At 41.0% G+C, this 282791-nt stretch overlaps 4 protein-coding genes and 2 non-coding genes across 6 annotated transcripts; 2 read left to right on the forward strand and 4 right to left on the reverse strand.

The window, feature by feature from the left end:
• Nucleotides 1-34168: 34168 nt before the first annotated feature.
• GTF2F2 (general transcription factor IIF subunit 2) lies at nt 34169-186465 on the forward strand. Its single transcript, XM_059143962.1, has 8 exons — nt 34169-34378; nt 47288-47361; nt 59730-59748; nt 61716-61860; nt 119693-119774; nt 155387-155486; nt 169528-169671; nt 185773-186465. The coding sequence occupies exons 1-8, from the start codon at nt 34313-34315 to the stop codon at nt 185890-185892; spliced, it is 750 nt and encodes a 249-aa protein (XP_058999945.1). The 5' UTR covers nt 34169-34312; the 3' UTR covers nt 185893-186465.
• KCTD4 (potassium channel tetramerization domain containing 4) lies at nt 104031-114640 on the reverse strand. The gene is made up of 2 exons (XM_059143961.1): nt 114567-114640; nt 104031-105634 (listed from the first exon to the last, which is right to left on the reverse strand). The coding sequence occupies exon 2, from the start codon at nt 105447-105449 to the stop codon at nt 104670-104672; it is 780 nt and encodes a 259-aa protein (XP_058999944.1). The 5' UTR covers nt 105450-105634; nt 114567-114640; the 3' UTR covers nt 104031-104669.
• Nucleotides 186466-196859: 10394 nt separating the features above from the next.
• On the forward strand, nt 196860-210519 carry LOC131813615 (histone H1.11R-like). Its single transcript, XM_059143985.1, has 5 exons — nt 196860-196914; nt 199459-199511; nt 205539-205685; nt 209518-210204; nt 210387-210519. The coding sequence occupies exons 1-5, from the start codon at nt 196860-196862 to the stop codon at nt 210486-210488; spliced, it is 1044 nt and encodes a 347-aa protein (XP_058999968.1). The 3' UTR covers nt 210489-210519.
• Nucleotides 210520-227031: 16512 nt separating this feature from the next.
• Nucleotides 227032-227162, reverse strand: LOC131814222 (small nucleolar RNA SNORA31). The gene has a single exon (XR_009347213.1). It is a non-coding gene; the product is annotated as a small nucleolar RNA SNORA31 (small nucleolar RNA).
• An 805-nt stretch (nt 227163-227967) lies between these two features.
• Nucleotides 227968-231807, reverse strand: TPT1 (tumor protein, translationally-controlled 1). Its single transcript, XM_059144169.1, has 6 exons — nt 231641-231807; nt 231301-231374; nt 230548-230738; nt 230020-230125; nt 229141-229257; nt 227968-228181 (listed from the first exon to the last, which is right to left on the reverse strand). The coding sequence occupies exons 1-6, from the start codon at nt 231666-231668 to the stop codon at nt 228179-228181; spliced, it is 519 nt and encodes a 172-aa protein (XP_059000152.1). The 5' UTR covers nt 231669-231807; the 3' UTR covers nt 227968-228178.
• On the reverse strand, nt 228251-228381 carry LOC131814221 (small nucleolar RNA SNORA31). The gene has a single exon (XR_009347212.1). It is a non-coding gene; the product is annotated as a small nucleolar RNA SNORA31 (small nucleolar RNA).
• Nucleotides 231808-282791: the final 50984 nt, after the last annotated feature.

The following is a 282791-nucleotide window of genomic DNA, read 5'->3' on the forward strand; positions in this document are numbered from 1 at the left end:
AAACCTGACTCTGGGGAAGACAAAGAGGAGCAGGGTTATAAAGGCAAAAGTACAGGAGCTCTCACTGAAGTCTTCTCAGCAAAATACCTAATGAAACTAGCGGAAAGGGGATTGATTAACACATAAATGAGGGACTGAAACTTGTCAGTTCTGGTTGGCTCCTTTTGAAGTGACAAATGTTAAGGATTCAGGTATTCTGATGAGGAGGGAGTTAAATTCAGGCTTACAGCTTGCAATTGGCACAAAGCTTATGGTTCCTCCAATGAGGAGGGGCATAAATTCCTCCTGGTTTGTGGCCTCTAACCCTATTTTATTTTATTGTTTTTAAAGATTTTCTTTATTTATTTGAGAGAGAGGAAGAGAGTATGAGAAGGGGGTACAGTGTGGAAGGGGGGAAGGAGAAGCAGGCTCACTGCTGAGCAGGGAGCCCAGATGCCCGGCTGGATCACAGGACTCCAGGAACACACGCTTGATCGACTGAGCCACCCAGGTGCCCTTCCTAACCCTATTTTTTTTTTTTTTTTTCATTTTAAAAAAAAATTTTTCAGTGTTCCAAGATTCATTGTTTATGCACCACACCCAGTGCTCCGTGCAATACCTGCCCACCTTAATACCCACCACCAGGCTCACCCAACCCTTCACCCTATTTTAAAGATTTTTTAAAAAATGTATTTATTTGACAGATAGAGATCACAAGTAGGCAGGGGGGCAGGCAGAGAGAGAGAGGAGGAGGAAGCAGGCTCCGTGCTGAGCAGAGCACCCAATGTGGGGCTTGATCCCAGGACCTGGGATCATGACCTGAGCGGAAGGCAGAGGCTTTAACCCACTGAGCCACCCCCCCACCCTATTTTAAAAGAAACTCTCTTAGCAAGCTTGCTTCGTCCATTTTAACATCTCCTGTTACACCTGAGACCTATGCATCGGGGTGGCAGCTCCCAAAAGAGGGGAATCCTTGTGAGTTAGGCAGGTGGCTACTTGCAGATGACCAATGACATTCACGTTCAGGTCAAAGGGCAGGGAGGTTGGCTCTGATTTCCAAAATCTGGGTTTCCAAGTGCAGTCATTTTGTCTATAGTCCCAACCAATTCATTATTTGAAATGATCCAGAAAACTTTTCCAGGCAGAGTGGTAGGGCAGTCTCGACAGAGAAAACCACATCTTTAGAAACAAGGAGACATCAAAATGGGCATTCTAAATGAGGGCTGGCTGGACCCCTGTTGTGACTGTTGCATAGATTCATATCAAGATCCCAAATGGGGGAAGATAAGCAGGCAGAGCACATGGTGTTAGATTGTGAAAAGCTTTGTATGCCAGACATTTGACTTTCATCTTGAAAACAGAGGGAGCTGCTGAAGGTTCTAGAGCACAGGAGTGTCATGCGTCATCTACAGCTTAGAAAAATAAATGCAGAGGACAAAGCATTAGCATCACCAGCAAGGCTAAACTCTTAAAAACAGTCACGGTTGCTGATGGAAAATATTTCTTGCATTGATTCTGGTTTTCAGTTTAATGTCTATGTATTGGCAGATTATTTACAGGATAAATCAGAGACGTTGTTAAGCAATCATTGACCCAAGCCAGTAAATACACAGTTTATTCACAGAATCCTCCTCCTCACCACCTGCAGAACAGAAGGCAAAACACTGCACCTTCACCCTGAGCGTGGTTGGAGGACATTATAAATAAAGATTCTGTGGAGAAGTTCATTGTGTCTCCCAGGAAGTCAGCGTACTGTGAATTCCAGGCAGCCGGTTGATGGACCATGAGTAGCAGATGCTCTGAAGTAAGGGATATGAACGAGCCATACTTTATGTGAGGTGTCCTAACAGTGCTGGACTTCTCTCTGCATGCCAGCGTTTCCTCCTAACCCATTCACGAAGGCAGCCTGTCCTCTCTATGCTGCTCCTCTCCCCACACTTCTGGATGTAACTGACATCTGGTTTCAATATGGTTTCACGGCCCATTGACTTTGGACTGGCTGATCCCCCTCCCAGAGAGAGAATACCACCTACTAGGTATGAACTCTTTTGTCTAGTCCGTTTCTATTTCAACTAATATCATAACAATTCATGTGCAGACAGTGGCTGAAGCAGAACTTGATTTAATGGTGTGATTCTAAGTAGCTGATGCATAGTCAAGTTTCATCACAGGGAAAATAACCAAAGTGAAACCCACACGCCAGAGGTGGGTGCACAAATCTGGCAAATAAGACCCCTTTATGCAGAGAGGTAGGAATGCATCTCTTCATTTCTCTTTCCCTGCTCCCTTATTTCCACCTGTCATAGGCAGGAGGGCATCTTACGGCACCTTCCATAGTGAAGAGAGTCAAGACCTACAGATGTATTTTAAAAATAGAAATAATAACAGCCTCTCTTCCCTCCTCACTGAGTTATTGTGAAGACCCAATGAGAAGTAGTTGAAGTTCCTTTGTAAGCTATAAACGGCAACATAGCTGCCGCCACAATCTCTCCCTCAGGACCTCGGACTAAAGTCCAGAGTCTAGGCGTGGCTTGAGGATTCTTCCCAAACTGGCTCACCTCGGCAGCCACTCCTGTCTCTGAGTCACCTCCTGCTCTAGCCTCAGTCTGTTCTCACCCCTCATGGGCCGCTCCCAACCGGCCTTTGCTCAGACCAGCGTCCCCCCAGCTTGCCCTCATTCTTGCCGGCTCCTTCCTCGATCTCATGGTCCTGAGATCATGACCTGAGCCAAAACCAAGAGTTGTTCACTTAACTGTGTCACCCAGGCATCCCTTTGTTGGGGGCTGTCTTTAACAGCATGGACGGCCTTTCTCCACTAGATAAAGTAGTAGTGCCCCCCTCCAAGTCATGACAGCCGCAGATGTCTCTAGATGCTACCACAAAACTCTTGGGGAGTAAAACTGAACCCAAAAATCACTGGGTTCAGTTACACTCTAGATTCATTCAGAGGCCGTCAGATGCCCCAACAACAACAATAAAGCTTTCTTTATTTGCTAATGGTGGTCTGAACTCCCATTCAAGCCACCATCACACTTGTGAGAGATAAAACTCGATCTTGCTAATTAAAACCTGTTCCCCTCTGGTTTAAAGGCATCTTTTTGTGATCCTCCCCTTGTGTGAAATGTGAAACACTCTCTGAAATCTGATTCCGTGTTCACTTATGAATAGCGGTGGCTCACAAGTTGTTCACTTTTGAGTATGTTAGAAGGTTGCCTCTGAGCACATAAACATCCTAAAGTTTTGTTTTGTGCATCAGGAGAAGGTAGTGGGACCGACTGAGCTGGCTGTAGATAAGTTTGCAGACAGGAGGGCTGGGCCAGACTGGGGAGAAGACGGGTGGGGACACCAGCTCCGGTCCAGCCTCTGCCTAGATCTGCTCAGCTTTCTGCCCCAACTGGGTAGGTGTTAGATTCGGCATTCTTTTAAGGACACTTGAAAACTTCCCAGTATTTACCCAAAGAAGAGAGGAACAAGGTCCCCTTACTATAAAATCTCCCTAAAACTTTCCTGGTCATCTAAAGCCTCCCTCCTGGGGCGCCTGGGTGGTTCTGTTGGTTTAGCGTCTGACCCTTGGTTTTGGCTCAGGTCGTGATCTCAGGGTTGTGAGACTGGGCCCCACATAGGGCTCTGCAGACTGCGTGGACTTCAATTGAGATTCTCTCCCTCTCCCACTGCCCCTCCCACACAAACACCTGCATCCACACAGGTGCTCCCCTCTCTTTTTCTCTCTAAAATAAATACATCTTTAAAAAAGAAAAAATAAAGCCTCCTCCTCTCTCAACTTGGGGGAGGAAAAGGGTGAGGGAAGACAAGCCCATAAGCATTACCCCCTCTTTCTTCTTCCTCTGCCTCTCCTCTTAGAACCAGATGGGCTTTGTTTTCCCTTTCCTCCCTGCCTGGAAGGGATCTCCACCACCACCGGCCCCCATCATAACCTCCTCCTTCCTACATTCCGTTTCCTGTCCTAACAAGTATAATGACAGGAGACCTGCAGTTGAAGAATGATGTTCACTGATGAAGGAGTGGTGAAAGTGATGGGTCCCCAATGGCAGGTCCATGATCAAAGGAGCGGGACTGGTACAAAGCGAAGGTCAAGCAAAGCTTTATTTCGTGCCAAGCATCGAGAATCAAACCCACCAGTCGGGGCAACCTCCTACAGTGAGGTGACCCCTCCCAGCCTCACAGACTAACTTTTATAGAGCAAAGGCCATGTGGTTGAGCCTGGCCACACAGAGGTGGCCAATGAGATTGTAACACACAGAGAAAGCTGCACAGTCATGCTAGGTCACACACGGGTGGCCAATTGAATTACAATTCACCCCATAGTAGCTATTTGAACTAGCTTATCACCTTGGTCAGAATTGGCGCCCAAAAGGCGGGGCCCACACTCCTTGGTGGCTAGGGAGACAGTATGCGCACCCCACTGATTGGATGTCTCCACCTGGCCCAACTCATCCTTGCATCCAGGCTCTGTTATCTCTACCTGACCTGACCCGCCCTTGTATTTGGACTCTGTTATCTGGGGCTGGTCGGCCATATTGTACTACATAAACAACACAATGGCTGTTTAATCTGAGAGATGGAATCCCTCTGGCTAAGTAGGCCCTTACAAAAGGACTTAATTCAAAGTCCTTAATTCAGTGGGTGCTGGAGCAGCTTAGGTGGTCGAGCATCTGACTCTTGACTTCAGCTCAGTTTATGATCTCAGGGCTGTGAGATCAAGCCCTGCATGGGGCTCTGTACTGGTCTCCTCAGTGGGCATAGAACCTACTTAAGTTTCTCTCTCCATCTCCCTCTGCACACCTCCCCGTCATGTTCTCTCTCTTGAGACAAAAACAAAAAAACTCTCAAAGTACTTAATTCAAAAGTACTATTCCTTTATTCATTCATGAGATAATAGTCATCTATTTCTCTGTTTGTGTTCTTAGCAGGCCAGGGATGTGCTTGCCTTGTGAACCATGGCATTCCCAGTACGCAGCATGGTGTTGCATGACATACTACCTCTAAAGTAGTTGCTTAAAATAATGCACATCTATTATCTCACAGTTTCCATGGATCAGGAGTCTTGGTGAGGTATAGCTGGGTCTTCCGCTCAGGGTCTCACAAAGCTGTAATCCAGGAGTCAGCTCCGTGAGATGGGGCCTCATTTGAGGCTCCAGGTCCTTTTCTAACCTTACACAGTTGTTGCAAAATGCATTTCCTTGCAGCTAGAGAGCTCACAACGACCTGCCTCAAAGCCAGCAGGAGAATCTTTCCAACGCTTCCAAGGCTTTCTCCTCTGATTTGGATCCACCCAGCATAATTTTCCTTTTGACTAACTCAAAATCCACAGATCTGCAAAATCCCTTAAACTATGCCACAATACACAACTTCGTCACAGGAGTAACACTGGACATAGTCACAGTCCTGCCCACCTTCAAAGGGAGAGATTTTACAAGGTCACAGATCAATGGAGGTTATCTCAGGAATTTGCCTAAGGCAGCACCCAAAAATATAGGTTAAGTGAATGCCTGAAGGAAGGAATGAAGGCAGGAATCCCATTTGTCTTCACCATAACTCTGGGCGTAGGGAGCAACACCATTAATTGAAGGAGAAAGACATTCAGTTCAGAGACAGCGAATGATTTGCCTTTGTTCAAAGGCGTCAAGATTGCAGGATGAGGCTTTTATGCAGTAAAAGACTCCCTTATACCCCAGTTCTGCCCCCCAAACCCCATAAGCAGGTTTGACCTCTCTGCTTCTACTCACCTGGCAAGAGCAGGCCATGAGGTAGAGACAGAAGCCCACGGGGCCAAGACACTTCCCGTCCTTGCCATAGGCGGATTCCCCAGCCACTGGGCAGCCCAACAGACTCCAGAGGCCAGCACGGGCTATGCAGGGGCTTCTGGGTGCTGAGTGAGCAAAGATCTGTTTGCTCCTGCCCAGAGGTTTTGCCTCCTGTTCACACCCAGACCGCACTTTTAGGCTCTTTGGGTTCCAACGCTTTCCAAGGATGGAGAAAGAAGGGGAAGCTGGTGAGGGATGTTTTCTTCATGGCCTCCTTCCTCTCTGAGGCTTAGTAAGCTGTTCCCCTTGCTCTAGGGGGGATGGAGTGTGAACAGTGGTTTCTGGACCACAGAAGACAAGAATCCTGGGTATACCCCAGAGAAGCTATGGGATTAGTTGCACAGCAGTGATGGTGGGTTTTGTTTTGGTTTTAAAGATTTTATTCATTCACTTGAGAGAGAAAGAGAGAGCACAAGCACGGGGAGAGGCAGAGGGAGAGGGAGAAGCAGACTCCTCACTGAGCTGGGAGCCTGACAGACATGGGGCTGGATCCCAGGACCCAGAGATCACGACCTGAGCGGAAGGCAGACACCCAACCATCTGAGCCACCCAGGCGCTCCAGCAATGGTGATGTTTTATGCAAGTAAAGAATTTGTGGGGCGCCTGACTGGTTCACTTGGAAGAGCATGCAACTCTTGATCTGAGGGTCTTGAGTTCAAGCCCCATGCTGGGTATAGAGATTACTTAAATACATAAACTTAAAAAAAAAAAAAAAAAAAGAGGGGTTCCTGGTGGCTCAGTCAGTTGAGTGTCTGCTTTCTGCTGGAGTCAAGATCCCGGGGTCCTGGGACCGAGCTCCCTATCTGGCTCCCTGCTCAGTGGGGAGTTTATTTCTCCTTCTGCCCCTACCCTGCTCATGCTCTCTCTCTCTCGCTCTCTCTCTCTCTTTCAGGTAAATAGTAAAATCTTTAAAAAAAAAAAAAAAAAAAGAATTTTGTGGGAAAGCAGCAACAGATTAATCTTTTTTCTTTTTTTTTTTTTCAAGATTTTATTTGTCAGAGAGCATGCACAAGTAGGCAGAGGGGTAGGCAGAGAGAGAGGGAGAAGCAGACTCCCTGCTGAGCAGGGAGCCCCAAGCAGGGCTTGATCTCAGGACTCAGGGATCATGACCTGAGCCGAAGGCAGGTGCTTAACTAACTGAGCCACCCAGGCGTCTCTTGGCTCCTCTTTTCATCTGCTTCCCATTCAGCCCTTCACTATGTACCTTTGTGCAGCAAATATTCTACACCTACACTGTGTCTGGCCCACAATAGCTTATTTTCTTCCCTGCCTCTCATTTTTTTCTATTCTATTTGTGATCTTTAATAAGCAATACCCTTTCATCTGCCTTTGTGTTGACAGACTTACAATTTTGCCTCATGGAAACTCCATATTATATATTAAAATCCCTCCATTATAGTAAAAATGCATAATGCATAGGCAATCACATCCCACCACACATAACCTCAAGCATGCCAGGCATAAATCCAAGGTGGAAGATGTTTGTTTGTATGTTTTCATAATCCACTTTAGGCTTTAATTACAATGAGACAATAAAAGAGAGATATGAATGCATTGATCTTGGGGCTGGCACCGTTGTTATTCACTTCATGTTGACAACTTGCATTGAAATTCAAGCGTTTCTCCTCCTCATCCTGGTTCTTCAGTCTACCGAGACCATTCAAAGCAAATTATCTGCAGCCTTATGAATATCCAGCTCATTCTATCCTGCTCCCTTCTCCTGAGACACACAATAAAATAAAGCTTCAGGATATTTATGTGCTCAGAGGCAAATTTATAATTTACTCAAAGGTGAACAACTTTTGCAAGCAGCTGCTAGTCATGGGTAAACATGAAATCAAATCTCAGAGAGGACATTTTTACATTTCACACAAATACACCTTCCAACTGCTACTTACCTAAAGCCAGACGAAATGGGAAAGGGGCTTCCAGAACATAGCTGGATTGTCCAAAAGAAGCTTTTATTTATGAAATACACACATTTGGAACCAGAGAGCCTGTTTGTCTGATCCCCTCAACCTGTGTCCAACAACTACTCTATCCTATGATGTCCTTCCAGCATCCAACTTGATTAAAACTGAAAAGAGGGCAGTGCCTATACAAAAAGCTTGGACTCCTGGCAAACCTTTCATCTGTGGGAATGAAACCAATTAATGCCACCTTGAGGGCAGAAGAATAATGTGTCAAAGATGCTGGAGATGCCATCAAAGGGCCTCCATTAAGAAGTCTGTTCTCTCCCAGGCACCCTCTCAGTGGGCTGAGCGGTGACCCCCCAAAAAGATACATCCACATCCTAACCCCAGGAATCTGTGAATGTTATTTGAATTTTTAAAAATTTAACTTATTTGAGAGAGAGAGTGAGCAAGCGAGCGAGAGAGCACAAGCCAGGGAGGACAGGCAGAGGGAGAGGGAGAAGCAGACTCCCCACTGAGCAGGAGGCTGGATGGGGGGGGGGGGGAATCCCAGGATTCTGGGACAGTGACCTGAGACGAAGGCAGACACTTAACCCACTGAGCCACCCAGACAGCCCTGCTATCTGATTTATAAAGAGAGTCTTTGCCAATATAATTGACTTAAATACCTTGAGAGGAGATCATGCTGTGCTATCCGCATGGGGCCTACGTCTGCTGACAAGTGTCGTTAAAAGCAGCCAAAGAGAAGGCCACAGAAAATAGAAGCAGAGATTACAATGACACAGGCGGAGGTAGCCAGCAATAGTCCAAAGGTGGGAGAAGCAAGGAAGGGCATCTCCCCCCTACCCCCCCCACCCCCGCACCTCCAGAATGGGTGTGGCCCTGCCAACACTTTGATTTCAGTGTCCTGGCCTCCAGCACTGTGAGGGAATAAATTTCTGTTGTTGAAAGCCACCCAGTTGGTGGTCCCTTGCAACCTCAACCTAGGAAACAGACCCCCCCCCCCCTCCACATTCAGGTCTTTGTGGAGCTCTACCTTTCAGACTTAGCTCATGGGTTTTGCTTTCTGTGAAAGACACACCCACCCCATCCCCACCCCCTACCCCCAGGCCAGGCCAGGTTCTCCCTTTGCCTGCAGTGGCTGTCACAGTCCCCCTGTCATTTCTCCTATTGCTCTTGTTTCATTGTCTGGTGACACCCAGCCATCCTTGGTCTTCTCTTCAACACGACACCTAGACCCTTCGAGGCCTGTCACCCAGACCACTTTCCAGAAGTGTGAATAAACTCTTGGGATGCAACTTTACATGTTTTTGTGGTGTTTTTTTTTTTCTTAAGATTTTATTTATTTGTCAGAGAGAGAGCCCAAGTCGGCAGAGCAGAGGGGGAAACAGGTTCCCCGCCAAGCAGGGAGCCCGAAGCAGGCCTCGATGCCAGGACTCCAGGATCGCGACCCAAGCCCAAGGCAGACGCTTAACTGGAGGAGCCACCCATCTGTGCCTTCGCACGGGTGTTGAAGTGAAGGTAAAAGCGGACTTCGCTTTGTTACCTACAACATTCCCTAGAGGAAGGCTTTGGTGTGCTTTTTCTCCGTCAGGGCCATCTTCCCTCACCTTCTTCCGTTCTTGCCGTCAGAAACGGCCTTTCTGGCTTCTCCTCACTGTGTTGAAACAACTCATGACAGCTGCACAGCTGCCTGCCTGGGAGAAAGGCCAGAACTAATTGACTCACAACATCTCTAATAAGAGGTTAAATACATATTCTGAGGCGCAATTAACACAAAGAGAATGGAGTTTTATGAACTCTAGGAAATGGTACATTCCCTTCCAAAAGCCCTTTCTGCATGGACTGTGTCTAGAGTTTACCTCCCCGTCCTTCCCCCTCTCCAGGTTATTTTCACTGACTTCTGGAGCCTTCCTCTCCGCGTCCCCATCCCACTCGCCAACTTCAAATTCTCCCCCTCTGTAGTGCAGAAGGTTCAGTTCCAAGTCAGGGCTTCTTCTGAAATGTAAGTTCAGCAAAACCAGAAGGCCCTCCTCTCTGGGGACTTACTCACCTGAACATCCCAGATGAAAATCAGCTCCCATCCAAAGCAGCCATCTGTGTATGGGATTCAAACACCCGCAGTGCTACCTTCCTACGTCAAGTGAAAGACGTTTTCTCCGTCTCCTGAAACATATGTAACTCTTACAATCAGAAAAAAAAAAAAAAAAAAAGAAAGAAAGAAAGAAAAAATAAGATAACCTGTGTGAAACTATGAATATCTCACCTACGTAGAAATGATTGTGATTAAGCCATAGCCTCCTGTTGATAGAATTATGGTATCAGAACAATCTCTTAGGGAGCTTGCCAGAATCTATTAGTGTTTAAATATGCTTTCTCTTAGACCTGGAAATCCTCCTCCTGAGACTCAGTGCCACAGAAAAATCTCTCAGAAGTGTACTTGGATAAATGTCCAAGATGCTGGTGTAGTAGCAAGATACCAGAGAGAGATTCTGTACCAAATAAGTAAGAAAATAGGGATGCCTGGGTGGCTCAGTTGGTTAAGTGGTCTGCTTTCGGCTCAGGTCATGATCCTAGGGTCCTGGGATCAAGCCCCTGGACAGACTCCTTGCTCAGTGGGGAGCCTGCTTCTCCCTCTGCCTCTGGTCATGTTCTCTCCTGCTCGGTCACACTATCTCTCAAATAAATAAAATCTTAAATAAATAAATAAGAAAATAATTAAATATACAGCACAGCACTACTGTCCACGGTGCTGAATAGGCGCATCTCATCACCGCACTATCCACCTGAAACTCACGTAACATTGTATGTCAGCTATACTCCCATTAAAGAAAAGAAAATAGATGAATGACAGAACAAAGACAAGGGGTGCATCGTCTGTGACAAAGAATGCCTTTCATGTATGTGATCTAACCAGAAAGGATGGTGTAAGGCACACTGTTGGGCGTTTGTTTTCTCTTCACTTGTCAGGCTTATGAATTCCCTCTCTCTGTGCTCAGGTATATAAACAGAATGTTATTCCATTATACCCCATGATGGATCTCTTCTTACGAATTCTCAGTGTTTGGGATAACAAGGGTGAAAACATAATCCTAAAGCATGATTTAAACCCAATCCCATGACCTCCGTAACCATTTTAGTTCCTCTTTCTCTGCTTGGATAACTCAGGCAACTACTCAGGCCTACTTCTCTCCAAGAGAGAGAGGCCTGAGTCTGGGTCTATGAGGAAGGGTATGTTCGGGGAGGCCTCCTGGCACAGGGAGCAGGGGAAAGGGGCCTGGCTTCCTGCTGGCTCTTGTAGATTCTCATAGGGTGTCTGCTGAGGTGTGATGTGTTCATTCCTAATCCCCAGACCCTCTGTGGGCATCAAAGCCCTTCCCTCCAATCTGTACCTTCATTGCAGCCAGAGTGAGCTTTTCCAAAAATGTCGATCTAATGATGATATCCCTCTGTAGCGGAAAACTTGCCCCTCCTCCCCCACTGCCTTAGGAGAAAGACACAAACCTGAACACCATGCAGGAGCCTCTTACATGAGTCACCCCTCTCTTTCTCTCCTGCCTTAGCCTGTACAACCCACCCCCACCCCAAGGCACATGATCCTTCTTTCGGTTCCTTGGAAATGTAAGGCTGTTGTACCTGCATCTTCCCATGTCCCTTTCACTTTGTTAATTCCTATCATTCCTCCACATCCTTCCCCCAGATTCGTCTTCCTTGAGCAATCTGATGTCCTCAATTCTCTGGCTCCCACGCTACATCTGTCCACAGAGCCCCCTGATCATGGTTGTAACTGATCGTTGTGGCCCGTATGAAACCTGAAACATATCAGATGCTTATAAATATTAGTCTCTCCTTGGCCCACACACCAGATTGGTGCTCCCTGAGGGGATGCCTATTACTCTGTCATCTGTTTCCCATTGCAGGTCAGTCCACTGAAATCTGAGTTTATAAACAGTTGGTGCATTTTGGTTAGAATGAGTCAGTTTCCCAAAGCTCAGTTACACATGACACTACAATGTTGCCCTAGGATCCTGGGGCCATGTAGCAAATTACCACAAACTCAGATGCTTACAATAACGGAAATTTGTTCTGTCACAGTTCTGGAGGCCAGAAGACCAAAATCAACGCATCAGCAGGGCATGCTGTTTCTGGAGGAACCTTCCTTGGGCCCTCCCAGCTTCTGCTAGTTGCTTGACTGGAAGACAAAGACACAGGGATACAGTTTTGGCCTCCATCATCACATGGTGCTCTCCCGATGGGTCTGTGTCCAAGTTTCTCTTTTCTTTCTTCTTCTTCTTCTTTTTTTTTTTTTTTTTCAAATTTCTCTTTTCTTATAAGGACACCAGTCATTAGATTATCAAAATCTATAATCCCCATAATTCAGATGACCTCACTTTAATTTGAGTAATTAGGTCTTCCAAGACCTGATTTCCAAACTAGGTCATATTCTGAGGTTCTATGTGAATATGATTAAAGGGACACTATTCACCTCAGTACAAATGTCCATAAGTCATCGTTAAATGTGTTCCATGTTTAGGCTTTTTAACATGCTTACAACCAAAGGAATGATAAGGATTCCTTCCCCCAGGGGCCCAGCACATGTGAGGTAACAGGAAATAATAAAGTCGTGGAATAAGCCCCAAATTGAACTCTCCTTTGGAAGTAACAGCCAGAGCATTTTGTGGACATGAAAGAATGTTTATGAAACATTGCTCACTGTTTGTTTTCCTGGGTCAAGGCTGTAAATTCACTTGCCCTACACTCAGGTGTATAAACAGAGTGTCATTTCATTATGTCCCATTAATATATCTGGTCTAATGAACTCTCACTTGCTGCCACTGTGATATAAATAAAAAATGAAACATTGAAAGAAAAAAATGGAAAAATAAATCCAAAGAAACAAATATCTTCAAACTTCAGACTTTTTTCCTTTGAGTTGAATATTCATTATTTAATTCCTATGACTTGAGTTTTCCTGTTTGCTTTATTTTTTTTTAATTTTTGAAAGATTTTACTTATTTATTTATTTGAGACAGAGTGAGAGCGTGAGTGAGAGAGCACAAGCAGGGTTGAACAGCAGGGGAAGAGGGAGAAGCAGCCTCCCTTCTGAGCAAGGAGTCTGTTGGGGGCTCAATCGCTGGATCCTGGGATCATGACGAGAGCTGAAGGCAGGTGCCTGACTGACTGAGACACCCAGATGTCCCTCCTATTTGCTTTAGATGTAATTTTTTTAATGACAAGCATATTTGTATTTAACACTTTATATTTGATCAATAAAGTACTTTTTCTTACAAACCCTTGGGACTAGTGTTTTTTTATTTGCATCACAAAAGAAAAAATCAAAGCCTAGTGCCTTGGCTAGAGCCTGGCTAGAGTGATCTCCCTGAACAGTCAGGTTTGGAGTCATCTGTCCTGGTCTACAGAGGTGAGGGCTCTTATAGCTGACCGAAGAACGACCTCGGGGCCTTTGGAACTTGAGCCAATTATTTCTTCTTCTTCCAAGGACAATATTAAAGAGTGGTGTTTTCTTACCACACTGTTTCTTATCATCCAACACTATGGACTGCTCAAGATAAAGAAAGTTATGAGACATATAACAACTAGTAAAAAATGTCTAATTCTAGATTGAACCTTGGATATGGACAAATTAACTGTAAAGGGCATATCCGTAAAAATTAGGGGAAACTGAATGCAGACTAGGTGTTAAATAATGTTAAGAAATTATTTTAGGGGGTCCCTGGGTGGCTCAGTTGGTTAAGCCTCTGCCTTTGGCTCAGGTCATGATCCCAGGGTCCTGGGATCAAGCCCCACATTGGGCTCCCTGCTCAGTGGGAAGTCTGCTTTTCCCTCCCTATACTGGTCCCCCGGCCTATGCACTCACGCTCTCTTTGTCAAATGAATAAAGAAATTATTTTTAATTTTAAGGCGCTGATGTTATTTCAGTCACATAGGAAAATGTTCTTAAACTTTAAAGCAATGCATACCGAAATAAACAAAGAAACTATTTTTCTTCTTCTTCTTCTTTTTTCCTTTGAGTAAGCTCTGGGCCCAACATGGGGCTTGAACTCACAACCCCAAGATCAAGAGTCATGTACTATACTCACTGAGCCCGTCAGGCACCCCACAAGCAATTATTTTTAGGCAACATTTTGAAGTTCTAAAACTCAAATGTTAACAATTGTTATTTATGGTGAAGGGATTAGAGAAGAGGTAAATTTTACCTTTTACTTTATATACTTCTCAGTTTGAGTTCTTTGCAACATTCATGTAACGTATATATTTAAAGGTATTCCTTCAAGAAACATTTAAATAAATCCAGACTAACAGATTTATTAGCTCAGAGTCAGGTAAGTCTCTGACTCTTGGTTTTAGCTTGGGTCACGAGCTCACCCTGCATTGGGTTCCGCTTTCAGTGTGAAGTCTGCTTGAGATTCTCTCTCTCTCTCTCCCCTTCTCCTTCTGTCCCTCCCACTCATTCTCTCTCTCTCTCTCTCAAATAAAAAAATACAACCTTAAAAAAAATAATAATCCCAGATTGACATTTTAAAAATAACTGGCTTGTATACTAAAAAAAATATACAACCTTAAAAAAAATAATCCCAGATTGACATTTTAAAAATAACTGGCTTGTATACTTCAAAAATGTTAAGATTGTAGAAGACAAAGACAGACTGAAGAACTATTAAGGGAGACTAAATTGGTTTGACAACTAAATGCAACTTTTGAGTCTGAATTGCATCTGGACAAAAAAAGATTTTTCTTTTAGTTTTGCTATAAAAAACGTTATTGGAACAATAAGCAAAATAAAAAGTCTGTAGATGAGAGGATAGTATGGTATCAGTGTTAGATTTCCAACTTTGATCATCGTACTGCACTTGTGTAAGTAAATGTCATTGTTATTAGAAAATACACATTGAGGGGCATGGAAAGGGCACCATGTCTGCAGGTTACTTTAAAGTGGATCAGAAGAAAAGAGATTACAGTATGTGTGTGGAGAGACAGGGGAGGGGAAGAGAAAGAAAGACAGGGAACGATAAAAGATAAAGCAAATGTGGTAAGATGGGTGAAGCGTACTAAGAGTTCTTTGTACTATTCCTGCAACTTCCTATGATAAAAGTTACCCCAATTTTCCTTCTCTACCTTCTGAAAAGATCAGAAAAGTTGCTTCCTCATCTGATAGTAGATATAAATAATAGTACTTAAGCTCTTGGTCTTGTGGTGATTAAATTCGGTAATATGGGTACAAGGCCTACCACATCACAAGACAAAAATTGAACTGTCAACTTCTGAAATAGTTGAGAACAGAATTTTCTCTAGTTAGTTTAAGTACAAACAGATTTATTGAGGCATATAGAGAGCTCACAGAACTATTGAGAGAGGGGGAAAAAAACAAAATCAAACCCCAAAAACTCAAATCCTAGGCCCAGAAACCAAAACCACACTAACCAAAGAAGGTCTGCCAAGATGGCTGCTCTTCCTGTAGTGACGAGGAAGGAGTAGACTCAGAAGCCACAAGCACAGCTGCTGTCTGACTATACTGCCTTGACCATCCTTCAAACCAGCTAAAACATGACTCCTAGCCTGTCTTTCTCTCCATCGTCTTCATTCCAAGTCAGCATTAAGTTTGTGTTCATCTAATTCAGGAAGCCTAAAATATAGCTATATCCTACTTGTAAAGGATTTGGGGAATATGGTGTTTGGTTTCCAGGCTTGTGGTATAGACAGCCATAGCAGCAGGTGGTTGGGATGGGTGTGCAAAGTACAACTGTAGCTACTTAACCTCTGAAACGTCTCATACTTCAATTTCCCAACAACAAAATACCCGCATAACCTAAATCTCTCTCCTTCTCCCCCAAGTGGGAAACCCAAAACTCCATGACTCCCTGCCTCTGTCTCTAGAGGATTTTTCTTCCTCTTCTACTTTAATCACATCCCCTATTCATATCCTGGAACCTGAGGGCTAAATTAAAACTTAACCCAAACCAACACATTTATAAAGCAATAAGGAAAACTGGTGGCAGGAGAGGAAATAGGGCAGGACAGGGGAGGGAAAACCATATTAATACATAGGAAAACATATGCCTAACAGAGTGAGCAGATACACAAATTGGCTGAATGCTTAGTGGCCAAATGTTAAAATAAATACTTTGACAAAGGCAAAACCAAAGCTAAATATTACCAGCATAGGATGGACTTCTTAGACATAAGAATCAATCTGAAATATTCACAAAATGTTTAAATTATTGTTTTACATTTTAGTGGCCCACCTGAAAGTTACCAAAGCCCAGAACATTCTAAGGCTCTGGGTTGCTCTCATGGTCATGATACTGCACATGAGGAATATTAAATTGACTATGGTTAGATTGCTTTGAACTATGGTTGGAAAATAAGTAAGACTGTTTCTTTCTAGCTCTGCCAAACGTCTTTGATGGATGGAATATTACCACTATAGTGTAATGCTCTCCTTCTCTAATCACAATGGACTTATTTGTGATTCCTGGTCTTGAAGAGCAGTAGAACATGATAATGAATAGTCTTACAAACCGAAACTCTGTGCACTGTTTGGATAACCTGGCTGCATATTTTTAGAAGTAGAATTATGACTGTAGTAGGGATTCGTGCTCTTCTGTTCCTAATATTTTAGCATGCACTTTCAGCTTCAAACAATTACTTGAAAAAATTTTGCCCTTAAATATTGGAAGTAGAAATATTTTAAGGGAAAGTACAATTCATTGGACTCATGAGAACAAAATGTGTTTTCACCACCCACTTTCTTCTCTTCTTCATACTTTTTCTATTCTTTATTATTCATGTATCACAAATGACTGTCATGTTCCATGTGATGTTGGAGGGTTTTTTGCTTGTGAAATTTTGAGGTGGCAAAGTTGGTATTCTATTTTAAAATTAAAATGCGGCCTCATACAATGTGAAGAAATCTCTAACGGAGCTTCAAGCAAATAAACTAAAACCATGGCCTAAACTTAATTAAACACAAAAAATTATATAAATTCTTAAAGGAAACCCGTCTGCCTGCCATTATGCATCAGCCCATTATAAAAGGGTAACATGAGAAAGAGGGAGTGAAGACAGACAGAAGACAGTGAGACAGATGTGGGAGTGGTAGACAGTCAGACATCTACCTATAGGGATCTAAATGTTGGGAAGCAATGGGGGGCTCCACTTGCATTTGAGACTTAGTACTTCCTTAAATTTCGAGCCCTGAGCACCTTGCTTGCCTCCTTTTATGTTAGCTCTTCTGAAGTTCCATCAATATACATGCAGCAAGGACATAAGTTGTGATACAGTAGTCTTCTGTGGGACTTGTTGCAGTGGGTCAAGGTGACCCTACAGAAGAGTCTAGGAATATACTGTTGGGAAAGTGCATAGAACAAAGGACTTTGCAGAAATTCAGAGAATGAGAGTGAGCTTTCTCTCAGATTATTCCCTCTAGCAGCCCTTCATCCTCCTGCTCCAATATGAACTAGTCTCAAGCCACACGTAGAGTGGTCATTGTGTGACTTTCAACACCTTCTCTCCTGTATCGGGTCCCTTCTAAACTGATCTCTTGGGTTTCTTCTTATTCGTATACTACTAGGCTTTCTGAGAAAATGTGCATGGCAGCTCTCCCCCCCCTTTTTTAAGACCTTATTTATTTATTTATTTGCTTATTTATTTATTTATTTATTTAAAGAGCCTGTATGAGCTGGGGAGAGGCAGAAGGAGGGAGAGAGAGAATCCCAAGCAGACTTTGCATTGAGCATGGAGCCCCACTTGCGGTTTGATCTCACTAGCCTGAGGTCATGACCTGAGCCAAAATCAAGAGTCAGACATTCAACTGACTGCCACTGGCAGTCTCCTTTCTGAGACTTTATATGGCTGGAATGTTTTTTATTTCGTCATCAAATGTTATCGGTAATTTGGCTAGGAATAGAGCTCTGCATTGAAAATTATGTCTATACAGAATGTTGAAAGCAATGGTCTTCTGTTTCCAGTATGTGCTATTTCATATTTATTTTGCTGGATAATCTGAACAAGTAGGGGAAGCTGCAGGCAAAAGGAAAGGGAGAAGCAGGCTCTCTGCTGAATAAGTAGCCCAATGTGGGGCTGGATCCCAGGACCCTGGTATCATGACCTGAGCTGAAGGCAGTTAACAGACTAAGCCACCCCTAGAAACCTTTCTAAATTGTGGTATGCCTGGGTAGCTCAGACGGTGAAGCATCTGCCTTTGGCTCACATCATGATCCCTGGGTCCTGGGATTGAGTCCGACAGCAGGCTTCTTGCTCAGCAGAGAGCCTGCTTCTCCCTCTGCCGGCTGCTTCCCCTGCTTGTGTGCTCTGGAGCGTGTTCTCTCGCTCTCTGATAAATATATAAAATTAAAAAAAAGAGAAATCTTTCTAAATTGCAAATCTTATCATTCTCATCTGATTAAATCTATTTGTTTTTGTTATGTAAGAGTAATAGTGAGTTACCATAAGACCTAAAATAAGAGTTAAACTCCACATGGAATGGAGGCGATTAGCAATTTGTTTTAAGATCCTATTATGTTGCTGACAACCCTCCCGGGTCCCCTCCCTCTTCAGGAGCTATTATCCCTCAATAAACCTTGCTTTGTTGCCCACCAAAAAAAAAAAAAAAAAAAAAAAAAAAAAAAAGATCCTAATATGTTGCCTTGAAAGGAAGAATGAGCCCATCATCCCAGCATTCCCACCTGTGGAAAATCACAGGTGCAGAAAGCCACCATCACCAATAGATATGTGTTGTATCCCCGGATGTACTGCAGATGAAAACTGTGGAAAATCACAGGTGCAGAAAGCTACCATCACTAATAGACAGACATGTGTTGTATCCCTGGATGTACTGCAGATGAAAAGGTGATTAAGAACCACTGTTTACAGAGATTTGTGCAAAAGGGTGAGGAACGGTGCCAAGAAGAGGTGAACAAATGAAACATGTCAGTAATGAGCTTGTGTTTTCACCTGACATGGCATAGCTGGACAGAGTGAGGTTTCTCATTTAGGAAGAGTGAAGGGTCATAACAATGATTGTGATTTCACCAAGATGTGCTACCAGAGATAGCCCTCAGCTCATCAATTCTTCCAGAACTACCGGAGCTGCATAGAGAAATGGCATGTCCTTCTTGGGGAGCCCAGATCCAATAAATGACTGATGAAGGGGATCTTATCCTGGACCGTTATGACAAAGGCCATAGACTGAGAGGCTTATTTTCTCACACTTCTGGAAGTTGGAAGTCCAAAATCAGTGGGCCACCACGGTCAGGTTCTCAGGGAGAGCTCTGATCTTGAGTTGTGCACGACTGACTTCTCGTCGTATCCTTACAGGGGTAGGAAAGAGAGAGCTGTGGTCTTGTCTCCCTGTTACAAGGACACACTAATCCCATCGTGGGGTCCACCCTCATGATGACATCTAATCCTGGTTACCTGCCAAAGGCCTCAACTCCAAACCCCATAGGCTGGCAGTTTGGCTTCAACATACGAATTTGGGGAGGACACAATATTCAGCCCATAACAGAGGGGAAAGAAGGACTGACCATAGCAGCCCTATTTGGGACAATCCTGAGGGGCAATTCTAGCCTCAGAGCTCACCACAGAACTGTCTGAGGTTGTTGTTGCTCTACTCATCTTCCTCAAGATTCCTCAATAGACAAGATGGCAGGGAAACTCCTCAAGCTGGCGGGGGAGGTGGGGAGGGCCTTCCTGTGGAACATTAACTTAGAACTGCTTTGCAATTTACAAGTAGCTTTTTTTTTTTTAAGCTTTTAAAAATTTACTTGCCAGAGAGAGAGGTGGGGGGGGGGTGGGGGTGCATAATTAGGGGGAGCAGCAGGCAGAGGGAAAAGCAGGCTCCCCGCTGAGCAAGAAGCCTGACACAGGACTCCATCACCCGACTCTGGGATCAAGACCTGAGCTGAAGGCAGACACTTAACCAGCTGAGCCACCCAGGCACCCTACAAGCAGCTTTTGACCACATGTTCCCATTATCTCCTCTAGTCCTCATGAACAACATGGTGAGGTATCACTATTTTCCTGCTTTCAGGATAAGGAAACTGAGGGTCAGAGAGTATACTTGCCTGGGCTCTATGTTAGAAACAAGGCTGGAATATAAGTGTGGTTTCCTGACTCTGACCTTTAGCAGGGTGAGTAGCTCAGGAAAAGAAAGGAAGAAAGAGAAACTACAAAACAAGCCTTTGTCGCATACCAGATCAGAGAATTTGGTACCCACAGCCTAACTACTCATGCTATTTCCTTTTTCTTTCTTTCTTTCTTTTTTTTTTTTTAAGATTTTATTTATTTATTTGAGAGAAGGGGGCTCAGCAGGGGAGGAAGAGGGACCAGCAGACTCAATGCTGAGCACAGAGCCCTAGGCAGCCAGATCTCATGACCCCAAGATCATGACCTGAGCCAAAAGCAAGATAGGGACCTTATTGCATTGATCCACCCGGGTGCCCCACTTGTGCTATTTTCTGTAACAAAGCTGCCCTGTCATTTCTGAGCATATATTCATTTAGATGCCAACACGTTCACAGGTTACACTCCAAGGCCAAAGGCACTCAAAACATTAAAGAGACCAGCAGAATCTTAAAATGTTGGCTCCCGTAACGAGTTTTCAGGGTTTTTTCCCCCTCCGGGAAAGTAACAGGCGAAACTGCTGTAATTCTTTCCAAGCAATATGGCACCTAGGACATAGAGATGCCAATAGTCTCCTTAGCAACCATGAGTTGCTGGAAGATGAAATCCTGATCTCTATTCACTCTGCAGATCACATGGGGTCAGGTGCTGTTTATTTCTCTAACAGAAACCACGAGTCACTGGGATTTTAATTGCATCCTTAAGATCAGTAAGAAAAGTAAATGGGAGAAATGAGAGCCGTTACTAATGAGCATGTAGTGAACATAAAACATTCGGTTAGCTCCTTTGAAGCATGTACTTTTGTAAAGTACGCTCCAGAAGCCGTTGCTTATACACACACACACACACACACACACACACACACACACTCTTTAGGGCTTCAAACACTGCCTTCTCTTCATTAAAATTCTAAACTCACAAACCAAGCTCATTATGTGAATGTTTGGTTTGGGAGGATTTTTCCAGTGACATAGCCACTTGGCCATTATACGCTTGCCTCACCCGGCATTGCCGTTAACAGTCTTACTTCCCCCAAAGACCATCATATTGAGCAGCCCTACCGTCAAACTGAAGCTAAAGGATATAAATCAATGTTATCTCTTTTCATGAAAATAGCCTTGCTGAGGTAGCAGGTGGTGTCTGGTCCTATAACCAACTGCTGAGTCTTTGACAGATGGGGTCTCAATTACATTCTCTGTTGTCTTTCCGAACTCAATTTCATGTATTTATTTAATAAATATTTATCAATGTGTTCTTGATATTTCTATGTATCAGACCCTCATTAAGACTTAAAAGTACTATACACTGTGGCATAATTTGTCTGACACAATTTCTCCACCAACAAATCAGGGGAGCTACATTATTTAATCACATTTATGGAAATTTACAGGACGAAAGCTGTTACAGCAGCGTAGTACCCTGTTTCTAATATGCGTAATAGGAGGAATACTATTTGCGAGGGTCCAAAAAAGAGCGATTTTATAAAGTTGACAAGGTATCTTGTCTCACAAATCAATTTTTTCCTTCAACCTTTAAAAAGAGTTGCTTTGGAAATCTGACCTCTGAGGGAAATGAAATGACATTTAAAAATAATAGCTGTAGCTCTTTCTTTACTCGCTGCTAAAGGAAGGAGCTAGACCAAAGGCAGGCAGCCTGAGTCACCTGGGACCACTGAAAGGAACAGGAGGTTAGTCCCCATGGTATACAGTACTTCTCTCTTTCATCTTTCTTTTCCTTTGATATGTTATTTTATTTTCCTTTGTCCTGCCTAAGTTCCTATTAATGAAAACTTTTAAAAACATTTATTTATTAATTTATTTATTTGAGAGAGTGAGCAAGAGAGAGATCATGCATGGGGGGGAGGGGCAAAGAGGAAGGGAGAAGCAGACTCCCTACTGAGCAGGGAGAGCAGGAAGTCCCATGCAAGGTGGGGCTTGATCCCAGCATGCTGGGATCAGGACCTGAGCTGAAGGCAGACACTTAACCGACTGAGATAACCAGGCGCCCCCTTATTAATGCAATTGAAGAGATAAAAATCTTTCCAGCTCCATGGCTGGTGGCAAATATCATTTTAGATGAACCTCTGCCACTTTTTCTAGCACGCCCTGTGGGTTATTGTTAGAGATGCAACATTGGAAGACACAATAGTGGGTGTTTGACAGGCTGTCAGAATCTTGCTGTTTCCAAAATACTGTGCAATTTCCCAGGGTGTTGTGGAGCAATTTTGAAAGTCAAGTCAGAGAACCCTGGAATCTTTATGCAGGCAATTTGTACCGAGCTGTCAGTGGTGAGCAGTGTGAGTGGATATTTTAATGTATGTGCACATACTTCTCCCATTTTAGGTAAGTGAAGTTCTGATCTTAAGGCAATTCTGTGCCCCCCCTTCCTCTGGCACCTGCCTTCCAATCAAAAGTTGAATGAATCTGTAACTACTATCGTGTAATGGCAGCAAAAAGCCAGAGAACAATAATTCTACCTGTCAAGGAATTATGTATAAAAAATACAAAACTTGAGAGCTGGAAGGGAATTTAAAGTGTCTGATCTGCCTTGTTCCCTGCTCTGTTCCCAGTGCAATGAATATTCAAGAACTCTTTATTGAATAACTGAAGGTATGAATTAATCACCCCCATTCTCAAAGTTTCATGTGCATATGAATCACCTGGAGATGTTGTTCAAGTGCAAACTCTGATTCAGTAGGTCTAGGGTAGGGATCTAAATTCTACATTTTTTTTTTTTTAAGATCTTATATCTAAGTGATTCCGCAACATGGGGCTTGAAACTGCTCTACCAACTGAACGAGCCAGGCGTCCGTCCCCAAGTTCCGCATTTCTACAAAACTCTGAACTGATGTGATATTGCTCTTTGGAGAACACTTTGAATAGCAAGATTCTAAACCCTCAATTTCAAACTTCCCATTGGTATGTCCGTCTTAAAACATACACCACTGAATTTTCCTGCAGTAGCAGCTGTTTTGTTTTATTCCTTAGACTGGCAATGCAAAAACTGGATTGTGTTATAATTGACCCAGTTGGGGACGCCTGGGTGGCTCAGTTGGTTAAGCAGCTGCCTTCGGCTCAGGTCATAATCCCAGAGTCCTGGGATCAAGTCCCACATCGGGCTCCTTGCTCAGCAGGGAGCCTGCTTTTCCCTCTGCCTCTGCCTGCCATTCTGTCTGCCTGTGCTCACTCTCTCCCCCTCTCTCTCTCTGATAAATAAATAAAAATCTTTATAAAAAAAATAATTGACCCGGTTGCATTACAAATGAGTATTTGGGGGGACTGGATATTAAGTAAATGGACTTATCTAGTTGCTAAGGGCATGGTTAAAAGGAGAGCTTTTCATCTGCCTCCATTCATGAAGATGTCATTTTTTATGTATATGACAAAATTATGGCTGATTTTGTTTCTCAAGGTGCATAGGACTCAAGAAGGCAAGCTTCTTCTTCTTCTTCTTTTTTTTTTTTTTTTTAGTTTTATTTATTGATTTGACAGACAGAGAGACCACAAGGAGGCAGAGAGGTAAGCAGAGAGAGAGGGAGAAGCAGGCTCCCTGCCCAGTAGAGAGCCCAATGCAGGGCTCGATCCCAGGACCTGAGACCATGACCTGAGCCGAAGGCAGAGGCCCACCCCACTGAGCCACCCAGGTGCCCGAAGGAGGCAAGCTTCTTTTCCCAGATGCTATCCCATTTACCTTTTGAGGGTTGAGAAGAGATTTTGAAGGAGCATGGAGCTGAAGGGTGTTTTTGCAGACACTAATATGCCTGCACGTTGAGAAGAGGAGCCTGGATTAGTTATCTATGGCCTCCTGCCTCTGCTTTATGGTGTCTGGGACCTCAGCTGGAGGATTCAAAGACCAGAAGGCTGAAACCATCTCAGTGCTTGACTGAGGCAGGAGGCACTGTTTCCAATGGGGCTCCCTCAATAGCTGACTGCTTGGTACTGCTCACCTATGCCTCTTGATACACGAACATCTCTGCCCAAGGACATTGCCACCGGCCTGCTGCGGAATGGGCATGGTGCTTAGCTCTGCCCAGAATAAGTGAGCTGACAAGCACAAACATAGACCTTCCCCCTGTTTCCTGAGCTTGCTGACAAGGCAGACCCTCCAACACAACACAACCCATTCTCTGTCTCATGTTTGATTCCCTAAAATTAGAACGGCTTTGTCCCCCTGTTTACCAGCTCACCATAGAAAAACTTTTCCTCTTCAGATAACTGACTGAGACTTCTTCTGCTGGCAAGAAACCCAAACTCTAAATCTGTAACTCATTATCTCTCCCTATAAAAGTCTAGGATAAAAACCATCCTGCTGAGACACTCTGATCTCAGATTTAGGGTGCTTTCCCCATTGAATAGCCTGAACAAAATAATGTGTGTGTGTGTGTGTGTGTGTGTGTGTGTGAGAGAGAGAGAGAGAGAGAGAGGAGGAGGGAGAGGAAGAGGGAGGGAGAAACAGGTGGAAAGCTATTCTTGTTATGTACTAGCCATGGTAATCATATAACCACATTCTATTTGTTTGAAGTGAGTCAGTAAGTGTAGCCTGTGTCCTACGTGGAGGAGAGGGGTACTGGGCTTAGCATTTTGAAGATTTTGAAGGAAACAGTATCAAAGAATTGGAATATGAGAAAGAAAAAGAGATAAAGAAGGAAAGAAAGATTCTAAAACCACCCCAGAGTTACAGCCAATGGCACCAGTGGGAGATGTCTAAGAAGATAGGCAGTAACTCACACCCTTGTTCAGGTATTTTCTCAATGTATGTATTATAGTTTTAATTTTTCTTGCCTGGTGGAATTTAAATATCACATAGAAAGTTCATCAAGATTCAAATAGTACTATAGCAGGTGAAACATATTGGCTTCAGTCTGCCTCCTTGCACAAGAGATATTTGTTACATCTGTCTGGATATGGAGAGGAATTTTTATCCTAGCATTCCTCTTCCCACCACCTGCCAATCCCACCACCACAACTCATATAGAAAATCAGCACTGTTAAGCGCACTTTGTAAATCCTCCTTGACCTACACTTTATGCTGAAAAGAGAGAGAGGGGCTTTGTCATTGAGGGAAGAGATTCTTGGAATAAAGCCTCATAGAGTGAACCAACATAATGAAGACGCTGAGTCAAAAGATTTGCAGTAATTGCTTCATTTATAAGATGTCAGAAGAAGAGAAAAATCTATCAAAAACAAATTCACATTAGAATTAAATAAGAAATGCCCAATTATAACTCTTGTAATACTAACAGTCAATTCTTCCTCTGGGTTCTTAACAGCTATTGGATTCATGATTTACAAAGAGGCTGCTTGACCCCAGGGAAAGCAATTAACATCCCTTTCACCACAAGGCATTCGTTGCTCAAGGTTTCTGAAAGCTGGGAAGAATTGTAGAAGAATCAATAAAATAAAATCGATTTTAAAGTGTGATTTACATAATACTTTTTAGATTCAGGCAATATGAAAAATTCTGATTATCTTAGTAATGAGGGGGTACATAGGAATAAAAGCATATACAATGAAAAGTAACTGCTAAGGGTTTTCTCCCCAGCCACAGTTAAATCTGAGCCTTGAAGCCAGAAAAACAGGTAACAATGGAGCAGAAATATCACCAACCATTGTCTCCTCTCAGAAGTCATTCCATCTTCATCAGTTCTGTCCTCTGAAGTCTAGCTTATTTACTAGTCCCGAGGAATTATAGAGATGTGTCCACATGGGTCAGCTAGTTACAGAGCAAAGACCCAGTCTTATTTATCCCCACACAGAGCTGAAACTGTGTGCGCACTGAACAGGTTTACTTGGCACTTAATTCTCTTAGTTTAACAATCATGGAAGAAAGATGGCACCTTTCTCTCTGGATACTTGACAGGCAAACGCTGTAGAAATCCGTTATCTCTAGGAGTAAAAACAATTAGGCAATCTGTCAGTTGCAAATCTGGGGGCTCCAGTTTTAATGGGCCACGCAGGCTCTTCCTGATGGGTGATCAATGGATGTTGTAGGGAAAATAAAAAAGAACTATGGCTTTGGGCTTGAGGGACGAAGAAGAGATAGCCTGGGTATCAGAGAATTGCAGGTGGATTACAAGCTGCTCTCCCTGAGGTACTCAGAAATAGAGATTGAGCACAAGCAGGGAGGGACACAGGCAGAGGGAGAGGGAGAAGCACGCTCTCTGTTGAGCAGGGCTTCCTGATGAGCGGGGAGCCTGCTTCTCTCTCTGCCTGCTGCACCCCCTGTTTGAGCTTGTTCTCTCTCTCTTCCAAATTAATTAATTAATTAAGATTATTTATTTATTTGGCAGATAGAGAGAGACAGTGAGAGACGGAACACAAGCAGGGGGAGTGGGAGAGGGAGAAGCAGGCTTCCTGCTGAGCAGGGAACCCCATGTACGATTCCAAGACCCTGGGATCATGACCTGAACCAAAAGCTGATGTTTAACCAACTGAACCACCCAGGCTCCCAATAAATAAAATCTTAAAAAGCAAAAACAAAACAAAACAAACAAAAATACCCTGCAGTAAAGGGATGCCTGGATGGGTCAGTCGGTTAGGCATCTGTCTTTAGCTGAGGCCATGATCTCAGCCAGGGTCCTGGGATGGAGCCCCTCACTGGGCTTCTTGCTCAGCAGGGAGTCTGCTTCTCCCTTTCCTGCTCCCCCTGCTTGTGCTCTCCCTCTCTCTGTCTCTGACAAATAAATAAATAAAATCTTTAACCCACTGAGCCACCCAGGCACCCCAATAAAGAAAATCTTTTAAAAAATTGCAGTAGAATACCTATGACACAAAATTTACCATCTTAACCATTTTCTTTCTTTTTTTTTTTTTTTTTTAAAGATTTTATTTATTTATTTGACAGAGAGAGATTACAAGTAGGCAGAGAGGCAGGCAGAGAGAGAGAGGAGAAAGCAGGCTCCCCGCTGAGCAGAGAGCCCGATGCGGGACTCGATCCCAGGACCCTGGGATCATGACCCGAGCCGAAGGCAGCGGCTTAACCCACTGAGCCACCCAGGCGCCCCATCTTAACCATTTTCAAGCGCACAATTCAGTGACATTAAGTTCATTCACATTATTGTCAGCTATCATTATCCAGCTCCAGAATTCTTTCACCTTGCAAAATAGATACTCTGTACTCATTAAATAGTAACTCATCATTCCCTCCTCCTTTCACTCCTAGCAACCACCATTTTACCTTTTTTTTCTACCATGTTTTATGACATCAAATACTTCATATAAAGGAATTGCACATATTTGCCCTTTTGTGACTGGCTTATCTTCCTTGCCATAATGTCCTCAAGGTTCATCCATGTTGTAGTATATGACAGAATTTCCTTCCTTTTTTAAAGCTGTCTAAGATTCCATTGTGGGGTGTGTGTGTGTGTGTGTGTGTGTGTGTATTTGTGTATTTGTTTATCCTGTCTTCCTCCCATGGATTGGCTATTCTGAATAATGTAGCTATGAGAAAAAATATTTTTAAGCTCTGGTTGAAATGATATATAATCTTTTTCCCCCTTTCCCTTTTCCTGTTGGTTAGAACAGGCAGACATTGTGGTCCACCATGTGTAGAAAAGGTCAACACCCCAGAAATAGTGAAATAGTAAGATGGAAGAATCCTTGGCCCCCAGCTACTTCATGGAACAAAGTCAACTCAGCTTTTTACATGGGGGAGAACTAAAAATTACGCTGGCAAAGAAGCTAGAGCTCTCCTCACAGAAAGGAGCCTTAAGGGGCGCCTGGGTGGCTCAGTGGGTTAAGCCGCTGCCTTCGGCTCAGGTCATGATCTCAGAGTCCTGGGATCGAGTCCCGCATCGGGCTCTCTGCTCAGCGGAAAGCCTGCTTCCCTCTCTCTCTCTGCCTGCCTCTCCATCTACTTGTGATTTCTCTCTGTCAAATAAATAAATAAAATCTTTAAAAAAAAAAAAAAAAAAAGAAAGGAGCCTTAAGCTGAATTGTCTCCACTCCACCCATTGATGAGGGAGCCATGTACTTTCTTTAGATAAAATTGTCACCAAACCCTGCCTGTGAAAACCCTACCCATAATGTTTATGTGTTGAGGGTAGGAAGTCTGATGCATCAATATGGAAGCCCCTACGTTTTGCTCTTAGCAGAAATGTGGACATAATTCCTCATTAATATTCAGCACATGTGGCTTCTCTCGCTTTGAAATCTGAACACCACTGAGGGTCCATCTGTTTAATATGGTGTTTTAGGACTTACTCTTATTTGCGATTTTTGTCTGAGTACTCTGACCAAGTATTTCAGCGCTGTATCTTAACCACAATTTTATTTAATATATAAAGTATGATACCAAAGTCTTGGTAAACCTATATGAAGACAAATTGGATTTCATTGGAGCAATGACAAATTAAATTTTCTCATGCTTTATTTAGCACTTGAGTGCCAGAGTGATCCCTAACAGACAATTAAATTGACTTACTGAGAATGAGGGTTTCTTGTAGGCCACAGCCCCCATATGTTACATCATACATGAGGCACTTAACACAAGCAATTCAACTGAATTATGTCATCTGTCGGACAAAATACACCCAGAGTCTTGTCTGAACTCCCAGAAGGAACAATGTTCCGTGCGTGCTCACTTGTGTACTTTGTGTCCTGAGTTATCATTGGTCACATGGTCTATCCTGCTACACAGCAAGGAATCACAAAGGCCCATCAGTTCTACCTCTTGAATATATCAATATGTGTCCTATTCATCTACTTCTCTTCATCTCTGTCGTCACCTTCCTAATCCAAACAACTCTCCTCTTCACTTGGATTAGTGCAATGATGTCTGACTAGGCTCCTGGTTTCCATTCTGGCCCCTTCCAATCCACTTTTTTCCATAGCAGTTAGAGGAATCTTTGTAAACATGTAAATCTAAGGGGTCCTGACTGGCTTAGTCAGGAAAACGTGCAACTCTTGATCTCAAGGTTGTGAGTTTGAGCCCTGTGATGGCTATAGAGATTATTTTAAAAATACAAACCTTAAAAAATGTCAATCTGACTATTCTGTATTCAAGCTTTAAAATTTTCCTGCAAGTTTGGGATGCCTGGGTGGGTCAATTGGTTGAGCTCCCGACTCTTGGTTTTGGCTCAGGTCATGATCTCAGTGTGGTGAGATCTAGACCCGTGTTGGGCTCCACACTCAGCACGGAATGGGCTTGAGATTCTTTTTCCCTCCCCTTTTACTCCTCCCCAGCTCTCCCTCTCTCTATTAAATAAATAAAATCTAAACAAACAACTTTTCTGCAAGTTTATATTTAATTTAAACAAGGCTTCCAGGGTCTTGCATTGCCTATCCCCCCATTCCCCCTCCAACTGCCTCCCCACTCAACTGCTGAGCTCTGCCCATGGGCATCCTCTCAGTTCCACAGACACTAACACACAGGTCCTTCTCCCGCTAGGATTGCAGATGCCACTACCTTTTTCCAAAGCACTAAACGACTGAATACGTTAAACACCAAGCTAACAACCCCAAACTCATCACTTCTGAACAATTTTACTATTATCTGTGCCCTTGAGCTTATTTACATCTCATAGATCCATATGGTGAGTACTATACAGTGGCATGCTACTCTGCATTTCATCCAACTCTGCACTACAAATCAGGCAAACGCAACAAACCAGGGCTTTTTCTGGAGGTTAGGAGAAGTCAGCTGTGAAACATTTACTAGCATACCACCACTACAGTACATTCTTTTTGTGCTTTCTTTCAATTATTTGACCCAATATATTAGTGCAGTTACCAAATAGTCTCCACGTTATAGTGTTAAATCCTTTTGATTTGTCTTCTCATCTAGTCATATAAGAACTCTATGAGGTAGGTATAATCATCCCATTTTATAAGCCAGGAAATAGGTGTAGAGATGATAAAATAAACAGGCGACTGGGTAACAAAACAATGACTTGAAAATGTGTTTGACTTCAAAGCTCATGTTCAACAATATGGAAACTCTTTCAGGGGTATTTTTTTTTTTTAGATTATTTATTTATTTATTTGACAGATAGAGATCACAAGTAGGCAGAGAGGCAGGCAGAGACAGAGAGAGGGGGAAGCAGGCTCCCCACTGAGCAGAGAGCCTCATGCGGGCTCAATCCCAGGATGCTGTGATCATGACCTGAGCTGAAGGCAGAGTAACCCACTGCCACCCAGGTGCCCCCTGGGGTATTTCTTTTTTATTGTGCATAACTAGGGAAACAAGGAATCTCCCAGGCAAGATGGGTATTCTGTGAAAGAACTGAGGAGGTGAAGGGAAGCACAGGGAGAATTTAGAGATGGGGTTTAGGAGCACCGTGCTGGCTCAGTAGGTAGCCGGCAGTTTGTTCTTAAGCCCTCCCTCCTTGGTTTGCATTTGTACCTTAAAAGATTTAATAAGAACATGACTTAGTCAATCATCTGGGAGAGTAGAAAACTTTGAAGTTCTATTTTTGGGCACTGAACCCTGTGTGTCTGAATGATCAGTTTTATCTGTCAACTTGACTGAGTCTGTGGTTGCCTAGATACTTGGTCAAACATTATTCTGGGTGTGTCTGTCAGGTGTTAATGAATGGATTAACATTTGAATCAGTAGACTTTATAAAATAGACTGTCCTCTCCTATGGATGGAGCCTAATCCAATCCACTGAAAGCCTAATTAAAAAAAAAAAAAAAAACAGTTTAGGAGAAGAGAATCCCTTTTTCTGCTGGACTTCAAGCTGGAACTTTAGACTCACACTAGAACTTACATCGTTAGTTCTCTTGCCTCTCAGGTGTTGGGCCTCAGACTGAAGTGTGCCATAGGCTCTCCTGGCCTCCAGTTTACCAACTGCAGGTCTTAGAACTAACTTTCAGTCTCCATAATCACATGAGTCAAGTTCTTCTAGTAGGTCTCTATCCTTGTCTCTCTAATTTAAATTAAATCTCAAGCCCAAGAAGGAGTCACTTTGCCAGGCCAAGTTCTTAAACTGGAACTGAGTATGTAACCTAATTATAGTTTCAATCCCCCTCAGAAATGTAATTTTAACTGTTCAGTCAGGGATTATTTGGTTGGCACCTATGGAGTCATCTGTCACGTGAGCCCTCTCACAAAGATCAGGTGATCCACCTAATAAGGCCTCCTACCCTTCTCCTTAAGGGAAGCAGCTGGCCTGGAACAATTCTTTTTTTCTTTTGCTAATAACTGCCTTGCTCTACCCTTTTATTTATTTAGTTATTTGACAGAGAGAACGAGACCGGAACAGGAACACAAGCGAGGTGGGAGAGGGAGAAGCAGGCTCCACGTGAGCAGGGAGCCCAGTGAGGGACTTGATCCCTAGAGCCTGGGATCATGACCTGAGCCAAAGGCAGATGCTTAACTGACTGAGCCACCCAGGTGCTCCTGGAATTGCTCTCTAATTGGATTTAAAGATGCTAAAGACTCTATAGAGTAGTAAGAGAACACTGAGAGCCCATTGTGTGACTGGGCTCTAGAGATACACAGAATACCGACATCAACTATGCCTAATTGACCACTTATAAGAAGCAAGGACCTGGATGACTCTCTATGTGGTACGCTCAAACATTTTTGAGAAACTAACAAATCCAATGGAATTGGCTGGTTGCTCCTAATGTTGTGGAACAGAGCGGTGAAAGAAAAAGAGAAGCTCAGGGATTTGAACTCCCAGCTCAAGCTTGCATTCAGGACCAGAAAGCTAAACCCATAAAAGATAAAGAAAATAATGACCTTTATCTCCTGTAGCTGCGGGGCTGAGAAAGCTAGAAATCAAACACAGATATTCATTCTGGGACTGGCTGAATTAACCACACAGGTTGAACTCCCAGACGCAAAGGGTATATTTAAATGAGGGCATTGATTCAGAAAGGATGGGATCCTGTGTGTTTGGAATGGGGATATGTGGGAAGACCCAGATGAGGATGGAGCTGGGAACGTTGAAGCCCTAGATTCTGAGGAATCTTCTTTGCCAGTGGAAGTGACCTTCCCTCCCCCACATAGAAGCAGCTTCCCCACCTCCAGTGATGTTGTCCCCTATAACCCCTAACCTCCTCTGAGAAGATTAAGGAAGACATTGTGATAGCTTCCCATAAGGCAGTTGTCTTTCCCTGCAATGCTAATTCTCAGGATTCACCGTTCACCACCTCTCGTTGCTCCTAGACCTATAACTAGATTCAAGTTCCAGTAGATCCCAAGGATGAGGTGCAAAGTATGGACCCAGGAGAACTGCACTATACTTCAAAAGAACTACTTTTTTTTTTTTTTTTTTTTTGAAGATTTTACTTATTTGAGAGAGAGACTTGGAGAGCACAAGTAGAAGGAAGGGTAGTGGAAGAGGGAGAAGCTGACTTCCAGCTGAGCGGGGTCAGTCCCAAGACCTCAGTCAAAGGCAGATATTTAACTAACTGACTGAGTCACCCAGGTGCCTGAGTTTTATAATTTATACAAGTAAAACTTGCCCTTTTCTTTTTCTTCTCTAGCCATTTCTTCTTTACCCATTTGTTCTCTCTCATTCCATGTATACACACACCCACACTCATTTTAAGTGTTCCCATGACCAAAGATCAAAGGTCTTTTTTCTTTTTTAAAAATTTATTCGAGAGAGAGAGCGTGCAAGCGCAAGAGAAAGCACAAGCTGGGTTGGGGGAGAGGCAGAGGGAGAAGGAGACTCCCTGCAGAGCAGCAAACCCAGTGCAGGGCTGGATCCCAGAACCCTGGGATCATGATCTGAGCCAAAGGCAAACACTTAACCGACTGAGCCTCCCAGGCATCCTTAATCCTTTAAAGTTCATTACTAGGGTGCTTTATATGTTTTAAGGCCTTTTTGTAAGCTGTGACCCAAGAATGTAACCCTCCTTTTCAACCCATGCCTGGTCTCCCATCTTTCCTATTAGTTTTCTCAGCTGATCACAGAAACCTGACAACTTTTTCTGGCTCTATTCTGCACAGGCATGGATTTTCCTGGATTACTGGCATGGTAGTGATGTTTGATTCAATACCATTCTTACATTTTGCTCTTTGTTTCTCTTTCAGCAAATGTTCATTCAGCTAAAGCCCATTGAAATCTGACAATGTGTCAAGTACTGTGCTAGCTGTTGTGGATACAAAATGAATAAAACACTGTTTCCACCCAGGAGGAGTTCTAGAAAGCAAAGGCAGCATGTAAACATGTATACAGTAGTGCAGGGTGATAAGTATCATACTGTGATGTGAAGAAAAACCAACTTCCTCTGGGGAATTTAATAAAAGGTTTCCTAGGAAGTGACATTTCCTAAGTCTTGAAACGCAAGTAGGAATTTGCCAATCAGAGGACAGGGGTGAGAAGGAGAGTAAGGGGGAAATATGGCATCCATCTATGAGTAAAGGGCATCCAGTGTGCAGAGGCTCTGAAATAATTGAGGGCGAAGATCCCGATGTGTTTGAGGGCGGTCTGACAGTTCCGTATGGTTCCATGTGTAGATTGAGCGGCAGGGATCATATTGAGAGGGACTTCGAAGAGAAAATTGAGTTTAATGCTAGAGGCAAGAAGACAAAGAGGAAATTGTTTAAGCCGGGGGAATTTAACAATCAGGTTTGTCTTACAGCTCTACTGTCCTTGATCTAATTATATGGACTCCGCGTTTGTGTTTTGGAGTCTGAAAAGAGTGTGCTCTGCTTGTTTAATTGGAAGTGCTCAGGATAGCTTGTCACCTGAGACACTCCTCCCCCCCCACCCAGTCTACAAACAGCATGTTTTTAGTATTGCCAGGGCTACACTGTTTTTTTTTTTTTAAGATTTTATTTATTTATCGGGGGGGGGGGGGCGGAGAGCGAGCACAGGCAGACAGAATGGCAGGCAGAGGCAGAGGGAGAAGCAGGCTCCCTGCTGAGCAAGGGAGCCAGATGTGGGACTCGATCCCAGGACGCTGGGATCATGACCTGAGCCGAAGGCAGCCGCTTAACCAACTGAGCCACCCAGGCGTCCCAGCCAGGGCTACACTGTTTGATCCCGGCGCCCATGTGTGCTAAAATTCACTTACTCTTTTTATTATTCCCACCCTGTCCTCAAAAATGTTGCTTCTCTCTTGGCCAGGGTTGGACACATTCTGACAGCTTTTGTGTCTTTGAACCCCATTTTCCTGTTTTGACGCTGCCCGTCTTCACTTATGCTGACCTGGTCTTTAAATGTACTGTGGACATTTTGTTTTCATCCTACCCTATGTCTTGATCACTAGACACAACCACCTACAATAACCACGCCCACTCATGCCAGTGCTGAACAAGGAGGTTTGTCCTGCCCGGCGTGCCGTCCCAGCGGTGGCAGCGCGCAGGCGCAGTTCCCGCCTCCCAGCGGCGTGTTTCTCTTTCCGGGAATTCCCTGTAGCTTGGCGGGTGGACGCGGTTTCTTCCTATTCCGCCTCTGGCAGAGGCACACACTGTTCTCCGCTCCTTTGCACCGCAGGCGCCTAGCTCCCGGGCAGCTGCTCCGGTCCGCTCGCCTCCACCCGCAACAGATCCATGGCGGAACGTGGGGAACTCGATCTGACCGGCGCCAAACAGAACACCGGAGTGTGGCTGGTCAAGGTGTGTTCGCGCGGCTCCGGCTTGCGCTCCTTTTACTTAAAGTAGTGACTTGAGACTCCCACTCCGTAAGCCTTTTAAAGTTCTCTATGGCTGTCTCGTGAGAGCAACACATATCTTCAGAGGCAGGAGTCGTGCAGACTAATTTGCAGGTGAGGCAGTTAGTTGAGGGACGCAGTCTTTGAGACAATTAAGAGTCCGAACCTGCCTGGAACGGATTTCTTTGCCCACCATGTGTGGTTTTTCTGGGGTCCAGTGCTGATGTTCTCCGACTTGAGTGGTGTACTTTACCCCAGATTGAAGAATATTTCTGTGTCTCCTTTTGGTGAAAGTGATTTCAGTCGTGAGTCTATATAAGGAAGTTGAGTATCTGCTACCTGTACAGTCTTCTCGGCCAGAAAGTGAACGGGTCCCTGTGTACCCTTAACGTGTTCTTTTAGGTTGATGGCTCTTATTGGAGTTCTCAGGATAGCTGAGAGAGCTCTGAACTCGCGGAAGGAGAGGCCATTGAACTGGAGTGTTCTTTTTAGAGTGTTTTTTTGGAAAGGCAGCAATCTTGATTAGCCCTGAGTGAGCACAGTATTTTGTGCTCTACTTTTTCATATCAAGGAGTGTTGTCTCTTAGGGGAGTTTCATGAGACATATTTATGTTCAGAATGTGATTATGTCAGTCTTTGAACTAGGACCTTTGGTTTATTTATTTATTTATTTTTTACTTATCACATGGCTGAGTTCTCATTAGTTAAATCCGGGGGGCGCTTCCTGTCCACCTTTCTAAAAAAGGTCCCTTATGATCAGTTGCTGTCATCTCAAACTTGTATTATATTTTCAAAGCACTTGCTTCAGTCTAAAGTGATTGTATGTTCATGTGTTTAGTGTTGGTTACCTCCTTCTTTCTAGTGTGGGTGCACTCACATTCTGTGAGAATGGGATCCTTGCCTGTCCCAACCAGAATTGTGTTTGACACCTGATAATTGGTCACCAGATATGGAATGAATGAATGACCTCTTATTTATTATTCTTCAACCCCAGCTTTACTCTCTGGCACTCATTTGACTTCTCAAGGCTGTATCAGTATGACCTAACACGCTGGGGTAAATTTCTCCTAAGGCATTTCTTCTATTGCGTGCCAAGTGGAGGAGAATCATTAAGGAGAATTCCTTTGCAGATTGAAAGAGCTTGAAAAAGTGGTGGAACTTGAGATGATGCATTAATTCTTGAAGCACAATAAATGCTCAGTAAATATTGTATGCCGTACACAGTTGGGTGGGTGGACAGAGGCATTAGCATAGTATATTATGGAGAGTGGAAAAGAAATGGAAGACTGAAAATGCATATTAACATGGTGTATCCTGGAAAACAAAGGAGATTATTATGCTTAAAGCAGAGGGTTTGTGTAAAAAAAAGTTTGGGACCATATACTAATATTATCATATTATGAAATGGTGATGTCTTAACTTTAGTCTGCATCAGGTGAGGGTTTTGAGTAAGGCAAGGATGCAAATAATTCAAGGGGGTAAAAAAAAGCTAGAGAGGAAGATAACCAGAGTCAAAACTGGAAAACTATCACGGTATCATAGGATGTGGTAATGAAGTCTGGCGGGGAGGGGGTTAGGGAAACTTTTTCAGGGAAAGTTGTCAGGATTTGGTGACTATGTGAGAGTGTGAAAGAATATAACCTAAAATGAAATTAAAAAATAAAATGAAGTTAAAATTTTTAGTGTTCTCTCATGTGTGGGTATTTGAAGACATTTTATCTCTTTGAAAAGAACTCAAGCTGATGACTTGTTCTCGTTTTGTAAAGGTAGTTGTTAGACTATTTACTATTTACATTATCACTGTTTCTTCCTACCAGCCTTGGCATAGAGTATATCTTCTTTTTCTAATCTTAAGTATTATCAGAAAGAACAACAAAAAAAGCACATGCTCACAGATAGATCTTTCCAGGGTTTGAAAGGATGTTCTTGCCAGTTCTTGTTCTTTGACAAATTTATCTCTGAAAGATGACAAGAATTGCTAGCAAATACTTTCTGCCCTAAAGTCCATTCCTGTTCTTTACTTATTTGACAACTTCTGTTTCTGCTTCATTAGAGACCCAGTAGACTATTGGGTTTGATTTGCATAGCTGTCAGGTAACTTGAACTTGCTTCATTTGCAGTGGACTTAGTATCCAGTGTGATTTTCATGCCCATACAGGAGCATAATTGGATTTTCATCTCTGAATTATAGGAACAAATTATAGGACATCAAATTGTAATAGTCAATTTTTGGCTTTCTTTGCATGATATTAAGCTATAACATATTAGAAAGTATGTCTTTGTTCTTATACAGGCAGAATTTTTGAACAGAATTACGTACTGATTTCACGACTTTTCTCTATCTGTTTGTCTTTCTCAGTGTAGGAGCACCTGGGTGGCTCAGTCGGATAAGCATAAGCCTTTGGCTCAGGTCATGATCCAGATCCTGGAATCGAGCCCATGTCAGGCTCCTTGCTCAGTGGGGAGCCTGCATTGTCCCTCTGCCTGTGGCTCCCCTGGCTTTTGCTGTCTTGTCTCTCTGTCAAATAAATAGATAAATAAATCTTTAAATAAAAAAAATTTAAAAAGGAGACCGCCCCAGAACACCCCAAATTTCTCATTATAAATAATACTTTGAGTTCTGTTCTTTGAGGATCATTTGCTGTAAATATATGTAAATTTCTTCTTAAAGAATCTCAAAGTTTATGGGCCATCTTGTACATATTGTATTAATTCCATCACTAGAAAGTATAAAACAGAAATACAGTAAGGTATAATATACATGTAAGATCGCTGAGCATTTGAGCGGGAAACTAGTTGTTTTTCTGGCTGGAACAGGGAAGATTTCATAGAGAAGCTGACATTTAAGAAGATCTTATGGAGTTGATTAGTTAGGAAAAAACTTCCCAGAAGGGCTGGGGAGAACTAGAGGATTCAGAAAAAAGCAAATATAGAAGATTCTATCTTGGAATATCCTGTACTGTTCTGGCTTAATAAAATGCCATTTCTGAGATTTTGAGTATTTTAAATCTATAAGAGGTTGATGATCCAAATAAGCTTTAAAAAAAAATTATTTATTTATTTGACAGATCACAAGTAGGCAGAGGCAGAGGGAGAAGCAGGCGCCCCGCTGAGCAGAGATCCCGATTAGGGGCTTGATCCCAGGACCTTGAGATCATGACCTGAGGCGAAGGCAGAGGCTTAACTCACTGAGCCATCCAGGTGCCCTCAAATAAGTTTTGATAGGTAATAGACGTGGTTGGATTTAACTTTATGATGGGTACCATGTGCTAAAATGTAAAGTCACAGTTTTTAACCTTGTTACAGAGCTAGTACTTAACAGTTTGCATTACCTATTCTGTTGCTCAGTCTGTGCCACTTTACATTGCCAACTAGTCACACTATTACTACCCAGTTTATAACAAATCATGGTTTAAAAATTATAGAATATTTAAAAATATTTTAGCATAGTTCTGTTGTATGGCTCCCATTATTTAGACTTCTGGAAAAATCATCTTGTTACGGCTGGCTGGAGGGTAAGGTACATACACGATGGGGAAGAGGAGGAGATAAAGTTAGGAAGGTTATTAGGAGTGGTGGGATTTTTGTAAGTAATGAGTAGTATAGTGAGGCTTGAATTATAACAAATGCTACCTCCTTTTGAGGGAAAGAACAAGTGGAGGTTTTTTGTTTGTTTGTTTGTTTTTTAAGATTCTATTTATTTATTTAAGAGAGAGAGAAAGAGAGAACACGAGCAGGGGGAAGGGCAGAAGGAGAAGCAGGCTCCCGGCTGAGCAGGGAGCCTGATAGGGGACTCTATCCCAGGACTCTGGGATCATGACCTGAGCTGAAGGCATACACTTAACTGACTGAGTCACCCAGGCATCCCCAAGTGGAGGTATTAAGAAGGCCTGAATAGGTCTAAGCAGCAGCTTTCTAGCGCCCAGAAAGTTGTTTCTAACCCAGTCAGCTTTCCTCTTCTAGGTATTTTGACTAATGCTTGTTGGAGGAAAGGATCAAGAAAGACAAAAAAGGAACTTAGTTTTCATATGTACCAAGTATTTTATACAAAGCAAACCTATGAAGTAGATACTAAATATCTGCATTTTCCAGATGATGAAATTGAGGCTTGGGGAGGTTATCTTACCCAAGTAAGGAACAGTGTTTCAAATTTAGGTCTGTTTGGCTACATAGCTCATGCCAAGAGTAGGAAATGTCTTTTTACCAGTTTAGGTCTCTTTCATGAATTATCTCCCTGGGGAATAGAGGTGCGGGGAGGACTTCATTGCCGCCTTTGTTTCTTTGAGAGAGAGAGAAAGCACATGTGAGAGGGAGGGGTCGAGGGAGAGGGAGAAGTAGACTCTGATGAGCAGGGAGCCCAATGCGGGACTCAGCCTCAGGACCCTGAGATGACATAAGTGGAAGGCAGATGTTAATGGACTGAGCTACCCAGGTGCTCCTGGGGACTTCATTTTTGTGACCTTGGATCTCGTCAGTTCCATGTGATGATCTTCAAGAACACATGGGAATAAAAGCTCCGTGTCACAGACAAGGCTTCTCAGGAAGCGGATTCTGAGATGATTAGGTTTAGATTATTAGGGAGTGTTCCTGGGATCATTGCCTGTGGAAGGAAGAAGACTTAAACAGGATTGGTAAGTGGGTATGATGCAGTCTCACGGAAAGCTGAGGATGATTCCACAGGGAGTCTTCCAGGTGTCCTGATTTGGGGTGAGGTATACCCTATGTTGACCTGTCATTGTATGTGGTTTGCCCTAGAAAGAGTGTGATCTTGGCCAGAAGAAAAAAGAAAAGGGGCGCCTGGGTGGCTCAGTATGTTGAGCTCCTGCCTTTGGCTGAGATCACGATCTCAGGGCCCTGGGATCCAGCCCGGCATCAGGCTCTCTGCTCAGCAGGGAGCCTGCTTCCCCCTCTCTCTCCCTGCCTCTCTGCCTACTTGTGATCTCTCTCTCTCAAATAAATAAATAAAATCTTAAAAAAAAAAAAAAGAAAGAAAGAAAGAGGGAAGGAAGGAGCCAGTTCCCACATCACCTCTCTTCAGCTAAGTCAATGCCAAAGAGGGGCTAACAGCAAAGGGCTCTCTGTGGCCACACTCCCAGCAGCTGGGAGAAAAAGGCCTTCAGTCCTAAAGGGGGACATGGATGTCACATCACAGTGTCCATTACAGTGCCCTTAATTTGCTTGTATTCTGAGAGAAACAGGGTTTGGAGACTAGTAGTTACAGAACTAGATATTTGCTGAAGCAAAGTTAGCACAGAAGTTCAGGGGAGTAACATCTGTACATATATCATCTTAGCACCTTAGCTTCAGAGTCATGGTTGACCTTACTGCTCTGCCTGCTGTGTATGAATGGGTGTGTGGACTGATTCATCCCACAAGCTTTCAGTGATTGCCAGTCATTGTGCCAGGCTCTGAGTATGTTACGGTGAGTCGAAACAGATGTGGCCCCGTCTCTGTGAACTGGGATTTATAGTTTACTGCAGGAGATAGGCATCCATTAAATATTAGTTCTAATGAAAGCAGTTACAGACTTATCTCTCTGGACACTGAAGCCAGGAATAGTCTTCTGTCAGTGTGGATAATGAATTTGACCTAGTCTAGAGGGTCAAGGGAAGTTTCCCTGCGGAATTAATGCTTAAGTGAGTCATTTTCTGTTACTGTCTTTGGAAATCTGAGAAGACATGCCCTGTTGTACCTAATATCTTGTCTCCATCTGATCTTCTTTAATGAATATGAAGACAGTGGAAACAACACATATCTCACAAGTGACATGTTCACATGAGTGTTTTGGGAAATTTTACTTAGAGTAGAATTCAGGTGTTCTTATAAAAAGTAATTATGTGAGGAGATACACAGTTACTACAGTCAAGCTATTTCACTATGTATATCAGATCATCTTGTTGTATACCTTAAGTATATACAACTTGATTAAAAAATAAAAGAAAACATTTCAATTAAAAATATCAGCCATTCAAAATAGTATTTTGGAGGCTTGGGACCATAAATGCTATTAGTTTTTCTTCCTCATTTCCCTCCCTTTTTTTAGACTTAATGCTAATGGGCTGGAACTTCTGGGAAACTCACTTCCATAAGCTCTTGGTATAGAGAGTTATATGTATATGATTGACATACTGTCCTAAATGTATTCAGTTTTTCATTGAAAGAGTATAGCATTTTGCCAACCTTTTGAATTAAATAAGCTGGTAGGCTTCCCTGGGAATTTACAAGTTTATTATAATGATGATAATGCAGTATGAGTTCCAAACTTATTTATATCAATTAACTTCTAGAGCATAGTCTTTTTTTGGTAAGTTTTCAGTTGCTTGTGTTAGGTACAACTTACTGTAGTGAATTTGATTATTAAATTTGTTTTAGTGTACGATATAGTCTTCACTTTGAACTTCTGGTTGTTTGATGGCTTAAATTGTCATCTCTAGTAGTTTGATCAGAGACTCTTTTGACTTGCTTAATGTAGTGAAGAAGTGTGATCTTCTCAAGAGTTCAGTGGTCCAGAATATTCTTGTCTCTCCCTTATCTTAATAGCATCTCCAGGAACTAGCAGTAAGTGGATAGAGGCAGACTGGAAAATGATGCTCTCCACTCTTGGCATTTTCTTCCTTCCCCCTTGAGGTAGATCTCTGAAATAAGGTTTTTCTCTGAGAATGCAGTGAGGTTTATTAAAATTAAATTCTGTATCCTGGATGTATCCCAATAATGTCATCATTGTTATTACATTAACATTAGCTAATGTTTCCTCAGTATCCAGTCATTAAAATAGCTGCTCCTGCTACGTGCCAGGCTATTCTAGATGGGCTAGGGATATGGCAGTAAACAAAACAGACAAAAAAACCTGCCTTTTGCAGCTCACATTCTAATGGGGAAGGAGGATAGACAGTAAACTAACATATTTATAGCCCATGGTAAGTGCTCTAAAGAAACATGAATCAGGTCAAATGTGTAGTAAGTAGCTGGGGATGTTGTTTTATTTTTATTTTTTTAAAAAAGATTTTATTTATTTATTTGACAGAGCAAGAGATAACAAGCAAGCAGAGCAGCAGAGGGAGAGAGAGAAGCAGGCTCCCTACTGAGCAGGGAGCCTGAGGTAGAGCTCGATCCTAAGACCCTGGGATCATGACCTGAGCCAAACGCAGTCTCTTAACCAGCCGAGCCACCCAGGCGCCCTGGGGATGCTCTTTTAAGTAGGATGGGGGAAGGGCCTCACTGATAAGGTGGTGTGTGATCAGAGACCTAAAGGATATTATGGGGGCATGCGTTCCAGATATCTGGGGCAAAGAGTATTCCAGAGAGAAGTAACAGCAATTCAAAGGCCCTCAGATACGAGGTGCTGGGAATGTTCTCAGAGTCAAATGAATGAGAGAAAGTAGTAGGAGATGAGGCCATGGGCTAGCAGGGGGCTTGAAACACAGTAAGACATCATAGAATTTTTACTCAGAGTGACATGGAGAGGGAGTAGACCTAGAGCAGCAACATGGCATGGTGATTATGGAGCTGGACTGCCTAGGTTAGAATCCTGGCTTCATCACTAGTAATTGTGAGACCTTAGGCAAATAACTTTTTGGTCTCATTTTTTTTAATCTGCAAAAATGGGGTAATAGTAGGGAAGCCTGGGTGACTCGGTTGAGCATCTGTCTCTTGGTTTCGGCTCAATCATGATCTCCTGGTTGTGGGATCCAGCCCTGCATTGGGCTCTGTGCACAGTGCGAAGTCTGTTTTAGATTTTCTCTCCCTCTCTCAAATAAATAAAATCTTTAAAAAACTGAGATAATAATAGAGTTGTTAAGAGGATTAAGTGAAGTAACATCTGTAAAGTGATCAGAAAAGTACCTGGCTTGTAGTAAGCACTATGTAGATGTCTATGAAGTAAATCGAAAGGCTTTGAGCAGAATAGTATTAGTTGACTTCTGTTTTACGATAATGACTCTGGCTGCTCTCTTGAGAATAAACTGGACGTGGACAAGAGTGGAAGTTAGGAAATCTAGAGGCTATTACAATTATACAAAAGATGATGGTGGCTTGGGCTAGGATGGTAACCCTGGAATGGATGAGAAGGGACTGGAGTCCTGCTATAATTTGAAGTTGTTGCTCATAGAATATATCAGATGGTTGGATGTGGAATTGAGATAAAAGTAGCTATTTAGGGTAACTGCACAAAGTTTCAGACTGAGTACCTGGAAAAATGGAGTTGACTTTTACTGAGCTATGGAAAATTGTGGGAGGAACAGGTTATGAGGGAGAAATTAGAGTTTTGGTATGGATATTTTAAGTTTGAAATGTCCACTGAATATTCAGATGGAGAGCTTAAGTAGGCAATTAGTTATATAAGTTGGAACTTAAGGGGAGTTGCTCTAAATTTTAAGGGGACTTGCTCTAAATTTGGGAGTTGTTATTATACAGTATTTAAAGTCATGAGGCTGGATGAGAGTACATAAGATTGAATCCAGGTAGAGGAGAGAAGAGGTCTGAAGACTGAAACCAGAACCCTCTGCAGGTGAGAGGCTGGGAAGGTGAGAATCTAGATGCTCAGTGGGTTAAGCCTCTGCCTTCCGCTCATGTCATGATCTTAGGGTCCTGGGATGTGTGGGGACCATAAAGGAGAATCCAGAGAACTATGAGGAAAATCAAGAGAGATTGTGGTAACTTGAAGCCAAGTGAAGGAAGTGTTTGAAGGAGGAGCAAACAGTTCTCAAATATTGTTGATAGGTGTGGAAGATGAGACTGTACATTGGCTTGGCAGTGTGGAGATACTTGGTAACTAGGTCATCATTTTTAGTGGAGTGGTAGAGAGGAAGCCCTGTCTAGAGTAAAGCAGAATGGCAGAAGAGGAACTGCAGTCAGGCAGCAGGGACAGCTTTCAAAAAGCTTTGCTGAGGGGCACCTGGGTGGCTCAGTGGGTTAAGCCTCTGCCTTCCGCTCATGTCATGATCTTAGGGTCCTGGAATTGAGCCCCACATTAGGCTCTCCGCTCAGCAGAAAGCCTGCTTCCCCTCTCTCTGCCTCTCTGCCTACTTGTGATTTTTGTCAATAAGTAAATTTAAAAAAAAATCTAAAAAAAAAAGCTTTGCTGAAAAGAGAGGTGGAAAAATGGGACAGTGTGTGTAAAGAGTTATAGACTCTGCTCTTACTAGGTGTGTAACCTTGGGCAAATTTGCTAATTTTCATGTGCCTCAGTTTACTCATTTGCAAACTGGAGGAAATAACAAGATTGTGTGAAGATAAAGTGGTTAATACATTTAAAACATTGGAAGAGTGCTTGTCACTTAACGTATTAGTTATCTCTTCCTATATAACCACAGACGCAGAGGCTTAAAACAACATACATTTATTATTTCATGGTTTTGGTGGATCAGGAGCCCTGACATGGCTTAATGGGGTCTCCTGCTTCAGAGTCTCTCACAGGTTACAGTCAAGGTGTCAGCCAGGGCAGAATTCTCATATGAAGTCGTGACTAGGGAAAGAATGTTTCCAAGCGTGTGGGATTGGCCGATTGCAGTTCCTCGAGGTTATTGGACCCAGGGCCTAGGCTTCCTACCTGCCTACTTACTGGAGCCTGTCCTTAGTTTCTTGCCACCTGGGCCTCCCCAGCATGACAGCTCACTTCATCAAAGTGTGCAGACTGAAAAAACAAGAGAAACAAGGTACAAGTTTCTGTCTTATGTAACCTAATCACAGAAGTAACATCCCATGTGGAGAAAAGGAACCCTCTTGCACTGTTGTTGGGAAGGCAGAGTTGTGCAGCCACTATGGAAAGAAAACAGCATGGTGGTTCCTCAGAAAGTTGAAAGTAGAGCTACCCTTTGATCCAGGAATCACACTACTGGGTATTTACCCAAACAATGAAAAAACACTAATTCAGAGGGATATATGCACCCCATGTTTGTAGTAGCATTATTTATACTAGCCAAGATACGGAAACAGCCCAAATGTCTATCAGTTGATGAATGGATAAAGAAGATGTGGTGTGTGAACACACACACCACACCACACAGGAATATTATTTAGACATAAAAAAGAATGATATCTTGCCATTTACGGCAACATGGACAGAATTAGAGTGTTAGTGCTAAGTGAAATAAGTCAGAGAAAGACAAATACCTTATGATATCAGTCATATGTGGAATTAAAACAAAACAAAACAAGTGAACAAAGGTGGGGGAAGAGAAATAAACCCAGAAACAGACTTTTATCTATAGAGAACAAACTGATGGTTATCAGAGGGGAGGTGAATGGGGGGAATGGGTGAAATAAGTGATGGGGATTAAGGAGTTGCACATGTTGTGTGATGAGCACTGGGTAATGAAAATAAAAACTTAAAAAAAAAAAAAAAAAAGAAAAGATGGGGCGCCTGGGTGGCTCAGTATGTTAAGTGTCTGCCTTTGGGTCGGGTTATGATCCCAGGGTCCTGGGATGGAACCCCACCCACATCAGGCTCCCTGCTCAGCAGGCAGTCTGCTTCTCCCTCTCCCTCTCCATCTTTGTGTGCACACGCTCTCCTCTCTCTCTCTCTCTCTGTCTCAAATAAATAAAGAAATCTTAAAAAAAAAAAAAAGAAGAAGAAAATGGGGTACCTGGCTGTCTCAGTCAGTAGAGCATGTGACTCTTGATCTCACAGTTGTAAGTTCATGCCACATGTTGGGTGTGGAAGCCATTGGACAAATTTTGTAGCCAAAAAATAAAAATAAACAAATGAATCCTAGCCATAGGGGAAGGGGAGTAACATCCCATCACCTTTGCCATGTTGTATTGATGAGGAGCAAGTCACAGATCTCCTTCTCAAGAAGAGGTGATTACACAAGGCTGTGAATATCAGGAGGTGAGGATCATTGGGAGCCATTTTAAGAGTGTTCCTGCTGCATGTAGTGAACACGGTAGTGTTGGTGGTCATCATCATGGTCATCATTCTGATGGGGGAATGATTAAGTAGATAAGAGGAGAAAAATGATAGGATTGAAGAAAAGATGTCCTTGGTTAGACTACAGGGGAAGAAATTCAGTGCACAGTGAAGGGACTGACCATTGTTCATCTATTGTTTTTAGAGGTAGTCAGAGTAAAGGCCTCAGCTGTGGCTACATGGTAGCTGTAGAGGTTCTCTTAATCCTTGTTCCCTAGTTGGTAGAGAAGTTAGGTTATCAGCACAGAAAGAGAAGGGAGGGAGAGATGCTACTGTTGGCTTGAGAAGTGAAGAGAACTTGTGATTTAGCTGTAGTGGTAGAATGGATTGGCTAGGGAGATGGAGTTCAATTGCCAAGAATCTTGAAGGGCTTACTTGATGTTAGTAGCCATATATTTCAAGTGAGACTAGTTAGCATCACTGTGAATTTTTCTGCAGCTGCTCAGGTACAGTGTAGAGAAGTAACACAATCAAATCACACCAATTAATTAAGTACCAGTAGAGATTTGCTTTAATCGGGATTAAGGTTCTGCCGGGCCAGCATGATGGAGGTAGGGGCAAGGGAATGACTGATGTGAAGACGGGACATACAGAACTAGGGAAAAGTGCAGAGATGTTAGAGTCAGTGATTTGAAGGGATGGAAAAACTGTTGAAGTACTGAGGAGAGAGCCAGGAAGTTAGTGGTTAGTGTGATTGCTTAAAATACGAATTATGGAAGGGATACCACTACTGACAGGGAGAAAGTCTTGTGGTGTCTATATGTGTAGAGGACCCATTTGAACCAGTTACTTGGAATATGATGAAGAAAAGACACCATATTTCACCTAGGGGCTTTATTAGGGAATATGACTAATGTTCAGTAATTTTGGTGTAAAGTATGCATACATAATTGAAGAAACACCATTAGAATTTTCCTTTAAACCTTTTATTCGTGATTTTTTACTATATCTAAACAAAGCAGTGCCATTTGTTTGACTGATAATCAAGTGGTTCTTTTTGCAAATGAAATCTGGTAAATAGAATTTTTTTTTTCTTTCCAGCTTTGGAAGCTCTGATTTAGTTCTACACTGATGTTCGTGTTATCATTGCAAGATTGCTGGGGGAAATAGTAGTGACACATGACACTCATTGAGTACTTGCCATATGTGAGGTTTTATGCTTCCTGCTTTGTATGCAGTATCTCATTCCTCACAATAGGCTAACATTGAAGGTGTGTGCTGATTCCACAGTTCAAACTGCCTCTTAGAAGAAAGATTCAGCATGTAGTCTCTTAACCTTTTGGGAAATTAAAATCCTTCTGGTTATACATATCTAGTTACCCAGATTGCCTGGTTTCATAATTTACACATTATATAATCTTGGCTAATTTATATAATCCCCGGGTATCCCAGATTCATAATCTGTAAAATGAGGTAATAAACAGTACCTACCTCATAGAGATGTGAGGATTAAATGTGTAAATACATGGAAACTCGTAACAGTGTCAGGAAAGTAGTACTACGTAAATGTTAGCTATGATATTTAATCATTTATTTCAGCAGATCTTTTATCATTGGTCAGAGTTATTGTCTTACAGTAAAACTTGACTTTGAAATCTTCTTAAACTTTGTGGTATCTCTAAATAATATGTTAGAGTATTCTACTCCTCTGAGAAACCTCTTCTAGTAGCCTTTCTCATGTCTGAACTTTCAGTGGACTTGTTTGGGAACATAAGTTAATGCTTTGTTAAGGTATTTGACTAGTGTTAATATTGGGTCACCAGCTTGATTGACTTTAAGATCTTTGAAATTTAAAATGATTTATTAGTATCCCTTATAGTGCAAAATGTATAATGGAAGGCTGATACTCAATGATCAGTTTCTTACTATAGACAGGAAGTAAAGTAGAAGCAGTATATCATTTTATGTTTAAGAAGTTTGTTAGCATCTAAAGCATAGTCTTACTAGTGTTTTATTTATTTTTTTTAGGTTCCTAAATATTTGTCACAGCAATGGGCTAAAGCTCCTGGAAGAGGTGAAGTTGGGAAACTGCGGATTGCCAAGTAAGTTATTTCTATATTTTTGACATCTTAAAAAGCTGTTTTTTGAAATTTTTGTAGGTCCTTTAAAGTGTAATAACAGTTCTTTTTTGGATAGAGAATGTACCTAGAAAAGGAGAAGTAATGAGCATGCTAAGACATGTCAAGAGATGGTTAGGTGCACTCTAAGGAGTTATGTGTGCACATGCATGTTTGTGCATATGCATATAGATATGTGTGTGTGCATGCTCAGACACACACACACACACACACACCCTCTCTAGTGATCGGTGTAAATATAAAGTTAGGTTTATTGGCCGTGAAGCAGCACAGTATGTAGCTCCCTCATCCCTCCATCATCTCCACATCTTCTGAAGAGGTATGCTGGGGTTGGGTGTAACTGGATGCACCCCATTAAGTGCTTTAGTAGAAAGGTTTTTGTCATTGTCCCACCATGCCTACCTGTAGATGCATTGGAAAAGCATAGGAAACACGTGGTAAGCAGTGTAATGGTGTAATTTCCTGGTTGAAAAAATGGTCTTGTTAGGAAAGGAAGCCTCCAAAGCTCACTTGGTATCAGTCAGAGGCCTTACATTCCACTCTGTCCATTCGTTCTTAACCCAGCTGTAATCAAATTTTCACGCATGCTACTCCATTGAAATAGCTCTAATTTGTCATCACTGTCTTCCTCTTTATCAGTTAGCTTTTGTTTCATAACAGAGCAGCCCAAAATTTAGTGGCTTAGAACAAAAACCATTTTATTTGTTTATTTTTTTGTGGGGCAGTTCCATTTGGGGCTGACCTGACTGGTCTTCCTGGTTAGAATGGCCTCACTCATGTATCTAGTAGTTGGCTTGCTATCAGCTGGGGCAGGGGCCGTGTATGTTTCATTTCCAGCATGCTCATTCACATGATGGTGAAAGTGTGCTCATGGTTGCCAAGTCCTACTGAGGATGCAACTCATGCAGCCAAGCCCAGATTCAAGCAGGGTGCAATAGACCCCACTCTCGGTGGGAGTCACTGCAAAGGATTTCTAGTCCTTTTTTGCAGTCTGGCACATCCACATTCCTAAATATGAGTCATCTACCAGCTTTCCTAATTGTCCTTCAACAGACTTTGACATAGTAATCATTCCTTTCCTCAAACCCAATTTTTCATTTCACTTCTGGGACCCTATTCTCTTGGTTATCTTCGCTAGTAGGCTGTTCCTTCTCAGTCTTTTGCTGGCTCCTTCTCATCTTCTGAGTCTCTACATGTTATCTGACCCCAGGATTTTCTTTCTAATTCTTTTTTCTTTCTTACTTACCTTTGTTCTGACATATCTTTTAACTCTTCATTTTGTTTGAACAAAATATTGATTGGAAACAGTCATGCTTTTATATCCAAAGTTCTGAAGTTAGGTGGGGACAAGTAATATCTTATCCTCTCAGGAAATGACTACATGTTGAATAGCAGTACCAGGTTTGAATTCAGGACTTTGAGTGGTAAGAAAACTCCAGAAGGTGTCCATTCCAGCTCTGTCACTTACTATCAGTGAGCTTTTGTACAGGTCACTTCATCTTTTGAGTTTTAGGTTCCTTATCCCCAAAGTTGCCTATTTTGGAGGCCTTTTTTGTGAATCCAGTGAGATAATATGGAAATGGTTGCCATTTATTAGTATATTTAACTTTATAAAATAAACCAATTTCTGGTAAGTTGTAGATAAATCACATTTTCTTGTGAGTTGTCATACTTTTATTGAAAGAAAAAAGGAATGCACACTTTGCATACTTTTAAATCTGTGATCTTTTTTCTTTTTTAATGCAGATAATTAATACTTTTTCTCTTGTGGATTCAGAATTCCTTATAATTGGTTTTACTGAAAATGGGAGTCACTATCAAGATAAAATCTCAGCTATGTATGTCACTGAAAAAAGACAGACTACAGGAAAAACGCATTTAAGTGATGAACCATGTGGTTTTATGTAGTAACTAGACTAGAACTCCAGACCTGGGTTCTAGTCCTAAGTGGCTCTTGAAAGTTCTTTGGCCTTCGCTCTCTAAGCCTTAGCTTTCTTGTTTGTAAAATGTGGAAAATAATGCCTCACTAACCCATAGAATATTTATGAGACAAAGGAAATAGCTTAGGGTTGGTTTAAATGCATGGTAAACTCAGATGTTGTCCTTTTTCTGCCGTAAACATTGCATTCCTCAAAATCTCTGTATGAGGAAAATACCTAGTTGAGGACTGTGAAATCTTTTTTTTTTTTGGTGTGGGAAGACAGGGCTAGCATGGGGAATAGGGTAAAAGCTGAGGTTCAGGGAAACCTCTGCAAGCCTTTTGATCCCTAAAGTAGAACGAAGACAGCATGCTAAATAAGCAGCCGTGGGTATGCTACAGAATCTTTCTTCATCAGCCTTTGCTGGGTAGAAAATTTCAAGCTCTTTTTCTTCCTTATTTGAAGCAGATGGTTTACACAGTTGCATCTGATATTGGGTGGCCAGCCCCCTAGGTTTGCCTGGACAGGCCCCGTTTACATATTTCCCTGTGCAGTTATTACTCGTGTCCCCTCTTTCACGCTCTAGAGTATTCTGATTGTGACAGTAAGCTGTTTGCATTTAATGTTGTCAGGTGTGCATGTATTCTTTATGTTAAGGTAAAAGATCTAGCAGATTTTCTACCTAACATGATAAGGCTCTGTAGCACAATGGATAGTGCATTGGACTTCTAACATGATACATAACCAGTCTTGTCTTACGGATCTAGATCCTTTTAATGATGAAAACAGATTCATAATAACTAGTACCCTAAGATTGCAATGGAAATGCTTAAAAACAGCATATTCCATAGTAGGTCTCCTGGCTTGCTATCTTGTTTGTGCTATTAATTCTTTCAGTTTTCATTCCTTTTTTTTTTTTTTAAAGCTTACTTATTTTACTAATCTCTACACCCAACATGGGGGTCGAACTCACAACCCTGAGATCAAGAGTTACATGCTCTTCTGACTGAATCAGCAGGCGCCCCAGTTTTCATTCCTTTTACTGACTTACTAAATTCACTATTAAGCAAGTGTAGGATGATAAGGAATGGCTTTTCAGTCCGTGTGATGAGGTTATTAAGATTTTATTTGATTTCAAGCTAAATATGAGTCATCAGAGTTATGTGGCTATAAACAAAAGATTCCATTAATAGATGTTTGTTGCTTAGAATGAAGTGGGATGATAATCCCACTCTTTTCTTTCCCAGTTCCTGTATGGTGCAAACATTATGTTCAGTTCTTAGTGCTATACTTAAAGACAAATAAGTCTATGCTGTGCTATAGACAAATAAGTTCATAACTTATTTGATGTACTGATGGACTTATTTTGCTTAGCATCCTAGTCCCTTTAGTAGAGTGAGACTAGGATAAAGAGAAAACTAAAAAGCTCAGTGCCTTGTAAGGAGTATTTGAAGGTACTATGGCTGTTGAGAGAAGCCTTAAGGCATACCAGGTAAAACCATCTTCAAATTTTCTTTTTTTTTTTTTTAAGCAAGATTTAGCCCGCTCTTTTTTTTTTTTTTTTTTTTTTTTTTTAAGATTTTATTTATTTATTTGACAGAGAGAGAGATCACAAGTAGGCAAAGAGGCAGATGGGGGCAGGGGAAGCAAGCTCCCTGCATTGCAGAGAGCCCGATGCGGGCCTCAATCCCAGGACCCTGAGCTCATGACTTGAGCCAAAGGCAGAGGCTTAACCCACTGAGCCACCCAGGCGCCCCATCTTCAAATATTTTTAAGGCTAGGAAATACATAATCAACTATTGATTTTTAGAGCAGATTAACCAGTTTATGGATTATCTATATGGCAAAAGAATGTATATTTGGGTAAAACATGAAAACAGTTAAGGTTTTTAAAAGCCAGGGTAGCGTACTAGTTATGATTATGGACTCAGGAGTCATTCAGCTCTGGACTTGTCCAGACCTTGTCGCTTACTAGTTATGTGATTTTAGGTGAGTTGCTTCCCCTCTCTGTATCCTCATCTATTGAAAGGAATTGGTATTAATACTTCTTGGGTTCAATGCATGTAAAATGGTCAGTAGTGTTCACCTACTGTCGTGCCACAAACTGCACAGTATAGACCATTGGCCCTGCTTATGTCTGATGTGGATTGGGGATGGGCCTCCCTTCCCCAGCACATCTCCCAAAGATAGTAGCAGCTTGCTGAGCATTGGGCCAGAAGCTAGGAAGATCTACCTTGTGTGGTTGTTCATTCCAACAGAGACAGGCCTGTGGAATAGAGAAATTGGGAGAGGCAGAGGAGGGGGAGAAAACATGCAGCTGAGAGTGCAGCTTTCCCCAAATTTGGTGTTGTTTATACCTGGAAAAAGGACAGTTAGCCTTTTTTAGCAGCTGTTAACATTTGGGCCATTTTTCTTCCAGTTTATGTAATGTTTCTAAATCATTGTACTTGGATTACTTTTATCCCTTTGGATATCTGATGTGTACTGCATTTTAGTTAGCTTATAGTTTTGCTTTAGCTTGTTTCATTTCCCCCCATCCGCAATCCTCTAAGTTGTTTAGGTTTTAAAGCCAGCCTTCTGGGGCACCTGGGTGACCCAGTTGGTTAAGCATCTGCCTTCAGCTCAGGTCATGGTCTCAGGGGTCCTGGGTTGGAGTCCCGCATCGGGCTCCCTTCTTATCGAGCAGTCTGCTTCTCTCTCTTCCTCTGTCCCTTCCCCCTGATTGTGCCCTCTCTCTCTCTGTCTCTCTTCTTTCTCTCAAATAAAGTCTAACAAAAAAAATAAAAGAACAAAACCTCAAAACAAACAAAAAAACCCAACTAACTTTCTTTCTTTCTCTTTCTTTCTATTAACATATAATGTATTATTTGTTTCAAGAGTAGGGGTCAGTGATACATAAGTCTTGCACAGTTTACAGAGCTCAGCATAGCACATACCCTCCCCAGTGTCCATTACGCTGCCACTATATCCCTCCCACCTCACTTTCATTCCAGTTTGTTTCCTGAGATTAAGAGTCTCTTATGGTTTGTCTCCCGCTCTGATTTCATTTTTTCCTCTCTTCCCCCATGATCCTTTGCCTTGTTTCTCAAATTCCTCATATCAGAGAGATCCTATGATAATTGTCTTTCTCTGATAGACTTATTTTGCTCAGCATAATACCCTCTAGTTCCATCCATTTCATTGCAAATGGCAAGATCTCATTTTTTGATGGCTGCATAGTATTCCTGTGTGTGTGTGTGTGTGTGTGTGTGTGTGTACACACACACCACATCTTCTTTATCCATTCATCTGTTGATGGACATCTAGGCTCTTTCCATAGTTTGGCTGTTGTGGACATTGCTGCTGTAAACATCGGGGTGCACGTGCCCCTTCAGATCACTACATTTGTATCTTTAGGGTAAATACCCCGTAGTGTGATTGCTAGGTCATGGGGTAGCTCTATTTTTAACTTTTCAAGGAACCTCCATGCTGTTTTCCAGAGTGGCTGCACCAGCTTGCATTCCCACCAACAGTGTTGGAGGGTTCCCCTTTCTCCTCATCCTCACCAACATCTGTCTTTTCCTAACTTGTTAATTTTAGTCATTCTGTCTGGTGTGAGGTAAACAACCTTCTTTCTACATCACCATCCTGCCTCAGAAAACTTCGGTTTTTGAAATGCTTTCCGTATGCTCTATTTTATTGACAATCATGCAGTCTGTACTAGTAAAGCTTTTGTCAGAGACTTAATATCTAGCTTTATTTCTTAACACACATAACATTGAAGATCATTAAAAATATGCAGACAAAAAATGAGATATCATTTTTCTGTTATAAAATTGACTGAATTTAGTATAATCTTGTACTGATGAGTTTAAGTCAGTGTGAACTTTCTGAAGACCAGCCTGGCAGCATATATATGCATACATACATATATGTATACATAACACAGTCACATGTACTAACATACACATTACTGCTCAAAATAAAGAATAATAATCCCACTGTTTTCTAGTTAGCTCACAGTGCTGTTTGTTCAGTTCTTGCTGCTGCCTTTATAGAAAGACACAGATAAACTCATCCAGCAGAGTGGGACTGGGATAATGAGAAGGCTAGAAATAACTAATAACATATTCATGTTCTTGACCCGGCATTTTCACGGAACTTATCCTGTGGAAGTAACAAGTTAGTGATGCAAAAATTGAGGATATTCATTTTAGCATTGTTACAGAGAAAAATTAGTAATATTCTCAGATCCTTAGTAGGGTATTAATGAAGTAACCCGGGCCCATTTTGAAATTATTTAATACTTTTATTTTTACTTTAATTTTATTCTTTTTTAAAGGTTTTATTTATTTGTGTGAGAGTGAGTGAGCGAGCACACAAGCAGGGGGAGCAGCAGGCAGAGGGAGAAGCAGGCTCCTCATATCGAGCCTGATGCGGAACTTGATCCCAGGATCCTGGGATCCTGACCCGAGCCAAAGGCAGACACTTAATGAACTGAGCCACCCAGGCGTCCCTTAATATTTTTATTTTAAAACTACAGAAAAGTTAGAAGAACAGTACAGAGGGCTTTTTTTTCTTTTTTATGACAAAAAGGGTATTCTTGTACATATTATAGTCATAGCATATCCCTTCAAATCAGTTGATTAAAATCAAATAGTACTACCTAATCCTTAGACTTTATTCAAGATTTGCCAGTTGTCTTCATCCTGTTTTATAGCAAAAGAATCCAGTGCAAAATCTTGAATTGTATTCTGTTGTCAGGTCTCTTAGTTTTCTTAAATCTAGAACATTTGGAAGTCTTTCCTTGACTTGGGTACTCTGTATGAACACTCTCCATTATTTTATGAAATTTGAGTTTGATGTTTCTTCATGGGTAGATTGGCGTTACGTATCTTTGGCAAGAATATCAGTGAAGGTGAAGCTGGGTTCTTACTGTATTCTAGCAAGGTTTGCATGTTTTCATTTTGTCCCATTACTGGTAGTGGTAACTTTGATCACTTGATTAAGGAGAGTCTTATGCTTTTTCATTGTAAATTTATTCTTTTCGCCTCGTGGTACTTTGGGACTATGTAAATATTCCATTCCTCATTAGATTTTCCACTTTATTTTATCTTGGTTAGTATGAATTCTTGATTCCTGTTTTAGTTAATGGGTCACAATTTGTTAACAGTCATCATTTATGCTGATGTTGAAATTGTCCAAATGTAGCCATTGGAAGCTCCTCCTAAGCTGGTTCCCATGTCCATTTTTTTTCTTTATTGTGGTAAAAACAAATAAAAATTTACCATCTTAACCCTTTTTCAGTGTACATTTCAATAGTGTAAGTCCTGTGGCCTTTTGACTTGTCTTTGTCATTCTTTGAACACTTACTTTTTGTCATAGAAAAAAGGTATAGATTCATCTTACGTATTTCTGTCTGAGCCTGAAGTCCCATATTTTTCCATGGATCCTAGTTGTTTCTAGAGAATGATATTTAGAAGCTAAGATCTGGATACTACAAGTGCTCATTGTTGTTCCCAGACCCCTTCAGGGACAGAGTTAGGGAGTATATGTACCATACACATTTACATCTATATTAATTTGTATATTTTTATATTTTGAAAATAATAAATTTACACCAGTATCCAGTTCTAGTCCAACACCACTGAATGTTTTCAGTTTTCTCCCTTTTCCTGTTTGTACCTCTTTTCTGAAAGTGAAGAACCTGGTTCCTGTTGTATTTAATACATATTCACTTACTTGTTTGGGCCTCTGTTCTACTTGTTTAGAACCCCATCTTCCCCACCAATGTGAATGCCCTCCCCACCTGACTTGGGCTATGGCATCCCCTATTAGGCTGCTGCTTTTGCAGTTCTCCACAGGGATGTTCTTTTCAGCACATTCAAACTGTCATCCCCTCCTGTCCTCGTATACATGCCTGTTTACCCCTCTAGGACTCCCAGCAGCGGGCTTTAGGTTTTCTTCCCATGTGAATGAGCTGACCCTGCTTCGTTCTAACACACTTCTCATTGAGCCATCCTTTGTGGGGATGCCCTCCTTACCCTCTGGGGCTCTGACACCTTGCTCCAGGCTACCTCTTCTGCCCCAGGTACTTGTTTTTCATCTCATTTAGTCTATGCTTAACCCTGCTCAACCCAGTCTGCAGATACCTACCTTGCTTGGCTTCACCTGATGGTGAAATTTTGAGCTGAATTGTTCAAGAAGGGGATGTATGAATAGGAATTCAAAACAAAACCAAAAAATCCAGGGATGCCTGGGTGGCTCAGTTGGAAGAACGTGTGACTCTTGATCTCAGGGGTTGTGAGTTCAAGCTCCACATTGGGTGTAGAAATTACTTAAATAAATAAAACTTAAAAAAAAAAAAATGAGGGCACATGAAGTAATAAGCACCGGGTGTTATATGCGATTTATGAATCAGTGAATGCTACCTCTGAAACTAATAATACAGTATATGTTAATTAAATTAACATATTAACTGATTAAATTAATCCGTGAATGCTACCTCTGAAACTAATAATACAGTATATGTTAATTAAATTGAATTTAAATAAAAATTTTTTCAAAAATCTTGAACCAGTTAAAAGTTTTGGTATTATTTGGTTGATTCACTTACCTTGGAAAACGAGGTGTTTTATTGATTAGTGAAAAGTCTCCTCCTATTGGTGTCAAATCTAAGATGTATTTAAAAATAACAAAAAGGAAAGACAAATGATTAATTTTTTAAAAAGTCAAGAGGAATGGGGCTGAAGTATAAAGAAGTAGCTGTGGAGTATTGAGAAATGGACACAGAGTAATGAAGGAGAAACTAACTGCACAGTGTTAGGCATTCAGTGAAAGGATGGGCCACATGTTTGCTTCATTTATGTCTGAAGGTATTACTGTGTTAATGTTTTTAATTTTAACTGTAGTTCATCATGAAGAGGATGTATTTTATTGGTAATATTGAATAACAAAAGGTCATATATATACCAAGACAAAAGAATATGTAATCCTAAGTACTTCCCCAATGAAAAGAGAGTCAACATTGCATTTTAATATGTGAAAGACTGAGAAGTCCTGCAGGAAACAAACCTGTTTAAGATTCTGAACTTCTTAGTTTGGCCTAAGAGGCTCTTTACCACCTGACTCCTGCCTGCCATTCACTGATTTTAGAAAGAATGTACTAGGGACGCCTGGGTGGCTCAGTCTGCTAAGCAACTGTCTTCAGCTCAGGTCATGATGCCAGGGTCCTGGGATCAGGTCCATATCAGGTTCCTTGCTCAGCAGGGAACCTGCTTCTCCCTCCCTAAGATTTTAAGAAGAAAATCTTAAAAGGAAGACTATGCTGGATCTTCTCATGTCTGTGTTTAATTGGATTCTCTTAACCTGTAATGCCTCCATGTTATTGACCTCACCCCTCATTCTGTTCATCTCTTGCTGGCTTTCCCATCTGCATTTTCATGACAGTGTGTTATACCTCTGTCATCAAGTAACTATCCAGTTTATATTGTTCATGTATTGGATCTTTTTTCATTAAACTAAGACCTTTTTAAAAAGATTTTTAAAAAATATTTACTTATTTGATAAGAGACACAGCGAAAGAGGAAACACAAGCAGGAGGAGTGGGAGAAGGAGAAGCAGGCCTCTCCTGAGCAGGGAGCCCAGTACAGGGCTTGATCCTAGGACCCTGGGATTGTGACCTGAGCTGAAGGCAGATTCTTAATGACTGAACCACCCAGGCACCCCAAACTAGGACCTTCTTGATGATAAAGACCTATGTTCATACTATACCATGCACTTGGTAAAATGCCTAATGGTTGTAGAGTAGACACTTAATGACAGAATGAGTGGTTGAGCCACTGAATGAAGGCAGGTTGGAACTTGACCTGGTGTGATGGAAAAACATTAGTATTCTAACTGGTGTTCATATCCATTTTATATATATTCTGGTTCAAGTTTCTAGGAGCATGTTTTGTACTTTATTCTTTTGTTCAAGTGATACGGCTCTCGATTGCTTGAGGAAATAAAGTTCATGCTCTGTACTATAATACTCAAGATATCCCATGTTCTAGCTTCAGTTCTCCATCTTGGTTTATCTCCCACTATTCCTTTTTTTTCAAATTAATTAATTAATTAATTAAAAATTTTTTTTAAAAAAAATATTTATTTATTTATTTGACAGACAGAGATCACAAGTAGGCAGAGAGGCAGACAGAGAGAGAGGAGGAAGCAGGCTCCCTGCTGAGCAGAGAGCCCAGTGTGGGGCTCGACCCTGGGATCATGACCTGAGCCGAAAGCAGAGGCTTTAACCCACTGAGCCACCCAGGTGCCCCAATTAATTTATTTTTTTCAGCGTAACAGTATTCATTGTTTTTGCACCACACCCAGTGCTTCATGCAATCCGTGCCCTCTCTAATACCCACCACCTGGTTCACCCAACCTCCCACCCCCACGTCTTCAAAACCCTCAGATTGTTTTTCAGAGTCCATAGTCTCTCATGGTTCACCTCCCCTTCCAATTTCCCTCAACTCCCTTCTCCTCTCCATCTCCCCTTGTCCTTCATGCTATTTGCTATGCTTCACAAATAAGTGAAACCATATGATAATTGACTCTCTCTGCTTGACTTATTTCACTCAGCACAATCTCTTCCAGTCCCGTCCATGTTGCTACAAAAGTTGGGTATTCATCCTTTCTGATGGAGGCATAGTACTCCATAGTGTATATGGACCACATCTTCCTTATCCATTCGTCCATTGAAGGGCATCTTGGTTCTTTCCACAGTTTGGTGACCATGGCCATTGCTGCTATAAACATTGGGGTACAGATGGCCCTTCTTTTCACTACATCTATATCTTTGGGGTAAATACCCCGTAGTGCAATGGTGGGGTCATAGGGAAGCTCTCTCTTTAATTTCTTGAGGAATCTCCACACTGTTCTCCAAAGTGGCTGCACCAACTTGCATTCCCACCAACAGTGTAGGAGGGTTCCCCTTTTTGAACATCCTCTCCAACACATGTTGTTTCCTGTCTTGTTAATTTTGGCCATTCTAAATGGTGTAAGGTGGTATCTCAATGTGGTTTTAATTTGAATCTCCCTGATGGCTAGTGATGATGAACATTTTTTCATGTATCTGATAGCCATTTGTATGTCTTCATTGGAGAAGTGTCTGTTCATATCTTCTGCCCATTTTTTTAATATGATTGTCTGTTTTGTGTGTGTTGAGTTTGAGGAGTTCTTTATAGATCCTGGATATCAACCTTTGGTCTGTACTGTCATTTGCAAATATCTTCTCCCATTCCGTGGGTTGCCTCTTTGTTTTGTTGACTGTTTCCTTTGCTGTGCAGAAGCTTTTGATCTTGATGAAGTCCCAAAAGTTCATCTTCACTTTTGTTTCCTTTGCCTTTGGAGACATATCTTGAAAGAAGTTGCTGTGGCTGATATCGAAGAGGTTACTGCCCTGTTCTCCTCTAGGGTTCTGATGGATTCCTGTCTCACATTGAGGTTCTCCCACTATTCCTTAGTGTGTATTCTTCCAGCCAAATGTGACTACATTTCATGATCAGACTCTTTCTGGCTTTGCTCAGCTGATACTTCAGATATTCCTGTCTCAGCCTGTTGAAATCCCGGTACTCTTCAAGACTTAGCTCAGGTTTTTTTTCTCAACTCTTGAAAGGGAAGAAATGGTGTCCTATCTGATCCTGGCACATTGGGGCTCTCTTATTTAACTTTAGTTAAAATGTTACAGATGTAATTTTTATATCTTCTGGCTGATGACAGAGATCTTTTTTTAAAAAAAATTCTTTTTAAAGATTTTACTTATTTATTTGACAGATCACAAGTAGGCAGTGGAAGGCAGAGAGAGAGGAAGGGAAGCAGGCTCCCCGCTGAGCAGAGAGCCAGATGCAGGGCTGGATCCCAGGACCCTGAGATCATTACCTGAGCCAAAGGCAGAGGCCTAACCCACTGAGCCACCCAGGTGCCCCATGAGGACAGAGATCTTAGACTCCGTACTTTGCTTATAGTAGATATGTAATATATGGCTTTAAATTAGACTATTACATAGGGTGTAGAAATAAAGATAGAAATTGTAAAGAGATCAGTGCTTGGTTAAAATATTAGGCAGGTTGTCGGGGCACCTGGGTGGCTCAGTTAAAGCTTGTGATCTCTGTCTGTCAAATAAGTAAATAAATAAATAAAAATCTTTTTAAAAAATATTAGGCAGGTTGTAATAGTGTAAAGTGATACAAACTCAATAACTACACATAGGATTAATGTGATTTTGTTTTTACTGTATGATTATAAGTAGGTTAGTTGAGGAGAGCCAAGGGTAAGTATTAGTTGATCTATGTGTCTTAGTCTGTGTAAATATGATGTAGTGTTATTTTTTTAGTTTTTAGTGTACACTTGAAGAAAACATGAAATCTAAATAAAAGTTTTTCCTTTCTTTTGTAGGAGTCAAGGAAGGACTGAGGTGAGATTATTTCTATGAAAATTTTATTTAAAACACAAGATTATTTTACTATGTATTAGTAATAGTAAAAAGAAGGTGGTATTTGCATTCTGGAAAACTCCACATCAAACTAGTTGCTGATGGTGAGGAACACATAACAGTGTAAATGCCACTTTTGTGTAAATGAATGGACTCCTGGTTGTTCATTCTTAGCATTTTTCTGCTTTGACCTAAACTATCCCATCTCGGTACTGTGAGGCTTACTGTTGCTTCAGTAATGCTTCAACATTATTTCAGTGTGACAGAGGCATTTTTGTCTGGATTTTTCAGGGCTTTAGATTTTGACCCATTAAGTCTAGGACGTAATTGTGGCACCTATCACATAGTAGAGAAATATTTAACAAATGGTTCATAATCTTTCCTGTGTGGTTGGGAGATTTAGTATTTCATGTTTATAAATCTTCTGATGTAAAATGTGATGCTCCCAGGGGCGCCTGGGTGCCTCAGTGGGTTAAAGCTTCTGCCCTCTGCTCAGGTCATGGTCTCAGGGTCCTGGGATTGAGCCCCTCAGGCTCTCTGCTCAGCAGGGAGCCTGCTTCCTTCTCTCTCTGCCTGCCTCTCTGTCTACTTGTGATCTCTGCCTGTCAAATAAATAAATAAAATCTTAAAAAAAAAAAAAAAGTGATGTTCCTTTGGGGAGATCTGGTATATAGCAAAAATCATTTTGAAAGAACATCTAGTATGTGGTTTTTATTCTAAACCTCAATATTGCATTATCTTTGTAAATATTTAGTTGTATTTCTTAAAATATTAAAAAATGAAATAGTACCATGTACTCCTACACTAGTCATTAAAACCTAAAAATATATATATATATATATATATATATATCCTCTGCTTTTGGGAGTGTTTAAGCTTTCTTAGTAAATACCTCACTTTTCCCCCCCTTAAATACAATTGATTTCTTTTTTTTTTTTTTTTTTAAAGATTTTATTTATTTATTTGACAGAGAGAAATCACAAGTAGACAGGCAGGCAGAGAGAGAGAGAGAGAGGGAAGCAGGCTCCCTGCTGAGCAGAGAGCCTGATGCGGGACTCGATCCCAAGACCCTGAGATCATGACCTGAGCCGAAGGCAGCGGCTTAATCCACTGAGCCACCCAGGCGCCCCATGATTTCTTAATACTCTTACAATATTCACTCATTCAGCAAATACTGTTTCCCTTCTATGTGCCAGGCATTTTGCTATATATTTATTTATATTTATTATATATTTAAATATATATTTAAGTATATGTATTCATAAGGATATAAATGTAACAAGATACGATCCTTTGAATTCACAGACCTTAAGGGAAAAAAAATTATTTCTGTTTGGAAATAGAATTTCTTCAGCCGTAAACCACAGAAAACATTTGAAAGCTGTCACCTATCTTTATAATAGTAGATTAGTTTCATTATTCTGACAAATGGGAATATATTCTCTTTCTCTGCTTAAGATTTATTTATTTTATTTGGGGTGGAGAGGAGCAGAGAGAGTCTTCAGCAGATTCTGCAGTGAGCATTGAGTCTGATGTGGGCCTTGCTCTCACAACTCTGAGATCACAACCTAAGCCAAAACCAAGAGTTAGCTGCTTAACTTGACTGCACCACCAGACGCCCCTGAATTCTCTTTTTATGATGAAGTATTAAAGGTTTTTTGGATAAAGTTTTAGAGAAATGGGTTTTTATTTTTTACATTTTCCCAAAATTTTATTATGAAAAAGTCAAACAAACAATGTTGTAAGAATTTCATGGTTAAGAGTAATTAATATTTTATTACCCTTAATATATCACATATTTACTCATCAGTTTTAGAGAAATGTTTTAATGTCTAGAAACAAAGATACACGTTTTTTTAAAAGTATTTGTTTTATAATCAGAATTTCTGTGAATGATACTTTGAATACTTAAGCTTGTTGTAATAAGCTCTTGTTAATGTGTCTGTTAGGTGTCATTTACTTTGAATGAGGATCTTGCAAATATTCACGACATTGGTGGAAAACCAGCATCAGTCAGCACTCCTAGAGAACATCCATTTGTCTTACAAAGTGTTGGAGGACAGACATTAACAGTCTTTACTGAGAGCTCATCAGGTAAGTGGGAATAGAATTATTTAATATGATTCCTGTATGTGTTGTATAGATTTTCTGTCTCAACATAGACTTTGAGGTCATTACCAAGGCTTCTCTACCTGTTGTTCTATCTCTATTTATATCATGCTATTTATTTTATTTCTCTAAGTACTTTCCTGTGATTAATGAAATTTTGGCTATTACTCGAGGGTTTAGTTTCCATTTGGGGTATGAAGAAATAGAACAAAGCAGATGGCAGATTGTGGTGCATCAAGCTGTCTTCTAGGATGTTGAAGAAACAGTATTCTGAGTTTTGCCAAGATAAGGTCATACTTGCCTGTTTTGGTAAATCAATATTCAGCAACTATAAGTTGTGCCTTAAAAAAATCTCTTAATATTAGGGAATATTTTAGTCAGAGTTTTTGCTTTTGTGGGTTTCAATATGAAGAGGGACTTTTTAGTGCAGAGAGATGAACTGTTTGTAATTGGTTTTGACTTCCAAGAAGCTGTGTTAAGTATAGTTTATAAATTTTATGTGCTCTCAGATATTTTACCAGTTCAATAATCAGGAGCAGGTGTTTCAGTTTGTGAATTAAATATAGAAGGAGCTTTTTTGCAGTGTACATCTATGTTTATTTTCATTGTTATTTGATTCTTAACCTTACCTGAATTTAGACTATTACTATTAATGCAGCAGGGCAGCTCACTTTAGTGGAGCTAACTTCTCATATCTAATTTAAAAAATTTATTGGTTGTCTAAAGAAAATGATTTGTGGTTTTGTTGTATCTTCTTTAAATATTACAAAGAAAGCTGTAAGAAATTATAATTGTTAAGAATGTTGTTTTAAAAAAGAATATGTTCAGATAAATCTTTTGTGGTGTCTTAGATTACCAAGTAGCTGTTATAAACTGATCAAAAAGACAGTCTTTTTTTCCCACCGCCCTCCTTGGACATAGAGTGTAACAAAATGGTAAATTATAGGGGTGCCTGGGTGGCTCAGTTGTTGAGCATCAGACTCCCGATTTCGGCTGACGTTGTGATCTCGGAGTCCTGAGACTGGAGCCTCAGGTTGGTGGGGGTGGGGCTTCTCTCCCCCTGTCCCTCCCCTTGCTTGCTCTTGCTCTCTTTCTCTCTATAAAATAAATAAATCTTTTTAAAAATACCCAAATGATAAATTACAACTTTTATATCATGTGGTTTAAGATAAAAATTTTGTTTTATTGCATTATTCTGTTGCTACAAATTTGTAATGTAGTATTATGGGAGGAAGAAAATGTTAAACACATGCATTTTCTCTTGGAGAGGTTTCAGCTACTCAAGAAGTATTTATTGTATGCCGCGTTATGCAGGGCATAGCATAGGTGTATCCAAGGACTTCGAAATTTTTTTGTGATTGGCAAGATTTAGCAAGACCTATTGAACCTGTGAGGTTTTCTCTACTTTTGTGGTTGTCTATGGAGTAGAAGAGGCATATGGCACCAAAACAGGAAATAGGAGGCAGAACCTTGAACAAAAGTTGAACTACACTTGCAGAGAAAGGTACCTTATTTCAGCTTTTTTACATTTTACTAAGTTGCTCATTTTTCGAATGCATGATATATTATTATTATTATTATTATTTTTTAAGATTTTTATTTATCCATTGGACAGACAGTAGTAGTAGACACAAGTAGGCAGAGAGGCAGGCAGAGAGAGAGGAAGGGAAGCAGACTCCCGCTGAGCAGAGAGCCCGACGCAGGGCCCGATCCCAGGACCCCGGGATCATGACCTGAGCCGAAGGCAGAGGCTTTAACCCACTGAGCCACCCAGGCGCCCCTGCATGATATATTATGATACAAAAGATAGTGGTTTACAAAGGTGAGGTTTGTTACTCTCAAAATTCATCTTCCATTTTAATCTTATAAATCCTTTAGTTAGTATTGTGCTCTTTTTGAACATTTTGTGTTCATATTTCTGGTTACAGTGTACTCCAAAGTGAATATGGTATTACAAGGATTATCTTGGCAGGGATATGGAAGAGGATCAAGATTGTCATCCTTCTTCTGGAGTTTGGACAATATGTTCTTGCTTTGTCGAACTGTGGTGATACAAATGCAGATCTAAGTTACTGTTAGATGCTTCACACCCCAAGGAGCTTTTTCTTTCTTAATTTCTGTCATTTCTGTTTCATGTTATTGTTCCTTGGCTCTCCTTGTAACTTTCTGTGCTTTAATTTCCTTATTTGTGAAATGGAATAAAAATTATTTATATTTAGGTCTAAATAAGAATTTTTTAAAACACTTAGAATAGCACTCTACATAATAAATGCTCAGTAACGATTAGCTATTACTGTTATTAATTTTAGATCTTATTTTTTAAAGATCTATATATGTATATGTATACGTATATATGATTTAAAGTAAGCTCCAGGCCAAGTGTGGGGCTTGAACTCATGACCCCAAGATCAAGTATCACATGCTCTACTGACTAAGCTCACCAGGTACTCCTATATTAGATCTTACTTTTAAACACTTCAGGTTTCAAGTTTATTTTAAGGCATGTGCATGCATTTTAGCTTGTCTGTGTGTGTATCATCTGATTAACTTCAGCCAATAGAGATTTTTATGTTTGGTGTTTTTTGATTGCTTGGATGTCTGAGAAAAAGCTCTGTAGAGTTGCCGTTGTTAACAGTGTATTTCCTTGAGGGGCACTGTGTCAGTTGCCATTTCTAATCTTTAAGGTCTCAGTTCTACAGCTGGGTCCCTTGAATCTCTAGGGAGTCATGAATAGACAGCAGAGGCTTGTAATTGCATGACATATTTCAAATGTTAGATGTAGAGTTGCCTGGGTGGCTCAGTTGGTTGAGCATTCCACTGTTGATCTCAGCTCAGGTCTTGATCTCATGTTCGTGAGTTTGAGCCTCACACTGGGCTCCACACTGGGCATGGAGCCTACTTAAAATTCTAAAGATATATCTTTTGAATTTTGTATTTATACACACACACACACACACATTGGAGTATTCCTATCTGAGGAAACATGTTTTATTTTTAAGGACTGTTTTGGGTTGACCCCCTTTTTGGTCCACATTTCTCTATGAAATTCTAAAATATGCATATTTTTCTGGGGAACAGGACTGTAGCTTTCATTGGTGACCCAAAAAAGCTTTAGAGTCCACACTCTAGTATTAGCTTGGTTGATCATGAACTGGCCAAAGTGTGAATAACTGAACCATTTTACAGTGAGTAAAGCTGTTTATTTTACAATGAAATATGCATAAAGCTGGCATTATTTTAAATATTTTTATGTTTTCCCTCAAGCATAGAGCTGTACCAGCTTATAAAAAATTGCTTTTCTTGGCTCTTCACTTTTTTTTTTTTTAATATTTTATTTATTTATTTGACAGACAGAGATCACAAGTAGGCAGAGAGGTAGGCAGAGAGAGAGAGAGAGGAGGAAGCAGGCTCTCTGCTAAGCAGAGAGCCCGATGCAGGGCTTGATCCCAGGACCCTTGGGATCATGACCTGAGCGAAGAAGGCAGAGCCTTTAACCTACTGAGCCATCCAAGCTCCCCTCTTCACTTTTTTTTAATAGTCTGTGGGTCTATAAAATGTAGAATTTGATAAGAAGAGTTAAAACCTCACTTGTTCCATGTGTTAGGAGTTAAATTTTAATAACTTTATTCCTTCTATAATACACATTTTGCTGGTTTTTGAGAGGCCTCCTTGAACCAATTTTTTCTAATGATTCAGTTCTACATATTAGAGTATCTTTGTGGGAATGGAGTTTGAGGAGACTGATGATATCTTTTACATTATCTCCTTAATACAATCTGCATTCATTTCATGAGTGTTTTATGAACACAATTTATTTCTAGTTGAGTATTCCTATCTGAGGGAACATGTTTTATTTTTAAGGACTGTTTTGGGTTGGCCCCTTTTTTGGTCCACATTTCTCTATGAAATTCTAAATCTATTTCCCTGTTAAATATTTTTATTAGCTAATATCCTTATCTTTCTGCCTTTGTCTAAGGAGAAATTCTTCATGTGTTTGGTCTTTATTTTTCTCCCCTTGGGTCTTTGGTTTAGTATTTTTAGCTACTATTGGTAATTAAATAACTTCGATTTCTTTGTAATTTACACCCCATCTTTGTTCAAACTTGGGTTTTCTTTATAATTGCAAATTCTAGACTAGAATTGTTCATTCATCTGTGTAACAGATTTTTTTTAATGCTGGGCCCTGTGTTAGAATAAGGCTAGACTGGCATACCTGGGCAACTCCGTGAGTTGGGCATCTGCCTTCTACTCCGGTCATGGTCCCAGGTTCTGGGATGGAGCTTGTCAGGCTCCCTGCTGAGTGGGGAGTCTGCTTCTCCCTCTGCCTTTCCCTCTGCTTTTGTTGCCTCGCATTCTCTCAAGTAAATAAATAAAAATATTTAATTTAAAAAATCAGAGTTCTATTCAGCTGGGCAGCTGGTATCCTCACTACAGAAAGTGCTCTAATGGAGCTGTGTATAAAGAAGAAAAAAGAGTAAATGAAAGAACTGGGAATGACTTCAAATGTGGAGATAATATTTGAGCTGGACCTTGAAGTAAGCATGCCTTAATAGGAGGCAAGAAGGTAAGATAGAATGCATTTTTCTTGCCTCCAAATAGCCTGTTCTTCACTTTGCTTTCTCCTCCCTGTCATACTTCATCATAATCTATCTAAAAAGCTATTAAATAGTCCTGGTTACATCAAAGCAAAATAGCTCAGTTGTGGATTTGATAGTCTAGTTTAGAGATTAAAAAGTTTGACCTGGTGCAGTGGAAGTGGAAAAGAGAATACTGTTCTAAAGATAGGAGAGGTAATTTTGACAGCTTTTGGTGATGAATTAACTGGGAGAATTGGATGAGTGGGAAGCCCAGAATGGTTTCCAGGCTTTTTCAGCTTGAGCATCTGGGTAAGTGGGGAGACCATAACTGAGTTAGAAAATATTGGAAGAGATGGGCAGGACTAAAACTGATGGACCATGGTGGTGGTTTTGCTCTAAGTTTTCATTATCTTTGACCCCTCTGCAGCAGTTCATTAATTGAGCAACTGATATTTGTACCTACTGTCTGCAGGACCTCTTTTATTTAGACTTGGAATACTTCAGTGAGCAAAAACCCAGCCTTCCTAGTGCTTACATTTTAGTAAAAGGAAACAGCAACAAATAATAAATGTAATGAGTAAATCTTTTTGCAGTCTAGAAGGTGGTGAGTTATCTGGGGGAAAAAAGCAGAAAGTGCAATCAGGAGTCCTGAGTTGAAGTTGGGACTTTCAAGTTTAATATTTTAATTTATTTTTAAGTTGGCTCTGTACTTAACTTACTTGACAGTAAGGTTTGTATTAGTCATTTTACTCCTGAATTAAACCTTATGGGTAGGTTACTATGTCTTGTGCTTATCACCGTTGTGTTTGGGCTAGGATTGGCCAATAATGGGTGGGTGTATTAAAGCATAGGTGTTAAAATAGTTTATTTTCCCCAAAGAATTACTACTACTCTAAAGGTACATTCTACAATGGTTTTTAAGTGAGACGGTTTATTAGTAACTTCCTTCAAAGTTTCTTAAGACATTTGAGGTTCAAAATTGAATATTAAATTCCTTTCTCAGTTTTTTTCTTTCTCATTACATTTTTTGGCACAATTGATTCCTTTACTTTCTTTTTGCTAACTAGAGTAGTTCAGCAGTGTGTCCTGTAACACTTGGTTAACCACTGTACACATTATAATACCTCTTCCTGGGATAATAAAGCAGCTGAAATAATTGGAAGTATGTGTGAATATATTTGGTGGTGGCCTGCCTAATTTACTGTCAAGCCTGAATTTGGTAACATATACCAACACATATTTGTCTTAGAACACATTAGTTTAAATTGGAGGAAAACTGTTATAACTGTGGGAATGCTCTTTGCAGATTATCAATCATGTTGGAAATACTGTAGAATTTATAATCTGCCTTGTGTGGATTATTCTGCAGTAAAGGCAAATAAAGGATAAATATAGGTAGTATTTTTATTTAAAGTTGAATTTTTGACTGTTAGTGGGAAACATTAACTTGGTATGTTTCCCCCATTTGTTGAGAATGGGATTTTAGCTGTATGATTTGCAGAGGTGGATTAAGCTTTACATATATGTGTATGTGGTTGTTAGCATTCATACTACAGCTGATTCTTCTGTTGTTGAATTTTTTTTCTTATCACTGCCTTTAAACATGAGTTACATTCTGTTGTTTATTAGATCAGCACCATATGCTTTGTTACTATTTACCATGCAATGGGAGTCAGGTTTTATTTAGCCTTATATATCATAATTGTAGTTATTTTTTTAATAATTATTTTGTATCACTTCAATGCAGTGGTTCTTGAACTTTTTGGTTTCAGGGCACCTATACATTACATGTTAACATAAATAATATTTATATGAAAATAGCCCTGTTTCCAAAAAAGAAGTAGGTGGAAATGTATTTCACATTCATATCTGGTTTAAAAGACAGGTTGATTCTCCTCTCCACTTCTGCATTCAGTCTATAGCGGTATGTTAATTTTGGTTGAAGTATCTGTAGGAAATCTGATTTCTTACAAATACTAAGTTAGGAAAGGGAGGAGTAATTAATGAAATTTTCAGATACGTGTGCGTATTCTTTTGCTACTATACCAAAATTCTGTAAGGGTAGTTTCTTTTTTTTTTTTTTTAAAGATTTTATTTATTTATTTGACAGAGAGAGATCACAAGTAGACAGAGAGGCAGGCAGAGAGAGAGAGGAGGAAGCAGGCTCCCCGCTGAGCAGAGAGCCCGATGCGGGACTCGATCCCAGGACCCTGAGATCATGACCCGAGCTGAAGGCAGCGGCTTAACCCACTGAGCCACCCAGGCGCCCCTGTAAGGGTAGTTTCTTAAAGGTTTGTTGCCGTATAGAGTTTAAACCCAGATCAGTAAACTTTTAATACTCTGTTACACTGAAATCCATAGGTTGTGGGGTGCCTGGGTGGCTCAGTTAGTTAAGCATCTGCCTCCTGCTCAGGTCATGATCCCAGGGTTCTGGGATTGAGCTCCATGTCGGACTCCCTGCACAGAGGGGGTTTTGCTTCTGCCTCCTGTTCTCCGTGCTCCTGCTCTCTTTCTGTCTTCTCTCTCTGTCAAATAAATAAAATCCTTAAAAAAATAAAACAAAGAAATAAAGAAAATAAATCCATAGGTTTTAACTAGTACTTTGTGAATGGATTTTTACGTACGTGTGATTTTGTAACATCATATGTCCATCATTTGGAGAATGTTGGTTCACTGAGCTATGCACTTCTTCCACATGTTGACATGTTTCCTTATATCAAAATTTTGCATTTATTAACATCACTGATTTAATCAGAAAGTCTTTAGATAGCTGTCAAGCTTATGATGGGTGGGTATACATGTTTTGAAATTGGTACTTTTCGTTTTGAAAGTTTGAATTTTATTAACTGGCATCAAATGCTCTTGGTTGTTTCTTAGAAAGGTTGGCCTTATTCCATTCATTTTTGAGAAAGTAGATACCTGAGTCTGATAACTATAGTTTGTGTGTCTGCCCCCAGGCTTTCCACTCTGCCAGTGAATTATGTGCAAAGACTCTGTGGAAGGAGTAAGGAAGCTGGATTTTTTGCTTACTCTTGAGTAACGGCTATGCCACGGAACTGAACATTTGGAATCCTACCAGTTTCTGGCAATTTTATTCTTGTCAGGAAGAGCAAAAACTGAAGCAAAAATGTATGACTTTAGTGCTTTGTGTTTTTCCTGAACTGCCAGCAAGTTTTGTGGCTGGTTCAGCTTTGAAATTTCTGCCAACTGCCTGAACCAGGTCTGCTCTCTGAAGTTGAACCTAATAGCAGAAAATGTTCCTTTATTCAGTGGCTGGAAAGAGAGTAAAAGGCATGTTTGTATTCTTTTCATATTTAGGTATGCATGCATAAATGCACGGTTGGTACACACTGTAGATTTAATAATTTGGGGATGAAGGTGCGGAGAAAAAAATTGAAGGATGAAATTAAGGTTTGGAATCACAAGTTATTTAAGGCTGATTTTTAAAATGAAATATTTCAAGCCTATAATAAACTGTATAGAATAGTTCAGAACTGTTTATATTTGCCATATTTTTTTAAAGGATATAAAATGTTCCGGATACAGCGGACATTCCTTTTTTTCTCCTCGTCCCATCCCACCTCCCTATCCAGAGGTAACCATTGTTCTGGAGTTCAGTGCGTATGTTATTGTGACTCATTTGAGAGTCTGCCGTTGCTTACAACAAAAGACTTAACAATTTTACTCAAGAAAACAGAATTCTTGGGGCGGCGGGGTGGCTCAGTGGGTTAAAGCCTCTGCCTTTGGCTCAGGTCAGGATCCCAGGTTCCTGGGATCGAGTCCCGCATTGGGCTCTCTGCTGCGCAAGGAGCCTGCTTCCCCCTCTCTCTCTGCCTGCCTCTCTGCCTGCTTGTGATCTCTCTCTGTGAAATAAATAAATAAAATAAAATAAAACAATTCTTTTTTTTTTGATGCACAATAATGTATTTTGGAAATTATCACTTCAAAAGAAAGGAGAAAATAGAAAATAAGGATAATTTTTAAGATTGTGATATAATTGACATGTATTGTCATTGTATGTATAAGTGTACAGTATGTTGAAGTGAACATTTATACTGCAGCATGACTGCCACTGTAGCATTCGCTAAACCTCTATCACGTCACTTAATTAACATTTCCTCTAGTGCTGAGAACATTTGAAATCTAATCTCTTAGCAAGTTTAGTGTTTACAATAGAGTTTTATTGTCTGTGGTCCCTGTACAGTATTAGATCTCCAGGACTTAGATATTTATTAGAAGAAAACAAAATTCTTTAGAGACAGTTTAAGCAGTGTCATCTAAATTTGTAGTAACTAGGAAAGTTCAGTGCTTGTATTGAATGGAGATTTTTTATTTTTTAGTGTAGAGTATATCTTGACAAGCCTTTTTATTGTTGTTTTGTTGTTTCTTTACTACATGAATTTTTTAATTCCCTAGAATTTAGTATAAATTATGCAAACAAAAGTATTATTAATGAGAAACCTAAGAAATTCAGTCCTATGTGCAAAATACCTAATTCATCAGTGGAAAATATAAGGATAAAAGAAGACATTTAAATTTTGTGTTAGCCTTGCCACCCATACATTTTTTATTTTGGTAATGTAGTCTCTTCTATATCTGTATTGTAGTAATTACACTGTCAGTATTTTGAATACGAGTCAGATAATATTTATAGTATTATTCTTCAGAAGAATTGATCTATAGTTGATGCAAGGAATATTGACACATTTGGCTTTTCATCAGTTTTAGTCATTGCTATGAATTTGTTGAAGTAACCTAAGTTTCCAGTTTTGTTACTCATGAATTCTGCTTTAATTTTATTGCTTATCAAACTCAACACTCAAAGAACAAATAATCCAATCAAGAAATGGGCAGAGGACATGAACAGACATTTCTGCAAAGAAGACATTCAAATGGCCAGCAGACACATGAAAAATTGCTCAACATCACTCAGCATTAGGGAAATACAAATCAGAATCACAGTGAGATACCACCTCACACCAGTCAGAAGACTAAAATTAGCAAATCAGGAAGACAGATATTGGTGAGGATGTGGAGAAAGAGGAGCCCTCCCACACTGTTGGTGGAAATGCAAGCTGGTGCAGCCATTCTGGAAAAACAGTATGGAGGCTCCACAAAAAGTTGAAAATAGAGCTACCCTGTGGCCCAGCAAATGCACTACAGGGTATTTACCCTAAAGATACAAATTTAGTGATCCGAAGGGGCACGTGCACCCCAATGTTTATAGCAGCAGTGTCCACACTAGCCAAATTTTGGAAGGAACCTAGATGTCCATCAACAGATGAAGGGATAAAGAAGATGTGGTATGTTTACATAATGGAATACTGTGCAGCTATCAAAAACCATGAAATCGTGCCATTTGAAATGACATGAATGGAACTAGAGGGTATTATGCTAAGTTCATTAGAGGAAGAAAATTATAATATTATCTCTCTGATATGAGGAATTTGAGAGGTAGGACAGGGGGTTGTGGGGGCTAGAGAGGGAAAAAAATGAAACAAGATGGGATCGGAAGGGAGACAAACCATAAGAGATTCTTAATCCCATGAAACAAACTGAGGGTTGCTGGGGGTGGGGGTTGGGGTTAGGGTGCTGGTTGATGTACATTGGGGAGGGTATGTGCTATGGTGAGTGCTGTGAAATGTGTAAGCCTCATGATTCACAGACCTGAATCCCTGGGGCAAATAATACATTATATGTTAATAAAAAAATTTTGTTGCCTAAAATCTACTGGAAGTTGCGGTTGTGACCTCTGTTAAATAACTTTATTTTGGACCTGTCTTCCCTGTATCCTTGTTCGTGATTTTCATGGAGAATGTCAAAAAGCCTCAAGTTTTTATCTTTATCTTATGTCTTATTTGCTTGTTGTTCCTAAAATTCAGTTTTTATCTCAATACTGCTCATTTTCTGATTTGTAAAGCTGTTAAGAAGAACTTAGGAGGGGTGCCTGGGTGGCTCAGTCGTTAAGCATCTACCCTTGGCTCAGGTCATGATCCCAGGGTCCTGTGATTGAGCCCCGAGTTGGGCTCCCTGCTCCGCCAGAAGCCTGCTTTTCCCACTCCCACTCCCCCTGTTTGTGTTCCCTCTCTTGTTGTGTCTCTCTTTGTCAATTAAATAAATACAATTAAAAAAAAAAAAGAACAACAACTTAGGAGGTTTTTATTATACCTGGAGGGACTGATACGCTGTACGAATGTGTTTCTCTTTTTTCCTTTTTGATTTTCTATAGCCTCCGGGTTATGAAGTTGGTTCTTTGTTTTGATTCATGTATACTTAAGATCTTAGGAAGACTTTGGCTTCTTTACAAAACCTACAACATGGTAAAATCAATTTTACAGTGTTACAGTACTTGAGGTATTAAAACTAAGTCTTGAAATAATGTTAATTTAAAACCATTTTAGTTGTTTTAAACTATCTTAATATTTTGAAAGTCATTTTCTTCGGCTGTTTCAAATAACTTTATTGCCATTGTGTGTTTTTTTTTTTTTTAAACCCCGTGCAAGATTGTTGCACACAGACATGGTTTTTGTCTCTGGTTCTTTGAACATAAGTGTATTCTTTTATCAAAATTTAAAATTGAGAAAATGCAGTGTAGCTGATTTTTTTTTTTCTCTGCCATGTAGCCCCTTGTTATAGGAAGAGAAGACACATTGCTTGGTTGGCTTTATACTTTTATTGCTTGAAACTGTATTCTTTTGATCTGGTGATAGTTCTAATACAGTAATTCCCTATGGGAAAAAGAAGCTTAAGACTTCAAAATTTATTTATTACTTTAAAAAGGAATTAATATTCTTTGTTGTTGTTGTTTTAATTTTTATTTTTTTAAGTAAGCCCCTCACCCAATGTGAGGCTTGAGCTCACCACCCCAAGATCAAGAGTTGCAAGCTCTACTGACTGAGCCAGCCAGCCGCCCGTCTACATGTTTTGTTTTAATTTAATTTAATTAATTTATTTTTAAAAAATATTTCGTTTATTTATTTGACAGAGAGAGACACAGCGAGAGAGGGAATAAAAGCAGGGGGAGTGGGAGAAGAAGAAGCAAGCTTCCCACTGAGCAGGGAGCCCAATGAGGGGATCCCAGGACCCTGGGATCATGACCTGAGCTGAAGGCAGACGCTTAATGACTGAGCTACCCGGTTCCCCTATTTCATTTTACTTTATTTCTTTTTATTTTATTACGTTTTATTTTAAATGTTTTACTTATTTGTTTGACAGAGAGAGAGAGCACACACAAGCAGGGGGGGTAGCCAGCAGAGAGAGAGGGAGAAGCAGACTCCCCACTGAGCAGAGAGCCTGACATGGGGCTTGATCCCAGGACCCTGGGATCATGACCTGAGCCGAAAGCAGGTGCTTAACCTACTGAGCCACCCAGCATCCCCCATGCATGTTTTTTTTGAATTATTATTTTTTTTTTATTAACATATAATGTATTATTTGTTTCAGGGCTAAAAGTCTGTGATTCATCAGTCTTCTACAATTCACAGCCCTCACCATAGCATGTACTCTTTCCCAGAGCCATCCGCTAGCCACCCTATCTCTCCCACCCCATCGACTCCAGCAGCCTTTAGTTTGTTTCCTGAAATTAAGAGTCTCTTATGGGGGACTCCTGGGTGGCTTAGTCTGTTGAGCGTCTGCCTTTGGCTTAGATCATGATCCCAGGGTCCTGGGATCGAGTTTGGCAGGGCTCCTTGCTCAGCAGGGAGCCTGCTTTTCCCTCTGCCTGCTGCTGCCTCTGCTTGTGCGTGCGCTCGTGCTCTCTCACTCTCTCTGACAAATAAATAAATAAAACCTTTAAAAAAAAAAAAAGTCTCTTACGGTTTGTTTCCCTCTCTGGTTTCTTCTAGTTTCATTTTTTTCCCTCCTTCCGCTATGATCCTATCTTGTTTCTCAAATTCCTTAAATCAGCAAGATCATATGATAATTGTCTTTGATGGACTTACCTAATCATTGTCTGCAGATTATGAATATATTTTTAAACTTCTGCTTTCTAGGTGTGTATCTTTATATAATTAGTGCAGTAGTTCTGAACTGGGGGCAACTTTGACAGCTCTGGAGACATTTTTGATTGTCACAGCTGACTGTTAGTGGCATCTGATTAATGATCGAGAATGCCACTAGACATCCTACCATGCACAGGACAAGGACAGCCCCTCACAGCGAGGAACCACGTAGCCCAAAATGTCAGTAGTGTCAAGGATGAGAAACCATGGTCTCATATAAGAGAAGCTGTTATTTTTAGCAGCAAGCTGTTTGATATAACTACTAGTGATATTAAAGTCCTAAAATAAATGAGGTTTTTTGAAGGTGCCAACAGGAGTGACCGCAACTTGTTTACCTCCCTAGTAATTGTTTTTGTTTTTCTCTTCCTTCTTTCTCTCTTCCTGCTGCTTTTCTTCTCTAATTGTGTCAGAAGAAATTTGTTTGCTTTTAGGAGACTACCCTTGAGGTTTTATCTTTATATGGATTTTTAAAAAATATCTACTATTAAGCACCATGTTTTTTCACTAGCTATTGTTGGTCATATTACTTCTTTAAAACAGTTTTGGGTGTTTGCTACAATCACAAAAGCACATTTTTCTTACTTAGTATGACTGAAGAAAACTCTTAGAGCAAAAAAATATGGTAATTTACATATGGCTTTTTATTGCTCTTGAAAAACATTCTTACTCTTAGAAAGGTATGGCTTGTCTCCTACCTCATCCACTTTAATTCAGGCTTGATTTAATTCTTCAAGCTTAAAGATTCATATTTAGTAAAGAGAAAAAGCAATATAAAGTTGAAATATGGCTGATTTCTCACCTATATATTAGTAAATTAGTGGAACAGAATTATCTGTAGGGCTTTTCATGGTAAAAGCTTACCAGGACAGGGTCTCCTGGGTGGCTCAGTCAGTTAAGCATCTGACTCTTGATTTTAGCTCAGGTCATGATCTCAGGGGCGTGAGATGGAGCCCAGCATCAGCCTATGTGCTGGGTATGGAGCCTGCTTAAGATTCTCTCTCTCTCTCTCTCTCTCTCTCACTCCCCCTCTGCCCCCTTCCCCTCTCTTTTTCCTCTTCTCTAAAATGATGATGATGATGATGATGATGATGAAAGCTTACCAGGGAAGAAAAATAAACTTTCTTTTCCCTTCCCCCACCCCCATTTGTTCTTTAACTTTTCACTATGGAAAATTTTTAAGCATTCCAGTAGCAGAGAAGTAGTATAGTTAATCTTGTTTCAGCTATACCACAGCCATTGCCCTTTGTATCTCACAGGATGATTGATTGATTATTTTATAGATTTACAGAGAGGAGAGAAAGAAAGCAAGGGGGAGGGGGGAGGGAGAGGGAATCTTAAGCAGGCTCCTTGCTCAGCACAGAGCCTGATGCAGGGCTTGATCTCCCACCTGCGCCAGAACCACCAGTTGGATGCTTAACCGACTGAGCCACCCAGGAGCCCCATACATCATTTTAAAGAAAATCTCACACAGTATGTCATTCTGTCTTAAAATTCTTCAGCACGTGTTTCCATAAGGATTCCTTTTAAAAAAATAAATAACCAGAATGCTGTTAGGATACCTTGCAAAACAAAACTAATTCCAGTATCGTAGATCTAGTCAGTGGGAGCTGTCATGCTCAAATTCCAATGTTCCCTGATCCCCTCTCCTTCTGATATGTGGTTCAATTCTTTTTTTTTTTTTTTAAAGATTTTATTTATTTATTTGACAGAGATCACAAGCAGGCAGAGAGGCAGGCAGAGAGAGAGAGGAGGAAGCAGGCTGTCTGCTGAGCAGAGAGCCCGATGCGGGGCTCGATCCCAGGACCCTGGGATCATGACCCATACTTAGTAGATATTTATTTTTCTTTTTTCTTTTTTCTTTTTTATAAACATGTATTTTTATCCCCAGGAGTACAGGTCTGTGAATCAGCACTCACCAAAGCACATACCCTCCCCAATGTCCATAACCCCCCCCCACCCCCACCCCCGTTCTCCCAATCCCCCTTCCCCCAGCAACCCTCAGTTTGTTTTGTAAGATTAAGAGTCACTTATGGTTTGTCTCCCTCCCAATCCCATCTTGTTTCATTGATTCTATTTTTAAGTTCTGAAATAAAAACTCATTCATCCATGTTCTTACCAGGTGCTAGAAGTGGACAGCTGTGGCCTGGGCAGAGGTAAAACAATACTAGAGAGCCAGCATGCTCTGAAAGACTGCTCTGTTTGGAAAGAAATGCAGATTATTTTTTTAAGACGCTATGTACGTATCAGTCCACAGTTTCTTGCTTATACTGTATCATTAGCTATTCCAAAAGAAGAAGGGAACAGAAACCCCTACAGACACATTCTGTGTTCACATTTTTCTCCTACCCCCTGTAAAAGAGTCAGTCTTGAGAATGTTTTATGGTTAGAAGTTGTAGCCTTCTCCACTCATACAGAAAAACAGCACACCATGCAGGCTTGTTTACAGCTTCAGTTTCTTTCTTTTATTTCCTTTCTTGATTTATTTGAGAGAGCAAGAGAGTGGGCACACATGCACACACATGAACGGGTGGGGCAGAAGAGAGGCTCAAGCTGAGCGCAGAGCCCAATGTGGGGTTCTATCCCACCGCCTTGAGATCATGACCTGAGCCACAACTAACAGTTGGTCACTTAACCTACTGTGCTACATAGATGCCCAGTAGCCTTGGTTTCTTTTGTATAACTACAGAAACCTTAATGACTATGAGGATTTGGTAGGTTTTTTCCTTCTTTTTCTTTTCTTTTCTTTTTTTCTTTTTTTTTTTTTTGGTAGTTTTTTTCTTACTGTGTAACTTGTTTTGTACCATAAACACTCTCTTGAGGGGAATGCCTGTACTGTTCAGCAAAGGAAAATGCCTTTTCACAATCCTTTTTCTGCAGCCTTTAGGTGAAGGATTTTTCTTTTCTTCCCGAGTTAGGGAAAGATTCCCATAGATTAAGGATTGTGGCGTAAATACCATGGATGGTCTCAGTGCCTGCCCGTAGTCTTTCTGCCCTTGCCATTTCTGTGCATGCTGGCTAACTTCTAAATCTCAACATCTGTGTCTCTGTCTGAGTGCACTTTCTGCTGTCCCCCATTTTGCCCTCCTGGAGGACAGGTCAGAAATGCTAGGATATTAACACTCATGCTGAGAACCACTCTCAACCAGTATCTGACAGGACTCGGTGGGTAAATATCTAGCTCCCTAAACCCTCAAGTGGGGCGTTCTGGAAGGATCTAAAACCAGATGGAGATAATAAACTGTAGCTCTCCCTTTACTCAGAAGGTGAAAATGATGTCTTTATAGAGATAACCTTGACATATACACCAGCTTTTTAAAAAGTCGCGGACCAAATGTGGTTTTATAATTCTTTTTAAGTTACTTAATGCCATACTTCACAACTTACCACTAACACACGACTATTTTTGTGGGAGCATTGATGTGTTCTTTGATCCTCGGCCTTCTGAGTGTCTTGTGTATCCAAATGGTTTTAAACCCTACTGTGATTCCTAGGATCGCTGCCCATAAAGCATTCTTTAATAGACCCAAATATTCTAAGGCTGAGATTCAGGAAGATTTAAAAGAGGAAGCCAAGATGTAGTTTCAGAACACATTGGTGTTTTTATGGTTGTGTGATTGCCTACGTTGCTTTCTCTCCCCTGATCATTGCTTGTTTCTGCTGCCGTCTCAGTCAGCTGCCTGTTGCCATTCTGATTGACCATTGTCATCTTCCTACCTGTGTTAGCATCCAGTGTGACTGACTGTGCTGCTGCTGCCTTCCCTAGGCTTTCATTAGTCCCACTAATAATGGAACTCAGTCTCACTGGGTAAACATGCCTTCTCATCCCTGCCCTTGTGTTCATTTGGATGTCCCCAAATCCTCCATGAACTCTTAAGATCTCAGGAAGGTGTCTCAGATACCATTCCTGATTCTTTTTCTCACTTCAGCCCCCAGTCTTTCATATACGCAGATTCTTTATTTACAGCTTTTTGAAGTAACTGTTTCAAAGCAGTAGAACTTCTGCACTGAATATAATTTACTCTGGAAGACAGTTGCAAGGGGAAAATATTCTGTATACATAGTACCTCATTAGTTGAAAAAACTATCATTTGTGAGAAACCATTTCATTCCAACACTGTAAAATTCATGAAAAGTAATTCACATAAATTAACTGCATCACTGATTCAGCTGACGTTTGCCTCCCCCAAAGCCTGTACTTGCTTCTAAGTCTTGTCAGAAAAAAATATTAAAATATGTTAAGTGGGAGAAAGAAAAATTAATTGGAGCCTGTGTAATGGTAAGTTTACCAGACTGTCTCACAAAGATAACCATAGTCTGTATTAAGAAGAAAAATAAGTAAAAATTTTAAATGCTAGGACTGTGGACTCTGAGAAACAGACTGAGGGTTTTGGAGGGGAGTTGGGTGGGTGATCAGGTGAGCCTGGTGGTGGGTACTAAGGAGGGCAGGTATTGCATGGAGCACTGGGTGTGGTACAGAAACAATGAATCTTGGAACACTGAAAAAATAAAGTTAAAAAAATTAAAAAAAAAAAAAAACAAAATGCTAGGACCATGACTCTGTTTTGCTTGTTCTTAACATGTTAGACCTTAAGTTTAGTATTTCTCTCTCTTTTTTAAAGATTTTATTTATTTATTTGACAGAGATACAGCAAGAGAGGGAACACAAGCAGGGGGAGTAGGAGAGGGAGAAGCAGGCTTCCTGCTGAGCTGAGAGCCTGATGTGGGACTCAATCCCAGGACCCGGGGATCATGACCCGAGCCAAAGGCAGACACAACCATTGGAGCCACCCAGGTGCCCCAAGTTTAGTGTTCTAATATTGCAGTATTTCTAAATAATACTGGTTGTGTCCACTGTAAGACTTAGCTTGAAAGTTAAATAATTATTAGGAAGGAAATAAGGTTCCTCAGTATATGTAAGAGATTGTATAGAAAAGTCAAAGTCTTTAATGAGTACATGAATTCAGAAAGCACATCTCCCAATGTTCTGTATTTTGAGCTGAGTGATGGTTACAGGGATGTGTTTACTTTGTGAAAATTCATCAGAGCTTATGAACTTATGACTTGGATACTTAAATGTAAGTTGTATTTCAGTAACATTTTTATTAATCAAGCAAAGCACAAGAAGAAAACACATTTTTCTAAAAATCTGTTTACCAGATCTCTTAGTTGATTCAAAAAGTTAATTATAGGTATTAAATCAAGTTATATGCTTTTGCTGGGGGTTTCATAAAACAAGGACAGCCTGAGTGGCTTAAACAACAAATTTATTTTCTCATAGTTCTGGAAGCTAAAAGTCTAAAATCAAGGTCCCATCATGTTTGTTTTCTTCTGAGGCCTCACTCCTTAGTGTGCAGATGGCTGCCTCTTCCTGCTTGTTCACATGGTTGTTCCTCTGTGCACATATACCCCTCCTGTGTGACCAGGTTTCTTCTTTTAAGGACACCAGTCATTTGGATTAGGGTCTACTCTAACTGTAGACTACAGTAACTGTAGAGTTACATTTTATTATCCCTGATTTGGTTCCGATTTCCCTAGAAGCTCACTCTGTGTTATTTGATTAGAAACCTAAAAATGACTCTGCAGCATGAGATGCGTCTGTCCCATGGTTTTCGTGGTACATACACTGCTACTTTAGCAGTACTGGCCAAAGTTACAGAATTAGAAGACGTGCTGTTTAAGTAGTAATTTACCAACATTATTAGTGGAGGAGACGACTTGCATTTTGACCTGGATCATTTCTGAATAAGAGGATGTGTGTGTGTGTTGGGATATTGATTGGAAGATAACTCATTTTACTAATCTTACATTAAAGATAGTGACTTTGCTGCACAGATAAAAGGAGAGTATATTGGAAAAATAAAAAGTCATAGACTGTAGGTTGAGTTTTAAGTACTAGGCAAAGATGTTTTAGGACAAGATAGTCAAAGATAATGGGTCATTAGAGTGAAACAGGGTCTAGAAAACCCTGTTCTATTGAAACTGATCTCGCCTGGATGTAGTGTTCTTTAATTTGGAAAACATGGCTCTCATGGTTCTTTCCTTTGAGTTTAATTTTAAAGGTAGAAGAGAAAGTACTTAAGGATTGTCAAGTTTAGGGGTGAACTCAGGAGTATAAGTCATGAATCTGTGTGTGTTATGACAACTAAAATAATGCTGGGGTAAGAGAGTAAATCCATCCTACGGGTCTGTTTTATTTGGCTTGCTTTTGTTTCGTTTTTTAATACGTACTGGTGATTTTAGGCAAGGCATTCATTCTCCACAAATGGCCAGGCTAATAGTGTAGCCATTATGTCTTATTTATACTCACTTGTTTCGTATACTTTTCTTACCTACCCCATCCCTGACAACTTTTGGGCTTAAAACGGCCTGATAATCTGTTTGATTTGCTTTTCTGAGATAGCAGAGTTAATTTGAATGACTTTGAGAATGGAACTACAGACCAGTTTCCTTTCTCTGTGTTCATGTCTTTCCTGCCTTGGAAAGAATACCAAAGAAGTGAAGAGATGAGTAAAAAGCCAAGTTATACCTCTTTGGACACAGGACAGAATGATAATGTGTTCTGTGGTTCTTTCTTTAGAAGAGTAGACAAACCTATTAAGCAAATAATAAGGAACCATACTGGAATGCTATAGATTTTCCTTTCCATTTGAAGTTAGGGGAGGGAAAAAAAAATCCCAGATTGAGAATCTTAATATTCCTGTTACCATACCCACTTTAGGAATGGAGCCTCATAGCTTATTTGGTTAGGGAATTAAGAAATTTTAATGGTAGAGACCAGTGGAAGGATTTGTATTTCCCAGGTATAGTTTCAGGTGAAAAGCAGTGTGATTCACTGTCTAAAAGATAAGTTTAGCCTATAAAAACATCATTTGTGGAATTAAAATTAAAATAAATAAATGTATAATAAAACATCATTTGTACAATTTTTTAAAAAGATTTTATTTATTTATTTGACAGAGATCACAAGAAGGGAGAGAGGCAGGCAGAGAGAGAGAGGAGGAAGAAGGCTCTCCGCCGAGCAGAGAGCCTGATGTGGGGCTCGATCCCAGGACCCTGGGATCATGACCTGAGCTGAAGGCAGAGGCTTTAACCCACTGAGCCACCCAGAAGCCCCTCATTTGTACAATGTTTTACGAAGTACTTTTGTAATACTACCACATGAGCCTCAAGAACTCAGAGGGAAAAACTGGTAACATGATGTGGGTTGGGCAGATTTAATTTAACCACCAGCTATGGGATCATTATTACACTATGCCCTGAGAATCTAATGTTTTGCAAAGACACACAGTTCCTGTCCTCAAAAGTGACTGAAAGGGGGGTAGGGAGGGGTTGGGTTTCAGTGGAAGCAAGAGACGAAGCAACCAGATTATCCTGAATGAGACAGAAGCTTCCCTGAGAGCCTAGCATTTACGTTAAGACCTGAAGTATTCCGAAGCAAGCAAAGCACACCTGTTGATCACTGAGGCAGCATGTGCAGAGGTTTGAGAGCATCGTGCATTTGGGGAACCATCGCTGGGAGTGTAAAGGCTGAGGCACAGAGTGCGGTGACATGGGACTAGATGTAGGTACAGACTGGAGAGGGAGTCAGGCTCTAATGAGGACTGCTTTCCACTGCATTGATGAAGGAAAATGGTGACTCCTGAAAGTGTGTGAATCTTGGTGACACTGCTCTGGGAGTGTTGAAGGGGGGCAGCATGTTAAACAGTTCAGGAGGTAGGGGCTATGGTACGGGACATCTCAAAGACTGACAGTGCTACTAGAATAAAGATTTGGGGAAAGAGGAGAAAAATAATTATTTCATCCTTGGAATTTGTCAGGCACTCATCTTTTTTGGGCTTCCGTGTTCTCCTAAGAGACTCAGTTTCATTTTGAAGTTAATTGTCATGCAGCTATAAATATTTTATATACATTTATTTCATCTTTTATTGCTCATACTGAAGAATGAGGAATGTTTTGATCATTTCTGGATATAGTGTTTTTCAAAAGACAGCTATTAGCTTTATTCACTCTAGCCGGCAAGTGTCTCATTCACTACTAGTGACTGTTTTTTATTCTCTCCCATTACTTTTATTCACAGAGTACACAGTACTTCTCATACGTCAGCTCTTGAATATTTGTCATTCTAAATTGAATTTGCTTTAAATAACTTTTGTGAAGGATCTTGCATTTTGTGATCATTGTTCCATGCAGTTACTCTTCAGTGAAAAGAATTAGCTTTAATAATGTTTATAATTCTGTATAAGGTCTTTTCGGTTACATTAATTATTAGCTCTCACTTGCAGTCAGTTTTTTATTGTCTTGACTGATATATTGTCTAATTGACTATCCAGATTGTTACCTGGGTATAGTGATGCTTTATAAATAGTGAGAAACAATTTCTCAAAGTAAATTTTTGAAATTTACTTTGTTTTTAAAAAATTTTATTTAAATTAAATTAACATACACTGTATTATTGTTTCAAGAGTACAGATTTGTGCTTCATCAGTATTATATAAGACTTATATATAATATATAAAAGACTGATCATCAGTCTTATATAAGACATGTATATAATATATAAGACTTATGTATATAATATATAATATAAAAGACTGATGAAGCACAGACCTGTACCCCTGGAACAAATAATACATTATATGTTAATTAACTGAATTTAAATTTTAAAATGTGGGAAAACAGGGGTGCCTGGGTGGCTCAGTTGGTTAAGCCTCTGCCTTTGGCTCAGGTCATGATCTTGGGGTCCTGGGATTGAGCCCCACATCGGGCTCTCTGCTCAGTGGGGAGCCTGCTTCCCCCTCTCTCTCTGCCTGCTGCTCTGCCTGCTTGTGATCTCTCTCTGTCAAATAAATAAATAAAATCTTTTTTAAAAATGTGGAAAAATCATAAAGCTAGCTATACCTACAAAAGAAAAAAAAAACCCCAACCCAGTGCTCATTAAAGCATATACCCTCTCCCAATGTCCATCACCCAGCTAACTCATCCCTCCACCCCCCCCCCCCACTTCCCTCCAGCAACCCTCAGTTGTTTCTTATGATTAAGAGTCTCAGGTTTTATCTCCCTGTCTGGAGAAACAAATTTTATCTGCTTTAGATTTAATCAGGTGATACATATTTGATACAAATCATTAAGAAGTGCTATTATGAAGTGCCCTGCGTTATTTTGAAGGATATTCTACTGCTGTGTAAGCTCTTTAGAAAATCAGATTTATTTGAAAATTGATTGTTATACCATTTCTTTTTTTTTTTTTAAGAGAGAACTAGAGCAAGTGGGTGGGGGGGCAGAGGGAGTGGGAGAGAGAGGATCTTAAGCAGGCTCCATGCCCAGCACAGAACCTGATGCAGAGCTTGGTCTCACGGTCCTGAGATATGACCTGAGCCAAAATAAAGAGTCAGATGCCCAGTCGACTGAGCCACCCTGGCACCTGATCATTATACCACTTCTGTGGAATATAGATACCTTTGTAAAACTGATCTTATAATATTTTAGATCTTCAGAGTTATAATTCTTTGAAGTTTGGTGCTTAAGGTTATAGTTTAAATCTTATAAATGGAAATTTTCAAGCGTAGTAGAATAATATACAAAGCTCCATATACCTATCTATTATTATTCCTTTTCCTACCTCCTTTGTCCACTGCTGGATTCCTTTAAGTAAATTCCAGGTGTAACACTTCATCTGTGCATATGTTAGTATGGTTCTCAGATCCTACTCTCTCTCTTTATGGATTGCTCTTTTCTCTCCCCTTAAAAATATGTATAAAATTAGACAAACCATAAGTGACTCTTAATCTCACAAAACAAACTGAGGGTTGCTGGGGGGAGGGGGGTTGGGAAAAGGGGGGTGGGGTTATGGACATTGGGGAGGGTATGTGCTTTGGTGAGTGCTGTGAAGTGTGTAAACCTGGCGATTCACAGACCTGTACCCCTGGGGATAAAAATATATGTTTATAAAAAATAAAAAATTAAAAAAATATGTATAAAACCATAAATAGCTCCAAAATAAAAACTATTTTTGCTTAAGCTGCATAGTATTTCTGAATTTTTCATAATTCCCAGTATTTATTTATTTTTAATTTAAGTTCAATTAGCCAATATATAGTACATCATTAATTAGTTTTTGGTGTAGTGTTAGTGATTCATTAGTTGCACATAACACCTAGTGCTCATCATATCACACAGTTACCTCATCCCCTCACCCACCTCCTTTTCCACAACCCTCAGTTTGTTTCCCCAAGTCAAGAATCTCTCATGGCTTGGCTCTCCATTTATTTTATTTTTATTTTTAAAAAGATTTTATTCATTTGTTAAGGAGAGAGCATGAGAGGGGGAGAGAGTCAAGGGAGAAGGCAGACTCCCTGCTGAGCAGGGAGCCTTACGCGGGGCTCAATCTCAGGACCCTGGGATCATGACCTGAGCCAAAGGCAGATGGTTAACTAAGCTACCCAGGTGCCCCCTTTTTTTCATTTATTTTAAAAAATATATTTATTTGACAGCACAACCAACTAGGAGCAGCAGAGGGAGAGGGAGAAGCTCATAATTCCCTATTTTATCTATAAGTAAACTTGATATTTAGTGATTTCTTAGATTTTATTTATTATTTTTATTGGTTTTTTAAAAGATTTGATTTATTATTTATTTGTCAGCAAGAGAGAGACAAAGAACACAAGCAGGAAGAGATGCAGGCAGAGGGAGAATCAGGCTTCCTGCGAAGCAAGGAGTCTGATGTAGAACTCGATCCCAGGACCTTGAGCTCCTTGACCTGAGCTGAAGGCAGACACCTAACGGACTGAGCCACCCAGGTGTCCCAGGATTTTATTTATTTATTTGACAGAGAGATAGAGAGAGCACAAGTAGGCAGAGCAGCAGAGAGAGGGAGAAGCAGGCTCTTTGCTGAGCAGGGAGTCCGATGCCAGGCCCCATCCCAGGACCTTGGGATCATGGTCTGAGTGGAAGGCAACTGCTTAGCCCACTGAGCCACCGAGGTGCCCTTTATTTAGTGATCTTAAAAATAAAAAGGAGTATTTACATTCTACTCTTTTTATATAATACCTTTATTGAAGTGTAATTCATATACACCATACAATTTACCCATTTAGAGTGTACAAGTCAGTGGTTTTTAGTATATTCACAGAGACCTGCAGCTGGCACCACAGTCTTTTTTAAGAGTGTATTTATCAATCCAAAAAGAAATGCCATACATAGGCAGTCACCTCTTATTCTCACTGCAGTCTCCAAAACCAAGGCAACCACTAATCTCCTTTCTGTCTCTATGGTTGTATTTAACTATTCTAGGCAATTCACAAAGTGGAATCATACAATACATATTTGGTCTTTTGAGACTGGCATTTTCACTTAGCACGTTTCCAGGGTTCATCCATGATTTAGCATTGATCATGCTTAATTTCTTTTATTGCTGAATAATATTCCATCGTATGGATATGCCATGTTTTCTTTATCCATTCATGAGTTGGTGGGCATTTGGATTGTTTCCACTCTGGGACTATTAAGAACAATGTTGTTTAAGAGCGTTTGTTTACAAGTTTTTTTGTTTGTTTGTTTTTTGAACTTACATTTCCAAATCTCTTGAGTATATAGTAGAATATATATATAGAATACATATAGCATAGGAGTAAAATGCTAGGTCATATGGTAACTTCATGTTAAACCTTTTGAAAAACTGCCAGACTGTTTTCCACAGCAACTGCACAATTTTTCAGTCCCACTAGCAGTATTATGAGGGTTCCGATTTCCTCTGCCTCTCCACCAACTCTTGATACAGTCTGTCCTTTATATTATAGTCATCCACTGAGAGTGAAGTAGTCTCATAGTGGGTTTGATTTGCATTTCCCCGATAGCTAATGCTGTTGAACATCTTTTCTTAGGTTTATTGGTCATTTGTATATCTTTTTAATTTTTTTAAACTTTTTTTTTTAAGATTTTATTTGTGGGAGAGAGAGAGTGTGTGAGTGAGTGAGCACACACACAAGTGGGGGAGCAGCAGGCAGAGGGAGAAGCAGGCTCCATGCTGAGCAAGAAGCGCGATGTGGAACACTATCCTAGGACGGGCTTATGACCTGAGCTGAAGACAGACGCTTAACCATCTGAGCCACCCAGGCATCACATATATATCTTTTTTTTTTTTTTTAAGATGTTACTTGTTTATTGGATAGAGAGACTGAAAGAGCGGGAACACAAGCAGGGGAGTGGGAGAGAGAGACGCAGGCTTCCCGCTGAGCAAGGACCCTGGGATCATGACCTGAGCCGAAGGCAGCCGCTTAACGACTAAGCCACCCAGGCGCTATATATCTTTTTTAGTCGCTAGGGTGTTTGTTTTTTTATTATTGAATTATATGAGTTGTATGTATATACATACAAGTCCCTTGTCAGATAGATACATGGTATATAGATAGATACATGGTATAGGTATATAAGTCCCTTGTCAGATAGATACATGATTTGCAAACCTATTTTCTCATTCTCGAGGTTGACTTCTTACTTTCTTGATGGTATATACTCTTTAAAGCATACAACTGTTAATTTTGATGAAGTCCAACTTTTCTGTTTTTTTCTTTTGTTTTTGTTGTTATATTTAAGCGTGCTTTGTCTAATTGAAGGTGATAAAGATTTATCTTATATTTTCTTCTACGAGTTATGTAGTCTTAGCTCTTACTAAGTTATGTTCCATTATGAGTTAATTTTGTATACAGTATGAAGTAGAAGTCCAGCTTTATTCTTTTACATGTGGATATCCAGTTGTCCCAGCACTATTGGTTGAAAAGACTGTCTTTTCCCCCATTTAATTGTCTTGGCATTCTTGTTGAAAAATCAATTGATCAGGAATTGTTTATGAACTTTGAATTCCATTCCATCACTCCATATATCTATCCTTCATGCTGGTACCACATAGTCTTTGTTACTATAGCTTTTGTAGGAAGTTCTGAAATAGGAAAAGTTGAGAATCCTCTAGCTTTGTTCTTTTTCATGATTGTTTGGCTCTTCTGGGTCCTTTGAGTTGCCATGTGAATTTTAGGATCAGCTTGTTAATTTCTGCAAAAAGGACCAATTGGGATTTTGGTAAGGATTGTATTTTTTTTTTTTTTAAAGATTTTTTTTTATTTATTTGACAGAACACAAGTAGGCAGAGAGGCAGGCAGAGAGAGAGGAGGAAGCAGGCTCCCTGCTGAGCAGAGAGCCCGATGTGGGACTCGATCCCAGGACCCTGAGATCATGACCTGAGCCGAAGGCAGCGGCTTAACCCACTGAGCCACCCAGGCGCCCCTGGTAAGGATTGTATTGAATCTATAGATCAACTTGGAGGATATTCTCATCTTAATAGTGTTGTTTCCAAGCCATGAACATGGATGTTTGCATTCATTTAGGTTTAAAAAAAATTTTTTTGTCTTCTAATTTTAGAGTATAAGTTTTGTGTTATATTGCCTTTTTAAAAATTAAGTAATGACTTGTTATTTGTATAAAAAGAGAGATGTTGGGCGCCTGGGTGCTCAGTTGGTTGAGCTCCTGCCTTCGGCTCAGGTTGTGATCGTGGGGTCCTGGGATCAAGTCCCATGTCGGTCCCCTTGCTCCATGGGGATCCCACTTCTCCCTCTGCCTGCTGCTTCCCCTGCTTGTGCACGTGCTCTCTCTCTCTCTCTGACAAATAAATAAATAAAATCTTTTTAAAAAAGATGTTCATTAAAAAAAGTTATAACAGTACAGAAACATTCAAATTACCTTGAGTTCCTACTACCAAGAAGTAAATAATTATCATTTGGTTAATATTGCAGCTAGACATCATAGAGCTACATAGACCCAGAAATAAGGGTATAGGAGGAGAGAAATTATGTGTCCTATTTCTTCAGTTACTTTGGTTAAACTTCTATTTTGAGATAATTATAGATTCATATGAAGCTGTAAAAAGTAATGTAGAGATCCTTTGTTTTCTTTACCCAGTTTTCTTCAATGCTAACATACTGCCAAACTATAATACAATCCATTGTAGTACTGCACAGTCTGCTGCATCGGTGCTGACATCCATACGGTCCACTGACACTCAGATTTCCCCAGTTTTACTTTTACTTACTGATGTGTATGCATGCATGTGTTTAGTTCCATGCAATTTTACACATGTGGTTTCTTGCACCTGCCACCACTGTCAAGGTACAGACAGTTCTATTCCCACAAGGATTCCTTGTTTCAGCCTTTTGTAACCATGCCACCTTCCTCCTAGCCACATCTCCTGCTTTCCCCCACCCCATCCTTAACCCCTGGTAACCGTTGGTCTGTTTTCCATTTCTATTAATTTTATCATTAAAAAAATACTATATAAGTGTTATATAAGTGCTCCCCCCCCACTTAAATTCCCTGGACATTCATCTAAGGTTTTGCATGTATCAGTAGTTTCATTTCTTTCTCTCACTGAGTATTTCCATGGTATGGAGGAATCATAGTATAGTCATTCATTGAAGGACATCTGTGTTGTTTCCCATTTTTTGCTAGTACAAATAAAGCTGCTATGAACATTTGTGTATAGATTTTTGTGTAAACATAAGTTTTCATTTCTCTGGGATAAATGCCCAAGAGTGCATTTGCTGGGTCGTATGATAATTACATGTTAACTTTTAAAAGAAACTGCCAAAATTTTCCAGAGTGGCTATTTTTAAAAATAAGTATAAGTAATTTAAAAAACATTTAAAAAAGTGAGCCTAACATAAATACAGGAAAGACACATTAACACTAACAGTTGAAATGGAACATGTCCAGCCCCTCAGTAGCTGCTGGGTATCTTATCCGTCTTCCATCATAATGTACTCCTTCCTCCACAGAGGTAACTGTTACCATTGACATTTATGATAATCCCTTTATTTTTCTTTCATAATTAGCATTTAAATCTTCATTCCTTTGCAATATATATTTTTTTATTTCTTTTCAGTGTAACAGTATTCATTGTTTTTGCACCACACCCAGTGCTCCATGCAATATGTGCCCTCCCTAATACCCACCACCTTTTTCCTCCAATCTCTCCCCCCAACCCTTTCAAGACCCTCAGGTTGTTTTTCAGAGTCCATAGTCTCTCATGGTTCACCTCCCCTTCCAATTTCCCTCAACTCCCTTCTCCTCTCCATCTCCCCATGTCCTCCATGTTATTTGTTATGCTTCACAAATAAGTGAAACCATATGATATTGACTCTCCCTGCTTGACTTATTTCACTCAGCATAATCTCTTCCAGTCCCGTCCATGTTGCTACAAAAGTTGGGTATTCATCCTTTCTGATAGAGGCATAATACTCCATAGTATATATGGACCACATCTTCCTTATCCATTTGTCTGTTGAAGGGCATCTTGGTTCTTTCCACAGTTTGGCGACCGTGGCCATTGCCCTTTGCAATATTTTTTACTTCATTTTTGATTGTTAAAAAGAATTATACAAAATGCACTCTTTTTTGCATTGCTTTTTAACTGAACACTATTTTCTAGGACTGATTAATGTTGTATGTAGCAGTAGCTTATTAAATTTTTTTCTGTATTCCAAAGTGTGTATTTAACATAGTTTATCCATTTTTACTTTTGGTGGGTATTTGAGGTGTTTATAATTTGTGGCTCATTACCAGTGCTGCTATCACATTTTTGTACAATTTCCCCAGTTCATAGATTTTTAAAAGGCATATTCCTAACTGTGGGCTTTGGTCATAGGACGTATTTATTTTTTCTTCTAGTTGGTGATGCCAAACTGGTTTTGTGGTTTTTTAAAAGATTTTATTTATTTATTTGACGGAGATCACAGGCAGAGGCTTTAACCCACTAAGCCACCCAGGTGCCCCTGCCAAACTGTTTTTCAAAGGATACCAGTTTATATTTTCATCAGCACTGTGAGTTTTTTTGTTTCAGCTCTTCTCCAGTAGTATAGTCCAATTATTATTTTTAAGGTTAACTGTTAAAAATGGATGTGTAGTGATTTCTCACTGTGGTTTGATTTGACATTCCCCTGATTTCTAATGAAGTTGAGTCCTTTTCATTATTGTCCATTTGGATTTCCAGTTTTATGAAATGCTTGTTGAGATCTCTTACCTATTTTTTTATTGGGTTGACTTTTTCTTTTTGAGTTGTAGTTCTTTGTAAATTGTGGGTGTAGCCCTTAGTTATATGGTTACAAGTGTCTTTTATTCTGTGACTCACCTTCTCATTCTCTTAAAGGTGACTTTGATGAACAGAAGTTACTATCTTTGGTACATTCCATTTTATTAATCTTTTATGATTTGAGGTTTATGTGTCCCATTGCAGTGCCCAAGACCATAAAAGTATTCTCATAACATTTTCCAGAAGGTTTTTTTGTATTGTCTTTCACATTTTGATCTGCAGTCTACCTGGAATTGGTTTTTCTGTATGGTGTGAGATAGGAGTCAAATTTTATTTTTCCTCAATATTGATGATTATCATGTACATTTTAGACAACTATCTTTTTCTCACTGTTATGCATTGCCACCTTTGCCATAGGTATTTATTGAAGCAGAAGTCTGTTTTTAGATTCCCCTATCTGTTCTGTTAGTTCATTCACTTATCCTTGCGCTGTACCAAACAACTTTTTTCCTGTACCTTGTACTAAGTCTTGATATCTAGAACAGGAAGCCCCTTGCCATCCTGTTCTTTAGGAGTATCTTGGTTATTTTTGGCCTCCCAGCATTTCTGTGTAAATTTTAGAATCATCTTATCTTCCATAAGCACGTGACTGGTTTATTTTTTATTGGAATTGTATTGTTCTGTATAGCAACTTAGGAAAAATTAGCATCTTTTATTGATTTTTGCAGTATATGAACATTTGTGAGGTCTTTAAATTTTTTTAAGATTTATTTATTTATTTACTTTAGAGAGAGCATGCAGTGGGGAGGGACATGGGGGAGGAAAGAGAATCTCAAGCAGGCTCCCTAATAAGTACAGAGCCCAACACGGGGCTTAATCTCAGGACTCAGATCATGACCTGAGCTGAAACCAAAAGTCAGACACTCTGAGCCACCACGCAGGTGCCCTTGTGAGGTCTTTAATTTTTCTCAGTAAAGTTTATAGTTTTTTCTTTGGATATCTAATACACTTTTATCATTTCTAGATATTTGATTTTTTTTTTAAATTTTATTTATTTATTTGACAGGCAGAGATCACAAGTAGGCAGAGAGGCAGGGAGAGAGAGAGGAGAGAAAGCAGGCTCCCTGCTGAGCAGAGAGCCAGATGTGGGACTCGATCCCAGGACCCTGGGATCATGACCTGAGCCAAAGGCAGAGGCTTTAACCCACTGAACCACCCAGGTGCCCCTAGATATTTGATATTTTTGACACTAAAGTACCTCTTTTAAAAGATTGTCATCACTTTGTTTCTGGAATATAAATACAGTTGAATTTTAATATTTTAATATTGACCTTGTGCTCTTAATACAGACATAGGGTCTTTCTACAGGGCAAAGGTTTGTTAGGTTTGCTTGCAGCCTCCATATGAGATCGGTAGTTTTCTAAGCTTGGGGTTCTTCAGCTGTGACACACATCCTCTGTGTACATACTATCTACCTGTGCCTCTTTTAGATTGCTGCCATGGGCAGATAGCAGAGACAAAAGGAACTGGATACAAATGTAAAAGTCATGTTGTCTGCTTTGTGGTGAATAATGAAGTCCTTTTCCCCCGGCCTAGGAGTCTCCTATCTTCTGCAGGCATTTATGAAATTGTGGTAGGATAACTTGTTAGTTTTTGAGTAACTTGGGTAAAATGTCAGACCCTTCTCAGTTGTTCACAGGAAGTCGATTTATTTATAGGACTGTTTGAATTTCCTCTATCTTCTTGTGTCATTTTGGTGGATTTTGACTTTCTTCATTTTATCTAAATTGTCAAATTTACTAGAATGAATTTCCACTTGTTTTCTTTTAAAATGTCCATAAAATTCACAATAATGCCTTTGTTCTTCATTCCTGACACTGGTAATTTGTGTTTTTGCTGAGTGTAGAATTCTAGTCTGATAGATCCTTTCCTTCAACTCATTGAAGATAGTCGCAGCCTTCAGTTGGTTTTGTCATGGAGAATTCTGCTTAGTTTGTTGCTTCTTTTAAAGTAATCTTTTTATTTTCTGTGGCTACTTGAAATTTTTCTCTTTATATTTCATTTCTGCAGTGTTATTATGATATGTAAGTGGAGATTTCTTTTTACGTAAGCTGCCTGGGATTCATTGAGCCTCTTGTATCTGTTGATTGCTCTTTCGTGAAGTGGAAAAATTTCAGACGCCATCACTTTAAATGTTGCCTCTGTTCCTTTTTTTCCCCTCCTTCTGAGACTCTGATTAAACTAAATGTTTTAAATAGATGCTCAGCCTTTTCACTCTATCTTTTATATCTCTTTTCTGATTTTTCTAGCTTTCTTCTTTTTATGCTGTATTGTGCTATGCTATATTTCATCTCACTGAAGTTTTCTTCTGTTGTGTCTAATCTCAACCAGTGAGGTTTAAATGTTACTTACTGTATTTGTTATTTCTAGATGTCCTATTTGGTTCTTGTTGAATCTCTGAGAATTTTCCTGATGTACACAAGGAGGAGTTTTTGGCAGTCATCTTCAGAGACAGTCTATCACAGCCACATTTAAACCATATTCAAGGCTTGACATTTTTCTGGTAGGATAGCCAGAGGATTGAAACCAGTTTGATCGTTAGGGTGACCATGTAACGTGCCATCCAACTGGAACATTTTTGAGACATAAAAAGAAGTGTTATAATCTAGACTGTCCTGGGAAATCTAGGACCTGTGGTCATCCCAGTTACGATTTATTGTGGACTTTTCCATGTCTTGTTCACTCACCTTGGGAGTACAGTCCTTTGGGATGTTAATTTTTTATGGTAAGAGACTCCTCTTACGCTTTCCACCTTGTGCAGGATTTTGAGTTCTGTTTATTTCCCCCACTGCTTTCTTTGGGAGATTGTCTAAACAGGGTGTCTCATTTTCTCTGGATTGATGCATGACCTCACAGATTTCTGTTTTCCCTATATTTGGAGATTGGTGATTACTTATTGTCTTGTGGTCTTTTTGATACTTTTAAGATTTTATTCCGCTTTTATAGTTTTCTGTGGGAGCTTTGATCTAAATAACTTAGGCCACCATTATAGGGAATAAATACAAGTGTGGTTAATTTACTTCAATTAACAGAAGAAAGAAAATGGAAAGAATTGTTTAGTGTCAAATAAATGCTTCTTTTCCTGAAAAAAATATGAGTTCCCATGAGCTGCCTCTTAGTTGTGGAATGAGGTTGTGGGTGTGAGGGGGGGAGCAATTAAGGGTTTCAGGTCATTATGTTTGTTTTTTTAACTCCAGGTCCCACTTTTTGATAAACTTGTTAATTCCTTTTATGAAAAATTAGGACATTATTTCCCTCAAAATGTAATTTCTCAATTTTTATGAGTTACATTTTCACTTTATTGAGGCTTTAAAGGTTAACATTCAGTTCCACAGCTAAATCCCCTGCTGTTTAACCTTAGTGTTAGCTGTAAATAGATTTTGTGCTTTTTTTCTAGTTTTCTAACCATGCCATTTTATTCCTGAATTATTTATTTATATGTGTCTGTATATTGTCTAGATTTCCATATTAGATCCTAATTTATTTTTAAAAAGGTTTCGTGCATGACTTTTTAAAAATACAGTTTTTCTGGGGCGCCTGGGTGGCTCAGTGGGTTAAAGCCTCTGCCTTTGGCTCGGGTCATGATCCCAGGGTTCTGGGATCGAGCCCCGTGTCGGGCTCTCTGCTCCTCAGGGAGCCTGCTTCCTCCTCTTTCTCTGCCTGCCTCTCGTCTGCTTGTGATCTCTGTCTGTCAAATAAATAAAAATCTTTAAAAAAAAATACAGTTTTTCTTTTTCAGTTTCATTGTAGAATTTTTGTCTCCATTTTACACTCAAGATTTTATGTCTTTTTTAGATACATAGTTACAATTTTATATATAGAAGATAGATTATATATGTTTTATTCCTCAAGGAGTTCTAGGCAATTAATGAATGTTTACCTTTAAGCTAATTAAACACTTTGGTGGAAGAATTGATTTACTTATTGGACCACATTTTTCTCTCCTTGCTTCTTATCTTTATTTCCTCTGATGTTGAAATATAATTCTTAATAAGTACATTTTGTCTTAATTATAAGCTCTGATTTAATTTGGTCAGTATGGCTTGTATCATGTGAAAAATTATCATTTTGGGTTTTTTTAGTTCTGTGTATTTGTAGTGAAATGGATTGAATTGTTATTTCTGTGTATTTATATAGTTGAGGCCTCTTAATTTAATGTGCCGCTTTAATAAATTTTATACAATAAAATTATTCAATGATTTTCACATACATCTTAATATTTTCTTTAGAGGGATATAGTGATTTGGAAAGCATGACTTTTTCTTTAAAAATATTTTTTCGTTTTGGTAGATTGTGAGTCTCTTTAGTGGTCCTTGCCATATGTAGTCATCAAAAAACAAAAGAGATGTGACATCATTTCTTTGCATACCTCATTCCCTTCTTGCTAGCTGCCTCAAAAAGGAAAGGGTCACACATTTCAATTAATGACAGCTTGGAATTTATTTTCTTATTAATGGTTTTAAAGAGAGTTGTTATTATTCCATAAGAATAAGAAATGAGGATAAAAGCTTGGTCCAGAGAGGTTTTGGGGGAATCTTGGAATGAATCGCCAAGAGTGTTTTAAATATATCAATTATGTACATATATAAATATTTCTTTCTTCTGTTCTTTCTTAAAATATTTAATTTATTATATAGAGAGAGTACGCACGTGCACAAGTCGGGGTGGGGGACATAGGAAAAAGCTGAGCAGGAAGCCCAATGTGAGGCTTGATCCCAGGATCCTGGGATCATGACCAGAGTTGAAGGCAGATGCTTAACTTCCAGAACTACCTAGGTGCCCCTCTACGGTTCTTAAAAAATTTTCATGTGAGTTGAAAATCTTACCTCTGAGTCACATTTACGTTATAAGTTTGTTTGGTGAACACTCTTTTTCATAGACTCAGGAAAAAAAAAAATTTCCTACTTTTCAAAGCTAGGGGGAGAATTTAGACTGACAATGTTATGTTGTACTAATTGAGAGTAGCTTCTGGAAATGAGTGCTGAATTAAAACCCTCTTCAGTCTCTCATTAGGAAGGATGCCTGAGTGCCTCAGTCTGTTAAGTGTCTGCCTTCTGCTCAGGTCATGATCTCTGGGTCCTGGGATCGAGTCCCACATTGGGCTCCTGCTCAGTGGGGACCCCGCTTCTCCCTCTGCCTGCCCCTGCCGCTCCCCCTGCTTGTGCTTTCTCTCTCTCTCTTTCTCTCTCTCTGTCTGATAAATAAATAAAATTTTTAAATAAAAAATCTCTCAATAGGAGCTCTGAAGCCTTAGACATACTTGGTCAAACTTCAGTTTGTACAGCAGACACAGCAATAAGAATAATGCCTGGCACAAGCTAATGCTTAAAAAACATTAGTGTCATTTTATTCTTCTTTATTTTATTCCTTTATTTTTATATTTATTGTTAATATTTTTCATTTCTAATATGAGCTAGGAATTTAAATAGAGATGAACAGTAGACTTAAAGGTGAGAGTCTTTGGCTACAGAGACTGTTTTAAATAAATGTCCACTGTAAACATGTTTTTAAAATAAGGGTCTAAGAAGGTGAATTGCTATGGTAATTAAATTACAGTTTAACTTAAAATAAAATTTAAAAGGTATCTATCATTAATATGAAGCCAAGCAGAAGGTATTATTAATAACAGCTTTAGTTAGGGTATGTGTTCAATTCAGAAAGATTGACGAAGCAATGCCATTGGTCCTATTCCTCTCTTTAGTTTTATAAAAGATTGGTAGGAGCTATGTTAGCAGGCATTTTCCTTGAGTGCTTTAGAATAAAAACATTTCTCAATTTGTCCTCATCTTCTTTGGTTATATTTAGTACATATAAGTGACCAGAAGCTAAGAGATGCCCAGGTTCCAAGGTGGTAGTTGGGACTATTTAACTCTTACTAATCTTAGTTGATATCTTTTGCTTATTAGCCAGTTTTCAAAATACTTTTTCTTTCCAATGGACTCCTAACATATATATTCTCATGTTTAAAACTTCTAAGTATTTATTAGTAATTTGTCTCTCAGATAGCTGTGTAAAATGAGGTATTAAGCAACAATAACTTCATATTTTATCTTTTAAAGCTATATAGTACAAAACACTACATATTTAGAATTAAATATAAAATAAATTTACTAATATGTGGATGCATGAGTGTTGCTCTTAAAAGAGCAACAGATTTGTGTTGTATAACCTGAGGTAAAAAAAAGAACTCACCACTATTGACCTTTGGGTCACTTTTTATCTGATTTATTTTTTTTAGAAAAAGTATGTGAGCTTTAGCATCAATGCTTCAGTATTTTCAGTGTAAAAAAAAGGCAGCAGTTGCTCTTCTTGATCCTTCTGTTGACATGTTCTTGGGGAAAGTGTCCAATTGTTTGAGTAGTTTACCACAAGCTTATTAATTTGGAATATTGAAGATAAGAATACTAGGTACTTAGAAAACAAATGACTGCCCTGCTGGTTAAAGCCTCAGACCCTTCTCTGTGTGGAAATAGCTCCTTATGTAACTCTTCATTCATGCCTTGCTGTTCCTAAGAAATTGGGCATGTCCGTCTGCCAGCTTCCACCAGTTCAGTTTTTCAGTCTATGTTTCTCCTTCCCAAGTTGTTTTTTTTTTTTTTTTAAAGATTTTACTTATTTATTTGACAGAGAGAGACCACAAGTAGGCAGAGCAGCAGACAGAGGGCAGAGGGGTGGGCAGGCTCCCCACTGAGAAGAGAGCCTGATATGAGACTCGATCTCAGGACCCTGGTATCATGACCTGAGCCAAAGGCATAGGCTTAACCCACTGAGCCACCCAGGCGCCCCTTTCCTTTCCCAGTTTTCTTTCTTCACTTCCTCTCAGTACTCTAAAACAGAGCATGTGAGATGCTTTTTGATCCTAAGTATTTTATTTTTTTAAAGATTTTATTTGTCAGAGAGAGAGCACAAGCAGGGGGAATGGCAGGCAGAGGGAGAAACAGGCTCCCTGCTGAGCAAAGAGCCTGATGCTGGGCTAGATCCCAGTACCCTGGGATCATGACCTGAGCCTTAGGCAGCTGCTAAACTGACTGAGACACCCAGGTGTCCCAATCCTAAGTATTTTTTTTAATTGTTTGATACTACTGGGAAGGAGAAGAGAATTACGTTTTTCTCTGTCCATCCTCTTACTCCTCTACCCCCTAAGTAGAGATAGGGGGTATAGTACAAAAGTTGACTGTATCTCAGAAATTTGTGAAGTTGTTCTTTCGCTTACTTTATATAAATACACTCTCCACCCCACCAAACCCCTCTCTCCCAGTTGCCTAAAGATATTCTACTTTTTCTTAGATGTTCCCATGGAAGAATTTTTAGTTCTTTTTTAGCAATCAGTTTGGTGGTTATTCCCAGGGAGCTAGGTATTATTCTGGATTATTCAATAATTATTCTGTACCTGAATGAGGAAAATCTCCTTGACTCAAAGAGGTTTCTTTCCCGGTTAGACTTAATCCCTGACCTGTCAGTCACACCCTTTCCTTTCTGTGATTGTGGCTCAGCATGTCTCAGAAATGGATTCTATCTTGGATTTTTCTTGTATCAAACTCAGACTGGGGTGCCTGGGTGGCTCAGGAGGTTAAGCCTTTGCCTTCGGCTCAGATCATGATCTCAGGGTCCTGGGATCGAGCCCTGAATTGGGTTCTCTGCTCAGCGGGGAGCCTGCTTCCCCCCACCCCTCTGCTTGTCTGTCTTCCTACTTGTGATCTCTCTGTCTGTCAAATAAATAAATAAAATCTTTAAAAAAAAAAAAAAAAAAAAAAAAAAAAAACACCTCACCAGACTGGTACTGGCTGGATTCCCTTTTGGTTAACTTCGGCATCTTTTGGTATCTTATGCCAAGTCTTGGCCCAATCTAATAAGGGGAGTTGCTAACCATTCTTCAACATTATCTTGCCCATTTTCAAGGCTGCATTGTAACAAGTAAACATATATGTATCATAAATGCCTATGATTGTATATATTGGTCCTGTTGTTTTATAAATTAATCACCTGTGGGTTTTAGATTCTTTTGTTTGATATTTCTCTCCATTAATCACCCAACCCTTATTAATAAATTATTCCTGTACATAGCTATATATAGTCTTTCCTTTTTCTTTCTATAGGGGATTCTATAAAAACATACATGGATATGGGGCGCCTGGGTGGCTTAGTTGGTTAAGCGTCTGACTCTTGATTTCAGCCCAGGTCATGATCTCAGGGTCATGAGATTGAACCCTATGTGGGCCTCTATGCTCCGTGGGGAGTCTGCTTGAGATTCTCTCCCTCCCTCACGCGGGCTCTCTCTCTCTCAAATAAAAAAATCTTCTATATATACACACACACACATACATACATACATACATACGCACACATTCACACAGATAGAAAAAATACATAAAAATCAAAGTAGTTCTTTTAGGGGGCCCTGAGTGGCTCACTTGGTTAAGCATCCAACTCAATCTCAGCTTAGGTCTTATCTCAGGGTTGTGAGTTTTAGCCCCTTGTTGGGCTCTGCACTCACTGGGTGTGGAGCCTATTTAAAAGAAAAAAAGAATTGTTAGGATATAGGATCGTAGGTATCTGCATTCATATTATTTTTAATATTTAAAAAAAAAGTAGTGGGGCACTTGGCTGGCTCACTCAGAAGAGCATGTGACTCTTGATCTCGGGGTTGTAAGTTTGAGCTCCACATTGAATGTAAAGATTACTTAAAAATAAGAAATTTAAAAAAATTTTTTTAAAAGTTCATCAAATGATATGCCTAAAAGCTAAATGGTCTAGTTTTTTCTGCAGCTGCATAAAAGTAATTAAATTCAAAGAACTACTGAGGTTAAAGTTAGTATTATTCAATAATTCTTAAAAACTGGTTATAAACATCTTGTTATTTAAAAAAAAAATCTGTTGGGGCACCTGGGTGGCTCAGTGGGTTAAAGCCTCTGCCTTCGGCTCAGGTCATGATCTCAGGGTCCTGGGATCAAGCCCCGCATCAGGCTCTCTGCTCAGCAGGGAGCCTGCTCCACTACCCCCCCCCCCTGCCTCTCTGCCTACTTGTGATCTCTGTCTGTCAAATAAATAAATAAAATCTTAAAAAAAAAAATCTGTTGTAACAAGGCAAAATCAGCGGAGTGAAATTAGGAAGAAATCAGACTTATTCAATTTTACACTTTAATGATATAGAAAATATATCTAACATCTTAGAGGACAAGAATCAAAATTACTTTTTGAAAAGTTGGGCCTGTTTTCAAAAAGGAATTTTCCAAAGTTAACTAGATTAAAACAAACAAACAAACAAACAAACTACTAACTGTTTGCATTTAAATGTGCCTAAATATTCTGGAATCTTGGATTTGGAAAAACCTGTTGTGCTCTTAGGTTAACAGTTATATTTTATGATAGGGAACAGTTATTTTTTTTTTTAAGACCTATAATAAAGAAGTACATTATAATTGCCTCACTCTTTCATGTCCAATTCAGTATTTTTTCTGAAATAATCAGTGATCTAAATAAAGATAGAGGTTTTACATTTTATATACAGTATCCCTAACATTGTACTTTTTTTTGCATTTTTGGAAATTTTTAATTAAGCGAAGGTTATTTATAGCAGCTTATGAGATTTATATCAGTGATTTTTGTTTGATAGAAACTATTGAACCTGTTGTTTATTTTGGTCAAGAAGTAGGAACACAGTCAACTCTTCATAAATTATTTTAGGTAAATTTAAAATTTCATCTTAGTTGTTCCCCTCTGCCCAGCACACTTTCCTTTATCACCACTCCCTCAGTGCTTGTTAACAGAAGCAAATTAATTTTAATATTGACAAACAAAATATGATTAGGAAGACCAGTCTGCTGCGGAAGTAGCCATATATATTTCAGAGCTAAATACAAGTAATTTCTAAGTTGCATGCTGTTTTGGATAGTCCATATTACAACTCTGCTTTATTAGCAAAGATAATTATGAGTCTGATGCTCTAATTTTAACCTTGACTGACATCATTGCAGTTTAAGACATTTAACCAGAATTTATTAGGTGGGATATCTCTAAGATTGTGTTATCACATATATTACTGCTGACTGGTTTTATACTGCTGATGAAACAGCTGCAGCGATTATTTTGTTCTTGTAAATTTTATACATGAAGATAGAATATAAAAAGTCCCAGGAAACTCATCATATGCATTTTTAATACAAATGAAAACTGTGTTGGCCTATAGCAATTTAAAGTATATTTTTATATTTATAGTGTTCATCAAAGTATTAAGCATGCATTTGTTAAAAGTTCTGCATTCTGTAAATGTGAATTAATTAATGTAAATGTGAATTTTTGTGCATGGTATTCATGATTATGTCATGGATATATCTTTATACTGAATAAGATAATAATCATTGGTTATTGAAAGTCTGTAGTGTGTGAGGCACTTTACGTATAATTTAGAATTTCATTTAGGTCTAAATGAAATTTAGGACCATTTCATAAAAGGTCCGCCAGCTAATCATTATCTCCATTTTGTTATGGGGATGTTCAAGTTCAAAGAAGTTAAGAATTTTGCTTACATCATGTAAACAAGTTAGTGGAGGTTAATTGAATTTGAATCCAGGTCTGACTCCAGTACTCAGGTGTGCTCTACTTTTTCTTCATAATATCTCCATTCTGTGGACTGTACAAGTCCTAAAAAGTTAACCTCCTTTTCCTCAAACTTGATATATGAAAATCTGGATTTACTAGTAGACAAATTTGGAATATCCTATATTCTTGTGAGGTGATTCATTTCATGTTCTTTAAATGACCCCGCATGACATTAAAAATATTATTTGCTTTCCCCTAGTTTAGTTTGTCACTCAACATTTTACGAGTACCTGCATTGTGAGAATTCATCAAGTGAGGCAAACCTGGGTTTTGGTACTCTGTATTCAGCACATATTTTATGAACACCAGGTTCTAAGTGTTGAGAGATGTAAGTGGCTGGCAAAAGCAGACATAGTTCCTGCTGGCTCTGCTGCTAGTATGCCTGGGTTTCAAGTCTGGGTTACAATTTTACCTCTTAATAACTGTATGATCTTAGGTTCCTTAGCCCTCGTAAGTCTCTATTTCTTCACCTGAAAGAAGGAAAGAATGATAGTACCTTTCTTAGGGCCATTATGAGATTAATTGAGATAATGTATGTTCTTGTGTCGTATTAGGCAAGTAATGAAACAATAAGCATTACCCCCCTTTTTTTTGAAGCATTACCTTTTAATATTATCTTTAAAAGAGCAATTGAACTATAATGAAATTTCTTTAAAAAATAAATAAATAAATAACAAGCCTCGGAGCGCCTGGGTGGCTCCATGGGTTAAGCCTCTGTCTTCTGCTTGGGTCATGATCTCGGGGTCCTGGGATTGAGCCCCGCATCAGGCTCTCTGCTCAGCAGGGAGCCTGCTTCCCCCTCTCTCTCTGCCTGCCTCTCTGCCTACTTGTGATCTCTGTCTGTCCAATAAATAAATTTTTTAAAAAAGCCTCATTAGTATTATTAGCTTCAGTCTGGGATGGTAGTCATCTTTTACCTGCAGAGTCTCATTAAGTGTTTCATTTGCTCTGCATACAGCCATACACATTTTAGAAATATACTACACTATCAGCTGTGTTTTGGTTTTCATATTTTAAGGACACTGCTAGAAGCATTGCATGGGATAATTCCAAATGCAGGGGTATGTGTGTTTGGCTTGTGGCAAGTAAACTATTTTTTGTTACTTTTCTTTTGAAAAAGAAGATAAAGAGTCACTTTGTGATTTATTCTATGAAGCAATGAGAATTTCTGTAAGAATTTAAGGAAGAAATTCTTCATTGACTACAAACAGAAATACAACATCACTCTTACGATTGTCATTTTGTATGATTTCTTGAGTCATTTTTGGTGGAAAACATTTCTAAATATTTTAAGAAATAGGAAAACTGAAAATGAGATTTTCTGTATATTTAAACATAGTATTTATGCCCTTGGATATGTAAATTCAAATACAGCTAACTGAATTTAAAAAGGTATACTTATAAAAAGTCGTACAAGAGTAATTGATCTAGTCAAATGACCTCCAGTAACTAAATTGTTTTAGGATATTATGATCAAGAATGTAACGATGTGTTAAATGCATCCAGTTATGATTTCTTTTGGAAACATACATTAAAATGAATGACAGATTTCTTTAAGTAGTGGTTTCTATTGGTAATAATTTGTTATGACAGTTAAATTCTCTTTTTATGAATTCATGCAAAAACATGTACTACCTCTAAGGTGATTTGTTTAGTGAAATCTCCTGTAGAAAGATATGTCAGGGCTATTTTCATTATCTGTAATGAAATCTTGTTAGAGAAAATCTTACTTTGACATTAAATCATTCTCATTTTTTTCATTACCAAAGTCCAAATGCCAAGGAAAAGTCAACTCACAAGCTGGAGAAGTATGTAAACAATTCAATTACAGGGAAGTGTTTTAAAGTAGACTTTACTATATTTTGCTATTTTCATAGTTTCTTTAAATCCTGATTAAGCCATGTTAAAGTACATAAGAGATAATTTGATGTTTTATTAGAAACTTTTATACAAAAAGGAAGATTGTGTGGCTGATATGGATTTTTTTTTTAAGTGGATTTTTTAAGGGACTTTTTGGTATAATTTTAAAATATTTCCTTTAGTATGTGTGGCCAACTTTTCCATTACCTTTGATTTATTAAGTGGAAGTCAGAGTTCTGAGGACGAATATTAGCTTTGCTGCTAATTTACTCTAAGTTTTTAATGTGTATGCAAACTTTTGGCATATATGCTAATTTATATAACTCATAATTTTCAGCAATCTTTTGTGGAAATTTATTAAAATTAAGATTTAGTTACCTGTTTTAATGGTTAAATTTTAAAGGAGCAAATTTAAGATATAATTTATTCTTAGAAGCTAAAGAAAATAAGAGGCATAGAAATTATTTAGCTGCTCTTTTGGAGGGAAAATGCATTCACATTTAGAGCTAAGTTGCATTATTTCATTGAGAAGCCATATATAAATCTTAATTAAAAACATAACTTCCCATTTAGCATATGATTAAAGAAATTAACTCGGTGAATTTGAGAGTTAGCATCAAAATATGTATTGGAAAGAATAAAGTTCTTTCGTAAGAATAATGTTTAATGATGCTCATTTAATATTTTTGAGCTTTAAAAATGAATAGATTCAAAGGATGTTCTGAAAATGAACTCCTTTATTATTTTGATACCACATAAACTGTTAAGGCTAAGTTATCCATGTTCTGTTGGAGCTCAGCCTGCAAAGAAATGAATTTGCTGATTTTTGTCACTTGCAAGACCAGCCAGGGTTATTGCAGCCTGTCAGTTGACTACATCAATGCATAATACTGTGTGAAATCATCAAGTGGTACTCTCTGTTTTGAAAGAGACACATTTAGCTTTTTATTATAATTATTAATACAAGCAAAGAAGCTAATAGTGCTTTTATATTTTTATTGGCATCACACAGTTTTCTAGGAATGTTCAGCAATATGTCAATTCAGCTGTAATTATAGCATGAAATACAGGAACTACAAATAAGCTTTTGGTGCCTGCCGTTAAAATTATATCAGTAACTTTAATACCTTCTTACAGTTACATTTGGTTTCACTATAGCTCTTAGTACATCTGCACATCTCCTTTGCTCTTAGTAGTTAATTTTTACCAGTTCAGTTTCTTTGTAGTTTTGCAGAAAGGATTTTAAATCTTGCAGCCCCTTAACATATTTTTATTATCATTTACTTAAATGATAATGTACATGCTTGTTCATTGTGCAAGTACCCAAGACATTCTCATTGAAAGCTTCAGAAGTAAACAAATAGCAAAAGCATTCAGTCTTTATTTACAATATATAGAACATCACTGTTTTCATTTTAAGTATAAGAGTCTGATCAGCAGGAACACCCTTGAGAAGGGCATCTTTAGCGATAGAATTTACATACCGTTAGCTCACAGTAATTGATTAGCAGCAGGGCTCTGAGTACGGAGCTGGCCCGGCACACGTTATTTGGGATGCCTTTGATGCTGTGGTTTTCCGAAGCTTGCTGGCTGCATGCTTGTTGCCTTTGTTCATGACACAGGTAATTACTTGATAAAATGAAGTGCATCGCTGTGAACAATTGACCCTTTGGAACAATCCAGGCTGGTCAGCAGTCTAAAGCCACACTTTAAGGCCATCATTATAGCCTCAAACTTGAGAGTTTCCAGGGTACAGACAAAGGTGTTGTCTTCCTTTAGTACAAGTCGAGTGCCATTTTCAGACTTTATGAAGTATTTGAATTGAATAATATTTGATGATATTGAAAACTCCTCTGGAAATCCATCCAGCCTGCTTTTGGACACCAGAACAATGCGAGATTTGATTTTTGATATGAAATCAGGAGCATTACAGAAAATTCTCAGTCCTTGTGAGCGATCATGGTTATCTGTTATTTCCAAGAAAGTAGTCTCTCTGGGTGTTAGCTGTTCTTTTTCCCACCTGGATTTCACTTCCTCCGCCAGTCCCTTGAGCTGAAAGAATTCTGCTTCTTGTGCAAGAAGTTGATTTTCTCGAAACCCTTCGGGCAGTAGAAGTTCTCCATTTCGTAGGAAGTTTAGGACATGTCTGAAGAGGAGTCCATCCCTGTCTATGAAATAGTGACCATCAGCATCAAACGGGCAGAGTATTTTTCCATTTACTATACCTTCAAGGAAAGTGTCTGGGTACTTGGTCAGTGTTTGTTTTTGAGTAATGTATAAATATCCACCAACGTTGAGGGTCATCAGTGTGGACTTGGAGTTCTGTCCTTGGTCAGCATCTTCCAGGCTGTTGTGTTTGCCTTCATACTCCTTTTCTTTTTCTCTTCTGTTTATTTTACGCTCCATTTTTGAAAATTCTATTTCAGCCTGGTCTTCTTGGCTCTGAGATTTTTAAAAAAGAAACACTACCACACAAGCACGCCTTTATTCAGCCCCAGCCTGGTGATGGAATGGAAATGCTGGCAGCATCGCCTGCGCTGTCAGCTCGGTTTTGCAGTAGGTGGCGTATCAGCTATGTGTGCGGGAGCTTTCTGGAGTAAGACAGGGAAAAAAAAAGATAATTTGCATTTAACTGTGTCGGGGAAGGAATTTGTTGTTTAAGGATTTTCATGTGTATTCTTTGGAATAATAAAAGTTACTCTAGATAAATTGAATGTCCTCTTAGCAGTTAAGCAATTACAAAATGTTTAATTTTCCAGCTAAGTTTGAGTATGTTTCCATTTCTAAGTGTCTTTTAAGTTATGGCTCAGTCAGGCAAGCTTAATATTGAATAATATTGTTAACTTCTGGAGAATAATGTGTTACTGAATTAATATCATCTTTCAAAGTAAATCATAAATAGGAAACCTAAAGAGAAAGGGAGTAGATGTATAAAATCTTTTTTCCTAGAAAAAGTCACACATTTCACAGTGTGTAGTAATTTTAGAGACTCAAATGAGAATATTAAACCTGTTATTTGTGATACTGCACATGAATTTAATTGGATTTGCATGTGATTCTGATTTGGGGATTTTTACTAAGAAGAAATTTTCTTAAAGCCGTTTAACAAAAGGTTCTTTCTTTCTTCCTTTCTTTTTTCCCTTTTCTTTCTTTCAAGGAAAAACATCAAATATACAGGCTTTGCAGTAATCATTTACATTTCTTTTTGGTTAAGATTTCCTGTGGAAAATTCATAAGCTTCTTTTGCCGTAAAGCTTCTCCAGTGCTGAACAAAGACTTGGGCTGCTATAGAAAATACTCTGTGTATGTGAGTATGTGCACGTGCATGTGTGTGTGCACACATTCACACACACGTGTGTGTGTTTCAGAAGATAAAAGATTCAGAATACCTGCTATAAAATAGTGTCATGGTAAATTTCACTGAGGGGTTTGTTTTTTTTTTTTAATTGTTGCTGGTTTTTCTCCCCCCAGTGTTCACCAAAGGCAAGAGAAAGGGCTAGAGACAGCTTTTTTTTTTTTTTTTAAACTTGGGAATGGCACAGCTTTCAGTCTGATGTTTTTCCCTGTTTCTTTTTTTCCCTTCCCTTCTAACTTGCCTTCGAAAGCATTTTAGAGATCTGAGCTTTCATTTCTAGAGTTTAAAGGCCCAGTGGTAAGAAATGTGAACATTTTCCCCTGTACCCTATTATTTGACTGGTCTATCTGCTAAATTATTCTGAGGAACTGCATTATTCTCAGAATTAAAATAGATTTAATATTAAATTGACTTCTGTTACATTAAAGGTTTTTTAAATTATTCAACTGTATTTTGGTGGAAATCCTGGAGTAGAGTTTTCTAAAAATGCTTACCTTGTATTTTCTCTAAATAATGTTAGATTTTCTTCAGATATAAAAATTATATCCTTAATTATAGCAGGTAACATATTGATCTTTGAAATTGTCAAAAGTCTATTGAAATTAAACTAGAAATCTAATGCATAAACATTTTTAGAGCTGAGTTTTTACTTAGAAACCATAAAATTCAACCTCCTCATTTTACCAAAAATAAAATCTCATTCTAGAGAGCAAACACCAAATAAAAATTTAGTATTTTATCTAGCACATTACAGTTGGCTAATGGTAAGCCAGCACTTGAACTAAACCTTCCTCTCAGTCCTGCATCTTTTAAGAAGAGTCTACTCTTATATTGTTTCTTTTTTAAATATTTTATTTATTTGTCAGACAGAGAGAGAGAGCACAAGCAAGGGGAACAGGGCAGAGGGAGAAGCAAGTTCCCCACTGAGCAAGGAGCCGGATGTGGGACTTGATCCCAAGACTTCGGGATCATGACCTGAGTCAAAGGCAGACATTTAACTGACTGAGCCACGCAGGCATCCTGTATTCTAACCATTTCATATGTGTACTGACTGTTGTTTCGGAATCGAATCTTTTTCTATGGATTTGGTTTTTTAAGAAGTACTGAATATATTTTTTCAATAAAACTTGGAAATGTGTGGAGTTCATATGTTTATAGTCCCATGTTATAAGGCATAATCATTTCATTGATAGGTCTAGTCCTCTTTAAATGAATTTTATGAATATCAGAATCAATAGAACATAACTGTAGTGTAGTGATGGAACCCAGGTTTTGTGTGTTTAAATCAAATGATGTAGTAGAATACCATGTGATACAGGCCTCCTTCCTTACATCCTGTTTGGCCCATTTGTAGAAGTCGTCGTGGGAAAATAAAGCTAGTGCTGCCAGAAGATAGGCTTTCCCAGGATGGGATGGTGAGGCAGGGCTACTGCAGGCTGGACTGCTGCCTCTACAGTCAGTCACTCCAGGGCTGCCTTACACTTGCTAACTCACTTTTGGTTCCTGCTGCCTGATTTTGAAGACTCTTGATGTGTGTTCCGGGTTTCTGCTGACTTGCCTTGAAGACTCTGAACCACACCAGCGTGTGCCCCTGACCCTTGATCAGTTTTTTTTCTCCCACTCTAGACTTCACTCTGGTATTCTTGGCTTCTGCACACCTGACATGTATGAGTTGTTTGCCACCCCCATGGCCAGGCAACAAGAGTGTAATGGAGGCTTTGTCTTAGTGCCTGACTAGAAGTTAGTTGTTAAGAGTCCATAGCACTTTTTTGTGTGTGTCCTGTTGCCCCCAACTTACAGTCTTAAAGAAAGTGGCTCCCGGTAGTCCTCACTTTACCCCCATTACTCCACATTATCCCCTTTAAAGTAACATGATCGTATCTTACAGAAGTTACAGGGGCTTGTTGATCACTGACTGCTGCCTTTTGGGGTACACCTGCCCCTTATGGGAAAGCCAGGTTGTTTTCTTTTTCCTGTTCTGTTCTAAAATTGTATTTGCCTGCTTGGGTGGGTGGAAGGTGGGGAAAGCTCGTCCTGGATATTGTCAGTCAGGTCCCCATGGCCCTACGACTATAAAAATCGTGCTTCAGTACCTATGCCAAGGAAAACGTGGTGTGATTATGTGTCTCCATGTTGCTGTAGATAGAAACTGCAGTTAATCAGTTCAGCAGTTTCAGCAAAAGGCTTAACCCACACGTCAAAGATTAGCTCACTTAGATCCACTTGACCACTAGACTTGAGGATTTTGTCTCCTTTGCAGGCAGAAGATTGTGTGTGTGTGTGTGTGTGTGTGTGTGTGTGTGTGTGTTTTAAAGTTAGGGAGGCCCTGTTTTCTACTCAGTACCCTAGACCTTTGTTAGAGTTAAAGCACCTCTATCTTAAGCATCTGGAATCACACATATAAAAGAGCCCTTTAGCCAGCTCTGAGGATTTAAACAATACCATTATTACATTCTTGGTATATGTTTATCTGTTAATTAGGCCCAGTGCCTAATCAAATTCTAGCAAAGCCTTCCACTAATATGATGACGCTAATCTGCATTAGGCAGAACTTATTCCAGGCCAGTGGGAGGAGTTTCCATCTTATCTACCACCTCCTGATGGAAGAGGTCATTGTCATTGCCATGGTTGACACAGGATGTCATCATAATACATGCTTGCTCCATTTATATGCCATGGAAGGAAGTAGAACATCACCAAGAAGGTATCTCTCTTAGTTGGAAGATATAAGACCTGATCATTGCTTCCAAGCTCAACATATCACTCTTCTATGAAATTCAGACACTCCTTTTCAAGGAAAAGGGTTGGTCTTAGGAGCTGCCTTTAAAATAAGAACATTATGGTTAAACAGCTGCCTTCAGCTCAGGTCATGATCTCAGAGTCCTGGGATGGAGCCCCATGTTGGGCTCCCTGCTCAACCGGAAGTCTGCTTCTCTCTCTCCCACATCCCCTGTTTGTGCTCTCTCGCTCACGCTCTCTCAAATAAACGAATAAAATCTTTTAAAAAATAAAATAAGAACATTGTGCGCACCTGGGTGGCTCAGTCGGTTAAACATCTGCCTTTGGCTCAGGTCATAATCCCAGGGTGCTGGGATCGAGCCCCATGTCTGCTCCCTGCTCAGCAGGGAGTCTGCTTCTCCCTCTCCCTCTGCCTCCTGCCCCCCCCCCACTCATGTTCTCCACCCACCCTTCTCTCTCTCAGTCTTTCTAAATAAAATCTTTTAAAAAAATAAAATAAGGGGCACCTAGGTGGCTCAGTTGGGTTCCCTGCTCAGCGGGAAGCCTGCTTCTCCCTCTCCCCCTGCTTGTATTCCCTCTCTCACTGTCTCTCTCTGTCAAATAAAAAAATCTTCCAAAAAATTAAATAAATATAATAAGAACATTGTGCATTTGTCTCCATCTATACTAGATCTTTTTGGTTGATTTCACCTCCATGTGTTCTGCCTGCCTTTCAAAAAGATTAGTTCTTATTACCGTAGAAAGAAAGTAAAAGCAACTGCAGCTAGTGCGGATGCTGTCAATGTTTACTTAAATCTGGCACTCTGTTTCTTCCCTGGACTTTGTTTGCCACATTTTTTCAAGCTTATTGATCTGAGTCTTTCTTTCTAACTTGAATTCAATGCTCTCCTGCCTGACTCCATGATGATAGCTTTATCTGTTCATGTTCCCAAATTTGGCTAACCCTTGGCTATCTTACTTTTATGTCCTGTGATTCCTCTTTGCTTTGAACTGTGGCTTTCACAAGCTGAGTGTCTCTTTTTGAATGTGTGGCTCACCTCTTTTTTATAGCCTCTTGTTAATAGCATTTAATATGAGAAACATTCGTTTCAATACTCAGCTCTGGCTGTTTTACGTTAGCCTCTGTGTGAAAAAATAAAAATTCGTTGAAAATATAAATAACAATAAATTACAGTGTAATATATTAACATTTTAAGAATCAAAGATTTTTCCATGTTAATCTAATTCCATTTGAATGCCGAAAGTTTAGTTCAGTTTTGAAATACAAAATCATCTGCATTAGCTATTGCCTGGTACTGGGATTGTACTAACACTAGTGCTGCCTCACCTGCCTTATGAGCTGATTGGCCACAGGGTCTAACCAGCTGTGTGGAATGCATGAATCTTTCTAGGACTCATTGGATATAACTTCTGATAGGAACGTGATGTGGATGGGTGATTCTAGTCAGATCTTTGAGAATGTTTTGTGGTGTTGAGCTGAGTCTTCAGAGAAGCCCAGGAATCTTTGCAAACCTTTAAGCCTCATATGAGGAGTACAGAAAAGAATAAAGCACTATGGACTAAAAGGAGCACAAATTAAAAAGACAGATTAAATGAGAACTTCAAGCAAAATTCCATCCCACATTTCTTTGCCTTTCATTAATTACAGAGATGACTTTGAAAACAACTTACAAATCATATTAATTCCTATTTTAAATATAGTTGGGAAGATGAGTGTTTCAAGGAAAGCGGTGTTTTATAATTGTATAAGCAGAAGGCATTTAGGTTTTTTAAATGAATTTTCTCTTTTTTGAAGTGTAGCGTATGCGTTATTATTCACTGGAAAATTCTATTGTAACCAGATGAACAAAGCACTTTAATGGCCATCAAATGAACACTGAAATTATGTTTTTGTATAGAACTCATTTTTATAGTGCTCTTTAGCCAAGTGGAATTTTGCCTTCTCTTTGGGAAGAAAATACTTGTAAAATGTTCATAACCACTGTCTACAGTCTCAAAGTGAGCGACATGACTTTGAAAAGGTAATATTTTATGAAATTAATGACCAGGGGTAGCTGGGTGGGTCAGTGGGCTAAGCATTCAACTTGAGTTTGACTCATGTCATGATCTCAAAGAGTTGTGAGATAGAGCTCCATGTTGGGCTTCCTGTTCAGTGGGAAGTCTGCTGAAGATTCTGTCCCTCTCTCTTTCTACCCTTTCCTCTGACTTGTGTACACTTTCTCTCTCAAATAAATAAACAAATCTGTTTAAAAAAGAAGAAAAAGAGGAAGAAGAAGAAAAGAATGAAATCCATGACCTAAAAATTTAGCTTCTGTTCCTAAATGCTATCCCCTACCTAACTCAGCATTCCTTCTGTTAACCTCTTTTCTTTAGATCTTCTTGTGTTTCTATTGATGAGATGGCGTGGTGGGGCCTGAACAGCAGGACAGGATATGATAGTTCATTTGAGCAAATGCAGTTTCTTAGAGAGTACAGAGATTGGAAATTAGGGATGGAGAACTCTTCCATGTTCCACATCTAACACCACTTCTTCTTCTTCTTCTTCTTTTTTTAAAGATTCTATTTATTTGTTTGAGAGAGAGACAGTGAGAGGCAGCATGAGTGAGGAGAAGGTCAGAGGGAAACGCAGGGTCCCCAAGAAGCAGGGAGCCTGATGCAGGACTCGATCCCAGGACTCCAGGATCATGGCCTGAGCTGAAGGCAGTTGCTTAACCAGCTGAGCCACCCCAGGTGCCTGCAAATCTAACATTTCTAAAATCTTACATCTTAAAATCATGGCAGTGGTTTGTTTTAGTGCATATACAATAATGTATATTATAGTTGGTGCTTTCTTAGTGTTGATAAATCTTTGAGCAGTTCTGTGAGCTCTATTACTTTCATCCCACCAGAAAATAAAATTAATAGAGATACAGGGAGAGGAAGAAAGGGGGCCTGGAGGTGAGGAACAATATTAAGGCAGCAGTTTTAAACTCTGGCTACTGCATATTAGAATTATCTACAGGCATAAAAATACCACCAGCTCTTGCCCTCCTCACAAGTCAGTTAGAATAGAATCTCTGACTTCGGGCCCAGTAGTTTCTAAAAAGCTCCCCAGGTGATTCTGATGATCAAGCAGAGTTGAAGAACCACCATATTAAGGAAATCAATGAGTTCAGGAAAGGAAACTTATATCAGAGTTCTTAATGATGGGGACGTAATTTCTACCCTTTAGTTGTGAGGATACTTATCAATTAAAGTATCTTGAAATTCATAAAGAACTAAACTAGTGTATGGCATCACTGCATTACCAATTAAACATAGTGAATAGAACAGGAGTTACTGAAGCTGAAAGTAATGAAACTTGAATCCTGTTAGTTGACTTAAAAATATGTGCCATTGGATTGTCTATAAAGTATTTCATTCATATAATTCATCAACTATATATTGCAGTCTTTCTAAGTGTAAGGGTCTCTTTTTCTTTCTTGGTATCACTCATCTTTTTTTTTTTTTTTTTTAAGATTTTATTTATTTATTTGACAGAGAGAGATCACAAGTAGGCAGAGAGGCAGGCAGAGAGAGAGAGAGAGAGAGGAGGAAGCAGGCTCCCTGCTGAGCAGAGAGCCCGATGCGCGACTCAATCCCAGGACCCTGAGATCATGACCTGAGCCGAAGGCAGCGGCTTAACCCACTGAGCCACCCAGGCGCCCGGTATCACTCATCTTAACCAGCACAGTGTTTGGTACTATTTAATATTAATAGAGCATTATAGTGAAAGTCCGTTCTCTTGGAGACTTAATCTTTCCTGGAAGGATTTGTTTTTCTCATCCCTTCAATCACTTTTGCTGTTGTTTTAAAATTATCCCTAATTTCAAGTGCAGCAGCCAAAGCTGGACTGCACCCTTTGTTGACAGTCTAACTAAAATAAAATATTATGGTATTAGGATTTTCCTGACCTTTTTCATTATTACAGCACAGCATTACTTCATGTTTTTTATAAAGCTGTATTTTATTTCTGGGTTTTATCCAGCTTCTTATTCTTGAAAGCAACTTTGAGATTAGGGATTATGTCTGTTTATACATCAAAATGTCATGCCCACATCTGTATTCAAGAGGTTTTTATATTGGCTAATTAGATATGTGATGGTAACAATCATAAAGGAGACTGTGATCTGAGTTATAGGAGGAGCAATAAATAACTTGTGGACTTGCTTTGTGAACATTAAAATAAAAATGTTTGTTCTTAAGAAGCTCATTCACTGAGTTATTTCCTTGATCCAAAGTCTGTTATGGCTTCTGTAGACTGATAGAACAGTCCGGATTCTTTTGTCTTTAAGGCTTCCATCCTTTTTTCCAAGTTTTACGTATATATTATTTGAGAGAGAGAAGGAGAGCATGAGTGGGGGTGCAGGGAAGGGTCGGGGTGAGAGGGTATCTCAGGCAGACTTCCCCCTGAGCACAGAACCTGAGGCGACTCGATCTCATGACCCTGAGATCATAACCCGAGCCCAAGTCAAGAATGGGATAGGCTTGGGGCGCCTGGGTGGCTCAGTGGGTTGGGCCGCTGCCTTCAGCTCGGGTCATGATCTCAGGGTCCTGGGATCGAGTCCCGCATTGGGCTCTCTGCTCAGCAGGGAGCCTGCTTTCTCCTCTCTCTCTCTCTCTCTCTGACTGCCTCTCTGCCTACTTGTGATCTCTCTCTGTCAAATAAATAAATAAAATCTTAAAAAAAAAAAAAAAAAAAAAAGAATGGGCTAGGCTTAACAGACTGAGCCTCCCGGGTGCCCTTAAGGTGTCTTTCTTTGATTTTGTACTTAAACTAACCAGTTCTTTGGGTTTTATTTTTTTTTTCCTCCTACTCCTGGGCAAGTACTCTTATCATTCACAGATACTTTTGATCAGCATTACGATGTCCCTTGTATAAGAATGTACCTACAGCCTTCTTTAGTCCATAGAGGAACTGTTGAAGAGTAGTACTATGAGTGCGGAGGTTGAACTGTTTTCTAAAGCTTAGGTCTAGTCCTCAAAATATGGTTTCAGTATATGGTTAGAATTGGGAATTTCCAGTGTATTAGGCATATTTATAATTTGAATATTATATGAAAACATTACATAAATAACTTTGGGGAATATTTATACGATTGCTCATTTGTTACTTTTGGGGTAAATAATCAAGTCCTAACTCTGTAGGTTTACCGAAATCTGAACATGTACATTTATTCCTAAAATTTTTGAAGGTTAAACATAGATCAGAACACCAGTTCACAAATTTGAATAGAATAAGGATCACCTTAATTAAATAGGTTGCAGGTTTGCCTCACTGGCTTGTTATTATGCCAAGTAGTTTATATTGATAGGCCTTACTTACCCTGTGAACTACAGGCAAAAAACTTCCATGAAAAGATTTTAAGTGAAGAGATTGGAAACTAATAGGAATATTTAAAATGGTTTACCTTTTAAATTCACCTGCTCTGTGGAAATATTTTTTCTTCAGTCCTTTTCCAGATGATAGACACAGATGTGATCTAAATAGAACCAGGAGAGTAGCTTCAAAAGTTGTAAGAACAGTCCCAAGTCTCGTTCCTAGCCTACTTATCTGTGTTTTAACTGGAGTTGGACGTGTTCTTAAAGGCCTCCACATTGAACTGGATCCAGAGTGGCTTTGTGGAAATGAATGCCTATAACTTCCTGATGCCTAACATCTTCCTAACATATCTGCCTGTCATTAATTACATGCCAATGCTAATAAACATCTTTCAAGCTTGTTTATTACTGTAACTTGTTTCAGCCAGGCATGCCCTTAACTTGTAAAAAGAGCCTATCCATTATTTTTCTCTTTCTTCAACATAGTCTATCTCAGTTGAGATAAAGAGCAGGAAGATCTAGCTTAGAGCAGAAGTTCCTCAGCATTTTGTTGTTATTGCTATTCCCAGAAAGTTTCTAATTTCTCCTCAAAGAAAGTTTAATTACATCTAAGTCTTTTAGAAAATCTAAGTCCAACCAAAGTAAACACTAATGAAATGATAAAACATCTCCAGTTGGAAGAGAAGGCCAGTTTTTGTTTGTTTTGTTTTAGGTTTTGGTGGGTTTTTTGTTTTGTTTTTTGTTTTTTGTTTTGAGAAGTCCAGTTTTTTAAGTGAAAGAGATTTGGAACTAGATCTGAGATCCCACAGTAACTTCTTTACATAGATGCTGAAGCTGAGAGGTGGGAAGTAGCCTCACCAAAGGGACCTACCTCACTGTTTAGTGACAGAATCAGAACTAGAAACTCTTAAGTTCTTTTTTTATAGCATGTGTTTCGTATACTTAACCTTTAAAATTTTCTCTCAATTTTTTTCTGAAGGTAGGTGGTAGGGTAGGGTAGATCAATAAAATACTATTACCAACGGTATGTGTTCGTACTCGTTAAGATTCTTTTGGTTGCAAGTAACAGAAACCAGTAAGTAAATGGATCTAGCAAAAAAGGTGGGCATGGGGGGAGAGAAAATTTAGAAATGATTCTGGACTATTTCCCAGAATCCAGTTCTGCTGTGGGTCTCTTAGTTTGAAATTCAGAAGGAGGCACAAACATACAAAGAGAAAGAGGGAGGGGACAAAAGTCATTGTTCACTCTATTCCCACCACCTTCAGTGTCCTTCTGTTTCACCTGTGTGTCTATCGTATAACCCTTAAAAATTTCTTCTTTGTGCAGTGCAGTGGAGTCCCACAGCCCATAGGGAAGGACCAGTAGTCTGTCAGGTAAATTCAAAAGTAGAGAATCATAAAATGATATTAATATGAATTCTTACTGCCTTAAACATTTTACCTTAAGAGTTCAAATGTACATATAGCCACCAATGTACATGTAGGATAAGGCCTTTGATTTCAGTATAATACGCTGATTGAACATCTGTTTTCTCTTTCTTGGGAAAATTCAACCCATAATCTAGATTTACAATTTTGGCTTCTTAGAAAGGAGCAGAAATTTAGACACTGAAACATGAATGCAGAATCCTTCTAGACTTTTATGTTTCTCTTCTAATCTCCTGTTATCTCTCCAGTGTTTTGACAGTAGTTTTTTTTTTTTTTAAGCAACTTACTTTTTATATTAAGTCTTACCAAAGCACTAAACCTGGTTTTCATAGAAACATCTCCTTCCCCCATATTTATAATTAATGGGATTATATAATATATAACCAAATTGCATAATAACTAACAGTAAAACTAGCATAAACAAGTTCTAATATAGTTAGAGCAGAAGTGTGTGGGAGTACTAGAGATGAACCTAACTACCCACTATGGGCAAGCTATGGGCATCTGTCTCTGTATTTAAAAGAGGGGACTTGAGAACATTGATAATCTAGAAGTGGGGTAAGTGGAGGTCTATTAAAAGTGATTCTGGTGTATTAAAATGATTTATATACCTCCTACTAGACCAGCAGCTCTCAAAAATGTGATCTGGAAACTTTTGGGTAGAGGGATTCCTGAGACCTTTTCAAGGAGCCTATAAGTCAAAACTATTCATAATAATACCAAGGCTTCTGCCTTTTTCAGTTCCGATTTTCTCAACATTTCTTAGTTTTAGTTTCTAATATGATAAATAGCAAAAGGTACAACCCACATAAAAGCTCTTTGGGGGCCCTCAATACTTTTTAAGAATCTGTGTCACAGAAGTCATTTGAATGGCTGCACTAGACTCTACTCCTTGAGGACAGGAGCCATGCTTTCTTTATGTCTTTGTTATTCCTGATGTGTTTCAAGTATTCATGGTCTTTTAAACTAGCCTAACAAAGTGGTTTTAAGTGAGGGTCCCTGTATTAATGAACATGGTCTGTAATAAACTGCAGTGGTGTCCAAATGGGTGCTTTCAGATGCCTTTATTTTTTTATTTTTTTTTAAAGATTTTATTTATTTGACAGAGATCATAAGTAGGCAGAGAGCCAGGTGGGAGGGCGGGGTAGGTGGGGGGGAAGCAGGCTCAGGGCGCCTGATGCAGGGCTTAATCCCAGGACCCTGGGATCATGATCTGATCCGAAGGCAGAGGCTTTAACCCACTGAGCCGCCCAGGCGCCCCAGGATGCCTTTAAAATATAATGTATTTAATATCTTTCCCTCGAAATCTTAAGCAATGTTTTGAAGAGGAAAAGAAGCATGGTTAGTGGAAAGAATATGGAAACATTTTCCTATAAGGCTTTTAAAAATTGTGAAGGCTTTAAATCTTGCTTAGGAGGTTTTATCATAAGTAAATTGGCTTTTAAAATTTACTTAAAAGGGGGGGCACTTGGGTTGCTCAGTGGGTTAAAGCCTCTGCCTTTGGCTCAGGTCATGATCTCAGGGTCCTGGGATTGAGCCCTGCATCAGGCTCTCTGCTCAGCGGGGAGCCTGCTCCCACCACCCCTTCTCTGCGTGCCTCTCTGCCTACTTGCAGTCTCTGTCAAATACATAAATAAAATCTTTAAAAAAAAAAAAAAAAGGAGAAAGGGAACAAGCTAACAGAGATGTGGGGTTATTTAAGAGCAACCAGTCAGTGGGAAAATCCATTGCAGATGATTAAGACTTCTCTTTCACTTGAGAAGCATTGGAAAGCTATTTTAGATTTGAAAAGGGGATGTGATGGACAGGAAATTATGGTTTGGGGAAGTGAATTTTATTGCTTTGTGAGAGTGACCTTGATTGGAGAATAGTGATGAGAGTAGTTTCCAAGTTGAGATGGGCAGGTGCTTTGAAAACTTCTTACTCTCTCAGGTATTGTATGGAGAACATTGACAGCAGATCCTTTAACTAAAAATTGAATTCAGCCTATCTACCTGAAGTAGATATTACTTTAAATAAGTGGGGAAACATTCACAGATGGTATTAATAGATAGCTCTTTTAGTATTCAGTGAAACACCTACATATATAAGTAAATTGTTTTCAGGGATGGTATAGTATTCTAAGTTGTTTAGTTTTTTTAAAAGGATTGATTTTTGTTTTAATAGAGGACTTTCTCAGGCATTTAACATATCTTATACATAGAAATTCCCCAGATCTTGCTATTGTTATACCAGTAATTTTTCTAGGTAGAATTTTCAACTTCAGTGGAAATGCAAACTCAAATATAAGATTTGGGAAATTCAGATTTTAATCTCAATCTTACTAAACTGATTAACAAGGGGAAATTATTTTTAGACATTTAAATTTAATACAAAATAATTATGGTTTTGTTTCCTTCCTAACATTTTGATATAAGGTAGGCATGCTTCTCGTCATTGCTTTTTCCAGACATCTGATAGCGTGTACTTGAGATTAGTTGCATATGTTGCACTGAGGAATTCCTCAACTATTGGATTGCCTGTGCATTCACAGTTAGGCGCTACGGTAAGGAGTCTCCTGGAGTTTGGAGACAAAATCAAGAAAAGTCACCATAAGGAAGATTTTCTAATGTAAATCATGTTGGCGTGGTACAAGCTGCGCTCTACATTTTGGTCCATTTATCTGCCCTCCTCCCCCACCCCAGGAAACTCTGTGCTTCTTGGAAAGAGTACTATGTCTTACTCATCTTTGATTCCAAATGCTTAGATGGTGCCCTTTACATATTAGGCATTTAGTTAATGTTAAGGGAATGCACGAAGTCATTTGCCCTGAAGAGATGAATCATAAATGCATTGCTGATGAGCCAAAGGATTTCCTGAATCTCTTCTCAAAACCTGGATGAATTCTCATGAAATCAAGACTGAACCATAGCTTCCTAACCATAGTTGTACATTTCCGGACAGTAGGAGAGCTGGTGCCGTCATGGGATAATTTATGTGTACTATTAAGGTCTGTAAGGTGAATTTACCAGTGTTTAGTCCATAGTAGTCCCATAGTAAGTGCTAACTGTTGTTTACCTTTTTGGTTTCTCTTGAATTTTGTGGTAGCGTCACCTTAAGAATTCTTACTATTGGTAGGAAAAATTGCCCCTGTTTGGACAAATATCCATAGCAGTTAAAGCTCTAACTTGGACATACCCAAGTTAGTAAATCTGCTGGAAAATAGAAGAGCAACTGGCAGACAGAAGTGGTACACAGTATAGCCTAGACAGTGTTTAGCCTGGACAACTAGCCTTGCCCAGTTTATAGTATTTTCTAGGCTAGCTATTCTAGTCACAGTGTATTCTAGAATTTTATTTGCATGTGTGTGTGGTCACCCACACATACAGATACATATTACCTTTAATTTTAGTGGTTTAGACTAGCTGGGTTTTCAGAAGTTACTTCTCTGCTAAATTTGTTGTAGTCTCCACTCCCTTCAAATTTTTTAAAATTTGATTTTATGCCCTAGTAAGTCACCCTCTTTATAAAAAGTTAAATATATAAAAGTTGTATTGGCAAGGAGCTGCAGCAGCCCAGTAAACAAACCTGACAAGCTAAGTTTTTTACTCACCAAGAGTAAGGTCTTTCTCTATTCTGACCAATGATGTTACTATAAACTTACAAGTATTCCTTTAGTTCTTTGATTTGTATTATTACGTTTGATTCTAATCATCATTACTGTGGTTAGTATGTTAAGGTAAAATCTTAAAAATGGTCAGGGTTATCTCTGAATACATTTGTTAATTTATTTTTCTTTCCATTCAAGACAAACTTTCATTGGAAGGAATAGTGGTACAAAGAGCTGAATGCCGACCTGCGGCCAGTGAAAACTACATGAGATTAAAAAGGTTGGTGTTCTTTAACTTTAAGATAATACCCGCTATTTCCTTTTGGGGATTGAAATACGTATATTAGATTGCTTCTTAACTGCATGAAAACTGTGGCTATGTTGAAAGTGTTTTCTTCAAAGGCTGTTTTACTTTAAAACTTTAATTTTTACATTAAGAACAAACTTCTAGTTATAAAATAATTAAGTCCTGGGGGTACCTGGGTGGCTCAGTGGGTTAAAGCCTCTGCCTTCGGCTCAGGTCATGATCTCAGGGGCCTGGGATCAAGCTACACATCAGGCTCTCTGCTCAGCAGGGAGCCTGCTTCCTCCTCTCTCTGCCTGCCTCTCTGACTACTTGTGATCTCTGTCTGTCAAATAAACAAATAAAATCTTTAAAAAATAATAATAATAATTAAGTCCTGGGGTTATAATGTACAGCATGGTGACTATAGTTAATATTACTGTTTTGCATTTTGAAAGTTGTTAAGAGAATAGATCTTAAAAATTCTCATCACAAGAAGTAGATATGGTGACATCATGTTAACTAGACTTATTGTGATCATTTTGCAATATATATATTTCAAATCATTATGTTGAATACCTGAAACTAATGAAATGGTATATGTCAATTATACTTCAATTAAAAAAAAAAAAAAAAACAAGTAAGTTTTTTTGGCAAGGGAATTTTCAGAACCTGGCTGTGTATTTGGGTTGTTTTAAGCTACTCTTTTAATATAACCTGGAGTGAAACTTTTTATACTTCTTTTTATACTAGTCAACATTATAGATCTTGATTCTCTAAACACATGTAATGTATTTGTACTATCTTATTTTTAAAGGCTATACTTTTTGCATAATGAAGTTTCTGAAATACTATACAGTATAAAGCAAGTATAGTTGCTAGAATATCATCCTTTTCTCTTGATTTACAGAGAACTTTTTATAAACTTACTACTTTGTTAGAGATTTCACATTAGATCCTCCCTCCCCCAGTGTTGTATATGGTTAACATTTTGTAATTAATATTTGAAGAGAATGATTGCAAATTCTTGGTACTCTTATTTTTTGACTTTCAGAGAGGAATTTTCTAAAACCATGAAGGCTTTTTTTATTTTAAGTAACTCTACACCTCCTGTGGGGCTCGAACTCACAGCCCCAAGATTGAGAGTCATGTGCTGTATTAACTGAGCCAGCAAGGCATCCCTTGTTTTATACTTTATATTGAATGTATTTCAGCTTTGTGTACTTCAGAATTGTAAGTTTGTTCATTCAGCACTACCGTGTGAAAGAGTAGTGAACAAAACAGGCAAAACTCTCTGCCCTTGTGGAACTTAAATTTTAGCAGATTATAGCTATCCAGAGCTCATAATGGGGAGCACACTGTTTGGGTGCTAGCGGTAGCCTCTCTGGATAACAGGGTTCTCACAGCTGGAAGTAGCTGCTTGAGGGGCGCCTGGGTGGTGCAGTTAGTTAAGCATCCAGTGCTTAGTTTCAGCTTAGGTGGTGATCTCAGGGTCTTGGGATCACGCTCCATGTCAGGCTCCCCGCCCAACTTGGAGTCTGCTTAAAGATTCTCTCTCCCTTTCTCTCTGCCCTACTCCCCCACCACACGTGCGCATGTGCTCTCTCTCACTCTCTAAAACAAATATATAGATCTTAAAAAAAAAAAAGGCTGCTTGAGCTGGATCCTCTATAATGCCACATCATCTTTTTAATTTCCCTCTTTTCTCAATTAGATTAGAGTGTGTCTCTCAGGAACGAAACAAAGACTGTTTTCTTGTCCAATAATTCTTCATTTAAATGCCTCCCCAGGGCAAGGAAAAGGATGACAAAATGAAAATTTTTTATAACTGAAAATAACTTTGGAACACAGGCAGGAGGTGTTTCTGTCTTTGTGTTTAGCCTATGAAGTTGATCATACAGTGTGTGTTTTTGAACACTTACCATCTTCAAATAACCAGTGAAATTGCAAAGTACAAAATCTGGTTACTGAGCTGCTTGCCAAGATCTTTTTTTGTGGTCCTAATTTTCTTTAAAGGTTTGTAAAGATTTCTGATGGTGAGATTAGGCAGGTTGCCTGTTGTGTTAATGAAATGGCTGCTTTTTTTCTTACCAAAAATTGTTCAGCCTTTGAGTGGGCTAAGAGACCAGCCATTACATATTTCAGTTACTTAAGTGACTTAAGGAAACAGGGTGATTCAGGAGATGATAATCATGTGAGTTTCATAAAATAGACGAAACTTGACATGTCTTTAAAGATGCACTCATATAAAGACTTGGGGAAGACATTGGGGAACTCTGTGTGAGCCTGGAATGCTGGATTGTTTGAGGCAGAACAAACAGAATCTCCACCCTAAACCTCTGCTTTGACCTCCAAACTTGGATACTCAAGAACCTGGTTGAATGTCCACTAGACATTTTAAATACATGAAAAACTGTTCTCCGAGGCTTTCCCCCAAAACTTGCTCTACTGGTGGTCCTTCTCATCTGAGTTAGTACAAACTCTGTTCTCCCGTTTTCTTAGTCCAAAAATCTTGGTGACATTTTTGAATCCTCTTTCACACACACATATCCAGTGTGTCAGAAAAATCTTACTGACCGTACCTTTAGATTACTACACATCTACAAGTCTGTTTCTCACCACCCACGTGATCTGCCATGAAGTCTCACCTAGATCACTGCAGTAGCCTCCTAGCAGCATTCCTTCTGTCTCCGCCCACTCTGGTCTGCTGCCAGCGCAGGAGTCAGAGCAGTTCTTCCCGAATCTGTCAAGTCATGCCATTCCTCTGCTCACTGGTCAGTCACAATGCTTTCTTCATTACTCAGAGTAAAATTAAGTCCTTCCAGTTCTCTGCAGGGATCGACATGATCATGCTCTTCCCACTTCTTCCCACTTCCCACTTCTTCCCACTTCTCCCCATCCTTAGCTTCTCTCCCCTCATTCCCCCTTTACTTACTGTGAGCTCCTAGCAGTCCTGAGCACTCTAGGCACTTCCTTATCAGGGCCTTTACACCAGATTTTCTTTCCTACTGGGAACATCCTTTCTGCAGATAACTGCATGGCTCACTCCATGCCTCTTTCAAGTCTCTTCTAAGATTCTGCTTTTCCAATAAAAGTCTCTTCTAAGATTCTGCTTTTCCAACCTACTTCTTTCTATACTTGTATTTTCTTACAGATCATACCACTCGTAATATACTATGTAATTTACTTGTATTTATTGCCAGCTTTGCCCTAGTATAGTTTAAACTTCCATGGTTGGTTCTTTGGTGTGTATGTGTGTGCATGGACACATGTGCACACAGTCATCTATTTTGTTCATTTATACACACACACAACCCCAGATGTTTAGAATAGATCATGACGGGGCACCTGGGTGGCTCAGTCGGTTAAGCATCTGCCTTTGGCTCAGGTCATAATTTCAGGGTCCTGGGATGAACGCTGCATCTGGCTCTCTGGCAGGGAGTCTCCTTCTTCCTCTCACTCTGCCCTTCCCACGCACCCCCTTTCCCCCACTCATGCTCACACTCGCTCTCTTGTGCATGCTCTCTCCCCCTCTCAAATAAAATTTAAAAAAAAAAATAGTTCATGACATGTAGGTGGTCAGTAAGTATTTTTTTGAGTGAATAAGTGGCAGGAGATAAGGTTTAAAATATTGAAAATCTTTATATTCTTGCTAAATTATCTGTTGAGTCTTAATATGCTTTGGTGAGGAATTTGGACTCTGTGCTGTGGCTGTTAGGGAGGCACTGAAGAATTTGAAGCTATATGGAAAGCAAAGAGATTTCTGTTTTGGATAGGTCATCCTGGCCATAATGTAAGACCAAAAGCAGTGAGGTAATCTAGAGGCTGATGTAATAACCCAGGTACAAAATGTCTAAGTGACTAAACAAAGTGGTTCTAATCAGAAGGGAAAAGAAAGACAAAGTTTTGAGGCTATTTGGAGGTAGAGTTGATAGGACTTAGGAACCCATCTCATACTTAAGTGGTCATGGGACAGAGGATTTCTCTAGGCCCAGACTGATGGTGGTGGCTCTTGTGTTGTGGCTTGGATGCACTTATTTTACGAATCCTCAGACTGATGAAGGGAGAGGGACCGGAGAGACCATAGAGTTTCCATGTCCATGTTAATGTAAATCTTGGTTGACAGTTTACATTAAAACTTTAAAAAGCAGAAAGTACTTAACCTGCAAGAAGAATAATGATGGGTAGATTAATCAAAATAGGAAAGTAATATAAGCTGTAAGTTGTATCTCATGTACAGCTGACATTTGAACAACAAGGGGTTGGGGTCTCCACCCTTTGCACAGTTGAAACTCTGCATTTCACTTTCGGCTTCCCAAAACCATGACTAGTAGCTGCTGTTGACTGGAAGCCTTACCAATAACATAGTCAGTTAACACATATTTTGTATGTTATATGTATTATTACTGTATTCTTACAATAAAGTAAGCCAGAGGAGAAAAAAACGTTAAGAAAATCATAAGGAAGAAAAAATACATTTATGGTACTGCACTGTAAAAAAGAAAAATCCATATATAAGTGGACCTGTGCAGTTCAGACTTACACCATTCAAGGGTCAACCTGTATTTTGTTTATCATCACTTAACATTTTCACATGTGTCATGAGATCATTGAGGTAAGACTCAATTTTAAAAAATCACTAGTTAACTGTTCTTGCTCCAGAGAGTTTAGAGTTGTTTGTTTTTTAAGATTTTATTTATTCATTTGAGAGAGAGAGAGAGCATGAAAGGGGAGAGGTCAAAGGAAGAAGCAGACTCCCTGCTAAGCAGGGAGCCTGTGATGAGACTTGATGCCAGGACTCCAGCTGATGGCAGCTGAAGGCAGTCGCATAACCAACCAGGTTGGCACAGCCACCCAGGCACCCTATAATCTGTGTGTGTGTGTGTGTGTGTGTGTGTGTGTGTGTGTGTGTGTGTGTTTTCCTTCAGGTTCGGGAGTTTACAGTTTTTGAAACTGAAGGAAAACACACACACGCGCACACACACAACCAGATTATCCGAAACGTCTGTTTACTGACCGGATAGTTGCGGGAATAGAAATATAGTGGTTCTTTTGATCAGTGGACAGTCAGATATCCCGATGGAGGTGACATCAAAGTAGAAGTGTTTGAGAACAGAATTGTCAGGTCAGTATTTAAGATACCTGGCACCTGGATATTTCACACATATACTCCAAGGTTTTCAGGGCCTCCTTCTGACTGCCTGGTCCCGTATAATGGTATTTGAGTTTTTGGATAATCTGGCTCTTGTCTCACTTTTTGGCTGTATTTTTAGCTGTTCTCCTTTTGATACACATAATCTAGTTGTGTCACACTACACATTGTTATCCTGGATGTGCTGGGCACTTCTAAGTTTTATGCTGCATCTTCTTCCTAGAATACCTCATCTAACTTCTGCCAGGATCCTTCTGAGCTTTTCAAATCAACCCACGTGTTACTTACTCAGTGAAACTTTCTCGTATCTTCTGAAACTCTACACTCCAGTTAGGATCTGCCACTTCCTTTTCTACGTTCCCACATACTTACCTATTCAATTTAACGGTACATATAAATGTGTACATTTTCTATTGTTTAGGCGTGCATTGTTGCATCTTCTCCAAGACTATGAACTTCATAAGAACAGGGACTGTGGATTTTTCTTTATTTCTCCCTCTCTCTTATTTCCTTCCTGTTTGTATTCGGAACACTTAGCATAGTGCATTACAAATTATAAATACCCAGAAGTATTTGTGGGGTTGAAATAGAAAGGAATGGCAAAACTAGGTACAGAAATGTAGGAATCCGCAGCATTCAGCTTCTTAAATTTTTTTTTTTTTAACTCAGAGCTGCACTTGAAACCTGGACTGATTGATTTTTCAATTCATATATACATGCATATGTGCACACACACATGCGCATACATCCATACGTCCTTATCTTCCTTTGGGAGGGGGAAAGTGATTATAAAACAAATACAGAAGCATTTCATCAACAACAAAAAGTTTTTCAGAATATAAAGTTATAATTAAATATAACTTTAAATAATAACTTTAAAATAAATGTATTTTCCATTTACAGAGGACTAGAGGAGAGAGCCTTTTTATCAAAGAAGACCTTTCCCTAAATCAGTGTTTTTTTCTTTAACCATTGAGGTCTTACTATATAATATTTGCAGATAGTAGCTGAACTACACTGTTAGCAACATAATGTATATATTTACAAAGTATATTTTACACTTACATAAAATAATCTTTAAGAATGATTAGTGCTACTTTAGTGGGAATTTAATTTTAGTAATAAGTACTGTAGCTATCTGCTATTAAATTTTAGCTGATAAATTAGCCACAAGTTATGAACATAGACCGTATTAAACATAAGTAAGATTCTCTTAGTTTGTAAGATTCTGTTATTCATTTAAAGGTGGAAATAAGTACTGCAGTAAATGCAAGGAATATATGAACCCATCAGTCAATAAAATTCAGGACAAGAAAGAAATTAATCCTATGCTGTAATTGTCCTTTGTACAATCCCATCACATTATAAAATCCTGCAAGCATCCATTTAGCCACCAAGAAAAGCTAAAACACAAAAAGGAAAAAGTATTTCACAGCTTCTGTTACTTTTTCTTTACCTGATATACATTTGAATTGATCTAAATAATATTAGGAAATTTATTTTGAGTTGGTGAATGTAAATATATTTAATATCAACTCATATTTGACATACTAATTAAAATTTATGGGGTACCTGGATCCCTCAGTCAGTTAAGCATCTGACTCTTGATTTTGGCTCAGGTCTTGCTTTCAGGGGTTCTGGGGAACAAGCACTACATGTTGGGCTCTGTAGAGAGTCTCTTAGAGATTCTATTCTTCTCCCTTTCCCCTTCCTCCTCCTCCCTCTCTGAAAGTCATTTTAAATTATTTAATTAGTGTTTTATTAAGAGTAACTTTAGGGACGCCTGGGTGGCTCAGTTGGTTAAGCAGCTGCCTTCGGCTCAGGTCATGATCCCAGCGTCCTGGGATCGAGTCCCACATCGGGCTCCTTGCTCCGCAGGGAGCCTGCTTCACCCTCTGACTCTGCCTTCCACTCTGTCTGCCTGTGCTCGCTCTCACTCTCTCTTACAAATAAATAAATAAAATCTTAAAAAAAAGAGTAACTTTAAGCATCTTGAGGCTTTTTTTGTCCAACATGGGGCTTGAACTCACAACCCTAAGATCAAGAGTTCTACACTGCACCAACTTAGCCAGCCAAGTGCCCCCTTGAGGCTTTTTTAATAGTCAAATGACAAATTACACACTCACCAAGCTTTTAATTCATGTTGTACTCTTTAAAATATAAAGGGACATAAAGATAAGACAGTCACCCTAATGTGTGTTTTCTTATAGAAAAGTCATAGTAATGGGAAAATATGTTACTTTTTACTTCTACATGTTTATGTCACCAACTGATCTAAAAATACTTGTCTCGGAATTTTTATTTGTAATTTTTTCAGTGTTTGTGGGCTTTCATCAAAAACCTAAGAAAAACCTTTCTCTTTGGGAACAGAATATAGACTACAGAAGAAAAAAATGAGTCTTTTTTCTATGCAAAGACACCAGATAGTAGGAAGCAACTTGTGATTCACTTTCTTTCTTGGGGAGAGGTTACCAGGCTGTACCTGCCTGGATTCCTGATGTTTCATATTATGGTAAAAAATGTCTTAGTATGTGTTATTATAAGGGAAGAGGAAAAGGACCCCTTCACTCAGATCTTTATGTAATTTGTGGGTGATGTGATTCATGTGGGTGAACTAGACTCGGGCCCAAAGAAGTTTCTGCAAATAAAATTTTTTTCAATGCAATAACAACACTGAAGCATTTTCTTTTTTCCACATTTCAACAAGTATGTGGATATATTTAGTACTTGTAGTTTTGACTCTTTTCCATGTAAATTTTGTAAAGAATAATTATTTTGTAAATGATTTTTCTTACATAGTAGGATGAGTCTCTTATAGCTGTGTCCCTTTATATTTAAAAAATAAATGTAGGATGAATTACAAATAAGGTAATCGTATAACCTATCGTTTAAAACAGATACTTTTGGGAAAGAAAGCAGCCACTAACCAGAGAAGACGACACCCTAAGACAGCAGTGCAAATCATCCCACATAAAATGGGGATGTCAGGTCAATATGAATAGCCTGGATACACTGAAATGCTAACTTTTAAAATGGGAACTAAAAGATAAGAGTCAAATAATGAAAGTGCTGGTGCTTAGGAAATGTGTACAGTACCAGGAATTCTAGACTGGGTCGAACTGCTATGGCTGAGCATAAACTGTGTGCTTCCCAGTAGCCACACAATGTTGGGCATGCAGTGGTGCTGTGTTAATGTTTTCATATAAATTTTTATATAAATTTTATTAAAATCAGTAATAAGCTAAAAATAAGTTTTATTAAAAACCATTTTTCTTTTAATCCTCAATAAAATTTGAGGTCATAACAGCAACTCAGAATTCTATAAAGATAATTTCATGACCTGGGAAATATAATATTAGATTGTAGCTTTCTGGTAGTCTCATTTGAAACAGTTTTTGGTGAATGTTGAGGTTAATGATTAATATATTTTTATCAGTATCAGTTGAGGTACTTTCAGTTCCTATTAGAAAAGCCAGTGCGGAGGGGCTTGGGCGGCTCAGTCTCTAGGCATCCACCTTGGGCACGGGTCATGATCCCAGAGTCCTGGGATGGAGCCCCGCATGGGGCTCCCTGCTCAGCAGGAAGCCTGTTTTTTCCCTCTCCTATTCCCCCTGCTTGTGTTGCCTCTCTCGCTGCCTCTCTCTGTCAAATAAGTAAATAAAATCTTAAAAGAAAAGCCAGTGCAGACTTAAAAGAAATTCATTTCTTAATTAAATGAAAATTTCATTAAAAAATTAAAAATAAAAGGCTTAAAAATAGAAGAAACTCATTGACTCACATAAATAAAATCCAGTGGTATTGTGGGCTTTAGCCATGCTTTATCTAGACATTCTCAACATCATCAGTGCTGTAGCTCTTTTCCTAATGTTCTTTGGTCTTTCTCCAGCTTGACTGTCCTAAGGAACCCAGATGTATGATTTTTAAAATATGGAGCTATGTATCTTTTTTAATCAAAAAAATTTTTTAAACGCCAGGGAACAGGAAGTCCTTCTGAAGAGCTAACCCAAGAAGGCAGCTGGCCTTCTTTGCCCTAAGCATGCTGTTATTCTCACAGCCTTACCCCTGTACTGCTCCTTTTTAATTATCACCTTAAGTGAAGGATTATGTGAAAGGGGCTGATGTCATCATTAAAATACAGTTTTTAAGCACATTATAAATAGACAGCTGTAGTAAAAGTGCAGAAATACCATTGCAGTAAAACTACCCAAAAAAGGTAGGCAAAGTGTTTTACCTAGAATGTTTTTTTTTTTTTTTTAAAGACTTTATTTATTTATTTGACAGAGAGAGATCACAAGTAGGCAGAGAGGCAGGCAGAGAGAGAGAGGAGGAAGCAGGCTCCCCGCTGAGCAGAGAGCCCGATGCGGGACTCGATCCCAGGACCCTGAGATCGTGACCTAAGCCGAAGGCAGCGACTTAACCCACTGAGCCACCCAGGCGCCCTAGAATGTTTTTTTTTAACAGACTAAAACAGTTCCTCATAGGGAGTGTTATTTGGAGGAGGAAGACTTCTTAGTCCTTGATAAAGAAGAAGAAGAAGAAGATCTTTGGGAGATTACCCTGTAAGAATGCCTCCATTTCCTCTGAAGAGCCATTAACAGCTGTTGTCCCCAGCATTGAGCTATAGACTACACCTGAAGATTTAGTATTCTGATGAAAGGAGGATTTCCAAATGATTGTAAAAGCTATTGGGAATATATATAAAGAATCAAAACATTGGCATAATTTTTACTTTATTATTTTTTATAAAGATTTTTCTTATTTGAGGGAGAGAGAGAGCATGAGTAGTGGGGAGAAGGAGAAACAGCTCCCCACCCTTGAGCAGGGAGCCTGCTTCAGGGCTCAATCCCAGGACCCTGGGATCATGACCTGAGCCAAAGGCAGACATTCAGCCAACTTGAGACACCCAGGCACCTCCCCCCACAACTATTGGCATAATTAAACAACAAAGTTTTCATCTGATTTCCTTCTTTCGAATTCTCTGGTATTTTCACTGGAAGAAAGAGGAGAGGAACTTTCTGAGTAGGTATTGCCTCAGTGTAAGCATCTCTTGTCTTTGGAGTTCCATAGCACATCTGCCTGTTCTCTTGGGGTTCTGGCCCCTTCTTAGTCTGCTGCCATTCCACCTCAAATGGGCATTGTTTTAAAACTGGCCACTTTGACACTTGCCAGATGTATCCTGTGCATTCTTCCACTGTCTGCTGTGCTCTGTTCCTGGTTTTCTGCTTGCCAGACTCCTTATTGTCCTTTAAGATTCCGTTCAAATGTGAAATGTCACCAACCATTTTTTTCCACACAGAATAATCACCATCTCCACCAAGCTCCTGCTATATTTTTTCTAATAAACCACTAATCACATTTTGCTTTTTATTAATTTTATTTATCTCTACTAGATAGTGAGCTCCTTGAGATCAGGAAATATATCTAATCTTTGTTCTAACAGCTTTATGTTCAGTAAATTCTCATAAATGGCCAAAAATAAAAATTTTAAAGTTACGGATTTACTGTTATACCATGATTAGTGACTCTCTTAAGAATTAATACTTTTTTAAAAATGCATTTAGCTGTGTTTAAATTTAAATTCTAAGTCCTGAGAAGCAGTACTGGCATGTGGTGGTGTTTGTACAAAGCCTCAGAGCTTTGCAGGATAAAAATACCTTCGTACACAATTTGTCTTTGTTCACTCACAGTTGAAAATCAACAGGGCTCACCTTCGGTAAAACTGTGAAGTAGGGAAAGTTTATCTTTATTATCCAGGCATCTCCTTTTATCATTCCTTTCCCCCTTAGTAATGTCTATCTTTAGGTACCTACTTTTTATCATATTCTGATCTTTTCTAGTCTCTCAATTCTGAATACATTTTAAGAATGAATAGGCATCAAACTGGGTATTTGATTTTAAACCTTTTATTACCACATGTGAATAATAACCATTAGATTACCTGTTCAAAGTATTTGAGTAGGCACTTTTTTATTTTATGGGAAAGGAAGAAAAATCATTGAAATTACACCATGTATAGGTTGGCCCTAAACACAAAATCTGAGTAGTCCTTTTAGTTTGTGGTGGGACTTGTCACCAGGACAACCATCTCTGCTTCCTGGGCTGAGTGGGTAGATCTGGCCTGCTTGCATTTGTTGAAGATTTGTTGGGAGGATTTAAAATTTGCTGCTGAACGCGACCCACAGAAGTGGTCAAATTCCCTTAGGCAGGATTAGCACCATCACTAGTCCATATAGTGTCTTTGTACAAACTTGTAAAAGGCGATTCTTCCTTCTTTGTTTTTTATTTTTGTCTGTCAGGGAATCATGGCAATTTACATATTTCGTTGAACAAGACATTATTGCCATTTTCCAGAAAATTGTCACAAGAATTATACAAATCTTTATCCTCTCTTTGAATGTGCTCCATCAGTGTGACCCTGTGGTGCACTGCAAAATGGGCCAGCCTGGGAATGAACGGCACTCCCTTATTTGCTGCAAGCCCAGATGTCCATTTTTCTTACTAGTTGGCTTGTCTAAGCCAATCTAAGTTGCTTATCTGGTCCTTGTAGGCACTGAAATTTTCAACCCTTGGTCTGTGGTTTCATGAAGCACTTGAAGAATAAGGACATGTAGCACATGTTTCTTTGTTAGGGAATCAGGGTCCCACTTACCATTTAGTAATTGAATCAGCAGGAATGATGATAATCAAGTCTTTAACTCCTAGGAAGTACTAATTTAGACTTTGAGATGACTATGCTTTAAATATTCTTAACAATTTGCTAAAGTACAAGATCTTCCTTATAAACATCATATAGACTGTCCTTCTTGCTTGAGACTCTTAATGAAGCTTCCATGGGATATATTATAAAGAAAACTTAAATTTAAAAAAAGATTTTTTTAAAGATTTTATTTATTTGTTTGACAGAGATCACAAGCAGGCAGAGAGGCAGGCAGAGAGAGGAAGGGAAGCAGGTTCCCTGCTGAACAGAGAGCTTGATGCAGGGCTCGATCCCAGGACCCTGGGATCATGACCTGAGCCGAAGGCAGAGGCTTTAACCCACTGAGCCATGCAGGTGCCCAAGAAAACTTGAATTTTAAGAAAGAATTCTAGATATAAGTAGAGAAAGAGAAGACATTGTTTAAAAAAAATTTTTAAAGACTTCCTGGTTACGGGTGGTGGGGGCAGGGGGGTAAACACGCCTGTGTGGCTCAGTTGGTTAAGCACATCCAACTCTTGAGTTTGGGCTCAGGTCATGATCTCAGAGTCATGAGATCTAGCCCCACGTTGGGCTCTATGCTGGGCATGGAGCCTACTTGGGTTTCTCTCTCTCTCTCCCTCACTATCTAACTAAATAAATAAAGTTACTCAGTCAGTCCGCCGAGGGGAACTGATTTTCAGGTAGTACCGCTTAGCCTGCATGGTGGGCTGCCCACTCTTAAATGGCTTCATGTTCTATTAGATGTTCAATTTAAATCTTCTTTGCATTTTCACAAATAAAAAACTGAGTTAAGTTAACTGCCCGGGCTCACAGTTTGTGAATGGCAAAGCTGAAATTTGAGCCCAGATTCAGTTGATTCCAGTACATTAGATGATTGGGAACATCTTCTGGCCTTAGTATTTTCAAAAGCTTACGTGGCTTTTCAGTAGGAAAGGGAAGGGAGTTTGTTCTCTTTTCCTCTCTCTTGTAGAGGAAGATCCTTATCCTATTGCCCTGCAACTTAAACTACTATTGTTAGTACCATGGTTCTGTTATATTATAAAATAAATAGGATAACATTTTCAGGATTTGTAGAAGATATCTTATGGCTTCATTGTTTCATTTTAGAATTTTTGTCGAGTTTCAGCTCCTACAACTTAAAAATGAACTTTGATAGCATAATTTAATTTCAAAGCTCTGTATATCTGCAGGGGAGAGGAGAATCTTCAATGATTTTACATATCTGTGGAGTTCGTTATTTTACTTTTGGGAAGTTTATGTGAATTCTGTAATGCTTTGGGTAGTTCTGATGCACTAGTAGTTGTGCTGTTTTGAAGATGTACTTCTCTAGAATGGGTCCTAGTATGAGAGTTGCTACATACTGTGTACTGATTTTTTTTTTAGCCCTTTGAAGGCCTCAGAATGTCCAAAACCCTTTTCTCATAATGCGTTATATATTTGAGGAAAACGGAAAGGATGGCATTAATAATAATGATAATGTTCAGGCCAAAACTTGTCAGACTGAAAAACAGTAGGCTTGTAGGGAAAATAGAGGAAGGTGTGGGCATATATAAATAAGCTTATATAAAACAAAACATGCCAGCAAATGGTATTTCCACTAAACTGCAGCTCCCTGAGGACAAGACTTTTTGTCTGCTTTTTTGGCTGGTGTATCTCTAATGACTGGAAGAGTACCTGGCACCTAGTAGGCTCACAGTAAATACTAGTTGAATGAGGAAGGAATGAAAGGTATACGACTTAGGTTTTATGCCTTTTATCGGGCGGGCTGCCCAGGACTTTGATCACAATGAGTCATTTCTTTTTAAGCTGTTACATGCCAAGTTGATTTATCTACTTCTGTTACTTCCCCATATTTCATAGCTTCAAGGTGTTATTTATTACTCACTTGTTCAACAGATATATATTAATCATTAAGATACATATTAAGCATCTAATGCATCTATTATACTAAGCAGTGTAGCACTTAAAGGAAACCAGAGCTTATCTGTTTTGGGAAATGGATCATAGATGGGTATTGAATAATAATTTAGGGTAGCGTATTGTTGTATACAATATGAGAAGTTGACACAGGCAGTAAATACCAGGATTCAGAAAATACTGATTTGATGAAGTCAGTGAAGAGAGTCATAGGCTTTGAATAGATAAAGAGGAGGAGGGAGAAATTCTAGGAGGATCATGCACATCAAAATCTGGGATAAAGCAATTGGAGTGTTTTAGGGAATGTAGTGGGTCTGCCTGGTAGGCTTAGTACATGGAGAGCTGACTGTAGGGTGTTACAGTGTTGTCATGAACAGGTAGATGATCCACTGGAGTGCCTGTCACTCAGAGGGAGGTTCTTAGGTATCCTTCAGGGTTCTGTCTTCAGCATATTTTCCCTTGGTCAGTGTGACCCTCTTTGATTTTCATCTGGCCTTTGTAGTCTTTGTAGCTTTTACTTATCTCTTGAACTCTAGCCCTCCTATGTTGTCTTGCTAAGTGATTCCCCCCCCCCTTTTAAAAATATATACACAACAACTCTGGAATTTGTATTTCCAGCTTAGACCTCTCTTTGGACCTTCACACCCATGTATTTGCCACAGTTCACTGGAAAGCTCCCCTTGGATGTCTCACAGGCCACTTAGCTTCACATACCTGAAATTGAATTCCTGGTTTTTACCCACCTTCCCACCCCTAATGCAGGTCTTTCTCCAGTCTTCCCCATTTCTACTCAGTTACTCAGGTTAATAAACAACCTGGGAGTTATCCATGATTCCTCTTCTCGTGACAAGACACAGCCAGGCCATCTTCCAGTTCTGTCAGCGGTGCCAGCACTGCACATGCTGACCTTCACTGCACACGCTACTACACAAGTCTGAGCTGCCTTCTTCACTCACCTAAATTTAGGACCAACTACGTAATTTGTAGGGACTGTTGCAAAACAAAATTCTACAGTCCCTTATTAAGAATTTCAAAAGTGACAGCATTGCATCAGATCAAGTTAAGACCCTTCTACGTGTGGGCCCAGTGCACCATAGACTGCTCCTGCCCCTGCGACTGGCTCTGCTATCACAGAGCCTCCTAACTAGTGACTCCCTGCTTCCCCCGTGGGCCATTCTTCACACAGCCTCACTAGCATAGACGAGATCATACCGCTTCCCTACTTAGCATGTGCAAGATCCTGTATGTCTGCCTTCCAAACTCTGTGTCCTTGGATCCTGAAGCTTCTTCATCCTCTTCTCCCACCGTACCCTGTTCCCATTCACTAGACAGAAGCCAAAATGACCTCTTCTTGGTCCCTCAGAACAAGACGCATCTCCAGGCTCCTCTTTCAGTCTAAGCACAAGTCTTTCACTAGATCTTATCCTCCTTTCCATCAGGCAGTTCTCAGGTCATATGTCACCTCCTCTGACAGGCCTCTCCTGACCACTCCTAGGTGAAAGAGTATAGCTACCTTCCCATCCCACCACCACGGCCTAGTTACTTGCCATGCCATGACTTTATTGTATTTTTAGCACTTACTACTGTATGGCACTATCTTTATTATTCATTAATTATTACCATTGACTGTATTCCTGTCACCTAGCATGGTTCCTGCCACTTGGTGATGATGAATAAATAATTGTTTCATGAATGAATGTTTTTCATAATCCTTTTAGCCTCTTATATTTTGGAGATTTATCTGAAGAGCGACAAGTTTATTTTTCCTTTGTTAGATTCTAATCATCTTTTATTTGTTGAATTCTTATAAAATTGAATTACTTATGTTTAATTTGCAAATATTCCAAGCTTAATTTTAAAATGCCAAATTATTTTCTCTTTAAAATAGCATAATTCTGAAATGACACATACTTACCTGTATTGTAGCTTGGACAACCAATTAAAGATGCTATTGCCCAATGAAGCTGATGTTGATACCATAGAGAGAGCAGAGTTCCTCTCCCCACCCCCATCAGTATTTTACACCATAATATCGAAGGTTTCACAGCCCAAAGCTTCACAAATGTGTGTAAACCCATTCATTGGGTAGCCACTGAGCACCCATTATGTACCACACACTCAGGAACAAAAGATGAGTAAGCCATTTTTCCTGCCCTTGAATTGCTCACTGTAGATAATTCTTTCTTTGATATGCAGCATTCTGTGTAGTTTCAAAAAGAAAAAATTACTCAGTCTGCTTCATGAACTATACTTGATCTTCTAGCTTTTAAACGTGAACGCCCAACCCAAAATAATTCAGTTGTTAGAGGAGAAACACTGTCATACACATACAGTTTATGAGGCGAACATGAATATGAAATATTGTAAAATTAATTTACAAATCTGTTGTTTACCAGTACTGTCTGGTACACACAACAATTGTGGAGAGGGTGGGTGTGTTACAGCCAAATGCTATTGTTAACAGAATTTGCAGTACTTCCCACATAATTACATTGACTGCCATATGGCATTTTATTGCAGTTCATTTAAATTACAAGGAGTTTATACTTCTGTTTGTGTTCTCTTTAGCGCCTTTCAGTAGCACTGTTTTTTATACTACATACTTTAGATATCCCTTTGTCGTAAAAAAGTTATCTTTTAAGATGAACGTAATTTGTAAAATAGAGCACCATGACTTTTCTCGAAATAGTCCCCATGTGGATTCTAAATGGTAACTAAATGATTGCGTATATGCTGTACAGTTCCCTGAATCTTGCTAATCATACCAACAAAACAATAACGGAATTTTTTTTTTTTCAAGAACATATTGTTCTGAAAATTATCTCATGTTGGTTAAGTACATTAGCGTCTTTTTCCTTCCTGGAACTCTAGAGGAAGGAGTTGCTTCTAACGGTTATTTTCTAGATAGCTACTACTTGGTTCTTTTTAAAAGTTCGTAGCTTTAAATAATTTTTTTTTTAAAGATTTATTTATTTGGGGGGTAGTGTGTGTGTAGTGGGGAGGGGTAAAAGGGTGAGAGAGTCTCAAGCAGACTCTGTGCTGAGCATGGGGCCTGACGCAAGGCTCAATCTCACAACCCTGAGATCATGACCTGCGCCAAAGTCAGGAGTCAGATGCTTAACTGACAGTGCCACCCAGGCGCCCCACTTTAAACAATTTTTGATTAGCTTTAGAATGAAAATCGTTCTGAAATAATGTTACATATTATACCTACATCCATACCTCATATACAAAGTCTGTTGGGAATGTAATCTAGCCTTCTCTTTAACTTCATTTTTCTTTTGAACACCTGTTTTGAGTTCTATAGTAGATACCTTCAGATCCTGTCAAAAAGAGTAGCATCATTTACCCTTTCCCCAGATGACCACAAAGTACTATGCTTTTTTGTGAGTTTATTTGCTTGTTTTCATATATTTTTCACCCCCTTCTTAACAGTTCTCATTTTGTCATGTTCATGGTGTTACAATCTGCTGCTGCCCCTCTCTTCATTCTGATTTAGTGTTTTTAATTTCCTGTGAGCTAGGAAACCAGTTTTACAATTCTGTTAAAGTAAATAATGTGTGCAAAGAGTAGCCTGAATAGACTCTGAGTGAAGGTCTAATGGGCTTGTCTATGAGTCAAGTGCCCAGAGCTGTCATGCTTGGCCTCGTGACATCTGTTTTGGTTGCTGAGATGTTCTTTTTTGCTTCTTTCCTAGTTCTTGTTAGGGCAGATGTCACTACCTAATAAATAGAAAAATAAGTAGAATATCTCATTTTGGGACCTTTTCCTTGGGTCAGTTGGTCCTTGTTAACATGATACACTTGAAGCATCTATCTGAAACTCAGATATTTAATTAAGTTTTGCTAATTAAATTCCCTGACATCTTTCCAAGTGCTTTGCTATGATACTGAGTCATGCAACTAAATGAACTCTTGTTAAGCTATTGATTGCCAAAGCTTGTTTCTCTGCTCTTTATTCAAATTTCTGTCATGGATGAAGCTTACAGTTTAAAAATCAGTTGGTTGTTAACAACGTAGCAAGATACTCTGCAGTCAGTCCCAATGTCCATTCATTAAACCTTCAACATACATTCTGGGATACCTTCTTTTTCAGGCATTGTGCTAGGCACTACACTTACAGTTAACAAGAAAGACAGGGTTTCTGTGATTATGGCTTTCAGTAGTACCAAATCTTTCTTAAACTTCAACATATGTATGCAGATCACCTGAGAACTTCGTTTAAAAATGTTGGGCCAAGGCCCCAGAGTTTTTGACTCAATAGGTCTTAATTTGGTACTAGAAATAAGTACTGTTCATGGGCACCCTGATGATTCTAAGGTAATGGTTGTCCAAGCACATTTTGAGAAATTCAGATCTCACAGATGAGGAATCCTTAACGAGGTGTACAGTTTCCAAGTAATACATGGACCCAAGCAATGTAATGCTGTATTTTAACCTGATTGCTAGTTCATCTGTAAACAGTCTCAAACACTTTTTTTTTTTTAAAGATTTTATTTATTTGCTTGAGAGAGAGACAGTGAGAGAGAGCATGAGCTTGGAGAAGGTCAGAGGGAGAAGCAGACTCTCCATGGAGCTGGGAGCCTGATGTGGGACTCGATCCCGGGATTCCGGGATCATGACCTGAGCCGAAGGCAGTCGTCCAACCAACTGAGCCACCCAGGCATCCCTCAAACACGTTTTTTAAATCATTGGCTTATGTTTTTACCTGTTCCCTTTATGTTGAGTTGAAATGACTGGAAACTATGATTAAATCGAAGTGTGGTAATTTCTTATCTCTTAAATAACCCACCAACAAATTAATCTTTTCCGTAAGAATAACATTGCCCTATGGCAGGCTGCCTCCCAAAGACCACGGATTTTTGACAGCAACAGCAAAGATAAAACATTTCCTCCCAACAGCTTCTTTCAAAATGAAATGTCCTTGAATGCACAAGAAATCCTTGTCAGTGGTTGTCTCCAGGGAGGAAGATCTAGGGGAGATCTGGGGGTGACTTGTATTTAATCCCTATGCTTTTGCACGTTACACATTTTATACCATGTGACTGCATTAATTAATCCAAAATAAATTTGAGGAGGTAAGTCATGGCTATTACCACAGGTCTAGAAGTACACTGTTGGTCACTGTTTCACTGTAGTGGCCTCCTAAGTCTACCTTTCTTCTGGACACCTTCTCCATCAGCATATCCTAGAGGGTGGAGCCCTTCCTCTACTGAGCACTTTATTCCAATGACTCCTTTCTTCTTCAGAGGTTTATGGTACCACCTTACCATAAGCTTCATTCTTAGACATCCTAGAGTCTGTTTCTACTTCACTGGTCTAGTTTTATGTCCGAAAGGTGCTATTTTAATTATTGTGGCTTAATAGTGCATGTTAATGCCCAGCATATTATGAACTGCATTATTGTTCCTTTGAAAATTTTTCTTGGTTTGGGACGCCAGGGTGGCTCAGTGGATTAAAGCCTCTGCCTTTGGCTCAGGTCATGATCCCAGGGTCCTAGGATCGATCCCCGAATCAGGCTCTCTGCTCAGCAGGGAGCCTGCTTCCCTTCCTCTCCCTGCCTGCCTCTCTGCCTACTTAAATAAATGAAATTTTTTTTTAAAAAAAGGTACTTAATTAGCATATAAAATTTAGAGTATTATATAAATGTACATATCTGTAGTTGTTATTCTCTTAAAAATGTGAAATAAAACTTCTCTGTCCTTAAGTTCCTGAGCTTATTGATCAGAGATACACAATAACTTTAAAAAAAAATACTCAGGGGCGCCTGGGTGGCTCAGTCAATTAAGCATCTGCCTTTGGCTCAGGTCATGATCCCAGGGTCCTGGGATCGAGACCCGCATCGGGCTCCCTGCTTTGTGGGAAGCCTGCTTCTCCCTCTCCCACTCCTCCTGCTTGTGTTTCCTCTCTCATTCTGTCTCTCTCTGTCAAATAAATAAATAAAATCTTAAAAAAAAATACTCAGTTTGGGTTTATTAAAACTCTTCCATGGAAGAAACAAAGTTGAGTGTTGAGGAGCCTAGGTTGTAAGGCTGGGCAGTTTTTCTAAATACGCATATGCATATTTGAGAATGTATGCATATGTTGCATAGGCATATGCATATGTGAAAACTACCAAATTGTTGCACAGGCATATGCCTATGTGAAAACCACCAAATTGTACACGACAGAAATCAGCTCCCTTTATAACGGTTATACCTCAGTTAAAACTGTTTTAAAGTATCACAAAACTTTTGCTTGAGTTAGGTTTCCTCTCTGATAGTCTTGCTCTTTTTTTCACTTTCATTAAAGATTGCTATTATAGTTTTTGCTAGTGGGCTTTAAAGGAGTATGGATCCGTAGCTAACATAGTACCTGACAGGTAATAGATACTCTGAATGTCTTCAATGGACTGTAATTGAGTAACATACTGATTATTTTCCTTGTTGAACTTGACGCTTGCAGCACTGGCTTTGGGTGGCTGTGGGAGGACTGTAGTCCAGTAAGAGCCGCCAGAGAGAGAGGTGAGTGAAAGATGAGGGAAATAGAGCAAACACATAGGGAGTAAGGGGCTGCTTTGCTTGGAAGGTGAAGGCCCAGAGAGGAGTTTGCCATGCACACTGGGAGTGAAGGATAGGAAAGAAGGTGGCACATTCCAGGAATGGTGAAGAATCCTTAGAAGTTCAAGAGGCTCTTATGTTCCATTATTTGTATTGCCCTCTCCACCAGCTTGTAGCTCTTTCATGTTGGTTTCTTTCACGGTACCTCATTCTGGGCCTAGCTTGTATTAGGTCTCCAGAACCCTCTGGAATTCAGCATCATAGGCACGCTTACCGTATGTATGCACATACCATTCTGCCCTTCTCTCACTGGTACCTGGTATCATGTAGCTTCTCTTCATCCCTTGTTTATTGTTGTCCCTGAGACCAGTCTCTCCTTACCCTGGTTCATTCTCCTTTTTGTGGTCAGAGTTAATTTTCATTTTAAAGTGAGCCCTTTCCCATAGTTACCCAGTTTTGACAACTGACTCATAGCTTAGTTTGGCATTAGAGAGCTTCTGTAGCCTGACCTAACCATCTTTTTACCACGTATTTTTCACCTCTTCTCCCCTCCCGCTGCCCCTCCTGTATTACCCCTCTTCTTCCTTCCCTCCTTCTCCCTCCTCCCCACTTTCCTTCCTTCTCCACCCTCTCCGTTCTTGGAATTTGCCACCTTCTTTTCTGCCCCTCATACTGTCCCACTTTGTACAACAAACTCCTAGCTGGACCTTCACATCCCTGGAAAAAGCCTTTCCTTACTCCTCCAGGCAGTTGCCCTATGGGTCCCCATGTACTTGACTTTGGCTTTTACTATACACTGTTACTTACCTCTCTGTATGTTTGTCTTCTCCGTTAATCAAGAGCAGGCACTCATAGGATACTTGCCTCTGACAGTCAGTTGCGAGGTGGTGGAGATGTGATACCACTTTGAAATAGAGGCTTTTGTTGAAGTTGGAAGGTGGCTGGTGAGAAGATAGTGTAAACATACATATTTAGCAGAAGTTGGAGATACCGTTTATGGATACAGTGTGAGGAAGAAGGAAGGAGGGGTGAGAAAGAGATTTATGTGGTAACATCAGAATGTTGAAGGGGAGAAGGTATTGGAGAGCTGTTGGTGGAAAGGAACCTGGTCAGAAGGACAACCATGGTGATGTATGGAATGTTTGGAATTTTAGAAATACAACACCTAATTGGGTACTGTTCTGAACTGTACAGAGAAAGGTGTGTGGGATACAGGCCACCCACCCTCCAAACAAACAACTTTCAATTTGATGAGCAAGGTAAGACAGACACAGAAGAAATTGGGAGTAAAAAGTTTAATAATAGCAATGTGTATGTGATTGGGTCCTTGGGTATGGTAGGAGAGCTAATTCCAGTAAGAATTTGTGTGTCTTAAGCAATGCTGATGAGCAAGCCATTCAGACAGAAAGTCAGAGGAGAGTCTGTTGCAGTGTAGTGGGCCCAAGTAATGAGGATTACAAGATCTGAACAAATTTGGGAGGATGAATTGAGGTGCTTAGTAAGTATGGCTTTTAACACTCTGATGCTTATACTGATGAAAACAAGGACAAAAACAAGCATGACATTTAATATTTAATAGAAGTCAGCCAGTTTTGTGTACTGCTAGTCTTTTTTTCTTAAAATGGTAGTTTTGCCCCCCCCCAAAAAAAAAACACAAAAACAACTATGGGGAGCTAGTACTGCCAGTGGACTTGAGCATCTTGAACTGCCATAACTCCTCCATAACACTATGCTGTATGTAACTAGCTATGTGCCTTGTAATTTCACTACTTTACTTTGAACTAGGGCTTTACTGTTGTGTCATCAAAAAGTCATAATGTAACTAGCATCATTTATATAATAACTTAATTATGTGCCATAACAATAACATAACTGACATTTTTATAACTAATGATTTAACATAGTATTTATATAACAGCATTAAGTAGAAACTAAAATATAAGCATATCTTTGGTTAGTTCCTATATGGTTTGCATCAGCTACAAGTTCTTAGTGGCAGTGTAAATGTAGAGGAAAAGATAGCATTTTGGGTTTTTTTGTTTTGTTTTTTAGTTTCTAGCCTTTGTTTTTATGAGGTTGGAGCAAGAGTATATGGAGTGTTAGATAAATTTAACTTCTTTGAGAGAAGTCTAATTCTAGCATTGATCTTTTGTCACTGTACCACATAAGTTTATTTCCAGCTTTCATTATCATTCTTGAATGTAGTTTGAATTCTTCAGAGATGAAGCATGTGCAGAATTCTTCTTTCAACCCCTTTAGTCATCCTCTCTTGAAGAGAACGTGAGACCATATGGCCTGAAACCCCATTCACAGTGGAGAGTCTGAAGCAGTGAATCGATAGGGAGTCCTTCCTTCTCTCTTTGCTGTCCCTAAAGGACAGTCTGAATGACTTGCAATCTATAATATCAATATCAGTATCACAGCAGCTGGTCCAAAATGGAGCACTCTCCCTCGAGCCTTACCACTCCTTCTGTAGATTTTTCCTCCTGGCTTGATTTGGTTTTAATTAGCACCAGAATCTCTCTTCTTAATTTTTCGAAGGTTGCTAAAACAGCATAATGAAATTCACTTTATCTTTTAAAAAACTCTCTCTGACTCTCAGCACATGTTGGTGGCCACACACTGTCAGACATTTCCCATCCATTATTCCAGCATCTATACTTTCATGGAGTCACTAATGAAGTAGCCATTTGCTATATTTGCTTAGTCACCATAGCAACAGTGTCTTGGTTAGTGTACGCCTGGGTAGCTTCCTACAGTTTGACATGATACACTGCTAATAATTCTGATTTCTACTCAGAGGCAACTGGAATTTTGCAGAATGGAATTTTTAAATTTGCTGAGTGGAAGTTGTTTAATCCCACTGGTGTATTCTGTTGGCACCCATCACGTAGTCATAGGATCATAGAAATTTTAATTTGGAAGAATGATTCATACTTGCAGTATATATTGCAGTGGCTGGCTAGAGAAACATTGCTTCTGTCCCCATAAGCAGCTTATTTAATCCCTAGCCTAAATATTTTTAGGTTCAAAGAAATTGATCAGAAGGTTAGCAGTTGGGGCTGCTTGATAATATTGGGTGCTTAGCTTTAAACTATTTTAAAGAATTCTGGCTATATGCCTTAAAATTATAATTTAATAAATATGAAAATTGAAAAGTACTTCTTGTCATAGTGATTTTTTCAATCTTTTATTGGCTAATTTCTGTTAGGTTAGCCTCTTTGAACTACATTACCTCATTCATTTCCCCTTCTGCACACTCACTTTAAGTTCCTTTAGTCACTACTTAAAGTAACAGTTATATAAATTTATTTTCATTTGTGTCTCCTTCAGATTTCATATAATGTGAACATGTACCTTGCAGAAAATACACATTCTATAATATACTTTATTTGGAGAAGACAGTGTAGCCTGTTCATGGTGATAGAGTTCACAGTTTTAAGAATCATATCTAATCTTAAATGATATAAAGACTGTTGCTATGCCATCTGTTATAAAATGTGTAAAGGCTCATTTAAACCACCAAGTTCATTTTACATCTAAATTGCTTTTATCAAACATACTCCATATTTTAACCCTTACCTCATGTAGGAATTAAACCCACAGACGCCCACTTCCCTTTAGTCATCCATATTCTCATTTTGATCTGTATAAAAATACAGCAAGCTCAGATCCTATTAATTTCATTCTTGGCTCTAAATATTGAACTGGGAGAAACGTAACACGGGTGTGTTTTAGAATATGTTCATCCAAATATATATGTACATATACATACATACATACATATCTAGTTTTTCATTTGTTCCACAGTTGTTGAATTGATAATGCTAAGAGACCGAAGTCATAGTGTCGTTGCCTTGGACTGTTGCATGGACACAGCTAGCTTTCAGCTAGCAATACTAGAAGGAACTGAGGAAAAGAGCTTGATATAAAACCATTACCACAACTGGAAAAAAAAAAAAAAATTACACAGAAGTTTATGCTTTCTTACTGGTATTCCTCCTTATCCTCATCTTACTGGTGTTTGCCCTTATCAAAGATGTCTACCAAAGTGACATTTACAAAGATAAATGACCCAGATTGTCATATCAAGAGCTTAGCATAATGAAGTGAATTTTGTCCGTCATTTTTAAATATGCATCATGGTCAAGTAGCCTTTCTAATAATTTGTCCCATCCATGCATGTTCATGATGTGGAAAACATTTTGATACATTTGTTTTGGGCCTATAATAGTAGTCATTCTGTGACTAACCAGAACTCCATGAAGAATAGTCTGATATCCGTAACATTTTGTAGGAATTACAGGCTATAAAATGAATGACTAAAAGATGAAGCTACTTTCAAGTAGAGCTAACAGTGCAAATAAAATAACACAGAGAGACTAAGTCCCTAAAGCATCAGGACTATTTTCACCCCCCATGTTGTTTAGAAACCCTTTTTCCCTGTATGCCAAGTTTGTTGTCTTTGTACTGAGACCAGCTATTAAAAAATCCTAGGTTTGAATTGAACCGGATAGTTATATATTTAGAAAAATCCAGATTAAAACATTTATGTAATGCCTTCTTCCCTCTACTAATAGCAAGGAAAAGAATTTGTACTATATTCAAAATGATATATTCAGTTCTTAATCAATCTATCTATAGGCTTTATGTAAAAGAAAACTTGCATGATGGCCAGGTAACTTTATGCTAGTGTTGCATAATTCCCTACCAAATAATAGCAAATCAGAAACCTATTTACAGTCAATGGATAAACAGTTTTGGGAGCTTCCAAAAAAGTAGTTGGAGTTGAAGATCTATCGAGAGTACTGGCAACATGAACAGATAAAATTGTGAAAACAGAAAATCTTAGTGTAATAATTATTCTCGGCACTGTCTCAAAATGGTGAACATATAAGCATTAGTGTTTCTGTTGTGAAACTGAGTTAATGTTATTAATGGTAATTTCTAGCAATATTTTTAAGTTTTGGAAGAATTTTATCTGCAAAGGTAAAACCTGTGTCTTAAAATCAAATTGCAGCCTTAAATTAATTAATACATTTCAGTCTTAATGGAAAGAAAAAGCTTTCACGTCATATTGATTAAATATTTTTAAGTATTTTCAATCAAGATCTGTATGATGTGATTCAAGAATATTCAGGGGCGTGGCTGTCCCAGTACATTACACTGAACTGCCACAGTGACTGCTTGGCCTGCAGTTCTCTCATCCACTCATGCCTCTGAGTCATACGTCACTGTGGGAGTCCGTGGACTCTTGTACGTGGGGAATCTGCAAGGAAGCAGAAGGCTAGAGCCCATTACTTAGCTGGGTGGGAGAGTTTAAGTTGCACGAGCCTCTAGAATTAGTACTTAGGCAAAACTCACTTTCTATTTATGAAAATCATCTGGGAGAAGAGAAGAAATGGATGGTGAAACCTGAGTTGCTTGAGTAAAATGGTGGTGTCAAGAGGATTTCTAAGCACTAAATTAACCCACCACATACGCAAAAGTTCAGGAGGGTCAGTGTAGTTAAGTGCTGGGCAAAGAATCCTTTAGGATACAAAATCTAAACTAATCCTTAGAGATTCCATGATGGAAAGAGGCCTAAGGGTTATTGTTTCATGTACCCTGAGACATTAACCTATTTGGTCATTGAGGTAAGATAATGTATATGAAATAATCGAGAGCTAGATAGAAAATCGAGAGAAAATCAACTAAAAAGGTCAGAGAGGTTTAAAAAAAAAAAAAAAGGGACACTAGCCAAAGTAAAGTAGACACTGATAATAAAGGAAGGAGAGGAATAAAATCATTATTCCATTCAGTTGTACCCACCGTGTAGTTTTTCTGCAGGTGGCCCTGTCCTCTGGGAAGAAAATTAGAAAACCTCTTTGCATCATACTTAATATGAGTAAGGCAGGGAAAGATTAAAGTTTGAGACTGTTTAAAAATGGCTATGAGTTATGTATAACTTAAAGAGATGTTCTGCTCAAATGTAGTTTTCTACTTTTGTGAAACTTAGATACATGTTCTAGTCACTACTGGTTGAAAGTCATATATGAGACATTGATTTGAGTGCCCTGAAGATTAAATTGAAAAATATTTGACTACATCTAGGGGCGCCTGGGTGGCTCAGCCTCTGCCTTCGGCTCAGGTCATGATCTTAGGGTCCTGGGATCAAGCCTCACATCGGGCTCTCTGTTCAGCAGGGAGCTTTCTTCCTCCTCTCTCTCTGCCTGCCTCTCTGCCTACTTGTGATCTCTCTCTGTCAAATAAATAAATGAAATATATTTAAAAAAAAAGAAAAATATTTGACTACATCTAATAATTCAGTCCATTTTTAAGATCAGGTGTACAGTCATCCAAAACCATAAGCTGTAAACTGCCATATTTTTATATGTCTTCTGGTGCTGTGGTTGTTATAATTAGTTATAATTAGCACTTCTGTGAATTACATGTTTTACCTGCTGTTGAATGGCATTTAGGAAGAAATTTTCTTTCCTTGAAAACATCAGAGGAGATCAGAAAAAGTGCTTTTAATCTGATGTAGTCAAATATCCCCTGTTAGAATAAAGGATAAACACAGATTCCATAAGTCTTGATTTCAGAATCTATTAGGTAAACCAGATAATTATTAAGAGTTGTTTTCAAATGACTCCTATACATTTCTGTTCAGTGTGGCTACTTGGGTAATGACAATAATTATAATAGCTACAGTGTACTGAATACAAGCTAAGGGACAGTGTTTTATAAAGATCATCTCCCTATTTCAGTTGTTAAAATCTTCAGTTTTTCCCTTGAGAGTACCAGGCATTAAAGAGATTGACTAACTTGTCCGAAATCATACCTGGTGGTAGGCCAGGAGCTTAAAACCATCTTGTTTGAGACCCTATCATATCAGGCATGGTATGGTATATTCTTTCTAGACTAAGCATTTTTCAGAGTCTCGCAGTATGCCATAGGTTTGCTTTTAATCTCTGATTTTTTTAGTGCAAAATATTGGCATAAACCTGAATACAATAGATAGTTCTTTGTTGCTCTTTTGAATATTGAAGTTATAAATATTAGTGGTCCTATTGATAGATGAGTTTTCGCCCACACCCCTGGGAACTATACCAAGTTATTTAGGCTTTTTACTGTGATTGGAATTTGGAGAAGGAAAATAAAATGAAAGCTTCTTAAAGAATGAAATATAAATGTTTTTGTCACTCATCATCCATTGGAGTTTAGGATAATCTCATTTCTAGCATAGGAAGAATAGCTTGCTGGTCATGTATTGAGAAGTAATAAATGGTCCCTGATTAGGTAACCTTTTTTTCTTCTCATGTATTTCTATTCTTTGCCTGTACTAAAATAATGACTAGAGTATCTGATTAATAGGAAGAGCATAAGCAGCAAAGGATTTCTTCCAGTAAATGCCATCCTTCTTTCTGCCCCCTTTCCTTTCTGCCTGCCCCTCTCCTCCTTTCCCTTCCCCATCACACACACACACTTAAACTGGAATCCAAATTTTCCAAGGTGAAAAGAAATTTGCTGTCTTGAGATGGAATAAGAAAACATCCTTGACTTGGACTAACGAAAAAAAAAATTATAATGGCTACCTTGCAGGTGACCAAAATTGGTAATTATTTCAACAAAACCTTTAGGCACTGCATACCATGGACATCCTGTAGTTTTCCAGACAAAGGAGAGCTAGTTGTGTGTGCTGTCCTCCTGGCCCCCTTCGTCCAGTGTGGGTGGTGTCTTTTGTACTTTCGCACAGCCAGAGCCCTGGTGACCTAGAAGTAATGCCACTGCTTTGGGTAAAGATACCCACTGAACGCACTTGCCTTCAAGTTCAAGATAATAAATATATTACATAAGAAAAGAATATAAGATAAAATGATAAGATAATGACGAGCTTTTGGCAGGAGGCAAGATATTTATATTTTGGACTGTTGAGTGGGGATTTTGTGTTGGTTAGCTAGTGGAGATGGATACTCGATAAAATGCTGATGACAGAGCCTTCCTGGAGAAGTGAAAATTTGCTAATATGTTGACAGTCGTACAGTGTTTCAGTGAAAAATAGAATTTAGGCAGTAATTAAAAAAACAAGAACAAGACCCTTACAAAATGTCTTCATTACACTAAGTGTCATTTATTTTACCTTAATCAACACATTCCCAGAACTTCTCAGGGCTGTTGTTTCTATCAAGAATCTAGGAGAAAACAGAGCCCAAGTGTGAATCATTCCCTTGCTGAGTTGAGTGTAGGCCCCTTCTGGATACCTTGCTAGCTAATGTAATGGACATATTTTGGGACATAGTATATTTTCGCATATAACTCTAAATATTTTAAATTGGGATTTTATATATATATATACACACACACATATGTATATATATGCTTACCAACTTGAGACATCTGGATTATTTCATTATATTTAAGATGTAATTATGGTATAAGTGAAGAGCACTGGACAAGGAATCTTGAATCTCTCCCCCTCTCCCTGCTTCCGACAAACAGTATTGATCATGGGCAAGTCACCATTATGCTAGAGCTTAATTAGCGATTTGAGTTCTATTCTCCTGTAGAAGACTCAACTCAGTGTTAAGTCTTTTCGTTTAGTGGGAGCTGTTAGGTTGAATCATATGAAATTGCTAGTTTTCTAAAGAGCCAAAAACTAATTTCTATATTGCTTAGGAGATACCTTTTGATTTTTAGTCTGATTACTAGCTGGAATGCACTCCCATGAGAACAGTCTAGTTGCGCCTATCCAGGAGCTCAGGGATTCTCCTTAGAATAGGAACACGGGATTGAAGTTGGAGGGAATTACTGGTCTTTTAACAAAACTAGAGTCTTTTTTTTTTTTTTTTTTTTTTTTTAAGATTTTACTTATTTGTGTGTGTGAGAGAGAGAGAATGAGAGGGGAGAAGGTCAGAGGGAGAAGGAGACACCCTGCTAAGCAGGTAGCCAGGATCATGACCTGAACTGAAGGCAGTCGCTTAAGCAATGGAGCCGCCCAGGCGCCCAAAACTAGAGTCTTGATGCAAGTAGTTATTACACACTTGTGTCGTGACTTTCCTGCTTCTAGTACTAATTCTTAATTCTTTGCTGCTGCTTTGCTTAAAACTAAAAGCAAACAAAACCCCTGGGATCTAGAGATCAGAGGGCTGCAAACAAGTGACGTGGTACAGCTAGTATGTTTTTTGGTACTAAGAGGTTATTTTTGTTTTGCCGGGGGCTGGGGGTGGGTGCGGGGCAGGGGGAAGGTTTGCCCTTTATAAAAATTGAATTGGTTGGCAGTGTTTAAATAAATACTTTCACACAAAAATCTGACTCTGCATATTCTTGAGTAATTAGAAGATCTGGTAATACTGTGCTTGTATTCCTACAGACTAACCATCAAGTGCATGCTAACTAAGATCTTATTGCCCACTTGGGATGGAGCATGTGCTCTATTTCCAGTTCACCACAGCCCCCATCTCTGGCTGGGACTTCTACTTTACTTGACAAGCTCCTATAGATATTTGGGTGTGTCATTCTGCAATGACTTCCTGCAGTGATAGAAGTGCTCTTTATCTGTGTTGTCCTATATGTTGACATTAGCCATATGTGCCTGTTGGGCACTTAAAATGTGTTTGGTATGCCTAAGGAGCTAAGTTTTAGTTTAAATTAATTTAAATAATTACATATTGCTAGTGGCTACTATATTACGCAGTATAAGTAGGTATGTTGAGTGTTCCCTCCAGAGTGAAAATTAAATCTTAATATATTTTACAGTCTCTTTTCTCAAATGCCATATCTAAATGTTAGCATATATTGCCACAGATCTTATGATTTGACAGTCAGATTGCCATCTCTGATTGAATGCAGCCTAAAATTTTTCTTCTCATCTTTTATTTTTCGTTTATACAACACATTTATACTGCATGCCTATTCTAGGTGCTAGGGATATGAGCAAGTTCCTGTTTTCACGAGGCTTACAAATACTAATAAATATTTGTAAGAGACACGTAAATTACTTAATTTCAAATTTTCTGTCTTTAAACCTTCCAGAAGCCCTGCCAGATAAGGATATAATTCCTTTACTCATTAATTGCAAGCTGTGCAGTTTCTTCATTGCCACTCGGATGCATGTTCTAATAGATTAACATGTGCAGCTGTTACAGTTCCTCCAAGAAGCTCTCTTTGTCCTGTTCTCAGAATACTGAAACTTCCAATAAGTGGACTGTGTTAAAACGGGATGTCACCAGAGCCTTTCGTATTAGTCAGTTGGCTCCACGGGCATCGTGGCCGTTTTCCCAGCCTTCTCTCTGCCTGCTCCCACGCTGGACTTTCTTCTGAAACTCCTCTTTTGTTAACCTAACTCTGGGCCAAGTATACGTGCTCTTGCTCATAGGCAGTTCCATTGCTCCACTGCTGTTCCTGCTTCTCCTTGCCTCGAGACCTACCTTTGTCTCACCCTGCAGAACGTCAGCCTCCTTCTCCCCCTTGGACGCACTTTTTACCTCTTTCACTGCTTTACTTTTCCCTTTAAAAATGAAATCAAAATCTTGAGAATATACACGTTCTTTTGTGAAACCTATCATTTTAAGAAGAGTCTAAATTGCAATCACATGCAGCTATAACACAAATGACTCCTACATTGGCAGTTGCTGGTGGAAACATTTGTAGTTTAGTTGGGGTTTTTTTGTAGTTGTTTAATTCTATCACTGATAACCAGATTAGTCAAGGCAGTGTTACTTAGGGTATTTTGTTTAAGCAAATAGTCTGCAAGTATAAAATCAGGCATTAATGCAGGATTTCTTTTTTTTTTTTTTTTTAAAGATTTTATTTATTTATTTGACACAGATCACAAGTAGGCAGAGAGGCAGGCAGAGAGAGAGAGGGGAGAAAGCAGGCTCCCTGCTGAGCAGAGAGCCCGATGCGGGACTCGATCCCAGGACCCTGAGATCATGACCCGAGCCAAATGCAGCGGCTTAACCCACTGAGCCACCCAGGCGCCCTAATGCAGGATTTCTTAATAGGGGTTTTGTCCTTTTCCTTTGTGATCTAATTGTCCAATAGAGGTATCATTTGTTCATTTGCTTAACAAATTTATTGAATTTCTTTTATATGGGATGTACTACACTTACCAAGGAGGTGAATGGAGAATCTACTGACTAAAATTTGTAGACTTCCCTTCTGCAATCTAATATCTTTAAAGCAATAGAATTTGACTTTTTCCCATTTTTTTAGATTTTACCAGTGTTCATCCTTTAAAGTATTTTGGAGATGCTTATGCTACTATTTTTTTTACATGGATTTTGTATTTCTGAAATATTCTAAATAATTTAAAAATTGAATTCCCAGTATAGTATGTAAATCTTAATTAAGTATAATGAAGAAGATCTTTAAGAGATTTTGATAAGAGTGATTATGGACCATGATTGTAGCCTAATGACTCGTGACATTAACTTAATAGGAATCTTTTTTTAGGTGTTGAAAAAGAAAATGTGCCCTTCTGTATGTATGTGTATAATTGGGCTAGTTGTAGGCAAGTTGATGAGTGTTAAGGAGAATTATTTATTTTGAACTATACTTAATGAATTTTTAAAAACTTTTTATATGAATGAGATTTTAATTAGCGGTTTTATTCTGCCATGTGACCTTTTAGGAGACTATATAGAAGAGACCATATGTTGTTAGGGACTTAATAGGTTAACTGTTTGAAACTTGGGGTAAAAGAAAAAAAAATCCGAGTTCTAGTTCAGTTTTTGCTTACTGTAAGGAAAAAGTGAGATTGAGATAATATAAGTAAAGCTTTTAACACAGTTTCCAGCACATAGTAAGTGCTCTTTTAAATGTCTGTATAAATTTGTGACAGCTATTGTTTTGTTAGGATTTTAGCTGTTAGGTCATGTAGCCTTTGAGCTTTTTCTTTGCTGGAAGGAAGTAAGAGATAAAATTGGCTCTTGAGATAATAATTCCAGAAACACTAGTAATTGTTCTAGCTTTCTAAGATGGAAGTATATTCTGAATTGTCCTGAAGTGATAGTAGTAATTAGCGCTACGTATTTTTTTTTTAAGATTTTATTTATTTATTTATTTGTCAGAGAGAGAGAGAGAGAGAGAGAGCACAAGCAAAGGGAGAGGCAGGCAGAGGGAGAAGCAGGCTCCCCACTGAGCAGAGAGCCTGATGCAGGGCTCAGTCCCAGGACTCAGGGATCATGACCTGAGCTGAAGGCAGAAGCTTAATGGACTGAGCCACCTAGGCATCCCATAAGTATTTTTTTTTAATGGTTTATAAAACAAAGGTAAAACAAGGTCTGGCTGCACCTAAAAATCAGAGGATATGATTTTGGTGTTACAGTTTCTTGAAAATAACACAATATTTAAAAATTTTTCTGAAAAAGACCTTTTTTTTTTTTTTTTTTTTAAATAGTTAGGACAGTGAAACTTAGTTTCCTCTCAGTCCTGCCTACAACCTCTATATGTTCTTTGCTCTTCAGCTTTACAGACCAGGTATTTCCAAATTTTATTATTTTGTGCAAAGCCAGAAAAAACTCATTTTGACTTTGAAGGCATGTTGAGGTCAGTGATGTTTAATTAAGTACATGGTTCAGTGGTGAAGTAGAGTTGCAAATTGTTCTGACACTTTGTGAGATAATGTTAAATGAATTTATTTGTGTTAGGTAAAGATCCCTGCTAACCTATTTTAAACTATTCAAAGTTGGGGCACCTGGGTGGCTCAGTGGGTTAAGCCTCTGCCTTCGGCTCAGGTCATGATCTCAGGGTCCTGGGATTGAGCCCTTTTCTCAGCAGGGAGCCTGCTTCCCCCTCTCTTTCTGCCTGCCTCTCTGCCTACTTGTGATCTCTGTCAAATAAATAAAATTTTTTAAAAAAGCTATTCAAGGTTTATTAAAGTATTTTAAGATTTAGTTCTTTAAAGATGTCATGATTTTCAGCCCCTAGATTAACATTTTGAGTTTTGAATCATAAGATAACTTCTTTTAGTTAAAACCCTTGAAGTTGATATTTCAAATATGTAATACGAAGGTTAAGTTTTTATATGAGCTCTTTATTTTTAAAAAGTTAATTCAGTGTTTTCCTTTCTAAATTTAAAAGATGAGATACTTTGAGGCTAAAAATGGCATGACACTACGGATGACAGCATTGGCTTTTAGAGCTGTTGCACTAGAATTGAAAGGAAGTGAGTGTATGCCACCTGAACTTGAATCAGGATGCAGTGCCTGAGAATGAATTCAAGTGCAAGAGTATGACAAGAATAAGTTACCACTTATAAAGACACACTTACCTAAACAAACAAAAACCCCAAGGAATTTTCAAATTGTGAAGTAATGGGAACAATTGTTTAATGTGGGAGGAAGGAGCTAGTACATGCCTCCCTCCTTGAATGTCTCATAAGATCAAATTATGGAGTGCAATGATTGAAACAGGGAAGATAATTTAGTGGAAGCATAACAGATAGATTACCATTTAGAGAGGCCAGATCCCTGAGAACTGATTCCAGTAGGGGATAAGGCTAAGATTAGAACACAAAGAGGTGTTTAGAAACAGACTGCCACTTGATTATTTCCCCCCACACACACACACCCCTTTCAAGGAGTTAGACATACTTACTTCTAACCCTCTGTAAACATTCCTACACCTGTCTTCACTCACTTGTTTCTTTCTTAGTCACTTGGTGGTGTCTTCTCAGCTTGGAGGAGTCATTTCCACTTGACCTTTTCACCCCACCTCTTAAAAGCTTGGGCAGCCCTGCTCCAGCTACCCTGAAGTGCACACACCAGGGTTGTGTTTACTTCCTAGCAGCATGCAGTCAGTCAGTCGTTATCATACCAACCCCCTGCTCCTTTTGAGTTCTGCAGTTAATTAGTTATAGATAAGCATTTGTTTAATGTTTGTCTTCCACTCAAGTAAGTCTTTTCTTTATTGCTGCCTTCCCAGCCTCTGTTCCGGTGCCTGGCAGAGATAGGCACCCAGTAAACACTTGCTGAATAATTGCCAGCAGGAGGCTTCTGCTAAAATCTGGTCATGGCACAGCTGTGGTCTGAAGCAAATATGGGAGAATGTCACTAAAGCTAGAGACATAAGCAGGGACTAGATCTCAGAGTGACATAAAGTCATATGAAGGACCTTGTGCTTCATCCAAGAACAGTTAAGAGGCCACTGAAGGAGTATAAGTCCAAGTCTGTCTTTGGGTGGACATCTGCCTTCTAGATCTCTTGCTAGTACTTTCTTTGTGGTTCACAGAAAGTGTATTTGGCTCATGAAAAGCAAAGTAACATTATATGATTTATGGTTACCAATACAGTAAGTTTCCAAAGGCATTTCTAGAGTACTTTTCTTATGCTTTATAAAATAATCATTTTATGTATTGAAATGATAGATACAGATTTATAAATAGAAGAATTTAAATATTTAATATTTAATTTATTATTAATTTAATATTTAATATTTGAAATATTATTTCAAATTAGAAATGACTATACTGAACTTGGGGATCACAGCAAAACCAAAACTTATAGTATTTATAACTTTTACATTTAAAAAAGCAATTGCTATGTATCTAAATTCTTCTGAGTAATTCAGTGTTACATACCTAAAAATAGGCAGAAGGAAATAGATAATTAGCTTCAGGCAAGGAATAAAATAAGAATGTTATAAAAATAGGTACTTTCTGGGGGCACCTGGGTGGCTCAGTTGGTTAAATGTCTGCTGGGATCGAGCCCCACGTTAGGCTCCCTGGTCAGCGGGGAGTCTGCTTCTCCCTCGCGCGGTGACCCTCCCCACTGCTCCTGTCCTCACTCAAGTTTTCTCTTTCTCAAATGAATTTAAAAAAAAAAAAAAGTAGTTTTTATACTGCAAGTTGTGCTAGTTGTGCTTTTTAAAGGAATTTTAAATGAAAATTCTTTTTAGTTCCTGTTCTAGTAAAAGAATTTAAAGTAATATGTATATGGCTTTTCCCCAGAGGTGGTATTTTGAGTTATATTTCAGTTTAGATGGAGGTCTGCAATAGTTTTATACCAGTGCTGTCCGATAGAACTTTCTTCAATGCTTGAAATGTTCTGTATCTGTGCTGTCCAGTAAAGCAACCATTAGACCTGAGTGTCAGCGTATTATCTATTTATCTTTATCTCTTATCAAGTGATTGGAATTTTGTAATGACTTGATTAGTTTTATACCATATAATTTAAGAAAATTCATAAAGTATTAAAGTTGATACAGCTTTGGGGGTTACTTTTTATATATTAAATATTGAGTAAGAAGATTTATAGCAATAACATTTCAGGTTTCACTCTAATAAATGAGTAAGTTTGTTAATAATGCCTTCTGTTTTTCAGATTGCAAATAGAAGAATCTTCCAAACCTGTAAGGCTATCACAACAACTGGACAAAGTTGTGACAACCAATTATAAACCTGTTGCTAATCATCAGTATAATGTAAGTCTTCATGTCGTTATTCATTCTGTTACATTTTTATTCTTTTCTGTTTTGTAGACTCTAAGGTTTTAAAAGGACTTTAGTCACACACCTGCTATTAAGTGATTGAGTTATCTAGACTGGGTAAGGAATATGATGATTTACCACGCGTGGTAGAAGATGTTCACTCTGTATCCTAAGTTAAACAATGGGAAGAAGGCAACTGTTGTTTAAGCTACTCTTGATAAATTTTTCAAAGAAATCAAACACTTCATTTTTCAATGAAAACATTTTCAATTTAAAACATTTTTTTAATGTTTTAAATTCCGATGTCCTTAATAAATATTAGTTTTAATATGTTTTTCATTTTTCCATACCTATATAGCTGGGAATTTTTAATGTATTGACAAGAAATTTTATAAGTCTGGAACAGTAGTAATTTTTCCCACTGATTTTTTTTTTTTAAAGACTTTATTTATTTGACAGAGAGACAGTGAGAGAGGAAATACAAGCAGAGGGAGCGGGAGAGGGAGAAGCAGGCTCCCCGCAGAGCAGAGACCCCAATGTGGGCCTCAATCCCAGGACCCTGGGATCATGACCTGAGCTGAAGGCAAACGCTTAATGATTGAGCCACCCAGGCGCCCCTTTCCCATGGATTATTAAGATTGCTTTGCATAGTTTCAACTTCCACGGGCATTTTTATGGTCTCACATTATCATGCAAAGTGAGGATTGCCTGTATATATTTTTAAACCATTTTTAATTGAAGTATATCTTACATATACTATATATATTATAATATACAATACACACATATTATATACATGTTATGTGCTGTGCGCTGAGTGCTTCATATGATGCGTTTAGTCTTTACACTTACCCTATGAAGTAGCTACCATTACTATCCTCATTTTACAGATGAATTAACTAAGACCCTGAGAGATTAGCTTACTTGAGGTCGCACAGCCAGTGATTAACCAATTCAGGTGTTGAACCCAGGTAGTCTGGTTTAGGAGCCACGCTCTTAGTCAACACTGTGCTATGCTGCTGCAGGTCATTAGAAGTACTGAAAGGGCTAAGGATTTTGGGTCTTGAAATACCTATAATGTAAGGAAAAATGTGATGATTTTCTGAAAATACAGTGAAACCTGAGTTAAGTCAAGTAACAATTAACAGTTGATATCTTATGTCCTACTTTGTTGCTTAACATTCTACCCGATACAGTGTTTAGGAAGAAACAATCCCTTTTTAAGACTGGCCTTAAGTATCTCGATTTAGGTGTCACAGTTTAGTATTTGTCAGACCACTTTATGAAATTTGAGTTTCTTAAGGTTATTTTACATGAGAAATAGCAAATGCCTACAGAGCCAAGCAGTCCTCCTCAGTGAGCAGAGTGCTGAAATTTAAGAAGGTAAAATGGTAAGGACTATGGTGAACTGGAGTGTGCATGCCCCTTCTTAAAAACAATATTTTTTAAATTGCTGTGCTATGTGGAGTAAATTAAGCAAATTAAAGTTCATTTGCATCCAGCCAGACTTTCGGTTTATAGTCTCTGGTTATGCTTTCAGGGAAAACGTAAACTTAAGAAGAAGACAGGCTGAATAAGTGTCAGATAATCCAAGTCTATCTTTTTGGCTGCTGCTTTATCACAGTAAGGACAAGAAAGGCCATACTTCCCATAAACTATAAAGAGATACAGCCTTTCTGGAGAGGAGTTTGGTAATTTGTGTCCAAAGCACTATAAAGAATATATCTTTGACCCAGCAGTCTTGTATCTAAGAATGTATCATAGAAAGACAGGGCCCAAAGGTAGATAGATATACAGTAGTGTTTCTCTCTGTTATTTAAGACAAGCAAAGATTGGAAACAAATGTCCAAAATTAAGATTAAATACTTTAATGGTCATTATTTTTGGATGATAGAGGAGTTAGAATGATTTTATCCTAATTTTCTACCTTATAAAGTCTTTTTGAATTGTTGGAATCATCACAGTGAGTTGTATTGTCAAGTTGTTACAGTGGACAGTAAATAAAGCCTTTTTGATGGAATAAGAAAAGTAAGGAAGCTGGGAAAGAGTTAGTACCGGGCCATCATGAGCTCCTACCACCATTGATGAGGCAAAAAGAAAATCTATCTTGAATCAAGCAAAGCTGGTACTTTGCTAGTAAGTTCATATTCTTACTGTTATTGACACTATATCCAGTTGGCAGGTGTAGAAGATAGATTCCAAATTTCATATTTTTAGGATGTTTTTATATTTTCTTTTTACTGCTAACATAAGTTTGAATATGTTGTATTCTGAACTCCATATTAGGATGTAACGCTACATCATCCGCTTCAAAGACTTTTTAACATTAAGTGGCAGTTCATGGTATCAACCTTTATTAAAGTTGTCATTGCACTAGTGAGTCATTATACTAATGTAGTTATTAGCAATGAGCCATATAGTAATCTTTGGAAAGATTTTGCTTATATAAAAATAAAGATTGACTATAATCTATCATGTGGCACTATTTAAACATTTCATGAATTTTTTCCACTATGGTAGTGTATCAGAATGAATGGAGGCACCTACACAGCTTTCAAAACATATTCAGTATTATAGTATAGAAAGAGTATAAAGCTTTTGTTACTTTTATCAGAAGGAGGCTTTGATTTTTTAAAAGATTGAGAAACATCAACATAATTCAACAAGAATGACTTAGAGGTTACATAATCAAGATGTTCTATAAAATTGTAAATCCAATATGATGTTGAAATGTTTTCAGAGTTTTACCAGGTGAAATACATAAACATGAAGCCTGGTATTTCATCATAACTGTTGAGGTTCTTTGAATACAATTTTCAGGGTAAATGTAAGGAAAAAATTTTCTACAAAAATTGAAAGAAGGGCTAGAAAATGGCATATATATTTATAAAACTATATCCCTGCATTTGATCAGAAAAACCCACCTTGCATTTACTCCCTAAACCTTTCCCACCCACCTATGGCTCATAGATAAACTTACATACACAGTTGACCCTTGAACAATGTGGAGGTTAGGATCACTGATGCCCTCCCCACCCCCCACCCCCTTACACACACACACACACACACACATACACAGAGTTAAATCCATGTATAACTTTTGACTCCCCCAAAACTTAACTTATTGGAAGCCTTCCTGGTAATATAAACAGTCAATTAACATATTTTGAATGTTATATATATTATATACTATATTCTTACAATAAAGTAAGCTAGAAATAAAAGCATTATTACGAAAATAACCCTCTCCTACAAGGAAAGAGAAAACACATTTAAAGTATTGTGTTTACTGAAAAAAAATCCATGCTGGGACAGTAAACTTAGAAAATCCACATAGCGCAAACCTGTCTTGTTCAAGGGTCAACTGCATGTAGAATATATATGTAATCATCTCATAATATTTGAACCCCCACTTTGTACATGGAGCTCTTCTAAGCATTATATTCAGATTTATCTCTTTAGTTCACAGACTATCTGAGATGTAATACTACCATACCTTGCCATTCAGAAAGCATTTATTGGACCAAAAAGAACACATGATTAGTATTATATTTTAGAATGTTCCCTCCTTGAAAGCTTGGCCCTGAAAAACCTTGCCTTACCTATGGGATATGACTGCTTAGGTTTCATTAAGTGGTTTTCTTCTGCCTTGAATCTTCATTATATTTCAGAAACTACTGGTTCATGTAGGCCAGCATTTTCCAAAGTAAGTTTTGAAACACTAATCTTGGGGTGCCTGGGTGGCTTAGTCGGTTAAATGTCTGCCTTCAGCTCAGGTCATGGTCCTGGGGTCCTGGGATTGAGCCCTGGGTCAGTCTCCCTTCTCAGTGGAGAGTCTGCTTCTCTCTCTCTCTCCCTCAAATAAATAAATAAATAAATAAATAAATAAAATCTTTTTAGAAAGAAAGAAAGAAACACTAATTTAGTGAGAGTCTTCTTGAAAAGGAGTTGTGTAAAAAGATTAAGTGTTAAAAGAACTTATAGATTCTGATTGTGTCCTCTTCAAAATGGACACTTTAATATATAGAAATTGGGGACCTTGGAATTTGTTTAATCATATATTTTGCAAACATTTGAACATTAAATTCCCCTTCCCCCATCTTTTGTAGTGGTAAAAACAAACTTTGGGAAATAATAGGTTGTCAAAGTAGGATTTACAGGTGAGCTGTTGATTGAGGGGGGAAATATTGGAACTTGTATTTACCTTGTTTTTCATGTAATAAAAGAAGGAAATTGAGCTTTAGAAATACTGTGTGGATTGACCCTAGCATCCTTATGCAGCCCCTGTGCTACTCGGCCATTTTCAGCAGAAGAGTAGAAATTTTGCAACACTGGTGGATTGACATTGGTATTTCCAGTGCCTCACGTTTTCATTTGCCTTCAGCTTTTTAGGTTTCCTGCCAAATTCAGAGGTTTATAGAGTATAGTAACTATTATTAGCTAAATTCAATCTTCAAAAAGGAACAAATGGTTTTAAAGGTTCCTGCAAAGAAACTATAAAGATAATTAATATATTAATAAAGCAAATATATGTGAACAAGAAAGTAGAAAAACTGATACTTTTATTCTAAAATGGTCTCTTTATCAGTCATTGTGTGAGGTGGAAACAGTGATGATGTAATCTGATGTAACAAGTACTCTTGGCCCTTCCAAAGGAAATTAGCAATCTCAGTCATCCCCTGTCTTTAGGTGATAATTCAGTTAATGTCTATTGTGGAAACAAAAACAACTCCAGATTTTCAAGCAGAAAGGGATTTAACATAGGGAATTGGTTACAGATGCTTTGCAAATACAAAAATGGAAGGTCTGGAGAAGGGGGTTGGTTACCGGAGGTAAGGAAGCTACTGCCGCAGGAGGTATACAGAATGCACACAAAAAGAAAAAATCTCCCTTCCTCCTCCTTTCATTCTCCCTTTGCCAGAACTCCAGCTGGAAACCTGCTAGGAAGGGACTTCTGGAAATGTAGCCTTTAGGTCCCCTGTTGCCATCACCACCAGGCCTGGAGCTAAAGGCTTACTGAAGATAACTGATATAGTGACCCTTAACCTTTTTGTGTGTTGGACCTTAGGTCGCATTAGCTGTTGCTGGTACAAAGCTACTCCAGTTGGCAATCCACTTAAAAATAAAGCATCCAGGGGCGCCTGGGTGGCTCAGTGGGTTAAAGCCTCTTTCTTCAGCTCAGGTCATGATCCGAGGGTCCTGGATGGAACCCCACATCGGGCTCTCTGCTCAGCGGGGAGCCTGCTTCCTCCTCCTCTCTCTCTCTCTCTTTCTCTGCCTGCCTCTCTGCCTACTTGTGATCTCTGTCTGTCAAACAAATAAAATCTTTAGAAAAAAAGCAAAAACAAAAACCAAGCATCCAGAATGTAAAGCAAATTGCTGTATTTTGACAACAAAACCAAAATGTATTTTGTAACTGGACAAATTAAAACTTAATCTTAAAATAGTGTTTTATTTTTTATTCCATCTCTTTAAATTTTTGTTTGTGTGTGCTTTAAAATACCTGTGCATGTTAATATAGAAGTACCTTTTTACAGTTTACAAATTGATATACATAGAGTTAGCAGATGTGTAAGATTCCTTGCAGCTCCTTCCAACTCTGATTGCAAGTAAGGTGCTTGCTTCTCTCTGTGGTTTTGTTGGCTTTGTGGACATCATCCAGCATATGTAAATTTCACAGCATTCTCTTATGTAGTAGTTTATGCTCTTAGGACTTTACTCATCAGGAATTCTGTCTTCTGTTACCTAGATGTGTTTGCCAGTGCTAGCTATACACTAGAATCCCTTGAGAAGCTTTTTTCCCCCCCATATTACTTTTAATTATTAATCATATAACACAAATAAAAATTCTGGTTTAAAATATTTAAAAATTCTGGTTGAAGTTGCAAAAAATCATTCAAGCTATATATCCTTATCCTACGCTTGTCTTTAATAAGAATAAGCCTTCTAATCAGAAAGATTTAACTTGGAGCATAATAAATCTGAATATCAAATATCCTGGAAACTTTTTTTTTTCTTTTGGGTAATTTTATTTTATTCTTTTCTTTCAGTCTTCCAAGATTCATTGTTTATGCACCACACCCAGTGCTCCATGCAGTACATGCCTCCTTAATACCCACCACCAGGCTCACCCAACCCCCCACCCCACTCCCCTCCAAAACCCCCAGTTTGTTTCCCAGAGTCCGCAGTCTCTCATGGTTCATTTCCCCTTCCGATTTCCCCCAACTCACTTCTCTCCATCTCCCCATGTCCTCCATGTTATTCCTTATGCTCCACAAGTAAGTGAAACCATATGTTAATTGACACTCTCTGCTTGACTTATTTCACTCAACATAATCTCCTCTAGTCATGTTGATACAAAAGTTGGGTATTCATCCTTTCCAATGGAGGCATCTTACTCCGTTGTATATATGGACCATATCTTCTTTATCCATTCATCTGTTGAAGGGCATCTTGGCTCTTTACACAGTTCGGCGAGTGTGGCCATTGCTGCTATGAACCTTGGGGTACAGATGGCCCTTCTTTTCACTACATCTGTATCTTTGGGGTAAATACCCAGGAGTGCAATTTTAGGTCATAGGGAAGCTCTATTTTTAATTTCTTGAGGAATCTCCACACTGTTTTCCAAAGTGGCTGCACCAACGTGCATTCCCACCAACAGTGTAAGAGGGTTCCCCTTTCTCCACATCCTCTCCAACACACATTGTTTACTATCTTAATTGTGGCCATTCTAACTGGTGTAAGGTGGTATCTCAGTGTGGTTTCAATTTGAACCTCCCTGATGGCTAATGATAATGAACATTTTTCCATGTGTCTGTTGGCCATTTGCATATCTTCTTTGGAGAAAGGTCTCTTCACGTCTTCTGCCCATATTTTGATGTGATGATCTGTTTTGTGTGTGTTGAATTTGAGGAGTTCTTTATAGATCTTGGATATCAGCCCTTTGTAGTGTCATTTATGAATATATTCTCTGAGAAGTTTTTTTTAAAAAAAATAATAACCTTGAGAGTTTGATTTTAATTGATCTACTGTGAAGGCCAAGTATTTTTAAAATTTTTCAAGTTCCCTGGGTAATTGTAGCACGCAGCCACTGACTCAGAGATGGAAATGTCCTAGGTCTGTTTGCCATCTTATTGGGTAGTGGCAAAAATGATACCTGAGAGGAGACCAGAAAGTCTCTTTCCACCAAACGTAAGGTTTTTAAAAAGAATTAATATTTTCTTATCTTTATCATCCTCTCTGTTACCTAGCTTTAAAAAAAATTTATCTTTCCCTTCTTTTTCCTGGCAAGAACTCTTGGTCAGAACGTGATAGGGAATTAGAAGAGTTTAACTAGAAAATTATTGTTGGAGGGAGTTGAATGATAACATAAAATCTTGAGGTAAATCTCCAGGAACTAGAGAGAAATTTTTTTTTTATCCACACTCTCTTTTCTCCAGTGCGGCAGCCAACTTGGTTGGTCTTCAGAACGGAGGTTATTGGGTTTGTTTTTGTAGTGGTGTGGTTTTTGTTTTTGTTTTTTAGTTAGGTATAGATTTGGAATTTGACTCAAGGTTATCATAGATACCTACAGGACTGTATCATAAAGGCTTTTCAGTAGTATTTGCCTAGTATTAGTAGGAGTATGCTAGGTGCTTTGTCCATTTGAATTTGCACACCATGAACTCAGAGACTCATTAAGAATTAATTTCCTCCCCAAAGATGGCAACACACTAGGCAGTCATAGAAGCATTAAGGGTGAGAGGGATCTTTTGTAAGAATTTAAATGCAAACCATGATATTCAAGGCTGTCATGCTCCCTTCAAAAGTTAAAAGCTTCCACAAGAACTGCCTTGACAACACAAAGTATTTCTGTAAACAACAATCTAGAAATTTACAGACATCTATATTACAATATTTTAATTGGCGGTGGGCGGCTTTTATAATTTTAGTCAGTGATTAAGGTTTCCGTAATGATGGTTGACTCTCTCTATACCATGCCGCAATGGATTTCAGCATTTAGTTGCATTTTAGTCTTGAATAATTTGTTTTCTGTTATGAAAGAAAAATTATTGTGTGTGATAGATATATTTTTTTTTTTGGATTGTAAAATTTTTAATTGGAAACCAAATTTAAAGTCCTTTCTGAATTGACAATTATTTCTGCGCAGCTCATTATGCAGTTGATCTATGATCACTAGGGCAGATATAATAGCGGTAATTAAAATTCACGTAATAGCTATTTCTAGTCCAGTGACGATCCTACTAATATTTTGTGGTGGCTGCTAACAAGTTAGATGTGTGACTGTTTTGAGTAGCATCATTTCCCTACCATGCTGGTACAGCAGTACAAAACAAAATGCCAAGGGGAAAAGAGCTAAAAAGAGAAGCATTAACATTATCATAACACTGTAGTCTTCTCTTTCATGAACTAGTTCATCATTTGTACTTTATTTATAGAATGTATTTTATCAGCAGTACAAATTTTAAGTACAGTATTAAGATGACCATTTCTGTACTGTTTAGTTTTAAAAAGAAAAGCTACCTCGGGACCTTAGTTTTGTCCTGAGTATAGAGTTAGTCATTAATAATTTAATTACCATTTTTAAATGGTTATGCATATATTCATATATATGTGTGTATATATAATTTTAATTATACATATATCCACTGGAACTACTTGCTATTACAGAGCAGAATTTAGATTATGAGTCTGCCCTGGACATTATCAAAAAAGATTTAACTAATGCTGTACTATAAAAAATTTTGTTTTAGAACAATCTTTTGACTGATGATTCAAAGACCTGTACCCCAGAAGCAAATAATACATTATATGTTTAATTAATTAATTAATTTTTTTAAAAAGTCTTTTCTATAGTTTATCCCTGTAGTATGGGCTCTGAGAACATTTAATTTTGCCATTTGCCTTTTGTTTTTACGTAAATATAGGATTTAATTTCTAGTACTTTAGTTTCTCTTATAAGGAATAATATTGCCAATTTATTATTGCTGTTATTGTTTTATATGCCTGGTTTTTCAGATTATACTTTTTAAGTGTTTTTATTCCACTAATCAAAAGTAAAGTTAGGTTGCACTGCCCCCCAGGAATTGAGCCATCAACAGACACAGTTAACACAGAACATTTCTAGTCAGCTTTCCCCCGAAAAGTAAGGAAGCACCAATGTTGAATACAGTAATTTTGAGATTGAAGCAAAGTTCCTTTCCAGCTTATTCTAAATTCTTACCTTTGATTCAGGCCCTCTCGGATCTGGCATGTGGTTCTGGGGTTGGGACAACTTGGTAACAAACACTTAGAAGGCTTTTCTTTCCCCTGCCTAGTTAGAGGGTATGCCCCCTCTGAAGTGGGCCATCTGGCTTCATTAACAGATTTCTTTATAGATCTGCCTGTTTTTGGTGGGGTTTCAGTCAAAATTGAAAATATCATCGGTCAAAAATGCGTTTAATACACCTAACCTACCAAAACACCATAGCTTAAACCAGCCTATCTGAAATGTGGTTAAGAGCATTTACATTAGCCTGCATTTGGGCCATATCGTCTGACACCAAGCCCCATTCCGTAATGCAGTGTCCTGTAATTTATTGAGTACTGTTGTGAAAGTAAAGCAGAATGGGTTTCCGTGTCTGGGTTGTTGCTGGGTGATAGCACGGCTGACCGGGAGGCTACAGTTGGTGGCCACTGCGCAGCCCCGTGGGAGAGGGTTGTACAGCAGATTGCTAGCCCGGGAAGGGATCCAGATTCAAAAACCAAATTACGGTTCCTACTGCATGCATGTTGCTTTCGCACCATCATAAAGCTGAAAAATTCGAAATCGAACCATTGGAAGTTGGAGATGGTCTGTATTTGAAAACATTTTTCCTATTAATCTTCTTAGCTTCTCCAGGCATTTCGCACAAGGAAGAGTCTACCAAGGGTGGAAGCTGAGTATACCAGCGCTTCTCTCCAGGTTCCTGAATTTAACTCTTCCTCCTTCTCTCAGCATAAATTAAAACTGGGATGGGAGGACACACAATATCGTGCAACTGTGGCCTCATGCTGACTACAAAAGCCTAACCTTGGACCTCTGCGAGGTCCTCACTTCCTTTGTATTATTTTTCTCAAGGACTGGTGGCCTCTGTCCCATATCTCACTTAAGCCTCTGGGACTACTTATAGGCTTTCTTCACCCTTCCTTAATCTGATTCTGTCTCCCTTTATTTTTCTTACCACACACCTGACTAGAGGAAAAGATTATATCAACTTCATCTCGTAGTCCAAACTTTTCTATTTCTCTGTTTTTTAGCAGTCACCTTTTCTGGATTGTTCATCTTAATGCAAAACCGAAAACTCTTCAAATGAGGTGCAACAGTGGAAGGAAGTTTCAGGATGCAAACTAAGTATAATTGTAAACAGTAAAACTATATATTTTAGAGATTGGTCAGCAAAGCAGGGCTTAAAATATTAATGCCTTAAGGCATTCCATGATATTTCTGTATCTAATCCAAAGACCCTCCTGCTTGGATTTGTGGGTTTTGTCCTGGCCTGTCATGCTTACTTTCTCCCTTCCTGATGTAGCTATTCTCTTGCTTCTGTCCTTTACTTTCCCTCTCTCCCTTCCTTCCTCCGGCTCTCCCTCCCTCCATCCATTTCTTCCTTCCTTTCTCTCTCTCTCTCTCTCTCTCTACCTTTCTTTCTTTCTTTCTTTCTCTCTCTCTCTCTCTCTTTCTTTCTTTCTTTCTTTCTAGGTTCCACACCTGACATGGGGCTTGAACTCATGATCCTGAGATCAGGGGTCAGCACACTACCGACTGAGCCAGCCAGGCACTCCACTTCTAGTTTTCTGTTCTGTTTTTTTTTTTTTTAAGATTTTATTTATTTATTTGACAGAGATCAAAGTAGGCAGGGTAAGGGGGGAAGCAGGCTCCTGCTACGCAGAGAGTCTGATGTGGGGCTCAATCCCAGGACCCTGGGATCATGACCGGAGCCGAAGGCAGAGGCTTTAACCGACTGAGCCACCCAGGTACCCTGAGAGAGAAAATTCTTGAACAAATCTCAAGTCCATCCCTTTTAGTCTTCATCCTCCTTTCTCACTGAATCGGGACAGCCACTCTGCTCCTGCCTTTGTATTTTACTAAATGCATGTTTTTGTCTGTTTTCCCCTCTTCCCCACATTGGGAGGACTTGGATTTTCTCCTTGTTCCTGGGTTGCTCTGGTCTCTCTTTTCTCTGGTCTTACTTCTAACTCTCCTAGTCACTCTGCTCTTCTCTGACAAATTCCCTGTAGCTGTCCATAGTTGTTTCTTTCATGCGCTTGCCACCCAGAGAATCTTGAGTCCAGCCACATTCTCCCCAGCAACACAGCCCTTTATCAGCCCTTTGTCACAGCACCTTTCACAGCATCCAGAGGTGGCTCTGTGCTCTGCTATTACTATTTTTAAAATGTGCAAGGCCCTCTCTGTATATTTTAATATATGAGCCCTAAGAAAGGGATATCTTTTGAAAGAGACCATCTTATTTCACCTGTATCTTAGCACAGTCCAAGCACACAGTCCATGCTTAACCTGTTGAGATTAATGGATTTTGAGTTTTACTCCCAAGATGCACATATCAAAAAATCAAGACAAGTTGGTTCTTTTTTCCTATCTCCTAATTTTACTTCATTGAAGGATACTCACTGTTGTCTGTGACTTGTGCCATTAATTTGAAAGTGTCTGATTATGTGTAAGATACATTTTTCGTTTGAAACTAAATTTTATCTCTTTTATAACAAATCTCTGTTGTTAAAATATAGAGAGTAAGCCTGCTATATCAGGCTGGAATTTATTCAGTAATTTAGTTGTAGATTTTTAAATGAATTTCATTTTTTTTAATTTTTGAAACTAGTCCCTAGATTATAGTTAATTCCCTCTGATGCACAGGAGATTGTTCTCCGGCAGCTTTCATCCAGCCTTCGGATGCCTTATGTACGAAGTGGGCTGCTGCCGTTGATAAGTATTTCCTCTAATGTGCTTTATCAAAATGAAGTGTTTCTTTAAAAGTTAAAAACTAAACCAACTGAAGGGAGTGAATATAAGTTGCATGTGTGCAGTGAAGAGTAAGTTTTTTAAAAAAGTGTTCTATTTGAATACCGTTGACACACAATGTTACATCAGTTTTGGGTGCACAGCCTAGCGATTCACCTTCTCTGTACATTATGCTGTGCTCAGCTCACCACAAAGGCAGCTACCCTCTGTCATCATACAGTGCTACTGCAGTATCATTGCCTGTGGTCCCTGTGCTGTACCTTTTATTCCCATGACTTATTCCATAACTGAAAGCCTTCCACCATCCCTTGGCCCATCTTGCCCCTCTTCTCACCCCTCTTCCCTCTGGAAGTCATCATTTTGCTCTCCTGTATTTATAGGTCTGATTCTTTTTGTTTACTCATTTGTTTTTTAAATTCCACATGAGTGGAATCATATGGTATTTATCTTTCTCAGTCTGATTTTTTTCACTCAGCGTAATGCCTTCAAGGTCCATCTGTGTTGTTGCAAATGGCACAATCTCATCCTTTTAATGGCTGCATAATATTCCATTTGTGCTTGCGCATGCACACCACATTTTCTTAACCATTTGTCTACTGATGGTCTCTTAAGTTGCTTCCATATCTTGGCTATTATAAATAATTCTGCAATAAACATAGAGATGCATTTTTTTAATTTAGTGTTTTCAGTTTCTTTGGGTAAATAACCAGTAGTGGAATTACTGGATCATATGGTATTTCTATTTTTTAATTTTTGAGGAACCTCCATGCCTTTTTTCACAGTATTTGTAGTAATTGACACAGTAATTGACATTCCCACCACCAATGCCTGAGAGTTCCCTTTTCTCTGCATCCCTGCCAACACTTGTTATTTCTTGCGTCTTTGATTTTAACCATTCTGACAGGTATAAGGTGATACCTCATTGTGGTTTTTGTTTGTATTTCTCTGATGACCAGTGATGTTGAGCATCTTTTCTTGTGTTTGTTGGCCTTGTGTTTGTTCTTAGGATAATGTCTACTCAGGTCCCCTTCCCATTTTTTAATCAGATTTGGGTGGAGAGTTTTGGTGTTAAGTTGTAAAAGTTCTATATAGGTTTTGGGTATTAACTCCTTATTGAATATATAATTTGTAAATATCTTCTCCCATTCAGTAGGCCAACTAATAAAATGTAATATTTTTTTCAAGTGATCAAATCCCTGGATCAGAACTCTCTGTAGGAGAGAATTTATACTTTCTTTTAGTGCCATTGCTTTCAAACTGGGGTACATAGAGGTACACAAAACTACAGGACAAACATACCACTTGCTCCTAGAGTGTCATTTGTATTTGAATGAGAGGTTTTATTTTTGTATTACAAATAAAGGTATATTATGTAGGTGAATTTAGAGTTCACATGAATTTTTAAGGTAAAATGGAGATTTTTGGAAAAACAGTTTGCTTGTGCCTGAGTACTGAGTATAAATTCACCCTTTCCTGTTGGTAAGTTTACTTCATGTTATAGGAGAAGAAACAAGCTCAAGGTCACACAGAGCTGGGAAGAGAAAAGGCCTCACTGTCCACGTTCTTTTCCTTTTACCAGTGCTTCTCAAACTTTGCACTTCCTAGAGAACCTCTTCTGTAACCAGTCTGCCTTTTAATTCCCTGTCTGTCCTGAAAAACTTCAATTTTGAAAGATGTCACCTACCAAACTGCATCTGTCAGAGAAGCTATTTTACTGTATTTGAGATAATCAAAAACAAAAGAAACTGCAAGTTGGACTTTCTGACTCAGTAGCCACACTGAATTGTTCTAATTTGGCAAACAAAGGCTATTTGGAAGCAAATGAAGACATTAATAAAGCCTTAGAAAAGAATGAAGGGGGGTCCCTGGGTGGCTCAGTTGGTTAAGCAACTACCTTTGCCTCAGGTCATGATCCCGGAGTCTCCGGATCGAGTCCCACATCGGATCGAGTCCCACATCGTGCTCCCTGCTCAGCAGGGTATTTATTTCAGAGTGAGCATGTTGGATTGATGCCTTTATTTTTCTGTTTGCACCTAGATTGAATATGAAAGGAAAAAGAAAGAAGATGGAAAACGGGCTCGAGCTGATAAACAACACGTTTTGGACATGCTATTTTCGGCATTTGAGAAACATCAGTATTATAATCTTAAGGACTTGGTGGACATCACAAAACAGCCTGTGGTATGTGTTTGCTCACACTGATCCCTTCAGTATGTCTTGCTTTATTTAGATGATGTTATTGAAGAGAAGGGTATCATATATGATGCAGCTCACCTCACATGTACCTTTGCTAACGTCAGGGTTTATTTTCAACACTCAGAATAGATGTCTTAATAGTCCTCATTGGCATTGAACCTGAAGTCTTTGTTATATATCCTATCTCGTCTTTCTTTTGTTCCCCTAGGTCTCTCCAAAAAAAAAAAAAAGACTCAGCTTCTTCATTTGTTTGCAAATGTGCCCCCTAAAAGAACCATATTCTTTTAAGAGCCATACAGATCTGTCATGATGAAGGTGTTTATCCCTGTCATGTAATAAAATGGGCTCTTCTTTAATGGATTTTTCTCTTTTTAATCAGAATTTACCTAGCACTAGCATGAGGTCCCTTTAAACTTGAGCTGTACTGCCCCACAGTACTTGTTGAGGTTGTGGTTGGGTTGGCCTGTTCTACATTTTCAAGGAAAAATTGAATAAACTGATGTTTTAGATTTTATGTTTGTTCTATAAATAATCAATTTTTTCCCTGCTCCAGACTTTTGTGCTTATTTGCTAACAATTTGTTATTTCTAATCTATTTAAAATACTGGTAACAAGGGGTGCCTGCGTGGCTCAGGTTGTGATCCGGGGGTCCTGGGATCAGGCCCCACATGGGGTTCCCTGCTCGGCAGGAAGCCTGCTTCTCCCTCTCCGACTCCCTCTGCTTGTATTCCCTCTCTCGCTGTCTCTTGCTCTGTCAAATAAATAAATAAAATCTTTAAAAAAAAATAAAATAAAATACAAAAAAACTAGTAACAAATAAGAAATCCAAATCTCTTTTTTCCAATCTCCAAGTCACATTTCCTTCTATGTAACTTTCTTAACCTAACATTAGCAAAGCAGCAAATTGAATTATAACAGTATTTATTTACAAGGTTTTAAAAAAATTAAATGGAGGGGCGCCTGGTTGGCTCAGTGGGTTAAGCCGCTGCCTTCGGCGCAGGTCATGATCTCAGGGTCCTGAGATCCAGTCCTGCATCGGGCTCTCTGCTCGGCGGGGAGTCTGCTTCCTCCTCTCTCTCTCTCTGCCTGCCTCTCTGCCTACTTGTGATCTCTCTCTGTCAAATAAATAAAATCTTTTAAAAAAAAAAATTAAATGGAACCTCTTTTCTTTTCTTTCCTTTTACCTAGTTTTCTTTATCATTTTGTCCACTTTGCTAGTATACTCAGGAGTATGTCAGTCCATTTATTTCCTTAAGAATATGTAACAAGAGAGCCAGTTTTTAAAAACATTATAACATAACAAATAACAGTGTATTGAAGAGCTTGCTGTATGTTTATTCTGATTTATTCAAAGCTTTAAGAAATAATTTATGACACCTCAGTATTGATTGTACAGTTTCCCACTTCTGTAGGAATTTTGTTACTATTATACTTTTTTATTAAGAAATTAAATTCCAAAAGATCTAAATAGTTTTTTCAGTAGAGAGGAGCCAAGTGCTCATGCTGCAGTATTATCAGCTCCTCTTAATCACTTATTCTCTTCAGGATCAAAGCCTTAGAAACAGCATTTCAAACTAGGTAAAAAAAATTAATTAATTAAAAAAATTGAAATAGAGTAATTCATTAGATAAGCCTGTTTTTTTTTGCTTTTAATCAAGTTTATCCTTGTGAATGTAAACTTGATATGTGAGAAACTGAATTTATATACATATATATATTCAGAAACTGAATGCAAATAATATATTCTTATGTAATAATGTACACACAAAAATTAGATATGAGAACACAAGTCTTTGTAGAAGGGACATTCAGATGATATTGGAGAAAGCAGTTTCTTTACTTTCCAGTTTCTTAACATGGAGCAGCATGTAGTTTTTAAAGTTTATTCATTTTGCATCAAAGCAAAGGGATAATTAGTATTTCTCTCAACTTTGGTTTTTCAGAGAATTTTTGTGTAGAGGTACACAGTGAGGCTCTCAGAATAGAGCTTCTTAACTCATGGTCAGTAGGTGGGTTTTACGAGATCCAGTAATCTTCCTGAATAGGTGCAAAAATATGTAGGTTTTTCTGGGGAGCAGATCCATAGTTAATATCAGATTCTCATAGAGGGCCTGGGAACCTCAAGGGGCTTGTGAGCCACTAACCTAGAAACTAAATTATTTTATAATAGTCTTATTGTTTAGAGACTGAAGTGCCTCAGCAAGCATAAGGTTCTTGAAGAAAGAGTTGTATATTAGTCATATCCTTAACTTTTTATATGCCCTATAATATAAACATAGTAGAAATTCAGTAAATATTAGAGGAATTGGGCGCCTGGGTGGCTCAGTGGGTTAAGCCGTTGCCTTCAGCTCAGGTCATGATCTCAGGGTCCTGGGATCGAGTCCCACATCGGGCTCTCTGCTCAGCAGGGGGCCTGCTTCCCTTCTTCTCTCTCTGCCTGCTTCTTTGCCTACTTGTAATCTCTGTCAAATAAATTTAAAAAAAAATCTTAAAAAAAATATTAGAGGAATTGATTTGAAAAAAAGGCAGTGGCCCCATCCTCAGTATCCAAGGACTACCATGTTTTATTTGGATGAATTCCGTGGGCCTCCTGTCATTTATGGCAGGAGAGGGGGGACAGAGAGCCAGTCTCAAGGAAGAATGGAATGTGACAGGGTTACAGTTATCTCTCCCCAGAGGAGCAGCCAGGAAGTGGTCAGCATGGATTCAGTTCTGCCATTTACCTACCCCACTGGGATCTGAGAAAGTCCCTTCTATTCCCAAAATTGAGGAAATTGGACTGAATAATTGTGCTCCCTTCCAATCCTAAATGTGTGATTCTCTCCCTCTCCTATTTCATCTCCTCTCCACCTCCCTCTTGATTTTGAATTGAATTGGCAAATCTCACCTAGGAAGTGGCCCAAAGCCAGCTCTCCTCCATGTAGGTAACTATCCCCTTTAAAATGTTCACAGGACATAAATAAGTCTGTATTCATGATCATTGGTATACCCTTCCTAATTTGATTTTAATCTGAGCAACACCAGGAGAATGAAGGAGAAGAGAGCATGAAGATCCAGGGAAGGGGCTGCTTGGTATGATGGAAAGAGCAGTGGGTTTGGAGTAATGGGATCTTGGTTCATGTCCCAGCTCTGTCATTTAGACAAGTAGTCCTGGACAGGGTATTTAAATACATTTTAATGTTCAATACAAACAAATTTTTGAGCCCCCTTGTAAAAGAGAAAACAAAGAGATCTTGTTTGTATTCAACACTTCTTTAGTATATGCAGTTAATGACTTTCTCTCATTTTCTGTTGGTCCCCAGTGCCTCCTTTGATAATGGATTTCTTTTTTTTTTTAAGTGTTTTTTTTTGTTTTATTTTTTTGTTTTTAAGATTTTATTCATTTACTTGACAGAGAGAGATCACAAGTAGGCAGAGAGGCAGGCAGAGAGAGAGGAGGAAGCAGGCTCCCTGCAGAGCAGAGAGCTCGATGCAGGGCTCGATCCCCGGACCTTGGGATCATGACCTGAACCGAAGGCAGAGGCTTTAACCCACTGAGCCACCCAGGCAACCCTGATAATGGATTTCTAACCATGAAGTCTATCCCTTTAACACACCCTCTTTGTCATTGACATGACTACTATATTCCTAAGTTACCATCTGCTTTCTGACCTTTAGAATGTCATTTGTTTTTTTAAAGATTTTATTTATTACAGAGAGTGAGAGCAAGAGCAGGGGAAGGGACAGAGGGAGAAGCAGACTCCCCACTGAGCAAGGAGCCCTATGTGGGACTCTATCCCAGGACCCTGCACCCTTAGCCGAAGGCAGACGCTTAACTGACTAAGCCACCCAAGCACCTTTAGAATGTCATTTTTTACAACATCCTGAGTGAATCTGAGGTATTATTCATGTTTTTCCAGTTCCTTCTTTTCTATATTCTTCTTAAAAATCTTTATTTCTATAAGCAGAATTATTACTGATCAGAAAAACTGCCCTTGTGGACAGACTTTTTCTCTCAGTGGTCAGTATCTGACCTTCATAAACAATCAAGGAGTTAGTTACTCATTAAGGGTAAATAAGCTGATTTTAAAAGGCCAAGCTCTGATAACTGATATAAAGTCAGAAACATGATACCATTTAAAGAGGTATTTTATATGGTTTAAATTTGAGCTTTTAAGCCCTCCTTAATGTGAAATACCAGAAGAAGCCTATTATTTTTTCCCTGCAGTCTTTGATCTTTTCACCTTGAATTTGTTATGTCTAGTCTTTATATTTTATCTGTAAAATAGAAGCATACACAGCATTTCCTTCAAAATTTAAATTATTTGAAACTTTATCTAATTGCTCCCTTAGAAACACCAAACTGCCAAGACTGCTTTGAGCCCTGACACCCTGTTTTCTAGCATAGCATCCATTTCCAGTGTTCCTTGAACCACATCTTTCTGCTAAAAGTATTATTGAAAATTAGCCCTGGTTATAAGTGAACCCCTAATTTCCTTGTGCTGTGTCCACCCAACTTTCAGGCACAATCAAGGGAAGTGTATATTTAATTATTGATGATCCCTTCTAAATCAACAATCCCCAGTCATGTGGTCCCACAGACCATGGCATAATTCAAATATGTAATTGAGCAATTTGTGTGCTTTTTATTAAAGTAAGTTCAAATCAACAGGAGAAACCAGGCAAAGATTTGGGTGATTTCGACTTTGAAGCAATTAGTGCCCATACTTCAAGTTCCTCAGCACTAAATAGTGCTCAGTAGGCAGATTTATTTGCACAAAGTGGGCTTTAAGTAAACAAAGCCATTGCAGCAATAAGGCAGTGTTAACCTCATCCTCGGAATTTGTTTCCAGATAGACTTAAATATAAGGCATGAATAGAAGTAATCGAAGCAAAATTTGGCTTCAGTAAGATGAAAGAAGATAGGCTTTTTTAAAGGATAAAATAGCTAGACAGTTTGACCTACTGAATATTTCTCCTGTCAAGAAACAATTTTATTTATAAGTATATTCTGTTATAGGGGCGTATGGCTGGCTCATTTGGTGGAGCATGTGACTCTTGATCTTGGAGTCATGAATTCAAGCCCTATTGTGGGTGTAGAGCTTACTTTTAAAACACACAGACCCTCAAGTATGTGTTATTACAGATCTGTGAATTGGCTGAGACTCTTTGAGTTGCAGAGACTGGAAATTCAACTCAAACTAGTTAAAACTAAAATTTATTGTGGGGTGCCTGGGTAGTGTCCAACTCTTGATTTCTGCTCAGGTCATGATCTCGGGGTCGTAAGATTAAACCCCACATCAGGCTCTGTGCTGGACATGGAGCCCACTTGAGACTCTCCCCGGCCCCAGGCCTTCCTCCCTCCCCTCTCTGTCTCTGTCTCTCTCTTAAAAAAAGAATTTATTGGCTAGAAGGTTCAGGGTTCAGGAATGTATCTAGCTTTAGCTATAACTAGCCGCAGCTACTAATATTGTTTAGTTGGAACTGTCCCTTCCTGTCTTTCCACATCTCTCTGCACTATTCTTTCTTGTGTGTGGTCTTTACTCTTAGTGGGATCTTGCCATTTGGTAGCCAAAATGACCTCTTTGAACATCCTACAGCTAGTAACCCCTAAGCAAAAAGAGAATATTTGTCCTGATGATTTTAATAAAAGCCCCAGGGAAGATTTTAATTGACCTGAAAGGGGTTGGTATGCCCATTCCTGAACCAACAGGATGGGGCTAGAGGTACTCTGTCAGTGTACCTTCCCCCGCTCTGTGCCATGTTGCCTGGTATGGAGTTAGCATGTAGTCAGTGCTAGCTAGTCCGTTGTTATTTAAATAGAACTCTGGTTTCTATTCCCTTCCAAAGACTTCTGCCCGACTTCCCCATTTCAGTAAGTGACACCACCATTCCCCAAATGGATCAAGCCAGACAACTGTATTCCTGTTTCCTCTTCATGACATATATATTACAAATTATGATATATATATATATATATCATTTAAATTATATACATATATACATGTATCTCTGTGTGTGCGTGAGTATATCTGACTCAGGATCTTAAGGCAAAAGTGATCTTAGAGATTATCTAGGCTCTCTCACTTGTAAACTCAGAGAAGGCGTTGCATAGTAACTTGACCCCACTTGTGCTGACTTCAGTCGAGGGAGATAATCTTACCACATTGCCTCTTCTGTATTCAGACATGTGCATGTCTATGTAGACAAGCAAGGAAAATATTTTTCTAACAATAGAAACCCCTTTTTAATGGGAAAATAAAACAACAAAAACTAATATCTCTCTCAGCAGGCTTTCTCATTAAGAATCATCACTGGGGTGCCTGGGTGGCTCAGCCAGTTAAATATCTGATTCTTGATTTTGGCTCAGGTCGCAATCTCAGGATTGTGGTATTGAGCCCCAAGTTGGACTCCGTGCTCAGTGCAGAATCTGCTTGAGATTCTCCCTCTCCCTACCCACCTGCCCTTCCCCCTGCTCATGCTCACTTGCTCGCTCACTCTCTCTCTCAAATAAGTAAGTAAAATCTTTAAATTAAAAACAAACCAAAAAAAGAATCATGATCATTGATCTAATAAGCCAGGTACATAGAGAATGGTATCTAAGCTTTATCTTAGCTCATTCAGTTCCTAATCCAAAATAAAAATGGGTATTTTTAATGTTTGAAACTTATTCCCAAATTTACTACTTAAAATAAGTGTTTTATTTTTAAACAAAGATTTTATTTATTTATTTTGCAGACAGAGATCACAAGTAGGCAGAGAGGCAGGCAGATAGAAAGGGGGAAGCAGGCTTCCCACCGAGCAGGGAGCCTGATACAGGGCTTGACCCCAGGCTTTAACCCATTGAGCCACCCAGGTGCCCAGTAAGTAGTATTTTTAATATAATGTTTTATTCTGACATACACTTTCCTTTTCTTACTTCTTTTTTTCCTGAAATCTTTATAATTTCTTTTCTGTTCACATAACCCCTTTTAGTTCATTTTTCCTATAATGGAAGTTTTTATTTTTGAATGATACTAGTAAAAAAAGACCACCAATTTCTTAATAGGACATATTACTGACAGCCTTTTGTGAGACTTCTGTTTTAAAAAGTAATTATTTGCTAATTAGTGATGTAGAACCTGATTTATTGTTAAGCTTTAGAATATGAAATGTCATACTAAAATAAATTAACTATTTGAATTGTATTGAATATAAATGCATGAAATTTTAATACTTACAGATTTACTACCAAGTTTATTATAGGATAGTAACATTTTCTCCTTTAACTTATATGTTTTACCTTTTTTTTACCGTATTTCTGAATGTGGTAAAATTTGAGATGAATTTACTAATATAACCAATGGAGTCCAGATTTTACATGAAATATTATGTAGATAAAAGGAATATTTAACATAAGCACCCATTAAAGAAAATTGGGCATTTATTTATATACAAAGTTTACATAGGATCTCTTTTTAAGATTTTATTTATTTATTTGAAAAAGAGAGAACAGGAGCAGGGGGAGGGGCAGAGAGAGAGGGAAAAACAAACTCCCTGCAGAACATGGAGCCTTAAGTGGGCCAATCCCAGGACCCTGTGATCAGATACTTAACTGACTGAGCCACCCAGGAGCCCCAAAGTTTTTAATTAAGCAGTAAGCCACAAAATTTATATTTAATCTGGAAAATGTCATTACTTATAAAATCTTCCCTATCCTTCCCTCACCATTTGATTTCAACAAAGGTTAACGTTAAGTTTTGAGCTTATTAACTGCCTTCTGATTTCTTTCTTTAGTCCCTGAACCATTTAGAAGCACATGTTTTTAGGCTTGCCATCCTTATGGAAATTATCTCAGGAAAAAGATAATTTTCTTTGGTCTCAGCACTAGAGAAAGCATGACTATATGGATTAAAGTGTTTACAGCTTCCCAGTTTTTCTATCTCACAGGAGAATTGATACCAGAGGATAAGCCTGTTGACAGAAAACCTTGCAGTGGCCATTCTGTATTGCAGCGTTACAGAGGCATTCCTTCTAGAATGTCCCAAGACAGATATTTTAATTCCATCATATTTTCCAGTACATATGGACTGATACAAAGAGCTGGCCACTGTGGTTTTTGTGTTGTTTTGTTTTGTTGGGTTTTTTTGAGCTAGCCACTGTTTATTGGAAATGTTAGCATCGTAATTTGGTAATAAAAAATGGTGATTTTTTTTTTTAATGTCGTAGTCTATATGGACTTTATTATGGAATTTAGTTTCCAGTTCCCCAAAAATCTTTTCTTTTTATTATTAGCATATAATGTATTATTTGTTTCGGGGGTACAGGTGATTCACCAGTCTTACACAACACAGCACTGACCACATCACATACTCTCCCCAGTGTCCACCACCCAGCCAACCAATCCCCCCACTCCTTCTACTTCAGCAACCCTCAGTTTGTTTCTTGAGATTAGGAGTCTCTTATGGTTGGTCTCCCTCTCTAATTTGTCTTGTTTCATTTTTTCCTTTCTTCCCCTATGATCCTCTGCCTTGTTTCTCAAATTCCATGTATTAGTGAGGTCATATGATAATTGTCTTTCTCTGATGAACTTAAAAATGCTGTTATCTTAATTTGTTGTTATGAGCCAGGTAGATCTCCTCCCTATCTAGTGGAATTGCTGAGTCACTTCATAACTCTGTTTAACCTGAGGAACTAAGTGCCAGATTGTCATCAGTCCTTTTTTAATCCTTAGCAAAAACTTTTATCTACTGTTTTCATAAGGTAAAACTTTACTCTCTAGTCCAGATATTTTAAGGATGAATAATACTTCGGTATTCAGAGTGCTAGCTAATTTACAGAAAATTCTCTGTTGGTAAAATATATACCTATAGTCTCTTTGCTTGCCATTTAATTTCTAGCAATGTGTTCAAATAGACTAATAAGTATGCCAATTGAGATTTTCTTATTTTTTGTACATTTGAAACTATACTTCACACCAAATGCACTAATAGATAGTTGCCATGGTTCTAAATGCAATAATTCATATTTAAATTTTTATTTTTGCTTTTTCTATTTTATGTTTTAGTTAAATGCAGTTTAGGGGCACCTGGGTGGCTCAGTGGTTTAAGCCGCTGCCTTTGGCTCAGGTCATGATCTCAAGGTCCTGGCATCGAGTCCCGCATTGGCTCTCTGCTCGACAGGGAGCCTGCTTCCCTCTCACTCTCTCTGCCTACTTGTGATCTCTGTCAAATAAATAAATAAAATCTTTTTAATAAATAGATAAATAAATGCAGTTTAGTTAACATGTACTGTAGTATTAGTCTCAGAGGTAGAGGTTTAGTGATTCATAGGTTGCATATAACACTGGGGCTCATTACTTCAGTGGTGGGTACCCAGTGACTGGGTAATGCCCATCACCCAGTTACCCCATCCCCCCACCCACCTGCCCTCCAGCAACCCTGTTTGTTCCCTATAATTAAAAGTCTTATGGTTTGCCTCCCTCTCTGTTTTTGTCTTATTTTATTTTCCCTTCCCTTCCCCTGTGCTCATCTGTTTTATTTCTTAAATTCCACATATTTAAATTTCAAAAGGAGTTTTAATTTTTGCTACTTCATTACATTTTGGATATTTCTGATTGTATTTTCCTAATAACAGTTTCAACATGGTCTATATATGTATACACTTCTCCCAGTTGAAAGCCATATGTCAGCCTTGGAATATCTTGCAGTATTCCAAGGTTAAGTTATGTTTAGCATACAAATAAACAAATACAGGTTTGTTTGGGTTTTTTTAAGGATTTTATGTATTTATTTGAGAGACCATGAGAGAGAGAGATCCTGAGCAGGGGTAGGAGGGGTAGAGGGAGAAGCAGACTCTCTGCCCAGCAGGTGCCTGATGCAGGACTCTATCTGGGATCGTGATCTGAGCTGAAGGCAGATGCTTAACCAACTGAGCCACCCAGGTGCCCTAGAAAAGTACAGTTTAGAAAGCAAATAGTTAAAAGTTTTGGCCCATAGGAGGTAAACTTTGTTCATTTGATATATGCAAACATATGAATCATTTGCCAGTGCTAGGCAGATGAAGTGTTAATAAGAATAAGATGATATACCAGCACACAGATATTCATGCAATAATAAATTGCTTTTCCAGAATTTGGATTAAGCCATAAGATAGGGCTTGTGGCTTGACCACTTCATTGCACATCATCTCTGCTTTTTTTACAGAGGAGGAATGCAGCCTGTGTGAGCTGAGAGGAAGACAGGGGGTGGGGTCTAGTAGGAAAGTGGGGGTGAAACCAGAAGGAAAAGAGGATAAAAATACTGACATGGCCAATGTCCCAGAGAATCTCCAGTGTCCACTTCCCTATCCTGTTAGCAGTTTACTCTACCTAAAGGAGTGAAAACATATGTTGCCTTTGTTAACAGCTTATGCCTAATGTGTAGTTTGTTTTTTTAATGAAAGACTTGTGCCTTGGAGCCACTAGCATCTTTATCAGTAAGTATTCTGTTTTAATCACACAAATCATTTGAAATGGTACTTTGGATTTACACAGAACTGATAATGCCCCTCTTGCCTTGTTGGATCATTTTATAAAAAGCATATGATGACTTCCCTTTAGTGACTGGCATTAACCAGTGCCATCTTTGTTATAGATTGCATATTGTCTATTCAGTCCAGCCTTTCTGATGCAATTTTGTGACTAGACGTCTAATAGGGTCATACTATTTATTTATTTTTTAAAAAGAGTTTATTTATTTGACAGAGGGAGAACATAAGTAGGCAGAGAGGCAGGCAGGGTGGGGGGCGGGCGGTAAACAGGCTCCCCACTGAGCAGAGAGCCTGATGCGGAGCTCGATCCCAGGACCCCGAGATCATGACCTGAGCCAAAGGCAGAGGCTTAACACACTGAGCCACCCAGGTGCCCTGGGTTATATTATTTATTCACTTAAAGCATTAATAGTTGGTGATCAGCTCTTTGTTAAAGATACATGTTTTGGGGCGCCTGGGTGGCTCGGTGGGTTGGGCCGCTGCCTTCGGCTCAGGTCATGATCTCAGGGTTCTGGGATCGAGTCCCGCGTGGGGCTCTCTGCTCAGCGGGGAGCCTGCTTCCTCCTCTCTCTCTCTGCCTGCCTCTCTGCCTACTTGTGATCTCTCTCTGTCAAATAAATAAATTAAAAAAAAAAAAAAGATACATGTTTTGGGCCAATTTCTAGGAATTTAGATACAGTTACCTTGTTATTATATATGTAACACTTAACTGAAATTCCTGGTTTGGGGATTGGTTGGCAGAGCAGTCGAGGAAAAATGATACAAGAAATGGTGGGGGTGGAGGGAGGGAGGGAAATGAGAAAGACTGCAGATAGTAGGCTACTGTCCCTTGTGACCCTGCATAGGATTGTCATGATTTGGGGGGAAAAATAGGAATTTGTGGGTTTCTGGCTTTTGGGCCACCACAGTGTCATCTTGACCCACAAGTATGCAAATCACATCCTGATCACTTGACCTCTTTGGTCCAGTGTTTGCTTTGTCTTTTCCTTCCAAAGAAGCTTTAATGTTCTATCCCTTTTTTCTCTGCAATTCAGACTTGCTGTAAATACTCTCCCACACATACCTTTGACAAAGGGTTGCTGGACCTGAGCCAGTTTATTATTTCTGATATTGTTCTGCAGCACAGCACAGAGCAGTAATGAGAAATCTCTCTGGTCCTGTGTCACATAAAGGTGATCTACCAAGTTCTAGAATCCTTTGTTTAAAATGCAGGTGGTCAGGCAAAAGATGAAACTGGAAAATCGTTGTTTAGTATAAGAGAAGAAGAGCTAGCATCTCCTGATATCTGCACGGAATTGCCATTCAATTCAAAGGATCAAATATACATCCTCAAAACCAAAGATCATGGCTCCGGCTGCGTTAAGTGCCCCCCCCCCCCCGTCTCAGTGCTCCAGGATATCCTGCGTATGTGTCCTTATTTCTGCACTTTAGTTTGTGACTGCCTCCTTCTGTGCCTTTGCCTCCCCACTCACGCACCGTACTTTTAAACTGTAAATTCTTGATGTTGAAGACTGACTCTGTTACCACTCCAGCTGGCCCATAGTAGGTTCTAAAATAAATATTTGTGTTAATGTATGAATTTTTTATTAAAGGAAAGTTAGATTGTCAGTTGATCTTCAATCCTGTTAGAATCTTTAAAAGTGACTTTGTTCCCAGCAATATTTTACCACTATAATATAGATTTTTAGTCACAAATGTCATTCCGAATCAGGTAATACAATTTAATCAGTCAACTCGTATTTCTCATTGCCCTATAAGTTAATTAGAGCCTGAGTTCTAAAAATGAGCAGAACTAGATTTAGCATAGTTTCGTCCTGTGGACCTTCTAAATGATCTTACCTCAAACAACTCCCCCACTAAATCCTCTTAGTTCCCTTGTTTGCTCTTAAGCATACCTTGTTTGTTCAGTGTAAATGCACTGAGACTCTGTGATGTGCAGGCATCCACTGCCGTAGGAGCACATGGCTTGACGGGAGAGAGGCATGTGGGTCAAGGGGTACAGTGTAGTATGAGGGCTATCACTGAAGAACATCCAGTGTGAAATGTAAATCCAAGATGTGTGACTGTTAGGGAAAGTTGGTCTGAGAGAGGGACATTCATGCAGTCTTCAAGGATGAGTTCAGATCTGACGAAAGGGGATAAGCATGACAGGGAAGGGGAATGGCATATGGAGAAAATAGGAAGCATGTGGACACAGAAATGACAAGCATGTCTTCAGGGAATTCTTAGAAGAGGCCAAAGGGAAAAAGCAGGCCTGAATGGATGCCTGTGAAGGAGTATGAAAGTTAACCTCTAGACCAAAGGGGAAGTTATTAAAAAGTTTTCAACAGCTTAAGCATCTGCCTTTGGCTCAGGTCACGATCCCAGGGTCTTGGGAACCACGAACCCTCTGTCAGGCTCCCTGCTCAGCAGGGAGTCTCCTTCTCCCTCTGCCCTTACTGCCACTTGTGCATGTGCGCGCTCTCTCTCTCAAATAAATAAATTAAATCTATAAAAATTTCTCTCAACAGTGGAATGACATGATCTCACTGTTCCCTACCTGTGTCTTTCCTTCAAGGACTTTTGTGGTCTGTTTCCCTATCGTTACTGTTACTTTCTTCACTAATGGGTTGTGCCAAATTGATTCATTTGGTTAGAGTAAAATGACTTTAGGTTGCAGTTTGGAACATTCTAAAACCCCAGAAATGCCCTCTTCCCCCACCTTCCACCAGAAAAAGAATTCTGTACATGGGTAGATACTGTGACCCTAATCCCAACTCGGTTACCTGACAGACTATCTCATTCTGTTCTTACTGTTGAAAAGGAAATAGGGCGTGACTTTTCATTAAGAAAACAAAATACCCCGTAACTTTATACTAATTTAACAAAATGAGTGTGGACTACACATGAAAGCAACTGTATTTGTACACTTGAGACTTTACTATTTTGTGTTTAACCCTTTCGAGGCTTTTCACGTCTGTGTCTGGCTTCTGAATGTTCACACTACACTTGCAGTCCAGAGAGCTGCTGGCTTCCAGCCACAGTGCTCCCAGCGATTGCTCTTTTCAGTTTTGACCGAGAGCAGTGCGGCCAATTGTTTGATTGTTTGTGTCCAGGTTTGTAGCCTGCCTCCCAATAAATCGTCCTTTGGAATTTTACAAAGATGTCATTCTTGGCATCTAAACTGAAAATCCTTTGTGTCCAGCACATCATTTTCCCTTTATGAATACTGCTTAATGAGAAAGTAGCTTATGAACAGTGTCCCGTTTTAAAAATGTCATTTGAAGCAGTAGAGAGCAGCTGTGCATATCACCTGGATGGCTCGAGCCTTTATGCTTACTCATTGGCACCGATCCCTTAGTGAAGGCAACTGCAGAAAGTGTGGGAGACAAACAGGCTTCTTTCTGGGAAACCCAGGCCTCATTTGATTCATTGCTGCCACCTGCTGGGCCCTGGCTGCTGGAATGGGGAGGCCACACCTGTATTCCCACTAAGCCATCCAGGACCATGTGGTTCCAATGTTAATCAGCTCTTGTTTCCAGGTGACATCCGTCCCCTAAATGAAAGGATCCAAACAGTAGAGCATTACAGTGCCAGTCAGTGTAAGGTGGTATGTGATTGGGTTTGTTAATACAGAATCCCCAGCACTTAAACTTCGAGGACTCAAGATCCTAGAGTATTAGGTCTGGGTGAGCCATTAAAGCAGATGCCGTGGAACTTTAGTGTAGTTAAATCAGAGTCTCCTAGAGGCTTGTGAAAATGCAGATTCCCAGGCCTGGCCCCAGAGATTTTGATTCACTAGGCCTAAGATGAGACGTTTATTTAACAAGTCTCCCACGAGGATCTGGGACAAGTAGTCAGCCCCAGGAAGGGCACTGCCTTAAACATTATCTCTGTAAGAGCTTCTCAGCCATTTTTCTAGTCAGTACCTCATTTCAGTAAGTAAAAAATATTACCTCCTCTGTCAGTAGGGTGAGTCACTAGTACTGTAACTGGTTCTGTGAAGCATATACACAAAACATTACTAGACTGGTTCTTCATGGGGTAAAAACACTTTTTTTTTTTTTTAAAGATTTTATTTATTTGTTTGACAGAGATTGCAACTAGGCAGAGAGGCAGGCAGAGAGTGAGAAGGAAGCAGACTCCCCGCCAAGCAGGGCCTCGATCCCAGGACCCTGGGACCATGACCTGAGCCGAAGGCAGAGGCTTTAACCCACTGAGCCACCCAGGCCACTTTTCAAAGATTTTATTTATTCATTTGAAAAAGAGTGCCAGAGAGAGAGAGCGTGCATGCATGCATGCAAGCACAAGCAGAGGGGAGGGGCAAAGGTAGAGCGAGAACCGGACTCCCCACTGAGCAGGGAGCCCAACCACGAGGATGTGGGGCTTGATCCCAAGACCCCAAGATCATGACCTGAGCTGAAGACAGACACTTAACTGACTAAGCCACCCAGGAGCCCCAAAAAACACTTAAAAATAATTAACTTTTCTCTCTATTGCCAAGAAAGCATTACTATTATTTAATTGGTCAATTTGCAGTGGAATGCTTTTTGGCCTTGGACATTGCCAAGTAAAGGTAGGGTTTGCTACTATATTTATCACGGCCATCATTTCCCTGAATATAGTAATCATTTGGTTAATGTGTATTGATTTTGAGAACCTAAAATGACATAAAACAGAGTTCTATCCTGTGTCACAGCTTACCTCTTTCCTCTGGAGGAGCCAAGCATGAGAGAACCGCACGCCCCATGGCTTTTACCATGGCTTATTATCACTTCTTATTCCTTACCCTGTCTTGGCAAGCTTGGCTAAGATCAAAACAATACTAAAGATGAAGGATAATCTTCTTTATTACACAGGAAAAACAAGTGGCCTGATAGCAAATTTGAAAAGTCACCTTAGAATTGAGAATTCTGGGGCACCTGGGTGGCTCAGTGGGTTAAGCTGCTGCCTTCGGCTCAGGTCATGATCTCAGGGTCCTAGGATCGAGTCCCACATCGGGCTCTCTGCTCAGCAGGGAGCCTGCTTCCTCCTCTCTCTCTCTGCCTGCCTCTCTGCCTACTTGTGATCTCTGTCAAATAAATAAATAAAATATTTAAAAAAAAAAAAGAATTGAGAATTCTGAATGCCTGTCAAGTGCTTGCTTTCTAGAATATTATCATCCCCAAAATATTTGTTATTTTTGTATATGTGCTCCTTCTTCTGAAATGACTGGTTCTAGTCCAAGAATAACCCTGTCCAACTGTGAACTGAATGAAGCTACTGAACACAAGGGAAGATTACACGTGGTATATACTATGTCATCTTAGTAAACAGTGAGCACCAGTAACTTTCTAGTGTATTTTCATCGGAACGTTTTTGGGTTTTTTTTTTTTCAAGCTCTCAGGTCATTGGCATTCCACACTTCCAATCCCTTTAATACAAGTGAATGTATCTTTAACACAGTATGTACTACATGTGTAGAACCAAGAGACAGTTTGTTGAACATATTTATAGAGAAATCTTGTTGAGCTTTCAAGATCATAATTTGTGTTACTTGTGAGTGGGGTTTGGTGTATGGTTTTATTTTAAATTTTGTTTCACCTTCAAAGTCTCATCTTGGATTGTCTTTGTTTTTAGGGGTACCTAAAGGAAATCTTGAAAGAAATTGGCGTTCAGAATGTAAAAGGGACCCACAAAAACACATGGGAGCTGAAGCCAGAGTATAGACATTATCAAGGAGAAGAGAAGAGTGATTAAGAAGACTTGGCCAGCATGCCGGCAGAACAACTAAAGGGCGGTGCGCTGAGGAAGCACTGCCAAGACTCAGATACTTGAGTACCGTCTGTTGTAGGGGTGAAATGACTGGAACTTTAATTTCCCTAGGTAAATTTTTTAAACAGTAATTCTTGTAAAGTTACTCAAGGTGTTTTTGTTTTTTGTTTTTTGTTTTTTTTTTTTTGAGGAAAAAAATTTATTTATAGGCTTGTATTAAACCTAGATTATTCAGAAGGGGGTGAGGGGCTGGGGAGGTTAAGAAGGTTTTTCGTTTTAAATATTGACTTTTAAAATGTCAAACTAGGAAATGTTTTCTAGATGAGGACTCTGTCCTTGTTTTCTCTGAGGATCTGAGGTGATACAAAGCGGAAGTGAATGGCAAAACCAGAAAAAAGCGGTCAACTACAGAAAGACTTAAAGGGAATAAAAAACCAAAGTTCCTTATTCTGAAATTGTCAAAGAACAAAGTTCTCTTTATTTATTTATTTTTACAGGAGATCATGCTTCATATTCACACCCATTAATAAAGAAGAGGGCATTTATGTTTGTACCTAAGATAGCAGTTTTCATTATTAGCTTGCATATTTAACCTTCCTGTTAGTGACATGAGAAATGGGGAAAATCTTGGCCAATGAGTATATCTTTTATTTGCTTTTATTTATTTTTTAAAAGATTGATTTGTTTAAGTAATCTCTACATCCAGCAAGGGACTTGGACTCATTACCCCACAATCAAGAGTCACGTGGTCTACCAACTAAACCAACCTGGCGCCCCTCTTTTATTTTGTTTTTAAAAGAATCAGAAATTAAATATTTTCCCAGTAATTCAAGATCTGTCTCTCCCATCCAGATTATAAGCTTCTCAGAAACTGATTTTGTCGGGCGCCTGGGTGGCTCAGTGGGTTGGGCCGCTGCCTTTGGCTCAGGTCATGGTCTCAGGGTCCTGGGATCGAGTCCCGCATGGGGCTCTCTGCTCAGCAGGGAGCCTGCTTCCCTCTCTCTTTCTCTGCCTGCCTCTCCATCTACTTGTGATTTCTCTCTGTCAAATAAATAAATAAAATCTTTAAAAAAAAAAGAAACTGATTTTGTTCCAGAATTTTGCTTCATACTCAGCTGGCAGATATTGATTGTCGCCTGAAGAATGATGTTGACAAACTAAGGGAGGGTTGTAGGGGTGAGGCCGATATGTATTAGGCAGGCACAAAAACAAACCTACCCACAAACAAGACCATGTGAGCAAACAAAGGAAACTTTTAACAAGTTAATTGCTTCTTGGCCTTTTGGCTAAGATCAAGTGTAACAAATTAAACACAAGGAAAAGTTGCTTTTCATTTGTTCATTTTGTCAGCTGCTTCTGTATGTGCCCAACCAAGAAGGAACGAATGCCAGAAATTTAAGAAACTGTTACATAACTAAAGCCAGTCAAAGAGGAACCTATCCTTTGAGATAAATATTTTTCTGTATTACTTGATTTTCAGCAGGGAACACCATCATGCAGAGGCTGAGTACAACTGCTTTGAGAAAATGTCTACCTTTGCATTCCCACTGTAAACTGTAATTCTGATGAGGGAGAGTGGTATTCAATGTTGTTCTGGTGCAGGAACCAAATGTATCCCCCTTACTTTTGTTTCTGACAGAGACTCAGTGTCAGGGAGCAGATGGATAATGGTGTGACCGATCAGTATAGAACTGAGAATTCTGGAAACCTGTCATGTGCTTGGTTCATAGCATATATCTCCCCCCGCAGACCTTGTCTTTTTTTGACGTTTGGCCCTGCCCTGCAAGAGACCTCTGTGTCCTCTCCTTCTGTCTTTAGTTTTTATGGTGACCGTGCCTGCCAGATTGAACTGTGTAGCTGCTGGCAGAGCTTCCGGGCAGGGCTGTGTCTCCTCAGAAGCTCTGCTCTGCTATTTCTGCCAGGTCTGGTTTCTTTAGCTTATTTTAGGTATCTTTTACCTCATCACACCTGACAGTATCTGCTTGAGTCATTTAAACACTTGTTACTTGTTCAGTGGCATAGCTAATCTAGGCGGTAGACTGGTACCACTCCTGATTAGATTTTTTGAAATTGCTTTCTTATTTAATACTAAAATACGGCTACTGGTAATGAAGGAGACTCTCTCTGGCTTCTTTTATTTTTTTATTTCAGAACTCGCTTGCTCTATAAACACGCTTTCGACAGCCAACTATCAGGAAGTAGGAGTCCTCAGCCCTTATAACCACTGTGAGATTGAGAGAGGAAAGCTAGTAAGAGAGATGCACATCTGGTAAGATGTCACATCCTAAGCACACAGGAGGGCCATGTTTCATAGGTGATTTAGTTAAACTCTGCTAGTTATACTCACTTAAGGGATGTTTTAACCAACAAATGGTAATAAATATATTACGGTTGCTGGGCATTGGAAAGATTTGAAATTACATGTTGCCACAGTAACTTCTAAAATGATAGATCTTAAAAAAGAAAACCGTTTTTGCTCTGTTGTATCATAAGCAGCCCTTAAGGAGTTCAGTAGAGTTGGAGTTATTCCTAATGGTCTGTGAACAAATTTTCTTTGGAGCTTATTTTCATCCTTGTTGGTACTTATCCGTGAAATAAGAGTTAACACTTATCAGGCCCTTATGTGCCTGGCAGTGTGTTAAATGCTCTAAAGTATTGCATTTAATCTTCAAAAATAGCTGTGAGAGGTAGATAATGGCCATTTTATAGAACCATTTCCTGCCCAACACACTGTCATGAGACCTGATCGCCTTTGGGGAAAATTCTACCTGTGGGCCAAGTGAATACCAGAGTGTACTTTTCCAGAAACCTTCCCCTGACGCCCCATCTCCCCCCACCCCCGAAAAATCCTCCCTCCAGGAAAATGGTGCAGACCCCCGGAAGATGTGAGAACGAGGGAGTTTGCCTCTGGCATCTCTAATACAAACACCCAAACCTCCCCATTGACAGATGAAAACTCAGCTTCCTACTTTAAAGTCAAGATCCCCTTCCTACAGTTTTCATCTCTGCTCTTCTTCAGGTACCCAGGAAGGGTGCACAGCTTTAGAGTGGCCTTACTTCGACCTCCGTAAGAGTTAAGGAGCCTTTGGAATGTGGTAGGAGGCTGGAGCACTGGGCTAAAGGGGCGCTGCCTTATAGTCGGCCTTCACTTGCTGGGCTGGGCACCCACCTTTCGTCCCAATACATTGGCCATTTTCCCTAGTGTTTGTGTCAGAGTCCAGGAGGCGATAAGCTGGTTTTCTTTTCAGCTCAGTTTTCTTTCTGACATGAGTCCAGAGTAGGTTCCTGAGCCTAATATTTTTATTAGGAGGATCAGTCAGAGATTGCTTCTTAATCTTCCTTTCCTTCACCTACTTCTATCTTTTCTTCTTCCCACTTCTTGGTCTTTGAGCAAGTACCACCATCCATAGTACAATAGTACTGTGTAAATCTGACAGCAGTATAAGCCTTTAATGGATTCTTACAAGAAAATCAGCAGCTTTTATCTGACTTTGTTAGAAATCATCTGAATTAAAAAGGGGCATTTTAGATGCTTTAGCTTCCAGTTTAAACTATCTTCTGTCAGGTCAGTTAGTCTTAAATCTTAGGGTTATAAAGAATAATTTTCTTAAAGTGTACCATATTTTTAAATGTTGCAGTTTATATTTAAAAATCTTAAGATAGGAGGTTTCTGTTGTCTTGTGGAAATGGAAGTACACCGAAAGAACATGTTGCTGGACTGAACGCCATAATGTGGTGTGGTCATGGTGCCAGCGGCAGGTTATTGTCAGATATTTACTGACCACAGTTCTGTCCCAGGCACTGTGGGTACTAAAGTGCTAGACATAAGAGGCGTTCACAGTCTAGTGGGAAATAGACAATGTAGACGGATACAACACTGTGTGGGTAGTGAAGTGTGAACTGAGTGTTGCAATCAATCAGAATATACCAGTTAATTCATTGTTGCCGTTCATGCTTTGCGTGGATTTCCAATTTTTAAAGCATTTGAATGCAGTAATGTATACTTAATTTTAACTTCTTTGAATCTAATTTAACCACTGAAAAATTCCTAAAACACAAGAGGCTTTATACAATGCCTAAGGATCATTATTACGAACACGTACAGTGGATGTCTGTAACACATTGATCTCGTTAATAGAATGCTAAATTGAAGTGTTCACTGGCCTAGTCCTTGTGACTTGTTAGCCTTATTTCTGATTGCCATTCTGGTTTCTTTCCTTGAACAAAAGCCTGGGAAGCACTTGGGCCATTCATTCATTCATTTTGTGAAAACCCACCAAATGGCCTCTGGGTGCCAGGCACCAGGAGCAAAGTGTGATGGGTATTTGTAATAGTGTGCCTTACATGCCAGCAGTTCTCTGCCTGTGTTACTAAATATGCAGGAAGAAAAATAGCTTTTGTTCATTGGATCCTTGCTGTGTATCAGGCACTGTGCTAAAAGCATTTGACTCCTGTTACTCATCTAATCCTCACAGTACTAAAACATGGGTCTCTTTTTGCCTTTTATAGATGTGGAACATCAGGTACTAAAAGGCTGAAGAACCTAACCAAGGTCATAACCAGGGTGGTCGGGGGCAGAGCCAGATTCAAATCCCAGAAAAGCACTTGGCAGTGCCGGCTCTTGTTACTATTACGTGTATTGAGTGTATTTTTCTGGGTCCAGTGCTGCTGAATGCCCTTAGGTGTAATTCACCTGCCCAGAGTCTCCATTTGGTTTTTTTGTTGTTTGAATATTATTGTTATTAATATTGTTGAGGTGTGATTGACCTATAACTCTTTTGTGTTTGACTTCTCACTAATGTCTTTTCTTGATTCCAAAAAGAATTTATTCTGGGTTCTGCCTGAGGTTTTTTTTTGCCTTTAGAGATTAGTTTCCAATTTTTGTTGAGGTTCTGGAGTTTTTATGGAATGGTGTTCCTTTTTTTTTTCATGGCTCTAGATTCAGAGGAGATATTTCCCAGGAATGACTGCAGATGGCCAGTGTACTTGATTTACTTAGATTCTAGCCAGCCAGGCATATGAGAAAGTTGGTGATTTGGCTGGTCACAGCTGAGGGCCTCTGCTGTGGCCTCATAAGCGCAAAGGAAGTCCCATCGGTTTGGGACTGCTAAGTCGTGGAATACAGAGCTCAGTACGACCAGGCCCTTGCTTCCAGAAACTCCTAGGGTTGAAGAGGATTTAGAAACCAACAACCAGCCAACATAGTGTATCAGGTGCAGCAATAGAAACACAGAATGTTTTAAGAGCTACTTGGGTTCAAAGCAGCTCACTCAGAACAGGTTGTTTGCTTTGTGTGTCTCTTTGTTTCCTCTGTGAAGCAGATGCATTGAAAGTATCTACCTCACAGAACTGGTGAAAGCTGAGCGAGTCCGTCTATCAGCGCTGTCTTTAGATCCGTGGGTGGGACTCTTGGTGGTGCTGTGGTGTGGGAGAATTGCCAGCCCTCTCTGTTGCACAGCTAACTGCCATCCTGCTGCTGCTGTCAGGGTATAGGGAACATAAGTAGTTCCAAAAAAAAAAAAAAGTCAATATATGTAAAGCACTTAGAACACTGTGTGCCATGTAGAAAGTACTTTATCATATACTGAATGCATAAAATACGGAAGTGGCACAGAGAACGAAGTGATTAACTACATCTTCGGGGAGTCAGGAAAGCATTCCTCAAGCTGCCCCTGCAGTGGATTTCGAACGGGGGTCTAGGAGTTCATGATTCAGAGGGCAGGAAGTACAGGGAGAACAAGTGCATGGGTATCACTTAGCAAGGTGGTTGGAGTGAGATCCCACACACACCTGCAGTGTCCTCCCAGACACAGCTTGGTGTAGTACCAGAGTGTGGCTTGACAGGTCACATCTAGTTTGGTCTGATAGAAGAATGTGGAGGGCAGGTCATTGCTGCCTGGGACCAGGTGGAACAGATGAACAGCTAGGCAGGACCAGCCTCCTTCAGTCATACGCACAAGTTCAAAATGATGCGAATAACCTAGTTGCTCCCTTCTTTGCAGCATGCTTTTCTACTTTGATTCATCCCTGAACACATTTCTTTAATATAATCCAATTGAAGTGACAGTGGAAACCAACCTTAGTGAATTACATGTTAGAGGTTTGAAGTCCCAATCCTTTATCCTTCCACCACTGCAGACTCTTAACAAATAAATACGGAGCAGGAGCTAAATGAGGTCAGATGCACTTTACTAATAGAGGCCCAGTAACTCCTAGCTAGACTAGAAGACCTAGCTAGGAGCTGAGGCTGAAGAGAGCATTCAGTATCTTTCTCCTCAGTTGGTGATGACTAATTGGCCACTGGTCGGCAGTACCATTCACAGGTGAAAAATCTGGAACAGCTGGAACACCACCTCCAAATGGCCAGCAGGTACGTAAAAGATCATGAATCATCAGGGAAATGCAAATCAAATCGACAATGAGATACCACCTCACACCTGTTAGAATGGCTAAACTCAAGAAGACAAGAGATAACAGGCATTGGCAAGGCTGTGGAGAAAAGGGAACCCTCATACGTAATTGGTGGAACATAATTGTTTCAGTCACTATGGAAAACAATATGGAGGTTTCTCAAAAAATTAAAAAGTAGATCTACTTATTCCACTACTTATTCCACTTATGGGTACCCAAAGGAAATGAAAACAGAATATCAAAGAGGTATATGTGTGCCCATTTTCTTGCAGTATTATTTACAATAGCTAAGATAATGGGACGACCCAAGTACCCATCAACAGATAAACGGATGAAGAAGATGTGAGGGGGGGGTGTGTGTGTGAGAGAGAGAGAGAGAGAGAGGGAGAGAGAAAACTCTTAAGGAATATTATGCGACCATGAAAAAGAAGAAAATCTTGCCACGTATTGACCTTTAAGGTGTATGCTGAGATAAGTCAGAGAAAGATGAATAGTCTTTCTTTCTTTCTTTTTTTAAATATTTATTTATTTGACAGACAGAGATCACAAGTAGAGAGGCAGGCAGAGAGAGGAAGGGAAGCAGGCTCCCCACTGAGCAGAGAGCCTGACGCAGGGCTCAATCCCAGGACCCTGGGACCATGACCTGAGCTGAAGGCAGAGGCTCTAACCCACTGAGCCACCCAGGCACTCCAAAGACAAATAGTCTCAAACATGGCATTCACTTTTACGTGGAATCAAAAAAGTCAAATTCATAAAAGCAGAGAGTAAAATGGTGGTCCCTGGGTTGGGGTGGGGTAGAAGAAATGTTTAAGGGTACAAATTTGCAAGTAGTAATAAGTCCTAGAGTTAATGCATAATGTAGTGAATGCAGACAGTATTATAGTCATCACATTTGCTAAGAAACTAAATCTCCCCAGAAAATAATTCTGTGATGTGAAAGGAGCTAACTGTTGCTACAATGACAGTCATCTCACAATTTATTAACACATCAAATCAACATGTTGTATACCTAAGAGGATGTTAGATATCAAATATATTGCAGTTTAAATAACAAAATTATTTGTCAAAGTGTGGATCTCCAAAGAGATACCAGGGTACCATGAAACTATTGAAAGCACTTCAGAAATAATGATCTCTCATCAGTGATGTTGAAATGGAGCCTTTAAAAATCCTACAGAAGAGAAAATACAAGACACTAAGGTCTTGCATCTAGATGGTATAAAGATCTCTCAAAGTTCAATAATAGAACAATAAGCCAATTAAAAAATAGGCAGTAATTATACATGTACATCTCATCAAGAAGATATGCATGGCCAAATAAGCACATGAAAAGCTACTCAACATCACTGACTGAGAAAAATGCCAACAAAACCACAAGACAATGTTGTATACCTATCAGAATGGCCACGGTTTCTGGGACCTGACAGCGCCAAGTGCTGATGAGCACAAAGAACCACCAGAACGTTCTCACATTGCCCACGGGAATGCAGATCATACAGGGACCTTGAAAACCAGTTGGGCAGTTTTTTGAAAATTTAAACATAACCACCGTACAACCCAGCAATATCACTCATGGGCATTTCCCCCCAGAGAAATGGAAATCCTGTGTGCACACAAAAACCTGTACACAGATGTCTATAGTAGCTTTCATCCTAATAACCTAAAACTGAAACCACCACCGCTCGCCCCCACCCCCACCCTGCAATGTCCACTGGCTTGTGAACAGATAAACAGCGGTGCAGCTCAGCACAGAAACACTCCTCGGCCACGAACATGGAGGACCTGCCACCTCGGTCACTTGGATGAATCGCCTCTGCCCTGTGCCAAGTGACAGAAGCCAGACTCCTAGGGCTGCATCTGTGTGCTTCCATCCACGGGACATTACAGAAATGGCAGAACTAGAGGGATAAAAACACAGGTCAGTGTTTGCCTGGGGTTGAGAGTGTGGAGGGATTGACCACAGACACAAGGCAACGTTTTGGATGATGGCAGTCCTGACTCCTGGTGGTTACAGGAGTGTGTGTGTGTGTGTGTGTGTGTGTGTGTGTGTGTGTGTGTGTGTGTTTGAAACTTGCACATTTTAAAAGGTGACTTTGGGGCACCTCGGTGACTCAGATGGTTAAGCAGCCAACTTGATTTTAGGTCATGATCTCACAGTCATAAGATCAAGCCCCGAGTCGGGCTTCATACTCAGCAGGGAGTCTGCTTGAAGATTTTCTCCCTCTTTCCAGTTGGTGCTCACTTGCTCTCTATCTCAAATAAATAAAATCTTTAAAAAAAAAAAAAAGGGTAACTTCATATAAAATATACATCGATAAGCCTAGCTTAAAAAATAAATAGAACACTGGAAACAAATGTCCAACAGGGAAAAAATAAATAAAGTATGACTTGTCTGTATTATACAATGTCTGCAACAGTTAAAAATTAGATGAATATGTTGACTGGAAAGGTTTCATTAAGTATAAAAAGCAACTTCCAAAAGTGTTAATAGTAAGGTCCTATTTATATTAATAAAAATAAGATTCATTTTTTGGAAAGGCTCCATACCCAATATGGGGCTTGACTCACAACCTTGCAATCAGGAGTCCTTGCTGGGCGCCCTGCAAAATATATATTTCCACATGAGCACATACAAGGATAAACACAGGAAAACATCAAGAAACACACCAGTCTTTTAAAAGCACTGCCTCCGGGGAGGAGCCTAGGGACAGGCGCGGGACAAGGGGGGATTTCTCTTTAAGTGTATATTTTTATAAGGACAGTGTGTTAATGATTCGAATGTTTATAATATATATGTGAAATATAGATCATATATAATAGGTATGTGTGAAAATCAGGCCCAGAGGGAGAGCATGCCTTTTAGAAGTTAACTCAAGGCCACTCCAAGGATACAAAATGCTCCAGTTCGACCCCCTGGGTACTAGTGTTAGAAAACACCTTCAATCCTGCCAGCAGGGAAGAACATTTGCTAAATGTTTGAGAAAGCAAGCTTGAACGGTAATTTCCTACCGTAAATAGGGAAGTAAGAGATGTATATTTCAAAGCCGATAAAACCAAGGTGAGTTCTTCACTGTGTCAGAGTGGACCTGTGGCTAGAACTCAAGTCCACTTTTGCTAATGTTCTTGGCCCCACAACATTGCTTGTGTCAAGTCTCCTGCCCTTGGATGAAGAGTCTTGGAGAGGAGAGTAAGTGTGCCCTTCCCCTGCTGTGTGCTGTGCTGGGTGCAGGCCAGCCTTGCACTGAACTCGGGCAAATGGACCTTCAGTGGTAGCTTCTGGAGTTAGGGAGTCATTATTCACCAAGCCTTTATATCCTATTCGAAAATAAAATTCTTAATCACCTTCAGACAGCATTGTCAAATGAAACCTTAACGCACCAGTCATTGCTGAGACCACGTTCTGCTAACCACCTACACAGAGACTCACCTGTAAGCCCACAAACCCTACTCTGCAGGCTCAGTGTGCTGAAATGAAAGGACATTAGCCTCTGGATGTCAAGTTGCGTGCAGTTGCAGATGGATACCAAGTAGTCAACCGAGAAAAGACAAAAAAGGAAAATGGGATTATTTCAGATCACATTAAAACAAAACAGGGGTGCAGGAAGCCTGCTTCTCCCTCTCCTACTCCCCCTGCTTGTGTTCCCTGTCTCGCTGTCTCTCTCTCTGTGTCAAATAAATAAAAAATTTTTTAAAAAACAGAACACCATCAGTTGGGGTGCCCGGCTGCTCTTGATCTCGGGGTGATTTCAAGCCCCATGTTGGGGGTAGAGATTACTTAATAAATAAATAAGCCCTCAGTTGGGCCAGGTTGGTTGATTTCCTCGTGAAAAAAATGGAGTATGTCAACTCGCAAGGGCATCATGTATGTTAGAAAGGTCCGAGTCAGCATGTGACAACTTGGTTCCACATTCTCCATCACACCTAGTACTTCCTTTTGCCAGGTCTCTCTAGGCAGTTGCTGTCACCAGTAATTTGGGGTGGAGAAATTTGTTGGTGGCTGCAGAGAGGCTGGTCAGCAGACAAGAGAGTGTCTGTACTAGATGAGAGGTTGGCAAGGATGAACTGTAATATCCTTTCTGGTTTTAAGATTCTATGACTCTAAGTCATGGGCCTGGCCAGTCATGACTGTTCTCCCCATATCTTAAGACTGGAGAGGGGTTTGCTTTACTCTTATCTCTTATCACTTGCAGCTTCTGTACCTGGCACAGACCCAGCTACAACACACACGCTGAGTTGTACTTGTAAGCATCCCGCTGTGGAGAGGCTAACAGGCACTAGACAGGCGTGTGTGTTCTGGGGGAAGACCATTCACTCGGTGGCTCCCCAGCATCACCTGCCCCCTGCTGCAGGCCCACCTGCTTCTACACACACACTTGCCTGCCCCCAGAAATCCTAGCCTGTCACCTGGTTCTTACCCAGCTACCTCCTACTAAAGGCTCTTTTGGTGATAACAAGGTGAAGGCCACTTACATCTGCTCAAAGGCAGAAAGGACAGCCCTCCCAGGGACTGGCCCTTCTTCCCTTCCTCTCTCAGAGGCCACATGGTCCTTGCTGATGGCCTGCCTCTGTGCATCTACTCCCTCCTGTTGTCTGCAGGTTGGCTTCCCTGGCTTCTCAAGGTCACGGTCCCCTTCAGCATGGGTTTGGTCTGTCTTAACACAGTGCCACCTCTGGCATCAGTTTGACATGACTTTCCACCTCAGCTTCTCTCACAGCTGACTGACTCTAATTCTGGGTCCTGTCTCCAGATATCCCAGAAAAACCTGATGGCTGCCTTTTGGTCAGGCATCCATCCCTAATCTGATCAGTGGGGAGAAGCACGAATGGCAGCCATCAGCCATTGTTGCAGGGACAGAGGGTTCCAATGGAAGGGCTGATGTTTAGCTGAGCACTCCAGAAAGCAACCATAGCATCCTCCACGGGGTCAGTTCCTTACCAATGCACATTTGAGACTCTAAGAACCCAGCGGTCATCATTTCATTGTTACTTTTTTTTAAGATTTTATTTATTTATTAGAGCACAAGAGACAGCAAGCATGAACTGGGGAGGAGGGGAAAGGGCAGAGGGAGAGGGAGAAGCAGACTCCCCACTGAGCAGGGAGCCCAACATGGGGCTTGGTGCCAGGACCCCCGGATCACGACCTGAGCTGAAGGCAGATGCTTCACTGACCGAGCCACCCAGACGCCCCTCATTTTATTTTTGTAAGATTCTGTGCCTTGAGTTCCACAACTGAAATAGAGCACCAGGGAAAAGCCCCACCAAGGGAGTTCAAGGTAATGGTGAAAATCAGGAGGAAAAATCCCTTCCAGTTCTAAAATTCCTAGGATTCCTATGGAAAGATAGAATACTGAACCTATAGAAGGAAAAAACAGCATCCTTATACCCAAACCCTGCTTTGCCAAGGTCTCCTCTACTGGGTGTGTAATAAAGGGAAAGGACCCACACTGCAGAGAGAACAACATGAATTTACCATTTTACACATGGTATCAGCCACAATTTAGGAAGGTTTGATCTCTAGTTCTGAGAAGGTTGAGGTGATGCTCGTATGTCCACGTTGCTAGTGAGCACATCTCAATGCCATCCCCATTCTACAGACAGAAATCAAGGCACAGAAAAGTAGACGTTCGGGGTGCCTGCGTGGCTCAGTGGGTTAAAGCCTCTGCCTTCGGCTCAGGTCCCATGATCCCAGGTTCCTGGGATGGATCCCAGCATCGGGCTCTCTGCTCTGCAGGGAGCCTGCTTCCTCCTCTCTCTCGGCCTGCCTCTCTGCCTACCTGTGATCTCTCTGTGTCAAATAAATAAATAAAATCTTTTTTTAAAAAAAAGAAAAGTAAACATTCACACTCCACAGCCTAATAGTGGCTGAGCTGGGGCCAGCATTCACTCAATCCCAATGCCCCAACCTCTCTTCAGCCCCAGGATTCTCAAACCTACCTAGTCATCAGAGTCAAGGAGATTGTGTGGGTGGGGAGCATGGTAAAATACAGATTGCTGGAAGCTACCTGGGAGAACTGCAACATATCCCTTGGAAGGGAGACCTAGCTCTATATTTTTATAAAGCTCCAAGTTCTTTTTTTTTCAAGATACTATTTATGTGATAGAGAGTATAAGCAGGGGGAGCGGCAGGGAGAGGGAGAAGCAGGCTTGCTTAGCAGGGAGACTGATGCAGGGCTCGATCTCAGGACCATGATCTGAGCTGAAATCAAGAGTCAAGTGCTTAATCCACCGAGCCATCCAGGCGCCTCTGAAGCTCCAAGGTATTTCTGACGACCAACCAGGTCTGGAAACAATGGCACTTGTCAGAATTTTTACCCGCAAAAATAGTGAAAGAGGGTGGTGGTGTTTCCCTGGCTGGGAACAGCGTGTAGGAAGGTTCCAAGCTTTTCCTGGCACACAGTGGTATCTACCCATCATGCATCACGCCCCACAGCCCACCCTCAGAACCCGAGAAGGAGTCCACGCTGACAGTGGGACCAGACACCTCGTGAGGCCTCCCTGCCATCCCCCGAAGCCTGAAAGATGAGGATATGGTTTCCCAACAGGCACTGAAAGGTTAGGTGAGAAGCGTTCGTGAAGTGGCTCAGCGTCTACCACATAGTACATGTTCAATAAACGTTTCTTGTTGATGGTGTTTCCAGAGCTGCGGTCACTGAAGGAGAAAAGCAGCCTGCATTTCTCGTCTTTCCTCGCTAACTCTTTCACGGGAGAGGGCCAAAAGCTGTTAACAGGGATGAAAAGCTGAGGACAGGAAAACCAGTATTGAATAATGGCAGTTGTTTTTATCAAGCAGACCAAATAGTAACTCCAGTTTGGGCAAAAACAAAGGTAAATATTGGCTGGCCCTAGAGCCCTTGAATTGTTTTAGGACTGTAGGATCAGACCCAAGACCAGGTCTCTCCCCCCCCCAGGGTCCCAGAGCAGGCAAGCAGTGCTGTCCTCCCCTTGCCCAGCCAGCCAGCTCTAGATCCCCCGCCTCCTGCTGGTTTTCCTGATGAGGTTCCAGTCCTTGGGGTGCATGTCCTGGTGTAAACAATGAGAGGAGGAAGCAAGCACTTGTCACCCCAGTGTGCATAAACTTGCCCTGCACAACGTCAGCCCAGTCCCTTTGGATTTTAAGTCCCTCAGTTTCTTCTCTTCCAGTGTCTACTCCTGATCTCCTTGCCCTGAGAGGTCTGCCTCCTACAGCCAAGGAGGTAAGAGCGCTCAGAACTGTTGGAGAAAATGCCTCTCCATGGCCGCTCCCCGGAAGACAGACACCACTCAGTGGTGTAAAGTAGAAGGTGTGGGAACCTCAGAGTTCCGACCGGGTTTGTGCCTTAATTAGCTTTCCTGACCCACAAGACATAGACCTCTCTGAACCAGTTCAAGACCCTTACCTTGTCAGGGAACAGGAGTCGCCACATTTTTCTTTCGGTACAACAGTTAGTTTATTGGACCTTGAGCCATCTTGATAGAACTTGTCCTAGATTTCTTCAATGAATAAACCTTATTTTGAAAACAACTATTTGTGGCCTTCCATCCTCAGATAACATGAGCTCACAACCCTGTCATTTACCGGAGTGGAGACGACACCCACATACGCTCTCCTTTTGGGCTTCGAGAGGGTGGGGTGCCACAGCTCATGAAGGCTCCCTTGCCAAGTCAATTGAAATTGGACTGAATAGCAATTCTAGCATTCTGGCTAGAAACACTGGGGCTGACCTCAGAGCTTGCGCTGCTGAGAAGTAGCATTAAATAGTTGAGAGTGAGTGGTGGGGTCCGCCTGGGGGGCTGTCCTTTTAAGCGTTTTTGTCGAGGACCCAACAAAGGAAATTTGGAAGCTCTGGCAAACCTGCAGCGATGTGAGCCAGTTCTCCTGTCCCCTCGCTTGGCTGCAGAGAGACTTACTTGGTAGTGGTTGAAGAGCCTGTCCCTTCCTCAGAGCAGGGAAGGAGAAAGGAGAGGAGGAAGGGAAGGATGCACTGAGCTGAGAAGTTAGCCACCATGGACCATGCAAGTGGTCCAAAGCCAACGTGAAGTCTTTGGACCACTTGCATGAAGGGAAGTCCAAGGTCTGGCAAAATTTCTTCAGGCCCCATTGTCTAGAATTTGAAAGAAATTAGGACCTAAATAAATCAGACAATGGAAGTATTCAAATGAATGATTGCCAAAAACTACCTCCTACTAATCACACTTCTTCCACATATCGTGTCTCAACAACGTGAACCACACCCATTCTCAGACTTTGGGGTGACTTGAAGCTCCCCCGGCGGAGGAAGGGAGTCTGATAGGAAGGGGCAGACGCTCTGCGGCAGGAACATGGGCTCAGGCGTCAGCTTGTCTGGGGACAACCTCTGTTTCTTTGCATTTTCATTTCTTCTTCCTGACAGAGGGTGAGACCAAAACGCCTGCCTTGCATTGTTTATCGTCAATGTAAAACACTATAATCTGTAAAATAAGACGCAAATGTTATTTGATGCCTGAGGGTCCTCGGAGTTGCAAATGACAGAAACTCAACCTGGCTGAAGCCAAAAAAAAAGGAATGGATCTGCCTGGTGGACCCAAATATAAGGACTAAGAGTGCACCGGTGTGATGCTGTGGCCTGGAGGCCCATTTCTCGAGCTCTCATTCCACGATGTTCTAATTTATTGAAGGCTTATCAATCAGATAAGGAACTAAGCTCCTGCCCCGGAGAACTCCACATTCTGAGACTGACTCTGTCCGACTACTGACTTTACAACACCTGCAGACCTCGTTGATGATTATCGTGTCCCTTTTGTCGTCTTTCTCCAGTCTCCAAGCTTTTTCTCCAAGCTTTAGGAGCCCCGTGCCCAGCGGTGTTGCTCTGCAGCAAGCGGGCTTTAAGGGGACTTGTGAGAATCCTTCTTGCTGATAAATTTTGAGTTTCTTCTTTCGAGAAAGGTGCTACAGCAACCACGCAGGGATGCGGGGGTGCTGGTAAGGCCCCCGGACCCTTGGGAGGGAGTGTGTGGTGGGAACTGCTCGGGAAGCTCAGACGGCCTGGCCTGACTTGTCAGTGGGGGTGCAGGTGGCGGGGAGCTGATGGGGAGTGGTGTGCCCTGTGTGGTGGTCGTGTGTCTGCTGCTCCTGCCGCCCAGTTGGATTTGGAATTAGTGTCTGACTCTCTATCTAGCACAGTGCTTGGCACACAAGAGACACTCGGTACATGCTTGTTAAGGGCATCAATGGATCCAGCCCAGGCTCCTCCCTTTACCAGCTTCATAGGACTTAGGATATGGATGTACCATAATTTTACAGAAATGTTCCACTACTAACATACATACAGGGTGTTCCGGGCTTGGGTTTTGTGTTCTTCTGCTTTACTTTATACACAGAGCTGCCCTGAGCATCCTTGCCCACAGATCCCTGTGCTCTGTGCGACCCCATCTGGTTAGGGGGCCCCAGCCTTGAGGGAGCGGCCAGCCTCTCTATGAGGGCCAGCCGTGGCAGTCTCGGTGTGTCCAGACCTGAAGTCCACCCTGGTCCCATTCCCACTTCGGGAGGTGGTGTGTATGCAGTGTGCAAATCCATGAAAACTCATGAAGAGCCAGGTTTCCATAAACAAGAGGGATCTCCAGCCCTTTGACCCCCTGTGCGCCCACCTTTGTTTCAAATACACATGCAGAGAACTTTCTCTGCCTTTAAAGATTTTTTTTTTCCTGATACCTGAACAGGTTTATTTCTAATGATTGAAGCTCAGATTTCCACTTTGTAAGTTTTCTTCTCAGAGTGTAAATGTGCTCAAAGTCTTCCTAGTCTTGGTTGCCTATTTCTGTTTTGCTTCAGAATCTTGCTGTAGAATCAATTCCTGCATGAAGAAATAGGCCTCTTCCTATTTCAGCCCACTCAACTATGAACGCTGAACTCCTTACAAAGATCATACCTACATATAGAGATAAATATTGACATCAAAGCCCCAGGTCTGTGGCTAACATGTCAAACAGCACAGAGGACTTAGGATGAAAAACAAACAGTGCCTATGCCATGTCTACCTCCTCCTTTCCAGTCTCTTTTCATCTAGACTATGACTTTCTTCGAGAGCTTTTTGTTTTCCTGGAGTGAGTTTGTTTTTAAAGATTTTAAAAAATCTTTAAGTAGTCTCCACACCCATCATGGGGCTCAAATTCACAACCCCAAGATCAAGAACCCCACACTCGGTGCCTGGGTGGCTCAGTCATTAAGCATCTACCTTTGGCTCAGGTCATGATCCTAGGGTCCTGGGATCGAGCCCTTGGGTCCCAGGATCCAGGCTTCTTGCTCAATAGGGAGCTTGCTTTTCCCTGTCCCACTCCCCATGCTTGTGTTCCCTCTCTCCCTGTGTCAAATAAATATATAAAATCTTAAAAAAAAAAAAAAAAAGAGAGAGTCACACACTCTACTGACTAAGCCAGCCAGGTGTCCCTCCTATTTAAATTTACCTTTTTTCTTCCTCTCTGTTTCTTTCTCTAACCATACCATAATTTATATATTTATCTAGGCATACCTACATTTGACAGCTGCCCATAGCTCTCTATACATACACTCAAGTTCTCAATAATGCTAGCAATTTTATAAGAGTTCCTCTTTCCCCTATGGAAACTTCAGTCATCTTGTTTTAAACTGGATTACAAGTCTGTCATTCTGGGAGTTCTCTTACTACTCTGTTTTGTTTTTGTTTTCTCCTTTCTTTTTGAGGATTACATCCTCAAATAACTTCCTTTTTTTTTTTTTTTTTAAGATTTTATGAGTTTATTTGAGAGAAAGAGAGCATGAGCAGGGGGGAAGGGTAGAGGGAGAGGGAGAAGCAGACTCCCAGCTAAGAGGGAGCCTGATGTAGGACTCGATCCCAGGACCCCAGACCATGACCTGAGCCCAAGGCATACACTTAACCAACTGAGCCACCCAGGCACCCTCAAATAACTTCCTAAGAAAAGATATATAGGAAATAGTGTTCTCCATCTGAAATGCCTGAAAAGATCTTTTTTTCTCCCTCATAATTCATTGATAATTTGGCTGGGGATAGAATTCCAGGGCGAAATAATCTTCTTCAGAGATACTGAGGCATTGAGCCATTTTATTTTAACATCCAGTATTGCTGGAGAATTCTGCACCCCCTTCCCTGTGGGTGAAGTGTTGAAAGGCACTGTGTATAAGCTCTCTTCACAGACTGCCTGAGTTTCCAAGCCGGCTCTGTTGCCATTTGCTGGTTCTGTGACTTCAGTTTCCTTGTCTGTGAAGTAGGAATGATGATAACACCTACTCACCAATCATTGTTAATGATTCAATGATTTACGAGAACAGTGCTTTGAAGAATTCCTGGTATATACTTCCTGGGACTAATATTAATATTTTTCTTTATTGGAGCTTTTCATTTTTCTTCAGTGTTCTGACATTCTTCGAAGTGTGACCCATGCTAGGACGCGTCATCATATCTGATATGTAATTGTGAAAATACCGGAAGTGTCCTAGCTTTTTACATTTCCGGGGCTTAACACTCCATATTACATTCAGTCTGAGGATACCCCTTCATCCCAGGGAAATTATTTGTTATATTTCTTTCAAGATTTCCTCTCCTCCTTTTTCTCTGTTCTTTTTGAGTTACTATCCATCAGAGGTTGGTTCCTAGATTGATTCTTTAAGTGTCTAATCTTTTCTTCCAATTTTTCATTTTGCCCTATAATAAACTTTATTCTGAAAAATGGCCCCATATTTATTTTCCCATCCTTCAATTAAGAACATTTAAACATTTTCTTGTTAAATAAGCTCTAGGTCCAAGACAGGGCTTGAATTCAAAACCCCGAGATCAAGAGTCACATGCTCTACCAACTGAGCCAGCCAGGCACCCCCAATTAAGAAGATTTTTAATTAAAATGATTCCATCTCACATTGGGGAGGGTATGTGCTTTGGTGAGTGCTGTGAAGTGTGTAAACCTGGTGATTCACAGACCTGTACCCCTGGGGATAAAAATATGTTTATAAAAAATAAAAAAATTAAAAAAAAATGATTCCATCTCCAAAAGCTCCGGTCTTTGATCTTTTTTTTATTTCATGGCATCATTTATGGATGCTCTACCTTTGTGAATTTCTCTTCTCTAAGGATATTGATTAGGGGGTACTGTTTGTTCTCCTCTGTCCCCTGAATTTTTCCTGGTTTCTGTTTATTGTGAATTAGCTCTCTTTTGTGCTGAAGGCTTTCTCGATGATTCGTGTCTGTTTGTTAGAATTTTTTAAATAAGGGAATTGCATGTTTGATTAGGAGCTTTATGTGTGGCCAGCGCTTGTCAACCAACAGACTTTGCTTTGTGGTGAGCAGGTGGGAACCTGGCCACGGTTCTGGGATCCTGAAATGCCACCATGTGGAGGACCTAAATTTGGGACATCACATATTGTCACTGCCCTAATTTTTCCCCAGAGTCTATTCAGTTTTTTTAAAGAGAAAAATCCTATGTAATGTCATGTTATGTTTGAGATCAATTGACCAATCGATCGGTCATCTCACAAGTACCCAGGAAGGTAAATACAATTATCCCTGTATTCCATAGGAATGAATTGAAACAATTCATTAAAGAGATTAAATAAAGTGCCCCAGGTCACACAGCCAATGAAAAGTGACAGGAGAATTTAAACTCAGGTCTCTCTAACTCCAAAAGCCATATGCTCCAAACCATTATGATAAACTGTCCTAGAAGATCCAGTAAAATGGGTACAAAGGCTTCCTCCTAACCCCCACAGAAGGACCTTTGTTACTAGTCTTTTTTCTTCTTTTTTTAAGTAAACTCAACACCCAGCATGGGGGCTTGAACCTACAGCCCAGAGATGAAGAGTCACATGCTCTACTGACTGAGCCAGCAGGGCTCTGTATAGAAACTGTAGGGACTTAGTATTGAAAAGGTCCTTTGCTTTTAGCTTTTATTCAACCCTATTCTTTTTTTTTTTTTTTTCTTTAAGATTTTATTTATTTATTTGACAGAGAGAGAGCACGAGCAGGAGGAGTGGCAGGCAGATGGACACGGAGACGTAGGTTTTCCACTTGATGTGGGGCTTGATCCCAGGACTCTGGGACCATGATCTGAGTCGAAGGCAGTTGCTTAACCAACTGAGCCACCCAGGGGCCCCACTCAGCCCTATTCTTTGTCTGCAGAAGAAGCAACTGGATTCCCTGGAGCTTTTTTAAAAGCTTGACTTTCTTGACACACATAAAAGCTCTTAGATGACCTTTTCAGGCTCTTTCCCCCTACAGGTCATTGCAAAAGACATTGCACACAACTATGTTTCTGAAGCCAAGAGACCCTCTGTAGGAACTGTCGCAGCATCTGTATCATGTGACAATCAGTGCCACAGCTACCTACCTGATGCCCAGGCACAGTCTCTGCTTTTGACAGAAATGGTAGCTCTCTGCTGCATGAGTCATTCTCCTCTTAACTTTTTAATGGCATCCAGGGTCACTGTGAGTTGAAACTGTAAGTCCTCAGCCATTCTCCAACTCTGAGGTTGCTTACAACCTCTCTGCTTTAGAGCCCTTATTTGGGGGGTGGTGGAAAGAATATAAGAATGATTCTAGGTACCATTCAGGAATGGCTAGTGTCAGGTCATACCAAAAAAAATCTTGGGATTGTTAATCATGAAGCAAAGTGATCCAATAACTCCCTGAATGACTTGAATTATATTAGTATAATGTCTCATTTGCTAGAAAGTCTGAATGCAGAAAGAAATGAGAACGTGCCAGCCAGAAAGTGCAAAACTTCTCCCTAACACATCAGTTTTTATAATTTTTTTTTTTAATTTATTTGACAGAGATCACAAGTAGGCAGAGAGGCAGGCAGAGAGAGAGGAAGGGAAGCAGGCTCCCCGCTGAGCAGAGAGCCCGATGCGGGGCTCAATCCCAGGACCCTGGGATCATGACCTGAGCCGAAGGCAGAGGCTTTAACCCACTGAGCAACCCAGGTGCCCCAGTTTTTATAATTGTGAGGCATCGTGCATATATTGTTAAAGACAGGACACACACATCCCCAGCACACACCTCTTCAGAAACTGTTTTCTGACCTGTGGAAGAGGGAGGCCTTTGTACTCACAGGAAAATAAATTTTCTGGTATACAATTAAGAAGTGGTTCAAGTATACATTTTCAGTAACATTAAACAAGGTAAAATATACATTTGAAATGATATTTAAATGTGCTTTTTTTTTTTTTTTAAGATTCTTATTTATTTGAGAAATAGCATGAGCAGGAGGTGGGGGCAGAGCAAGTGGAGCATAACAAATAGCATGGAGGACAAGGGGAGTTAGAGAGGAGAAGAGAGTTGAGGGAAATTGGAAGGGGAGGTGAATCATGAGAGACTATGGACTCTGAAAAACAATCTGAGGGTTTTGAAAGGGCGGGGGGTGGGAGGTCAGGGTACCAGGTGGTGGGTATTATAGAGGGCATGATTGCATGGAGCACTGGGTGTGGTGCAAAAATAATGAATACTGTTATGCTGAAAATAAATAATAAAAAAAAAGAAAAAAAATGTTAAGAACTCATAGAAATCACAAACTAAAAAAAAAAGGAGGAGGAGGAGCAGGGACTCTATCCCAGGACCCTAAGATCATGACCTGAGCTGAAGGCAAATGCTTAACTGACACAGCCACCCACGTTCCCCTCCAATGTGCATCCTGAAAACAAGTCAAGTGATAGACACCCTCCAAGGGAATCTTGGATGATCTGTACCTCCTTTTTTTTTTTTTTTTTTTTAAGATTTTATTTATTTATTTGACAGAGATCACAGGATCCTGGGATCGTGACCTGAGCCGAAGACAGAGCCTTTAACCCACTGAGCCACCCAGGTGGCCCTGATCTGTACCTCCTGATATTCCCACCCTTAGGTAGTCTGTCCCCTCCCACATTCAATATGGTTGGCCTGTGTAACCTATGTAACCATTAGGATGTTGAGGGAATGATGGAGTATGAATTCCAAAGCTAGGTCATAAAAGATATCGAGGTTTCTACATTTTGTCTGTTGGATCTCTGACTCTGGGGAAAACCAGCCCCCTGTCATGGGGATACCCAAACAGCCCTATGATGAGCCATAGGATGAGGAATTGGGGCTTCCTACCACGAATGAGCTTCTTAGAAGTGGCTCCTCCAGCCCAGCCAGACTCAGGTGATTGCAGACCCAGCAACCCAACATTGGACAACTTCATGAAAGAGGCCCCAAGCTTAAACTACCTAGCTGAGTCACACCCCAATTCTTAACCTATAGAAGCTGCAAGGTAATAAGTGTGTATTGTTGTTTTAAAGCACTATGTTTGGGTGTTATTTGTAACACAGCAATAAATATTTAATACAGTGAGTCACAGTAAACAAGACTAAGGAGATTCAGAGAGGTATTTGAAAATAAAAGGAATCCCAGTACTTATTCAGAACTTTCAACTTTGAGAACATATGACAAAGTTCTTTTGATTATGCAGAGCTGAGGTCACTCTTTTGCGGACGTACAGTCTCCTGCCATTCATACCTACCTATTCATTAGCCTGTAATTACACTTTTCCAGGGACTACTGTTGATCACCATCACTTAAGACCCCTTGGAGGTGGACAGGTTGATAGAGAGGGAAGCGACTTCCTCTCCCTCAGCAGCAAACCACAACAGAAAACAAGGTCCAAGACTTTCTAATCCAGCAGAGGGCCTTAGCCCAGTTCCAGTTCACACCAGTGGACCTAGAGTTACCAGCCCTGCATCCAACATCACTTTCCACGAAGGCGATGTTGAAACAGTTGGGCTGTCTTACTGAGTCTTTTGAACTACAACTTGGAGTTTTGTAGGAAGCAAAACTTGAGCGCCCTCTGGTGGTTTTCTAAGGAATTACACCACCCAAACATTACTGGGCCCTTTAAGTACATTGGCTATATAGGAGTTTAATTTAGTGAAGTCCCTTTTCTGTACATATACTTTGGTTGCAGCAGCTGGGCAGTGTGGTTTCCAAAAATAAAAATTTTACCTACGTACCTTTTTTTTTAATATTTTATTTATTTATTTGACAGACAGAGATCACAAGTAGGCAGAGAGGCAGGCAGAGAGAGAAGTGGAAGCAGGCTCCCTGCTGAGCAGAGAGCCCGATGTGGGGCTCGTTCCCAGGACCCTGGGATCATGACCTGAGCCGAAAGCAGAGGCTTTAACCCACTGAGCCACCCAGGCGCCCCACCTACATACCTTTTTTAAACCTGTCTCCGATATTTTTCATTCTTTCCCTCATGTACCTTAGTGGTACAACTAATGGGTGATGGTTATTGGTTGTACAAATTTTGATAAAATCATAGCTGTCTCCCCACCCAGTCTAATTCTCCTGACAAGACTTGGAGAAGCGCTTGCAAAGTTTGTTAAATTTTTCTGGAGAGCTAGAACAACAATGACTGACTCCCTGGCTCTTGTATTTTAATTTCTGTGGGTTCCAGAAGACCCTGGGGCAAGATTTCAGATACTAACTATCGGTTTGCTTACCTTCTCACTCTGCACCCCCACTATGCCATCATTTCACCTGCCTTTGCCTTTCTTTGGATTAAGCAGGAAAAGGCAGGAATAGAGGAGGCAAAATAGTCACAAAGAAATGAAAGGGTGATAGTAGATGTGAGTATGAAGAGCTTTCTATAAACCGAATTCCATGGTGATGCACATGAACTTTGCACAATGGTACTTACTCTCTTCAGAAAGAATAAACTCATAAAACCTCATGCTGGGCCGCCTGGGTGGCTCAGTGGGTTAAGGCCTCTGCCTTTGGCTCAGGTCATGATCCCAGGATCTTGGGCTCTCTGGCTTGGTGGGGAGCCTGGTTCCGCCACCCCCTCTACGCCCCCCCACCCCCCGCACCTCTGCCTGCCTCTCTGCCTACTTGTTATCTCTGTCAAATAAATAAATAAAGCCTTAAAAAAAAAAAAAAAAAACTCATGCTAACCATTTTGGCCACCTTAGAATGCTTGCCGCATGAATTAATAACAGAATTAGACTGAACTTAATGTACCTGCGGCATCATTTCCATTCACTCCCAAGGGAATGTTTGGTGTCTTTCTGCAGAAACCTATTAGAAGCAAAGCTACCTCTCCCCGCTCCCCCGCACTTAGCCATCAAGCATTTCAGTGATGAGATGCAGCGGAATCCACGTACTTTTGTACCACCTGCCTTTTATTCTGCATTTTTATTAACCCTTGATGTTGCTAAGCAATGAGCCTCAACGGATGTCTGCTTAGTCCTGGTTCCGAGGGAAAGGTCACCAGAGCAAAAAGATACTCCTCCTGGGTTCTGACCCGCTGTTTCCTTCCCTGGACCGCTCCCCAGGCGGGCACGCGGACACTTCACCGCGCGCAGTCCCAGCCGCGCAGCCGGCGCCCCCTCCAGGCGACACCGCCCACCCGCGGTGGCCCCGAGAGGCCAGAGGCAAGGCCCTTCAAGGGTGCTGCGAGCCCGCTGGGTGCTGTGCTTCGCCTTCACTCCCCCGAGCTAAGGCGAGCCGCCGCCCGGCTCCCCCAGTCGCTGCAACCGCCTTGCCCCGCGCTGTGTCATCAGGAAATGCGGCTTCTCGTCACAGTGCCCAGAATACGGGACTGGGGGGGAGGAGGAGATGGGTCGTGCCGCTGAGATGCTGGGGTTTGTTGTATTCGGGCAGTTCGAGTGCATTCTGCAAGGAGGAGGCAGATGGGGAGAGGCTGGAGAGATGGAGGCGCCTCTGGTTAAAAGCCACCGCGCGGAGCGTGCGGCGATCCCCCGGGACTCCTGCCGCGTCCCCGTCCCCGTCCCCGTCGCCGGCGGCCTCGCGCTCCTGGCCTTCCAAGACTAGGCGAGCCTGGCGCCGAGCCGTCTCAGCTCCCGGGAAAAGCCCGATCCCGCCGGGCACCTGCTACCGCAGCCGGTCCCTGCGCTCTCCGCGGCGGGCAGAGGTGGCACGGGCCGGGGTCCCGGGGCGGCGAGGGCGGCCGCGCGACGCACCGGCCGCGACAGAAGCCGGGGGCGGGGGCGCGGGTCCTGGGTGTCCGGCTGGGGCGCTGCGGCACTCACGTCTGTCCTCCTCTCTGGGGCCGCGGGTGTGCTTCTCAGCAGCGCTCTCTGATTGTTTCCCTAGGATGAGCTGCGGGGGTCCAAACCACTAGTCACTCCAAAGGAGTGTCCATGGCCACTGAATGTTTCCAGAAGACGTGGCGCTGCACCAAAAGCAGACAGGTAAACACCTTTACATATCAGCATTATGATGGTTCTTTACGCATAAAGGTCTCGAAATGTGCCCCTCCTAGGGGCAAGCACCCGTGGGCCAGCAAAGGGTCCTTGGGGCCTTTTACTCTTATTTCAAAAGTCAGAGACTGGGGGGAGAGCATCCACTTTGCAGAAATGTGAATGTCAGGCCTTTTCCTGGCCTTTCATCTTTCCAGACAAAATTTCACTTCATGTCCACACTCTTGTTAGATTTTAAGCCCATCGTCCTTTCTGATCGGAGTTCTTGTTTTCTAACTTATTCAGCAAGAATTTATGAAGTGCCCACTGGAGAGCATTCTAGACACTAAAATTGGGGGGAAAAAAAACATGTCCCTGTTTTCATGGAACTGCCACTCTAATGGGCTCGCGGAGGGGGTGTAGCAGCAGGTAAATGTGTAACCCGTCAGGAGGGGATAATGCTTCCAGCAGGGTTCCTCAGTTATGCAGTTAAATGGCTGGTTAGGAAAGACCTTCCTTTCTGACAGGGCAGTGGAGACGTGGAGAAATGAGTGTAAGCCATGTGGGGATCCAGGGGAAGAGCAGGCAGGAAACCAGGAGTGTGTGTGGGCCGTGTGAGGGAGAGGGGTGGTGGAGATGACATCACAGGGGGAGGGGACCACATGGGGAAAGGGGAAGCTGTGGGAGGGGTGACAGACCAGTGACATGCAGGGTCCAAGGTGGTGAAAGCGTGAGGGCTGAGTATCCAATGGACCAGGCCCAGGGCCGAGCCCTCTGCCCATGGGTGGAAAGTGACAGGTGGAAGATGACAGCAGCTTACCCCCTCCCATTCTCCCCACCCAGGCCCTGCTCACTGTGAAGATGGGCCAAGTGATCATTGCCTGAGTGTATTTTGAAGAAAGATCCAGGTTTTATAGGGCCTAAATCTGACACAATTGCAGAGGCCCTATTTAAGGAAATAAACAATTTTTATTTTTTTATTTTATAGGGCCTAAAGCTGATACAATTGCAGAGGCCCTATTTAAGGAAATTATGACCCCAAAGTTACTATAGTGAATATTTTAAGGAGTTCTTACCGTGGGGTTCATGAACACCCCTTCCTACCTCCTATGGGTAAAATCCAGGAGGTATGCACTTGGGTAGAAAAAAATACATCTTTATTTTCATTAACCTCTAACTGAAAATTAGTTTGTTTTTTTTTTTCAATTATAAACGCAGGCAATGCACCACAATGGTAAGAACAATACCTATGACTTTGTCACTGAGGAGGCACATACGATAATGTTGTACAGGTAGCTGAGAATATCCTTCACACTCATCATTACTTTAATATTTCAGCAGTTATTAGGCCTGCCAGTGAATACTCTTATTTAATGCACTAAAACAAATATGACTATATTATAAATTTGTTTCTTTAATATTGTGGAAACTATATTTCAGTGGTCCTTTGTAACCATACCTACTTTATACACTTAAGAACATTATTTTTTATTTTTTTATCATTAACATATTATTTGTTTCAGGGTACAGGTCTGTGATTCATCAGTCTTACACAATTCACAGCACTCACTATAGCACTTACCCTCCCACTGTCCATCCACCAGCCACCGTATTCCCCCCCACTCCCTCCCCTCCAGCCACCCTCAGTTTGTTTCCTGAGATTAAGAGTCTCTTATTGGGGTGCCTGGGTGGCTCAGTGGGTTAAAGCCTCTGCCTTCAGCTAAGGTCATGATCTCAGGGTCCTGGGATCGAGCCCCGCATCAAGCCCCGCATCAAGCCCCGCATCGAGCCCCACATCGGGCTCTCTGCTTAGCGGGGAGCCTGCTTCCCTTCCTCTCTCTCTGCCTGCCTCTCTGCCTACTTGTGATCTCTGCCTGTCAAATAAATAAATAAAATCTTTAAAAAAAAAAAGATTAAAAAAAAGGTCTCTTACGGTTTGTCTCCCTCTCTGGTTTCATCTTGTTTCATTTTTTCCTCTCTATCCCTATGATCCTGTCTTGTTTCTTAAATTTCATGTATCAGTGAGATCATATGATAATCGTCTTTCTCTGATTGACTTATTTCACTTAACCTAATACCCTCTAGTTCCATCCATGTCATTGCAAATGGCAAAATTTCATTTTTTGATGGCTGTGTGTGTATATATATATAAATATTTATATTTATATAAATATATAATATAAATTATATAAATATATAAATAAATTTATATTATAAATTTATATATTATATAACATATATAATATATATTATATGTTATATAAATTATACATCATATATTAATATTGTAATATTAAATATAAATTTAATAAATTTATAATATAAATTTATAATATAAAATAAATTTATAAACAAATACATAATATAATCTCTCACATCTTCTTTATCCATTCATCTGTCAATGGACATCTAGGGGCTTTCCATAGTCTGGCTATTGTGGGCATTGCTGCTATAAACATTGGGGTGCATGTGCCCCTTTAGACTACTACATTTGTATCTTTAGGATAAATACCTAGTAGAGCAATTGCTGGGTCATAGGGTAGCTCTATTTTCAACTTTTTGAGGAACCTCCATGCTGCTTTCCAGAGTGGTTGCACCAGCTAGCATTCCCACCAACAGTAGCCTCATCCTTCCCAGCATCTGTCATTTCCTGACTTGTTAATTTTAGCCATTCTGACTGGTGTGAGGTGGTATCTAATTGTGGTCTTGATTTGTGTTTCCCTGATGGCAAGTGATTTGGAGCACTTTTTCATGTGTCTGTTAGCCATCTGGGTGTCTTCTTTGCAGAAATGTCTGTTCATGTCTTCTGCCCATTTCTTGATTGGATTATTTGTTTTTTGGGTATTAAAAACATTATTTTGGGAAGAGGTTCATAGGCTTCACCAGACTGCCACAGAGAGCCATAGGGGGGAAAAAAGCTAAAAACCCATGATTTAGAATGAAAAAATAAATTTAAAATATTCTCATTTTTAAGAGCTGACAGAGACGCCTGGGTGGTACAGTTGGTTAAATATCTGACTCTTGATTTTGGCTCAGGTCATGATATCAGGGTCATGGGATCCACTTCTGCCTCAGGCTCCATGTGGGCTCTGGTCTCAGCAGAGTCTGCTTGAGATTCTCTCTCCCTTTCCCTGTGTCCTCTCCCCACTTTCATGAACGCTCTCTCTCTCTAAATAAATAACATCTTTAAACAATAAAAAAATTAAAAAGCTAACAGTCAGAAAAATAACATATTTTTACTAATTGCCTACCAATTTCAGTATTTTCCCAGTATATTTTGTTGCTATATATATGTATGTGTGTGTATACATATATATATGTATACACACACATACATATATATATTTTTTTTTATTGGCCACCTCTTCATCTGCAGATATTTACAAAAATATATGGGCCATCTGATTACTCTTAAAAAAAGCAAAAGACCTGTCAGTGCTGGATTCTCATGCCAGGATTGGCACAAAATGGCTTTGTAACATAATTTTATAAAGAGTTTTATTCATCTAAGAAGTGGATAACTTTTCCACAGACTAGATTCTGGCTCCATTAATTTTATACCTTGTTTCTTTTCCACCACCTACATATTCTAATGTTGGGCACTCAAAGGTTCTAGCATATCACCTCTGACTTTTCTTTCATCTTTAAATCACACATCACCATTCCAGATGAATCATGCAGTGGGTGGTAGAAGAACTTCTGGAAGTTATTCTTATGCCAGCATCCCACTAAACACACATTGTATGTACCCCCGAGTTGGCTTCTTTCTATGGTGCTTGGATTCTACAAATGTCTATAGTCACTCCGGTGCCACCCAATTTTAGAAGATGAGTGACAGAAAGGAAATCAAAGTGGAAAGAGACAGCAGTCTGAACTGATAAGATACAATATCTTATTTTTGCAAATTTTATAAAAACAGTTGGACTTTGGGGAGCATGTGGCTGGCTCAGTCGGTAGAGCATATAACTCTTGATTTCAGGGTTATAAGTTCGAGCCCCAAATTGGGTACAGAGATTACTTTGAAATAAAATTTTTTTTAAAATGTGGGACTTGGAAGGAGCCTATATGCAAAAGAAGATTCCTAAATGTTCTTGATAAACCAGAAGACCTGACAGTATTGGACCCACATTCCCTAGGGACCACAGTCTACTGGAAGTAGGTGGTAAAAGCACTTTTCAACCAGGACACGTGCTCTCCATTTTGCCAGAGTCTCCCTGCAGCCTGCTCCCCTCAGACCTATGACCCATCAGTATCTGTAGCTATCTGAATTCGCTGCTGTGCCAAACATCACACCTGAGTCCAACCGGCTTACTACCTCTGGCTTACAGGGGCCTCTCCATGAAGGTTGTCCCACCCTGACTGGGATTAGAATTGGTAGAATAGATGAGCCAAAATAGTTAATCCACCAAAAACGTCCACCTTGATTCAAATTGGAGATGAACCCAGAATTCTCCATTACAATTAAACACAATGTGCTGAGTGCTTGGAAACAGCGGTTTCATCACAGCACTCCAGTGTGTATCTAGGAGTGCAATGATGTGTTCTGACTAAGGAAGATAAGTGGGCACTCTGGGAAAATGACATTGATCTAGATCTTTCAAGATGGGGGGTTGGCCAAGTAGAGGATGGAAGAGGAAGCATTCCAGGAGACAAACACAAGGGGATGGATGCAGGAAAGTGGAAGGTATGTTGAGGGCTCAGTGTATGCGGTTCAGTGTGGGACAAGCCAGGGAAGGCTGGGTTGAGGAAGGTGAACATTTCATGTCAGCTACCAGAAACCATCAAGGGTAAAATGTTAATGATGTATCATTTGTTAATGTGGTAACCTTTTGGGAAGGCTTACATTTTTAAAAAGGCCTTTTGAAGCCCCAAAAATTTGACACGAAGGCAGTCCTTTTTATTTTTTTAATTTTCGATTATGGAAAATTCAATAATACGATGAAACTTTATGGCACCCATCCCCCAGCCTCAGGAATTACCTACCAGCTCATTGCCGATCTGGGTTTATCATTATCACCATCCATTTCTCCCCTGCTCTGTAATGTTCTCTGAAAGATTAGGACTCAAAAAAGAAAAATTCCATTATATCATCTATGTCATCATTTTTTCTTACAATTACTTTCAATCAGGACCTAAATAAGGTCCATAAATTGCAATGAGCTGATCTGTCTTTTTCATCTCTTCATCTATAGTTCGCCTCTTTCTTTTTTCTTTCAATTTGTTTTAAAAAGACAGTTATTTGAGGTACCTAAATACTAATATAAGTAGTACTATTATAATATAATTATATATTATATATTTTATTATAATTATTATAATATAAGTAGTACTCTGCCTACTTGTGATCTCTGTTTGTCAAATAAATAAAATCCTTTTAAAAAAAAATGTGGAAGTAGCTATCAGCTCCCAGATTACAGGTTAGCCTAAGAAGAAAGCTTCCATTTCCCCCTGCACTGCACCCCCCCCATTATTTTGTTTTTTTATTTAATAGCAGCCTGGACTTAAATCTGAATATAGTACAAGGTTCTGGGAGCACTCTAGAAGTCTGAAACCAATAGTGCTGTCATCAAACTGCCACTCTAAATCCTGCTTACCATGGTTGCTCACGCTCCTTTCATACCTCTGTGCCTGGGCAACCACGAGTTTCTTAATAGCCAACTTTTTTTTTTTTAATGATTTATTTATTTATTTATTTGACAGAGAGCACAAACAGGTGGAATTCCAGGCAGAGGGAGGAGCAGTCTCCCCAAAGAGCAAGGGGAGCCTGATGTGGGTAATAGCCAACTTTTAATTAGTGCACGTGTCTGCTCTTTTTCCCAATAATCTCACCAAAACTATCAGAGAAAAATCTTGCCTCGTATTGTTCTGACTCTGGCGCAGTTCTGCCCTAACTATCTATAGTAAAGGGATGATTTTCTTTTAATTTCAATCTGTTGTGGACTGGCAACTTTTGTAAACTTCAAGAAACATGAATTACTAGAGAAGGGAACTAGGAAATCTAAAGGAAAAACACTCCCATGTTTCATTTCATATACTCTTCACTTCTGACACTTAAAGTCACCAAATGTGGGTAGGTTTTTCTAATCGCCAAGCAAGTCTGTGACGCCAGCTGCGTGTCCTACAATTTAACCCAATTCTGACACGATCTCCGTGGAGACATCAGAGACCACAGGTGAAGGAATAGTCCTACTGGACTGCCCCCTCCCTCCTACTTCAGATGCCAATCACTGTCCGGGCTACCTGTGCTTCTAGACTTTGGAGATTCCCACGCCCCCTTCTCCGGTTTGATTAATTTGCTAGAGCAGCTCATGGACCTCAGGAAAACATTTTACTTACTAGATGACCAGTTTGCCATGAAAGGAGAGGACTCAGGAACAGCCAGATGGAAGAGATGCACAGGGCAAGGTATGGGGAGGGTTTACAGAGCACCAGCACCCTCTCCCAGCTTGTCACCCTCCCAGCACACAGATGTGTTCCCAACCCGGAAGCTCTCTGAACCTAGAAGCTTCATTACATAAGCCTCATTAACTAAATCACTGACCATTGGTAACTGAACTCAACCTCCAGCCCCTTGCCCCTCCCAGAGGGTTATGAGACTGAACCTTCCAAACCTTTAATCATGTGATTGATTCCCTTGGCAACCCGCCCCTATACTGTGGGACTTTCCAAAAGTCACTCTGTTAACATAAATCAGATATGGTTGAAAGGGACTAGTTAAATACAAAAAACACATTTCATTTTATCTTCTGGAGCTATTTCAAGAGCTGGGAACAAAAGAGTCCCTTATAATTCTTATCGGTTAGGAAATTATAAAGGTTTAAAGTGTTACGTGCTGGGAACCCAGGATAAAGACAAAAATATCTATTCTTTTTTTAAGTTTTTTTTTTTTTTTTAAAGATTGTATTTATTCATTTGACAGAGATCACAAGTAGGCAGAGAGGCAGGCAGAGAGGAGGAAGCAGGCTCCCTGCTGAGCAGAGAGCCGGATGCGGGGTTCAATCCCAAGACCCTGGGATCATGACCTGAGCGGAAGGCAGAGGCTTTAACCCACTGAGCCACCCAGGCGCCCCTCTTTTTTTTTTTTAAGTTTTATTTAGGTAATCTCTACACCCAACATGGGGATCCAACAGAGTCAAGAGATCAAGAGTCACATACTCTTCCGACCAAGCCAGCCAGGTGCCACGCGCCCCCACTACTTCCCCGCTTTTTAAAAACATCTGTTTCCTATTACAAACCATATATCACAGAAAAGAAACCCAAAAATATACATACTACAGTTCTAAACTCTTGTTTATTGGATTTTAAATTATATTTGTATACACAACAAACAAAATTACTGTTAAACTGCCTTTAAAGGTTTTTAAATCCTTTTAAGTTAGCTAAACAATGTGGCCCGTAGACCAAGTAGGCTCTAATACCTTAGCAGCCGACGTGAGCGAAGTGAAACCCACCACCTGTCCAGGCCTCCAGGCTAGGAAACCAAAACCTAAAGCTAACCAATCACGAACAACCGCCGAGGCTTTCCCTGAAAACTCCGAAGCTACAGCCAATCAAATAATTTCCTTGCTTCGCTTCCACCTTGCCATAGAAACGTCTTTCCCTGAGCTCCTGATGGTGGAATGCTCCCAACCACTTCCAGTTTGGCAGTGCCCAAGTCAAGTCATTTCTTGCTCAAATAGACTCCAAAATGTCTCTTTCTATGCTTTGGTTTATCTTTTATTAACTCTCAGTTGCTCCCCCAGGCTGTGGACCAGAGGTTGAGTAACTGCGCTCCAGGCAATACTGGCCTGAATGTGACCTAGTTTTGAATACTGAACACTGTGATCCAAGCGGTTCACCCTTTCTTTTCAAAATCCTACAACATGCCTTAGCCTGTCTTTCAAAAACCTTCACGGTGTGCCCCAAATGTACTTTTAAAACACCAAATTTTACTGAGATATAATTTATACACAAGGAACGGAATCCTTTTAGGGTGTACAATTTGATGAAGGTTGATGGATGTGTATACCCTTGAAACCACAACCAGGATACAAAGCGTCTCTGTTACTTCAAAGAGATGCCTTGTGTCCCCTTGTAGTCCATTTGGCCCCAGTTCCACCACCAAATTCACACTGCTTCTGTCACTAGAGATTCGTTTTGCATTTCCCTCTCATTCATTGTAATGATTCTGAAATTCGTCCACGCTGTGGACATATCTGGAATTTTTTTCCTTTATAACTGCAGTGTGGTGCTCTACTTGGACCCTACTGTTGTTTCTAGTTTGGGGTCACTGTGGATAAGGCTACTGTGAACATTTGTGTATTGGCCTGTGAATGGACATAAGTTTCATTTCTCTTGGGTAGATACCTAGGCGTGGAATGACTGGGCTGTACAACAGGTCAGTGTTGAACTCCACACCCATTTTTCTCACTATTTCAATTTCCTACCATTCCTCCTACCCAACTTGGAGCCAAACAGAATCACTTTCTTTTTCTCAGACGTGTTCCAAGATCTGCCTCGGCACCTTTCTTCAGGTTAATCCTATATCTTGGAACAGCCCTTTCGAGATCATTCCATCTACCTTAGCTGGGTTCAAGCACTAACTTCACAAAGGCCTCTTTCTTCCTCTCTATTAGAAGTGACTGCACCCCCTTGGAAAGCTCACAGAGCTACACCCTTCTTTTCATCTTAGAGCTTGTCCCCTCTACTAGATCCTAAGTGTCCTTGATGGCAGGGTTCAGTTTGGAGGCTCCCCTCCTCCACAGGGCCTGTTCAGTTCTTTGCATTGGGTAGGCACTCAGTAAATGTCTGTTGAATTAAGGAACATAATTTGTAAAGCAGGGAAAGGCCAGAGTATATGTGTTTGAGAAAAGGGAATAGGTAAATTACTTGGAGAGAAGAAAGCTAATGGTGGTTACAGTAGCTCCTTTGCAACAGCTTTATTTGAAAACAGACTAAGAACTCACTTTAGGTGATGTGAGGTGTTATTTAAAGGATGGTAAGATATCCTGGTTCTCTGAACCCCAAAATAGCCCTCCTCCAATTGACCCGTTTGCGTATCTGAAATTCCATCACGAAATATTCACTTCTCTCTAGGAATTGAGTATCAACAATTGGTAAGATCACACAAAAAAAGAGACAACCAGGTGTTAAGTACCTCCTGATGGAAGAACACAATAGCACCTACAAAATGGTCTTGTGAAAAAAATCAAACCTGAATCTAGTCAAAGAGCAATGATCGAAGTACCACCACTCCAGGGACAGGATGTATTAAACTCCATTAGGGTGATGCCATCACCCAAATCCTGACTGGGGGTGGAGGTAGCGGCGGGTGGGGGGTGATCTCTAAAGAACAAATTACTGTCTTTTTTTTTTTTAAGATTTTATTTATTTATTTGACAGAGATCACAAGTAGGCAGAGAGGCAGGCAGAGAGAGGGGGGGAAGCAGGCTCCTCCTTGAGCAGAAAGCCCGATATGGGGCTTGATCCCAGGACCCTGAGATCATGACCTGAGCCGAAGGCAGAGGCTTAACCCGGTGAGCCACCCAGGTGCCCCTACTTTCACATTTTTAAAAGAAATTATTTACACATAAGGGAAATGTTGTAAAGACGTCTAAAAAAGAAAAGTAAAAGTCTAATATTACAAGACACTAGAAGGAAATGTCCCTGTGTAGTAACTCCCATATGGGGTGGGTGACAGAGTTGGGCTTCGAACCTAACCACGCACCATGCTGTTACAGAATAACATACAAGCTCCTTCTGGGCCTCCTTGCCTGACACAGCCATACACAGCCTGCTGTGACGAGGGAGACACATCAAGAAATAGGGATAGAAACATACCAAAAATTGTCTTTTAAATGGAAGGAGCACAGTACCTACTTGGGGGCTCATGATGACTCTGCAGGTCTCCACCTGGCCAGAGCCCAGGGGGGTAGCCAAGGAAACTCCCAAGATTGGGACGCACATTAAATGAAACAAATTATTAAATGAAACAAAATGTTTCCACCTATAAAATGGAGTACAAACAGAAGGAAAGTATTCAGATTTTCCTAACCCCAGAAGTTTCTGTGTGCACTATTTTTCCATGACGGCTCTCCCCAGGGTTACTGGCAGGGCCTCAACACACGGCCATAGGCTAACAAGGTGGGCTGTTCACCTTCCTGCCATGAAACAGGAACAGAGGGGAGCTGACAGGAGCTGCAGGCGTGCTTTGGCCTCCTGACATCTTGTGTGTGAACAGGCCTCCCTGGTGGCAGCAACAGCTACGTGGTGCCCAGATTACACTGAAGATCACCCCTGAGAAGCAAGCCCCCAAGACCCAACATCTGACTAACGGGAAATCCAGAAAGTCAGAACTGAGAAGATGGAAGAAAAACACATAAGTGTGTACATGTGTATACAGACATCTCAAGAAAATTTCCAAGAAATGAAAACCACGTTTCCAAGTTGAAATGACTCACCAAGTGTCTCACAGGAAATGTTTAAAGACACATTAGCAAAGAACAGCATTATGAACTCAGAACATCAGAAACAAAGAAGATTCTAAAAACTTACAGAAAGGGAAAAAACAAAAACAAAAACAAAAACGTCACCATGCAAAGAACTGACAAACTTCCCAATAGCAAGTGGGAAAAAAAAATCAAGTGGAAGCTAGAAGAGAATGGATTTTTGGATGTCTAAATTTGACGGGTAATTATTCTTAATCTAGAAGTCCATACTTAGCCAAATTATCAAACATGTGCAAAAGGAAAATAAGGATATTTCATGCAAGCAAAGTCTCAAAAAAAAATTTATCTTCTCAGTAAGCTATTAGAGAGCTGCTCTACCAAGACAGAAATTTGGGATTTAGTTAAGTGGTGAAGGGAATTCCAGACTGAGGAGAGAAGCTCCATGTGACCAGAGGGCCACAAGATGGCAAAGGCGTCCGTGAGGAAGCGCTTCAAGAAAATTGAAAGTCGGTCCAATAGATTCCTGGAACACTTGAAGTTTTGAAAGAAAATTTACATTTTGCAATGTTGTGATTTTTAAGACACATATATTTGGTCTTTTTCCCTGTTTCTGGCAGGGCTCCTAAAATCTCTGGGATTTCCTGTGATGACAGCAATAAAAGGTGTCTTGCGTTTTGAGGTGACTCTTGGAAAGCCACAAAGGGTAAAGGCCGATTGCCAGTGGAGCCAAAGGTATGATTAAAGGGTTAGAACTTTCAGTCTTACCCTACTCCTTCCTGGAGAGGAGGGTCTGGAGATTGAGTCTGGCCAATCACCAATGGCCAATGATTGAATCAAGCATGCCTAGGAATTGTAGCCTCTATAAAAACTCAAAAGGACAGGGTCCAGAGAGCTTCTAGGTTGGGAATACATCTACATGCTGGGAGTGTGACAAGCTTGGAGAGGGTACAGGAGCTCTGTACCCCCTCCCCATACCTTGGCCTATGCATCTCTTCCATCTGGCTGTCCCTGAGTCCTCTCCTTTCATGGAAAACTGGTCATCTAGCAAGTAAAATGTTTTCCTGAGGTCCATGAGCCACACTAGCAAATTAATCCAACCTGAGGAGGGGGCATGGGAATCTCCGATTTCTGGAAGAACAGGTAACGTGGACATGTGGTTGCTATCTGAGGGGGGCAGTCCAGTAGGACAGATTCCTTCAGCTATGGACTCTGATGCTGTCTCCGGGGAGATAGTGTCAGAACTGAGTTAAATTGTAGAACCAGCTGCTTGGTGTGGGGGAACTTCCCCATGTTGGAATTAGGAGAATTGTTGTATCTTCTACAGAGTTTAGGGGATGAATTAATGAGCACCTAGAAAACTAAGCAGTAGGGAATGAGTGAACTCCAGCAAAAAATGTAAAACAATCAAAAATAGAAATTGTAAACTGTACAGTTCAATTTGGAAAAAATACAAAGCCATACCATAGTGATTAGCTTAAACTGGGAGGTAACTATATGGGACGTTACAGAAAGAGAAGTGACAGGGCTCAGGGGAGAGGAGATGGGAGTTACCAGCACCAAGATAGCATAATCATCTCCATAGAGAAAGTCAGATGGTAATTTCTAAACTCTGAAACTGAAAAAAACAAGAATAGTTGGGGCAAGTTATTTAGAAATAAGGATTTAAAAAAATAGGAAAACAGCAAATACCCAGAATGTGTCTTGGGAGAGTAAAAAATAGCCTGGCAGGAATGAGGTAGGGCAAGGGGCCAAGGTTCTCACCCTAATCCCTAAATTCAGTGCTTTAGACTAGGATATGAAATGTTTTCAAAAAAGTATATCCAGGGGGGCACCTGGGTGGCTCAGTGGGTTAAGGCCTTTGCCTTCGGCTCAGGTCATGATCCCAGGGTCCTGGGATCGAGCCCCACATCGGGCTCTCTGCTCTGCGGGGAGCCTGCTTCCTCCTCTCTCTCTCTCTGCCTGCCTCTCTGTCTACTTGTGATCTCTGTCAAGTAAATAAATAAAATCTTTAAAAAAAAAAAAAAAAAAGTATATCCAGGGTAAACTGAGTAGTGTGTTTAGGAATCCCACCATTCCTTTAAGTCTGTGACCCGTACACCTCGAGCACCTACGTGCTAAGGGGCAGGCCCCGTTCTGAACATTCAGGATACATCACTGAGAGTCAGAGGTAAGCCCTTTAGGAGCTCGGGTGGCACGGACACAGATGATAAGCCAATAAGCTAGTAACATCTTATCACGTTAGATGGTGGGAAGCACCATGGAGAACAGAAGCCAAGGGGGTTGGGTGGTGGGGGTGTGGGTTTTGAGCGCATGGCTAGAAAAGGCCGCTGATTTGGACCAGATGGCTTTGAGCAGACCTGGTTGTCAGAGCGAGCCACAGGCTATCCAGGGACAGCACTGGGGCTGATTAGGGCTTCCAGATTAAATGCAGGTGTAGGAAGGGACTTCGAAACAGGCAACCCCCAGGGCTAGAAACTACTCCGCAAAACCACAGGTTAGGGATCAGGAAAGCTATGCAGTAGTCGGCAGTCTTGCACAACTCTCACAACCCCATAAACCAGAGGGTTTAGTAACTGCCTTAGAAAATGAAGCCTCCACATTGCTCTTGGGATGCTAAAATCAGCTGCTCTCACATTCACACCCAGCCTTCCTCTTCTGTAGCGCAGAGTGGAACAGTTTGCACATTACTTAACCAGTTTTCAAAAGCTTAGTCACTTTTGCTTTTAATAGATGCCGGCAGTTGGTATTTACCATCCTGCTGGTATGATGGCAGTCACCAAGGGTAGCGACACCCAGCCTGTGTTCCACCTGACAAAACCCATCCATGTGAATTGTTGACTCGACAGGGGACACTTCAGAAGGATGGAATGCTAGGAAAGTGATGGGGAGAAACACGGACTGCGGCCCCCCAATGGGCATTTACTTAGCTTCCAGTTTTTTTTTAAATTTTATTTATTTATTTGACAGAGATCACAAGCAGGCAGAGAGAAAGGGGGGGCATGCCCCCCGCTGAGTAGAGAGCCCGATGTGGGACTCGATCCCAGGACTCCGAGATCATGCCCTGAGTGGAAGGCAGAGGCTTAACCCACTGAGCCACCCAGGCACCCCAGCTTCCAGTGTTTTACTTGCCATCTGTTGATACGCATTATTCCACCTCAAGGTGGTCAGAAGAGGTGTCCGTGCATAGTAGCAATCTTCCTCCTTTCACTTGCCGATCCCCCACCCCCAAGGCTGACGATCAGTTTGGCTATTTGACCTAAAGGAGAAATTAGCAGTTCTTGAGGGAAAACATCTAAATGCCCTTAAGAAAAAGGAAAAGGGCCCCTGGATGGCTCAGTCGTTAAGCATCCACCTTCTGCTCAAGTCATGATCCCTGGGATGGAGCCCGATGGAGGGCACCTTATTCTGTAGGAAGCCTGTTTCTCCCTCTCCCACTCTCCCTGCTTGTTCCCTGTCACTGTCACTTGTTCCCTGTCACTGTCAAGTAAATAAAACCTTAAGGGAGGGGGGCACATACATAGCTGTTTTGAATACTTGTCCTCAAAACACCTTTCTCTATTTACCAGCTCTCTACCACTCGGTAGAGCGATTTTACTGTCCTATGCTCTAGGTGAGGTCATGTGCAAGTAGCAAAAGAAACTACAACTTACCTGCTATCTTTACATAAGAAAATCACCAAGTATGAAACTAGACTTCCGGCATCAAACTGTTGGAAACTCGGGACTGGATGTTCAGTAACCCTACAGTACTGGATGTTCAGTAACCCTACAGTACAACAGTGCTCTTGCACTCTTGGCTAACCAACTGTGGTCTGTGTCCTCCCCACAAAGAGGACCCCTCTCATCAGTCACCTGATGCCTGAAATCTCATTTCTTCACCTCAAACTGTGACGCATTCATGCAAAAGCACTCTGGAAGGTATTCCCCCATCCCCATGCTTCCTGCTTCACCGCTAGCTGGTACTGAGTGTATATGAACAAAGGGAGATGTCAAATGTATCCTGGAGATGGAGGAGAGGCGTCAGTAATTGAAGGAAACCTCACTGAACAAGTCATTACTTTGAAGACTCTTCCCCTAGGCTCATAGCTGACATTTTCCTACTTAATTGTATGGACTCCTATTCAAACCACATCCACTCAGAAATTCTCATGGTCCAGTGTGGGGAGGAATCTTGTATGCCAGTTACCAGGCTGTTAGAGGAAACCATGTGTAATACTACAAATCCACAATCTACACGCTCTCAGAATGTGTATTAGAATGTTCAGGTAGAAAAATATGCCCCACAAAAAACAAAAAAACAAAACAAAACAAAAAACCCTGCTTTGGACTGCCAACATTATGATCAGACACACCATTGCTGCACTAAGGGGTGAACTTGGAGGAATTCAGTGGGATAAACAGAAACTACCATCGTTATGATTTTTAACTTTATCTGCAAACTCCCCACAGTAGAAAAATCTGTATGTAACTTTCTACTCCGACCAGAAGCCTCTCGGACAGCATATTAACACATACTTTGTATGTTGTATACTGTAGTCTTACAATAAAGCTAAAGAGATACTGTAAAATACAGAGTACTGTAAAAAAAAATCCATGTTTAAAGTTTAGTTCAAAGCCATGTTGTTCAGGGGTCAACTGGACTGACATTTCACAGGCAGTATGCTGCCTGTAGCTCTTCCTTTGAGCCCATCTCAGTCAGGCTTTCTTCCCTTACTATTCATACACACTTGTCAAGTTCGCCTTCTTGGTCCTCATCTTGGCTAGTTTGCAACAGGTAGCCCTGAAACACTGTCCACTTGACTTCCAGACCACTCCTGCGATCTTGCTACTACAGGGACAGCTCCTCTGAATCACTTTGCCAGTTCATTATGCTGAGCATCCCAAGTTTTAGATCACAGGGCTAAGTCTGTCCTTTCTAGGTGATCTCACCCCGTGTTTTGACTTCAATGTCATGCACTGAGATTTTCCCAGTAGTCTTTAAAATCTTTAGACCTCTCCTCCCAAGTAAAATAGTCAACTGCTCACCTAGTTCATTAGGTCAGATCATGCCACCCTTCAGCTCAAAACCCTTTTATGGCCTTCCTGCAGGCCTTGGTTTCTGCTTTTCCTGGATTTTCTCTTCTATGCCTTAACCCTTTGTCATTTAGGGTCCAGCAAACCAGCCACCTTGTCACCAGAACGTGCCAACACACTCCACTTCAGACCCTGCATTTGCTCCTTTGCCTGAACTGTTCAGCCCCCAGATACCCGCACAGCCTATTTATTTGCTTTCCTACTCAAATCACATTTTAAAGGCCTTCCCAGACAACCCCATCAAAGTCCTTTTACAATTTTCTCCAAACTCGTTTAACAAAGCCTAGGGCTTTAAGGGCACCAAGAAAACTTTTCTCAAGCTCAGCACTCACAAGGACATAAAATGACATGCCCACAAAGTTCACATCACCTGTTACTCTTGCACAAAGTATCTTAACCAGACTCTTAACTGGGAATAACTATGAACACTGAAAATAAGCATTCCTAGGCTGGACTGACCTGGACTCTTCACTTCCTACAAAGCCTCTGCGCCTTTTCCACAGCTAGCTCACTGAAATCAGTGTCCTGATTTCAGCCTAGATGGTACAAGACCTCGCACACAATCAGGTGGTCAAGTTCATAGCACTGACCACTGCCCCAAAACTCTTTCCCCACTAATGTTTCGGAGGGCCAAGTGGCCTAGATCAGTAACTGGAGCTTTTCTATTGTAGTGTCAGATTCAGGATGCTTAAAATCGCCACCAGCTTTAGGACTGGTTTCCAGTATTTGGGTTTGCTTCCAATCATCACCAGGGGGCGCTATCAACCTTAATGTGTCTCAGGTTCTGAACCACATTGTGAACTCTGAAACCCCCGGGGCAAATTCCAGATGGCTAAGTCACTGGATTCGCCCTGGGTTCAAACGTCATAGGACCAGCTGAGTCACTGGCTTGCATTTACTTTTAACCCTTACATTTTTCAAAGTGAAATTAATCAAAAGGCAAAGGTCTGGGACATTCTTTTCCAACACTTTCCATGAACTCCAATTTTAGACTTTGGAGTAAACCAGATCCTCATTGTTGACAAGGTTTACTTGAGTTGCAGAAATTTCCCTCCTTTTAGCCTGTACTCCCCCGTTCAATCTTGACTGCCACAATGAGACAGACAGAAAGCGCGAGGATTTTTTTCTTGCATCTCTAGTGGAAACCTTAGCAGCAGACAGAACTGCTCCAGGTCTGTCAAATGGATGCGTTTTCCTTATTCTTTGACACCCACAACCCTTTCCCATACAATAGGACACAACAACAGCATTTTCCTCAGCCCACGGGCTAGCTCACATTCCAACCAGAGCTTCACCTTTTAAAGCAGGGGCTGGCAAACCTTTCTTGTGAGGGGTCACATGGTTGTTTGATTTGTTAGGTCTTAGGATCTGTCACACTCTGCTCTTAACAGTTAAGAGCCAGTCAATACACAAAACACATGAGCATGGCAGTGTTCAATAAACCTGGACACAAATTTAGGTTTCGTCTTTTTCACATCCCATCACCTATTTTCTTCCAACCATTTAAAAATCTAAGTACCAACTTAAAGTCACAAAAATAGGTGGCAGGACCAACCAGTGTGCCAACCCCATTCCAGGGAGTTTGACATAAGCACTCCAGGAGACTTCTAGGTTTCTCTAGAACTTGGCTCTACTTGACTTATGATAAATAAGATCACACACTTTGCTTCCAAACTGTTATTAGTCTCTTTTTATTCTTTTGGTGATCTCCTCCAGAGTTAACTACTTCCGTTTGTAGGTGATGAAATGTGTAAGGAATCCACTTCAGAATGCTGGCCCAGCTATGAGCATGGTCTTTCCCTTTACTGGAACTCAGAATTAAGACTTTGGGTTCTTGTTTTTTATATTCCAGTCCCAGAAGTAGTTCTCACTGTAGAAGTTATCTGCAGGCAGTCTTATGCTTTCTAGCAGTAGTCTACAACCAGGCTCTAGCTTCTCCAGGACACTACACAGGATGGATTTAAATAGGAGTTAAACTAAGAGGCATTCTCCCAAATGAGTTTAAATGCAATTTTATTTTTAGACAACCTACATGACATGTTTTTCTCTTAAAAACAATGCCTCCGCTCCAAATAAATCAGGGTCAAAATAAATGAAGAGCTCAAGATGACATCAGTCCCATTTGTCTAAGTCCTGGTGTTGTGTGGATGAAGAGCAGCAGCCAGTTACGACAACAGGTGATACATCCAAAGTAATGGCCAGATGCATTACTATAAAAACAAGAAAGGCTGTATTAACACATTTATCCAGTATAAATATATTTAACATTTCTACGGTGCAGATGTTTTCCCCTATTCAATCTGGGCTGCCACAGGAGACAGACAGAAAGCGCAGGGATTTTTTTCTCTCGCATCCTAGTGCAAACCAAAAGAACAACAGCCAATTGTTCAAGGTCTATCAGTGGATGCACAACCATCTTTACCAACACAGGGGCAGCACGGTTTTCTAGAAATCTCATTCTGCATCAAGTCCCACTCACTTTTTGTTCTACCAAGAAAAACCACAGATATTCCTGGAATAACTGCCGTAACAAATGATCTGTACCATCCTAAGACACTTCTGACCACCATTGTCCCTAATCTTACTTAGTGTAGCCTAAAGTTGATCTTATTGCTAATTTATATGGAAGCCTCTGAATGCTGGGATAATGAATGCTTTCGTTCCTGTATTGCCTCCCAATAATTCCATGCATAGTAGACATTCATTTAATTTTACTGAAGGATTGGGCATATTGGGTAAGCAGCCAGCTCTAACTTTATTTACTAAAAGCTGGTAACATCAAGGCTTTCAATGACCAAAATGAAAAAGATTTCATGCACACACATGCCACTCATGCATGCATGGCAGAATATGAAGAGAAGGGCCATTTCTACGGGGGGAGATCAAACGGTGTTGTTTCTGATCTCCAGCTTACGGATTTGAGCCAGCTACAAGAAAAGCTTTCTGTAAATAAAAATTCTAAGTCCTTTTCTGTGTTGTAAAAACCTTTTACATGGGAAACACAACCCTATTAGACTCCCAAAAGGAACAAGAGCAAGAGCTAGACCTACATTTTACAAAGACTGCTAGAAAACCCATTCTAACTATCCCAGGGGCAGGGAACAAGGGCTCACACCAAAAAGGTCTCCATTTTTACATCACTGCTTTCAACCCACGTCCTTATACTTACACATTTCTCCATCTCTAAACCATCCTTAAAGAAAATCATATATGGGGTCACACCATCCTCACGGTAGTCCAGCAGAGCAACCATGCCATCTGGATTCATGTTTTCACCAATAAAGAACTTAGGAAGCAAACAAATACCCAGAATTAGACCATTATATACAAATTGTATCAAAACAAACTACAGTAAAACAATCAAAGGAGGATTCAAAACACCATAATTTAAGAAATTTTCACCGGGTGGAAAAAAAAAATTCCTAATCAAACTTCTGTTCACCAAATGATAACACTGTAACAACTGACCAAAGCACAGGGCATTTCAGAACACTTTTACACTTTCTGGAAACACAACCCCACATATATGCCATTCCAAACTCTGCTTACATCATCAAGCATAGGGAACATACGAGACAACACATTACAGGGATAAAGTTATATGGCCAGAGGACGTGTGAAAGCTGAAAAAGCAAAGAGCCAGGCTGTAATGAGTTTTTTCTTTACTCCTATAGAGGTTAAGGGAAAGTCACTGAGCTTCCCAATAGAGAAGTGTAGAAAGCTTAGTGCCAATGAGACACTGGAGTTGGAAATAAAAAGAAGACTGGAAGACCCCAGAAGTGATCAACAAGCATTTCTAGACAGGGAGAAATGAAAAATGTCCTCTGGGAAGGGAGTATGGATGGGACTCTGGAATCAAGCATACAAGATCTAGAAACACAGGGAAGGCTACTTTCCACAGCCTAGACTACTGGAATTGAATCTACGAAGTATTTAAACTGCTCAAAAGATCCAGAAGACAGCCAGGTTACATCACTAAGTCAAGTAATTTGTTGCTCTGGCAGCTAAAAATGCACAGTTCTTTGAGACAAACGTTTATGGTATTTACCTGGTAGTTTTTGAAATTAGCAAGGATGTGCTTGATTTGTTCTGCAGCCCCTGTCATAAAAGGCTTTACTCTTTCTGGCCTCTGTTCTTCAAGTTTGCCTTTGATGCTAAAACAGTATTTTATTAATAGGTTAAGTACTCAGTTCTCAGCAGAATGATCTTTTTTTTTCCCCAGTAAAAAAAATCCAAACTAAAACAAACAAGCTCTGAAAAGGGCAACTAGCAGTCACTGGGCCAGATTAATATGCCACAATCAAGAAACTAAGAGCTCACAGGATCCAAGTTTCAAGACTGTTTACAATTTTGGATTTCATGTTATTCCCAAAGCACACATCCAAAATACTAACACCACACTTCATGCCACAATATGTTCACATTAATTTATAGAAAACCAAATATCCTTGTGAGATCACAACAGAAAAGATTAAGGCTTTTCACAAGTACACCTGCTAAGTTTCCTCCAAGTGAGCTTATCCCTGAACCCCACAGGACTCCAGGCAGTAGATGGGCTGCGCCAAGTAGCACTTACGATTTCATATAATCTTTGATGTACTTCTTGTAGGCTTCTTTTGTGAAGCTGGTTTCCTGCAAGTGATGGTTCATGACAATATCAACACCAGTGATGACTGTGCTTTCGGTACCTTCGCCCTCCGGGCCTTCAGCGGAGGCATTTCCACCAATGAGCGAGTCATCAATGTTACCCTCTGTCCTACTGACCATCTGCATGAAGAAAAAAAAAAAAAATAGTTCGGCTTCAGACGTTTTGACCTTAGCTTAAAGAATCCCCCAAATCTGTTACCAGCAGTTCACAGATCCATCATCCTCCCACCAAAAACTTTTGACTTTTGCCAAAAAGCACTAAAACATTGCCATGGAGAAAAAAACTGAAGCCGTCTGAAAGTCCTGCTACCTCGTACATAACTCAGTAAGAATTCTTTGTTGACCAAAAAGAAAACGGGATCATATACCCCAAGCAAAAGTTCTGTGTGGGCTTTTGGGCTGATGAACAAGTACGTGCAGAGCAAACCCAGAGAGGCTTGGGGCTCCCTAACCCGAGGCTACCTGTCCTGGGCGGCCCGGGAGGAGGACGGGCGCCAAGGCGGCGGACCTATTTCCAGGCTCAGCTCCGCCTCCACTTTTCTAGAAAAACCCGAGCCCGGAAAGAGCGTCTCCTCCGCCAGGAGGCAGCGAAGAGGATTGCACAACTTCGGGCGGGGGAGCGGCGGAAACCCGAGCCTGCCCGGCCTCGCCTCCCCCGCGCCGCGCGGCCCGACCGACTCACCTTCCCCTCCACCTCCAGACACAGCCCGTCCGCGATCTCCCGGATCTTGTAGATGTCGGAGAACATCTCATCATCTGCTCGGGGACACAGACCCGCCCGTCACGGTGCGCCCGGAGGTCTGGAACCGGCGCCGCCATTTCCCGCGCGGGCCGGGCGCACGCGGCCCCCGCTCCTCCCCGGGCGCTCGAGACCCTGAGGCGTGCCCCAGGCACCGACCCCTCCTCGCTCCCGGAAGGGCCGCCAGCGTCCCCTAGGCCCACGACAGCGGCGGCGTCCTTCTTCCCCGCCCCCACCCGCGTCCCCTGCGCGCGGCGGTAGGGGTAGTGCAGTCACGACTCACGGCTGATGAGGTCCCGGTAGATGATCATGACGACGGCTGAAGAAAGACGACGGCGGCACTACCTTAGCAAGAGCCGGGAGCTCTGAGCGAGCGCGGTGCAGCCGGAGCGGCACTCGGGGGGAGGGGGGAGCGGGCGGAAAAGGCCGACTCAGCCGCTCCCCAACCTCATATAGAGGGCACGTCCCCCTACGTCATCGCCCGCTGCGCCTCCGGAAGCGCCGCAAGCGGTGACGTGGCACGCAGAGCCGCGGGAGGTGGAGCCACGGCGCGGGCCGGTGAGGGGAGGCGAGCATCCGGGGACTTGGCCCGGGGACACAATGCTGTGTTCCGCGGTGCTCGCGGTGGGGTGGCCGCTGGGAGACGGAGAGGAAGGGGTTCTCTGGGCCCTAGTGCGGAGGGTGGGGGAAGCGGGGCAGACTTCCCGTCCCCTCCGCACCCTGCCGGGCTGCCCTGGGAGGTGCTGGGCCTGGGTGGGGCTTCGATGAAATCTCTTCAAGCTTCCGCCGTGCGCCTCGCCTCGCGCAGCTCCCACCCCTTTCTGGGAACAAAAATGTCAACTGCTGTAGAGGACTCCGCGTTTACGGAGGGTCGGGGCCTGAGGCGACGTCGAGGCTGTCCACCAGGATGAGGGTAGGGGACTGTGCTTTTGGCCTCGCTCTGGGCTCTCAGGAGGCTTCGGAGAACTTGCGGCGTTTGGCCCAGGCGCTGCCGCAGCTGTAGTTTTCGGACGCGTTCGTGGAGCAGAGCCGAGACCCGGGACGGTCGTCGCGCCGCCCTCTGGGACTAGTCGTGGGGGGCGCAAGGTCTGTGGGCAGGAGGTAAGGTGTCCCTAGAGTTTGCACAGCTTTTCCATCTCCTGTTGGGTTCCGTATAGAGCTTGGCGATTCCTCAGGCAAACATCCTAAGAACTTCCTTTTCTGTTTTGCACTTGAATTATGGCCTCTGTTTGACCAAAAAAAAAAAAAAAAAAAAAAAAAGATACTGTCACTTTAAGATGACATTGAAATTATATCCTAAGTGCTAGAGAGTTAAACAACAATAGGGAGCTTCCTACCTGCTCAAATGTTATGTGGACTTCAGACCCAGTTACTGGGTCCAAAACAAACACTCAAGGAAACAGTTTGCCTTTTTGTGTGAAACCGGAGACCTTGTTACATTGTACGAATATTTTTTATGCTCTGCGGGGTCCCTAGCACCGGGTTTTGCACGGATCTCGCAATCGTAAACAAGTTAAAAGCAGTCCTATCCTCACACAGTTTTGTTGTAGGAAATCAAAGAATCAGGCAATTATAATACATCCAGCATTCCCCCCTTCCAATCCAATAATGAAGCGTTCTGCACAGTAAGAGCAACTCACGAAAGAGGAGAGCACAAAACTGCATTGAGATGATGGAGAAGTCAAAACGGAAAAGAGCCAGGGAATAAGATGTGGTCGGGGGCTGCACTGTACACCCCAGAGGACCACCCCCCTCCCCGTGACTGGGAGTAAGCTAAAAAATGGCATGAAGGGAATTTGAAAACAAATGGACATCTTCTGACAGAATGTCTGTGAAGGATCTCTCAAACCTCTTGGTTATTTCTGGAATATATGAGTGGGACAGGTTATCCCAGGCAGATCTTCAATTCTCTTCCTTAGCTTTAACATTTTCAAATTTTTTAGAAAGATTTCCATTTACTGATACCATATCCCTAAACTGCTCCCTCCACTCTTCTCCAGTTTTATGTTCCATTAAAAACATTTTTTTTCAAGGGTGCCTGGGTGGTTCAGTGGGTTAAGTCTCTGCCTTCGGCTCTGGTCACGATCTCGGGGTCTTGGGGTCCTGGGATTGAGCCCTGCATCGGGCTCTCAGCGGGGATCCTGCTTCCCCTTCTCTCTCTGCCTGCCTCTCTGCCTATTTGAGATCTCTGCCTGTCAAATAAATAAATAAAACCTTAAAAAAAAAAAACATTTTTCAGGTTTTATAAAAGCTACAGTGAAAAAAATGAGTACTGAGTTAGAGTCAAAGGAGCTTAGGTTGAAATCTTGGCTTTCTCTGTTACTGGTCCTGCAACCTTGGGAAAGCCAGCCTCTCTGAGCCTAAGCATAACATGGAGCTTCTGTGAGTTAAAAGGTTTGGGGGTTATTAAATAAGACAATGAAAAAAATGCTTGTTGTCCTCAGTAGGTTGATAATAAATATTGGTTGAATTTGGATGCGTAATTCTTTCCAAATCTTACTACTTTTTCCCCCAAATTTTATTAATTTGCAAAAATTCCTGAAACTATTTCATTGGTCCTCTAATTATATTATTTGGAAATATTCAGGGATTTAGTGGATATGTGTTGTATTAAAGACATTCTGTTTAATCACAACACTAATTGTTCATTGAAAAAATTTAACTTGCCATGAGATTCCTATCTTGGGTTTCTTTGATAGCTCACAGTAATTCAGAAACTAGAAATCCTAAAAAAAAAAAAAAAAACTAAGGAAAAGCTGATTTGAGCTTAAGGATATTTTGTAAGCTCCACCTCTCATCTAAAAAATTTGTGTGGGGGTTGGGGGGACGCATCTGGGTGGCTCAGTTGGTTAAGTGTCTGCCTTTGGCACAGGTCATGATCCCAGGGTGCTGAAATCCTGGGCTCCCTGCTCAGCAGGGATTCTGCCTCCCACCCCACCCCCTCACTGTTTCCCCCTACTTTTGCTTTTTGTCTCTCTCTCTCTCTCTCTCTCAAATAGATGAATAAAATCTTAAAGAAATTTTAAAATAAATAAATAAAACTGTGCCAGGGCAATCCTGTTGGGACCCATCTCACTCTTGAGAGCTTTTTCTGTATCTTCGCTTAATAAACTTCTATCATTTACTTGCTCAAAAAATAATTAAATACACAAATAAATATTTTTTTTAAAAGTATGTGCTGTATCTTAATACCTACTTAGAACACCAGCAATGCAAATAAGGAAAATTATTGCCTAATTGCAAGCCACTGAAATTGGAAGGATTTGGGCTTTACCTAGCTAATTTGCTTTTACTTTGGCATCACTTGAAGGCTGGACACCCAGGGTGGAACCCAACACAGGACTTGAACTCATAATCTTGAGATGAAGACAACTGAGATCAAAAGTCGGATGCTTAACTGAGTCACCGAGGCACCCCTGAAATTTTTATAACATTTATTTCTTTAAATGATTTTATTCTGTGATTTCTAACAAAATCTAAGATTGTCCTAAATTTCACAGCTGAATATTACTTGGTATCTCTTGCAATTAAAGAGGTCTCAAAAACGATGTCTTTTGGCCTCTGCACACAAGTCCTCACATGAGAAAAGCACCTCAGAAGATTCCCCCTTTTATCACTTTGGGATTGACTGCAATAGCTTAAACACATACAGTTTCTTTTGTTCTCTCATATAAATGAAATTCAGGGATATGCAGTCCACACTCATGGTAGCTTCATGGGCATCAGGGACCTAGGATTTTCCTTTCTTCACCACTTACATGGTCTGCAATAGAGGCTGGAACTCTAACCATCACATCCAACTCGCAGGCTGCAAGAAAAGGGGAAGGACAAAAGAGGAACGTTCCAGAAATTCTAGAAGTCCTAAAAGAGGACTTGGTCCACTTCCTTTGACCTCAGACTTTTCTAGTTGGGTTCTCCTTCCCAGCTTGTCTCGGCTCAGGCAGAAGAGCCTGAAGGCAAAGCGTCCCCAGAGAGCAATCAAAACTACCCCCTCAAGCAATAAGGACTGCCCTGAGCCAGCAAGACACCACCCTTGACTGACTCCAACACAGTAATAGATTTGACCTTCACTGCCCACGTGCCCTTACCCACCCACCTTTGCCCCGCATTTTGCTTATATATACCTGGAAGTATGTGCAGCACTTTGGACACCTTCTCTGAGACCCTAGTCTTCTGTCTTCCCGGTATCAACCTCACTGAAATTCCTTGTCTCCCCACCACACGTCTCTCTGCCTTTGGATTTTGTCTGCGGTGAATGGCGGAACCTGGACTGTTTGGAACCCCCAGAGCCAGGTGCTCTTGTACCTCTGGCTACAATCCCACTGAACAATTACATTGATGCATCTAGTTTCAGTAAAGGCCGCAAAATAGTCTTCCAGGTCATGGTTCATTGCCACCCTAATTAAAATCCGGATTTTCTTTAGGAAGAATACAGGCAGCTAGTAGTCCTTGCTGTACTCATTGTGCCAAAAGTCTGGTTCTCAGACATTTTTTACTTTTACTCACTGGGGGTCAGGTTCAGGGAAACATTAGTATTTTCCAAACTCATATGAGACTGATTTGCAAAACAAGAATACCATTAATGCAGAATGAGAATTCCTAGTTGCTTACATATAGTGTAGACAGGTTGCAGAAAATGTAGTTTACTTAAGAGGGAATTGGGCCGGGAGGTTAGAATGAGGTTTATGATGGTAACAGTGGTGACAGAAGGTGATTTAGGAATGAGCCAGTCCAGTTGGATATTCCTGGTGTGTGGTCTGAATCCCTTCATTCTGTCTGTTAGTGAATTCCCTTGCTCCTTTTATCCAGACTTTTAACACTCTGCTAACAATTACTATAGTCAAGTTACAGGGCAAATTCTTCCTTTAGAGCAGAGCTGTTCAAAAGAGCTTACTTTTATCATGGTAATGTTCTGTATCTGCTCTAATACCATAGCCACTAGGCCACAAGTGGCTATGGCGTACCTGAAATGTGGCTAGTATGGCAATGGAACTGAGTATATACTTCTATTTCATTTTAATTCGTTTAAATTTGACTATTCAGAGCCCTATGAGTGGGGGACTTTGTTAATTGCTGTACCTCAGGAGTCAGAACAGGGTGGGACTCAGTAATTGTTGATAAATGAATGGATGGAAAGAGTTCTCATTTCTCTTCATTAAATTAAGCCAAATCCCATCTCAGTTAATAGGTTTCAGCATATATTCAAGACCTGGTATAAGAGTGCTTTTCAAACTGAGAACTGAAAAACAACTTAGGAAATAATTAATTAAAAATGAAACAATAAAAAAATGGAATCACATGTAGTAAAGGTAAATATTGTTTCATGAAACTTATGTTTTAGATTTACACATGTATGTATGTACCAGATCCCAACATAAGATATATTTCTTCATGTGGATCTAGTTCAAAAAGGTTTGAAAGTCATTGACTTAGGCAAATTTTCTCTTTAAATATATTTCTTGGCAGCATAAACTGGTCGATTGCAATGCCCCAAGATTTGGTCAGGATCTACTTTTGACTCTGTAGCCCTTTTGGACAAGGTTCATGTTTTTGTCACAAAGTATCCTTATCTGATGTTAATGTTCTATGAGTTTGCTTATGCGCAACAGAATACCAAGGCCTGGCTAGGGGGTCCCAGACCAGGGGCTGGCACTATCTAGTCTAGCTGAGAGCGAGAGTTCCCTTTCTCTTAAGTGCAACCAAGCAACATAACCAATAAAACTTCTAGGAATGTCCTTGATGAATGTAAAAATAACATTAGAATTTAAGGTTTTTTTAGATATTTGACAATTTCTTTTAACTTTGAAACCTAGGGCTTCTTTTCTGATTTAAAAAAATTGTAATACACATAATAGAGCTCTTATAAACCATAGAGAAAACCACAGATAACTAGTCTTGACGTCCATGTTCTCATCAATGTTCATAAATTTTTTAACAAGCAAGGTAGAGGGAGGAGCACCTGTCTGCTCAGTCAGTAGAGCATACAGCTCTTGATCTCTGGGATTATGAGTTCAAGCCTAACACAGAGCTTACTTAAAAATAAATAAATAAATAAATGTATTGCCTATGTTAAAAAGCAAAAAATGGGGTGGAAAGAATCTTAATGTTTAAGTGACTTCTCCATCAGATGCATAATTTTAAGCACAAGTTACTGTTTTATTTTAAGCCTGCTCTGAAAGATCTATAAATAAGCCAATTTGAAGATGGAACTACTTTTAATCATTCTTAGACTTGGTGGGCAACTCCAGCTCTCCAGTTCTTAGTACTGGAAAATTGTTCAAGTATTTTTTTCCTTTATCATGATTATTTTCCTATATCATTAAATGACATTTAGATGAATGTTATTTAAAATTATTATAAATAAAAAAATTATTATAAATAGGAACGCCTGGGTGGCTCAGTCAGATAAGTGTCTGTCTTCAGCTCAGGTCATGATCCTGGCGTCCTGGGATTGAGTCCCACATTGGGCTCCTTGCTCAGCAGGGAGCCTGCTTCTCCCTCTGCCCACTATTCCCTCTGCTTGTGCGCGCTCTCTCTCTCTCTCAATCTGACAAATAAATAAATAAATAATAAAAAATTAAAATTCTTATAAATATTCCAGGATGTCTGGCTGGCTCAGTCAGAGCATGAATCTCTTGATCTCAGGGTCATAAGTGCAAGTCCCCCATTCAGCATGGAACCTACTTAAAAAATACATATATTCCAACTGATGAATGTTGGAATTTATTTTTAAATCATAGATCTAAAACATTGGAAAAAACATTGCAAAATAAACATTTTTAAAATATTTAGATACCCACCAATCACAATAAATAACTGCTAATATTTTTCATATTTACTTAGAGTTTTCTTTTTTTTTTTAATGAATGAAAAAATACAACTGATCACATTGAGGTCTATTTGTGGACATCCAGAGTTCCATCCACCCTCCCCACTAACACCCACTCCATTAACTACACCATCCATGTTCACATCCCAGTAAGGAAGGGATAAGCAGAAATCAGAGGACAGGCACTAGCAGTCATGCCTGTTACTACTTTTATCTTATTGGCAGAACCTAATCACAGTGCCTTTAGCTCCCAGAGTGGCTGGGAAGTATACTCTTTTTTTCTTTTTTTAAAGATTCTATTTATTTATTTGACAGATAGAGATCACAAGTAGGCAGAGAGACAGGCAGAAAGAGGAGGAAGCAGGCCCTCCGCCGAGCAGAGAGCCCAATGCTGGGCTCAATCCCAGGACCCTGAGATCATGATCTGAGCCAAAGGCAGAGGCTTTAACCCACTGAGCCACCCGGGCGCCCCTCCATACATGTTTTTTCTTCCTTCCAGATCGCTGATCTATTGGCGGCTTATTCTTCTTTTCTAAGTGACTTCACCTTTGCTGGTGCATCTTGCCCAGCTGCCTACCATTCCCCATAACAGTCATGGAAATTAGCTTATAGTAGGAACTGAATGCAATTTCGGAATATCAAAGAAAATTTAGAATTTGAAATATAAAGCCTAAAGATAATTGAATTTTGTTATGAGAATGGAGCGAATAGAGTCCTGTGGATAGAATCAGTATTCGTTTTAGGAAAAGAATATACATCTCTTTATGTCTGTATAAAAATTTTTCCAAAGTTTCATAAATTATTCACAGTGATTATAGTGGGCATAGTTTTGGGGTTAAAGTGAAGATAGGAATTAGAAAGATTTTTAGTTTTAGTTTTATAACCAGTGGTACTCTTTGGAGGCTGAATTTAATTGCTCTAATTCATCTTTGAAATTTATCACATAGTTGAGGACAAACAGGGAAGAAAACAATGGCAGACTTCTTCATTAAGCTGTTGGTATGGCAACAGTTATTGTGCTACCCTTAGCAGGGGTCACTGGAATGTTAACTATGGAAAAGGAAGGAATTTCTTTTCAGATCTCATAGGGCACACTAGTTCACAGTAACTTATTACTGCTTTTAGAGCAAAGTTTTCATTCTATTTAAAACATCAGTTATGTAAACATTTGTTCAGGAGTGCAAGAACCAAAATTCTAGAAATGGAGGGGCGCCTGAGTGGTTCAGTGGGTTGAACAACCCACTAGGGATTTCGGCTCAGGTCGTGTTCTCATAGTCCTGGCATCAAACCTAAGCTGGGCTCTGAGCTCCGTGGGGGAGGGGCAGGGGTGGTGGAGGGAGGGTGCCCGCCTGAGATTCTCTCTCCTCTCCCTCTTTCTCTGCCCCTCCTCCTGCTCCTGCTCTCTTGCTCTCTCTCTCTAAAATAAATAAATCTTTATAGAAAGGGGCATAGGAGTATATATGAGGCAAATATAAATATAAAATATATATTTAAAATATCTGAAATATATACATAATTCTAAAAATAAAATATAAATAGATCACACAGATCCCTATACACATCATATAAATAATATAAATATATCTATAGGAATATAAATATGTATGTGAACGTAAAAAATAATTTTTGACCCACTTTTGTCCTACCCTGTATTGCATATCTTTTATTTTTTTATTTTTCAAAGATTTTATTTATTTATTTATTAAGAGAGGGAGAGAGCAGGGAGAGAGAGAGAGGGAGAGGGAGAAGCAAACCCCCCCTCCCCCCTGCTGAGCAGGGAGCCGGCTTCGTGGCTCCAGCCCAGGACCCTGAGATCATGACCTGATCTGAAGACAGACACTTAACCAACTGAACTCTCCAGGCGCCCCTTGTAGATCTTTAGTGTAGGTGCAGAGCTTGCTGCCATTTTCGAAAACTGTCCCAGTATGATAAGAATTAGATTTGAAACAAATATTTCTATGTTGATAGGGAAATATACTTCCAACTAACCTTGCTCTTCACAGTTCTGTGACAGTGCCTAGGGAAAAACGGACTCTCACACGCAAGACTTCTGCCACCAGATTCCCCCCACAGCAAGGCAATTCTCCAACACCAGCCACAGGGCCTACAATTCAGTTCAATTCTGACACTAACTGCTCAGAGCCCGCAGGCTGAGGGCTCTGTCCCACAACACTACACCCCAACCCTTTAGACACCAATCACAAGTAGTAGGTCTGCAGGTTACCCCCCACTTCTGTCTGACGTGGCTATAAATTGGAGGTTCTCACAGCACCCCCTTCTTAGGTTTAAACATTTGCTCACAGCTCACAGAACCCAGGGAAACAGTTCACTTACTATTACTGATTTATTATGAAGGATATATTTTTTTAAATTTTTTATTTTTTATAAACATATATTTTTATCCTCAGGGGTACAGGTCTGTGAATCGCCAGGTTTACACACTTCACAGCACTCACCAAAGCACATACCCTCCCCAATGTCCATAACCCCACCCCCCTTCTCCTAACCCCCCTCCCCCCAGCAACCCTCAGTTTGTTTTGTGAGATTAAGAGTCACTTATGGTTTGTCTCCCTCCCAATCCCATCTTGTTTCATTTATTCTTCTCCTACCCCCTTAAGCCCCCATGTTGCATCACCACTTCCTCATATCAGGGAGATCATATGATAGTTGTCTTTCTCCACTTGACTTATTTCGCTAAGCATGATACGCTCTAGTTCCATCCACGTTGTCACAAATGGCAAGATTTCATTTCTTTTGATGGCTGCATAGTATTCCATTGTGTATATATACCACATCTTCTTTATCCATTCATCTGTGGATGGACATCTAGGTTCTTTCCATAGTTTGGCTATTGCGGACATTGCTGCTATAAACATTCAGGTGCACGTGCCCCTTTGGATCACTAAGTTTGTATCTTTAGGGTAAATACCCAGTAGTACAATTGCTGGGTCATAGGGCAGTTCTATTTTCAATATTTTGAGGAACCTCCATGCTGTTTTCCAGAGTGGTTGCACCAGCTTGCATTCCCACCAACAGTGTAGGAGGGTTCCCCTTTCTCCGTATCCTCGCCAGCATCTGTCATTTCCTGACTTGTTGATTTTAGCCATTCTGACTGGATGAAGGATATTTTTAAAGGATTCAAATGAACAGTCAGTTGAAGAGATCCATAGGAGTAAGATCTGGAAGGGCCCCACATGCAGACCCTTCTGTCCGTATGGATTTGGGGTTATGTCACTCTCCTAGCACATCATAAATGCCTTCACTTACTCAGAAGCTCTCAAACCCTTGTACTTGTGGGATTTTTATGGAGGCTTCATAATGTAGACATGATCAATTATTAACTCAGTCTCTCCCACTTTTCTTCCCTGGATGATGAGGTGTGGGGCTGAAAATTCCATGGTTAATCACAACTTGGTCTTTCTGATGACAGGCTTCCATGCTGAAGCTCTCCAGGAGCCCACCAAGAGTTGCCTCATTAGCTCAGAGACATTCCTAATCACCCAGGAAATTATTTTTTCTTTTTTTTTTTTTTAAGATTTTATTTATTTATTTGTCAAAGAGAGAGAGCACACGCACAAGCAGAGGGAGTGGCAGGCAGAGGGAGAAGCAGGCTCCCCACTGAGCAGGGAGTCCGATGTAGGACTCAATTCCAGGATCCCGGGATCAAGACCTGAGCCAAAGGCAGATACTTGACCGACTGAGCCACCCAGACATCCCTCATTTTTTTTTAATATTTTATTTTTACTTATTTATTTTAGAGAGTGTGTGGGTGAATGAGCTGGGAGAGGGGAGGAGGAGGGAGAGAGAATCTGAAACAGACTCTGCATGGAGCTGGGAGCCTAACTTGTAGCTCAAACCCAGGACCTCAAGATCATGACCTAAGCTGAAACCAAGAGTTTGTTGCTTCACCCACTGACCCACCCAGGCGCCCCCACCCAGGCAATTCTAAGGGACTTCGAAGCTCTATGCCAGATGATTCTATTACTCAAGAAATTATAAAGACCTTAGGAGATAAGGATGACAACATAGATTTCCAAAAAGGTAATATATTCAAAATGCTTGGCAAAGTGTGAAGTTATGTGTAAGGAAGTAAGGAGAAATTAGCAGTAGCAACATCTGGCTAGTTACAGGATCCCCCCAGCAGTCTTAGTTCTGGCTGAGCTAGCCTTCAGTTGGAAACCTGTGGTCATTTGTTGAACATGTTATCACTAGGGCCAGTGGCCTGTAAGACAGTGGTTCTTATCCCTGGCAGTGCATTAGAATCACTTGGAAAACTTTTTAAAAATCCTAATGCTCCGGCATACTCCTGATCCAAGAAACTAGGACCCCTTGGGTGGGACATAGGCAGCAGAAATTGTTAAAACTTTCCAGGCCATGCCAATATGCAGCCAAGATTGAGAATCTGGCTTTTTTTTTTTTAAAAAAAACATTTATTTATTTATTTGAGAGAGAGAGAGTGTGCATGTAGGGTGGGGAGGGGTAGAGGGAGAGAATCTCAAGCAGACTCCCTGCTGAGCTCAGAGCCCATTGTGGGGCTCAATCCCACCACCCTGAGACCATGACCTGAGCTGAAACCAAGAGTGGGATGCTCAACTGACTGAGCCACCAGGCTCCCCGAGAATCTCTGTTTTAAGGGATTAACAAGAAGAGGATTTTTCAAAATAGAAGGCAAGAGAAGCCATTGGATGCTGTTATTTATTTTAAGCAATCTCTCCATTCGGCTGGGGCCCAAACTCATGACCCTGAGATCAAGAGTCAGTTGCACGCAGACTCCAAGGACTGCGCCAGCCAGGTACCCTGCAATTTGATACCTTTTAGAAGCGCAGGTGCCTGTTAAAGGAAGCTAGAAAGAGAAAACAGCCAAGTTGTTTTCTGGTGTGCTGTCTGCAGGCCGGCAGAAGTGAGATCTTCCAGACCCCTCTTTCAAGGACATTGCTCAAGAGTCAAGTTTTAGAAGGTGAGCCAGCAAGGGGAGGGCTAAATGATGGGAAAAGTGCTGCTAAAAATCCCTCATTTGAGCCTTTTCTCTCTCTCTGAAAAAGAAGCTCCTGTCCGAACAAATTAAAGATATAATTTGGCTCAGATGGTTACCTTCTCTACAGCCACCATGTTTAAAATCGCGGTCATTGGTCTTCTCTTGGAAATCCCTATTCTTTTCTCCCTAAATTTTTTTCTGTGGCACTTCTTGGCAACCAACATATTATTTCTTCTTTTTCTTTTCTTTTTTTTAAATTTATTCATTAAAACGCCTCGGTGGCACAGTCAGTTAAGCAGCTGCCTGGGGTCCTGGGATCGAGTCCCACATCAGGTTCCTTGCTCAGCGGAGAGCCTGCTTCCCTCTGCCGGCTGCTCCTCCTGCTTGTACTCTCTGTCTCTCTCTGACAAAAAAATAAATTAAAAAAAAAAAAAAGATTTATTTATTTGAGAGAGAGTGGTGGGGGCAGGGCAGAGGGAGAAAGAACACAAAGCTGACTCCTCACTGAGGTCAGAGCCTGAGGCGGAGCTCGATCTCACAACCTGGAGATCAGACCTGAGCTGAAACAAGAGTCAGACGCTTAACCGACTGCACCACCGAGGCATCCAAAAATACTATTTCTTTTCCTTATTATTATATCTTCTGTAAGCACCAGAGAAGTAGAGATGAATCACAGCTGAATCCCCAGTGCCTGGAACAGTGGGTGGTGGACAGCCAGTCAAAAAGTAAAGAAATGAACTTGCGACTGAGGCAAATGGTAAGTTTAGCACCATATCTCAGCCTAGCAGCCTATGAGATAGTTCTCTTTGTATATTCAGATTTTCTGAAGGCCTTTATGGCCTTCGACTCAGGTCTTTGGCAGTGCTGGTGACTGAAAAGTAAAGATGGAAGACCAGCCACTAGTGACTAGAACAGTCTGTTGACGTAAGTTAACAGACAAAAGCTCTTCCCTCAGAGTACGAAATGGGCTCTAAGACATATCCTTAAGTGAAAAAAGCAAGTTGTAGAACAGTGTAACACATAAAACATACCATCCATTTAACACAGACACACATACTAGAAGCAGTATATTGTTATGGATACATGTGTATATTTGCAAAAGCATAGACAACAATCTAGAAGGATTGCATCGGCCTGGTAACAGCGGCTAACTCTGGACGGCAGAGGCGCAAAGGGAAAGTGTGGTCAAGGGGAACATTAGTGCCATTATCGCTTGCCTTGTAACCTACCCCAATGATGTTTCACGTGCAAGTTCACGTTTAGTTTCTAGAGCTCTTTTTCTCGCAGATACCTAACATGGTATTATAGTGACTCAAGTAGAGAATGGAGGAAATATTTCTGTCATATATAGACAATTTATAAGGAAATGCCCTAAAGAAATAAGAAGCATGTTATACCTGAGAAGAGCTAAGGGAGTTCTGTCTTTAGATTGTGTGGCTGGGAGGCAGTGAGTTTTCTGATCACTTAATAGGTACAGGGCATATGTGTGTGTGAGAGAGAGAAAGAGAGAGAAAGAGCGAGCTTGATTTTGATCCAAAAAACTGACCTATAAATAACTTTGCTAGAAATGGCAGCCAGTACTTTCAACGGAGGAATCGAGAGGGATGGGCCAAGCCAGCCATCAGGCTGTGGGAGGAAGATAGCTTATCTTCTGCTTTCCACTCATTCAAGTGCAGATGCAAGATGGGGTGGGAACTAGACAGAACATAATTTGGAGAGTATGTGAATTTCTTTTCTTTCCACTTTGCCTTGCTTCAAAAATTATTGGTAGCAACTTATGGAGGTCTCTGTAGCGCCTTCAAAAATCAATGAGGCCATAGGTAAAAACAGAAAATGAGAATGAGAGTATGAAGCCAGGGGTCGGGATGGTATCGACCTGGGTATGTCTGGTCCTGCACAGTCATTAGAGGTGGGACCGTAATTTAGTCAGGAGATCTTCACAACTGAAGAGAAGAAAGAATAGAATTAGTTCTAAGATTCGCCATCATTTCTGTGTTTTTTTTTTCCGAGGGAAAACTTTAATTAGTGTCTGGTGATGAGACACACAAGCCCTCATCAGTAAGTAGCCCTACAGTAAATCCAGCAATGGGCTCCCTGTGCCTTGTTTTTTATGATCTCCTTCAGTGTAGGCCTCATCTTCAAATTCAACTCAATAAAAATAATTCTAGGGGCGCCTGGGTGGCTCAGTGGGTTAAAGCCTCTGCCTTCAGCTCAGGTCATGATCCCAGGGTCCTGGGATCTAGCCCCACATCCAGGCTCTCTGCTCAGCAGGGAGCCTGCTTCACCCCCCCTCTCTCTGCCTGCCTCTCTGCCTACTTGTGATCTCTGTCAAATAAATAAATAAAATCTTTAAAAAAAAAAAAAAGTAAAAATAATTCTAGTGGCTGGCAGAACGAAGAGATCCTGCCTTACAGTTTTCCAAGGTCAGGACCCATCCAAAGATAAAATTATTTTATTATGATCTGGAATGGCTAGAACACTGCTCAGGCGATCTAGCACAAGTATGTTTCTGCAACACAGATGTCAGCTGGGCTCTCCTGTCCCCATGAAATCTAGAGGAGGTTGGTACATACCTTCTGAGGAAATCAAAACCCTCTCCAAGATTTCTGTTGGTGTTTATATAAGTCACAGACAATACATGGGAAGGAAGAGAGCATATTACATCACGGGGTGATGTCTGGGTGTCCCTGTTCTTAAAGTACACTTAACTACCAGCCACGACTTTGTACGATCCCCCATCTCCCACCTGCTCACTGGCTGCTCGCTTTCTCTCTCTCTCTTTTTTTTTTTAAAGGGAGGAAGTTCGCTGCTGAGCAGGGAGCCTGATGCGGGGCTCTGCGGGGGCTCTGCGGGGGCTCTGCGGGGGCTCTGCGGGGGCTCTGCGGGGGCTCGATCCCAGGACCCTGAGATCATGACCTGAGCTGAGGGCAGAGGCTTTAACACAATGAGCCACGCAGGCGCCCCTAGACCCTGATATCGTGTCCTGAGCCAAAAGCAGAGGCTTTAACCCACTGAGCCACCCAAGCACCCCTCACTGGCTGTTCTCTTTTCTCCCTTCCTGGATCTGCTCCCCACCCTCTTCAGAAGAAAAAAAAAAACCAAATTACTTGTTTTGTTATACCGAGGCAGCGTAACCATCTCTCTTTCTTGCCTTCAAGGTCTCTCACTTCTATGACATGGCCATGCATTATTTTCCGAGAGGCAGTTCTTTCCCAAAAGGGAAAAAAAGTTTATTTGCGCCTGAGCTTTTGGTAAGAATTGAGTAGTATTAATTTTGTATTCATTCATTCAGCACATGCGTGTGAAACAATTAATATGTGCCAGGCCGACTAGCAGCTGCTAGACATACAACATGAAAGGGGCAGAGTCCTTCCCCTGGAAGGAAAGTGGTCCAGGTGTGTAATTAAATATGCAAATTGCAATAGAGCAATAAACCTTGCCCAGGGGAAGATGGGAACGTTGCAGGTGGCATCTCAGATAAGTCAATCAAAATATCAAGTCATTTCCTTAAAGGATAACAAAAGTTTCTGAAGATAATACCCAAAGCAAGCTTTTTTTTCTTTTTTTAAAAGATTTTATTTATTTACTTGACAGAGAGAGAAATCACAAGTAGGCAGAGAGGCAGGCGGGGGTGGGGGAAAGTGCTGAGCAGAGACCGCCCCCCCCCCCCCCCACATGTGAGGCTCCATCCCAGGACCCTGAGATCATGACCTGAGCTGAAGGCAGAGGCTTTAACCCACAGAGCCACCCGGGCACTCCCCCCCCTCCCAAGGTAAGTTTTATAACTTGTAGACTACTTTAAGCAGTGACCTAGAATTGCTAACACTTATGGACGTGACCCTGCTAGGGTCTCTGAAGTGCACGGTAAAGGTGCCCTTCTGCCTCATTCTTGTGTAGTGGGTATGGAATTTCCATTATGGATGACTCAAAGTTCTGGAGATGGATGGTGGAGGGTGGCAAATTTTCTATTTTGTATACTTTACCAAAATAAAACAAACGAAAAAACCCAGTGACTACCACACTGCCTGACTTTATGCATTCATCAAATGCTGGCTCCCTCCCTGCTTTTGTGAGTCAATTTGCATCTGGGATCACCCACTGTTTTTGCTTTATTGACTAATATACATATAGAAAAGCGCAAGTCATCCAAAAGGAAATTCTGGGAAACTCATTTGTAAAGTGACAAACTCTGAGGTACCTTGAGTCCTATATATTTTTATGTCTTTCTCCCTTCAATTGCCAGTACTGTCCTCTCCTTCAGTAGAATGATTTCCCAGAACATTGAGTCTAGAACTTTGTGGTAGAAAAATGCTTCATAGTTGTGGAAAAACAGCAGTCAGTTTTTCACAGTAAGGGGACATCATCTTCTTACAAGTCATTTGTTTAAGGAATGAATTTTCAGGGACTTGGTATTTCCAAAGAATTTTCTGGCCAACGAGCTCAAATGACTACTCATCAATGTTCTCAGGGAACAAGAATTACCACTTCCTTCCAGGCACACTTCCTAGTCTATAGGAATCAAGGATGGTAGTTACAGCAAATTCCATTAGGTAATTATTTCTTCAAGAGAATCTAGAATCTCAGAGCTAATGGGACCAGAGAATTTAAGGGGAAATCCCATTCAAGGGCTAGTTTTCATGTCCCTCTGTTATAAAACACAGGGTGTTCTATGCTTTGTAGCAATATTGTAGCCTATAGCTCTAAGATCGGTATTACAGTGGGCATGAGGTAGAAACACTTTTATTTAGATTCTCTTCCTTCTCCCCTCCTCATCCTCCCTCCATTTCTTAGAGTCTGCCAGTGGTGAGATATATTTCAACTTCCATCTTGGACCCATTCACTGGTGTCAGACTCAGCCATCAGCTGCACCAGCTTTGCTTGGGTCCTGTAGGGGTGGACCAAGATGTGGGTGCCACTAAGCCATTCCTAGGCCCAGTGACCAGAGGTAGAGGCTCTCTCTTTCAGTCAAGAACAAGCAGGGGGATGAGTCAGGTCTAACTTCATTTTTGTGGGGAATCAATGAGTAGCTAGGACTACAAATCTAGTTCTACATGTCGGAATGCATTCTTCTAACAACCTAAATGAGGATTGGGTATTTCCCTAAAGTAGGATCTTAGGACTGTAAGAAAAAGTTCCGTTTTTTTGTTGTTTTTTTTTTTTTTTGTCTTTTAGAAAAGATTCTATGAAACATACATACTGAAAAATGCACATATTGTGAGCGTACAGCCCAATAATTTTTCACAAACTGGTCACATGCATGCAACCATACCCAGATCTATAATCAGATCATGACCAGCACCCCAGAAGCCTGTCTTGCTCCCAGAAGGACTTCTAAGAAGTTATTTTATATACCCATCTGCCCATAAGTAGGCCTATGCCTAAATCCACCTAACAGAGGGACATGCTCCCTTTTTATTTATTTCTAGGTGTAGAGAACCACATGTAATTCATTTGAGGAAATGCATAAAAGTCATCATATTGTATGTACTTTTTTGTGGTAGCAGATTTCCTTCCTTCTTTTGCCTGGCCCTCCCATCTCCTTCTCTTTCTCCCTTGACTTACATAGTGATCTCAGAGCCCTGCAAATGTGCTTGTCATCGCTTCCCAGGACAAGAAACAAAACAGGCTCGGGCCACCCCAAAAGCTGCCCCTCATGCCCCATCCCCATCAAGCCTTTATCTGGCCTTTGCATATGAACCCTACCCTGGGTAACCAAACCATGGATGCAAGAAAGTGTCTTTTTAGAAATTTTTACATTTTTAAAAAGAAATGGTAGATGGGACACTGGGTGGCTCAGTCGGTTAAGCCACTGCCTTTGCCTCAGGTCATGATCCCAGGGTCCTGGGATCGAGTCCTGCATCAGGCTCCTTGCTCAGTGGGGAGTCTGCTTCTCTCTATCCCTCTGCCTGCCACTCAGCCTACTTGTGCTCATTCTCTCTCTCTCTGACAAATAAATAAATAAATAAATAAATCTTAAAAAATAAAAAGAAATGGTAGATACCAGGGTTTCTATTTGGGATGTTACAAAAATTCTGGAAATGGATAGTGGTGATGGTTGTACAATGTTGTGCATACGCTTAATGCTACTGAATTATGTGCTTAAAAATGTCTAAAATGGTTAATTTTATCTACACATATGGTAGAATTATGGTATTTTACATATACGGTATTGTACATATACATACCGTATATGGTATTCTATATATATGGTATACTACATATATAGTATCGCCATTCTGTAGCCCTCAAATGAGTGCTATCCCATCTCAAGTCTACCCTTTCCCTAAAGTAGATACTCTCCTGATTCTATACTGATCACTTCCTCCTTTTTACAGGTTTTAAGCCAAATAGCATCCATAGATATAAGAATTTAGTGTTGGCTTTTTGAAAAATCTGATTGTTCTTCTAAGTTTATTTCTGGTCCACGTGGTTCCTTTCAGTTCTTCCCCTCAGGTTCATCTGTTGGAGAATTCACATCATTTGTCCTGCTTCTCGTGGTCTGGATTTTGTGTGGTTCATGTTCCTCTGGCCTCTGTATTTCCCACAAAGTTGTCTTCCTGGATTCAGGAAGACTCAATCCCTTTAAGAAGACTAAGATTAAGAAGACTCAATCCCTTCGGTAAGACCATCATGGGGTTAAATGCTCTCATTCCATATGGGGATCCATATGGTCTGGCTGTTGCTCTTTTTAAAATTTATATATATATATATATTTTTTTACGATTTTATTTATTTGATACAGAGAGAGAGGTCACAAGAGGCAGGCAGAGAGAGAGAGGAGGAAGCAGGCTCCCCACTGAGCAGAGAGCCCAATGCGGGACTCAATCCCAAGACCCTGGGTTCATAACCTGAGCTGAAGGCAGAGGCTTTAACCTACTGAGCCACCCTGGCACCCCATAAAATTTTTATAAGTTTGGTATCATCAAATAGTGTATTGAATCTTACCTCGGTGCTTTGCTGTTATCTGTTATTGTGTGAACATTAGTTTCCCTGAGCCTTTGGAACGAGGTGTGCTCTAGAGTGGCTTGGCTGTCCTCACAGAGTTCCCTCTTCTGGTGTTTTTGGATAGGATTCAAATACGTAGGCAACTTCCTCTCTGGGGTTTCCTGGCTCTGCTCTCCTCCCCCATTTTAAAAGAAAATTTATTTAACAGAGAGAGAGAGAGCTCAAGCAGCAGGAGAGGAAGAAGCAGGCTCCCTGTCTGAAAAGGGGCTAGATCCCGAGACCCTGGATTCAAGATCTGAGCCAAAGGCAGATGCTTAAGCCACACAGCCACCCATGCACCCCTCCGCTCCCCTACCTCTATGTGGCCTTTCTGTTTCTTTTGTTCCTCATTCCTAGAGTTCACAGGAGCTAGGCTATCCAGCTTCTTCAAGCTTACTGCAGACTCCTGGCATTCCCTCACCCTTGGCACGGCAGAGCCTCTCCCCATTGCCATGCTTCCCTGTGAGTACCTGTTGGTCACTGTTCTCAGGTCTGTCAACCCACCAGCACCCTCTGCCTTCTCCTGCACAGGTGTCAAAACCTTGCAGTCTGAGAGCTGGCCAAGGTTTGCTCCTATCTGCCTCTATTTTGATCATCATGGAGATTTCTGACTCCTAATTTTGTCGTAAGTGTCATCCATAAGACTTTGACTTTGTTGTAGTTGCTCTATGTTTTCAATCGGGAATTCAGAGACATTTAAAAGCTACCTTACCCCCGCGGCCATTTCCCCAGAATCCTCCTTATGGACTTTAATGAAGGGGATACACACACATTCTCACACACATTCACACATAGTTTGGCTGTTTGTTGAAGGGTATATCGAAAGGCTTTTCCAGTTCATGCATTTATGGGGTTTACTCGGTTGAATCTAAGGTACAGGTTTTAATTTCTCACAGTATCTCATTTGGTTTTCTCTACCAGTGATATCTGTGACATGTCTTATTATCAAAATGTCTGACTTAATGCTCCAGGGCCCTCGGCCAGGTGACCGGGGACATTCTGGAGAGGACCTCTGTCTTGGTGTGCCATGTGAGTGTTCGGGTCCTCAGGGCTGGTGAAAGGGGCTTAATGTGCAAACTGTAAACATGTGATATATGTCCTTGACTCCTGAATTAGTGGCCAAGTGTATCCCCAAAAGGATGTGCTCCTTTTGGGGAACAGATACTCAATTAAGGGGCAGGTAGAAGAGAATCGACTCACTCAGGAAATGCCTGGTGTTCCGTTAAATGAGCCCCATTGTCATACTACTTGGGAATTGATTCTGTTGTAGACTCCATGTTTGTGTTGAAACTTCTCATGTTGAAGTCCTAATCCTCAGTGTGGTGGGGTCTTTGGAAAATGATTAGGTCATAAGGGTGAATGAGATTAGTGTCCTCATGAAAGAGATCCTCAAAAGAGACATTTCCCCTTTTGCCAGGAGAGGACCCAGCCAGAAGAAGACCTTTCTGAACCAGAAAGTTGACCATCACCAGACACCAAACCTGCCAGTGCCTTGATCTTAGACTTCCCAGCCACTAGAACTGTGAGAAAGAAATGTTGTATAAGCCCCCTGGTCCACAGGAGTTTTGTTAGAACAGCCAAGTAGACTAGGACATATTCCTTTCATGGTTCATGGTATTTTAGATCCTGGCCCACTGTGAGAATCTGATTCAAGATATAGATCTTTTCCCCCAGAAAAGAGCACATACCCACACATTCTGCACACAACATTAAATGTTTACGGACTATCTTAACCATGACTCACTCCTATGTTTAGAATCCCTGTGCCGATACATTTGCCAGAAGCCCGTGTCTTCCTGTGATCGGTGGGATGCTCACGAAAGAGAGTAAGGTGCCCTCTCTCGGACTGTTACTGAGTCTACCGGAGTCTCACTAAATGTGGAGCTCTGAATCACGCTGCTCGGAAGTTGTGTTGGCTCCCACGGAAGGCCAAGCTGACAATTGCCATACACAGGCCTGACTTCCAGCCAGGCTCTGGGCCATGGTGGGAGTAGAAGGCTCTGCTCATTAGCAACACTAAAGAGCTCCACAGTTCTAGCTGCTGACAGATGGATGGAAAGCCTCTGGCTTTCCCTGCCTGGCACTTTTCAGATTCGGTTGTTAAAAATGAACCAAAGTCCTCTTCATCCTCTGTGCAGCCTTGGTATTTCCATGGGTACGTCCCATGGAGGTGGAAATGGGCACACAAAGGCTCACTGTAGGTCAGGAAAGGTGTAACTCGGCAGGCTGGGTGGCCATCAGCTGGTGTGATGGGCAAGCTGGAAGCTGTGGCCTAGAAGATTCCCTGCTCATCTCTGCTGTGAGTCTCCTGATTAATAAAGATTTTGTTTATTTATTTGAGAGAGAGAGAGAGAGATCACAAGTAGGCAGAGAGGCAGAGAGAGGGGGAAGCAGGCTCCCTGCTGCACGATCCCAGGACCCTGAGATCACGACCTGAGCCAAAGGCAGAGGCTTAACCCACTGAGCCACCCACGTTCCCCGAGTCTCCTGATTAATAAACAACTAAGTCGGGCGCCTGGGTGGCTCAGTGGGTTAAGCCGCTGCCTTCGGCTCAGGTCATGATCTCAGGGTCCTGGGATCGAGTCCCGTATCGGGCTCTCTGCTCAGCAGGGAGCCTGCTTCCTCCTCTCTCTGCCTGCCTCTCTGCTTACTTGTAATTTCTCTCTGTCAAATAAATAAATAAAATCTTAAAAAAAAATAAATAAATAAATAAACAACTAAGTCATCCCACAGGCACATCAGAAGGAGGCATGGTAAAATGCTAACTGCTGAAATAAATTTGCCCAACTTTATGTTTTTTGAGGTTTTCTTATTACAAGACTATTAATTTTAAAAAAAAGACTCAAAGGGATGAATAATTCTACAATTACAACAGCAAACAATCCTTTTTTTTTTTTTTTTTTAAGATTTCATTTACTTATTTGTCAGAGAAAGAGAAAAGGAGTGAGAAAGCAACAGGCAGAGGGAAAACTAGACTCCCCACTGAGCAGGGAGCCCGATGCAGAACTCGAGCCCAGGACCCTGGGATTGTGAATCTGAGCCAAGGGCAGGTGCTTAACCCACTGAGCCACCCAGGCATCTACAAACAATCTTTTTTGTCAGCCAAGTTTTTCTTTATGGATTCACCAAAGAATGTGGCTGGAGGCTTAATGGCATAGCAAGTGGCCCAGCCAGCCCTCCAGAAGATAATTGCCCCTTGATGAGAAATGATACCCCAAATAAGCAGCACAGGATGGTCCAAAACGGGCACCCCCCCCCCCCAACTTCCCTATCTCAGTCCCCCCTCAATGACGAGTCATCCTTGGATGGCCTCTCTCTCTTGCCTCCATATTGGAGCTTCAGCATTTCCTGCTGCTTATGCCTGGGACACATATCTCAAAGCCATACTCTTCTGTGTGTGCACTGCCTGGGCTGCCCGGGGCGAGGTCCCCAGTGCTCCCTGCGGGCCCAGCAGTCACGGAGCACGTCCGGTTCCCGCGGCCGCTCCTCCTCCGCCGTCTATCACGTCCATCACTGCTGCTGGCCAGTGTCAGGCACTCTGTGGTAGCTGCTGCTCGTTAATAGATCAGAGTGTGACCAAGTCACGTCTCTACTCACAGCTTTCCAAGTGACTTCCCACTGAATTGAGAGTTGAATGTAAACTCAAAAAAATAAATTCCTTTGGGTGGCCTGGGTGGCTCAGTCATTTAAGTGTCCGCCTTCAACTCAGGTCATGATCTAGAGGTCCTGGAATTGAGCCCCGCATAGGGCTCCAAACTCAGTGGGAAGCCAGCTTCTCCCTCTCCTGCTCCCCCTGCTTATTTTCCCATTCTTGCTGTCTCTCTGCCAAATAAATAAATTAAATCTTTTTAAAAAATTCCTTCGAATGGTTCACACCTCATTTAGAATAAAAGCCAGCTTCCTCCGGTGGCCTCATAAATCCCTTCTGATGGGGCTCTGGCCAACCTCTCCAATCTTACCTCTGTGTCAGTGATCTGCTCTTTCTCTCCAAACCGCTCTTGGTATTGGATCTTCTTGAATTCACCATCACTTAGACAAGTGGGTGTTTTTCCTCATCTCTCCTCCACCTGGTCCTCCCGCTGCCTCATTGCTTCCTCTCTCTTTGCCAAACACACCACGTTCTTATTCCCCCGACAAACCATGGCTTCTGCTGGCCCTTCTGTCTGCAGTCCTTCCCGGGGCTGCTTCTCACCCCCGGGTCACAGTGCACATGCTCCCCATTCCGAGAGGCCTGCCAGACCACCCCCTCCACTGAGCCTGCTCCCTGCTCTGTTCAGGCAGCCTGTCGTGACCGTGACCGCACCCGCACCCGTTTACATGTGTTTTCACCCCTTCTTTGGCTCCCCCTGGAAGCGGAGCTTCAAGAGGGCAAAGTCACTGACTCGTTGGTTTTGCACTGCATTTCCAGAACCTAGAGTGGTCCCCAACTGACAGGTGTGATAGGGAAACCTCCCTCCTGATGAATGAATGAATGAATGAATGAAGCAGAGTCAGAAGCTGGGGTGCTCCTGCTGCCCACCCCTGCAGAGCTGTAGCAACTCTACCCTTGCTGCTCTTCCCACCACCCATGTGCTCTCCCTGTCTCATGGTTCACTCTCAGCTGTCGGTTTGCTCTCAGCTTGTCCCATCTCCATAGAACTGTGAGCTGAGCTCAAAGCAGTCAGCTAGCTTAACCTTCCCATGTTCAGGAGGGGCGCTGCCTTACTTACTCTGTTTTCCATCCTTCCTGCCCCCACCACAGTTAGCAGTGGCTGGGAGTCAAGGGAGGGACAAATGTGGCCCCTGGCCACCAGCGGCTGGGGCTCTCCCAAGAGATTCAGTCCTAAGCCCTCCCTATGGGTGCCAGTTGCCAGAGGAAACTCCTCTCTTGGGGCACTGACCCGAACAGCTGAGACCCAGCTCCCAGCTGTGGGAATCCATCACTGGGACCCTTGTCTGAGCGTCAGACATCTGACATCTGTAGACTGATGCTCTCCAAGTTCAAGGAGATGAGGGCCAACCTCTCTCAGGAGGCTAACCTTAAGAGTGATTAAGAAAAAGAGTTTTTAATGTGTAAGGATGTGGCCCTTCTTCTGCCGTAATCTAGGGTCTGTCAGCTTCTGGAGAATGTGTGTGAGCACGCACACATACGTGTGTAAGGATACTCCGTCATGCTTGCTTTGAAAGCAGCGCTTTGTTAATGGTCTGCTTTCTCTGAAAACTTTTAGGAATTTCTCCTTGTGTTTGATATTCTAGAATTCAGTGGAATATGCAGGTGTCAGGTGTTCCTTCTCTCCCTTTTGGCCTCTATGGGTCTCAGTCTGAGATTCCACATCTCTGTGCGAAAATCATCTCGGTGGTTTCTTCAAACAAACAAAAATTCCTCTCCAGTTATTTTCTTGGTAGGCCTCCTGTTTCCTGAGACCTCTGTTTCTGTCCTCTGTTGTACCTAACTGTTCTTCTCTATTTTCAAGACCTTCATCCTTTCCTTTTTCCTTCTGCAGCATGTTCACAAGTTGGTCTTTCATTTTCACCCATTCTGTTCTCGGCCATGTCAGTTTCCCCCCGATCCCATGGGGATCTCTTTCTGGCCCACTGTGTTTCATTCTAAGCTCTCCACTTGAATCTTTGGTGTGGTTTCTCATTTTTGTTCGGGGATTCCAGCAGGGTGAGGATGAGGAGATAAATGATGGCACACATGCCCTGCTGGGGCGGGATTGGGAGGGGGTGTTCCCCAGGCTCTGAGAACCAGGGTTTCTCACTCCTGAGTCAAGGTCAAGGCTCTCCCTAACACCCCCACCCACACCGAGTGCTGGCAGTCTTAGGAGGAGGCATCCCTTGGAATCTAGTCCTCAAGCCTTGCTTTGGGCCTGGGAAAGGAAGTGGGGGGACTTGAGTCGCTGGGTCTGGTCAGTCTTGCTTGTTTATGCCCCATTCTTGCTCTTCACTGACTTCCCTCTTGATCCTGAGGATCCCGGAGTCCTCGCAGCTGGTGAAGAGGCCAAACTTCCAACCTCTCAGGCAGTGTCAGGGGAGGGTCAATGGCAGGACCAGACGCCTTCCCCGGCCACCCTCTCCCCACCCTGTAGCCACCTTCCAAACAGCCTCCTGCCTCCCCAGGGGCTCCTGGCCTCTCTAGGTTCTCTGAGGGATGTTGAGGAGGGAGCTGGGGGCCCTGCGCTATTTCAGCACCAAGGGTGGGGGGGTGGGGGGAGGAGTAGGGGTGGGTGGGGGGGGGCATGAAGGGGAAGCAGAAGGTCTCATCCAAGGAGACACATTCCCAGTTCATTTGTGTTTTCCTATTTTTTAGTTGTTTACTTGGCAGATCCTTGAGACTCAAATGTGGTCCATTTGCCAGCACTCAGCATCACGTGGGAGCTTGTTAGAAAGGCAGCATCTCCCTCCCCACCAGACCTCCCAAATCAGAAGCTGCAGTTTAGCAAGGTCCCCAGGTGATTCATGGGCTCATTAAAATTTGAGAAGCCCAACTCTATAGTAAAATACACTTCCGTGATTAAGAAAATGATAAATTAAAAAAAAAAATCATAGAGCTTCCCCAATGACTCTTAGTTACCCCTATTTCCGGGCAGACAGGCTAGAAGCTGGAGAGCACTCAGTGCAGAATTGTGTTTCCTGTACAGGCTGAGAGCTCAGGGTGAAGACTGATTTGGCCTTTCTTCCTGCTAGAGACAAGAACCTCTTCAGCATGTATGCAGCCATTCTCAGCACCCAAAAGGGATGGAAAAGAGACAATTTTATCACCATATTAATTAAGGATTAGACTATGATTATGAGATTATGGGGACAAAATGATTGCTAAGATCATAATGCTTTCTGGGTGAAGATAATAAAGTAGAAAGAGAAGTGGCTGAAATCATGGGCAGCGGCAGGGAAAGATGAAAAAAAAAAAAAAAAAACAGAGGAAATGACAATGGGAATTTGACTAGTAATGCCTGAGCCCGGCCCAGCCTCAAGGTGAGATCCGTCTTCCAGTGGTCTGTAGGCATCTGCTCCTGACGTGACACCCTGTCCCGGGCTCTGTGTCGCTCTGTGAGCCCAACAGGAGGCTGAGGAGTGACAGGGAAAGTGACACTGGCACTGTTTCAGGGTGTACCTACTGTGACCTAATGTAGACTGATGCGTGGACTTACCCAAGCCTATGGGCTCCCTACACTCAGCTGCTGGCTGCCTCTGGGTCTGGGCCAAATCGACCCCACATGTAAGGAAACAGGAAGGAGGTGTCCCTTCCTTTTTCAGAGGACACTGTGAGGGCAATCCTAAGCTGGTTTTGTTTTGTCGTTTCTTCCTTCCTTTTTGGCTCTTCTCAATCACTGACTGTCTCCCTCCTTCCAGCTTCTTCTCTTTCCAGGTCCAATCTCCAAATGCCCAAGTTCCAGACAGCTTGGTCCTTGGACCCCTTCCCTCCCTAGGCAGCGCCCTCTATTTCTAGGGCCTATTATGCTAAAAACAACACATTTCCATTTCTAACCTAGGTGTCTCCTCTGAATTTCAGAAAGAGGTAAACCAGCAGTTTGCTGTCACACACACACTGTTTGAGATGCCTGTGAGCCTCCAACAGTCCACTTGATTTTTCACTTAGATGCATCACCAGCATCCCAAACTGAACGTATGCAAAACCCAACCATACTCACTCTCCTACATTTGCTGTCCCTTCTGTATTAAATCCGTCCTCTTCTCCCCTGTGTCCATTGGGCCCCACCTTCAGTCTTATTTCACTTCACAAGACCCTTACTCACGTGCTCCTGCTTCCTTTGAGCACCTTAAATAAGACCTCTGTACACCACCTGGAAACCCCTCCCTGCTCGCCTGGGCTCATTATAGCTCAAATGACAGATCTCAGCTTCAAGTCAGCTCCATTGAGAGGCCTTCCTTGACCTTCCTTCCCAAAATAGGGCTCTCAAAACCTAGTTCTGTTCTGTTCTTTTCTTTCTTTCTCTCTCTCTCTTTTAAAAGATTTTATTTGAAGTAATCTTAATACCCAGCCTGGAGCCTGAACTCAACCCCCCAGATCAAGAGTCGCAGACTGGGCGGGACTGAGCCAGCCAGGCACCCAGACCTTGTTCTTTTCCTTCATAGGATCCATCGCCAAGTGTAAGTAGGTATTTATCTATTTATTTAATTCCTGTCTCCATCACTAGACTCGAAACTCCCTGAAGAAAGGGCTTTTTGTCTTGTTCTAAGCTAGAAGAATGCTTGGTGTTTAGTAGTATTTATTACTCAATGAATACTTGTTGGAAAGAAATGCCCGAGTACGTGAATAAAGAAAGTCTGGGTAACTCCTAGGGAAGCAACTCTTTACCTATTCGTGCCCCAAACTGAATAAACCCTATGTTCCTCCCGCCCCAGGTCTATTCTAATTAACAGCAAATTCTTAATCCATCTGTCCATTAATAGCATATGATCAGTATGTATTTTCTCAGTCAGCGGGTATCATTAGTACTCACCTTCACAGTACGGTAGGCTGTTGTATCACATTTTTTTTGATATTACAAAAGGGTTGGGGAGCGCCGCTTGACGCCCGCATACCTCCCCGCGGAGAAAGTTCTTTGCAGTTAAAGTTTGGCTATGTGTCCAGCAGAGGGCGCTGCGGAGACACAGCTGCCGCGGGCGCAGGCGCAGCCCGGCGGGGAGGGGCGCGGGGAGCGTGGAATGGCGTTCTAAATGACAGCCCTGGGAAGTGTTGGCCCGTTCCTGGGACAATTTCCAACAGCTCGGTGGCTTCATGGCCCAGTAGAGCGCAGTGGTTTCCTAGCCTGGCTGTATCAGTGGCACATGGAGAGCTTTTGAAAAACACAGATTTCTCAGCAGCACCCCTGAAAATTCTGGTTTAGTACGACCCCCCCTTGAGGCTGTTCTCGCTGATTTTCATGATCAAGCGATTTGAGACCCGTTGGTGGAACATCCACCAACTCGGGAAGCTGAACGAGTGAGAAGAGAAACCTGGTTCTCCCTCCCAAGCTTGTTGTTTTTAGCTCTGTGACCTCTGGGAGCATCCCGCTCCCCTCGTAGGATGGACCGGCAATGCCTACCGTGTAAGATTGGTTTTTGTTTGTTTGTTTTAAGATTTTTTCTTTTTTCTTTCCTTTTTTTTTTTTTTTTTTTTTTTTTTTTTTGACAGAGAGAGATCACAAGTGGACAGAGAGGCAGGCAGAGAGAGAGAGAGAGGAGGAAGCAGGCTCCCCGCTGAGCAGAAAGCCCCATATGGGACTTGATCCCAAGACCCTGAGATCATGACCCGAGTGGAAGGCAGAGGCCTCAACCCACTGAGCCACCCAGGCGCCCTGTAAGGTTGTTTTAGAGATAAAGACATCTGGTGTAAAGCAGCTACTAGTAAGTGTTCAAAACAAGGTAGTCTCTAAGCTGAATCAAAGGCATAGGTGTTCTGAGACTTCTCCTGGGTCTCCTCCTCTCTCCCTAGAAAGGAGACTGTCTAATCCAACCGTTTGAAAATCAACATTTAGTTCTGGACTCTCTGCTTCTGCCTGTCTTTAGTTCATTCACTTTTCTTCCAGTAGGCACTAAAAAGAACAGCATAAGGAGATGAGGGAGGGTTCTAGTTAGAAAGGGTTTGTAGACAGCAACTGGTCAATCCCCTTTATTTCTCAGGTGGGGAAACAGGTTCAGAGAGGTCGAGGCTTCCCAAGGTCACACAGCTGATGAGCACAAAGCCATGGGCCTGTGCTCTCTCCAGCACTCAGTGCCCTCCGGAAGGTTAGTGGTGAATCTATTTGGGTCTTGCCCTTGTCCTCTAGAAAAAAGAAGGGTGCTTTTCTTGAAAACTCAGTGCTTCCTCCACTACCATTTCGTGGTCATTATTACTGCCTTATCCAACAAAACAGACTTGCAACAAAAGCAGAAAAATGACTATTGTTACCAGTAAATACCGTCATGAAGCTGGTGGGCGTGCTTCAAGTGCTTAGGCACACCATCACCTGTAATCTTGTTTATCCTGTTCATTCATTCATCAAATATTTGTCAAGACTTCAAAGGATTCCAGATCCCATGGATGCTGCAATGGGCAAACAGGCCATGGGAGCAAACAGGCTCCCATGCAGCCTGTGTTCTGCTGAGAATGGCAGACCAACAACACACAAGTCAACAAGATAACTTCAGATCACATCCAGGGCTTTGAGAAAAACAGGGCACCGTGATAATAAGTGACTGGCCCACAGGGGACCTGAGGCCTGGGGTCCAGAAAGGCCTCTCCCAGGAGGTGTTCAAAGATGTGGAAGGAGGGACAAATCATGGCAACCGCTGGAGGGACACATCTGGAGAAGGGGGAGAAGGCATTTCCAGGCTTAGCCAGCCTGCCCATCCAGCTCCTACCCTGTGACTTACCTTAAAACCAATAGCCACTTTTCCCTTCTCTTAGGCAAAATGTCATGGAGGTAGGGAGGACTTTGGGGGAGAAGGAAGGGGGAACATTTGGAAAATAGTTGCACAACTTTAAGAGGTGGGTGTATTTCATTCATTGCATAGATAAGGCACTAGACCAATTGAATGGTGGGTTTGGTCTCATTTCCTTCCAGACCTTGCCTCTAGTTTTCCTGCTTTTGTTTGTACCTGTGGCTTACCTCCCCCCCAGCCCACGTCTGCCTTCCCTGGGTGTCACCCACCCCACCATCTCTCCCATCAGCCTCTCCTAGCTCAGCTGGGCTCAGTGGGGCTCTCATATTATCCCTAATTCTCAGGTCCTTACTCTGATCAAAATTAAAGCCAGTTTCCTTTTGTGTGAATGGCTCTCATAGTGTAAGCAGAGTTCCTTTCTCCTCCCTGTTTATTAAGGGCACCGTCCAGTTTCCTGGTCAGTGGTCTCTGGGCTCCTGCTTCCCCTCCAAGGCTTCCCAAGGGGCTGCTGGAGGGGCAGGGGTATGCTCAGCAGCATAGCTAGTAATACTTGCCAAAAGGATTGTATTTTATCTGGAGTTTACAAATAAATGACCTCAGCTTTATGTTTCCAAAAAGGAAAAAGCTGGCCCTGTTCTCCTTGGGACTTGCCTGAGGGGTCATTTCCCTCACCTTGCTCTTTAGGCACTGCCTACAGAAGAATGTGATCAGATCTACACCATTTGTTCACACATTTACACAAGCCCCTCTATGAGCCATTGCCCCAGGATTAGAAGTCAGTCTTGGAAATTCAGGGAATCACAATAGAATAATCATGTCAGACATAGTCTATAATAATGTTCCCATGTGTTACCTCATTTGATCTTCAGAATCAGCCTCTGAGATAGGGTGGAATGGGCACTATGGTCTCCTGGTATGCAGCTGGCTTAGAGATGGTATGTTACCTGTCAAGGTCACACAGCTGGGGTGTGGAAGAACTAGGCCTCACCCAGGTCTTTTATGATTCCTCTGGGATCATAATCCTTTTGATTTAGAATGGATGAAGTCAGGACTGGACTATTTAAAAAACCATTTCATTAATTTTTTAAAAACTTTTATTTATTTATTTGACAGAGAGAGAGAGAGATCACAAGTAGGCAGAGAGGCAGGCAGAGAGAGAGGAGGAAGCAGGCTCCCTGCTGAGCAGAGATCCCGATGTGGGGCTTGATCCCAGGACCTGAGATCATGACCTGAGCCAAAGGCAGAGGCTTAACCCACTGAGCCACCCAAGTACCCTGCTTCATTAATTTTTAAAATCATGTTTATATGAGAATAACAGAAGGAATCCTTTTCTGAATGACCATTGCTGGGATTGGACTTTTTAGGTTGAGAAATTCTGTTTTCCCACTGATTGGCTAAACTTCCTGGGAGGTCAGATGGGCACTGGGGGTAGTGAACAAGGGCTATTAAGTGACTTCCTCTAAACATCCTGAACAGGGTCCACTTCTGGGAATAGCCAAGGACTATTCCTCCCACAGACTACAACTCCAAACCCTGGGGGCCAGGAAAACCACCTGGAGGTGCTGAGTATGGTCAAAAGCAGGAAGGCTCTGTAGGAGTCAATACTCAGAAGGGGGGTTTGGCATTCAGGGGAGTTTCCTGTTCTAGGACTCCTATCTTGAGGACATATGGCTATATATGGTGATAGAAATCCCAAAAAATAGGAGAAAATGGAACAGAAAAAAATATTTGAAATAATGGTTGAAAATTTCCCACATTTGGTGAAATCCATTTGTAGATACCAGAAGATCAGTGAAACAGAATAAATACAGAGTAAACCATGCCATGAGAGTCAAACTGTGAAGAAACAAACACAAAAATTCTGAAAGCACCCAGAGCAAAATGTCACTTTACACACAGGAAAACATAATTCCAAAGTTCTCTGACTTCTCATTGAAACCACAGAGACCAGGAAATGGTAGAACAATATCTTTAAAGTGCTGAGGAAAAAAAAAGAAAAAAAATCCCTGTCAACCCAGAATTTTATATCCAGACAAACTAACATTCCAGAATAAAAGTGAAATAAAGACATTTTCAGAGAAAAGAAAATGGAGAGTATCTCTCTCCAGCGGGCCTGCACTCCAAGAGGTGCCAGTGGAAGTTCTTCAGGCAAATGTGGGGCTAAGGAAAGCATCTTCGGTAGTCTCCTGCATGGGTGGGAAGCTCACACAAAGGGTAGAGGCCTGGGTGCACTGGTACAGACCAGACCCTGGGTGGATGTCACCTGGAAGATGCCATTTTGAGTGTGATGTAGCTATGTTGTTCATATGTTGAACTCTGGACCCTGAGCCCCCAGCCCACTTCTGGGAAACTTGTGCCAAGGCCTGGGGTGGAAGTTAGACAAGGAGGTGAAAAATTGTCATTTTATTCATCCCCAATGAGAACAACAAAACCTGCTTCAGTATTGACTGGAAAGCACAGGCTGTCTGGGCCCTCTTAAAAAATTTGAAAGAGGGCACTACTTTCATGACCTAGTTACCTTCCAAAGGCCCTAGCCCCAAATACCATCACACTGTGGATTAGAGCTTCAACATATGAATTGTGGGGAGACACAAACATTCAGTCCATCACAGGACAGCAGCAGGCCATCTCCCAGGGACATACTACGTTTTATAATTTGCTCTTACGTTGGCTGTACTTGTTCTCTTAATGCATATTTGGCAGTCTGGGAGTCTATATATAACAATCGGTATGGATGATTAATTGTTCTGTTATTTTGTTTTTATCAGCTCTTGTCACAAAACCAGTTTCACAGACATACCAAACAAAAATAGAAATGATGCTTTTAACTTGTGGCTGCTGAGGAAACCCAACCCTTTTGTTTGAAGCTCTCCTTCTGCTTCTCTGGCCTTGAGGGATCCTATGCCCAAGGGTGCTTGCGCTGGGCCCAGATTGCCCCCCGCCGGCAAGGTCAGGAATAAATCTGGAAAGAAGACTGCAGGTCAGCAGAGACTGTCACAGAGAAACAGTGATCCAAAGACAGCTCTGGTACCTACCAGCTCAGGGAGATTGGACTGACCAAGCCAAATGTGCTCAAGAGGGAAGAGACGGGTGTGATGCTCATTGTGTGGGAACTCCCTTTCCCTTCTCTCAGAGGTAAACTTGGGTTGTGTCTTCTCATGTTTGGAGACTCACTGTTGGATATCGGGGTATCTCTGAAATAGTCATGGCAAATATATTGGCTAGAATGCTCCTCTTGATTCACTCAATGTGCAATGTGAGGTAAATTTAAAATTGATAAATGAGGCTCAGAAATTCAGTTCTAATTTCTTTTCTCCCTGTTCAACGTGAACATACAAAAGTTACCATATTCAGTCATGGCATTCTAATAATGTAAAAACCCACCTCAAGTTCAGGCCTTAAACTGTAGGATCCAAAGTGAGTTCTATGTTATTTTTCTGTAGCCAGACATGTGCGTGACACTTAATTCTGATTATTGATCTCTGAAAGTGTTAGTTTAGGATCAAGGATATAATTTCCCATCCAGAGACCAAAAGGGCAGAGAGGAGCCTCGAAGCCTACTATTATATCAGAGGCAGTCAGATGGAAAGGAGTCTAGAAGATCGAGGTAGTGTTAGTCATATATGGATGCATGAGTCAGGGTTCTCCAGAGAAGCAGAACCAATAGGATGTATATGTAGATATACATAAGAGGACATTGATTATTGGAATTGGCTCACGCCATTATGGAGGGTGAGGAGGTCTACAGTCTGTCTTCTATAAGCTGGAGACCTAGGAAGGCCACTGTAATTCAGTCCCTGTCTAAAGGCCAGAAACCAGAAACATTAATGTCTGAGAGCAGGAGAGAGTGGATGTCTGAGCTCAAGCAAGAGGACAAATTCACCCTCCCTCTGCCTTTTTGCTCTCTTTAGGCCCTCAGTGGTTTAGATCATGCCCATCTCCATTGGTAAGGGCAAACTTCTTTACTGAGAAACTTATTGCTTATAGTTCTAGAGGCTAGGGAGTATGAGACAAGGTCCCAGCAGGTTCAGGGTCTGTGGAGAGACCACATACTGGTTCAAAAATGTCTTTTCACTGTGTCTTAACATAGCAGAAGGGGCAAGGAAAATTTCTGGTTTTCTTTAAACTTCTTTCTTTTTTCTTTTTTTTTTTTCCATTAAAAAATTTTTTTTTTAATTTGAGTATGTTTGACACACAATGTTGCATTATTTTGGAGTTTATTTTCTTTTCATGTCCCATTCCTAAAGCCTTCCAAAGGCCCTATCTCCTAATACCATCATGCTGGGGAATGTGATTTCAACATATAAATTTAGGGACACAAACATTCAAACATCTGCCATGACTCCATTTCCAGCCACCCAGGAGCCCATGCTGTTCATCAAGCCAGTAACACTGGCCTCAGACCACTGTCTTTCCTGCTGCCCGTGTCTCAAGTTCTTACGTGGATTGTTCCCTCTGCATTTACGTCAGGTGTGTAGAGTTTGTCGTCTTGTTTCATCAAGTCTCTTCTCAGACATGACCTCCCCATCTGACATGGTGCCTGATAGTCTCTTTCTCTTGGTCCTGTTTCATTTTTCTTTATAAGATGTCTCACCTGACATTGTGTACTTGTGTGTGTGTTTATTGTCTGCCCCCTCTTAGCACAGTGGAAGGTCTAAGATGGTGGAGACTCGGATTTGTTCCTTGCTTCTAGCACTGTGCCCAGTAGAGTTTCTGGCATATCAATGAAATTAGTATTTATTGGCAGAATGGACAAACACATCATCTATCTGAAAGAATGTACTTTTTTAAAAAACAGCCAAATGAATGTCTTAAAACTAGGCTGTCATCACAACTTGTCCCCATTCTACATATTTAAATTGGTTTACACCAAGAATAAGATTTTATGGGAATAAAGCGTTAAGAAATAAAGCATTAAGAAAATGAGACATGGGGCGCCTGGGTGGCTCAGTGGGTTAAGCCTCTGCCTTTGGCTCAGGTCATGATCTCAGGGTCCTGGGATCAAGTCCCGCATCAGGGCTCTCTGCTCAGCAGGGAGCCTGCTTCCCTCTCTCTCTCTCTCTCTCTGCCTGCCTCTCCATCTACTTGTGATCTCTCTCTGTCAAATAAATAAATAAAAAATCTTAAAAAAAAAAAAGAAACAGGCAACGAGGGAGATAAAGTATGGTATCAGTTGATGCATTAAGCTCCAGTTTCTCCTTAGAAACCATGGGAAGTTATTGCCTCAGAACCCAGTTGGGTCTAGCCAGCACAAAAGGAAGGAGAGATTGAACACCTATCCAGATGAAATTAGGGGCATCTGACATCCAAACTGGCCAAATTATTCAGGTAATTGCCAAGTGTCTATTTAATGCTGTGACAACCAAATGCAGTTAAACTCTCAAAGGCATCCTTTATTTAAGCAGTGAGAAAATGAGCTAGAATATCTGTCCAAATTAATGATGAATTATGTTATACACTTGGCCTTTCATTTAAAAATGAAATGAGGGCCTGAAACTTTGGTAGAAATTAAGTCCTGAGGACTCTGCGAGGTAACTGTTTTGTCACACTCGGGGGTGAATTTATGGGGGCAGAGGGACTCGTGCTGCACTAGGCTGAGTCATGGCCCCCACAGATATCCAGGTCTGAATTCCCAGAACTTGGGATGGTAACTTATATGGCAAAAGAGGCTTTGCCATTGTGATTAAAGGTCCTGAGATGGACGTTATCCTGGATTATCTGGGCATGCCCACAGGGTCCTCGTAAGAGGGAGGCCAAGGAGATTTGAAGGTGATGTGACATGGAAGCAGAGATGAGAGTACCGGGCTTTGAGAGGGAGGAGGGGCCGTAGGCCAGAGAGCAGAGGCCACCACTAGAAGCTGAGAAAGGCAGGCAAACAAAGTCAGCTCTCAGAGCCTGTAAGAGGCACCAGCCCTGCAAAAAACTCGGTTCTGGCTCAGTGAAAATGATTTCAAACTTAAGACCTAATGAACATTCATAACTTTTGTGTTGCTCTAAGTCACTAAGTTGGCGATGACTTGTTACAGAAGCAACAGGAAATGAGGACCTGTGCTTGCTGGGAAGTCTTGGCTTCTTGCCCAGAGCATCTGAATGAGGAATGAGTTTCCTAGCTGTGATCTGTGCACCTTGGCTGCTGCCATAGCCTTATCTTTTAGAAACCAGAACCTGGTTCTAGAAAGGTTAGGATGCTCACTCCTTCTTCAGGTGTGCAAGCCTGGGCAAGGAGGGTGAAAGAAAAGGGACAGGAAGCAAGGAAAGATGCCCAGATTTGCTCTGAGATAGGCTATTGCAGTGAGCAGTAAAGACACTCTTCAGTGGCATATTGGCTCATGTAGAAAGTTCCAGAGAGGGGCCGTACCTCAGAGTAGTCCCGGAAACAGAAAGGAGGGAGGGTGTACCTGTCTGGCTCCCTCTTGTTTCTCCTTTCCAACTGCTTGAAGTTCATCCAGGGTGGGGGTGTAATGCCCTGAACTTCTAGTTTATTCCGCCTAGTTCCCCAAAGACTCAACGTTGTGGTGTTTCATTTACAACCAGAAGTGAAGTTTAGGTTCACACAGTGGCTGGGTAAGTATCCAAGAGGGTGAACGTAAGCTGGAGGTCTCTTGAGTTTTAGGCTCAGAAACCACACAGTGTACTTCCAGAACATTCTAATGGTCAAAGCAAATCACAGGCCAGCTCAGCTTCAGTGGTTGTGGAAATAGATGCCAATGTTTGATAAGAGACAGTGCAAGGGTATTTCACAGGGGAAATGCATGTTGAGAGGGGAATGACTGGGGCAGTTTTTGCAAATAATCTACCACAGGTTGTTAGCAAAACAAAGCAGAAGCACTGAGCACCAAGACAGGGAGACATAGGAACTGCACAAGGGCAAACCTCTTCACCTTTACCAGAGCCAAAGCTCAGTACGCCTTGGCATGGAAAAGAGGGGCTGAAGCCAAGAGCTGGATGAACAAAGGCTTTGGGTGTCATACCCAGGCATTTGGACTTTGTTCTGAAGGCAGCAGGGAACCATGAAGGAGAGGGAGATGGGCAGGCTTTCTGTTTTGAAAGCCCTACTCACTGGGATACAGAGTATAGATGAGGTCATCTGGACAGGCATTTGGGAGGTGATCAGGGCGTGACGATGGAGGCCTCGTGAATAAGATGAGTGCCCTTATAAATGGGGCCCCACAGAGCTGTCTTGCCCTCTTTCTGCCATGTGAGGACTCAGCCGGAAGATGGCTTTGCCAGCCCCCTGACCTTGGACTTCTTCTAGCCTCCAGAACTGGGAGAAATGAATTTCTGTTGTAAGCCACCCAGTCTGTGGTGTTTTGTGATAGCAGCCCACACTGACCAAGACTTTTACCCAACTTGATTCTAAAGTAGCTCACAAAGACCACACGTAAAATAGAGGATGGCAAATGCTGTGAATCCGAGCTGTCCTGTAAAACCCTCCTCCGAGTAATATTTTCCCTCGCTATAGTGTTTATATTCTTGGTCTCCTGCCTTTAAAAGTATATGCTCTGGGGAGTGCCTGGGTGACTCTGTGGGTTAGGCCTCTGCCTCCCGCTCAGGTCATGGTCTCAGGGTTCTGGGATCGAGCCCCACATCCAGCTCTCTGCTCAGTGGGGAGCCTGCTTCCCCCCAGTTCTCTGCCTGCCTTCCTGCCTTCGTATGATCTCTGTCTCTCTTTGTCAAATAAATAAATAAAAATCTTTTAAAAAATGTATGCTCTGGGACATCTGGGTGGCTCAGTCGGTTAAATGTCTGCCTTCAGCTCAGGTCATGTTCTCAGGGTCCTGGGATCCAGCCCTGTCTCCCTCTGCCTCTCTCTCTCTCTCATATCAGTCAATCAATAAAATCTTAAAATAAAAAAAAAAAAGAATAGCTTGATTAGATGAGTCCCACTGTAGCTTTTGCATTTTACTGCCATTTTCAGCTCTAACTATGTCCTCTGTCAAGGTCACTTCCCAGTTAATAGTGCCTCATGATTCAGTTCACAGTACAAAGTAGTTATTTGGCCTCAGGACTTTTTTGGCTTAGAAGAATTATTCTCAGCATGTTTTCTTCAGTCATTTGGAATGTTTTCCCAGGGAACTTAACTCCATTTAATTGCCCTCCATGAATCTTGCTGTTTTCTCTTGACCGTTCTGGGTTTTTCTGGAGAGGAGAAACTGTACTAGAGTGCAGTGTGTAGAGTCATAGGGTAAACAGGTACAGAATAAGGATGAGCCCAGAGGGAATCGAGGGGAAGGAAGCCCTTTGGCGAAACTCTGGATTCTTACTCAAACGCCTACCAAGCAGCCATTATGCACACAATATTGTGTGCACTGATGCTAATGAGAAGCATAAAGACACAATATTAACACTAGATTTGGAAGATAAGATATATACTTGTGAAAAGTTGCATAATACAAGACAAATACCAAGATAGGTTGATTATTAATGCTATTAATTAGTGAAGTAATAACATCAACAGAACCTTTTATGAGGTCAGAGTCATTTATTTCTAAGGTGTGACATCCAGGCAGCTGGGGTGTGGCAGTGAACAAGTCACTTAGTCAGGCTTCTTAGAGGACCTGGGTTTCAATTCTAACTCAGGAGAGGAAAGACAAAATGATGGTGTAAACAGAGACACCAAAATCCAGGAGAGATTTATGGGGCTGTGACTAAATCACCGGAATTATTTCTTCCAAAGCTATCAGCTGGATGTGGTTCCCTTCAACAGCTGACATAAAAGGAAATTGTTAAGAGGCTTAATCTTTTTTAAAGATTTATTTATTTATTTGAGGGGGGGAGAGGCAGAGGGACAGAGAGAGGGAGAGATTCTCAAGCAGACCCCCCACTGAGCATGGAGCCCCACTTGAGGCTCGATCCCACAACCCTGAGATCACGACCATGAGTGGAAATCAAGAGTCAGCCACTTAACTGACTGGGTCACCCAGGCGCCCTGAGGCTTAGTTTTTGGTAGAGCTGCTTTGAGCTCTCCAAAATGAGATCTGTCACTTTCACTTTCTGGTTGGAAAGGCCCTTGTTGCGCTGGAACCTGGCATGACATAGGGGATAAAGGTCTGGGATGAGCTTGGGGCACAGTTACGAAAAGCTGAAAGGACTGTGGGAATGGATGTGCTTTTGCATGAGCTAGACCCCTCTGCAGTGTTGCAGACCCACAGGCACGGGACCTGTGCCAGCAACCTGTCACCCTCTGGAGTGGCGGTGGCCCTGATAAGATTTTTCTGTTGAGATTTTTTTTTATTTTTTTTTAAAGATTTTATTTATTTATTTGTCAGAGAGAGAGAGAGAGAGTACAAGCAAGGGAGCAGCATGTAGAGGAAGAAGCAGGAATCCTGCTAAGCAAGGAGCCCAATGTGGGACTCGATCCCAGGACCCTGGGATCACGTGTGACCTGAGCTGAAGGCAGACACCTAACCGACTGAACCAACCAGGTGCCCTGGCACTTCCTGTTCTAACCAGAATGCCAGAACCTCCGGCTCTCCTTAGGGGTGGGAGACCCCTGTGATAGACTCATTGCACCCTCCAGCACACCTGGTATGACTGCACTGCCTGGGATGCAGGAGGGGCCTTTGAGAACGGACCGGAGAGAGGGCCCAGCACCATTTGAGTTAAGGGAGCCCCTCCTCAAGGAAGAAGGAAACTTAGGCTTCCTTTACCCAGGTTAACCTCTTTGTTACAAGATGGTGGAATGCACAAGATCACCTGGCTTGTTAGTAACAGAGCGAGCCCAGATTTCTACCACACTTTTTGCCTTTGTGGAAATGTGATGTTGTTGAACTCCTAAGCTAACGTGTGCCATATTCTAGGTGACCTCAATTTCCACATGTTGCTGACATGATAATTTGTCTTTTTCTTCCTCTTCAAATCATGCCTCCTTTGGTCCTTCACTTTTTTCACAGAAGAAGAGGTAGTATCCCTCACCCCTGAGTTTATCTCATTCATCCCTTTGGCAAGTGACATGTTGGCCACCACCCCTTCTACAGTCCTGCCTCCCAGCCGGCATCCCATGTATTGGGTCCTTAGCCACTTCTCCCCTCCCTGACCCTAGAGACACAGCCAGATCTTCAGTCTCGCCTACTGCTCATGGAACTTCAGTGATCCTGCATTCATTTCCAGCTCCTACCTATTTCCAGGGCTCTAGACCCTAGAGCAAACTGACTCTTAGACACTCCCATGTGAAGGCTCTCAGACACTTTAAACGGGTATGTCTCAGAATCACCACCTTAATGTCTAACCCAGCTCCTTTCCAGCAGTCTCTGTGCTGTGAGTGACACCATCAGATATGTTTTGGTATAAGCCGGGTGTCTGCCTCACTCACGTCACCTCCAGCCCTGCGGCAGACCAGTCAGGTCCTCTGGATTCTACCTCCTTCATCTCTCTGGACTCTACTCTCCTCATTCCTTCTATCGCCATCTTAATTTAGCTCTTCGACTGAGAACCTATACTCCTGCTTCAAAACTTGTTCAGCTCAAGTGTCATCTCCCCCAGGAAGACTTCCAAAAGTCTGTTCAGACTGTTATGTAATTGATGGGTTATCTTTTTTTTTTTTTTTCCCCTCTTCCCTCAGACCATAAATCTCTAAAGGCAAAGACTCCCCTACCTTGTACCCAGCATGGCACTTAATCATTGACGGTTAGTTGCATGAATGCAGAAATATACAAATGAATGAAGTGAGGTAATAGTATTTATTTTCCACATGTGGGACTCAGTCAAATATGGTTATTTCTATTACAACTTCCATGCTCCACAGATTTTATCAGGTTTTTTCCCTGGGCATATTTTCTCTTGTTCTGTTTCATTCTCTACTAAACACAAAAGGAAACGAGACTCAAGACTCAGGATACACACCAGCGGCTGGAAATTCAATCTAGTTTCCTGGACCAGGAAAGTAAGTGAAAAAGCATCTTCAAAGGAAGTTAAATTTGTAAACTACAGCGGACAAAATTAGCCATAGGAGATTCCATTGTCCTGCCTAGCAGGGTCATCTTACAACCCCTGCCCCCATCCCCATGGGTTAGCTGTGGAAACACCGCAGTCAGACACCTTATCTCCTCCCTCCTGTCCTTGCAGGAGAGTCAGCTGCTGTGGTTCATTTTAAGGTAAAGTGTTGTTAGTGGGTGAGCACAAGTAATGAAATGCAAACTTGGAGACATTCATCATGGCATTCTCAGAAGGAAAGAAGGACAAGGAATCATTCTCAGCCTAATCTTATAAATTCCCAGGTTGTAAAATCCCAGATTACAATTTACCTAACATTGAAAAAAAATTGTAACTTTGTAGAGTGATGGATGGTAACTAGACTTACTGTGGTGATCATTTCACTATGTATATAAGTGTAACATCATTATGCTCTAAGCCTGAAACTAATATGTTACATGTCAATTGCAATTCAGTTAAAAAACATTACCCAACACTTATTCAGCACTCACGGCATTTGTGTAGGATATATTTACAACTGGAAAAACATCTGGCCATCCCATCAAGGTCTTTATCTTTATAGCCTAAATGGAAAGAAGATCACAAATACCACATGCAAACCAATTTGCCAAATCATCCTAAGCCTTAATTTTTCTTTGAACTCTGATTAAGGGAAATGTATCTGGGGAAAGGGTCATTCTGTTTGTTTACATAGGACTTTTTCTTCTCAGCTTGCGAGAGATACCATGCCAAAGTGTGGAGGGCATCCTCTTGAATAGATCAATATGCCCCAGCCAAAGTCTAGTTTTCCCTTTTTTGGGAAGCAGGTGAAAGGGTGTTGGTGGTAATGTGGGTCCTTACAGCTCTGGCTGTGGCATTTTTCCCAGCCTGCTGGAAAATCCAGATTAAGGACAGGGCTCCTGGTCATATAGAGACCTCTGTCAATTCAAAACCCTTCCATGGCATGGGTGGTTCAGTGGTAGAATTCTCGCCTGCCAAAACCCTTCCATGGTGTCAGTACAACATGCTTGTTGTTTCTTGGCATTTCTCCCCTCTAAGAGGAATGCATGTTCACGTGACTCAAGCCATCAAGGGAGAACTGGCCTTGACCTGTGGAGAAGGACAGTGGCGATAAAAGAAACCCAAACAGGACATTCTTATCAGTCCCCACACAAGCACGGTGTTGAAATATGGCTGCTACTTGTTCTCCCTTCTGCCAAGGAATTCATTAGTTAACGCGTATTTGCTGAGTGTCTGATTTGGAGCTGGTGTTACATGAGTAAGCTAAGCATGTGCTCCTAAGCTCATGAATTTATTGAGCGCTGGGGAAAAGGTTTAATATCTGTATGGCTGTGTATTTCTCCAAGAACCAACCACTTTATGTAGGGCTGCCTCTGTTCTACAATAACTGCTTCACAGAGCAGGGATGTAGTACACTTAATTGGGGATGTAACTCAGTTTTTCACATTTAGTGCATGAAACTGTTCAGCAACGGCGTCTGTGTAAGAGGTGGCACGGCCCAATACCGACCCTTCTCTTTAAGGTGCTGTGGCAAAGGACAGGCACTGAACTGTGTGGAGCTGGGGCCCTTGAGTTTCTCTTCTTAACAAAACCCAAAGTGATTTTTTAAATTGGAGATTTTATGAGAAGTAGGTGGAATGACCGGATTCTACTGTGGAATGACTACTGTGAGGCCTCCTGGAAAGTCGACTTAAGGAAATGATAGATCTGTAAGCCTTAGTTTGTTGTCCGTTTTACATGGACAATGTTGTTGGTTAGGAAAACCTCAAGTAACAATTCTTGAAGTGGTATTTTTTTCATAGAACAAGAAGTCTGGGGGCACCTGGGTGGCTCAGTCGGTTAAGGGTCTGCCTTCAGCTCAGGTCAGGATCCCAGGGTCCTGGGATCAAGTCCACATTGGGCTCGCTGCTCCGTGGGAGTCTGCTTCTCCCTCTGCTCCTCCCTCCTCCCACTTCCCAGGTGCATGCTTTCTCTCTCTCGATAAATACATACAATCTTGAAAAGAAGAAAAAGGAGGTCTAGAGGCAGGAAGCTGCTGGCCTTGGTTTAGCTGCCTGACAATGCCTTAAGGACTCTTTCTGTCTTTGTCTTTTGGTTCTGTCCTTCTTAGCATGGGGGGCTTTTGTTACACTGGCTGGTTTGTGATGGTAAGATGACTGTCACAGCTCTGGGCACCCCTCTCTGTACTATAGGTATGAGGATGGGAAGGGGCAGGACCAGTGGCCACTATGCCTGGCCCTGGCCCTTTTACATAGAAATAAAAGCTACCCAGAGGTAACTCTCCTGGCCCCCACGAGTTCCCCCTTTGTCTCATTGGCCAGAACTGGTCATGTGGTCATGCTTTGCTGCAGAGGGACTGGGCAAGAAGTATCTGACTTTCTCAGCTGGGTAGTGGAGGCCAGCAAAGCAGAAGAGGTTTAGGCATAAGCCACCCTACCAATAGTGGAAGAGGAGTTACCACTCCTCCTTTAGGGAAGCAAGGAGTAGTCAGAATCCATTTGATGGCTCCCCTTGTGGCACTTGCATATGAATTAGATTCTTCTCGGTTTCATGACACAGACACCTGCTCTGGTTCTCCCACAATTAGGAGGGCTAATTATAAGGCTGCAGAAAGAAAGAAAGGAGACAGGAGGTTGTCTCAGGCCACGTGGTCTGACCTTTGTGGTCAGGTCATGTGGAACAGTCTGGACTATGATCAGTGCTCCAGCTCTGGGGGCACTGTCACAATGGTACGCAGTAGGTGGCTCTTCAGAATTGGACACTTGTGGATTCTGCGACTCAGATCTTTTGTCTCTAAACCTGTGGCTCCTGTCTTAACTGGCAGACTTTCTCTTTGTATCTTATAACAAATGTTCTGAGGGGACATCTGTTGGACGGCCTTCCCTGTCCGCTGGAGGTGCCGCTGTGGGCAGGGTGCTAGCCAACAGCCGCCCCAGGCCTCTGGCTGGCCTAGCAATGGCTTCCTTGGCCTATAAGTGTGAGCAGGGTGATGGGTCATGGACTCCGACTCTTGGTCACACCTGAATACATTCAAAGAAGGGCTGGGAGAATGGGTGAGGTAGGCTCCCTGAGGCAACAGATGAAGTCATGAAACAGCGTCCACTCCTGGATCCCTCTTTCTAGGCCATCTGCTGCGCGGTGTCAAACTGCCTATTTGGGGGAGGGGGTGGTGTGAGATGTTTTGCTCTTTATCAAGAATTCTCTCATTTACTCAAAGTTAAAGCCCTGAAGATTTTTTGCTTTGCTGGTCCAGAATGCCAGAAAAGTAGAATAAAAAACCCCAAACCCCTACATTTTCATTGTTTGGGTGGTATGTGTTCCTCTATATTGTTCTTTTTTTTTTCTTTTTTTTTGGTTTTGTTTCTGTTTTTTAGAAACTGAGGTAAAATTCACCTCAGATGGACTCATTTGAGGTTGTCTTCAGCTCATGCGTTTACCGACCATTGTAATGCTGTGTGACTGTGTAACTGTCACCTCTGTCCAGACCCAAATGACCTGTTTTTGAACAAGTGCGTGTGAGTGTCAGGATGAGCCGGTCCTCTGTGGTGAAAAGAAAGACTGACCCCAGGAGCTATAGAGTTCACATAAGAAGACACCCTCCTGACTAGTGTTATGAGACAGCTCTCCCAGTTCTCAGAAACCTGCCTGCCCTCTCTCAAATGTCCCTCAGCTGCAGAAGACACAGTGAGAAGCTTGTTGGCTGAGGATTTATTGTTTAATCATTTTATGGTGGTTTAGATAGCACTTAAGTTCACACAAAAGCAAACAAATGATGACCAAACGGAGTCGGGTACAAGACACGTGGGTGGCTTGGTTCCTACATGAAAATAGAGCCTATCCTCCCATCCACTCACTGGGAGAGGAATTTTCCAGATTAAGGCCTCAGGATGAATTATCAGTGGGTCAGGCCACTATTCAACCTCAACAACAAGTCTTACAGCAGAGCCCTTTCCCCCTCCTTGGCACGGACACAGAATCAGCTTGCTGGATCTTCACAACAGGCCCACCAAGGAGGCGGGCAGGTATGGCCATCCTATGAGACCAGAGACTCTGAGGGCATTGCCTGCCTCTCTCCGGACCTCCCACCCCCTCTAACTGTACAAGGATAAAGGGGAGAGCTGCACAGGTCCCTCCAATTACAGGATAGCTCGGATTTGACTTTTAATACCCGTGTTTTTTAAACTGATGTGTTTCAATTTGGGGGCCTATGACGACAACAAATGAGAGAGAACAGAGGAATAAATATCAGAGTACACGGTGCTCGTAGGAAGCATTTTCTCCTGGAATGTTTGCTTTAGTTGTGTGTGTGTGTGTGTGTGTGTGTGTGTGTGTGTGTGTGTACTGGGTTGAGAGGTAAAATGTGTTTCCTCATGTAGGTTATAGTTTAACAAGTTTGAAAGCTACGGACATAAATGACTATGGTCCTGTCAGAACTAGGCATGGGCAGCCTCAGGCCTCGCCTGCTGCCCTGACCCTTCAAATACCGGGATGATAATGGGGGTGTTTAGAGTCCTTGTGCCAAGTTCATGGGTACTCTATCGGAGGCAAAACTGGAGCCTGACAGTCTGCCCTGAAGGCAAGTTGTAAGAACTAAGAACACAGCCCTCAGAGGGCTGTATAACTTTTCAACTGTAGGAACAGGGTTGGCCCTGGCTTTGCTGTCCCCAGTTACTTTGAGAACGTACTTGAACATTCTAGGGCATTTCTGGAGCCACAGGCCACGGTGCTGACCTCCCTTACACTCCTAAGAAGCAGGCTGCAGAGTGCTCTGGCTAAAATTATCCCACAGAAGCCACCTGTTTAGTTCCTTTTATACTTGTGCCTCTCAGCATTAGGTGTCCCAGATCACTTGTCCCAAATTCTTTTTCATGGAAAAAGCCACTATTCCATCTGGTGGAGTTTTTTTTTTGTTTTGTTTTGTTTTAAAGGTTGATTTATTTATTTTAAGGGGGGAGGGGCAGAGGGAGAGGAAGAGGGAACTCAACGCTCAGTGCCAAGCCTGAGGTGGGACTCGATCTCAGGACTCTGAGGTCACAACCTGAGCCAAAACCAAGAGTCAGACCCTTAACTGACTGTGCCACCCAGGTGCCCCTCCATTTGTTGGAATTGTAATTTACCTTTTTAAATTTTGTTTCAGATAAACTTAAATCTGGTCATTTTCTTAGGCAAGGTCTACTTGAAGGCAACCCAGAAAATTAGAGGTAAAGTATTTGGTCAAATGAATGACTATAAAAAAATACAGACAATTCCAATCAAAGCTCAGCTTGATTTTTTTTTTTTTTAACATGTCGAATTGGGTTCATTTTCTTAGTGTCGCATAGATATAACTAGCCATCATAGCAAGTGAGTAGCCATTTTGGTTTCTGTTCCTATTGTATTTTTAATTTTTTTTTAAAAAAGTAATCTCTACACCCAACCTGGGGCTCGAACCCACAATCCTGAGATTAAGAGTCGCCTGCTCTCCTAATTGAGCCAGCCAGTCATCCCATGTTCCTACTGTAGTTTTGAAACTGTATTACTCAATAAAAGTTCGTTGAAAGTACTGAGTAGAAGCCTCAGGACAAAACCACTAGGAAATGTTAAAAGTCTGCACTTTTAGACTCTTAACTATCCAGCAATACTGGTTTTTCCTAAAGGCAGGGAGCCTTTTGTGTGTATAAGCTGCAAGAGAATGTTCAGACCAACGGCGATTGTGATGACACTAAGGACAGTGGCGATAGCAATGCTCAGTATATGCTGAACCATACACTGGCACCATATTCATTATTTCATTTATTTCCTTATTACTCCAAAAATGCTCTGAGGAAAGCATGACATCGATTTTACTTTTAAGGGCACTGAGAATTATAAAGAAGATACGTAACTCTTTCAGTTCTCACTAATAAGATGCCAGATCTTCAGGCACTCTCTGTGGAGGGAGAGGAGTTAACCAGGAGGAGCCCTGTCAGCCATATTGCTGGTGGCGGGAGGGAGCAGGTGTACCTTTACTTTTCCCCCTCCTGTGTGACCATGCTGCCCATGAGCTCAACAGGCGCAAATTAACAGAAGGGGGTGGTGAAAACTCAACCTATTCCTGAATGTTTATAGGGAGACCACAGGAAGTGAAGGTCAGGTTTCTAGGAGCATGCTCCGGGAGACCCAGGCAAGGGCTTGCCTGAGATGTGGGGCTGCCAGCGGAGAACTAGGGGCTTGTGTGAGAGAAATTCGGTGTAGACCCAGTTAGGATAGCACGGAGATGGGGCAGCCAGGGAGTCAGGAAGGTGCAAATAGTGTTCTCTAGCTTCTAGAACAAAGGACCACAGACTCGGGGACCTAAAGCAGCACACATTTATTAGCTTGTAGCTCTAGAGGTCGGAAGTCTGAGATGGGACTCACTGTGCCAAAATAAGATGTTGGGCAGGGTGGCGCTCCTTTCTGGAGGCTCTGGGAGAGAATCCATTTCTGTGACTTTCCCAGCTCCTTTCATCTCAAAGCCAACAATGGAGGGTTGAGTTCTTATATCAAATCCCTCCAAACTGTCTTCACAGTCTATCTCCTTCTCTGACTTTTCTGCCTCCTTTTTCCACTAATAAGGACTCCAGTGATTACATTGGGCCTTCTGGATAATCCAAGAAGCCCTCATCTAAAAGTCAGCTGGTTAGTAACATTAATTCTACCTGTAATCTAATTCTCCTCTACTGTGTAACTTAACGTGTTCACAGATTCCAGGGATAAGGACATAGACCTTTTTTGGGGGTCATTGTTTTGCCCATCACAGCGGCCTCTTAGAGAAAGGAGGGATTAGGAGAGATTTCCTGGAGGAGATGACCCCCAAGCTGAGGCAGGAAGGAGAAGAGGGAATAAGCAAGGGGAGGAGTTTAGCTCATACGAGTTCCCAGCAGTGAAAGGGAGCCCTGGTGTGTTTGGGGAGCAGCAAGGGTCTCATACAAATACCCCCCATGTAAACCAACCCCACAAATGTGTTCTCAGAAATCCTGTGACCAAGAAAAACCTATGCCAAAGCACAGTCCTACAAAACGGAATTTCTTAAACCTCAGCACTATTGCATTTTGATGACTTTTTGTTGCTGGAGGGCAACACAAAGTTGCCTGGGCATTGTAGGAAGTTTGGCAGCATCCTTGGTCCCTACCCAATAGATGCCAGTCACAACTGTGCAGTTAACAACCGGAAATGTCTCCAGACATTGCCGAGTGTCCCCCGAGGTGACAGAATCTGGTTGAGAACCACTGGCATAAGATATAACGATAAAAGGGGAGCCTGGGTGGCTCAGTGGGCTCAAGCCTCTGCCTTTGGCTCAGATCATGATCCCAGGGTCCTGGGATCGAGCCCCGCATTGGGCTCTCTGCTCAGCCGGGGAGCCTGCTTCCCCCTATCTCTCTGCCTGCCTCTCTGCTTACTTGAGATCTCTGTCAAATAAATGAATAAAATCTTTAAAAAAAAGATAAAATGATAAAGAGTTGTACTGGCTCATTCCCAGTGTCCCAGCTGGGAATGTTTGCCAGTCCTGGTGTTCTTGTTGGGAGGAGCATTACTGCTTCTCTTTGCAAAGACGGGTGGGGAGGTAATAAAATGTCTCAGATACAACCTCCCCCTCTTTCTTCTCCTCCTCCTCTCCGCCTCCCCCACAACACCCCCCTGCCACCAACCACTGAAGGCTCTCCCTAAAAGTGGTTTGGTTTGGTGCCAAGCATGCAGAAGAAAACAGGAGACTCTTTCCTGACAAGATCTAGGGCCACAGAACAATGTCTCAGTGCCATTCTTATTATTCAGTGTCGTTGCACACACATTTGTTAAATTCCAGATGATTCTACAGCATTTGTTTCTCATTAGGGCACAATGCAAACACAATTGCCAAGATGAAGAGAAACACGATGTGGGTGGGGGATGGACCCTCCTGCCCGGCTCTTCATGGGGACTGGGACAGTCCCCTCATGGAGTGCCCTGCTGGCTCCTGAGCACTTTACTGCTCTGAACAGCGACAAACCCAGTGTGCTAATAAAAGTCCTAATTGGAAATAAGGATAAAAGTCCAGCTACTTAAGATGACTGGTTGGGAGGCAGGCAAACAGGTGAGGAGAAGGAGGAACCAGATTCCTGGACTGCAGAGTCGTGAGGGCCACACAGTGAGGGGCCTCTGTGCCAGGCTGAGGGTTTTGTCCTTAATCCTGAAGACTCTGGGGAGCTGAGAAGAGTTGTAAGCTGGTAAGTGACATAGCCAGATGAATTTAGAATATATTTCTAGAGCACTTACATTTTACAAAGTGCATCTGGGCACCCTTCACCTCATTTAATGTTCTACAGGTAGGGATTGTTTCCATTTGGCAAATAAAGACTTAGAGATGTTACTGATTAATCAATGGCAGAGAGCTAATAAAGTTGTGGCCGGGACTGAGTAGAACCTAGGTCTCCGTTTCCACACTGCCCTGTGGGTGTGTTTACTGTAGAGAGAAAAACACTGTCCACGAAGAGCTGGTAAGGGCAAGTGAAGGCAAAGAGTAGAAGAAAAGTTAGCTGTGCACTGAATAGTCAGTAGATTTTTTTTGAGGCTTACCACTTCTGTTTTTGCTATTCTTGTTTTTAGAGGGTGGAGGAGGGGCAATCAAGTAGCCTCAGAACTGAGAAGGCATTTTGTGATTGAATAACAAAGCAAGCAACTCCATACAATTTACACAAGAGTTTTATTCAGGGTAACTTACTGATGGGGACATCAGGGGGATGACAATCCAGACACTGTGCAGATGTTCTCCACCAAGTCCAGACCGTTATCTACAGATTGTATAGGGCAAGGGAATGTACAGAGGGCATTGTGATGAAGTCAGGGGGTCTGCATACACCTAAACTGATAATTAGCATTAAACAGACCTCGTGGTACTGTTTGTGCATGATGTGGGGATGGGGGCGGGGGTGAGTTACATCATCTCTATTAGTTATCTAAACAACTCTAGGGAAGACCAGAAGAAGTCTTTCCACATTCTAGTCAGGGCATACATTAACCTCCAGTGGATCTAGAACATGAAGCCCCAAGGGAGGTCATCACACGGACATGAACAAGATAGAGGGCCAAAGATGGAGTCAATATTGTCAACACCGTATACTTGTTTCTAAACTAATCATAAGGGGCGCCTGGGTGGCTCAGTGGGTTGAAGCCTCTGCCTTCGGCTCAGGTCATGATCCCAGGGTCCTGGGATCAGGCCCCGCATCGGGCTGTCTGCTCAGTGGAAAGCCTGTTTCCTCCTCTCCCTCTGCCTGCCTCTCTGCCTACTTGTGATCTCTGTCTGTCAAATAAATAAATAAAATCTTTAAAAAAAAAAAAAGCTAATCATAATGATGTAACAAAGTTACTGCTCTCCAGTAATCCAGTAGTGATTTCCAACCTGTGGATCAAGACACTTTGGGGGACCCATGATTATTTGGAGGGTCCTCAGGTTCAGTGTGCATTTTCTTGATGGAAGCTGAAAATACTACCATCTATTTGACAGGGTCTCCAAAGTTTTAAAAAATTTAGTTTACTTGACAATAGAATTCTTGGAAGGTTGGGAATTGTGTACCACTAAATATTAAATATCAATTACCAGATGCTTTGTGTGTGTTTCTAAGGATTAGATGTGTATCAATAGAGGCTGATGGGGCATAGGGTAACAGTGGAATTTGGGCTATAGAGATAACTAGGAAGGGGGAAGTCTGGTAACTTTGTATTCAGATGCCATACAGTTGTGAGTCTGGAGGGACTAGACATGGTGAAATGCACGTGTGGGTAGCAAAAGTCATGCACTTCTTTCTCTGCCCTAGGAACAGAAGCATTTCAATGACTTTCCCCCACAGGCTGGGGACTGCATTTGATTTTAAGTCAGGATTCAGGTGATACCCGAAGCATGTCCCAACTGTATCAATAACAAAACCGTGTATGGACAAAACTCCAAGGATTCATGTAGAGTTCAAGTTGGAGAGTTAAAAAAAGACTGTGTGAGCCCAAGCCTGGGGCTACTGGAGAAACAGGAAAAGGGAAAGAAAGGCTGGGAGCACTGGGCCCTGGCATAGGCCAGTTACCTCTGGGAGTCTCATTCCCTCATTGGTAAATGGAATTGATGCCTCTTTGGCCCGAATAAACCCATGAATGTCAAGATCGCTGCCGGGGCTCTTTGAAACAATAAATGCAGGTTCTGTACATACGTGTTTACTCTTTGACCCAGCGATTCTCCCAGAAGTTTACCTTGAAGCTCTGTCTCCTCCAGTTAACACAATACATGCAAAAGTTTATTCACTATACCTGCACGTCATATCTATTTGTTTTCTGTGGCTGCCTGATATATTTCTAGACATTTAACTGAAAGCAATACCTACTTATTAGCTCATAACCGTGTCCATCAGAAGCCTGACATGGTGGCTAAGTTCTCTCCTCAGGGTATCACGGGGCAAAATCAAGGTGCTGCTTGTGGCAGCAGGACTGAGGATCCCACTTCCTTGTTGGTGTCAGCCGGGGGCCACTCTCCGCTCCTCCAGGCAACCTCCATTTTTTGCCACACACCTCTTTCACCTTCAAACCGATCCATCAAATCCTTCTTGTGATTCGAAGCTCTCACGTTCCTTCTAAGAGCAGCTAGAGAAAACCCTGCTTTTAAAGGGCCTGTGTGATTAGCTCATCCACCTGGACAATCTCACTATCATGATCTGCTGATTTGGGACTTTCTTTACATGCATGCAAAATCCTTTCACTGCCATACCTAGAGGAGTGTTTGATCAATCGGCTGGGAGAAGGTGTGTGTGTACCAGTGGCCAAGAATCCTGGAGCCCGTCTTAGGACCCTGTCCATCACACACTGGAAGCTGAGTACATATGCTGTGTCCATTCACACGACAAAGAACGATGCTGTCATGAGAAGTGATGAGAGAGGCCTCTGTGAGCTACTCTAACATGACTTCCAGGATACATTATATACTAGTACCTGAAAAAAGCAAGGTTAAATAAAGTGTGCTACCTTTCACATAAGGAAGAAGGGGAAATAGGAAAAACAATACATATATTATGGAAGGCAGCCTTGAAGATAGTCCCCCATGATCCTTGCCTCTTCCATATAATCTTATATAATCTTTTCCCTTTGAGTCTGGGCTGGACTTATCAACTGGTTCCAGCAGACAGAATCTAGCAGAAGTGTTAAATTGGGTTCCAAAGAGACGATTGGCTTCCATCTTGGAGTCGATTTCCCTGACTCTCCCCGCTCTCTCCCTCTCCAGGGCAAAGCAAGCTCCATGTTGTGAGTAGTTACATGAAGGGGCCACAATGCAAGAAACAGAATTCTGGCTCTTGCGGGTTGAATTGTGCCCTCCAGAAAGATATGTCAATGTCCTAACCCAACTGGTACCTATGAATA

This window comes from Mustela lutreola, chromosome 13 (assembly GCF_030435805.1).
Source record: "Mustela lutreola isolate mMusLut2 chromosome 13, mMusLut2.pri, whole genome shotgun sequence".
NCBI classification, from domain to species: Eukaryota; Metazoa; Chordata; class Mammalia; order Carnivora; family Mustelidae; genus Mustela; species Mustela lutreola.

Coding starts and splice junctions, on each gene's coding strand:
- KCTD4 (XM_059143961.1), bottom strand. CDS start 105,449: ATGGAGCGTAAAATAAACAGAAGAGAAAAAGAAAAGGAGTATGAAGGC.
- TPT1 (XM_059144169.1), bottom strand. CDS start 231,668: ATGATCATCTACCGGGACCTCATCAGCC. Junction 230,739..231,300: donor GTCTGGAGGTGGAGGGGAAG/GTGAGTCGGTCG, acceptor TTCTTCATGCAG/ATGGTCAGTAGGACAGAGGG. Junction 230,126..230,547: donor ATCAAAGATTATATGAAATC/GTAAGTGCTACT, acceptor ATACTGTTTTAG/CATCAAAGGCAAACTTGAAG.
- LOC131813615 (XM_059143985.1), top strand. CDS start 196,860: ATGGTCCTTGCTGATGGCCTGCCTCTGTGCATCTACTCCCTCCTGTTG. Junction 199,512..205,538: donor TGCCTCCTACAGCCAAGGAG/GTAAGAGCGCTC, acceptor TTCCCCCTACAG/GTCATTGCAAAAGACATTGC. Junction 205,686..209,517: donor CTCTGCTTTTGACAGAAATG/GTAGCTCTCTGC, acceptor ATGTCTGCTTAG/TCCTGGTTCCGAGGGAAAGG.
- GTF2F2 (XM_059143962.1), top strand. CDS start 34,313: ATGGCGGAACGTGGGGAACTCGATCTGACCGGCGCCAAACAGAACACC. Junction 34,379..47,287: donor CCGGAGTGTGGCTGGTCAAG/GTGTGTTCGCGC, acceptor TATTTTTTTTAG/GTTCCTAAATATTTGTCACA. Junction 119,775..155,386: donor AACTACATGAGATTAAAAAG/GTTGGTGTTCTT, acceptor TCTGTTTTTCAG/ATTGCAAATAGAAGAATCTT.